At 38.3% G+C, this 259850-nt stretch overlaps 48 protein-coding genes and 1 long non-coding RNA gene across 69 annotated transcripts; 19 read left to right on the top strand and 30 right to left on the bottom strand.

Annotated features, from left to right (window-relative positions):
• Nucleotides 1-9722: 9722 nt before the first annotated feature.
• On the top strand, nucleotides 9723-17746 carry LOC6647846 (putative odorant receptor 85d). The gene is made up of 4 exons (XM_002069519.2): nucleotides 9723-9831; nucleotides 16443-17416; nucleotides 17474-17629; nucleotides 17690-17746. Exons 1-4 carry the CDS (start codon nucleotides 9723-9725, stop codon nucleotides 17744-17746), a joined length of 1296 nt encoding a protein of 431 aa, XP_002069555.2.
• Nucleotides 17747-21779: 4033 nt separating this feature from the next.
• Nucleotides 21780-23227, top strand: LOC6647847. The gene is made up of 4 exons (XM_002069520.2): nucleotides 21780-21976; nucleotides 22038-22531; nucleotides 22590-22956; nucleotides 23025-23227. Exons 1-4 carry the CDS (start codon nucleotides 21787-21789, stop codon nucleotides 23222-23224), a joined length of 1251 nt encoding a protein of 416 aa, XP_002069556.1. The 5' UTR covers nucleotides 21780-21786; the 3' UTR covers nucleotides 23225-23227.
• Nucleotides 23228-25147: 1920 nt separating this feature from the next.
• Nucleotides 25148-26819, bottom strand: LOC6647848 (pachytene checkpoint protein 2 homolog). Its single transcript, XM_002069521.3, has 3 exons — nucleotides 26674-26819; nucleotides 26212-26599; nucleotides 25148-26151 (listed from the first exon to the last, which is right to left on the bottom strand). The coding sequence occupies exons 1-3, from the start codon at nucleotides 26733-26735 to the stop codon at nucleotides 25321-25323; spliced, it is 1281 nt and encodes a 426-aa protein (XP_002069557.1). The 5' UTR covers nucleotides 26736-26819; the 3' UTR covers nucleotides 25148-25320.
• Nucleotides 26820-26922: 103 nt separating this feature from the next.
• On the bottom strand, nucleotides 26923-27584 carry LOC6647624 (28S ribosomal protein S18a, mitochondrial). The gene is made up of 2 exons (XM_002069522.3): nucleotides 27396-27584; nucleotides 26923-27325 (listed from the first exon to the last, which is right to left on the bottom strand). Exons 1-2 carry the CDS (start codon nucleotides 27490-27492, stop codon nucleotides 26955-26957), a joined length of 468 nt encoding a protein of 155 aa, XP_002069558.1. The 5' UTR covers nucleotides 27493-27584; the 3' UTR covers nucleotides 26923-26954.
• Nucleotides 27585-27602: 18 nt separating this feature from the next.
• Nucleotides 27603-28250, top strand: LOC6647625 (protein KRTCAP2 homolog). The gene is made up of 3 exons (XM_002069523.4): nucleotides 27603-27677; nucleotides 27747-28047; nucleotides 28104-28250. Exons 1-3 carry the CDS (start codon nucleotides 27674-27676, stop codon nucleotides 28219-28221), a joined length of 423 nt encoding a protein of 140 aa, XP_002069559.1. The 5' UTR covers nucleotides 27603-27673; the 3' UTR covers nucleotides 28222-28250.
• Nucleotides 28251-28266: 16 nt separating this feature from the next.
• On the bottom strand, nucleotides 28267-29541 carry LOC111519192. Of its 2 annotated transcripts, none has more exons than XM_047009176.1 (4): nucleotides 29292-29540; nucleotides 28858-29241; nucleotides 28528-28797; nucleotides 28267-28466 (listed from the first exon to the last, which is right to left on the bottom strand). In XM_047009176.1, the coding sequence occupies exons 1-4, from the start codon at nucleotides 29454-29456 to the stop codon at nucleotides 28371-28373; spliced, it is 915 nt and encodes a 304-aa protein (XP_046865132.1). In that variant the 5' UTR covers nucleotides 29457-29540; the 3' UTR covers nucleotides 28267-28370. The 2 variants fall into 2 exon arrangements, with proteins under 2 accessions (XP_046865132.1, XP_046865133.1); XM_047009177.1 differs by lacking the exon at nucleotides 28267-28466 and having other exon boundaries at nucleotides 28617-28682; nucleotides 28777-28797; nucleotides 29292-29541.
• A 156-nt stretch (nucleotides 29542-29697) lies between these two features.
• LOC6647627 (protein spartin) lies at nucleotides 29698-32158 on the bottom strand. The gene is made up of 3 exons (XM_002069525.4): nucleotides 31908-32158; nucleotides 30111-31561; nucleotides 29698-30049 (listed from the first exon to the last, which is right to left on the bottom strand). The coding sequence occupies exons 2-3, from the start codon at nucleotides 31544-31546 to the stop codon at nucleotides 29818-29820; spliced, it is 1668 nt and encodes a 555-aa protein (XP_002069561.1). The 5' UTR covers nucleotides 31547-31561; nucleotides 31908-32158; the 3' UTR covers nucleotides 29698-29817.
• A 105-nt stretch (nucleotides 32159-32263) lies between these two features.
• Nucleotides 32264-37273, bottom strand: LOC6647628 (importin-5). The gene is made up of 4 exons (XM_002069526.4): nucleotides 37071-37273; nucleotides 36181-36330; nucleotides 33512-35954; nucleotides 32264-33438 (listed from the first exon to the last, which is right to left on the bottom strand). Exons 1-4 carry the CDS (start codon nucleotides 37149-37151, stop codon nucleotides 32801-32803), a joined length of 3312 nt encoding a protein of 1103 aa, XP_002069562.1. The 5' UTR covers nucleotides 37152-37273; the 3' UTR covers nucleotides 32264-32800.
• A 457-nt stretch (nucleotides 37274-37730) lies between these two features.
• LOC6647629 (pickpocket protein 28) lies at nucleotides 37731-39926 on the bottom strand. The gene is made up of 3 exons (XM_002069527.3): nucleotides 39374-39926; nucleotides 39207-39309; nucleotides 37731-39146 (listed from the first exon to the last, which is right to left on the bottom strand). The coding sequence occupies exons 1-3, from the start codon at nucleotides 39689-39691 to the stop codon at nucleotides 37813-37815; spliced, it is 1755 nt and encodes a 584-aa protein (XP_002069563.1). The 5' UTR covers nucleotides 39692-39926; the 3' UTR covers nucleotides 37731-37812.
• A 274-nt stretch (nucleotides 39927-40200) lies between these two features.
• Nucleotides 40201-41203, top strand: LOC6647630. Its single transcript, XM_002069528.3, has 2 exons — nucleotides 40201-40720; nucleotides 40783-41203. The coding sequence occupies exons 1-2, from the start codon at nucleotides 40240-40242 to the stop codon at nucleotides 41109-41111; spliced, it is 810 nt and encodes a 269-aa protein (XP_002069564.1). The 5' UTR covers nucleotides 40201-40239; the 3' UTR covers nucleotides 41112-41203.
• Nucleotides 41204-41219: 16 nt separating this feature from the next.
• LOC6647631 (structure-specific endonuclease subunit SLX1 homolog) lies at nucleotides 41220-43658 on the bottom strand. Its single transcript, XM_023178509.2, has 2 exons — nucleotides 43605-43658; nucleotides 41220-42163 (listed from the first exon to the last, which is right to left on the bottom strand). Exons 1-2 carry the CDS (start codon nucleotides 43615-43617, stop codon nucleotides 41280-41282), a joined length of 897 nt encoding a protein of 298 aa, XP_023034277.2. The 5' UTR covers nucleotides 43618-43658; the 3' UTR covers nucleotides 41220-41279.
• On the bottom strand, nucleotides 42277-43672 carry LOC6647566 (mediator of RNA polymerase II transcription subunit 31). Of its 3 annotated transcripts, none has more exons than XM_002069530.4 (4): nucleotides 43605-43672; nucleotides 43169-43290; nucleotides 42928-43017; nucleotides 42277-42876 (listed from the first exon to the last, which is right to left on the bottom strand). In XM_002069530.4, exons 2-4 carry the CDS (start codon nucleotides 43194-43196, stop codon nucleotides 42338-42340), a joined length of 657 nt encoding a protein of 218 aa, XP_002069566.1. In that variant the 5' UTR covers nucleotides 43197-43290; nucleotides 43605-43672; the 3' UTR covers nucleotides 42277-42337. The 3 variants fall into 3 exon arrangements, with proteins under 3 accessions (XP_002069566.1, XP_023034275.1, XP_023034276.1); XM_023178507.2 differs by having other exon boundaries at nucleotides 43175-43290; XM_023178508.2 differs by lacking the exon at nucleotides 43169-43290 and having other exon boundaries at nucleotides 43605-43666.
• A 282-nt stretch (nucleotides 43673-43954) lies between these two features.
• LOC6647567 (omega-amidase NIT2) lies at nucleotides 43955-45232 on the bottom strand. Its single transcript, XM_002069531.4, has 5 exons — nucleotides 45158-45232; nucleotides 44765-45102; nucleotides 44518-44698; nucleotides 44225-44458; nucleotides 43955-44162 (listed from the first exon to the last, which is right to left on the bottom strand). The coding sequence occupies exons 1-5, from the start codon at nucleotides 45165-45167 to the stop codon at nucleotides 44053-44055; spliced, it is 873 nt and encodes a 290-aa protein (XP_002069567.1). The 5' UTR covers nucleotides 45168-45232; the 3' UTR covers nucleotides 43955-44052.
• A 28-nt stretch (nucleotides 45233-45260) lies between these two features.
• On the top strand, nucleotides 45261-46399 carry LOC124459685. Its single transcript, XM_047009175.1, has 3 exons — nucleotides 45261-45443; nucleotides 45783-46100; nucleotides 46173-46399. The coding sequence occupies exons 1-3, from the start codon at nucleotides 45396-45398 to the stop codon at nucleotides 46341-46343; spliced, it is 537 nt and encodes a 178-aa protein (XP_046865131.1). The 5' UTR covers nucleotides 45261-45395; the 3' UTR covers nucleotides 46344-46399.
• A 367-nt stretch (nucleotides 46400-46766) lies between these two features.
• On the top strand, nucleotides 46767-47467 carry LOC111519222. Its single transcript, XM_047009415.1, has 3 exons — nucleotides 46767-46868; nucleotides 46931-47248; nucleotides 47315-47467. The coding sequence occupies exons 1-3, from the start codon at nucleotides 46800-46802 to the stop codon at nucleotides 47465-47467; spliced, it is 540 nt and encodes a 179-aa protein (XP_046865371.1). The 5' UTR covers nucleotides 46767-46799.
• A 283-nt stretch (nucleotides 47468-47750) lies between these two features.
• On the top strand, nucleotides 47751-48877 carry LOC6647570 (dynein light chain Tctex-type). Its single transcript, XM_002069534.3, has one exon. The coding sequence runs from the start codon at nucleotides 47946-47948 to the stop codon at nucleotides 48279-48281; it is 336 nt and encodes a 111-aa protein (XP_002069570.1). The 5' UTR covers nucleotides 47751-47945; the 3' UTR covers nucleotides 48282-48877.
• A 108-nt stretch (nucleotides 48878-48985) lies between these two features.
• Nucleotides 48986-50368, bottom strand: LOC6647571. The gene is made up of 3 exons (XM_002069535.3): nucleotides 50238-50368; nucleotides 49556-50168; nucleotides 48986-49500 (listed from the first exon to the last, which is right to left on the bottom strand). The coding sequence occupies exons 1-3, from the start codon at nucleotides 50302-50304 to the stop codon at nucleotides 49023-49025; spliced, it is 1158 nt and encodes a 385-aa protein (XP_002069571.1). The 5' UTR covers nucleotides 50305-50368; the 3' UTR covers nucleotides 48986-49022.
• A 207-nt stretch (nucleotides 50369-50575) lies between these two features.
• Nucleotides 50576-53394, bottom strand: LOC6647572 (nose resistant to fluoxetine protein 6). The gene is made up of 8 exons (XM_002069536.4): nucleotides 52901-53394; nucleotides 52509-52851; nucleotides 52391-52452; nucleotides 52015-52324; nucleotides 51738-51954; nucleotides 51479-51666; nucleotides 50948-51416; nucleotides 50576-50888 (listed from the first exon to the last, which is right to left on the bottom strand). The coding sequence occupies exons 1-8, from the start codon at nucleotides 53148-53150 to the stop codon at nucleotides 50688-50690; spliced, it is 2040 nt and encodes a 679-aa protein (XP_002069572.2). The 5' UTR covers nucleotides 53151-53394; the 3' UTR covers nucleotides 50576-50687.
• Nucleotides 53395-55080: 1686 nt separating this feature from the next.
• Nucleotides 55081-56138, bottom strand: LOC6648201. The gene is made up of 3 exons (XM_002069538.4): nucleotides 55523-56138; nucleotides 55272-55426; nucleotides 55081-55210 (listed from the first exon to the last, which is right to left on the bottom strand). The coding sequence occupies exons 1-3, from the start codon at nucleotides 56136-56138 to the stop codon at nucleotides 55130-55132; spliced, it is 852 nt and encodes a 283-aa protein (XP_002069574.3). The 3' UTR covers nucleotides 55081-55129.
• On the bottom strand, nucleotides 56138-65751 carry LOC6648202 (serine/threonine-protein kinase D3). Its single transcript, XM_047009172.1, has 8 exons — nucleotides 65689-65751; nucleotides 60336-61098; nucleotides 59417-59561; nucleotides 59205-59342; nucleotides 58928-59109; nucleotides 57488-58490; nucleotides 56689-57426; nucleotides 56138-56631 (listed from the first exon to the last, which is right to left on the bottom strand). Exons 2-8 carry the CDS (start codon nucleotides 60459-60461, stop codon nucleotides 56435-56437), a joined length of 2529 nt encoding a protein of 842 aa, XP_046865128.1. The 5' UTR covers nucleotides 60462-61098; nucleotides 65689-65751; the 3' UTR covers nucleotides 56138-56434.
• A 2500-nt stretch (nucleotides 65752-68251) lies between these two features.
• Nucleotides 68252-78363, bottom strand: LOC6648203 (retinol dehydrogenase 13). Its single transcript, XM_002069540.4, has 5 exons — nucleotides 78204-78363; nucleotides 76499-77148; nucleotides 76230-76293; nucleotides 68820-68966; nucleotides 68252-68691 (listed from the first exon to the last, which is right to left on the bottom strand). Exons 1-5 carry the CDS (start codon nucleotides 78299-78301, stop codon nucleotides 68514-68516), a joined length of 1137 nt encoding a protein of 378 aa, XP_002069576.1. The 5' UTR covers nucleotides 78302-78363; the 3' UTR covers nucleotides 68252-68513.
• LOC111519180 (elongation of very long chain fatty acids protein F-like) lies at nucleotides 74006-75197 on the top strand. Its single transcript, XM_023178583.2, has 3 exons — nucleotides 74006-74073; nucleotides 74149-74333; nucleotides 74409-75197. Exons 1-3 carry the CDS (start codon nucleotides 74058-74060, stop codon nucleotides 74967-74969), a joined length of 762 nt encoding a protein of 253 aa, XP_023034351.1. The 5' UTR covers nucleotides 74006-74057; the 3' UTR covers nucleotides 74970-75197.
• A 3519-nt stretch (nucleotides 78364-81882) lies between the features above and the next one.
• Nucleotides 81883-108004, bottom strand: LOC6648205 (patj homolog). Of its 3 annotated transcripts, XM_002069542.4 has the most exons (4): nucleotides 107774-108004; nucleotides 102257-104577; nucleotides 101341-102205; nucleotides 81883-82931 (listed from the first exon to the last, which is right to left on the bottom strand). In XM_002069542.4, exons 2-3 carry the CDS (start codon nucleotides 104037-104039, stop codon nucleotides 101406-101408), a joined length of 2583 nt encoding a protein of 860 aa, XP_002069578.1. In that variant the 5' UTR covers nucleotides 104040-104577; nucleotides 107774-108004; the 3' UTR covers nucleotides 81883-82931; nucleotides 101341-101405. The 3 variants fall into 3 exon arrangements, with proteins under 3 accessions (XP_002069578.1, XP_015032851.1, XP_023034280.1); XM_015177365.3 differs by having other exon boundaries at nucleotides 101341-104577; XM_023178512.2 differs by having other exon boundaries at nucleotides 101341-104577; nucleotides 107886-108004.
• Nucleotides 108005-109774: 1770 nt separating this feature from the next.
• On the top strand, nucleotides 109775-112268 carry LOC6648206 (protein hemingway). The gene is made up of 3 exons (XM_002069543.4): nucleotides 109775-110244; nucleotides 110341-111806; nucleotides 111871-112268. Exons 1-3 carry the CDS (start codon nucleotides 110020-110022, stop codon nucleotides 112169-112171), a joined length of 1992 nt encoding a protein of 663 aa, XP_002069579.2. The 5' UTR covers nucleotides 109775-110019; the 3' UTR covers nucleotides 112172-112268.
• Nucleotides 112235-113894, bottom strand: LOC6648207 (Werner Syndrome-like exonuclease). The gene is made up of 7 exons (XM_002069544.3): nucleotides 113812-113894; nucleotides 113674-113748; nucleotides 113512-113616; nucleotides 113249-113457; nucleotides 112966-113193; nucleotides 112662-112905; nucleotides 112235-112604 (listed from the first exon to the last, which is right to left on the bottom strand). The coding sequence occupies exons 1-7, from the start codon at nucleotides 113863-113865 to the stop codon at nucleotides 112449-112451; spliced, it is 1071 nt and encodes a 356-aa protein (XP_002069580.2). The 5' UTR covers nucleotides 113866-113894; the 3' UTR covers nucleotides 112235-112448.
• A 147-nt stretch (nucleotides 113895-114041) lies between these two features.
• LOC6648208 (nucleoporin Nup43) lies at nucleotides 114042-115313 on the top strand. The gene is made up of 2 exons (XM_002069545.4): nucleotides 114042-114408; nucleotides 114471-115313. The coding sequence occupies exons 1-2, from the start codon at nucleotides 114126-114128 to the stop codon at nucleotides 115265-115267; spliced, it is 1080 nt and encodes a 359-aa protein (XP_002069581.2). The 5' UTR covers nucleotides 114042-114125; the 3' UTR covers nucleotides 115268-115313.
• A 70-nt stretch (nucleotides 115314-115383) lies between these two features.
• Nucleotides 115384-118678, bottom strand: LOC6647632 (protein glass). Its single transcript, XM_002069546.4, has 4 exons — nucleotides 118538-118678; nucleotides 118105-118235; nucleotides 116480-118029; nucleotides 115384-116410 (listed from the first exon to the last, which is right to left on the bottom strand). The coding sequence occupies exons 1-4, from the start codon at nucleotides 118581-118583 to the stop codon at nucleotides 116275-116277; spliced, it is 1863 nt and encodes a 620-aa protein (XP_002069582.3). The 5' UTR covers nucleotides 118584-118678; the 3' UTR covers nucleotides 115384-116274.
• A 6660-nt stretch (nucleotides 118679-125338) lies between these two features.
• On the bottom strand, nucleotides 125339-128546 carry LOC6647633 (retinol dehydrogenase 14). 2 transcript variants are annotated; one of them, XM_002069547.3, is made up of 3 exons: nucleotides 128383-128546; nucleotides 126274-126412; nucleotides 125339-126210 (listed from the first exon to the last, which is right to left on the bottom strand). In XM_002069547.3, the coding sequence occupies exons 2-3, from the start codon at nucleotides 126404-126406 to the stop codon at nucleotides 125480-125482; spliced, it is 864 nt and encodes a 287-aa protein (XP_002069583.2). In that variant the 5' UTR covers nucleotides 126407-126412; nucleotides 128383-128546; the 3' UTR covers nucleotides 125339-125479. The 2 variants fall into 2 exon arrangements, with proteins under 2 accessions (XP_002069583.2, XP_023034375.1); XM_023178607.1 differs by lacking the exon at nucleotides 128383-128546 and adding an exon at nucleotides 127698-127838.
• A 482-nt stretch (nucleotides 128547-129028) lies between these two features.
• Nucleotides 129029-132230, bottom strand: LOC6647634. Its single transcript, XM_002069548.4, has 3 exons — nucleotides 131855-132230; nucleotides 131461-131784; nucleotides 129029-131398 (listed from the first exon to the last, which is right to left on the bottom strand). Exons 1-3 carry the CDS (start codon nucleotides 132169-132171, stop codon nucleotides 129103-129105), a joined length of 2937 nt encoding a protein of 978 aa, XP_002069584.1. The 5' UTR covers nucleotides 132172-132230; the 3' UTR covers nucleotides 129029-129102.
• Nucleotides 132231-132491: 261 nt separating this feature from the next.
• Nucleotides 132492-135318, bottom strand: LOC6647635 (V-type proton ATPase 116 kDa subunit a1). The gene is made up of 4 exons (XM_002069549.4): nucleotides 135113-135318; nucleotides 133171-135042; nucleotides 132864-133104; nucleotides 132492-132804 (listed from the first exon to the last, which is right to left on the bottom strand). The coding sequence occupies exons 1-4, from the start codon at nucleotides 135284-135286 to the stop codon at nucleotides 132539-132541; spliced, it is 2553 nt and encodes an 850-aa protein (XP_002069585.1). The 5' UTR covers nucleotides 135287-135318; the 3' UTR covers nucleotides 132492-132538.
• A 615-nt stretch (nucleotides 135319-135933) lies between these two features.
• LOC6647636 (V-type proton ATPase 116 kDa subunit a1) lies at nucleotides 135934-144380 on the bottom strand. Of its 2 annotated transcripts, none has more exons than XM_002069550.4 (6): nucleotides 144214-144380; nucleotides 138914-139052; nucleotides 137212-138845; nucleotides 136880-137138; nucleotides 136590-136815; nucleotides 135934-136528 (listed from the first exon to the last, which is right to left on the bottom strand). In XM_002069550.4, exons 2-6 carry the CDS (start codon nucleotides 139028-139030, stop codon nucleotides 136263-136265), a joined length of 2502 nt encoding a protein of 833 aa, XP_002069586.1. In that variant the 5' UTR covers nucleotides 139031-139052; nucleotides 144214-144380; the 3' UTR covers nucleotides 135934-136262. The 2 variants fall into 2 exon arrangements, with proteins under 2 accessions (XP_002069586.1, XP_023034054.1); XM_023178286.2 differs by lacking the exon at nucleotides 144214-144380 and adding an exon at nucleotides 142264-142416.
• A 977-nt stretch (nucleotides 144381-145357) lies between these two features.
• LOC6647637 (protein UBASH3A homolog) lies at nucleotides 145358-149501 on the top strand. Of its 2 annotated transcripts, none has more exons than XM_047009171.1 (8): nucleotides 145358-145436; nucleotides 145547-145693; nucleotides 145826-146066; nucleotides 146134-146329; nucleotides 146966-147135; nucleotides 147202-147529; nucleotides 147589-148464; nucleotides 148530-149501. In XM_047009171.1, exons 2-8 carry the CDS (start codon nucleotides 145587-145589, stop codon nucleotides 148766-148768), a joined length of 2157 nt encoding a protein of 718 aa, XP_046865127.1. In that variant the 5' UTR covers nucleotides 145358-145436; nucleotides 145547-145586; the 3' UTR covers nucleotides 148769-149501. The 2 variants fall into 2 exon arrangements, with proteins under 2 accessions (XP_046865127.1, XP_046865126.1); XM_047009170.1 differs by lacking the exon at nucleotides 145358-145436 and adding an exon at nucleotides 146519-146620 and having other exon boundaries at nucleotides 145587-145693.
• Nucleotides 146310-146792, bottom strand: LOC124459684. Its single transcript, XR_006953722.1, has 3 exons — nucleotides 146688-146792; nucleotides 146432-146627; nucleotides 146310-146363 (listed from the first exon to the last, which is right to left on the bottom strand). It is a non-coding gene; the product is annotated as an uncharacterized LOC124459684 (long non-coding RNA).
• Nucleotides 149502-150440: 939 nt separating the features above from the next.
• LOC6647638 (uncharacterized protein CG5902) lies at nucleotides 150441-152880 on the bottom strand. 2 transcript variants are annotated; one of them, XM_023178343.2, is made up of 3 exons: nucleotides 152801-152880; nucleotides 152160-152365; nucleotides 150441-152096 (listed from the first exon to the last, which is right to left on the bottom strand). In XM_023178343.2, exon 3 carries the CDS (start codon nucleotides 151878-151880, stop codon nucleotides 151131-151133), a length of 750 nt encoding a protein of 249 aa, XP_023034111.1. In that variant the 5' UTR covers nucleotides 151881-152096; nucleotides 152160-152365; nucleotides 152801-152880; the 3' UTR covers nucleotides 150441-151130. The 2 variants fall into 2 exon arrangements, with proteins under 2 accessions (XP_023034111.1, XP_002069588.1); XM_002069552.4 differs by lacking the exon at nucleotides 152801-152880 and adding an exon at nucleotides 152460-152737.
• A 78-nt stretch (nucleotides 152881-152958) lies between these two features.
• Nucleotides 152959-154230, top strand: LOC6647639 (transmembrane protein 179). The gene is made up of 4 exons (XM_002069553.4): nucleotides 152959-153138; nucleotides 153275-153418; nucleotides 153487-153730; nucleotides 153791-154230. Exons 1-4 carry the CDS (start codon nucleotides 153029-153031, stop codon nucleotides 153998-154000), a joined length of 708 nt encoding a protein of 235 aa, XP_002069589.1. The 5' UTR covers nucleotides 152959-153028; the 3' UTR covers nucleotides 154001-154230.
• A 3239-nt stretch (nucleotides 154231-157469) lies between these two features.
• On the bottom strand, nucleotides 157470-177021 carry LOC6647640 (diacylglycerol kinase theta). 7 transcript variants are annotated; one of them, XM_002069554.4, is made up of 17 exons: nucleotides 176746-177021; nucleotides 169494-169573; nucleotides 169313-169415; nucleotides 168304-168410; nucleotides 168154-168238; nucleotides 167879-168079; nucleotides 165745-167328; nucleotides 164969-165229; nucleotides 164484-164910; nucleotides 164103-164424; nucleotides 163813-164042; nucleotides 163600-163748; nucleotides 163242-163511; nucleotides 162230-162515; nucleotides 162007-162163; nucleotides 161825-161932; nucleotides 157470-158479 (listed from the first exon to the last, which is right to left on the bottom strand). In XM_002069554.4, the coding sequence occupies exons 1-17, from the start codon at nucleotides 176855-176857 to the stop codon at nucleotides 158309-158311; spliced, it is 4653 nt and encodes a 1550-aa protein (XP_002069590.2). In that variant the 5' UTR covers nucleotides 176858-177021; the 3' UTR covers nucleotides 157470-158308. The 7 variants fall into 7 exon arrangements, with proteins under 7 accessions (XP_002069590.2, XP_046865125.1, XP_015032850.1 ...); XM_047009169.1 differs by having other exon boundaries at nucleotides 163332-163511; XM_023178502.2 differs by lacking the exon at nucleotides 157470-158479 and adding an exon at nucleotides 159733-160319.
• Nucleotides 177022-181583: 4562 nt separating this feature from the next.
• On the bottom strand, nucleotides 181584-185707 carry LOC6647642 (AP-1 complex subunit sigma-2). Of its 3 annotated transcripts, none has more exons than XM_002069556.4 (5): nucleotides 185569-185706; nucleotides 185171-185349; nucleotides 184997-185105; nucleotides 184783-184920; nucleotides 181584-181745 (listed from the first exon to the last, which is right to left on the bottom strand). In XM_002069556.4, the coding sequence occupies exons 1-5, from the start codon at nucleotides 185569-185571 to the stop codon at nucleotides 181701-181703; spliced, it is 474 nt and encodes a 157-aa protein (XP_002069592.2). In that variant the 5' UTR covers nucleotides 185572-185706; the 3' UTR covers nucleotides 181584-181700. The 3 variants fall into 3 exon arrangements, with proteins under 3 accessions (XP_002069592.2, XP_015032849.1, XP_023034121.1); XM_015177363.3 differs by lacking the exon at nucleotides 181584-181745 and adding an exon at nucleotides 182125-183108 and having other exon boundaries at nucleotides 185569-185707; XM_023178353.2 differs by lacking the exon at nucleotides 181584-181745 and adding an exon at nucleotides 183125-183630 and having other exon boundaries at nucleotides 185569-185707.
• Nucleotides 185708-186028: 321 nt separating this feature from the next.
• LOC6647643 (bifunctional glutamate/proline--tRNA ligase) lies at nucleotides 186029-192367 on the top strand. 2 transcript variants are annotated; one of them, XM_002069557.4, is made up of 6 exons: nucleotides 186029-186167; nucleotides 186366-187301; nucleotides 187363-187534; nucleotides 187596-188661; nucleotides 189251-191098; nucleotides 191157-192367. In XM_002069557.4, exons 1-6 carry the CDS (start codon nucleotides 186125-186127, stop codon nucleotides 192243-192245), a joined length of 5154 nt encoding a protein of 1717 aa, XP_002069593.1. In that variant the 5' UTR covers nucleotides 186029-186124; the 3' UTR covers nucleotides 192246-192367. The 2 variants fall into 2 exon arrangements, with proteins under 2 accessions (XP_002069593.1, XP_023034416.1); XM_023178648.2 differs by lacking the exons at nucleotides 186029-186167; nucleotides 186366-187301; nucleotides 187363-187534; nucleotides 187596-188661 and adding an exon at nucleotides 188966-189118.
• Nucleotides 192368-194568: 2201 nt separating this feature from the next.
• LOC6647644 (putative fatty acyl-CoA reductase CG5065) lies at nucleotides 194569-201465 on the top strand. The gene is made up of 6 exons (XM_002069558.4): nucleotides 194569-195539; nucleotides 198031-198263; nucleotides 199835-200229; nucleotides 200300-200409; nucleotides 200504-200951; nucleotides 201009-201465. The coding sequence occupies exons 2-6, from the start codon at nucleotides 198042-198044 to the stop codon at nucleotides 201427-201429; spliced, it is 1596 nt and encodes a 531-aa protein (XP_002069594.1). The 5' UTR covers nucleotides 194569-195539; nucleotides 198031-198041; the 3' UTR covers nucleotides 201430-201465.
• A 1470-nt stretch (nucleotides 201466-202935) lies between these two features.
• Nucleotides 202936-210536, top strand: LOC6647645 (glutamate dehydrogenase, mitochondrial). 2 transcript variants are annotated; one of them, XM_002069559.4, is made up of 5 exons: nucleotides 202936-203432; nucleotides 208109-208543; nucleotides 208614-209138; nucleotides 209493-209531; nucleotides 209976-210536. In XM_002069559.4, exons 1-5 carry the CDS (start codon nucleotides 203015-203017, stop codon nucleotides 210245-210247), a joined length of 1689 nt encoding a protein of 562 aa, XP_002069595.1. In that variant the 5' UTR covers nucleotides 202936-203014; the 3' UTR covers nucleotides 210248-210536. The 2 variants fall into 2 exon arrangements, with proteins under 2 accessions (XP_002069595.1, XP_015032857.1); XM_015177371.3 differs by lacking the exon at nucleotides 209493-209531 and having other exon boundaries at nucleotides 202937-203432.
• Nucleotides 210537-210681: 145 nt separating this feature from the next.
• LOC6647790 lies at nucleotides 210682-212871 on the bottom strand. The gene is made up of 5 exons (XM_002069560.4): nucleotides 212713-212871; nucleotides 212433-212600; nucleotides 211960-212328; nucleotides 211610-211878; nucleotides 210682-211367 (listed from the first exon to the last, which is right to left on the bottom strand). Exons 1-5 carry the CDS (start codon nucleotides 212744-212746, stop codon nucleotides 211098-211100), a joined length of 1110 nt encoding a protein of 369 aa, XP_002069596.1. The 5' UTR covers nucleotides 212747-212871; the 3' UTR covers nucleotides 210682-211097.
• A 307-nt stretch (nucleotides 212872-213178) lies between these two features.
• On the top strand, nucleotides 213179-217852 carry LOC6647791 (cellular tumor antigen p53). 2 transcript variants are annotated; one of them, XM_047009168.1, is made up of 9 exons: nucleotides 213179-213253; nucleotides 213310-213633; nucleotides 214021-214131; nucleotides 214205-214244; nucleotides 214319-214345; nucleotides 216319-216625; nucleotides 216695-216938; nucleotides 217000-217451; nucleotides 217518-217852. In XM_047009168.1, exons 1-9 carry the CDS (start codon nucleotides 213216-213218, stop codon nucleotides 217538-217540), a joined length of 1566 nt encoding a protein of 521 aa, XP_046865124.1. In that variant the 5' UTR covers nucleotides 213179-213215; the 3' UTR covers nucleotides 217541-217852. The 2 variants fall into 2 exon arrangements, with proteins under 2 accessions (XP_046865124.1, XP_002069597.3); XM_002069561.4 differs by lacking the exons at nucleotides 213179-213253; nucleotides 213310-213633 and adding an exon at nucleotides 213760-213907.
• LOC6647792 (putative gustatory receptor 94a) lies at nucleotides 215088-215769 on the bottom strand. Its single transcript, XM_023178467.2, has 2 exons — nucleotides 215193-215769; nucleotides 215088-215134 (listed from the first exon to the last, which is right to left on the bottom strand). Exons 1-2 carry the CDS (start codon nucleotides 215571-215573, stop codon nucleotides 215132-215134), a joined length of 384 nt encoding a protein of 127 aa, XP_023034235.1. The 5' UTR covers nucleotides 215574-215769; the 3' UTR covers nucleotides 215088-215131.
• A 1764-nt stretch (nucleotides 217853-219616) lies between the features above and the next one.
• On the top strand, nucleotides 219617-224084 carry LOC6647793 (short-chain dehydrogenase/reductase family 16C member 6). Its single transcript, XM_002069563.4, has 7 exons — nucleotides 219617-220122; nucleotides 222631-222786; nucleotides 222841-223017; nucleotides 223198-223270; nucleotides 223338-223515; nucleotides 223585-223710; nucleotides 223779-224084. The coding sequence occupies exons 1-7, from the start codon at nucleotides 219787-219789 to the stop codon at nucleotides 223864-223866; spliced, it is 1134 nt and encodes a 377-aa protein (XP_002069599.1). The 5' UTR covers nucleotides 219617-219786; the 3' UTR covers nucleotides 223867-224084.
• LOC6647794 lies at nucleotides 224057-224779 on the bottom strand. The gene has a single exon (XM_002069564.3). It carries the CDS (start codon nucleotides 224777-224779, stop codon nucleotides 224057-224059), a length of 723 nt encoding a protein of 240 aa, XP_002069600.1.
• A 10326-nt stretch (nucleotides 224780-235105) lies between these two features.
• LOC6647795 (17-beta-hydroxysteroid dehydrogenase 13) lies at nucleotides 235106-237397 on the top strand. The gene is made up of 5 exons (XM_002069565.4): nucleotides 235106-235291; nucleotides 236308-236457; nucleotides 236513-236689; nucleotides 236754-236826; nucleotides 236893-237397. The coding sequence occupies exons 1-5, from the start codon at nucleotides 235124-235126 to the stop codon at nucleotides 237285-237287; spliced, it is 963 nt and encodes a 320-aa protein (XP_002069601.1). The 5' UTR covers nucleotides 235106-235123; the 3' UTR covers nucleotides 237288-237397.
• Nucleotides 237398-245760: 8363 nt separating this feature from the next.
• Nucleotides 245761-251281, top strand: LOC6647797. Its single transcript, XM_023178684.2, has 3 exons — nucleotides 245761-247540; nucleotides 248599-248760; nucleotides 249885-251281. Exons 1-3 carry the CDS (start codon nucleotides 245975-245977, stop codon nucleotides 251031-251033), a joined length of 2877 nt encoding a protein of 958 aa, XP_023034452.1. The 5' UTR covers nucleotides 245761-245974; the 3' UTR covers nucleotides 251034-251281.
• A 2686-nt stretch (nucleotides 251282-253967) lies between these two features.
• On the bottom strand, nucleotides 253968-255129 carry LOC26528751 (protein PRY1). Its single transcript, XM_015177441.3, has 6 exons — nucleotides 254924-255129; nucleotides 254732-254860; nucleotides 254462-254676; nucleotides 254306-254398; nucleotides 254221-254232; nucleotides 253968-254105 (listed from the first exon to the last, which is right to left on the bottom strand). The coding sequence occupies exons 1-6, from the start codon at nucleotides 254963-254965 to the stop codon at nucleotides 254033-254035; spliced, it is 564 nt and encodes a 187-aa protein (XP_015032927.2). The 5' UTR covers nucleotides 254966-255129; the 3' UTR covers nucleotides 253968-254032.
• A 1739-nt stretch (nucleotides 255130-256868) lies between these two features.
• Nucleotides 256869-258050, bottom strand: LOC26529697 (Golgi-associated plant pathogenesis-related protein 1). The gene is made up of 6 exons (XM_015177501.3): nucleotides 257877-258050; nucleotides 257682-257813; nucleotides 257414-257628; nucleotides 257264-257356; nucleotides 257179-257190; nucleotides 256869-257039 (listed from the first exon to the last, which is right to left on the bottom strand). The coding sequence occupies exons 1-6, from the start codon at nucleotides 257916-257918 to the stop codon at nucleotides 256967-256969; spliced, it is 567 nt and encodes a 188-aa protein (XP_015032987.2). The 5' UTR covers nucleotides 257919-258050; the 3' UTR covers nucleotides 256869-256966.
• Nucleotides 258051-259850: the final 1800 nt, after the last annotated feature.

Here is a 259850-nt window from a genome sequence, read left to right as displayed (position 1 = left end):
TTGGTGATTTACACTTAACTCATACCACATAAGCGGGGAAGGGTATACGGCTGAGTTGTATAAACCATTTGAAAGATATACTATTGGGCCTAAAAGCTGTGCAGGAAGGAAGCTGAATCGACAGAGGGAGGCGTGGAGAGGTACTCACAATCGGCCTCAAGTATTTACTCAATGTTTTAAATCAATTTATCAGCATGCGGCCCAAGCAGGGACTGCCGCAGCTCCTCCTCCCACCTCCTCCATCATGTACATATCCGACGTATATGATGCTATAAAAAGCCTGCATCAGCCGGAAATGAAATGTTTGTCGTTGTCGCCGCTTTACAATGCAATTGTATTAAGTGTTACTCAAATTGTGGATTCAAATGGGGGAATGTAAATCTGAATGCGAATGCCAATGGGAATGAGAATAATGATGAAGATGTGAATGTGAGCTGGGGATGCTGTTCGCCTGAACTGCTCATCAAATTTTATATTGATATGAAAAACAAAAGGCAAAAGCAAATGCCACAAAATTTTTACAGCTTAACACGCGATTAAATTCTAATATGAATTTTATCATCATCAAGCCAAAACGTTGGCCAGACCATCAGGCAGGCAGGCAGGTGGCAAGGCAGTTAGTTAAAATCAACTGAAGGATGCGTCGTATTCTCGTCTACTCACCCATCAGCACCTCGGTAAAGTTCTGGATGATTCAACAACTCAATGACAAGTTGTCATTAAATGCGTTTATTGTTATTATAAAGCGACGAGAGTGACAAAATGAGTAATGTCTGAGAGGGTAACGAAGACAACAACAGATAGAGAGATACATAGAGACAGAGAGAGATAGAGAGAGAGAGAGGAACGAGTAAAAGATTCATTTTGTTTTTATTAAAGCGCTTAGTGGCAAGTGAAAATTTTGCGTCGACTTGATAAAGATTGATTGATGGCCGGATGGATGGATGGATAAATGGATAGATGGATGCGATGCTGGGAGCGTTTGTCATTTAACTGGCATGACAAATTAAGTTGTCATAATATCCCCTCAAATAAGATAAAATGTTTAAGCAAAATTTCTTCTAGATTTTACAAATATTTGCAGTAACATTATTTGCTTGCATACTTAAAGGCTGCTTTCCGTTTTCTAGCATTAAAAGTGTAATTACCACACACACACATACACATTCATACACCCACTCATATACCCACACGCATGGGCTGTGCCTGCAGTTAAGCTTTTTATTCCATCACATTAAACGTGTGCTTAGCTGATGAGCTAAATTAAATATTGCAACACTCAAATAAAGCATAAAAGCAGCAGCTAAGTGCATATAATTTCAAAAGCAAGTCCTCACTGTTGGGGAAATTAAACGACATTGCCACCTGGTTTTATACATATACAAAACATACAGTGTTTCTACACTGAGAAAAACATATTTGGGAATAGGCGAATCGTTGAGGTTGTCTTTTAGGTCATTGTTTAAGGAAAAGTTAAATGTCCTACAGGAATCATCAAATCTAAAATGCTAAGAAGTACTCCCTTGTAATTATGGCTTCATTCTGTAGATCCTGCTGGACATTTCTAGTGTTGTTTGTACAAACTAATTGATTTTGTTCAAAATCTTCAACATCAAAATTTATGTTCATGTTCATTTATTTTGTCATTTATGTTAAATAAACGTTTTTCAAGCAGATGGCAGAGAGACAATATCAACAATCAACACTCAAGTCGTGCATAACTAATCACTCCCTCACACATGTCCAGGCCACCGTTCGTTGACCACAGTGCTCCAGCATCTCCTTAGCAGCTGAATGAGCCACTGATTGCATAGACCAAGGCTCAAGTGTTGCCTGATTAGCGCAACTTTGTTTGCACACACACACACACACACAGAGAGAGAGAGATCCTGAAGAGCTGAGCTGAGCATGTGACCATCATTCTAAATATATTCTTGCTAATTTCTATGAATTTGTGAGAGGCTCAACAAATATTTGTATACATACGTATGTAAAGACTAAAAAGCAATCAGAGTAGTGCAAAAAGAGAACAATTTGCAATTGTTGCTGCTGTCGAGCCACTTGTCGCTGTCTCTTTTATAGTTGATGCTGTTGTTGTTGTTGCCGCCCGCATTTGAAATAGTTGCACGAAGAACAACTACAATAAAAACAAAAAAAAAAAAAAGTGGGGGAAAAAATGGTTTATTGTCTTTAGCCCGTTTCATTCTGTTGCTGCCATATTCACGGCACGGTATTCCATTGGATCGTATCGTATAGCATGGCATGGCATGGCGTCGCGTCGCTTTGTGTCGTTCTTGTCTTTTCTTGTTGCTTGTCTTTTGGCTGTTGTTGTTGCTGCTGCTGCTGCCTTTGTCTCAGCTGTCAGCTGTCCGGATGAAGAGGAGAGGAAATGGCTTAAAGCGAGAGAGAGAGAGACTCTTTTAACTAAAACTGAATTTTATGTTTGTCTTGATTTGCAAATCGATTTTTATTAAGTTTATATTGCTGTCGTCACATCTATGGGATCGACTTTTAAATACTTTTTCATTCCCAACAATGTGCACTTTCATATTGAGGTTGGCCAAGGGACCAAAGCCGCTTTACTTTACTTTGCCATTAAGAAAGAATGGGAAAAAAAAGAAACCCAAAAACACTCCCACACACACACATGCAGAGGTATGGAAATGGACTTAAGCCCGGCAGTTGTCTCACAAAGTTGACCCCAAATGCAATGGGTAGCTGTAAGGGAATGTGTTATAAATAAATTTATTTAGAATAACTTTTTCTTGCTACTGTAAAGTGCATTTAAGCCTTTGACTACACTGCCCTTGCCCATCCAATCTGGACAAAAGTTAGCACACCGCAAACACACACACATGCACACAGATACACACACATCTGCACCCAAAACAAATGCAGGCAGGACTTTGCAAAACTTGCACCTGTTTGCATCAAATTACAAAACTAAGTTCAAGCCTTGGTCCTCTCGAGGAAAACTTGCCTTCATACGCAATTTTGTTTCCATGTCTGTTTTTTTGTTTTCTTTTCATTCTTTTTTTTGGGACAAACATAAATATTTAACATTTCATATGAGATTGTTGAAATTTGGTTTTAAGTAGCTGCTTACAAAACTCATACTAAACTCATCTAACAAATAGCATATTCATTTCAAATATACATAAATATATATTTATATTTTGTGTTTGACATGTGTTTAGTTGATCGGACTGTGCAAATATTTACCAAAAAGTTACTTTGACTTCAATTTCTCCATTGCCAAGTTAAATTTTCGTACAGTCTTTAGTGTAGTGCCTAGTAAGATAGGGCAAAGACCACACAACAACAAACTTGGCCACATACCAACAAAACACTTGCACCTTACACATGCTAGAGTCAAGTGGAGGACACTCAGCTTCCCGTTCCACTCTGGCTCTCCGGTTCTCTGGTCAGCCGCAGGTGATAAAGTTTAGTTGAATACAGGGCAAAGATGAAGATGAAAACCAAAAAAGTAACATAGACCTCATAGACAGACCATTGCCTACTTTGCGGTGTTGGCAAAACACATTTACATTTACATTTACATTTAACCATCTAGTCGAATGATTATTTTCGCGCAAATAGTTTTGGTCAATCCTCCGGCTCTAGTTCTTTTAACCAAAACAACCATCCAACCAACCAAACAGCCAACAGACGAACCAACCAGCCAACCATCCATCTATCCTTTTGACCGTTTTATGTATTTTGTAAACTTTGTTTGGCTACCGCAAAAATATAAATATTTTAGATTGTGGCTTGTTTTTCGCTGAGTTTCGCTCTTTTGCTTTTGGTTAAATATTTTTTTAAAATAGTTTACTCTTTGTAACTATTGTTACATTTACGCAGCTTGTACATGCTACAAAAAAGGAAATAATGGCCACAAATTATTTAAATTCTATCTACCTTGCCGCCCAATACTCAACCTGGCCCACTGGCCCATTCAACTTTAATTATACAAAGTGCTTTTGCTCTACGTAATTAGCAAGCTGCAGCTGCAACCATAACCAAATCCCTCGCCAATGTGAAAGAAACTAAAGTTAGTTAGTTGTAGCGAGATAAGCTGCGGCTACTCATTAAAATAATCAAGCGGGATGCCCTTTCCTAGCATTAGCAAGAACACAATCTAAATGGTTGTTCAAGTGGATTGGTTATGAGATTTTTGTCATTCTATTCAGTGAGGACAAATTTTTTGCCCAAACCCAAGCCATATTGTCAGCCAAGAGTCAACATTAAGCCACTGTAGCAGCACTGTTCGAACATCAATCGATCAACCAACAAGGTGAAAGCTGACCATTGAACTTCTTCTTGCAATGGTCAACAGATGAATTAAAACCAAAGCAGAGGCGTCTTTTCATAAAAGGGATAGGCGGTTTCTTTCTCTCAATTATTGTACAGTTTAATCTTAAATGTAGTAAAATTGGAATATCATACGGAGTTGATTTTGCTACTCTCAAGTTGGGATAGAGTCATTTTGCATCCTTTTTTAGTTTCCAGTTTTACCTACGACGCATCTGTGACAGCTTCGGCATAACTATGCCGCTTGGGGAATATGTTTGCCCCACTGCAGCTGCACTCATTGCAGCAACCATTGTTATTGTCCTGTGCACACCAGCAGCAGCAGCTGAGACTGAGTCAGAGTCTGTTGCCAAGGACATTGTCGACCAAATGTTGCAATTACCATGCAGCAGCAGCCAGATGACGAGGCATTATGATTGTGTGCTCTGTGTGTGTGTGTGTGTGTGTGTGTGTGTGTGTGTATGTTTGCAACGAAAAGTTCAATATGTAAATAGGCTTTCGTATGTATGGGTGTGTGTGTGTGTGTATGCTGTCAACACATTGACAAACGAAAATGAAACAGTCACCTTGGGAGCCATTGCACTGGCAACTGTGACATGCATTTTGTGGGTCACTGAAGCACAGAAATTTAAGTCTTTAAATTTCTCCTCCTATTGAACACTCTCCCGCTTAGCCACCTCGTAACCAATAATTTGAAAGTTTTAACTTCCTTTTTCCATCCATTTTCCTGTAATTTGCAGACGATTAAATACTTTAAAAGTTACATTAATTAAACATACCTACCAAGCTCCTCTTATAGTTAGTTGCACATAGTTCTTGTGGCTGCACTTTGCTGGTGTTTATTAATTTCATTATTTCGACTTAATTGAGAAAAACTTAATTAAACGTTAAACACAGCGGCAGCCAAACAAGTTTCATCATAAAGTGCGCAAGTGCCAACTAGTCTAGGCAAAAAAAGGAACAAATTCATAGGTAAATGTGTATGAAATATTGATCACAAATCTGCCAAATTGCTAACAGGAAAAATGTTGCCTGTTTTTTTTGCCATATCCTCCATTATTGACTGAATAATTCCCCTTGAGTTCCTGTAGCGATTATGAATGGTACAAAAAGTTGCCTGTATTTAGGTGGAGGTGACATAAAACGACTGCCTGCATAGAAGGCAACAAAAAAAAATGGGCTTACAGGTAGGACAATTGCTAAAATCTCCTGTTGGCATACAGTGGAAACATGCTTCTAAAGATTCTATTTAAATACAACTTGAAGGAGAACTAAATATTCATAAAACACATTTCCGTTTCTAATCTAAATTAAATTTTTTGTGCAAACTAAAATATTTGCTATTGTTTTTGCCACATAGCAAAAACTTTTGAAACTTTCTTTATTTGCAATTATAAAGTTTTGAATATTGTTTGAAAAGTTTTTGATAATTTGATAAGTAAATGTTGTTGCTTGACCCATTGTAGGTCACACATTTATCCCCCCCTTTATCTGGTTGGAGTACAAAGAAAACAGACACATTAGCGACCATAACGTATGGGCGAATGTGTGAATGGCATTGCTTTTAGATGACTATGCTGAAATGGCTCTATAAGTGTTTATGCAACAATGCCTGACTAGAGCCAGGATGGTGTGGGAGTGGGGTGTGGGTGGCGGATGGATGTGGGTTGTGTGTGAAAAACTATGAACGTGGGTATGGAGTTTCACCTACATTCGAACATGATGCATACCATACTTCCCTTGCAGTCTGTTGCCAAGAAAACAGTAACACTTTTCTGCATGTTATGCCTGTTGTTACAATTGTTTACACACACACAGGGAAAGAGATGCCATTGTCAATATTTTGTGTGCGTGTGTGTGCGAGTGTATGGAACATTTGTTGCAGACTTTTCAGGGCAATGGTTGACTGTTCTTGTTGTTGCTGGTTGATAATTTGTGTGGCACTTTAAAGTGTTCACGACCACTGCAATCTGCATTCAAATTAATAGGCATCTGTTGGCAGGAAACGGGTCCTTTACCAAAAACCAAACTGAAATTGCTCTACTTATCAATTGCGAAAGCTTGAAAGTTATATATGTGTATGGTATGTCAATGGGTAACTCTCAATTTGGCGCCATCGAAAATGACAATCACATGACTTCATGTAGCACTCACACACACACACACACACACACAGAGATAGAAACACAACATCCGTTTCCGGCGGAATTATGCTCGCTGGCTACACACACTCCTGGTTTGGCCTGGCCTTGTCCTGGCTTTCCTTGCCTTGCTCAATATTGCTCTGCCTGCCTGACTGCATTCTCTTGTTTATGCGCATTGACGCTAATGCCAAAAGGAATTTTTAGTGCCCATCGATATGTATAGATACACACAAACATATATATATATATACATATATCTGCGGTACTGCAATTGTTCGTCTGCCCTTTATGACTATTGTCAGGCGAGCGTTTTTATTATGATCACGCGTACGTGACTGCAGCCAAAGAGGCGACGAATCTCTGACCTCGTTTCAATTCCATAAAACTGGTTTACAGCAGGACAAAAATAACCGAAAAAAGAACAAAACAAAACTACAAAAAGCCAAGCAATGGCTTAAATTCACATTTGAATAGACGCCACGGCGAGTATGAGTGTTCTGTGATAGTTTCCACATATTTGTTTGTTTGTTGGTTTCTCTTTTTTTTGGCGGATGTAAAGACCAAAAACGTTCATATTTCCATTGCACATCCTTCAAATAAACATTTTTATGGCTTGGAAAGTTGTAAAGGTAAACTTTTAGTTAGTATTTACACTCCATCAAACAGATAAAATTATTAGCAAGGATCAATCGCTTTATAATATAAGCCCAATCGAATCTAATAGAAATAATTATTATATTCAAAAACTCAGAAGACTCACAAAACGATACCATATATTGTGTATAATAGAAGAAAAGTCTATAAGAGACATTATATTTATCACATAAGTGATATTTGGCTCAGAATTTGAATTTAGTTCAGATTTCAAGTCAGATCCCTATCAGAATCATTATATTTACACGTATATATCGATTAACGTTTCAATTCTTGAAGGCTAAAGAGCCCAGAAGCTTAAGGAGTTTGACAGTTACCATGGGATAATAATTTTTAAAATACAATATTTTGGTAATTTACAATAGATAACACTATTTTTTTGTTTCCTACACCTTCCTGACACCTCTTCTGTATGTTACTCATCATTTTGCTATGGAATGGAAATGGAAAAACATTTTGTATGTTTTTTGTATTTTGCATGTGCATTTATTATTTTTAGTTAAAGTTTGCATAAATATGTTTCTATGTTTAAAAAAAAAAGTGGCTAACACCCACAACGCACGTCCACACACACACACATACCAATGACAAAATGTGTAAATGCACTCATGCCAAATTAAACTTCCTGGGAGCTGGGAGTTTGGGTTTTGGCTTTCAGTGCTCCTCGACTAGACCGAAAATGAAAAAGTTTACCAACGCAAATGCGTGTCTGTGTTTGTTGTGCATTTTCCATTTATTTTAATGCATAAATTTGTCGTTTATTCTCAGAACAATCCGAAATGAACACAAAAAACACCAACATTCTCGCTTCACTAATTCAAGTCAATGTTATACAAATTGATTTTTGATAAGCAACATCAGGAAAGTCGACGCCCACAGAACCACCAAAAAACAACTTACATCAAATTCGAATAAGCGGCAAAAACAAAACAAAAGAAAAAATCAGAAGAAAACAACAGGAAAAACCAGCAAAATGTATATACAAAAGCATGACAGACATAAGATAGCACTTCCAAAACTTTACTTTAAGTCAAAAACAAAGCACACAAGCATATTATGAGCAGCCTGTAGAGAAAAATATCATAGAGACGGAACAAAAAAAAATTATGATTTCCATTAGAATGAAAAGAACTTTTGCTACCCATTACTTGAGAAACAAAGTTCATTTTTGGTTGTTTTGTTTTCAAAATCGAGTCCAAAACAGAAGCAAAGAGATCGTACAATCTCAAAAGAGTAAAGCTGTAATGGCTTTAATAGAAGAAGAGGGCCAAAAAAAAGCAAACTAAATCTACACAACACTAACTGGTAATAAAAGTGCGTAGTAGAAGTAGAAGACGGCGAAAAGTTTGTTTGTTTTGTCGCGTTGATTGATTTTGCGTGGTGCCTGGCTGACAGTTTTGGGTATGACTTATGGTCGCTTCGGTTTTTTCGGTCCGGTGATTGCTTAATTAAAGGAACCTCTTGTTCACGTACATACACACGCACACACACAAACACACACACACATACTATACATACATACATATGTACATTGTACATACACGTAGCCCACGGGCCATGGGCGACACAGTCAGTGGTGAAAACAAATCAAAACAGTTTTAAAAGAAAAACTTTTTAATGAGTTGTGGCTGGGCCAAAGGCTGTGTCATGACTGTAGCCTGGCGGCGGTGTTTTTCCAATAATTTAACACGCGTTGCGTATACGCCGTGTTTGCACAGGCGACTTTCCTGCTCCTGCTGCTGCTGCTGCACAATCCAATCAAAAGTTTACAATTTACGCTCGAAATGTCGCGCCTGGGACACATGCCACACCCACCACAGACATTGATAGGCGTCACCTCTGTCGGGGCGTAAAAATTCTATCCCGGAATCACTTTAAATACATACATATATATATATATATTTTTGGGATGAGTGCGGAACCATCGTTTTTTTTTTTCACTTTTTCTTTTTAAGTCCATAGAGCGTGTCAAAGCCGCTTAGCTGTATAAAAGTAACAGAGAGAGAGAGAGAGCAAAGAGAACATGGAGTGACGCTTCAAGTGTGATGCCGCTTAAAAGTATGCCTTAAAATATAAAGCTGTTAACATTACCACGCCAAAGGCAGCGGCAGCGACAGCCTCAGCCGCAGTCAAAGCTCTGGCGACTGAGCAGACATTGTAAAAAGCAAAATATTAAGTATCCGCAAGATGTTTTAGGGCCCTTTTTTGGTTTTAATTTTGATTTGTGCTTACGTCTGCACTGCATATGCATATGCTCGTACATATATCTCACTTTGTTCTTTATCAGTATTTATGATTGATATTTGAGTCACACTGAGCCACGCCCAGTTCATTATGGCACACAAACATGCATTCATGATGTTTCAATGCTCAATTACTCATTTGCCTTAAACGTGTAAATCATTAATGGAGTTTCCCTTTGGCCAATGTTTGGACAAGCAATGCAGCAAGTAATGTATGTACATTGAGTGTGTGTGCAATATCAGATAACTTTTGACCTCAGAGAAACTTCATTGAGTTGCATCCATATCAAATATTAATCATTGGACAGGCAGATCGAAGTAAATCCTTCATTTGGCTTATTAAAGATGGAATTCAGTTATCGACAAGTAAATGGTCATGTTGAAATACAAATATTCATTAAAATTGCCATTAAATTCATATATTTATTCCAAAACCAACCTTAAGAGTTTAAATTACAAATGCTACCTTAATTTGTTTAGTAAGTAATAATGAAATGTTTGTTTATCCGCCCCTTTTTATGACTAACATCAAATATATAAAGTATACGCACGGTGTGACAGCTCGTCAGAATAATATTCAAAAGAACTAATCCACATTAAGCGTAAATATTCTCTTTACTCAGGCTATTGGAGTATTTTTATTTAATTGATGATAAATAGTTTAGATTACCTTTAGATAATTCAAGTCCTTTTTTATATATTATTTACACTCTTAAGTTTTATATTCATGGCTTTGTTACATATTCATTGCATATGACAGCTGCAATAACAACAAAAAACACATATTGGGTGGAAAAAAAAAAAACTACTGAGCTACGTGGCTGACGTATTTTCGTACGTAGATCAATTCCATTGGATTGCTAGTCCTGTCGACTGCCTGCTACTTGTAAGCAACCAGCAGCTCTATTAGGATCCATCAATGTCAGCCAATTTATGCGCATATTAAAAATGCGGTCTGCCATTGACAAACACGCGCACACGCTAGTCAAATAGTTAGAGGGGCTGGCAGGCAGGCAGGGAGGGTGAGGGAGAGGGAGGGAAGGTGGGACAAACAACGCACATGGCACACAATGGCGAACATATGACGTCGATGCGCAAAATTGAGGAACAAGTCGAGAACGTGACAAAAGCAACGTCAAAAAGAGTTGAGTGTTTGCTATGGGAATACAGAGTAAAGAAGCAAGAGATGAAATGAAATGTAACTTTAATGCGTTTCAACTTAGGTAAGGGAGACTTGGCATCTGAGTGCCAAGCAGGTGCCAAGTAGAAGCTGATGCGATTAGAGTGTATGTGTGTGTGTGTGTTTGGGTTACAATTTCGCCTCCCAAGCAGAAGAAGAAGATGAGGACCATTCCATGTGCCAATTATGACAAATGCAGCAAATTGAGTTTAAATGCATATCCCTATCACCATACAGGACATTCACATGGCAATGCATTTATCTGGTTGTATGTATGCATTGACACTAATTCTATCATTTAAAGCAGGTGCATAACCATAGATAGAGAGAGAGAGAGAAAGAAGCTGCAATCAATAGTCTTAATTCCCAATGACATTTTCTACAAAACAAAATTTTTATTTCTCTGAAACTCGATATGCAAGAGGACATTATTTTGCATCAGAGATCAAAATTTGAAATAGAACAAAAGTCTTTGTAGTTTTATATTGTTGATTAGAAAAGGCAATTAAGATTCTTCATTTCATTTGGGACTCTTGAACTGCTTGGATTTTTTTATGATTCTTGAAATTGAGGATAATTTGTTCCATTATTTGGCCTAAATAGTTGCCACTAAATAAATTTAATTCATTGAATATGCAAACTAATCCATTAGAAGCTCTCTCTCTCACGCTCGCTCTCTCTGTCGATTGTCAAATATTTTTGATTTAATTGATCAAAACGATTAAATTAAGAATTTGTATTAATGATTTTCTATCACACTAATTATGCAACTTTAATTAGTTGTGTTATTTGTTCTTGCAATTCCAAGCCGATTTGTGCCCGGGTCAAGTATTCATTATGGCCACAATCTAATTGAGATAAAAATTATAAATTTATTGAACAATTTGCAGAAAAGCTTCGCATGACATTATGTCATGTAAATTATTGAGGAAAAATCAGCTAATACCATTTCCATATCAGCAGCAAGTCAGCAGCAAGCCACTCACAGGCCAATCGAAATAATCATGACAAATGTTTGCCATGACCCACTTAACAAGAAAATTGGGCTAAAGATGCCAGGACAAAAGCATGAAGCAAATTATTGTTTAAATATTCAGCAGCAACAACAACTACAACAACAATAATAAATACGAATGAAATATATATTATAGCAGCAGTAACAAAAACAACACCAACACAAACACACACACACATGGACAGAGAAAAGATGAGGCAAATTTGCATAAATTATATTTGGAGTGTGTTTCTGTGTGTGTGCATAGGTATGTGAGCATAATGTGCGCATGTATTTATTATTATTACTATTATGCCAATGACTTTTGTCATCATATGAAATAAATATATATATAAATTCCTATTTATATAATGAGTGCATATACATAAGGCAACATCTTGTGGCATCCAGGCCAACAGCAGAAGCAGCAACAGAACAATTGCAATTTCAATGGAATTAATGTTCACTCCACACAGATACACCTCACTGACACATGCATAGAGGTAATGGGGCAAATTGGAACGAGAAAAAGATAAAGCATACACACACACACACACAACACACACACACTGATAAAAGGGTTGATGCAATGTTTGGGTATGGTCTGCCATTAGGCGCTGTGCAGAATTATGGCAAATTTGTTGAAATTAATAATAATAATTATTCGGTTGCCAAAGGTAATAATCTTTTCTCCCTCTCTTTCTCTTTCTCTCTTAAGCTTTCTCTTGTTTTTCTCAGAAATTGCAGTTGCATTCTGTTTGGCCAGCAACGATACCATTTCCGGCTCGACCTCAACTTTAACTCTTCCAAGCTCTTTCTCTCACTCATTGATGCATAAAGCATTACCACACACACACACACACACACACGCACACGCATACACAAATGAATATATATACGGCTTGACTTCAATTGCAAATTGGCTGGATTTTCAACATGAACAGTCCTTTTGTAAATATTTTATTGACATATTCAGCATAAGGTAAAATATATATATATTTTTGAGGTTTTAAAGTTAATGAATTGCATTTTCATGCTAGTGTCGATAAAATCGATAATCTTTAAAATTGTTAAATGTAATTTAAATACCAAACATTGCCAAATATTTTAACAGTTGAGCAACATAAATGATGGCTATCAATAATAATCATTTGTGCAAGTTAATTTCTGATCAAATTTACTGAGAAATCCAATTAATAATAAAAATTTTGAAATTCCATATGCTAAATTCTAAATAAAAGAGTAATACAAATATGTGTGCATAAATGAAAAATAATGTTGGTCAGATATTAATTAAGTTAAATGGCTGAGAGTTTTTGTAAAAATTGCACAAATATCTGCCGCCTGTCGATGAGAATTCATGGGATATAAGCATTCTCTAGAAGCTGTGACTATTAGAGGTTGAAGAAATCATCTAAGAGAACACCAACAAAAAACAACCATAAATTAATAAAGAGGCATTTACTAGCCTGCCTTAAAATAGAATTAAGGACCTTAATTTTCATATAAATTCCAAATATGTCACCTAATTCAAACTAACAAATATCTGTTCATGATTTGAATATTTTACAATTTATCCACTTCATTTTCACTGAAAAGGAAAACTTTCGGTTGACTCACGCACAAAGTTGCACAAATCAGCCAAACAGCCAAACATATGGCAGATATTAACAAAAATTAGTAAAATACCAGAAAAATGCATTTAAAATTGCCTGAAAACAAACTTCGAGGACCCACATACAAGACTCGGATGCTCGTTACCTTTTTTCCTCTCTTTCTTTACTTTTTTTACCCCCTTTTTTGATTGTGTGTCTCGCCTTTTTTCCACGTAAAAGACCAATAAACTGCAAACGTAAAACTTTTGCCATGTTGGCTGGGCAAAGAAAAAAAGGCAATGCGAGTGGGTTGAAGTACGGCAACAAGCGGAATGGAAATGAAAAAGGGAATAGGGAATGGGGAATGGGGTAATGGGGTTTTCAGGTCTGCACGTGTGAAAATTGTTAAATCAAACTAAATGCAGAAACATAAACGTTCTGCGTGTGTGTTTCTGTGTGTGTGTGTGTGTGCGTCTGTTGACTGCGGCAAACTAAATGTTGTTTAAAGTTCCAGGCACGCAATCAATTGTAATTATGCAGGTCCCAGGCTCACTCTCCCAATGATATGCAACACTTTTTTTCTGATTTTCTTTTTTGTTTTTAATATTTCAGTTGATATTCTCATATAGCTCAAATTTAATTAAGTTAAATAAGTACTGTATACTGTGGTTTAGACAAGTCAAAATATTTGGCACCCAGCCAGGCCAACCCAAACCCAAAAAACAACCAACCAAAGGACAATGACTGACTTGAAAAACAAAAAGGAAAAAGAAAACAGTAAGAGAACTTTGTTGAGGGGACGGGGCGGGATTTTGTCGGGATAGGGTAATACTTGTGTAAACACAACGCGGCCTTATCATGGCACATTTCACTGTTGGTGTAACAATTATGCCAAAGCCAACCACATTTGGCAACCATTCAAAAATGCCAACAGCCAAAACACACAGAAATGTTTTTTGATAATATGCAACAACTAACTAAGGAAAGCAAACATATGTATGTATATATATATATATCCGTGCGAGGAGTGTTGGTACGATTTTATTCTTTCGTTTACCCTATAGTTGGTTAAGAGGGTATATAAATTTAAGTGGCTGAAAACATCTCATATTTATTTACCATTTAATAAGGATGTTTGATATGAAGCTGATTTGTTATTCAGTGGACTAAAATGTCAAACAAAAGATCTGCACTTATACAGCATTTACATCTGCTTATGTGGCTTAAAAGGGATAAAGAAATTAACCAAAATCAGTAAAGACTTAAATTGACCACAGGGTATCACAGAGTACATACTTTAATATGCACTTTGTATGTTTTTGTTGTGTTCTTTTTATGGAAAAGGTTCTAAAAATTGGCACACAACATGAAAACACAGATATTCACAAGCTTTTGGCCGACTTCTAAAAGGGAAGGCATACGTATAAGTAATTTGGTAAATACATATATTTTGTGAATTAGCTAAATTTACAAAGTCCAATAACTTAAAGCGACTACAAAATCAGTAACAGAATATATTAACAACAACAACAACAAAAGGGAAACAGCAATTTATTAAATGACTTTCTGGTTTAATGTTACCAAAATGTCATTGAATATTTGGTAAGCAGGAGGAGCAATGCAATGAAAAAATATTGTCCTGCATTCAAGAGATAAATTTAAAATGCTAATTGCATTTGAAATATAAATCTCTTGTATAATGACAACATTAAATAACAAAAAAAAAAATAACAACAGAAAAAAAATTAAAATATAAATGCACTTCATTAACAAAATTTTTGTGCTATATTTAATGTAAATGTCATTTGGGTTAACTTTGTCATATGCAAACATGGAAATGTAAAGAGTTGGTTTTGGGCGATGGCAAAATGTGACTTTAGTGGGGGGGGGAGTGAGATTTACAAAATCGATAAATCTATTTAAATGAACAAACACATAATGAAGATTCCATTTTAGTGGTGCTTAATTACATAACTCTCGAAACGAAAAGCATATTAGACAAAAATGAAACTTGTCTGCCTGCATTTCTAAAAATCAGGTCAGTTATTTGAGTAACTTTTTGATTCATTATCAACATTTTTATTGCTGGCACTGTATTCAATTGCAAAAAGTCAAGTATTCCGAAAAGGAATTGGGAAAAACGAGAGGAGAAACAAAGAAACTGACAATGCAGTCAACATAGCACATTCTGAACCCGAAGAAATGGAAATGCAAGTTCAACTGAAACAAGATAAAACAAAGAAAAGAAGAAAAAAAAACTAAAACCAGGGTGTCAGTCACATATGAGACAGGCTTTGGCTTTATGTTCCACAAAAAGGCACTAGGAGAAAAACCAAAACGGAAGCCACACTCCTGTTTTTTCACATGTATCTGCAGGATAGAGCAACTCACTTTCCTTTGTTTTATATTCTTGCCAAAAAGGGTATATCATTCTTTGTTATAAGAAACGAACATTTATGACATTGAGTAAACTTAGATTCTTTATCAAGAAGAGCATTCTTCAAGTTTGCAAGTTCTCAAATAAATGGAATCATATAAAATGAAAGATGAAAGACAGAGAGAGTGAAAGAAAAAACTCTCTGAAATTGTCGAACTTTACTATCTAACAGACTTCCTTGGGAGTAAAAATGTAGTTTCAAAGAAAGAGTATATAAACTTTGGCTCTGCTAAAGTTAGCCCCAGCCATCTGTTTTTCTCCTTTGTCCTTTCTCTCTCTCTCTCTGCGTGTGTGAGTCATGTCAAATTTAATGTTGTCACAGGGCAAAATGCACAAACATATTACATCGAGTTGTTTTTCCTTTTGTTTTTCCAAAAAAAACTGAGAAAATGCATGGAAAGAAATGGAAATTGCTAGTATGAGCTGACCCAACAAACAACCAACAGAGCACTCCGAAAACAACATCAAGCAAAAAAGGGTTTGTATATTCATGGAGATATCCTTATGACTTGGCCAACCACAAATCAGAATGCATATTATAAATTGACTTTATTTTGATTTACAATTATTGTTCTTGAAATTTATATAAGCCACCAATCTATCAGATCTCAACGAAGCCAATCACTGAACATTTCTGTAGAGTTAATTGTGGAAGTCATCGATTTCGATTTAGTTAATGTCAATTAGAAACGCCCCCAAAATAAATTTACCTACAACTGTTATAGTTCACAGCGCACACTAATTGAGAGAGAATTAGAGTGAACCTGCCAATCAAATGGGCGTGGCAACTGAAAATTATCAACTCTAGCTATAAAAACCCCAGAGAGTAAGAAAATTGAACAGAAAAACTGAAAAAATGTTGAAGAAGACGCAAGTTCCGGCAGTTATACCGCTCAAGGATTTCTTAAAGTACGCCAATTTGTTTTATCTATCAATTGGTATGTTGGCCTACGACAATGATGGCATAGAAAAATGGAAACAGCGTCTTTTGAATTACAATTTCATATTTCAAATGGTGAATCTCAATGCTGTGCTTATCTCGGAGTTGATCTATGTGTTTCTGGCAATTACAAGTGGCACAAACTTTTTGGAGGCAACCATGAATCTATCCTTCATTGGCTTTGTGCTGGTCGGCGATTTAAAAATTTGGCATATTTGGCGCAAGCGAGAAAAAATTACCCGCGTGGTTACCCAATTGGAGCAACTGCATCCACACTCCCTGGAGCATCAGAAGTTCTATGCCGTTGATGAATCTTTGCGTGGTTACAGACGCGTTAGCATCTTCTACTTTGGCATGCATTTGATGCTAATCTGGACCTATAATCTATACTGGGCCATCTATTATGTTGTGTGTGATTTCTGGCTAGGAGTTCGTCACTTTGAACGCATGTTGCCATATTATTGTTGGGTACCCTGGGATTGGAGTACCAATTTCAGCTATTATCTGATGTATGTCTCACAAAATATAGCCGGACAGGCTTGTCTCTCTGGTCAACTGGCTGCGGACATGCTAATGTGTGCCGTGGTCGTGCTTCTGGTCATGCACTTTACCTGCCTAGCTCGTCGCATCGAGCAGCAGGTGGCCGGCGTTGAGTCGATGAAAAGTGATATGGTTTTCCTGCAGACAGCGATTGCCTATCATCAGCGCATACTCCAACTCTGCCTCGATATGAACGACATTTTCGGTGTCTCATTGTTGTGCAATTTTGTGTCCTCTTCGTTTATTATTTGCTTTGTCGGCTTTCAAATGACCATCGGAGGAGAAATTGACAGTCTGGTCATGTTAATGCTTTTCCTTTTCTGTGCCATGGTTCAGGTTTTCATGATCGCCAGCTATGCTCAAAGACTATTGGATTCGGTATGTTCAGCATAAGTCTTTCTGCTGGGTATCAAATTGTAATGATTCTGATTGCAGAGTGAGGACATAGGACTGGCTGTCTATAATCATGATTGGTCCATGGCTGATCTACGCTATAGAAAAATGTTAATATTGATTGTAAAACGGGCCCAACTACCCAGTCGTCTGAAGGCCACAACATTTCTTAGCGTTTCCCTGGTTACAGTGACGGATGTAAGTCAAAGGAAATCCTTTGCCTTGCATGCTTCTTATTAATTTCTTATTCACTTGCAGCTCTTACAATTATCCTACAAGTTTTTCGCCCTTCTTCGCACCATGTACGTGAAATAAGTGTCAAGGTGTCACAACCAGAAAATACCATTACTTTGTATGTAGTCTTTATCCCCTTCCAACGCACACCAAAATGCCCGGCGAAATGAGGAAATGACCCAATCATGGCTGGGTAATAATTTACGCCATTTTCCTGTAACCGCAATGCCAAAACAGGTTGAGGCTTCTTCTTACTAATTAAATTAACCAAGCACACGTATTGGAACTAGAGAGCCAGAGAAAGCAGAAGAAGAAGAAACAACGCAGAAAATAGCGAATGAGTAGCGGGAATTCCACGTAAACCAAAAGTAATGAGCAATGAGCAATATGAAAGCGCAGCGAGTGGAGAGAATGATGGTTACTGGTCGGAACTGATGATGGTCAGCTAACCACAAAAGCAAATGATTAATTATAGCCATTTCATTTGCAAAGAGCAGTGCAAGACAAAGGTTTGACTCTCTCTCTCTCTCTCTGTCTCCTAGTTCCTGAAATTAGCACTGAGGTTTTCTCTCTTTACTCCTCCATTCGGTCATCTGGTCATCTATTCATCAGTTCATTGCACACAATTTACATTCCTCTTCTTACTTTTTGGCCGCTTGTTACTATTTTAATTAAAGATGTATTTACTTCAAACCAATCACACGATGGCCATTTAGGCATAAGCTTAGAGGAGGCACTTGAAATTAATTGCGAATAATCTTTTTTCGTTGGGCAAATTGCATTTTTATGAATGTAAAATTGAAAAGTTGACAGTCAAGGCAAGTCCAATGCGCGGGCGGGGGAGGAGAAGCTAATTACATTTCTACGGCTGTCAGATAAATGGCAAAATTGAAGAATTTTTTCAATTAAAATTACTCCTCCTGGAAGAACAGAAGAACACAGGGGATGATGAAAGAAAGAAAGAAGCAACACCAACCAAATGGCCATCAAGTGGAAGGCGCGTCTAATCTAATTAGAAATTACGCGCGTCACGAACTTGACTTGGCCCATGACCGATATACCCCATGGAAATGTGCCTTTGCTCTCTTTGCCAGTTCATCCTTCATTCATTCAAACCCTATCCCTATCCCTACCCCAAAAATAGTTTCGACTAATTTCATTTGCGTTTGCAGTTTTCATTTGCAAAAACTTTGTGGCCAAGGTAACAAGAACAAGAAAAAAAAAATTAAACTTTTGTGCCCTGTCAGACCGGGCTTTTGTTGGCCCTCTCCATCTCTGTGGAGTGGGACCACAACCGCAGGCATTTTCATTGAGTGCCAGACCGCCATTAATCAAAGTAAATTGCAGCGACAAATAGGTTGAGGTAAGATAACTTTGGGGGTATACCTGGGAAATGGGTCCTGGGTTTGTCTTCTTTCAAGCCTTTAGCGGCTAATTGGCATGCAAGTGCCAGTGCTTCAACTACGTTCTGTGCGCCCCCAGTGCAACTGAAGCAATCAAAAAGAAGATCCCTGCCCAGAGCCAGACGACAATGCCAAAAAAAGTTTCGCGAAATCGTGCGTGGCATGTCCCTTGGATTTATATTTATTTACACAGAGGGCAAATAAATTAATTCGGGCATCAACTTTGGCCATACTTCTCTCTCATTTTTATTTCATTTCATTTTATGTACTTTCTTCTGTATTCATCTCTTTTCTTTTCTCCTTTTCTCTTGTTCTCTTTTTTTTTGCTGGCTTCATTCTTCGCTTGAACGAAATATTGGCTTTTAAAAATGTCAATATCTTTCGAACAGCGTGCCCTGATTTGGCAAGAAAATTGCATTCGCAAAACCCAACTTTTTTCGATTTTTTTCGTTTTTTTTTTTTGCCATTACACTCGTTGAGAAATTGTATTTCGTTTCATCAAATGAAGAAAAATCGTACATTTCTATAAAGGCAACATCAATGTGTGAGTGAGTGTGAGGAGAAAGAGACGGATGGGTGGGGCTACTACTATTGTCCAGTGTTTGGCGCCACAGAGATTGCTGGGATAGTAAAGTTCCCTCAACTCTGGTCAACAGGAGTGTAGTCGACTTCACTTAAGGCCATAAGAACACCAAATTTGAACAACTTTTAAGGACGGTAATTACTTAAATGTATTGGCTTAATCGTCTTGCTGTTTCAATCATTGCAAATCGTTTTCAACTTAAAATTTAAATGCAATCCGCTCCTGACTTTTAGGGGTGGATGGGCATCTGTTATTGAATTTGACATATTTCTTCTCTGCGTATGTGTAGAGAGATGTTTGTCCATCTGTGTAAGCGGCCAAATGGATTAGCGCCATTGCCATTTTGGCGTTCTTATGTATCCCAAGTTCGCCTGAAAGTAGACTACGACTAGCTGCATTTTCGCCACGGAGCGTGTGAATGTATTTGTAAATTTCTACTCACTTCATTTAAGTAAACACATTTGCTGCATTTCATATTTCCAGTCACGTTCTAAGCATAAATAACACACACACACACATTGTCATATATGTATATATATGTCTGTGCATGTGTAATATGTAGTGCATTTACTTGAAGATGGGCAAAGAAAACTCCGGCATCATCTAATATCAAAGTTATGTACTTGTTGTTAGTGAAAACTCTGTTGACATATAACGTTTCAAGCCCATCTCCGGCCCCTGCCAAACAAACACCCTCGCCAAAAGCCAAATAGCCAAAATTGAAAAAGCGAAAAATTTACCCAAAACTTATTGAACCAGCACTTTGCCTCTCGGATTAAATTTTCCTGCAATTGTTATAGGCGCCGCAGGCTTCTAACCTAACCCATTTTATTGTTGTTGTTTATTATGTTGGCCAGAAAAAAAAAACACACAAACAAATAAAAAAAATATTCTTCCGCAAAATGTATAATTAACGATCCTTGGTCAACATTTTCAATAACTAAACAATTTGCAACACATCCGCGGGCAATTTTCCAATACAGTAGCAGCAGACTGGGGTATAAAGAACGAGGCAGCAATGGCGGAGGCGCAACAAAAACCAACCATGGATGGCGTTGCGTTGGTCTCGGCCAGGCTGTGCACACCGCAGGAATTTAATTTAAATCAAAATTGCATCAAACTTATGAAACCAACGAGCAAATTTTTTTTACTCTTCGCTATATGCATAAATTTGAAAAGTATTCTTGTTGTACTTTAAAAATCCTTCAAAATGGGCTACTCAGAATTTTTCATTAGGCTCTTGTTTTGAGTATTGTGTGTCGTTAAAGATGAAAAAAGGTATTTTTGGACAGAGTGTATGTTTTGCAAAACGAAGCACTTTACAAAACAGCATTTTAACTAATACAAACAACAGCAAGTTAATGCCATATACCAGTTTTTTTGATTGTCACTGTGACTCACAACAAAAACACGAATCAAAGCAAAAGCAAACCTTTGAAAAATGAGCGACGTATACGTAATTAATTACCGGCACATTCTACCATATAAGGGCATAAACAAATAATGGGAATCAAAACAAAAACCGAAAACTCATATCACTACCAAATAAGGTTCAAACAAAGATAATATAGAGAAAGAATAAGAGAGAGTATCAAAGAGATAGAGAAAGAGAGAGAGAGAGAAACAGATGGAGAGTTATAAAAAAAAAAGCTTGTACCTCTTATAAATTATTGCAAAAACATCAACGGAGACACCAAAGTTTTAATATTCTATTTCTATTTTTAACGATTCGCAATCTTAGGCTTTTTTATATAAAACTAAGCTAAACATATCAAGTTTTTGTTTTAAAATGTTTCCAAGATATTAATTCTTTCAATTATTAAAACCACAAATAAGAGATTAGTAACTACATGTATTATTCATCGAATACATTGCTTGTCAAATGAATATACCCCTAAGGAAAAGAGTAGCGAAAGCTTTGTAGGTCTCTACAGATAATGGCAATCAGTGAGGTAAAGTACAAGAGAAAGAGCTAAGAGCAACTTATGGAACAACTATTATATTGTGACCAAATATGAACAAAATAATAACCAAAAATAACGCTCTTCGGCTAAAAGCTCGCAAATAATTCATATATAAGGCCGTATATAATTGAAAATTATTAAACATTTAACATAGCAAAGAAAATACAAGCAATGTCAATGGATCAACAAGGAGACACTCAAATACCCAAATGGATCAGCGCATACCTCTTTGAGGATTTGTTAAAGAACCAAGTAAAGGATTATTCAAAAATAAAGAGTTTCAGCTCGAAAGCAGCTTTGGCTCCTGGTGAAAATTTTGCTACAATAATGCTACGAATTACCATCGAAGTCCTACTAAATGGTGAGTTGGTTAGAACCATTGATTAACCGTTGACTTTCTTCATTTTACTTTTACTTTGTAGGTGGCAAAACCAAAACCATTTCATACATGCTAAAGTTACCCCATCAGACTGAGATCTTTGAAAAAATGAATGAAAAGTTAAATATGTTTGATATTGAACGTAATGCATATCATAATATTATTCCTGAACTGGAGGAGCTATATAAGACTGTGGGTTTGGATGTGACCTTCGGTGCCAAATGTTTTGAATTCAAGGGTGTCAAGAGTGACTATCTACTGCTGGAGGATCTGCAACCCAGAGGCTTTAAAAACACTAATCGCCTTGATGGGTTGAATCAAGAGCATGTCAAAAGAGTTCTTCACAAATTGGCTCAATGGCATGCTGCTTCAGCTGTTCGAGTTTCGACCAAGGGTCCATATGAAGTGAACATGACATGTGGCTACTTGAAAGAGGAGAATCGAGAAATGATGATGGCCATGGGTAAAGAGTTTTCAAAAAACTTTGTCCAATGCTGTGCCACATATGATGGAAATGAAGCCTATATAGACGATGTTGTAAGTTAATATCTTTTGCAATTCACATTCCATATCTGACATAAACTCTTGCTTTTAGAAAGCTCTTCAGGACAAAATGGTTTCAGAAATGTTCAATATGGCCAAATTGGATACGGAAGAGTTCAATGTCTTGAATCATGGTGATTTGTGGTCTAACAATATTATGTTTAAATACGACGCCTTTGATCAAATTAAGGAAGTTTACTTTGTGGACTATCAACTGCCGCGTTATGGTTCAGTGGCCCAAGATCTATATTATTTTTTGTTGTCATCGACCAAATTGGAGGACAAATTGGATAAATTCAATGAATATATCAAGTACTATCATGATAACTTGGTGGAACATCTAAAGTTGCTGAATTATTCGGGCAAAATCCCTAAATTACAAGATATTCATTTAAGCCTAATTAAGCGTGGCATGTGGGGTAAGTTTCCGACTTCACCAAGGTGATTTCTTCATTTGAATTTCATTGTTTACTTTTTAATTTTTTAGGTTACAATGCGGCCACTGGAGTTATGAGTGTTGTTCTATTGGATCCCAACAAATCGGCTAATCTTGATACATTTTTCGGTGATTCAAAAGATGCAGCAGCATCTATTCAAACTTTATCATATTCGAATGCACGTTATCGAAAGCATATTCAAAAAGTTTTGCCCTGGTTACACAATCGTGGAGCTATGGAAACTAATTAAATAACCTAGAGACTTTGTTCAAATTTAATAAACTTATAATATTTACAAAGAAAATATAATTGATTATATTTAAAAGAAGAAATATCTCTTGTGCAATGCTGTTGCCTGTGGCAGTCGGATTCATTTAATATTGGTCCGATTTAAAGATTTCTTAAATTAAATTGAAAATTTCTTAAGCAACTTCAGAACCTTTTTACCCAGAGCTTCAGCAAGGCGGTAAGTTTACAAATCCAAACAATAAACATGAAACAATTGTGTGTAGTTGCAGCAGGAGCACCAGCAGGCAGAAGGCAGCGTCAGGATAACAATACGAATTTGTAGTTGGCAAGCAAATTTTCCATATTGTTGAAATGCAATTGCAAAACGCTGCTTACAGGCTTCCCATACACACACACACACACACACACACACACACACACACACACACAAAGTAAAAGGAAAACATAAATAAACGTAACCATCAATAGTTCAATTCTCTCTTTCTCCATCTCCATGGAGAACTACAGTGGGTGAGTCGGGTACGCCTGTTTGGGCCACAAATCTATTGCACATTTATTCTGCAATTTATGCAGGGAGGAATCTTTCATATGGACATACATACATACATTCATAGACATCTACATATATGTATTTATATATGCTTATATAGGGCCAGACAATGGCCCGACAGGATGCTGCTGTTGGATCGAAGTATCAACAATTGAATTGATAGTCGTCGATTGCTCTGCTGAAATAAAATGTAAACAAAAGTAAACAAGCAAATAAATAATAATACTCATAGGCCACATGCAAATAAACAACAAGGCTCCATCCAACAAGCAAAATGTAAAAATCAACAGCCAGTTGCCATGATATTAAATGGAAATTCCACTTCGAGTTCACAATCTGCCATGTATACACACATACATACACACTATAGGATACAGGGGAATCCCATTGATAGCTTGTTATTATTGACTAATTGTTGAAACCCTGACTGACTTTTAATTGTTGATCCATTAAATGGCCATAATTGAGAACTGATTTGCATGCCAAATCTTTGTCGAGTATGAAAACCATTTTTGGCAACAGTTTAAATAAACCAAATGCAGGAACTAGTTTATTTTCAAAGAGTTTTTCCAATAAAACTGAGTATTCTATATTTTTTTATAGGGTATAGTCAAGTACTAAATAATTTAATGAAAACCTCTAACCTTTGTTTTATAGACCCTTAAACTTCTTTAGTATATACCTACATACATAGTTCGAAGGCAATCCATATGCTCACATTTTATTATCCTTGCAGCTATATCCTTCACATAATTCGTTTGCCCTATTTTGTGTGTGTTTTCTCGTTTACCGTCTGTGGAACTTCTGCTACTTGGAATGTTTATGACTAGTTTTTCTTCTTTTAAAACAAATCTGAGCTGACTGACTTTCCTCTTTTGTATAATAAACTTGGCATCTGAGAATGAATAGAGAAAAAGAGATAGACCGATACTAAAAGTAAAGGTATTTGAGCTTGCTGTAGTTAGTTAACTTTTAGTCTCTAAATGCAGTGAATCGATAAGTGGAATACTCCCACATATGTACATACACATGTGTCTATAGTTCTATATCAACAGGCTGATGTAGGGAAATAAAGAGGAAAAAATCAAATTGTCAACCAAATGTGATTAGTTTTCACTTGGTCTATCATCATGCCTGCCATGCCAATCTCTCAACTGGACATTGAGTGGACTTGCATATGAGATGGCAAAGCAAAACGGCTGTGATTGGGATTGTGTGTTGTTGCCTGCATCTGGATGTGAGTATGAGTCGTCTGTTGTCGATGCGCTTGCAAGCAAATAACAAGATTTCACGCTTGATTTTCACATCAAAAGCTATAAGACAGGAGGAAAATATGTGTGAGCAAATGGAACGAAGCAGCAAAAAAGAAAGATATCTGGGCAATTGTTTTTTATTGAAGTTTACAGAGTAAAGCATTTGATGGAAAAAAAAGATGTAGCAGCAGATGAAATGGCTAAGAGTTATGTATCGAATCAGTATGAAAAACAAATAAAACACAATCGAAAGAAAATGGATTCTCATCCAAGAGTAGTGCTTAAACTTAAATTTTAAATATTTTCATGTTTTAGGTGATGCTGCTCGGCCAGATGATGCTCCAAGGCCAACAACATGCTGTCTAGAAAATCGGATAGACCTATCTTCTCATTGGGCTCGAATAGATCACCGCTGGTAAATCGGGCATGAGCCAACAGCGGTAACTTTCTTAAAGTGCGTCCACTCAAACCAACGCTTCGTTCGGCCAGGGACGTCAACAATCCCTCTTCGGCATCCTCTATCTCCAGAGCCTCGCGCTGCAGTATGCCCGTATTCATAAGTTCAGACAACATCGTTTTGTATATAGATCGTATGGCAGAAACAGCTGGATATCCAATATATTGACGTATATCCGCCCGATCTAGGAAAGCCAAATCAATGCTTTGAGCTAGATTCGATGTGGCCAATATTAAAACATTCGAACATGACTTGATATCATCCAATTGGGTAAGAACGGCATTTACCACACGCATGGCATCACGCGGCTCATTGCTGCTCATGGCACTACGAGCATATGCCAGAGATTCCACCTCGTCGATGAGCACACACACTAGATTGTTACGATCCGCCACCAGCTCACCAATCTTAGTAAACAATCTCGCCACCAGTTTGCCACTTTCCGAGAACCATTTCGAGAACAAGCTGTGGCTATTGATCTCCACTAAATGTGTGTATGCAAAGGTATGCTGCGTCCGTACAGATAGCTTTTGGGCCAGGGCTTTGCACAAGCTTGTCTTGCCCGTACCAGGTGGGCCATGCAGCAAAATCAGTCGATTGCAGGATATAATGTTGGTATCCACTTCATGTTGCGAGAAACTCAGCGCAGACAAAGCAAACTTCAAGAGCTAAAAAATACAAAAAAAAAGTATTACACGTTTTTCCCATGTCCCATGTGTCCAACCCACCTTCTCCTTGAGTCCATCTTCGTAGACCAAATTCTCCCACAGGCCAATGAATTGTGTGGCTGGCAAGAGAACATGATTGGCAGCGACAACACTATCCAAGCCATCGCCACCATCTCCTTCGGAACCACTGTCAAACAAGCCCAATCCGCTGCTTGGCTCTGCCCGCTGAGCCATGTAGTAATGATAGCAATACTTATGAGCTCCTTTTACTGTCACATTGCTGCCACTGTCGCTCTCCACCAGGAAACTTTCCACCAGCTGCTGCAGCGGCGAGTTCACTTCCAATCCCAGGTCTGGCACAAAAGATACATTTTGCGGCACCGATATGGCTGACTGCATATACTGACTTACAATGGGATCCAGCGAAGTTCTCAGCGATTGCAAACGTCTGGTCGAAATTATAAAGAGATCAAGATTATGTCAGTGGGCCGTAGTTTATTATGCCAATCTCGGTTCACTTACTGATCGCTCCGCTTCAGCCGAATCTCCACGTGCAAAGTACCTTTACTGCTCAATAAATTCATTGCTTGGTCTTTAAAAATTCGCGGGAACAAAACAAACAATTCTATGTCTTAAACAAATTCTCTGGGTATCGATGACGATTCGACCGCAAAAGCTAACGCTATCGATATACAGTGAGCGCAAAAAAAATATTTACACTTCGAAAATTCAGTGTTTCTTATTTGCAGTATTTGAAAGTAAACAATACCATTTAGCAAACAAACACATTTTATTGTCTAAATTTAATATTTAATTGTTGACTCGAGAAAGTATTTGTTATATTTCCGCCATCCGAAGCGTTTCTTTGGATCCTTCTTGCTCCATGAAGGTCCCAGATTGGGCATAAGGCCTGCCTTTTGTGCCATGGTCACCAGAGTTCCCATTTTCTTTTGCTGACGATGACAGAGACCGGTGATGCGTCTGGGGAGCATGCAGCCATCAGACCGAACGTATTGCGAAAGTATCAGGACATCGGTGTGTTTAATATCCAGCCCCAAAGTGCATTCCGGACAGAATGTGGTATCGCAGGCAGCTTTAAGCATTTTCGAGGACCGGTCAGATTCCACATTGACACCTTCATACACCATCACATTGTTCTCCAACTTCTCGTGTACTGGTAAATATTTAGTTTTAGTAAAGTTAAAAGGTTATGAAATCAGCTGCAACTACAAATGTTAACTTACTTTCTTTGATTAACGTTGGGGAGGTGGTGGCAATGTTTCGCGTCTGCCAGAAACCAAGTCGCAGAGGACTGATAGCAGCTTTTAGCAATGTAGCCATTGTTTAATTCAAATTATTATAAATTATTTACTATTTTGTTAAACCGCACAGGCAATGTAATTGTTGCTTTAGCAAAGCGTTGCCACACCTGCGAAAATTCAATGCTATCGCATATCTGTAAATATCGATATTCGATTGCTGTATTTCCATTTACAGCTGGGACCGGAAAACTAAAGTGAAAATGTGTAAGCCGGGCGTAAACAAAAATAAATAATATTTTTAGTTTACTTTACAATGCTTTATTCCAATTTCAGCTGCCTCACTAAGTAGCAAAAACACTCTCGTCTCCTCCATTATCTCCGGCATACTGAGCCTATTAATATTTGCCATTCTCCGATTCTGTTCCGACTGGTTTAATGGCTCTCAAATCAACGTCCTGGTGGGCGGCTACTTGTTTTCGTGGCTCTTTATCTTGAGCCTAACATGTGTCTCAAATGCAGAAATGGTTATATTTGGTAAAGATTTTCAAGCTAAACTGGTACCAGAGATCATTTTCTGTTTGACTCTGACTGTGGCAGCTGCCGGACTGGTGCATAGAGTTTGTGCTACAACTAGGTACGTTCAATCCATGATGCATCGATCTGTATAATTAATTCCTCCGACTTCTTTAGCTTTTTTTTCTCTCTATTGGGTCTGTATTTTATAAATCGAATCTCCTCAAAGTATTATTCGAATGCTGCGGCAGCTGTTGATGTGCCGGTCAAAAAAAGTGGCAAAAAATTTAAATAATTACAATTTTATACAACTGCATAATTAATATTTATAATAAATTCCACACACATGCAATCTCTATATTAAATAAATGCTAACTGTGCAGTCATTAATGATTGATTCCAATTATTAACAATAAATCTTGTGGGTTACACGCTGGAATTGAGCTATGCGGCAGTTTCAGTACCACCATTGGAGGTCACTTCGTTAGTCCCATTTTTAGACAACAGGCTTAGAATATTTGAGTCTATATATCGCACCAACTGTAAATGGAAAATAATTGTTTTTAGTTTACCAAAAACAAGCGATTTTTAGCTTACTTACCGTTTGTCCCACTTTGCTTTTCGTAATCTTGTGCTTTTCGTCCAATTTATCTTTTAAGTTCTTAAACCAGTCGGTCATCTCCGTGATATTTAATGGTTTCTCAAATCCGCGATATCCGGCCTGCCTCAGGCTCAAGTTGTTTGGGTTAAAGGTAGCTGCGGTTATAAGCAGAGCAAAGCTTTTGATTAAAATGTAAGATCGGCGCAGTGACCACACTTCTAATATAGAATCTACGGTTATAGACTTAACCATTTGCCAGACTTCCGGAATCTTAAATGAAACAGATTTAATATTTGTTTATTTCATGAAGAAATATTGCCTTTTACTTACATTTCTATAAATGTGCAGGATTATTTTTGTGTTGGTCAGGTCTGCAATAAAAGCTCTGAGCAGTCCCAGAGATATCATTTTTCCCGTTTCACTAGACACCATTGCATGGGGTATGACTTCCAAAATATTTACAAAGTATTGCTCTTCATCTCCAGAAACAGTTTTACAGCTTTCCAGCATGCTCTCTGTAGCATAGTGAATCATGGTGGGCTTCAGAGTATCAGTATAATTAAAACATTCATTAAGGAATTCTAGACTGCGATGACACTGGCAGTCATCTTGGGATTCCGATAAAAGCAGCATCAGTAAGGATACTGTATACAGCGATGTGATTTCTTCCAAACTTAAGTCACTCTTGAGAACGTTACGAAAGCTTTCACAAATCTAAAAAATACAATCCATAAATAAATGTATGAAAATGAATGTATAGAAACCTTATGCTTATCCAAGTTCTCTTCGGATTGCACTTCCTGATAGATGTCCAAATGCTCTAGTGGCTTCAGTCTTAATATCACATTGCGGAACTGCTCATATTTTAGCTCGGCTTTAATCTCAGGCAAATGTGTTTGCGGCACCTCAGTCATTATTTTATCACTCATAATTGGCAATGTTTCATGTGTTTCAAATTATATTTGAACACAGTGAATATTCAATGTTTATATTCTGTTTTTAGTGTTGGAAAATTAAAAATATCAATATTGCAATAATGTCGTTGCCAGACTTTATGATTTTTAACCCCGCTTAAAATTTGAATAAAAATAATTTTTCAAAGTGATTGTTATGGGCTCAATAAATTCAGCAAAACAATTCCAAGTTCTGTAATATGCATTATCCATAATATTCTGTTAAAAGCGTTTGTTTAATAAAAATTTGTTTTTGAGATTACAAGCAGAAAAATATCATTAACAATTTTTGTCTTTTTGGAATATCTTTGGTTTTGAATTGGTCTATAGAGGATTTTTAATCCTTTAATGCTCTCAAATCCGGATAGAGAGATCCGGCATTTATATAATGAGATTCTGATTTACGTAAATCACGTTTATAGTCATCAACAACAGCTTCACCAGTCTTTTTAACCAATTTCTTAGCGATTCCCTTGGGTGTAATATAGTTGACGTTTTGACTGATAATAAAAGCATTTCCCACAGTATCGAAGGTTCCACAAGCTAGATTGCCTGCTGGAGATCCGTATCTGAAAATAGTTAAATGATTTTGATTACAAATTATGTCAATTTAGAGTATAAATTTCTTACTTGTGCTCAATAATTTTAACCGAGTTTTCACTCAGACTATTGCCCAAAATCTTGGCCGATGTCTCCAGGCCATCAAAAACCGTTGTAAAGCCCTCCACGGCTCCGGCTGCTATTGTCATAGCTCCTTCCATTTTGCTATCGGCCTCATTGCTGTCATAGCCAAATCCTTTCTGCAGCAAGCGGGAACCTTGCGTCTGTACATGGGGAGCCAAGGCGCGGCCTACTGCCAGCGAAGCAGTGCCTACTTTTCCAGCTATCCATCCAGTCATACCAGCCGCAGCATGAGTAACCTTTTGAGCGACCTCCACTGTTGTTTGCACTGATGCGGGTACTTGGGTGGGAGCATCCGGCGGGGCGGCTGACATTTTCGACATTAAATATGGTGTAGATTTCATCATAAGACCACCAGTTTTCTCCGCTCCCTTTACCAGATTGCGGGCAATGAAATCCGCCGCACAGACAATGTGCTTGGACACCTGCTCCGAAGTCGATGCGGAACTTGCGTCAGCACGTTGTGTGGTTGGGGATTTCAATTGCTCCACAGTTCCAGCCAAAACGGCCTCAAGCAAATCCAGAAAGAACTGTCGCAAGTCCTCCATCTGCTCTTCCTCTGTTTCGCCAGCCGTTGTGCTAAGCGGACGTTGGGACTTGACCAGAATAATTCCAAAGGCATTGCCAGGATCTTGAGATTCAATATCGGGAAAAATAAAGGCCCCGTAATCTGTACGATAGCAATTTGTTATATTGGGGATCAGTGGATAAAGCCAAATCATTTCCGAGTCATCTTCACCCATTGCACACTGAATGAAATAGATACCACTGAGATATTTCCATTTACCGCCAACAGTGCACATGACCAGGGACATCTTAGAATTCCCAGTAAGAGATGTAACTCCACCATTCGATTCGATGCGATAGAGTTTTATCTGAGCCTGAAATAGCTCATCCAATTGAGCCTCAGATTCACGACTCGCCAACAGCTCGCGTAATCCATTTGCCATTTCCTTATAGGTTTTGGGTGAGCCCCCTTTATTCGCTATGTCATAGAACGTTGAGGGATTCTCTGTTAACAAAGGACGGCTGGGCTTGGGGCCATCCACTGTTTCCTCCCTTGCCTCCTGGGCACTCTGATCAATGGGCGTCTTGAGCGTTTTTAGGCGGTAATTAATCTCTATCTTGGCACTCTTCAATTTCTGGATCAAGGCACAGGCATCAGTCCATTGATCCTGTACGTTATCAAGCTCATCCGGCAGCCCAACAGGTATACGGAATGTGTCCTCAATCATGTCTAATGCCTTCTCATAGGCCGCAATTACATCTCCAGACGTCTTCTCCTGTTCTTCAAAACTGATTGCTATTTCGACCTGCTCAATGGCTAATTTGTAAGACGATTTTATGGCAGCATAAGCCTCAAGAAACTCTGTCTCGTTGGACATGATGAAATGGATTAGCTGAAAAGCAATGAGAGGCAATCGTTTAATTATGATGAAATTAAAACTTACTAACATCAACCGACTTGATTATATTGTTGTTGCATTTTTGCAGAGGCCACACAAGCAACTGAATAACCATCATTTGCCCTCTTCCGGCAATATATATTTGTACATATGTAAATACATATATTAATAGGAATAGTCACACTATAGGACTTTCTATGAGTCATCTTCTTGTTAGGGCAGCTGTTCATTTCGGTCCAAATATCTGTGACGTATGTAGTTTTTGGCTTAGATGTTGATTAAGGTCATCCCCCAAACCTCTCTCTTGACCAACCTTCCCTATCCCACTTGTTGTACTCACAATTTTCAGTTAAATCAATTTATTGGCCGCTGTCTTGACAATGTCCGTCTACCACATCATTGAGAATTTATGTCTTGATGCTTTTATTATACTGTTGACGCATTAGATATGGATTGTCGATGTACTTTGTTCCCGACATGTTTTCATCGTAATTATTTACTTTTAGTTGCTTGAGATTCCTGTGTTGAAAAATGCATTTCGTGAAATTAATGGTGCCAGTGTTGATAAGAGTTCAACTTCGGTTGGCGCCATAAGATGCCACTTTTAAATGGTAGCATTCAAGAGCAAAATGTGACAATCTTTCCAAAAAAAATTAAGTCTTCCAAGACAATTGCGTTATTAAGAACGAAAACATATTTCTGTTAATTTGAATTTATTTCGTGTTCTTTTTTTTAAATACATAATTGTTATTCTTGTTTTGAATGCATATAATTTACATTTCGTTCGTTTCGGACGACAATTCACATATCCTTTTTTGTGTAAGGAAAAAGGGAGAGTTTTGTGGCCGTGGTTATTAGCCAAATCTATATACATATATTGTATATGTAGGTATGTATGTATATAACGTATGAAAACATTTTAAAACGAAGATAATCTATTGGAATTTGTTAATTCGTGATGATGAAGAGGAAATCCTTCATGCAGCATGTCAAATTCTAACCTGACGCAGACTTTCTTTTTCTTCGGAAGAGAAGACTTTGATTGAAATCACAATTATATATACAATTATGTAGTCGAATAACTCCATGGATTATAAATATATATGCGTGTATAGAATTATATGTTATATATATAAGACTATAATAATAATTTGAGGGTTTCCTGCCTCAATTCTTCTTTCGCACGCTTTTTGCAATCGCCTTCTACTTAGTGGCTGTCTGATGACTCGATTTTTAGTTAGCTGGTGCATTTGCCAACTCCCGATAGGCATCCTGTATGGCTTGCTGCTGTTCGGGGCTAAGTGTGCTGGCACATGCCTGCATCACATCGGGATTCGATTCGATTTGCTTCACAATTGTCAGCATTCGTGTGCCCGTCGGACTCTTCGCCTCCAAAACATTTGTGCAGAATGCTTCGGCGATGATGGATACAATGCGCGGCAGATTACAGTTGTTTGCTCCCAGTATCACTGGATGATTTCCCTCAATCAGATCGCACAAATAGCCATAGATGTGAGCTGCCTCCTCTGGATCCTCGGAAATTGGAAGCCACGAGAACCACACTGCAATTAACTCATCTACATTGGTAAGGGCGGATTTGTTGTATTTGAGAATTTTGCTAAACGCCGATATGGCATTTTCTGTAGCATTGATATTCTCCACTTCGCGACTCTTGGGATCGTTGATGACTTGAACGAGGAGTGGAATGATCGTAGCACAAGCGACGGCAAATTGCTCGCCACCAAATTGTCCCAAAACGCCACAGCCGTAGGCCACTGCCTGGCGGACTTCTGGTGATTTATCCAAAACGTATTGCAATAGAGCTGGTAGGAAGTACTGCTGGTAGGGGGCGCAGGCGGGACCGCAAAATTCTTCATGAAAGGAAAAAAAATGAATTCAATTTAAAATAAAATCCAAATATTGTGAGCAACGTCTTCAACTTACCAATCAGATCATCAAAGGCACAGACACCCCACTGGCGATCAGCAGTCGGACGCGACGGATCCAAGAGTTTGACGAAATGTGGCGCGATCTGGTCGAAGGCTGGCAGAAATTGTGCCTTATTGGTCATAAAGAGAGCATGGGTAATGTCTACAATTTTCGATAATATGTAAACATCGGTGTCATCCTGCTCGGCCAATTCCTCCTCGACGCCATCATCGTAATCCTCTTCCTGTCTTGCAGCATACCGCTTATCAGCTTTTTCAAAGTGCTCCAGAAGATACTTGTTGATAATTTCCAGGACCTGCTTCATCGAATCCTCGTTTAAGCAGTTGGGACCCAATGTCTCAATGCACTTGGCCAATGAGTTCAACAGTTCGGATTGAACCTCTGCTTCTGGTTCGGTATTGATGACTTTCAACAGCTCCGGGCAAATGTAGAGCCACATGCCCTCAAGATATTGTGGGCCCTTAAACTTCGCGCAGTCCAAAAGATAGGGAAGTGATTCCGCCGCCGCTGTACGCACACCATCATGGAAATAGAACTTAAGCATGGGCACCATTTGACGGACAACCTCCTCAGAGTATTCAGCAAAGCCCTCCTTTAGCTCGCGGGCATAGCAAACCAACATTTCACAGGCAGACGCCTTGTCATCCATGCCGGCGGTACGAATGGCGAAATTCTGCTGTTCACCGAGGTTAATGAACGACCAATCAACATCACCTTCGATATCCTCGACTTCCTCGTTGTCGAGCATGGCGACCTCAGGCTTCATGCTGGCCGTTCGCATCACTGGACCCATGACCAAGGGCAAATATTGTTCGAATTGTTTGCCCAAAATCTTGCACATTCGTGCCCAGGCGGTGATTAGATAGGAGGTCTGGGGATCATCATCGGGCAAGTCTCCTTCCGTATGGGTCTTTAGAAGCATGTCCATAATTTCACCGGCATCGCCAATGAACTTCTCCTGACCAACGGCTAGGCCAATAAGACTCACACACTCGATGGTTTTGCCGCGCAACATGCGGAATTCCTCGGAATTGGCATTCTGTATGATAAATTTCAAGCAAGGCATCAGACGATCATAGTAGGCCACGAATTCTGCCTCACAAGTATCAGCCACTGAGGCAATTGTGGTCACCACTTGCTCCAGTACCAGCTTATTACCCTTCTCCACCAACTCCTTGAATTTAGAATTCAAAATGTTTTCCAGTTTTGTCATAATCGCATCCAAATAACGTGTCAATATATTCTTAGGACAATCCTCACTGAAATTGACCAAAGCGGCTCCGGCATGGGCCTGCACTCTCGGATTGTTCACATCATCAAGGAGACTAAGTAGACCAGGAATGACCTGATCATGGAATTTCTTCTCGAAGGTTGGAGCAAAATCGGTGGACATTTGTCCGATGGCATTGCAGGCAGCATAACGTACTCGAGGATGGGGATCACGCAGATAAACTAAGACTCCACTCATGACCTGATCTAGCATGGCTTCCATTTGCTTGTGGCAACCCTCACCGATAGCTGAAATGGCCATTAGAGCAGCAAACCGATGCTTCCAGTCGGCATGTCCCAACATTGCAGGCAAAGCATTCATTACATGGGGCAAAACTGTTTTGCCGCCCAAACCGCAAGCCAAACGATCCAATGAAGATTCGGCAATAACATTATTATCGGTATGGTCATCATCGACGACATCAGCAGTGGACCAGTCTTCATCTTCATCCAAATCAGTCATCATTTGCAGCACCAAAGGAATCAGAGCCAAAACGTATTTCTCAGCCCGTTTCCGTACCATAGCCGGGGCATTCTCGGCCAGCGAGACCATCACCTCCAATACCAAATGTCTCCAACTGTCTTCAAAATCTTGCGATGAAAATACCTTCATGCAAATCTCAAAGATCAACTCCAATTGGGGACGCAAAAACTTCGGGCAATTCTCAGTCATATCAATCAGTAACTTAAGGAGAGTCTGATCATCCTGGGCCTCAATTGTTTCGCCCGTAATGACAATCATTCGTGGCAGCATGTCACCGAAGTGTTTATAAAGTGCCGACTCCTTTTCCTTATCATGGTGCAAGATGAAAGCACCCACTGCCCTAACTGCCTGAACGCGTACTTCTGCATCGGATGACGGATCCATGCTCTTGGCCAGCATCTGCTTAATCAGATCCATATACTGTGCTTCCTGATTACCAAATATCGATGGTACACTAGAAAAAATTCTCAGGGCAGATTCCTGCAGTTGCGGTGTCGGTGAATTGGCGCATTGGAAAAGGAACTGCAAAACATCGGGCCATTGATTCGTGCCATCCTCGTCAATCAGATTACGTGCTGCCTCTGCTATAACCTCACAGATCTTACGACGCAATTGAGGGCTAACATCCAACTGGACGGCCAATAGAATCTGCTGCAGCAACTGATTCTGGGATTCAGTTGGAATCTGTAAAGTGATCAGAAAATAACCAAAATGTCAACATGTGAATTTCATTATGATCATAAGGCAAAATTAAAAAGTTATTGATCATAATGGGTTGGCATGTGCTTTGTTTTCTTTGTTTTTCATAAAATTACTATGAAATGATGGCAATCGATATTGCAGTTGTATTTTTGTATTTTGCACTTGAACGAAAATGAAACTCAAAATCCAAACACCTTTCATTCCTTACCTCTTTGTAGAACTCCAGGAAATCGGTGGTGAAGAGGCGACGTAGCAATACTGCAGCCATTTGGCGTGCCTCCTCCGATTGCTGGCCATTGTGAATGTTGCCCAGGAGATGTGTTACCTTCACTTGACGTGGCAGATTGTTGAAGGCTTCCTACAAAACAAAGTAAATTGAAATATGTATATGTATGTGTATATGTAGTAACAAATCAAAATCAAATATGAAAGAAAGTTCTTCGAATCTCTCCCTCCCTCTTTCTCTCTATTTATATGCCTATTCATTTGTCTGTTGTTTCCATGTGGGCGGGTGGAGCCAAGGTCAATCGACATTTGCCGTTACCGTTGCCATGTGTTCCCCAAATGGAGGGGGCTATGGGAGGTGTTCAAGTCTTATCAAACATGCGAATTATTAAGCATATTGCATTTCCCCAGACAATGCGTCATTCCTGATTTTTAACGCACCTGTCTTATGTTTCCGTTCAAGACGAATAAAGAATCACAATTGAAAAGGAAAATAAAATAATAAAAAATTTGAATTTGTTTTAAGCGCTTTTCGCTCACACAAACACATTCAAAGGCATACGCAAACATACACTCACACACACACACAAACACACGCCCGCAACATGCGAATACTGTGGCCAAAGAGGAAAGCAAAAACACGTTTTTTTCCTCCGTGCGGTTGCTGCTGCTGATGATTCAGTATTCTAAATTACATTGCAATGATAATTTTTGATTTTGGTCTATTATATATAGCTGAGAAATGAAAATAGCATGCAAATATACTAAACAAAATACACAAATATGCATATTGCGCATTAAAATTGAACATTTTTCGCCGTCTTCTTGATCCCCCCGCCCCTGGACAAATCACATTCATTTTTCCGTACTTACCTCAGCCTGCTGCCGAACATCATTGTCCGTGGAAAGGAGGGAAACCAACAACTGTTGAAATTGTGCCTGATCTGCAGCCATTTTGTTTCGCCTATTAATTTGTAATTAAATTAAAATTAATTGCAAATCTGCACACACACAAGCAAGCACTTTGTCCACACAATCTTCACGCGACGAAGGCCGCCTTAAAAAAGAGCAGAACAATAGAAAACGCTGGGCAACGCCGGGTTGCCAGTTGGTTGCAAATTTTGGCCTATATCAAATTATTTTTCGTTCACGAAGTCCTTTGCTAACGCTCTTGAGTTTCACAGAAGCTTTATGTTGTACTTTACTTCCTGGCTGATTGAACAATGCCTAGTTTAAGTTTAAAACGTCAAATTGTGTTTTTTTGTTATTTTCGTTTGTCAACTCTGTGGCGCGCTTGTCGATTGTTTTGGCGCGGACCCTAAGCCGTGGGTTGCCAGGTTATTCAATGTGTGGCGCTTGAATTAAAAAGAGCAATAAATTTCGATTACACAGTTTTTTACTTTATTTAAATTAAAATAAAAAATTTAAAACTTGCGACAACAAACCATAAGATGCGAGCGCCGTAACACAAGTTCTATGAGATAATTAACATTTCACTTGACTTCTAATAAATAAATAAATTAACATAAAAAATTGATAACAAATTTATAATGGTTTCTGTTTTCCCGAGCAATTTATCTCAATTGCTGGGTACAGTAACAAAATATGCGTTTTCTTAAGTTCTCACTCTAGCCAAATGTTTCCAATTGCTCCAGAAACGTAAGGTAAAGTGATACCACATTTCAACCATGCTTAAAATAGAGAAACCCATGAACAAGCCAAAGATGCCACCACAATTGGCCAAGAAATCCGTGATTCCATAAAGCTCCGATCGCTTTGAAGTAATGAATTGACTCTGCTTGAAGTAAATTGACAGACGAGACATTTGTGATCCCGGATACTCTTGCATAAACTCTGTATCTCCTTCAGCCAATAGCATTTCATCCAAATCGAAATTTGCTTGAGATATCTCGGTGTTGTAGGCAAGAGATGTGCACGCAGGCATACAGTTGCAGGCGGTTTCTACACCTATCTGATCTCCATCAGAGGCCATATTGAGAGCACGCACACGCTGAAATTCGCGTACCAAAAGCTCTCGTTCGGCTCGATCGTAGCAATAAATCTTATCTTCGCCACAAACAGGCATATTCATATCCCGGGGCATTGAGAATTTTACACAGCCGCATCTGGTCAGTGTAAAGTTCACCAAACATTCCAACTGGCAGTTAGATTCAGTGTAAACCTTAAAGAAGCGCAAAGAACGCTCATGACTGAGAAAGCATTGACGGCGCAGTGGATCGTATTCCGCAATGCCCGACGAAGTGGTTATCATGCTGGGCTTAACAGCAATTAGAACTTCCTTGCCCATGGGTATGCGTACAAATTGCTTCGACACCTGAGGCACATCATCTGGAGCATGCAGTATTACCTTAAAGCCTTGAACTGGTCCACGACACGCATAGTCTACCTCCTGCTTGAAACTTTGAAGAGCCATAAATATGCCCGATCGTGCTCCAGCACTGAGAACACGCGCTGGATACGTTTCCACATCACTGGTAGGAGGATAGCCCGTCTCTAGTGACCATGGCAAATGTTTGGCCCTGGTCGAATTCCATGCTTTAGTTTCCATTTGTTTCTCAATGTGATATTGATAGGTATCTTCTCTGTAAATGTCAGTGGGTCTAAGACCATTGAACGTATAACAGATGCCCTCTTCAGTCAAAGTTTTGGTGAAAAACTTATCGCACTCGTTGAATCGACTTAGCCATCGGCAATAGAAGAAATATCGCTCGAATGGTGGTAGCATGCGTTCCAGCACATTTAAATAATCCAAATCATCGCCAGCTATCAATGGCATGTCCTGATCAACAATCTGAGAGTTGCACACATGTAAAAGAGTGCGAAACTCCTCCAACTCACTGGGTGTAATGTTTTCAGGTTTAAAAATACGAGACTGTTGCATGTATTCATTGAATTGGTTATAAAGCGAGCGATAGGAGGTTCCATTACCTAAAGAAGCTTAAATTATGAATAATCCTTAATTTTAAAAATGGGTGATGTATTAGTTACCCTTTGGTTTAAGAATTCTTTTAGTTTCCGAGCATATGGTAACTGCTGGAAATGGTATATTCCACACAGGTGTCGATTTTTCAGCAAAACTTACAATTACAGGCTGCAGAAACAAAAACACTTATTTTTATTTTATGCTTTATGAAATAACATTTGGTCAGGCTTACCGTCTCCGTCCATTTTGTGTAGGCGTTGTTTATTAGAGTGGAGCAACAGTATATGGAGGCAACAAAGACACAAAGCCAAAATACCTTCTCTCTGATGGGCCGTGGATGCTCTCCCAAATACTGAACTCCATGGATCGAAGTGTGGGAACAATAATCGTGGTACGTAATTACAAAACTCTTACAAATGGAAGAAACTCCTGCAGGTGGTCTTGAAGGCTTTGAACTGAGATCAATGCCTGCTATATTGCTGCTCTCCAAATCGGATTCGGGTCGAGCTATGCTAGCATCCAACTCGCAGCCTTTTTCACGGAGAAACATAGCTCGATCTCGATGGCAAAAATATTATAACAAAAATGAAAGCAGGCAGCCACTTGAAAATTTGGGAGTGGGATTATATTGTAAAGACGGGCAGAGGCAAAGAAAATCAATAAGCCTGAACTTGAACTCTCTGCCTTCTTGCCGACTTGGAATGCACAATAGGGACACGAGTTGTCCAGGTGAAGCCACACACTTTTTATATTTTAGAAAAATATTTACAAATTTTCTGCCGCAATTTTTGCATTTTTACCGTTAGGTGATGGCGTTGCCATATATGCTAAATTCTATTAACTCGTTCAGTGTGCGAAAGTGTGTTAACCGTTTAGTCTGGCAACTCTGCCAAAACGCTAGCGTTTACTCACGCGATTTAAACCGCGTGAGTAAACCGCTCGAACATTTGAGTAAACGCGCGAACAATGTTCGAGTTCGTGAGTAATGTTGTGTTTACGTTCGAAGCTCGCGAGTAAAGTTGTTTTTTTTTCTTGCCGCCGTTTAAAAATTTGTTATTATATTGAATTGGACCTGTGAAATAATTATAAACAAAAACAATGGTTACTCGAATGTGTGCCTACAAGGATTGTGATAATTATTACAATATCCATGACAAGACCAGGCGTAATGTCACTCTATTTGCATTTCCCAAACAACCGGATCGCGCCAAGCTTTGGCGGGAACTGGCTGCAGTGCATCCAAAAAGCAGCGAACAACTGTTTATGTGTTCAAAGCATTTCGATCCCAAATATATAGCTAAATCCAATACTCGCTCCAAACTAGTTGGCGAAGCTGTGCCCTATGCCTATAAGTCAAACACTTCCGTACAAACAACTAGAAATTATGAGGAGGAATCTTTTAAAGAAATTGAAGTAGAAACCACGACATCCCCATCACAGGAGAGTTATTATATTAATATGGCTGGCAGCGATGAAGATGAGATCAATATTAATACCGTGGAATCATCTACAACAAATGTAAATTTTGAATCTGCAGAATATGAATTAGTTGAACCGGAGTCTCTGTATGATAATGAAAGTAAGTGGCCAAGCAAAGTTCTATTAAAGAAATTCTCTTTATAATAGCCTGTTGTTTTACAGTTAAGGTCAGCCTAGTGTCACCTTCAAGGAAACGACTGCGGACTAACTCGCAATCAGAGCCAGCGGCTGTAATTCAAGTTCCATTACTACCTTCCCCCGCTACAGAGGCTAGGACATCTAATACCCCAGCTCAAAATGCACAAACTGTCGAAGATTCGACGCTGGTTGATGTCAATGAAGTCTCCACGTTTAATTTCAAAGGTGAACAATACGTACAAATGTCCCTAGAGTACTATCTAAGGGAAAAGCGGGAAATGCACCGACTTTTGACTTCGTACAAGAAAGCTTTAAAAAATATTAAGACACAATTCACTGGATTAGATGTATGACCAAGAGAATATAAGCCTAAAGTAAGATACCAATGGGTCCAGTATTAATTAATAATTAAAATTCTACAAATACTATTGTAGTTTTTGATATATTTTTTCGACTTTCCCTTGCTTTATTAAAATACTTTTTAATTGAATATTTCGATGGACTGTATACAGATTATATCGTTATTCACTTTGATCGCATATTTCCACATCACTGTCAACATCGGGAATATCGCTAAGCTCCCCATGGCCATCCGAATCGTCCTCTTCTGCATTTCCTCCTTGTAACAGACGCTTCCTTTGCAAAAGAGCTGACCATTTAATGTGCGTTTCACATATCGGACATTCGCCATCAATGGGTATATAATGGCCCGGTTGATTACCCAATAAATAGTTAGCGAGACAGAGAATATGGCAAGTTAAACTGCATGAAGGATTTGTGCATCCTAAGCGGGAACGCTCTGGCTGCCTAATCTCTTGCATGCAAAGATGACACTCAGAGTTCCAAATAACAGTTGCACTGCCTTCCGGATTTAGGATATCATTTCTTTTGCGTTGCGATGCTGTAATGGAGACTTTTCCGCTTACAATTTCCATTTGGTGGGGCAGAGGCCACTCTTCAAATTTCCTCTCAAAGTCTGTTTCTAGCCAGCGTATGGTTAAGACCAGACGATTCCAGGGACCAACGCCCAGCATGCGATTCAATATGCGAAAATTATAATCAAAATGACTCTCCTTAGGCTTCTTACGCTTCAATTCGGGAAAACACTTCAATCGAGTTGATAGCGTGGGCTGCTGCCATGCCCACTCGAATTGCAGGGCAGATATATTATTGGGAAAGCCATGGACAATCATGACCATTTGCCAAGGACCCTTGGAGCTGGTCTTTTTGGCGCCACCAAATTCTCGACCACGATTATGTTGCTTAATCCTACGCTTGGGATTAACCGTGAAGCCCACATAGCATTTGCCGTGGTAGCGGGAATCCAAGCTTTGGCTGCACAGCAAGTATACGCCATAGAAGTGACCCTTGTGAGCAATATCATCCTCACCATTAGCTTCCTTGTCTGTGGAGCAAAATATTGGAGTTATTAAAAAAACAAAACCGAAATGTAACTAGGCTAAATGTTTGGATCAAGGTAGTAACCAAAATCAGCCAACCCAAAAGGAAGCGACTTAATTTCGGATAGAAACATTTCTCTTAAACTAATTTATTACAAAATCATTAATCGGCTATATATCTAATTCATTTCTAGTTTTATGTTGGCCGAAGCCAGGCCGTTGTGTTGCTGGTGCTGTTGTTGTTGCTGAGGATTTGTCATAACCTGAGTGTCTCTGGGCATGCCAGCTGCAACTATAAGGCCAATATCAGCATTGGCATTGCCCATTGAGTTATCGTTGCCGTTGGCAGTTCCCATCATCATGGAACCGCTATCGCCAGCTAAGGCTGCTTCCATGCCTCCACTGCCATTGCTCTGTTGTTGTTGTTGCTGCTGCTGTTGTTGTTGTTGTTGTTGCTGGGCAGCAGCAGCACTCTCGATTAGTTTCATTCGTTTCCTGGTATAATGTTGCCATTGCAATATTGCCTGATCATCAATGAACTTGCAACATTGTGAATTGACAATTTCCCGTCGAAAGTGTTCGTACTGCAGGAGATCCAAAAAGTATAGGCACATTGGGTACATCAGATACTTGGCATAATCCGGCTCTTTCCAGTATTGTAAATACTTCAGATAATTTATGAACGATTGATCCTTGAAGTATCCGCGCTGGGCAAGAACTAAAAACAACTTATTCAAGAATGCTTCATTTTTGTGCTGCATGTACTCACAGTTTAGGTAATTGGGATTGGATAAACACTGGACAAACTCTAGTTCGATTTGCCAACGTCGTTTTTGTTGCTCTTCCGACTCGATGGCCGCTGAGGAATAGATATAAATGTAATCACATTAGATCAGGTTTAAATTTAACTTGCATGATTTAATTTTGGTTTTCATTTTTTTAATTTTTATTTTGTTTGGCATACAAAGGCATGTGGAATTATGTGTGAATTTATTGTGGCTTTTACTTACTCTTACCCTTTCCGTACATTTTGGCCATTTTGCTTGGTAGCCTGGAAAGGGTTTGGGTCTTGGATTTCGTCCTGTGTCTTTGTGGCTACGTACTTAGTATGTGGATGTGGTGGTAGATGTGGCTGTGTGTGTTCAACAACAATTATAATAATCATAAGAAAGAAAAACGAAACAAATAGCACAAATTTATAATATACAAAAATATTACAACAAATGTATGAGTGGCAATCGCGGCGCCATAGGCATGATGAAGAACAGGGGCGATGTGGGTGGGGAGGCAGTGGGAGCGGCGACAAAGCTAAATTAAAACAGCAATTCTAGAAACGGCAGTCGCTCCTTTTGTGTTGGTGATTGTTGTCTTTGTTTGTGGCATTTAAGCATTGCAATTGTTTAAGGTTTATTATGTTTAAAGATTCATAATTTTTTAACTACAAACCGTATGAACTCATTTCATTTAGATGCCAGACGAATTTTCCCCAGCTTGTTCCTATTTATCGTCTTAATTCTGCGCTTGGAGAAAATGAATCACAAAAAGCAAAAGGCCACAACAGATGTGATTTTCTTGTTCACAGTTACTTTATAAAAACCGGGGAATTATTATTAATTTTAATATTTTTACATTTCTTTTAGAGCTCGCAGCAGTATTGTTATTCCAGTGTTGTTAAACACCAAAATTGCGAAATACAATTGGAAACAGTCGATACATTTGTAATCGACTGTTTTTACCCGGCAACCCGATAATTTCTAGTTTTAAATTAATCCACAGAGGCGCCACTGAAAGACGGATTTTGTGTAACGAAAATTTATTTCAAATATATTAAAAAGACATAGTAGTCAATAAAGACTAAAACAAAATTGATTGAGTTTGCGGATAAAGATGATCCTCATACTATGTTCAGTTTAGATAACTCCGTTTTGACTTTCGTGTATACATCTGTGCGGCGCTGTTTGTAGATGGGAATTTGGCGACGAACGTCCTCAACCATGTCAAAATCTGTTTGGGAATAAGCCTATACAGTTGCCCACCTTAAACAACATTCAGGCTTAAATACTTACCGATCTCCTCCACAATTAACTCGCATCCTTCTCCAGCCTCTCGCTGCACTCGTGCCCATGGGTCAACTATCATGGAATGCCCATAATCAACATACCCAGACATATTATCTCTCGCTGGTGAGCAAGTGACGACATATAGCTGATTGTCCGTGGCCCTAGCTCGCTGTAAAAGTTTCCAGTGCATTGGTCCCTGACAGATGCAAAATGCCGAGGGATAAACTATCATTGAGCAACCTAGAAAACACTGATATCAGTCGAATGTCTATCTCAATTGGATTTCAATTTAAACTTACCCATATGGCGATAAATACGAGCCAATTCCTCGAAACGCTTGTCATGGCAAATGCCAATACCGACCTTCTGCTGGTTAATCTGAACCACAGTCACTTCAGAGCCAGCCGTAAGAGCAGCTGCCTCATCGAATTGAACTCCGCCACCATTTACGGGATCAATACTAATGGTGAAGAGATGTATCTGTTCGGATTATTTAATTGCAATAATTAGGTACTATTGGCTTATATAAAAAATTCCCTAGCTTACCTTGCGATGTTTTCCAATTAGTTTTCCTGCTGGTGACCACACTGTGCACGTATTATAAAGCTTATCACCTTCACGCTCAATAATGCTGCCGCCAATGATGTAGATGCCCAGCTGCTTGGATACACGGGACAGAGCCTGGCAAGTGGGACCATTTGGCACAGTTTCCGCATATTTGGGGAAATGTTCCACTCCGTAAGGAGCATTGAAACTCTCCGCCAAAATGGCAAGTTCCAGCGTGGGATTATTAGTCTTTAACTGCGTGATCCCATCCACAGCACGGCGTACATTGAGTTCCACATCACTGGTCACTGGCAATTGGAGCAAGGCTAGCGTAAGCTCTGACAAAAGCAAATAATGAGAAATATGTTGAGAATTGAGAACAGTATTTCTTACTATTAGTCATTCTGTTAATCAGTTACAGCTTCAGTAGTCGGTTGTCAAGAGAAAACTGCATTCGGGTGAATTGCACCGCCTATTTATATACACAGCTCACAACACGATCGCATCTGTCAAAATGTAAACTGAATTCAATGACCATTCGAAAATAATGATAATAATGATTGCGATTGAAAGACCTTTATAAAAAATAATGATGATAACGATTGTGATTATAAGACCTTTGTAAATAATAATGATTGCGATCATAACACGGGCCTACAAATTGGGACTTGGACTCTTGGTGAGTTAACTGACATGAAAATGTTCTTAAAATTTGTTTAGCTAATTAAAAAGTACTAACATTTAAAGCAATTATTTAAATTAATCGTTGTTGTAGTCATTGAAGCTTTAAATATCTATCATAAACGATAATATCGAATAGTGTTTAAAGTTTAGTTAGCCAAAAATAGAAGTTAACTAAAAAGTAGTTTAGTTTTGAACTTAGAATCATGAAGAATTGTGTGTTATCGTTGAGTTTAATGGTGGTTCTATATTTGAGCCTGAAATTTAAATTTAATGTAGGTATTTAGATTAGATTTTCACATTTATCTAAGGATTATTTTCTTATACTTCTGTTAAGGATGCCGTGATTTTCAAAATGACAAATGCCAAGTGCGAAACATTCAACAAATCGTGGGTCCTGGTATATAATTGCCGCTTAAAGGCAGTTAGGCGACACGTAACTGTTTTGAATATTAATAGTACCTATTTGCATCCGGTAAATAAATTGTCAGTTCATGGTCAACTCTTCAAGAAAGCCAATGGATATAAGCCATGGCTAATCAATGTGACTTTTGATGCTTGTCGTTATTTGAGAAGGCCCAATAATCCTGCTGTTTCGATGGTTTTTAATCTATTTAAAGAGTTTACAAACATCAATCATAAATGCCCTTTTTATGTAAGTTTTCATTCAAATTTTTTGTTTAAATATTGATGTAAATTCGTTTTATATTATTTTTATATAAAAAAGGGACCACAACTTGTTGAGGGTTTCTATCTAAAGCCTGAATTGTTGCGACTTCCTTTACCAACTGGCGACTATTTATTAGAAATAACATGGATATTTATAGGCCACAATATTATACGAACGTATATTTTGAATTTGTTGAGGATTTATAAGCAGGTAAACAAAATATTATGAATTATAAAAAAATCAATTATATAGACTATACAAAGTATCCAACCATTAACAACTAAGTTACTGTACCATAAAATGTTTAAAATCATTGAAGCAGAAATTAATAAAGTTTTTTTTTTAACGTTTGTGATTAATATTTACTATGTTGCTTATCAAACTGAATATTATTCTATTTTGATTTGAATCAAAACTCAAATTAGTTGATCAAAAAGATTTGAAATTATATGATAGGGACAACGACACTTGATGTCTGAAAATATTAAAACTATGACCGTTTAAAGACTTGGCCAAACGCAAATTCAATACAATCAACAGTCATCCCTTTATAACTTTGCTTGTTATTTGAAGCGATTACATCATTTTATTGTTTCAAGTGAAATATAATATTGTTGCAGACCATTTAGCCCAATAATGGCAGTTGATCTACACAATAGAATCATTGCATTCCAACTTTTTACAATGAAGACAACTGTTTTGTATTTGACACTAGCAGTGGCAATTTATTTGAGCCTAAAACTTGAATATAATGTAAGTAATCATATGATTTATACTATTTACCTGAGGAATCTTTTTTGTTTAATTTAATTTAGAATGCTGTAATTTTCAAAATGACAAATGCCAAGTGCGAGACATTCAACAAATCGTGGGTCCTGATATATAATTGCCGCTTAAAGGCAGTTAGACGACACGTAACTGTTTTGAATATTAACAGTACATATTTACAACCTGTTAATAATTTGTGGGTTCATGCTGAAATGTTCAAGAAAGCCAATGGATATAAACCTTGGTTATTTAATGCAACGGTTGATGCCTGTCGTTTTCTACGAAAGCCCAATAATCCGATCATTTCTTTGATTTTCAATTTATTTAAAGAGTTTACAAATATCAATCACCCATGCCCTTTCTACGTAAGTTTTTTAGTGAATTTTTTTTGAATTTGTATAAATTTTAAAACTTTTATATTTTAACTAAAGGGACCACAACTTGTTGAGGGTTTCTATCTAAAGCCTGAATTGTTGCGTCTTCCATTACCAACTGGCGAGTACTTATTAGAAATAACATGGATATTTGATAATAGACCACAATATTTTACGAATGTATATTTTGAATTTGTTGAGGATTTATAGCTAGTCATAATATATATTATTTGATTTTGAAATTATTACGAATTTTCTGTGCATGTTTTCAGTTTTGAGTAAGTTTTTTCGATAGTTGCTAAAAGTCAATGAAGTAGCGCAAAAAAAATATTTGCTTTTGGATTTAACGTTTTTATAAGCTTTAACGTCGATAACGATAACGATGGTCCGATAACACCGTTAATTTGGCTCCGATAACGTCGATAACGATTGTGTGATTTTCGCAAAAATATCGAAAACATCTCTATGGCTAGGCGGTTTTTTTTTCAGCACTGTTGTTGTTTTTGTCGTAGTAGAGAATCTAGTTTTCTTTCTTAATATAATTTCGTTTTATAATATCGAAAAAATACTACAATTACAAACAAGCGTCGTCTACTAGTAAAGGACGCGTGCATATAATTAGACAGAAGCATTACAATACAATATATAAGACCAAGCGAATTGCTTAGCAAAGCAGTCTGTTTGCAAAATGGATGACTCACGCGAAGAAAGCCAATTTATTGTCGATGATGTTAGCAAGACCATTAAGGAGGCCATCGAGACAACTATAGGCGGAAACGCCTACCAACACGACAAAGTGAACAACTGGACCGGCCAGGTGGTCGAAAATTGTTTGACTGTGCTAACCAAGGAGCAGAAACCCTACAAATATATTGTGACGGCCATGATAATGCAAAAGAATGGCGCCGGATTACATACGGCCAGCTCCTGCTATTGGAATAACGATACAGACGGCAGCTGCACGGTGCGCTGGGAAAACAAAACCATGTATTGCATTGTCTCAGTCTTTGGACTGGCTGTTTAAAAAGGATATTGATGCGTCGATGAAATGAAGTTGAGGAGAATGCAGTATGAGGATAGTGAACCAATAGAGGAACTCTACGATATTTACTAATAAGGGGGAGGGATTAACAAGATTGCTGCCGTACATAGAGACACAAACATACATGGAGACATACACCCACGCCCTACAAAAGCCCACATCGAATTCCTTGGTAAAACTAAACTGTTTGTTCACCAGGAGTCAATCGTTTTATTTCCAGTTGCGTTCTAAAAGTGTATGGTGATGTACGTGCTTAAAAAAATATGTTACCGGTTTATTTTTTCGATTCTTTAACGTAAATAAAAATTATTGTAAACATAAAATGCCCTTGACAGTGGGCGTAGCCAAGATTTTATCAAGGGGGGTGGCATGGGCATGAATAAATTTAAGAGTGAAAAGTAGAAATTCCGCTATATCAAACACAAATTAAATGTTATTTAGCACACACACTAATCTTGATAGCCTTTCAAAATAGTCACGAAAACTATGTACTTTATTTCATTTCCTTTTTAAAATTGACTAAATGTAGAATAAAGATGAATTAAATATTAATTTCCAATATTTGGAGTATTTGAAAATGACCAACGTGTTTGATGTTAGTTGACGGCGGGAATACTTAATTGAAAATGTATTTATATTGTGACCTTGACCCCCAACCAACCCCAAAACAATCAAAAAGGAAGAAGTTTTGTTTAATCGATGGTCCCAGCAATAAAGGGTGTTTTATTTCTTGCGTTGAAAACGATTGGATGTACTGAGCGCAGGTACAGTGCTGGGCAAACGAAGGCTCAGCACATCCGAGCGAGACTTGGGCCGAGCGTTAACAATGTGGGCATAGGATTTGATTCGATCCTTGGTTGTGCGCAGTGTGCGTGATAAAACGTTCATGTCGACTTCATATTTCTCGCTTATCAGCAGGGCCAACACAATGAAGTGGGTAAGAGCTTTCTCAGTGCTGTAGGTTGTGCGCGTAAATGATTTGGCCACCTTTGGATCAGCAAAACGTTGAACTATATCGTTCTCGACTTTTTCCGTGATGCCGGACAGTTCAACCTTTTTCATTTGACGTGATCGCAATCCTATTAAAGTCTGCAGGGCATCCATATAAATAATAAGCTTGATGTGCAAAAAATCCTCTTTAGAGGCAATTTCTTTAGCTTGAATGCGTTTCAAGCAATCACGCAAGTATTCCGATTCGATGCTGAAAAACAAACATGGATTTAAAAATAATCGTCAAATTAAGCATTTAAACTTACGGAAGCGATTCCACCGGAGTACCATAGACGACTTTAGCCTCTTCATCTAGCCTATCGAGTAGTGGCCGCGGCACTACATCATCCACATCGTAGACCTCACTCACTTTGGTGGCAGTCTTATCAAACTTGGGTACTATAGTGGCCAAATATTCCAAGTTATTGACATTCGCATCAGGCAGTGTGTCCTCTTCTGCATTCGTTTCATTGAGCGTTGAATTTTGAACTGTCTCATCGAGATCCTGACGCACTACATCCACATTGACCATCATCTGTTCGCTGTTGTTCACATATCGTGAGGCTTTGCGGCTACCAAACTCCTTGAGAAGCTTCTTAGTAGCATGTTCTTTGCTCAGCACTGGCATCTGCTCCTTCTTTTCCAATTGTTTGTAAACATTGTTAGCTAACAGCGACTGCTGGACAGGCACAATTTGCACCTTGTTGGTGCTCTTGTTGCGCAAACAAATGTACGTGTTGTACTCTGTGCTATCCTGCAAGTCGCCCATATAGATTTGTTGGCCAGCTAAGACCAAAGCGCGTTTTCGCTGATCCCTATTGCTCTCCACAATACTAAAGTCAGCATTTCCACTGCCCAGTGATCCATTTTGAAATTTCACTGCAAACAAAGATCATGGCCGAAAATAAAGAGCAAGTCGTTTAAACGGTGGCTTAACATATGTCTTACCAATTGTGGGCAAGTACGTGTCTCGCTTATGATTGCAAACACTCTCAATTAGCGTTTTGTCGTCCATTTCCGTCAGTTTTAAATAAAATAAACAATTTAAAATCGCCCACTGCACGTGCTAAAATATTTTCATTCCATCGAACATAACACAACAGTACTCACGAACTCGAACATGTTCGGCCGAATTATTTGCAGTCTGTTAATTAACAGACCATATGGTTGCACTGTGGCGCTCCAGAAATGCCGCCTAAAATTCAAAATCTTCTGTTATATTTTAAAAAAGTTGAAATCTGTATATTTATTGAATTAAAACAAACAAAAAATTCAAAATCATCACATTGGTTGAGGTATTCATCAATCATCAGTGGTAATAAAGCAACCACGATTGATGTGCAAAAAAAGGTACGAATGTGTATTGGAGGTATTACCAAATTACTAAATACTGATAAACTAGGCATTGACAAGATTTTGCTGTGAAACTCCAACCACCGATACGGTATTTGTATTAGAAGCTGAATTTGGTTTGTTATCAGCCGTTCTCCGTGGGCTTAATAATTGCATTTCCAATTTAACTAGGGGTGCCTCAATGCATAAGTACATCACAGTTGATACCATTAAAGTAATTCCAAAATGTGACCAGAATTGTAGAACCTATTAAAAAGAAGAATTATGATGATTCAGAAGTAAGTTTCATGCCATTTTTCACTTACCGTGTCATAGTTTGAGAAATGAAGGCTCGTCTTTATGCGGGCCATATGAGCTGTTTCCACCAATAGATGCCAGATGTAAAGGCAATATGAAAGCCGAGACAAAGGTTGCCAAAATGACCAACTGAGAAACGAGTTAATTAAACCGGCCTGACCTGTCTGACATGCCCAAATTAGCCAGCACAGCGCTAAGGGCCAGGCAATGTGGCTGCAGCATATATAGAAGGCGCCGGACAGTGGAGATATATCACCCGATCCTGTCTGGGTGTACGGATAGACGGCAAAGAGCACAGTGACTATTAGAGATAAAGCTATTAGCCAGACACTAAAGGATAACCATTTGGGAAACTGCTTGCGATAGCTATTGCAATGCAGGAAATATCCAAACAGTAAGCCGATTAGCCATGGATTAGCACGCGCATGTGTGGTGTAGTATATGAGACGCATCTCTGCCGAGTCTGCTCCCAGATTTCTGAAAGGTTTAAATTGATTCTGTGCCTTGTGGTGCATTGTTAAATTTTTAGTGATACTTACCCATTGCGTTGGAAAACTTGAAGGTTATTAAGCATGACAATACTAAAGACACAACCAAATAGTAGCAAAATTATGACAACAATGACAGCAGCAGCTTTTCTGCCCCACTTGTAAAGAGCAATTAGTAGAATTGGCGAAAGGATATACAGTTGCATATCCACAGCAAGGTACCAAGAATGTCCGAGGCACTGTTAATAAGTTAATAAGTACAAGGATTATAGGATCTTCAGATCTTCAGCGAGGCTTGAGAGTCATTTACCATCTTTCCAGCTGCTGCATAATTTTGAACATATAGTAAAGTGGCCCACCAGGTTTCCCTGCACAGTTGAGAAGACCCCGTAAACATCTTCCAAAAAGGACCATCGTCCAGACGTGGAAAAAGTGTCATGAAGAAAAGCACAGCCAAGGCCAGGACAGGAGTAAGACGTACAAAGCGATGCAGATACATAACAGGGACATTAAGACGACCCGAATTACTAAAAGAGATTAGGTTTATCATCGAAATTTAAAAAGTAGGGATTAGTCATATGACTTACCGCTCTAGTTCCCGCAAAGTGCTCATTACTAACAGTAAACCACTGAGTAGAAAGAACGTGTCCACCGAGATGGAACCACTCTGCAGTATCATGGAGTAAGGTGTTTGGGCCCAGGCTACAATGTCATAGGCATTCACATTCGGAGCCAACAGCAGAAACATATATCCATGGCCGTAGATGATCCATATAATTGTAAGGCATCGAATGCCATGCAAACAAGGTATCATATGAGCGGCAGTTGTCGACTTAGTCTTTACCAATTGAGGAACATTTTGACGTAGGGAAAAGGAAAGGAGTAGCTTGCTAGAAACTATAAATGGTATATTGATATATCAAGTTGGCCTCACATTACACAGAGGATTAAGTTAACTTCTACCTTCTCTATAATCCAATATGGTGGCCAAAAGAACCACTAGGGCTAAGAGGACAAATACACAGCTGTAAATTACAAATTAAATCCTTTAATCTGTCAGTGGTTATGTCCATGTACTTACATTGCAAACCAGTCTAGTCCGGACAATGGTTGCCGATCAGCCACTGCGCAATTATACTCTTCCACTAGAGTTCCATTCGTTGGGGAGGTCTCGCCAAAAATATCTCTCAGATAGTTGCTAAGCCAATAATTAAGTTGGTTCGCACTGCATGCTGATGGAATGCAGGTGCCTATATTTAATGCCAAACTATCCATCGAGTCTGGAATCAAGTTGTCAAATTTTATATTGGCCAGACAATATTTGCTGCTGTTGTCCTTGAAACTCAGACAGGACTCGTAGTTTCCCATATCCGAGAAGTGGCCGTAGAGCAGGCCTTGTGGATATTTACCCCAGGCATCTAGAACTAATACCAAAAAGGATAATCTTAAGCCATAATCAATCTCTCAACTTACCTTTAAGAGCCGATAAAGTTTTATTGTTAGCCTCTTGAAGGAGTTTGTGGACTTCTGACACACATGAGATTTCCAAATTCGTCCTTTCTACCTGACTGTCATTGAGTGCTTGTTGCAGCACTTGATATCCTAAATTACTATGCTGCAACCAGATAAGTAAATCCTCCGAGGAATAGGCCTTGACCGACCCGAAATTGGCTGACAGCAGTAGCAACAATAATGGTACACAACTTGATATTAGTAATGCCATAACCAAATGTGCCCTTTGGTCGACTTGACGTTGATATTTATAGCCGTATGTCTCTCTCAATTTCTTGCTCGGCCTGTACGAATTAATAGCCCAGCAATACCCGAAATCACTTTCTTTTCAACTTGAGCCGAATTGAGGCTACTAAACTTGGTCTGGCTGTTGGCACTGGGTTCGAGTTGTGATTAAGGGTGCCGATAAGGCACATTACTTATTAATGAATGGTAAGAAATATGGAGTAGTAATGAGCAAATAATCAATAGACTCTGAGAAATGAGAACACTTAGTACATGTTCTACGATTCACTGTAATTTTCTTCCTTTTCACTTTCTATTATGCGGCTATATTTATAATATTTGTTATGCAATTGGTAGCCGTCGAATTGAGAGATTAGTTCTCTAAGAGAAACAGTCGACAACTGACTAAATGATGATTTTAGTGCGCGTTAAATATTAATTCAGCTAAAATTATCTCCCGGCTCGGCTAACTACGTTCTAGCTATTTTACCTTAGTGCAATATACATATGCTATTTTTTTTTTGGAGGGGAATCCCTTATGAGAAGAAGTCAATTATTTCGAGTCTCACTCTCATCGATGCCGAATAAAACTGGTTTTTCTCTCTCGCCCAAAATCTCCAACTCCAGATAATTTCAAAAATTGCTTTAATGGTTGTTTTTTCCGCCAATTGTTGAGCCGAATAAAACACGTTTCTGTTTATAGTGTTTCATTAAGTTCATATAATTTATATAATATGTAATATTATCATAGTTCATTGACATTTTTGTCGATGCACGCGCCTATTGAGGGTGTCACAAATGACGTGATGTAACTCAAAAACTAGTCTCTGGTTTTTTGGATAATATTTGAAAAGTATCTACATTTTAAACATTATGGATGACTTGGCGTACAAAGAAATCTGCTCCTAGATTTAGCAGTAATTAAAATACAAATAGGATTATTATAATTACAAATTTTTTTTTTCCCTTAATTCAGGGTTTGACATTGAAAACAACTATTAAAAAATTCACTAATATTGTCCAAAATATCCTTTTGTCTTTGGAGTAAATTTTTACCATCAAATGGGGAATACTCCAGCAAGTTGTCAAACATCAATTTCAATAATTGCGTCACGATGTTTTCTATTTCATTTCAGCAATTCATTTGAATCTCTATAAAAAAGCGAGAGCGTTGAGTTCATTGACCGTTTCTAGGTCACAGATGAAACTCCCACATCATCAAGGTTGTTTACGACAAATAAATTTAATGAATCTATATAAAATGGAGATTCATTATGAATGAATTTACTATAATTATGAATACTTATAGTAAAGTAAAATTTGTAGATCCTTTTTTTGGGGCCACTACGAATTGAGTCAATCTGATGACAAGTTTAAATATTTATAAATTATCTTTTAAGGTCAATTTGAGGCTCATAATCTAACATTACTTATATATTTGTGGGAGAAAACTGTGTAATAAATTGTTGAAGGTGAGAAAAAGTGTATATTTTTGTTGTATTAAAAAGTAATAGTTATACATTTCCTACATCGGTAACCAAAAATATTTCGTTGAATCAGAAAATTCAAATGCTTTTTTCGACTTTTACTTAAAATTACGAGTTTATTTTAAGAATCGTAAGCGCGTAAATATATTTTTTAAAAATGTGTAATATCGTAAATGATTTCTATGTTGATTCGCTAAATTTGGCTTTAATTCTAAACTAATTAAGTCAAATATAAAAAATGTTTTTTATGATTTATTTAAACCCAGTCGGCTTAGTTGATGTCCCAAAAATTGTTGCATATTTTAGGGGATTTGTACATAAAGATCATAAATTGTAGTTTTCAGTTTAATTAAAGTGTACAAGTTGCTTAGTGTTTGTAAACTAAAATTAAATAAATTACTTTTATTTTTATAAATATAGTTTAGTAATCATTTAAAATAAGTCAAGAACGTGTGTTATAAATGCACCTCACTTCATTTTAAGGATTCCTTACGACCTCTGTGTTTATATTGAAGCCACTAAAATTGTAGTGTTTACTCTTTACAATTTGTACCACTTGCTAAAAAAAATAATATTTAATTTTAATTATTTATGTACGTTTGTTTTTAGCCTAAACTCACCAGCACCAGTTTAATTAGAAAGACGGCAAATGTTAGGAAATTAATACTCATAATTGCCGCTTCGGGTGGAAAGTCTATATTGGCGTCCTCCAACAGGCCGCGACGTTTGCGTCTTTGCCGCTCGGTTGGTTGCCACAGAACCGAGAATTGTTGCTCTGTTACACCCAAGTTGTGGGAGTGGGAATGTGGGATTGTGGGTGTTGAGAAAGTCAGCAAAGTCACTCAAAATTAACAGACTCTAAAATACGCACCAATAATTTTCATGAGATTGTCGCGCAATTGCTTCAGCAATTTGATTTTTTTCTCTATACTCAATGCCGATTTCTTAATCCAAGTGTTTTGCATAGATTTCAGGAACTTGAGAAATCCTTGCATGGTGGGAAATTGAATGTCGCCTTCGTTTATTTGAGTGGCATCTGTTGAAGCAGCCATTCCATCTGCAACTTCGCCCTCTGTTGCTTGCGAGGAGTGTCGCCTTGAGGTGGTTTCCACTTTGGGTGTGACCACATCCATTGGTTGTCCTGTGGTATTCGCTGGCACCGCAATGTGTGTGCTTTGACTGGGGCTAACGATTTGCGGCTTGGCCTGATTATTGGTAACACCAAAACGTTCGCGTTGATACTCAATCCATACCGCACTGTGTGTAGTAAATCCTTCTGGCTCTGCTTTGGCCTTGTTACCTGGATTGAGCTTGATCTGAGATGTTACACCAAGACCAGAGGCTGCCAGCACTACAAGGCTCAATTGGATCATTGAGAGCGGCATCTTCTTCGTTGGGTTGTCATCTGTAAACTGCTGGAAAAAGTTTGGAAGACAAAGTATTCTTGCTGGGAGAACTGTTGTCCCAGTTGTTACACATTGTTGCATTTAATTGTCAAGCATTGTTTTATTTTTCTTTCTTTGTTCAGAGCTGAGTGCGTTCATAAGAGTTTGCCTTTAAAGCTACTAGCTACTAGTTTTTGATTTAGTTGAAATAAAAATGCGTGACAGTAAATGTATGATGGAGAGGGGGAGAGGGGTATTCACTATTTAATGTGCCGGCACAGATGAAAACGCATCCATTTCAATGCCTTATCACCAATGGCCTCCACTTTGGGTGAACTATCGGATAGATGTCTATGGCAATCCGCACAGTTTGGGTAGTTATCGTTCGATGAACCAGGTCACATATCACCAGCACAATCCCAGCGTATGTCGTCGGCTTCATGCGTTAAATAACGCCCACCGCCCACCTGTGCCTCCAGATTACGCAAATCTCGATAGGTTTGCTTATCCTGCAGCCAATAGTGTTGAAGACTCTTGTCTACCGTATAACGTTTGCGTTGTTTCACCTGCAGCAGGTTGTTAATCAGGTCAATGGCTAAAAAATAATGGATAAGATTGAAATTGTTGTAGTTTAGTCGTCTTTTTCGCTCACCATTTGATGATATCTCTTTCCAGGGATTCGGTGGATACATAAAGGCGGCATTCTGAATCTGATCATTGATGTCCTCTTCCTCGTTGAAAGGAAAAGTCCCACTAAGACTCACATAGATGATGACGCCAACGCTCCACATGTCGAGGGATCGATTGTAGCCTTTGTTGCGCAACACTTCAGGTGCAAGATATGCCGGTGTACCCACCACGGAACGTCGAAATGATTTCTCGCCAATAATTCTTGCATAGCCAAAGTCACATAACTTCACTTGTGGGAATTCAGCATCCGAGGAGAGCAGCACATTCTCCGGCTTCAAGTCGCAATGCACAATGTTTTGCGAGTGTAGGTACTTTAGAGCAATCAGTATTTGAGTTATTAAGAATTTGGTAACACGTTCACTGAGACGTCCACGTGAATGTGAGAGAATCATCTCCAACATGTCCCCCTTTAGTTTCTCCATGACAACAAATATACGCTCCGGAGTCTCGAACATACGCTCCAGATTGACGACACCGCAATGCGAGATATTCTGGAGTATGGCCACTTCGTTCTTTAGCTGTGCCTCCTGCTTGGTGGGAAATCGAAGCTTATCAATCACCTTGATGGCCACCTCACGCTTGGTTTTCTTATGAACACCGCCGTACACGACACCAAATTGTCCCGATCCAAGAACCTCATCGGGAAATATTTGATATAGTTGTCCCATATCCTGGACTTGTTCCTCTGATTCACAGCATTCTGAAAGCATAAAAGTCATTAGCCAAATCAATTGATTTCAGTGGCTGGAGGAGTCTCTTACGTGTATTTGTTACATGCATATAGGCCTGCCTTATGCTTGTCTCCCAGGATTTGGCAATATCGCTGCCAATACCACTATCTGGCGGCGGCAGTCGCACAGCCTGCTCATCTTTCACTCCGAGCAGAGGATCTTGACCCACAAAATAGCTCAGATTTGGCATACACAATTCAAAGCAATAGTTGGCCTCTTGCGATTTTGGTTCCCGTTGCGTCTCTATGGATATGAGTTCCGACAGGGCCAACTCTTTGTGGTATTTGCTACCCTGCTCTGAGATAAATAACGTTATGGTTTTCGAATCTAGACGCCAATAGTAGCGCTTAACCGCCTTGTCCAGTGAGGTATAATGGACCAGCCAGCCCTCTTTAATGGCCTGACCACCACGTTTCTTGGTGTGCTTGACCGATTGGACGATTCGCATTAACGGGATATTGGCACTGGGCGAGGATGACGAAGAGGATTGTGATTGCTCGGATTGACCATCACTTGACTTGGTTTCACCACTATTACTACTGCTATCCAATCCGCCGCCATTGACCAGCTCGGGCGGTGAATTTTGTGCATTTGTCAGAGCTTTGGGCGCTTCACGAGGACGTCCCGCTACCAAATTGGTGGCGCCACCTTTAAATTTGCCCATGCCCAGCTCATTATCCTCAAAATCACTGTCGTCGAATTCCTCACGAAAGAAATTGTCGCGATCCTTGCGTGTTGGTGTTCCCTCATTAATCTCGGCCTGCAATTGACTCAATTGTGCCTCGCCCGTACAATCCAGCGGCACCTTGTCCATGCATTTCTTGTGCGTATTATATTGGCAGTCACGACACTGCAATCCCTGCTTGAACAAACCCTTCAGCAGCTTCTTGCACAGCTGACACACTGTTGGAATGCCATACGTGTGCACCATAAATGTGTGTGGTATGCGGAGGACGGTGAGTCCATTGCGACCGCTGCTGCTCCCGGCCGAGTGTGTCCTCTGATGTCGTCCAGCCTGATAGCCTGGTATGTTCTGCGAGTGGAAAGGGTTGGAGTTGTTATGCTATTCGAATGGCTAAAATAATATACGTCCACTATTTAAAATCTCCCTCTCTCTCTTTCTGTCTCTTCTTCTTTACGAGTATTTAAAATGCATTGAAAACAAAATCAAATTCAAATCAAACTTGTTAGTATGTAAAAATATAGAAAATTTATTCAAATGGTAAGCATACAATAATAAAGAAAAATGGGCAAAGCAAAACACAATGAAATGAAAATGAATACATATTTTAAATACTCGTAGGAAGTAGCATAAAGCTTCCTCTATTCCACCCACAAAACCCGCCACCATCTTATTCGATAGCTACCTATATATATGTATTGTAGGCTAAGTACGTCTCCCCCTCCCGCCCGTTTCAAGCATTGTCAATTCTTAATAATATCATTCATAAGCTCCGACATGCGCTTTACCAGTGAACTGTTCGAGTCATTTCTAGACTCCTCATTGGAGACAAGCGACTGCTGTGAACTGCTGCCAGATGGACTGCGGGGCGCTTGCAGGGTAAAGGAGCGTCTGGATGTGGCGTCACTTGAGCGATTGCAGTTGTTTGGTATTTTCACTACGCATCGTTTGTGATAGTTTTGACCGCAACCTGACAGGACAGAAGATGGAGAAGATGGAGAAGATGGTCAGCAACAGATAGATATGGGTTGTATTAGTCAGGACATGGAGACATGGGCTACATACCATCACATTTGAGTCCTTGGCGCACCAGACCAAACAGCATTTCACCGCAAAAATCACAGAATGTGGGCGCCTTATACGAGTGCACGTTGAGGCTGTGTGGCTTCAGTGTTGGCATTTCCGATGTGGGATACAATATGGCTGTTCAATAAAAAAAATAACGCCCATTGATGTCAATACTTGGGGGATTGCGGTCAACAGATGGCTTCACTTACGACTCGCTGTCAATACAATTTCCACTAAGGTCTCGTCGACAACTTCCGCTGCAGAATTGATAATATGCAGCACATTTGGCGTACTATAGTCATGGACGAAAAGTAAAATTCGTTCTGATAGATACGTTAAACCGCTATCTGGTATCTGTGAATTGGAACAAAGTATCAACTGATGAGTGTGTGTGTGTGTGACTAGATATATTTTTGATGTTCTGCCTGATTTTACGCTCACTTTGCATATGGTCATTGTTATCAGTTTATATTCATATCTTAATTGATTCTCTGCGATAAGAGTTGAGTAAAATTTTTGCATCAAATCTAATATTGATTTCAATTGATAAGGAAAACATAAAATAAACAAAAAACAAAAATGGTTGGATACTCTTTCTTCTAGAAGACAAACACACATAAATTTCTATGGTAACCTACTTCATTGAAGCAACGGAATTGCTTTTCACACGTAGATAAGTTTGTTAAGGAGTTTGTCTTCTTCTACCACTGAAGCTTGATAGAGGGAAAAGTGCGTGTTAGGCAAGCAGCTGTCTAATTGAATTGGTCATGGTTAACAGCATAGAACGGAAATGTGGCTAGTGAGTAGATACATATATATGTATGTATGTAGTCCTGCTGACTTACTTAATGAAATTAAGCAATTATCGTCCACACAGAATTTATTACAACCATGAGAAATGTGTGTGAGTGTGTGTGTGTGTGTGTTCGTCCTTTGACTGCCAACAACTACTACAATTGTTCTTTGAGGAAACTCTGTATGTTGACTTGACCGCATTACGCCTGCATGGATAGCAAAAATATTGACATGTTCTAGCAATCGTTTTGCATAATTAACTAGTTGACTATTAGTCAACAGATGGTGACCCATTTGCCCAATCCCATCATTACAAGACACCCATTTCTTTACCTTAGTATTTATGAAATCACATGCCAAATCCTTGAGAGACTTTAAGGTTAGAGCATTCACTGGTACACTGACTGCATCCCGTATGCTGCCAAATTGAAACAGAAATGTCACCTCGGGCCCCTCCATGATGATGGGAACGCTGCCAACGCCGGCGCCGGCGCCGATGCCAACGCTGCTGCCGTTGGAGTTAGTGTGATGTCGTTGTGCCAGGATTGCGCCTTTGGGGGTCCAGATAATTTTTTTCAAAAATCTCGTAACCACAGCCAATGCCAATGGAGGACGTTAGAGGTGGTTGAAGCTGGTTAATAAAATTTTTCGTTGCTCAGCTTTATGGTACAGTAAATGCAGCAGCTGCCCGAATCTCCTCTTCTCCTCCTCCCTCTTATCTATCAGTTCCACTCTTGCTTCACCTCTATTTGGAACTACTTGTACTTTGTTGTTGTTGTTCTGGTTTGATGGTGGTGCTATTTTGCAAATGCCAAGGACGAAATCAACTTTTGTACTCGTTTCACTTTTTACGACTATTATTGTCGTTGGCTCTCCTTCAACTGGTTGGACGATTTTTAATGTTAGTTTTGTGGTTTGAATCGGTTTCAACATCCACTTACTTCTTCGGCGGGTTTCTTTTCTTTACTGTTTTGTGGTTTCAGGATTTCTGCTTAGCTGCAGTCAGTCAGAGGCTCTTACAATCATGTATATATATATATCAGTTATTATGAAGGTTCATCTAGACAGGCCATTTGCGGGGTAGTAAAAAAATAAACTGAAAATAAAATAGAAGAAAGAAAGTAAAATATTTGCAGTTTTAGTTTTTGTTTCTTTTTTTTGTTCACCGCCAGACGAAAAACACTTTATTTAATGACTCAATTTGGCCATAAATGAAATTATTCAGATTGTAATCCAATTTTATATATGTATGTATAGATTTATATATATAAAAAATTTATAAAATACCAAAAGGATTGTTATACTCGAAAAAATATTAATTGGATTTGTAAAAGTCAAGTTTCTGTTTGCCTTTTTTGTTATTGTGTGGTTCAAATGAGTCAGAGGCAACAACCGTCAATACCCTAGTCAACAAAATGTATCTTTACTTTTGTGAAGAGTATCTTTTAGCTTACTTTGACTATCTTTTTGTTTGAATCTTAAGGGAAGAGCATTCCGCTTCATAACTTGAAAATATTTCATTTTCTAAATCATGAATAAAACAAATTTTCATGACTATTCTTTTTTTTTAAGTCGGGAGAGTTGCAAGAGTATTCAAACTTCATTATAGTCTTCGATGAGCTATTGCATTCCAATAGATTTGAGTGAGATTAACTCGGTCTATCTATCATCAGTATATTGGATACGTATTGTATGTTAGGTCATGGAGCAAGTCTCTCAAAACAACAATGGGGATTACATTGACCCAACCCTCTCCCTCATGGTTCCACAGGCCACTTTCATTACGTTCAAGTCATTTAATTAGACATGATATACACCTATTTTTTTTCTTTCTAGTATTGTGATTATTGAAAACTGGTTGCTAATTGCTTTGAGAAAATCTATTAAGCAAGTATACACACACACACACGTAAATGTGTGTGTGAGTATGTGGGAATAATTTGATGAAAGATACAATTGATCACTGCGCATTATTCGTCAATTGTTAAGACGAAAACATGTATATATATTTTCCTGACCTATATAGCACATGAGTATGCATGAAAAATGCCAGACATTAAACATAATTAAAAAAAATCAGACTGAAAAATATGCCCATAAACTGGGGAGACTGCTGCGGCGGTCATGGTAAGAATGCCAAGAGATGTAAACGAAAGGGAGAGAGACAGACGGCCAAAACGAAAGCCAAGCCAAGTAAAAAATGACGATGGCAAGCAGCGGCAGCCAAGCAACTTTCTAAAAAAAAAAAAAACAATTTTTAAGTAGGTGTATCAGTCTAAAGTTGAATATGTCTATACGTATGGATGTAGGTATGTATGTATGGGAGGGAGTGTATGTATTGGCTTCTTGGCTATGCCAGAGGGTTAAAGTGGGGTAATGCGTTTTGAATTTCAATTGAAGCCATCCATCCATAAGCAGGGAAGCTGCCAGTGGCTAGAAGTGGAGGCTTTTCAAATACATCAAGTGGCTGACAAAAAAAAAATAAAAATTGGAGCATCAAATGACGCAGCACAGTAGAGCCTTAAGTCAAGGCTATTGGCACATAGACACACACACACACACACACACTGAGGCACTCATATACACATGGACACTTGAAGATTTTGTATCCATGAGATACAATTTGACATTTACATAACAACGAGCAACAGCTGCCGCCTGCTTGCTAATTTCTATTCAACAAATACGCACTTTTTGTTTTTTTTTTTGGTTGTGTTCTTCTTGGTTATACTTTTTTTATTGAGTAAATTGATGCCACTGTGACATGGTGACTAAGTCTTTAGATTGTTATTGCTCTTAATGTTCTTGTTGCTATTATTCTTTGTTGCAATTTGATGTCACTGCCATCATCATCATCGTCGTTGTCGTCGTCGTCGTCGTCGTCTTGGTCGTCATCTAACTGCCACGGCACGTTCTGAGTTTGTTAAGCCAAAAGAGCAACTGACTTGGCCAACTGCTTGCCCAAAGTCAAAGCGGTTGACGATGCCACCGCCAGAGCACAGTAAAAGCAAACTCAAAACTTGTTTTACAACACACACACACACACACAAGCACACAGACAAATAAACAGAAACAAGCCAGAAAGAGAGACAATAAGCCAGGAGTGGCTGATATATACTCAATTATATTCCAGAGGTAAGAATCAAAGCAAAGCACTTATTGACTTTATTTTACAATTTCTAAAACTTCTTTTTTGGCCAAGAGCTGAAGTAAACTTTCAAATAGTGAGGTCATTAGAGAGGGCCATTTCTAGCATAGTCCGCTCCTGTTGTTTAAGGTTGTGTGTGTGTGCGTGTGTGTGAGTGCTTCTGAGAGAGTGTATGCATGAGCATTTGTGCCATGAACCAAAGTACTCAACCCGGCATAGTCTATTCTCTTGCTTTTCCCGCAACTACTTTAGCTCATTGAGTTTTTCTTCTTCCCTCCATTCGTGGTTGGCCTGTTTTGTTTGTTTCCTTTGTTTGTTTGTTTCTTGCTGTTGTTGTTTGTGTTGTTGTTTTAGCGGCCACTGATGCCCCTTTTGTCAAACCCAAACCTAAAGCCCAAACCTCCTCCACACCCAACTCTTCACTGCCACTTGTATCCCTTGGCCGATTGTTGCTATTGGCGCTACAATTTTGCACTCTTTCTCTTTGTTGTGCGCCCATTTTCTTCTTTTAGCAGTCATTGTCAAGGCTGTGCCACACACAAACTACCTGTGGTTTCCCAACCTGGCTTGATAAGCGATTTTCACAAAGTTTACCCCCCACCACCACCCCCACCCCGCGGGCTAGTGAAGTGAACGAAGGACAATGAAAAAAGTAACCAAGTGGAAGCCAAATGCTTGTTCGCATTCAATACCAATTTTTGCCAAGGGCCAAGTTCTAATTGAGTTTTCACCACAAAAGTTAGTTTTTGTTATTGTCAAATTGATGCTATCATTTGTATACTAATTATGTGTTTAATTCATTTAATTGACAATCAGTCACATCATAAAAGCAAACGGTTATACATTTTTATATTTCTAATATTTATTGATTCATTTTTTCAACTACTTTATCTTGAATGGCTAACTGAAATCTTAGGTAAACAACCTTCAAAAATAAAAGCATCTTTTAGAACATAAATTTTAAATTTATTTCAAATAAATGTTTAGTAGAAAATTGGTTCACAATCTTGGAATCTAATAAGTTTCTAATTACATGTCATAAAAACAAACTATAACAAAATTTAATGCCCTGTTTTTCTTCATTTAGTTAATCTTCCTTCATATTTCGATCTATGTATATTCCAATTTAAGCAACATTAACTTATATTTGGCTTTGTTTTTGTATTTGAATTTAAATCGTAGACATTTTTGCATGTATTTTAAGATGAAACTCACGCCATAATCTGTAATAATTTTTGCGGCATTTTTCTTTTGGCATTTGTTCAAGTATAATTTGCTTTTGCTTTTATTTCGATTGGGGCTTATCAATGTGTTTATTTATTTTCATATTCGACTTCTAATTTTTAAACAAACAGCAAATAATATGTAAATAAAAAAACGAATGAAGAAAAAAAAAAAAGTCGCAGGCTTTGATTGTATTTCGTTCTTCTTTTTTGGCTGCTGATAAGGCGAGAGAGCAGAGCGCATGGCATCATCAGCATCGATAGATAATTAGCTGATAATAAGTAGGGGCCGTTACGATGCTGCTGCTGATGCTGCCACCACCAGCAACATCACCACCGTTTGGGAGGGGATAGTTCAAATTCCAATGTGGGTAAAGTTGATCCACAAAAACTCACAGAAACCCACAGAAACCCCAGAAACCGAAAACCGAACTGTGAAAATTGTAAACCAAAGGAAACAGAAGTCATTAAACTGTTCCATTGCTTCCCACTTATCACACAGGCATACACACACACACACACACACACACACTTAGAGACATATAAATTCATTCCTAAGAAACATGGCCTGAGACACTCATATCAAGTATACGACAGGCTGACGCACAGCTAAAGGCAACAAGGCCAAGGAATAACTTGAATGTGTTTTTGTTCATTTGTTTGTTTTGCTAACTGAAGTCTTTGTTGGTTATATGTGTGCTTGTGTGTGTGCTTGTGTGTGTGTGTAAGGATGTAGATGAATGTACATGCATATGTACTATATATATACATATATGGGGAAAATAAATATTAAGAGGCGCGGGCGCAAACAAACATACATATTTATGCATTAGAGTTGGAATGGGCAACTAGACCAGAAAAACAACAAATGAGACACCCACTCTTGTAGCTCATCCTGTTGGACTTCGAAATGGAAAGAAAATAATCATAAATCCTCCACCATTGACTTTACCATGAACTTGGCGGAACTCAACGGAAGTATCTACATATCTAACTGAAAGGCATTTCCAATTCACTTGAATTGTGTTTCTTATACAGAGTTTTCATATATTTTGCATAACATGAAAACGACATTAATGTTTATAAATAATTAAAGAAATAATTTGTTTTGCATTTTTATTTCTATTTTCATTCACGCTCATTTATTATGCGTTATATTTATAACGTATAATGGAGAGAGACTTGCAATTAATTTGAATAATTAATATGCACATTTACACAAGCACAAGACACACACACCAACACACACACACACACACAAATATTTATGCACAAGTGTACTTATGAAAATACATGTATACACACATTGACACACCTTCAGTGGTGCCCCATTTTGACTGACGCTTTTCTTTTCAAATTTTCAATATATATAAAACTTTTTTTTTGGTTTTTTTTTTTGTCGTAGTTTGTTTGTTTCTTTTCTTTGCTGGGGTCTTTTTTCTTTCTTTCGTTTTTATTTTGGTCTATGCTACTCTACTGCCAAATCGTTGCCAGTTGTGGCAGTGGCAGTGGCAGTGGCAAAAGACAGCATCGTCGTCAGCGTCGTCTTTCGCGACGTTATCCGCATCCACGTTGTGGCAATGATTACGTTTTCAACTGGACGAGAATATATTTTTTTTGGCACGTTTGCACTATGTCTCGTTCGCCGCGCAACTGAAGCAAAAACAGCAAAAGCAAAATCTACGAAACAAATTGCCAAGCTCGTGCTAGCTCAACTCGACTCAAAGTTTTTTGGGAACAGCAGCAGCAGCAGCAGCAGCAACAGCAACACGGGAATCGTTTGGGTAACACTGCAAAACAAGATTCACTCACAGAGGGCTCAGAGGTTCAGAGAGAGAGGAAGAGAGCAAGAGCGAGTAAGAAACAGAGTGTGGGAGAGAGAGAGAGAGAGACCAGGGAGTATGCCGCAAAAGCTAAACATAATTTGCACCTTTGCTTGTGGCATATTTTCCTCATTCACTTCAACCACTTCCTCAATAGATTTTCCCAAAATTTTTCTTCTGTTTATTTATTTTTCTTCATTTTCTATTTTTTTTTTAATTTTGGCATTTTAGCTGTTGCTAGCTTGTAGCCATTCAAGTTGTTTACATTGCTTGTTTTCTCACACAGGTGTTTCTAGCTTTACAACATTAGTGTAAAAAGAGAGCAAGAGAAAAAGAGAGAGAGGACGCGTTTCGTTGTAAGAGAAAGCGCTTTGCAGAGTTGTCAGGGGACCAAACATTTCGAAATATATGGAATATGTTAAAAGTTTAGCAACATTATTAGATTTTTAAGTTTTTTAGGTGTTGGAAAACATTATTTTCATTTTCATTATTTTTGTAGAAAATTAAACATCTAAATCATGTATACGACGCCACTTTGAACAATAACTTTTAATCATTTTGTAAGTAATTACATACTTTTTTAAAAAAAAAGTGTTTAAAATTATTTTATCTTTAAATTATTAACGGATACTTTTACTTTATTTTATATTAACTCGCTGAATTCTCAAACACACCACTCTATAAATTACTGGAGTCATTTAAGAGAGGTTTCATTTAAGTATTAAAGAGCGAATTGAACTTAAGAGAAAGGCATATGAGCTTTTCTAGCCCTCTGATTGTTGCTTTCGTGTAACAAAAAGCTTTTCAATACACTCTAAAAAATCGGGTTGATTTTGTTGGCAATTTATATGCTTGCCTTGTTCTGCTGGCTACTGCTTTGAGTGGTTGCTTCGTTTCCCCTGCACTTGAAGAACCTGGTTTCTCTTTCGCATTTATTACGAAATTGAGGCGCGTAAAATGCATATTACGCTAACACGACACAAGCGGAAAGGTAACCGGAAACGCAAAGCTTTTACACAGATGTGTAGAAATGGCAACAACGTAATCGTTTTTCCACTCCAAGAGCTTTTCATTTTAGCAAATAAGAAAAAAAATAGCACAAAAAGGAATCAACTAGGACAGTCGCAAGAAGCAAGCGAAAAAAAAAGGAAATAAATAAAAAAAGGGGAAGCATAAAATTGTTCTAGCAACACATGGCACATTGGAAGCTGGACGAAGAGTCGTGGTGGGATTGGGTTAGGGAATGTGTGGGGGGCTTGGGGGTCTTGGTTGGGTGTGTGTTGAGAGAGAGAGAGAGAGAGAGGATATGGGGTATGGTACTCGGAGATTCAGTTGTGCCATCATCTCTGACAACAAAAGCGCCGCACGTAATATAATAAAGAGATTTTCCATAGCATACAAAGCGGGGCTTCGCCTTGCTGTTATGACTGGGTACTATTGCCTGATCCACATAACATTGTACACACAACATATACATATCTATATATATATGTACATATTGGAATGAAAATCGTTTTTCGCTTAACAAAAAATAATTGGCCTTGCATTTTATGTCTGTCTGTCTGTTTGTTTGCCTGTTTACTTGTCTGTTATTTGCTTGTTGCACACCAGGCAGCCATATCTGCCTCTGCTTTTGCTGCTGCTGCTGCTGCTAATGTTGTTTATAATCAACAGTTTGTTGGCACGCGTTGTCTATTGGCTATTAGGATTTGCTGTATTGAGGAGTTTGTGGGACAATTAGCGAACTGACATTACGCATTTATATCGTTGCCCAGAGGCACACATTTAATTGATGTTAAAATAAATGACTCTGACCTGACGCAGTCAATACGTATATTACACAATGGGGGAACTTATGGGGAGGACCTTAACCCCCAACAAATACACAGATTACATTCAAAGTTACAGCTCCAAAATCTTCCTCTGGATGTTAATTGAGGGCCAATGGTTAGAATCTTTAATATCGACTCAATCAGCTGGTTCCTTTTCTTGTTCTATTCTTTGTTCGCTGCCAGTATCTAGTCCAAAATAAACTAAAATTTTTTGTTGGTTACACATTAAAGATATATTTATTTCTTAAAATAAAACCGCTTAGAGGCAAAAGACTCCGGCTTCAACTTCAGTTGCAGGCGCCCTTAAAAAGGCGGTCCTAAGTGGCCTGCCTGCCTTCATGCCAGCCTGCCGCTCCTTTTGTCCCAGTCTTAGTTTCAGTCTCAGTCTCAGTAGAGGCTGCCTAATGCGGCAATTGTTAAACCAAATGCAAATAGACGTTGCAGTTGCAGTCCCCGAAGTCGACAGGCTGCGTGCCAGGCATAAATCACTCCTCCGTTAGTTCCTTCAGCTCCGTCTGCTCGGTCTGATTCCCGGCAGTTACTGCCTCCTTGTCGACTGTTAGTTTGGTAACGCGCTCGAGTGTTTTTATGGTTTGCATATACAATCTCTTGGCCAATTCCTTGTCTTGGCCAGCCTCCGAACTTGGAACAATTTCGCAGTCACTGCAGAAAGTAAGAATAAAGTAAGGAAAAAAACCCAGAATGATTTTAAACCCAAAAAGTAAGAAAAAAAGAAACAAGAGATGGTTGGGGGAGGGGAAACAAATTGGCTCTAATATGGCACAACTCACTTGAAATATTCGCCGGTTACTTGCTTCAGCTGTGGATCCGTGGCCAGGCGTATGGCACATTGGGCTCCCTCGTAGGCATTCTTCATGAACAGCCACATCCATGGGTAGGTTATAACTTTAATGCAAATGGCCGACATTAGCGGCGAACTGTGTGAATGGGAGAGGGGAGAAGACAGAGTAAACCAAAAGTTAACTAATTTAATTTCTATTGTAATTAAAAAACAAAAAGGCCAAATACAAAGAGGGAACAAAAAACAAAAAAGGGGACACGTGCCCAAGCAGATGACGACCAAATGACAATGACAGCCATTTTTTTTCTTCTTGAAAAAGTTGCCGAAATTTGCCAGCTCATCACAAAGCGAAGGGTAAGTTTGTAAAGGAGATTGCTCCAAAGGATGAGACATTGTTTACTCTTGTTTCCTTGGTATGATTTGCTAGCTCTCTATATCTATCTATCTATCTCCCTCCTCCTATGATGGCATTTTAATGCCATTTTTTTCTATAATTGTCGCATTGATTTCTTCTTTTCTTCTTTCAAAAGGCCTTTGTTTGATTTTTCTCCCACTTGCTTTCCAAAAAACACACCCAAGAGGAAGAAGAATATTGAAAACTATTAGTTCTTTAGAAGGCTTTAACTTTTCGGTCTAGTGATTAATGGTGATGAGATATACTTTTAGATATTTGCCATGGCTGAAAAATTTTCTGATGTCGTCTCAACCTTTTCTTTAACTTTCTTTTTTATCTATCCTTCGCTTTGTTTTACTCTTTATCCTTCTTTGACTGTTTCTGAAAAGAAGACCAATAAATTCAGTCATCGAAATATCCTTTTAAAGCCTCCTGCCATATATCCTTTTGTATCTGGACCAACTTTATTTAAATGGCATTATAATTCACTTTTGCAAACAAGTTTAACAATTGCTTTTTGCATTCTTTTTTAATGACATTTTCAATTGCGGCGACAACAAAATAACGACAAGAGCTCACCAAAAAATTGAAACAAAAACGAAAAGTAAGTAAGATACGAAAGAGAAAAAACAAGAAACCCATTTTCAGGCGCATTTAAATTTAACGTCCGTCACTTGATCCCAATCCCACCCAAAAAAAAAAAGCATTGGCCCTACCGAACCGAACCGAACGACCCAATGACTGTCTGTGCCTCCACCCAGAATGAGGTGTGGTGCGTTGGCCACGCTTGGACGGCTCCAGTCCATGGCCAATTTCATCGACTGGGCCCCATTGAGTGGGTGCGACTGCCGTTTGCCAGTGTACTCTTACTCCTGTTGCCTTTTCAAGAAGGATTACGAACTTGCGCCCAATTTGCTTAGCTGCGATGTTGTTCTTGCTGTTGTTGTTTTGTGTGTTATTTTACCCATGGCAGCAGCCGCCAGCTACGTTCACGTTTACGTTCACAATGGCTAAGAGAAGAAGAGTCGTCGGTGATGGCGATGGTGGCGGACACTGGTGAAACAGGTTCACCGACACTTGAACATGATAAAACGATAAATAAATAATTAATGCGTTTAACTTTTCCATTTACGCTTTTTCCGTGACTTGAGCATTAACTGCTTTTCATTTTCATTCATTTCAGAGTACACACACACACACACACACTGACTCACAAAGGCGCTTAGAGGTGTGTGTGTGTGTGTGTGTGCGTGGAACTATCCTCTCCAGCTGGTGTCTATGTCTATGTCTGACTCTCTGTTAGAAGCCCTTGCCTAGGGTCGAGGTTGGCATTCATTACATACATCGTATCATACTCTTCTTTCGCATAGATATCTACCTCCCATTTTCCACCCACTTTCCACTCATTTCGTTTGATGCACTTTTTAGTAAGTGCTCAGAAGGCTGCAGGGGCTGCAGATGAGAGAGAGAGCTAGATATAAAAACAGATACGAGCAACAAATACAAAAGCAGCTCGAATATCCTATACCGTGCAATCAAATAGAATTTTTCGATTGTCCTTGAATCTTCATTTTAAAAAACTTGGCAAAAATGTTTGCTCTTTTTTTGCTGCAAATTCCATCTAAAGTACGTTCATACCTCTCGCATTATCTTTCTTTATGAGGTATTTGGCGGGGGGGTTGGCTAGCCAAGCCAACGTCGAGGCAAAGTTCATGTTCAAGCATCTACCTGCAACCTGCAACTTGCACCTGCTAACCCAACTGTGTTGCAGCTGATTACAAGAAAATGTTTTTCTTTTTTTTTTTTGCCAGTTTGTTTGCAGAGAACCCCTAAAGAAAAGTCTTTAAATGGCTTAGCGTTAACTGTGTAGAGAGTGAGGTATTTAAGTGGAGGGATAAGTTTGAATTTCATTTAATAGTAACTCGGGTCCAAGTCTTGGAATCTGCTATAGAATAAACCCCTAAAATGTATTGTATTTGGCCAATTTTGAATTAAGGGTTAATGAGACGAAAAATTTAAACAGAAATAGAGTTGTTAAGTTGTTAAACTGTCCATAAATGCTTGTACGATTTGGTCAAATGGGTCTATTAAAACTAGACTTTGATTATTTCTAAAAAACAAACAAATATAAATTCAAACTTATCAATCAATATTTTGTAGTGAAGACTATGCAATCGAATCAAATAGTTATTGGTCTATTGACCATATACATCGTTTACTCGGCCATAGAATTGAATGTAAGTAAAAAAGTGAAAAATTTTGATACATAAAAGAGAGATAGAATTTAGATTCTACCTTTTTTAGGAGGCTGTCACATTTAAGCTAACAAATGCCGTCTGTCAGAGTTACAACAATTCGTGGGTTACCATAAATAATTGTCGCTTAAAAGCCATTCAAAGGAACAGAACAGAATTCAACTTTAATGGAACTTTGCTGCATAAGGCCCACAATATTTCACTTAGTTTTCAAGTTTTCCAAAGATTAAATGGTTATAAACCATTTTTGGTGAAGGGAAAAATCGATGTGTGCCGATTTCTGAGAAAACCCTATAATCCCTATGTGATAATAGTTTATAATATGTTCAAGGAGTTTACAAATTTCAACAAGACATGTCCATTAGTGGTAATTACAATATATAACTTAAATATGCATATTTAATAGACGATTACTCAATTTTAAGGGTCATCATATCATAAAAGGGTTTTACCTGAGACCCGAATTGATGCCTCTGCCCTTACCAACGGCCGAATACATGTTATCCTTGAGATGGAGTTTTGATAACAAACTCCAATTCGATACAAATGTAAGCGCTTCATTTGAGGAGAATTTAATTTAAAATACAAAAAAATTTGAAATCAATTTCTCAATAAATGACTCAAAAAGTCCAAGCTTGAAATCTTGGCAGATCTCTATCAATCTTTCAATCACAATAAACGCAGTGAAACTCACGGATTGACAGGCGCTCAAGCCGTCAAAGTGCAATGGTTAGATAAGTTCTAAAAGATGTTGCATTGTGTGGAATTGGCCTAGCCAAAACCAGATGGAAGATTGGCAGATATAAATGCAGACAAGGTGAGTGTCTGTCTGTGTGTGGAAAGTACAACAAAACTTAAATTTGGCGCTACAAAGTCTGTTATAAAAGAGAATCGACTTGAAGAAGGAAAAACATGTACAGAGAACACTGCAAAAAAAACCCAACAACAAGGAGTCGGGAAGCCAATGGACAAAAAGCGAATGCATGTAAGGCACATGCATATATGAAATTCAGTATATACTGAACATGCCGATGGATATGAAGGCGGGGACCCATCACATATTGTATGTACCCATCTACCTATACATATGTAAGTACATATGTACATGTATGTATGTATGTATCTATCTGTATGTAGTCCACTTCAAGTTGCTTCCGCTGTTCATTTGCTGTTTTATTGCCGATGCCTGAGGCCCAGGACAACTAGAGAAGATCTCGTGATTTAGTCCTTCATAATATTATATTACAGAATTGAATTGGGTGATCAGAAACCATATCTTTTTGTTTGTTTACTCAATAGCCTTTTAGCTTTCAACTATTTTGAATATATTTAAAGTGACAAACTGACTAATGAGTATTTCAAACAAAATTGAGTCATAACAATGGAAACTGCTCAGTTTTTACTTAATTTTGTTGATCTCTTATATCTTTACAATTTAAAGACACACGAAGTTATATGGTGCATCTCTAAAAGGAGAACTTAATGCCCATTCCACCAGTCATTTGGTTGTTCTTGGCACTCCGCCTAGGTCACGTGCCAGTGCCTATTGCCGGTTACAGAGCCATTGTCCTGACTCCCCCCAACCCCAAGTCTCCCTCCTACATGGCATCCTGTGGGCCTGTCAAGGTGCTGCGTTTTATGTCCAAATGATTTGTACGTTGCTGTGGCATTTGATTTCTTTCTTTGTTTCGACTTTGTTTCACATTTGCCAACGTTTTCATTCTCATTCTCGTTCTTGTTCTTGTTCACGTTTCGCTTGCTTCTCTCTTTCTCCTGCTCTGTCGGAATTGTTATGGCATTTTGCAAATTGTAATGACGCATGTTAACAATATTTCTGATATAGACTGGGAATGTATTTGACACCATCATACATATATGTGACCATTATGTGACTATGATGGATTATGAGTTTGTGGCTTCTGACAGCTAAACTTTTGGCCAAAAATAGCTAAACTAAAATACAAGCTCTCTCTCCATTTCACTTGATCGACCTTGAATCTGTTAATTGTTAATGATTATATAACTCAAGGTTTAGTGACATTCGTGCAAAACAATGTTTTATATTATTCAATTTCAATATACTCTAGACTAATGAATATACTCTTGAATAATCGAAGCCAAAGCCATCCACGTGCTTTATTTTTATGACTTTTATTTCAAACTAATTTTGTTATTTCTTTATATGAATCAGATCTCGTGATTTTGATTAAGGATAAAGAATTTATATTGCAGAAAATTCTTTGTATAATGAATGATTGATTTTTTATAAATTATTTCAGCTTGATTTATGAAATTTTCTAAACAATTTTAGTGTCCAACCGTTTTTGTGTTTTAGGTTTTAATTAAAAATGTTTCCTTAATTGGAATTAGATGGAACAAAGTAATGAATACAATATGCAAATTCCCACACAAACGAAACGTTTATAATACAATTTGGAATTTGAATGTTATGCACATAAACTAAAAGGTTTCATGGTATTTTAGACTCAATGTAAATTGCATTTGCAAACTGACTTTCACAGAGTGTGGATGGAATAAAAAAATATTAAAAAAAAAAACAAAAAACACTAAAAAAGAGATGTCTACATCAGTTGGTAGGCTTGTGAACTCTTTAACATTTTTTAGAAACTTTAAGTGAGTGTGTTGTTTTGTTTTTTCCCTTTCTAAAGATCCCGTGGAATTACCATTGATGACCTCGTTATGGTCTGTGGTATTCATTCTTTTGGCATATGTAATCTTTGTGTTTAAAGTGGGCAAAGACTGGATGAAAAATCGTAGACCCTACAATGTGCAAAAACCCATGTTAATCTACAATGCCTTTCAAATTGTCTACAATGTCACACTACTTTGCAATGTAAGTACACACACACACACACTCACTCGAAGTTAATGTGACATATGAAGAATCTAATTTTGGTAATTTTTTCAGATTTTTCATATGGTTTTCATTAAACAAATATATAATTTCCGCTGCATGGAATCATTGCCACTGGATCATCCTGAGAAGAGATGGGAGCGTCTTCTTAGCTATTTCTACTTTCTAAACAAAGTCTGTGATCTCATGGATACGATATTCTTTGTGCTACGCAAGAGTTATAAGCAAATCACAGTTCTTCATGTCTTCCATCATATTTCTATGGTATTGTTCTTTCCCATTTTCTATCCCAAATTCGGAGCTGGCGGAGAGATCGTCTCAATGGGCATGTGCAATACATTTGTGCATAGTCTAATGTACACATATTATTTTATATCGGCTCTGTTTCCCAATATGAAGGGAATTGAGAAATGGAAAAAATTAATCACAATATCACAAATGGTGCAGTTTTTAATATGCCATTTGCATGGCGATATAATGTTTATATTCTATCCAGAATGCAAATTGTATGGTCAGCATCTACTGCTAATGGGAATGTCCACGGCAATGTTCATTATGTTTGCCAATTTCTATCACAAAGCTTATATGCAACCAAAGTCAAAGAATCGTGAATAAGAAATACTTAAATTATTTATAATTTTTTTTTGTAAAGTAAATGCCTTTGTCTATAACTGAATGTCTTTAAGTTTAGCTTTATCTATGTGAATAATGATTCAAATAGCATTCAAATTGTCATCACATTGGTTGACAAACTAATTTATAACTGACAAAAATATGGAGTACAATGAAGATTTTTCTTGATTTGAGACGAAGCGATAAATAAAAGCATCAATAAATCTCGCATTAATGCTAGATACGTCAACACATAAAGTCGATTCGGATCCAGTCAACTGTCAGCAGTAAACACTTGGCCAATAACTCAAAACGACACTCACACACACACACAAACACACACAGTCAGAATATTCAGGGACAAGTGAAAACTTTTTGGCCTGTCCATAAAGAAGCTGAACATTTGAGTTACGAAATGACCCGCGTCTTGCAGTTGGCATTTTAATTACCACATTTCGAAATGGAATTGGAATGGGAGTAATGGGCTATGGCTGTGTGTAAGTGTGTGTGTGTGTGTGTGTGAGTGTGTGGGTTGATGAGGAACTCTTCATATTGCAGCTGTTGTTTCTCTTTTGCTGTCCACTTGCAATTTGCAACTGTTTGTCGTGTTTGCACATCCTTTTCAATGTATTGTGCTAATTGCATTCACCATCTTCTTGGTACTGAAGAGTACTGAATCTCATTTGCATGCCTCGATTATGATTGTTGCACTAAATATCCCAAATGGATATTGTAGCAATTACAAAAGTCCTTGGCTCACAACAATGAGTCGACATTTCTTCATTTTTTTGGGAGGGTGGCTTTTAAAGATGCCATTGGAAATTCTTTTATTCTTTTCGAAGAGCCGCTTTTTTGGTATCTGTCTGCCTGTCTAGGTAATGCATTCGTCCTTTGCCAAACTAATATAGCTGCCTAGTTACGACTTCTGCCTTGAATTGTTGCCAAAGCCCCGCCCAATGTTCACAGGTTTGGCCCTCCTTTCAAATGACTTGGCAACTTTTTGATTGCATCAAAATAAGCCGCCCATGGAGCTACATAAGCCACACAACCACCCATTAAGAATGCTGTCTCTCTCTCTCTCTCTCTATCTTTTTCTCTCTCTAAGCCACAGTCGGTGGTGCTGGCTTTTGCCTAATGAAAGTGCAAAAGTTTTCTACTGCTGCTGCTGCTGCCACGAAATAAGCCTAAAATTTATTTATACTTGCAGTTTGGACTTTTTTTTTGTTGTCGAAGGTTTTCATTAAGAAGGAATTCATTACTTACTTGCGCAGGTGGCGCGTACCACGCACTAGTCCGGGCGTACAGCAGTTGACCGTGACCGAGGTATCTACGGGGAAATTAAATCAAATTTTTAATGAGCAAAATGCATAAATCGAAATGGCATAAATTGACTAAATCAAAAACGAGATAAAGAGTGAGAGATTGGAATATTCTCTGACTGATCCCTCTCATTTGGTCTACTTACTATAAGTCATTCCAATTCATATTCAATTCAATTCAATTCAATTTAAGCCCTGGTAAAGTTTTCTTACCTTTTAACTCTTTGGCTAGCCAACGTGTGGCCAATATTACTGCCAATTTGGAGTGTGCAAATGCATCACGTGGATGGAATTTAACTGCCCAAGTGCCCACATTTAGCGGATCATCAAAATCTATTTTGGCCGCCTGATGGGCATGTGAGGAGACAAACACGACGCGTCCCTGTTCCGCACGCTTCAGATGCGGCATCAGCAGCTGGGTCAGCAGAAATGGCGCCAGATAATTCACCTGAATGTGCCGCTCGAACCCATCCTCGGTGGGCACTTGAGTGTTGGCGAACACCAAGCCCGCATTGTTAACCAGCACATCGATGTGCTCAAATTCGGCCATTAGCTGTTGGGCAAACTGATGCACACTACGCAGGGAGTTCAGATCGATGTAGCGAGCCTCCACAAAATAACGGTCTGCCGGATTAACATCATCGCCAGGTGTAGTGGGCGTATGGCAGCCCAGTTCTCGCTTAATAATGGCGGCGGCGCGTTCACCGGCAACCATATTACGGCAGGCAAGGATTATGCGGCCACCACGACCAGCCAGAGCTTTGGCTATTTCAAAGCCAATGCCGCTGTTCCCTCCGGTTATGACAACAATTTGCTCCTTGATTTGATTATCATTGGGACACCGTTGCCCGCTCATTATGGTCCTAGAATGCGGGAGTAGCACGAGAAGCAAAGGAAAGAAAGGGAAAGATAGAATATTGTCAAAGGAAGGCCCCAAGTAAAGGATGCTAAGGGGATGACCCTGCGGTTTATGCTGCTCTTGTGTAATGACGTGTAACCACCTTGTGGCCTGCATCGTTGTGTAAATAACATATACAGACACCCATACATGCACACATACATACATATATATATATGTTTTAAAGTCACTTTGGCTTCTTGATAAGGCGCTAATGGAATTAATTTTGCAATTTACATTACTATGGACAAATATGCAAACCTCAGATAAACATTTGTGAATTGCAGATTGTAATAGTCAATAATTTTGATTATCTCCTCTCTCACTCATGCTAATTAGAACTGTTCATATAATGAAGTGAGTTTACTATATTTTAATTGGCCCATACATATGTCACTTCCGGCTTATGTTCCATTGTTTCCACTTCATTGACTCGGACATCTTCTCAGTCTTAGTTTTCTACAACTTTTCTCTATTGCACAAATCCACTTTGTAAATATTTACTGCAGTTTTTGGCACATGCCACAGTTATTTATATAGATATAGAAGTTGGCACAATACTATGGCTGATGCAAGCAGTTCGTTCGAGTCTTTTACTTTGCCACTTTGGCCAGTTTATGTGGGGTACTTTCCTCTGTCACCTGCATTGTGGGACAGAACAAAGGCCACAAAAACCACTGCGCTTAATGTTCAAAGAAGCAAAGAAAATGTATATAATCTTTGGATATTACATATTATCCGACCTTTCTCCATCTCTCTCTACCTCTCCCTCTCTCATTTTTTTTTTATGAAATCCACTTAAAAAGTTTGCTCGCGAGAAAAGCAATTTTTTTCTTTCTTTGGTGTAAGTTTTCCGCTGTGACATTTATTTACGTTCGGGTGTCCGCCAAAAATGTAAAGGGAAAAGTTTTCAGCAGCAGCCTTTCTTATCGTTGGGCTGGGTTTTGCCAGACACCAGTCGTGGAAACGTTTCCGTTGACTCATGAAAATGTATGAGATGAGATGCCGGTTCACACTCACCGCACTGTAATCACAATGCCCACTGCAAGGGCCGCAATGGTTGGCCACCAGGTGGAAAAGGGATCAGCCTCCTCGAACATGGTCAGTAGGCGTTCCATGGCAAAAGACTTTGCGTACTTATTGATGAACGAAACGAAACGAAATAAAATGACGACGTCTGCACTGCACTACCGGCTAACGATGACTGGGGAGCTGGTCCAGTCACAAATTGTAATAATACTCGTAAATATATAAATTTTTATTGCGTGGTCCCACACACACACACAAACACACACACAGACACAGACAGACAGAGCAGAGCAGAGTGACCCGCAGTCATATGCGGATTTCCATTTACCGGATCAGAGGAAGAAGTTGCTGCTGACAATTGAATTTAAATGGATGCCCCAGTCACCGGCATATTTTCAATTTACATAAATGCTTGTTGCTCGACACTTAAATGGCCGTTGGATAAAGAAGGCAAATAGATGGCAGATGCCACATTTGGATAAAGGAAAGAGAACGAGAAAGAGCAGTTGGATGGAAAGAGAAAGAGAGGGCCATTTCTTGTTCCTGTCTGCCGGGCAACCTGTAGTCGCCTTTTTATATATATTTAGGTGCAAAATTTACACAGGACGCTATTTACACACGCTTTTCCACAACCATTCCACCATTTTATTTTTTGTGTTTTTTTTTTAATTACCGCCTTTTCATTTCATTTTTTTTCTCGCGGTTTTACGCATTCGTTTTGCATATATTTTTTTTTTGGGGGGGGGGAGACTAATGTAATTCAATTATTCCTTCTCCGGGCTGATTTCATCTCATTTGGCATGGTCACAAATTTTAATTATCGCCTAGCAGCATTTGGGTACTATACTAAATACGTGCCACTTCCGTTGCCCAAAGCGACAGACAGACAGACAGACTCTGGAGATTAAATACTAAGCCGACTCTAGACCTCACACTGACCGCGAGTTTCCCTGTAAATGAATCAGAGTTGAAATAGTTGTGCATTTTTGAAAGTTTACTTATTTGGAGAGTATATTTATATATTCAAATTAACTATATAACTTTTATAATACATTTTCATCCAACTAAAATAAATAGTAAACACTAAATGTGGAAAATTTAATTTGATAAATTAACAAAGAAGTCAAACAATATAAATGTGTTTAAACAATAAAACTAAGGCGTCAAAGGGAAAAATTGGAATTTAGTTGTATTGATAAAACGTGAAATTTTCTTAGTTCGAAGAAAAAACTTTCTGATAGCTTAAAGACACTAAAAAGAGCTGAGAGTTTCGCACTTCTAGTTATTTATTCCGACTTATTGTTAGTTAGAAAGCAACCTAACAAGTTCTTTGGTTAGAGTATTTCTTCAGAAAACTATAGCCTTGTGTCTTAAAAGAATACCTAAAATACCGCAGCGAAGAATTAAGTTTTGAGATACCAATACATTTCCCAAACATTTTGAATTTGATTGATGTTTCATGATGAAAGTTTCCTAGAATTCTTGGTAGAATACATTACTGGGGTAGGTAGGTCTCGTAGGTACTTCCTTCGGGGATAGTGGGAAGGATTGTGGATTAACGAATAATTTCCATCAAGTTTTATGGAAAAAATTATTCGTTATCCACAATCGTTTCCATTATCCCCGACGGAACTACTTTTTAGTATTGCTTCATCAGGGGGAAACTCCACCTACGTCGGGGTTCGAACTCGAGATCAACAGATTTAAAGATTTAATAGGTTTATGTACATGAACCCACATTTGTTTGGGTGATTAGGTCCGATTTCACTTCTGCTAGTCACCCCTTCAACTTGCTGCGACTCCAATTTCAATACTTACGCACGTATTTTAACCATTTAATTTATCCACTTGCTGACCCCCATTGTTAGCGACAAATGCATTCAATCAGAATCAGAATCAAGCAGCTCGCACTGCAATCTGTGGTTCGCTTCCGGCTAACTACGAGTAATTGAATATATTTCCAACTTACCCCAGACTTATTTTCAAGGCAGCACGGGTTTTTTTTCTGTTTCTTTTTGGAATAAGTAGGTGACTAAATTAAATTGCATATTCGAATGAATTTGTATTTCTGTGTATAATTTTTGTGTTTGTATATTTCTTTGTTTTTTTATTTTTCTTTTCTTTCATTTCTTGATTATTATTTACGCTTCTTGAATTTACATTTTTGTTAAGTAATTTCGGCGTTCTTATTTTGTTTTGTTTTATTGGGATTGCCGTGCGTTGCTTTTAGTTTCGTTTTTGGTTTTATTTTTCATCATTTCTCTATTGCATTTGCCTAGTCATTCGCATTTAGTTAGTTTGCATTTGCTCAGACAGTGTTTTATATGCTTTTCGTTTTAATTTAAATATTTAATGCTAATTGGTAAATTGATGTGATTTTCATTGATGTGCGGTGTGTGTGTGTTAGTGTGTGTTAGTGTGTGTTAGTGTGTGTACAAGTTTTGCCTGGAACTTGTTCACTTTCATTATGCATACTTGATTATGTATGTATGTATGTATGTAAGTGTGTAGGTGTTCGTGTATGTAGCTATGTGTTAGAATGTTTGTTTCCATGTTATATAATATGTTTTGTGTATGTATGTTTTAAGACTGTTGAGTTTTCTATGTATTACAAGTTGAAGCTGACATTCTATTTACATAATCATTATCTATAAAATCAAGGAAAATCAACAAAGATTAGTTAAGAAATTACATAACAATATAAACATTTCAAACATTGTTTGTTCATTTAAAATTAGTATCACTAACAAGCTTGTTTTTATTTTTTTTCTCTTTTGTTTGTTTTGTTCTTTGTTTTTCTTCTTGAGTTTTTTTTTATTAAACTTTAAATGTATTCTATGCTTTAAGGTTCAGATTCAGAAAAAAATAGTGAATACGGACAAGAACCATTCCGAACTATGTATATATGTAGTTATTAATGTCTTTAGTGATTAGAAACCATTTGAATATTTTTCAAGTTTTTCAATTTACTTTTTGGTCAATGATAGAAACAGAAAAAAATGGCATAAAGAAGGATTTATATTAGGGCCAACTTTTGCTTAGGTTTTACTTCTAAAGTTTCTATAATTTTAAAATAAAGACTTTTTGACTGGTATTTTCGGCAAGTAGTTTTAAAAATAATGGAATAATCAGAATAATAATAATGGAGAAGGAAATTCACAAAGAAAAAAACGTTTTTTAACACTTTTTTTTCTCAAAAATTGCCTTAAAACTTTACGAATTGAAGCTGTGATTGATTGTAGGCTATATTTAACTCCATTTCTTCAACAATTTTAGAACTTAATAGTCAAAAAGTATTAAATTTTTATATAGTCAAAAGTTTAGACTCTAAATCAAAGTTGTTAAACAAAAATCACTGACCAAAATGTTTCTTCTTAAAGACTTATAAGAACTACAAGCCCATGAAAAGAGTTTTTTCTATCTATCTCTAGGTTTTCGCATAAAGTTCAAAGAGTGTGTGTGTGTGTGTGTGTGTGTGTATGTGTGGGTGTAGTTTTTGTGTTGAGTGTGTGTATGTAGCTTATATCAGTTATATATTTATTTGTGAAAGGGTGTTGGATTTCGTGTCAGTTTGATCATTTCACTAAATATAAAGTTTTACTTTTGCTTGGTCGTCAATTTGTTGTATATAAGTATAATTCTTCATAAGCATAGAATTTTTTTTGTTTGTTTTTCTTTTAAGTAATTCTAGATACATATACATTAATTTCGCATATTTGCATATCTAATGTTATGAAATTATTTGCCCATTTAGTACAATTTTCTTATGGTTGAAATTTGCATTTCATAATTTACAATTCCAAAAAATGTTAATGCATTTTGTCTACTTAACTTAAAGCTTAACACTCTTGACCATCCCCGCGACCACGCCCACTGCCACAGCCAAAAACCATTTTATGTCACATTTTTTTAACGAAATTGAAAAGGACAATAAAAAAAGAATCTTTGGAATATTTACAGTCGGCTAAATTGTTGTTGGATGTACGTGAAAAGGATTGAGAGAGACAGCGAGAGAGAGAGTGAGAGAGAGGGGGGTAAATACATGCAGAGACAGCTATTTGCATAATAAAATTGAAAATTGTTATGCCATTTTGTTTCTTTTTTGTTTTTTGCTTGTTTGTTTATTTTAATTTTTTCTTCTCGTAATTTAAAGTCTGACAACTTTTGATGTTGTCAACATCAGCCGATTTAATCGTTTTTTTGTGGCCAGAATAGATTGGACAGGTGGGCAGGTTGGTTAGACTGCGGGGGAGGTCAGTATTTTGCCCATAGAAATTGTTACTAATAATTTATTGATATTACCATTTTGTGATATAGTTTAGAATCTCTGTTCTGCATTCGGTATGAATGTATTGTGTGAGTGTATCTGTGTGTATGTGTGTGTGTATTCTAGTTGTTTATTTATGTATTTAGTTTTTGATGTTTTCGTTTTTCTGCATTGCCATCAATAAAATGTTGACTAGTTTTAATTTTTTTTTTTTAACCACAATAGTTTGATGTGTGTATGCGTTTGTCTCTGTGGTTGTGTGTGTGTGTGTGTGGTTCGTACATAAGTTTTTATTATTATTTATAATATATCTACGGATATTCCATTCCATGCAGTGGTTAGGTATACAGCCTATATACAAATTGTCATCAGCTCAGTTCCGTTGATTTATGCTGCAAAATGTTTTTGGCTGTTGATTCTCTCACATGGCTGATATATAAGGGTCATATAATCTGCAAATATATATGTATATGTATTGTTAGCATATGTATATATATATATAAATGGGAATAACATATGAAAATTCGATTAGTGGTTTGGCAAATACATAACTCAAAAAAATAGAATGTTAGAGTGTAAGAAATTTATTCATGAATGAGAGTAAACAATTGCATAAATATATCAACTAAAAAATTGAACTAATCGTACTTTATATATTATAGAATTTATTATACAGACTTGCGACTTGATTCTTGTAAGTTATAATGAATTTTCTGTTAATCTTCTATTTCCTTACTAATCACATTTTGGTATTATGTCAAGGAACTAATCTTAAAACTGGCGAATTTAAGCTAAGAAAATCCTCACCTAAACAAAACTGAGAGAAGAGTGTCTTTGCAGGACTCATTTGTGTTAATTAGGATACGATTTGATGGCTTCTTGGCTAAATACTTGTACATAATTTTGAAATCCTTGAATTTGTTGCCAACTAGGAAATTTTGCTTCAACATCAAGTTGGCCAAATGGCGAATCCTTAATTTATATATATTTCACAAATTAATGAACATTGCAATTGGTATATGTATATACCATAATTAATTTGCTTAATTTTTGTTAGCAGAGCCATAAGCCTCTTCATATGTACAATGTATGATCATTAGCCTTAACACTTGGCCACTTGGCAGTATAATTTTATATAATGAGCCATTCATTCATTTGTTATTAACCCAAATGAGTATTCAACAAGCACCCCATTCTTTGTTTGCCAGGGTCAGCACACAAAACCCCCTACACTCCCTCCACCCACCAAGAAAAACGACCCTGATGATAGTCATCGAAATGGATATGTCGTAGAAAATGGCCTGCCTATATATATACATACATACAAACATATGGCACAGACCCCATCGATTTTAATACTCTACATATATTCCTTTATATAGAGGACAAACGAGGGGCAAGAATGGGCTTGACAATTTTTTAATCAACGGAAAAAACTAATGCAGCAGCAACAAATGGCCAAAAAAACAGAAAAAAAAAACAAAAACTGAATATTGTCGTTTAGAAATAAAAGCTAGCTGAAAATATTCCATGCCCATTTTGGCACGTGCTCACTTGGCATTGCCTCTTGTTCTTGTTATTGTTGTTGTTGTTGTTGTCGATTGTGTGAACCTTGATTAACGCAACAGGACGAGGACAAGGAAGGGGGAACTCATAGGTGGGCAGAGATGCCGAGGCAATGGTCTACTGTTGGCGGTTGGAATATTGTAGCTGTTTGCCAAATCTCTCGGCGCTGTCTCTCTAAATTTTAACTATGAATGTCCTGGGTCTGGGGCAACAAATGTGCATATATATGTACATACCTATGAATGTACATATGTACATATATGTATACACTTGGAGAAAATATGTCATTTTTTTCATGCAAGTGTTGCATTTAAGTCTCTCAAAATTGGCTTAAAACAATTTTATTTTCATTTAATTTTTGTTTATTAAAGCTTTATATCTTTGGAATATATCACAAGGATTTATTATCACAAGGATATATTATATTAGAAAGCGAAAGGATATATTATATTAGGAAGCATTTGATATCTAGATAGAAACTACTGAAATACAGAATTTTTAGTGTATTTTAAAAATTTAATTTGCATTCCTTTTTGTTATTAATCTCAAATTTAGAAGGAAAATTTATTAAGAGTTTTCTTTTCCATTTCTTTTCCTTCAAGTGTATTAAGGTATGTGCTTGTGTGTGTGTGTGTTTAAGTGTGTGTGTATGTTTATGTGTTGTTTATGCGGGTGTATGAGCTGGCAGTATAATTTGTTTACCAAAAACCTCCTTAGCTTGGCTTTGTAGCCCCTCACCGACATTGTTTGTGTATTTGCATTTGCCTTACGTAGCCTCTAACCATCTCCCCGCCCCTCCCCAAACCTTTTTACCGTCTTGCTCTCTCTTTCTATCCATAGATATCTATCCTTTTTTTCTCTCTGCTTGCTTTAGCATGTGTGTGTGTGTGGCAGAGTGTGAAATTTTATACTTGTATGTATGTTAGTTATCCTAGATATCAGAGTAAGTTGCTTGGCTATATGTTTTCGGTGTAAGTGTGTGTGCGAGTGTATCTGTGTGTGTGTGTGTTAGTTGATGATGCCTCGCCTTTGGCCTTTTCGCTGCTTTTTGCTTTTTTTCTGCCACTTTTGTTTGCCTTGCTGTTTGGCTGCTATTGCTTCGTTTTTTTTGTTTTGAACAGCCTCGAGTTATCCCTTTGACCAGGTTAAAAATCATATGCAGGTATATGAAATGGATTGTGCGTTTGGCGTTCAATGCGAAGTTCATTTCGAAATCTTTACAAAAGTCAAACTATTTTACTTCTCTGATTGTATGCAAGACTCTTTAAGCCTTTTACGGTGACTTTTTAACTTTTTATGCCATTTTGTGTTGACATTTTATATTTAAAAAAAAAATATAAGAGAAAACAAGAAACCGGAGTAGACAGGACAGAAGCGACAACAAAACATCCTAGCAAAGCGAAACAGAAAACCAAAGCAAAAACCACAACAATGTGGAATCAGAGGATGGCAAAGGTGGCATAAAGGAATCTCACACGCCCACCCCTCCCCCACCATAGAGAACAGGGGATGCGGATTCGTGTAACGTTACCGCAACGTGTTATGCAAATCTGGCTTGGGGTCGCTCTATGCGGCTGTTGTTGTCCATTCAGGACCTGGTCCGTTTCACTCTTTGGTCCTCTCTGCTCATGTGTTGTCCGGTTTTATATTTGTTTTTTTCTTTTTTATTATTGTGACTCCTGTCCTGGGTGTCCTTTTTGGGGGGCGGTGGTATAAAACAATTTAGTCTCTTTGCTATGCTTGGCAGTTTTTTTTCCCCCGTTTTTATTTTTATCGCAGCAGCAGCCTCTTTCATTTTTATTTGATTCACTCAAAATGTTAATTTAAATTGCAAAATTTCGACTTCATTGTTCTGGGCCTAGTTCATTGTCACAGTTTTCAGTGTTTAGGTTTTCTTTTTACCTTTCTGCAAGCGATTTCCTTGATGATTCCTCGTGAAGTTTTTATTCTCCTCTTTTTTTTTTTAATTTGCAATTAGCATAGTGAAAAGGGGAGAAGAAGACATGAACGAAGGGTAAAAACATTAAAAATGATTTCCTAAGTAGATTCTAAAAATTGCTGGCAATTAGATTTAATAGCCCGTCCAAGTGGGCTATAAATGTAGATGGGAGCCATAAAGAAACAGGCAATGGACAGATTCTTAAGACTAACCCGGTTACGGCTACTTGAGCATTTTCCTTTTGAGCCAAGTGACAGTAATTTTTCAAAAAAAAAAAAAAGAGACAAACTCAAAGGTAAATTTAGCCAAGACAGTCAAGTAATTGCTCTTATAAACAGCATTGGTTTTCATTTTATAAACGGAATGCTTTAATAATAAATCTTTAGAAATTAAACCAATTAATTATCTGTACCATAAGATACTTTTCTTATATTTACATGTTCATTTGGCCAATTTTAATGTAATTATCTATGCAATTTCGTATGTCAATCAAAGTTAACCAACTGTCAGAAACTAAACAAAACTATTTTTGGCCAACTCATCAGCATTGCAGGTTCGAAACAATCAAGCAGCACGCATATATGATTGTTCCTACCTATTTATATATACATTTGAATACAAACATAGTGGGGATAACTTCAATTATGAATATTTTAGATTGTTTCAAAATGGCAAGGGCTAGGAAGTGAATGGAGTAAAGGGAAAGAGTTGAAAGGGCTTAACCGCGTACTAAATTTGTACTGAGGACAAAGTTTTGTTCACTTTTTCGGAGTTGTTTTTTTTTTTTGTTACCTCTTTTCCTTTACCTTTTGGTTTTCTTTTACCCAGGAAATGAGGCCACAAAAACTTTGACTGCAAAGGTAAAGTCGAGGACAGGTGGCTAGGTCAGAGAACACCCCGTTGTGATGTTGACTTTGATCTTGGTCTTGGAGTTGGTGTCCTTCTTATTGTTGTTGTTGGGCACCATAAATGAGCCACATTGGCTTTTGTTTTACGGAAAATTCAAATGCAATTAATTTGCTTCGTGAGCAAATAAGTTTAAGTCAAATTAAGGTACATCATCTTCAGATGTGGGGAAAGGTAAGGACAAAATAAATTGGCTTTATGCTTGGTTTAATAAGCATAATAACTGATATAATATATAAGTAGCTGACCCATGTTACTTTGCCTTTTGGTCACTGCTAATTAATAATTAAATTAAATTTCCGCCAAGAACCATAACAATATTAATTGCCTAACCAAAATCTCTGACTTAAGAGAGTCCACGTGTAGCCTTTGAAACCTCAAACAAGAAAAAAAAATAAAACACAAAAACTGCCACACGACAAAAATCAACCCGTCGATGCGCATCAAAGCAACATATCCGCTTCCAGGAGCCCGTAAGTGTTGCCTTGTTGTTTCCGGTGCCAGCACCAAGTGGAGATGAAACTGTTTGAGAGATAGAGAGAGAGAGAGAGAGAGAGAGAGAGTGAAACAAGAAAACCAATTGCACATTCAACGCACACGATGTAACAAAAAAAAAAAAAAAGGACTTGAAGGAGCGTAGTCAGCAGTTTATATACACATACATTGAAAACCCCCTTAGGGTTTGGTTTATTGAAAAATTCACTCAAATGGATATCTGGAATCCGCTTCACCTGATGAAAACTGTTTGTTAGAAAAAGAGTAAAATTTAAATGGGAAATCTGTTTAATTTAAGACTTCAAGAGTTTGCCTACATATGTACATAAATATTTATACATGTTGGCAAATAGTTTCATACTTAGCCGTACCTCATACACATATTCCCCATAGATGACATATAAAAACATTTCTCGACAGTTTGCCATAATTTACGGCAAGTCGTTGGGGTACACTTTGCTTGGAGAATACATGAAATGAAATGTTTTCCACTTGCTTTCTAGGGAACAAGGAGGGAACCTTACATACCACCTGGCTACGCCCATGTTGGGATATTATCTTTTGGTGGGATGTATACATATGTAAGGCGCTGAGATTGAATTGAGCGATAATAAAAACAAAGTATTGCCAATGCCTCAATGAAATATCATTCACTTCTGAATTCGCTCTCACCCATCCCCTTGACGTTTGTCTTTTTGGGGGCAACTTCCGGCGACAGCATATTGGCGCCATGTCATATTGACAGCCTCCCAATCTTATTAATATTAAAGCAACGTGAAACTGTCAGGTTTTTGTTTGTCGTATGTTAGTATGCTCTCCCAATGGCCACATAAAATGCTTTAGTGTTTGTCCTATTCACGAGATGGAGTTGGAGCTGGAGCTGGAGCTGGAACTGGCATGGTAAACATCCGGTAGCCATTATTGTGTGACACAGCAAAAGAACGACAAGAGCAAACAATAAAGGGGGCCACTAGACTGGTGTCGGCCAGAAATTGTATTGCAATAAAATGATTTATTTGCCCATATTTCCCCTACCCAACACACAGTCGAAAATCTAGAAACGGAAAAAAATAGAAGAAAACAAAAATATATACGTAGTGTGAGAGCCTTCCAAGTGACATGTCAGTAAGATATTCCAAGGCAGTGGCAGTGTGATTTTTATTGTCAAGGACTGAGCCTCAGCTCGCCAGAATTTCCCCATAAAAATGTTATAACTCCATTTCCCCGGCCTCCAAGGCCACCCGATTTCAAGGAGGGGACGAAAACGGAAGGAACGAAAAACCATCGTGTAGCATGTGAGTGGCACGATAAGAGTACTTGACCATAGCAACAGATTTCCTTTAACCCCTTCCTATTCTATTATTTCCCCTCTACTAGTCATCATCTGCCTGTCCATCACACGTTGTCGTCGTCGTCGTCGTTTTATTGCAGCCGCAACTTTTATTAAATGTCCAAAAGAAACGGGTAGCAAAATAAAGGGCAAAAAAAAAAAAGTGGCCCAAAAAAAAAAAAAGGAATGCGACAAGCTTATCTGCAAATGTCGTTTGCCTTCCTTTTTGGCCCCAGTTTCTTTTGCCCCGGAATATTACGTCTTTCCCTTACTGTGTGTTGGTGTGTGTGTGTGTGTGTAGGTGGGTGGGTGGATGGTGGCCAAAAAAGAAAAGGATTTTATTTTGTCAGCATGCCTTTAATGGTCTTAAAATAACTTGCCCATGAATGCTATTATCGAGTTTATCAAAGCCAATGGCAAGCCATTGACATAGATAAATTTAATTTACCTTATTTTTATGCTGATTTTCAAAACGAATTTCGTACAAATAGCTTATCAAAAGACGAACAAAATTGAGTTACGCCAATGCTTTTTGCAATGAACTCAGTAAAGCGAAAAGTCTTGGGGTGGGCGGTGCGGTGGCGTATGCGTAACATTCATCACGTATACCACACGTATACAAGCATACACAAATACATGCATACAAACATGACTTATTGGTAGTTTATCAAGAAAAATAACTTTTCTACATAAATATTATTCACACTATTTGCAAATTCTTTCAACTTTTCTATCTTCTTTATAAAGTTTTATTGTAATTTGTTTTCAATCAAATGAATAGAATAACTTAAATAAAAGTAAACTGAGGTAAATGATCCATTGAACAGATACAGAGAGAACTAACATTTACTCCACTCTCTGTTAGGAAGAGACATAATCTGCTTGTAGCATCACTTTTGCAAATTGTTTAACGCTACTTTAGTATGTCAGCATAAGAAGCTTATTGCTTTCCTGTTGACCATCGATAAATTGAGAATCCGATTACATATGTATGTGTGTCCCTCATGCAATCAATTATTTCAATTAAACATTTCATTTGCATATACACATAAACAATGCCAACTTATGAAATCGATAGATGTGAATTTTCTATTTTTGTGTTTAGTTTCATTAGTCAAGTTAATTGAGGCCAGTCTCTCTCTCAATTTCTCTGCAATTAAAGTTAATTCTGTGAGCACAATTTAATGAGTGCAAAATTGCCTTGGCTTGTCAATCATTTTCATCAATATTATGTCAATAAAACGCAACGCCCACTCGACTTATAGCCAACTTGACGATCCAATTATAGCAAATGGCACCAACAACAACAAAAACAAAGAGAAAACAAACAACAATGACCAGTAGCAGTCGGCTTAAGCCATAAAAATGCTCGTAAAAGAAAATCATTTAATCAATTTGTTGCTGCTATTCACATTAAAACCAGAGGGGCCCAAAACAAATTCAATTTTCCCTCTCCTTTTCATTTATTTTTTCATAATTAATAGACAAACAAACTTGGAAAATAAAATTGGAACCAAAAAACAACAAAAAAACAAAACGTAAAGGTAACCTAATGACATTTTAATTACAATTCGATATGTCAAAGCACAAATTTTGGTTCAACCCCTTGACAAAAAAAATAAAAGACCTTAAAAAAGAAAAGGAGCAACGACAAAAGGGTTTCAATTTAGTAGTTATTATTGTTGTTGTTGTTGTTGTTGTTGCTGTCATTATTATAAATGCTCAGACTATAAATTATCGGCGCTCTAGTGTCCATCATGTTGAAATGCTTGAATTTTTCATTGCTTGCATTTCATTTTCATGGCCAGCCATTAAAATTGACATGCAGACAATCAAATATACCCACATACACACACGCACACACACATACATACATACACAGTGAATGTGTTGATATGGGTAAGCCAGTTATGCCATATCAACGTATGTATCTGGCTACAGTGCAGGATTTGCCTCGCAGCAGGAGCAGGATTGGCATCTCCCTGAGTAATTCTGTTTCGATTTGCACTAAAACCTCAAAAATTAATAATTTAAGCAATATTACCTAAACAAATTGTAATGATTTAAAAATGGGCACGATTTTTTTTCAAGATTTCAATACTAATATATAGTTTTAAACATTGTTAAAGCACGAATACAAGTAAATAAATAGATTGAAATCAGTTGAAAATGAATCAAAATACAGTTTAAGGCAATTTGACTAAGAATATATTGAAAAACGTTAACTAAATTGCTCAATATCTTCACTTTGTGAATCTGGGACGATAAAATCTCATTGAACAAGAGTATTCTACTACCAAAAACTAAATTTCATTGTTTGTTAGATAAATAATTACTACAGGCGCCTCGCGGACTCATTGCGGCCCTGTATTCGATATACATCTACATTTATATATGAATATATGAACACGAGTAGCTCTGGCCCAAAGGGTTAGCCGAAATAAATAAATGAAAGCAAAGCCTGAAATGTTTTTTGTTTCTGTGCTCATCTCAATTTTTGCAATCTGAGTATGATTTTGTTGTTGTTGTTGTTTGCTTTTTTTTTGGGGATTTTTTGCTTTCGGATATCAATGCTTCTTGCTGTTTGCCCCGCCTAAAAGCATGTTGCATAATTTACGTTCTGCGAACTGGCAACTGGGTAGCTGATTTTACTTTTTACTTTCGTTCGGTTTGGTTTGGTTTGGGATCCGAGCGCTGAAAAGTATGCTATAGTATATACACCCACCAAAGCAAAAAAGATAGAACCACATTAAAATGTGTAAGTTGTTTCTTTGTTTGTATTTGTGATTTGGTTTGGCACTGCTGCAACAGCTGTCACTGTCATTGCCATCCTTATCCAAACAAGCCAGCAAGCCAAACAGCATCGCATTGGCGGTATCATCATTTAGTCTCAAGCAAACCGTGTGACCGTCTAATGTCAGCAAGCATTATAAATTTATAACCCTCAAGTTCGTTTAAAAGTGATTCTCTCTGCGAGTTTCATCACCCAATTCCAAGAGATCTGTCAACATTTGGTGGAAAACTTGCTTTGGAGATAAGATTTTTAGTGTAAAGTTATACAATTTCAAGCCACTATAGAAAGCTAATTATTTTACTTTTACCAATAAACTAAATTAACCTTCTCTTGCCCATATTTTCTTTCGTAATCTTCCTCTCTCTCTGTCGTCTGTAAAATTGAAACATTGAATTTATGCGCGTTAAACTTTATAATTAATTACATTCGCATAATAAATGAACTTAAATATGAAAATGAAGTGCAAACATAGCCAGTAGAGGCACCCAAAAAGTAAACAACTGACATAGCTTTGGGGAAAGAGAATCTGAGAGAGAGAGAGGGAGAGTGAGGTCGAAAATTGGACCCAGTTAGCAATTTGGGACAAAATTTTTGGTCGACCATCGCTACATCGGGCATCAAATGTGCTTGGACTATGCGTGTGTGCATAAAACATTAGGGGAAAGTAAGGGTTTTGGGGTGTATAGAGCCAATTTAATGCCGCTTACATGAAATTAATTTACACAAAATCAATTTTAATTTACAACAAGCTGTGTAAAAAACCACAAAAAAAAACATAATGCAATATCCTCTGTACGGAAGAGAGAGCATTAGGCACACTGATTGCATTAATCTGGTTGTCATTGTGGTTGGTGGGGAAAAAAACTAACTGCCTGTTGTCATTTAAATGTTTTGCCATGTCATGTCATGAGACATGCTGCTCTTTAAAGGGCAAATCATTAAAATTGGCAAGTATATTTTAAGCCAATTATCAAATACAGTCACTATCAATTGATTAGGTCCTATAGTTAGATGATAACACAATAGATACATCAGATTTGCAACTGATGGGGCTGTTAATTGGTTAAACTTTACCTTTAAATATCGTGTATACTTTATGTTCCCCCCTAGATACGCCTATGGATTCATATATATTCTTATTTACTAGTCATATTTCAATTAACTTTCCATCTTTAAGATAACCTTAGTTCCTTTTATTATAAAATGAAACCTATTCAAGTAAGTTTCACTGTAGTTTTCAGCAACTTTGGGGCGATGTTCCTCTAGCATGAGACATGCAATTTGGTCTCTGTTTTTGTGCATGTATTCCTAGGTGTAATTGTGTGAGTGTCGTGGTATTATGTGTGCCTACAAATAATAGAATTTGTCTAGTTGTTGGCCCATGACAGGTGCCAGGATAATGTGCACGACGAGAAGTGAACACGTCTGCATGGCCTTAACTATTCAAGTCTCTGTGGCTGCGCCGGCTTCAGCTTCCCGGCAGTTCCTACTGGTGGGACGCATGTTACTCGTATCATCATCAATCAAGCCGCACAGATCTGATATGCATGTGAGTTTCGTGGTGTGTGTGTGTGTGTGTGTGTGTGTTACTTGGGACATTTGGAAATGACGCTTTTGGGCTTAGGCTAAAATTTGTAAGCACAAATCAAAGACAAAATCCTTTGGGGCATTTAAATCTAAATATTCAACATACATACAAGCGAAATTTGTCTTAAGAGATTGGAATGAGACGCTAGATAAAATTGAATTCAAAGAAATACTTATTGTTTACTATATATACTTACATATATATATGTCAATTGCATAGATGCGAGAAAGCAACGAAATGCCTGAGGATGTCTATGCAAATTTTTCAAACCAAAAACTGTATTCGAGTCAGTCACGTGGTAATTGAATCATGCTGCGAGTTGTAAGCGAGTTGTAATGCGTCTTCGCTCTTCTGGGCCTCAAAGTACCCCGCCCGCCCCAGGGCTAACCATTAGAAAAGTGCACAAGTTTTCTGGGTGTTGGGTGACTGGAAGCCTGGCCTGATGGTGGTAATGTTTGACAAACAACATTTCAATGCTTTCAACGCACAGGCACAAACTAACAAACAAACAAATATCATTACAGCGACTTACATATGCAAACGGCAGAGGCGGTTGGGCTGACAAGTAGAAAATATATATGTATATGCACACTCGAAAGGATATGAAAAGCAGGCAGAATGGCAGGCAGGATGGCAGGATGGCTGGCTGGCAGGAGCTGCCGCTGTTGCCGCTGAAGCTGCTTCGACGACAGCGCACATACATAAAAGATGAAGAAAAATTGCATATAAATACATACAGGAAAAAAGAAAGGGAGAGAGATAAAAAGAGAGAGAGAGGGAGACAGAGAGAGAGAGAGAGATAGGGAGAAATAACGTCAGCTAGGGAGTCTTTCAAAGGGTGGGAGTAAGAGAGCTGCTTTCCGTTTTGATTGAACTTGTCGTAGCGTATACGTAATTTATGTGTATATATGTATGTATATATCTGCATATATGAATATAAGTATTTACGTATGTATCTACATAGATATGTATATCATTTTCCTTACGTCTTTACACATCTGCATTCAATACCTTATACTTATGACTACATAGTAGTCATCTTTACATGTTCCCATTGTCGGCGGAGTTTTTCGCTTCGCTTTGATAGCAACAACAATAACTGTGAAATAACATTAAACACAAAAGCATGAAAAGCACGTAATGCTACGCAAGCAAGGATGTTACCCGGCGAGTCTTGAAGGGGAAGGGGAAGGGGAACGGGAAGGTGTGGTGTGTTTATTAAAGTTGGGTGACGCAAACAGTAACTAAACTTTCAAAGGCCAACGGCAGAAACATCAAAAACATACTTTTGCCGCCTCTTAACAGAAAAACGACAACAAGTATTTATTAACCCAATGAGATGCCAATAATCAAGACTTTTCTCGCTTTCAAGTGGAATTTCGTTTACTTGATTTACCATCAAATGAGTGGCAGATTCAAAGAGGATGAACTATGTTTAATTTGTCAGTTTAATTTGAATATATGAACCCTCGATAAACTTTGCTAGTACATAACTTTTGTAGAGCATTCACCTAAAACCAAAATAGTCGTTGTTGAAATGTGCAATTTAATTTCCGGTGGATTTAAATTTCGAATAAACTATAAAGGCTCTCCTTTTGTCCATCTTTGGGTTAAGAGCTCATCACATCATCTGCACTCCACTTGTATATTCAAATGTTATGGCAGTTTGCCGCTAGCCAACAGCAGGAGGAGGCGATGGAATAGTAGGAGAAACAGCATCTGCTGCTCCATCAGTTGTATTGACAATGCGTCAACTTTGAACTGTGGTGTGCAGACGCATGAGACCAAGCTGAATGGAATGGGATGGGGGGAGATCGCTGAGATATGTGGGCAGGCTTTTGGGCCCTGTGGGTTGGCTGCAAGTGCATTTATGCGGTAATCTTTGCATGCACAATGGGGCCCACTACGGATCCCAACTACGTGTGTATATATGTACACATGTAGTTATCTGCCAGTCGCAGTGTCTGAATTCAAACAAACGGAGAGCAAAAATGGCCAAGGGCAGTAACGAATGTTAGCTGAGTGGGTTTTGCTCTGCAATTAAAAGTTCGCCCAGACAGAAATGCATGCAATTTGCATGTCATTGGATTACAGTTGAAATCACGCATCAAACTAATGATTGTAAATGGGCCCAGGATTAGAAAGAGAGAGCGAGAGAGAGAGGGAGTGAGAAAGGGGGGGAAATAGAAAGTAAAACGAAACCATTAGGCGTGTGTTTTGTTGCCCATATGAGCGCAGATGTATTTCTCTGTAATTATTTTTGAAATGTCAAGATAGGAATTACTTTTAGAAAGCTTGTTGATCTAAGTCCCTTTCTCTTATTGGTAATATATATATATATAAATACTTGGCTAACCTCTCACACACACACACAAACTCAAAGCGCATGTTCATAAACGATTTCTACCCTACACTTAGAAAGAGTTTATAAGAATTAGTTGAAGGAGCAGAAACTCAAGGGTTCTAGTCAACCTTAAGCTAAGTTTGGAAACAAAATTCATTAGAGATTTGAAGTTAGTACAACAACATTCTTAAAATTACAATATTCCAAGGCAACTATTCAATTAGTTTAAAAAAAGCATCACTCCAGACACATTTCTCAGTTTTATTGTTCCAATTCTTTTGTTATGCATTTTTATAAATAGATTAAAACCCGGAAGCTCTTGTGATGTCATAAGCAGGGTATATCTAAATCGAGGCTAAAGTAACACACAAACATTTCCTTGGACTGAGTGTAATTATTTATGAAAACATATGTTTCCCTTTGTTTTTCGCAGCAGAGAGAGAGAGAGAGACAGAGAAAAAAGAAAAATTAAACGAAACAAAACGAAAAGAAAAAAAAAATCAATATTAACCTTACTGCCATCCGCAGGCAACCAGAATTTTATTTATCCTATTTATTATTAAGGCAGGCCTCAGTTGCACATGTCCTGGGCGAAAAGGGTGAGTGAGAGAGAGAGAGAGAGAGAGAGAGGAAGAAAGGACATAAGAGTGAAGGACCACTGGAGGCAACTGCATTGTAGTTAAGCAAGTTAAGTAAATCAAAGTTGATGAGTCGTCCCAAACACGAAGACTGTCAAATATTTATAAGGAAACACTTGGAGCTAAAGTCTGAAGGGAGCAGGCCGATTGGAGGTGGAGCACTTGGAAGTCTAGTGGCTTTGTCAATTATGGGAATTATGAGCGGTGAATGCGTCAGAGACACACGGGGCCGTGTCTTTTTCATACTTTTGCCTTGCTTTCCGCTGCCTGCCTCTCTCGGGTGCGGGAATTGCGTCAGCAGTTAATTTTTATGTATTTTTAAAGCGTTTGCGGCCTCGTAGCCCTTGACGTACGTACGTACATATCAACTGCCATAAGCGTTAAGGCAGATAAAAATCAACAGCAGGTCCTTAATACACTCGATTATTATGCTGATGCTGATGTTGATGATGATGATGATGATGATGGCAAGGGGAATTGGTATAAGGATGGGAATTAGTATGATGGGTAAAACTTATGCACTTGTGTGAAGAGGTGCCAAAAATAAGAAGAAAAAAAAATGAAGATGTACATATACTATGCATATACAAATTGTTGTTATCAGCGTTACAAAATGAAAGATATGTGAGTACGAACAAAAGCTCATTGCAACGAGAGTCAAAGAGTGCCTCGGATACAGAGATGAGAGCGAAAAGATATAAGAAAACTTGTTGTTTTTCAAACGTTGCATACAAAGTTTAAGTAAAAGTGCCATGGCATGTTACATGACTACATCCCTACACACACACACACACCCCACATATAACTGTATATAAGGGTACATACTTCCTTACAGATAGCGCACATTATGCTGTTGCCCTGTTGTTTCTTCATTTCATTTTTCTCGCCGGAAGAGTGTTAGTATCTCTGACTTGTCTACACAATTGTTGCATTAAATAAATGTTTTGTGTTTTAAGCGTTCATATATATATACCATGCCCTATGGGCTCAGACGTTGATAGATTTGCATGTATGTATGTATGTATATGTTTGCTAGACGAGTGGGCTTAGAGCCTTAGAATCCTTACTGACAGCATGTTTTGCGGTATATATGTACATTGCATTTTAATGAGTTTTTCCTTCTATTTTTTTGGTGTTTGTTGTTGTTAGACAGTAATTATTTCTTTCTATGACTTGTAATCAGTTGTAAGAATGAAAGATTGCTTTGCGAAAACAAAACTTCTTCTTGGCATAAGCGTAGATAAATTTCTATCAAGAGGGGATTGAAGAAATCAGATAATCAAAAGGAAAACTATATGCATCGGCTTATATATATTATATATAAATTACATGTAATAGTTGCTAAAAACAAAAAGAAAGGAAAGAAAATTTCTACCATTTTTTTTCTGCACTCTCTGATTTCTTTATTTAGTAAACAATTTATCATTTGTTGTTCCATTTATGCCAATCATAAAATTGACTTACAAAAGACAATTGCAACACGCATTTGTTGCACCCATACACATACACACACCCATACACACACACATCTATATTCAAGTTTTGATCGGATATTTATTATTTTTGTTTCACAATTTGTGTTTACATATTGTAAAATTGAACAGCGTCTATTATACTATTTCTATAGACAACAATGCCCAATGCCCTCTGTATCATTCAGTTATGTAATTGTTTATAATTTGTAATGCATTTCATGCCACATGCCACTGTCTTGTGTGTGTGTGTGTGTGTGTGTTGCATCTGTCCCTTCTGTCGCCAGCTTAACTGACAACTGTAAACAATTTCTGCAATATTTCTGTGCCACAGCGAGACAGTATTTGGTTAATTAAAATGTTATAAAAAGCGCTGCCAGCATTGATGCTGGTGGCACCTGCCACGTGCCACTAACCGAAAGAGAGTGAGAGAGAGAGAGACAGACTGGAAATAAATGCTGGTCGAATCAATTGCAAAATTCACCCGTTGCGCATACGCCCCGTTGTGCACAATAGACACTGCTGATTTAGCGCGTAAGGTTTCAATGGAAAATTTCATACATTTTTTAAATAATTTAATCATAACACGCAAAGAAAAAAACAAAATTTATGCAAACGTCAGCTGTTTTTTAATTAACCACCTACTAGGCAGGATAAATTAAACTATATAAAGTAAGAATGTCATTGACACATATAAACAGCAGTTGAAGAGAAGTTATATATAACATTAAATCATTCCTGGAATATTCTCGCATTTACCATAAAAAATATTATATTTTCAAATTGTTTACAACAATTTTGACACTGCCAAAACAAACATACGCCGCTTGTTTAATTGTTTTCCTTTTCTATTAATAGGTTTAATTAATTCTTAATATAGAAAATGATTTCTAGCAAAAACTGATCTACATGGATGTAATAATCCTCAGAACTGGCAACTATCAATTACTTATTAATTAATGAATTTTCAAGCTGTCTCTGCATATATTTGCTTTATTTACCTTTTTGCAAGACAATATTTATTGCTAGCTATGTATTATATCTTTCATATTTAATATACATACATGAATGTGTGTTGGCATTTTGCTGATGCGGCAATTTGATGTAATATATAATATTTAAATTCATATGCCGACGGCATGCCGCAGCACCTGGACCATAACTGGAATGTTATTCTTGCCTTTCGCCCTCGACGTTCTGCAGTAGCACAAAATTGTATTTTCAATTTTCAACACTTTTAATAGGCAATTAATTAAGCTGGCAAACAACAATGAGCAAAAAGAAGGAAAAATACATATAGAAATGTGTGTGTATATATTTATATATAATTTTTTCAGTGCCGTCAGCGATTTGAATTGCGACGGGCAGGCGGACAGGCGGGCACCTCGGCAGCTGGAGCAAACAATTTTATAATTGCTAGCCAAGGAGAGATTTTATTATTTCTATTATTTCTCTAGTATATGTGGAACGACAGCAGCTGCTGCTTGTGCCACATGCCACGGCCATGGCCACTGATATTGCCACTCCCATAAATCATTTAGGCATATTGATATGGCAAGAGGTCATTCTTGCTTTGATTCGACCATATGCATAATCTATGCTCTTAACCCATGCAAATTATGATTTTTAAATAAGTTGGACAGATTGTTAATGATGAATGGCAATTGGCAAAAAGCAAGAAGAATGGCCCACAAACCGGACAACAAAGTCAATTAACAAAATTACTATTTATGAGATTTATACGACACACACACACACACACACATTCACGTAGACACATAAGTCGCACGTACTATACACTCTCATTCACACACTGTTGACCCCAGGAGATTAGTGGTAATTTGCAGTTTATCCTTAGCAGGAAGCAAGAGCATCAGCCATGGCAAGTGTTTTCAAAGTTTTGTATTTATTTCTACGCATGAATTATTTATACGACAAAAGCCGCAGTCACTCAGACGTTGATGCTGGCCAAGAAGGGGGTTTTTGGGGTGTTTTGAGGCTAAGAAGGGTAACTTGGCCTTGTTCATATGTGTGCCCTGGCAAAGTTCGAGGTGTTGAAATATATTTTTAGTGCCGTCATAAGTATTCAAAGTTCTCTAACAACATATGTTAAGCCAGTTCTTCATCTTTATTGTCAATACTTCTTAAATTTGCATGTTGTGTGTGTGAAAAGTCTTAAATTTTAACTTTAATAAACTAACTGGCAAAACTCTTTGACTTTGCCCATCTGATTTGGACTCTAGAGATGCAGCAAACTTCATTATAAACTTTAAACTCTAACAGCTTTATTTTGGAATTTTCTTAACCATAAATTATTCGACTTCACATTATTATCATCACACATAAAAGGAAGAAAGTCTTTCGGCCTGTCTAACTCAATTTTATTGACCATTTATCACATAAACTGTAAGACAAGAAAATCAATGCAAATAAAATGGATTAAATGAATACGAATATGGAAAACATTTAAATTTAAAGGCTGAAGTTGAAGCCTTGATAGACAATTTAAAATATAGAGAAAACAGATTTATATACAACCTTTTAGTAACCATCTAATTTTTACTTGCAAGTACTTAAAAAAGAGCATCTTTCGTTTGGAAAAAAGGATCTTTCTTTAAAAACTTCGGGACAAAGATATATTTGAAATGAAAAAAGCCGTAGGAAGAGCGTTTAATAGAGACAACATGGAAATGATATGTTATCATCTGAATAATATCGAATAATAAACTAAGAAAATTTTATAAATTTCTAAAATTAATTTTAAATAAAGTTTATGAAAATTTTGTATTAAATTGAAACATCAATTCCAAGACAGAATATTGCCTTGAAGACAGACAACAAATTTTGTTATAAAGCTTACTAAATGCTTTTTCAATTATTCAAAATTTAGCGTGAATTTGTTTGGTTGTTTTGTTTTTAAGGGCGAATCGTGAAAAACTTTTTGATGTATGTGAAATAAATGCCTCATTCAACGACTCTCACTCTGTCTCTCTCATAATATATGCAATCAAAATGTATATTGAAGGACTGACAACAACAACGAGAAAAACAACAACAAGTGGCTGACAAAGGGACAAACTGACACGAGGGTCTCGAAGCACATTTGTGCGAGTATATGGACACAAATATAGATAGACACTCGAAAGGACAGCGGGTCCCTGCCATGCCATGCCATGCCATGCCATTCCACAGGTAGAAACAAAGAAAAAGGCTTCATCGTGACTTCAAATGTGCAAAAACCTCACAACGGTCATCAATTTGACAAAGGCAATAAAAGTTTTTTGTTTTTTCCATTCTTTTTTTCTCTTTTTTGTTGTTGTGCCCTTTAAAGAGGGGCGTGGTGGCTATGAACAAAGTGACTTTGGGGCGGTCACACAGAAAGGGCCAACAATTAAAGCGGAAAAGCGCATATGCAACGCCACAAGATGAAAGCAATGAATTTGACTTTATAGATGACTGATTTTGATTCTGGCAGCATTTGCGAGTGACAGACAAACAGACAGACAGAGAGACAGAGCGAGACAATCGGAAATTGGCGACAGGTGGATCAGAAGGCAATTTAATAATGCCTCAGTTTGTATTCACATTGACAATTGAGCGACAGCTGCAACAATCCCAATGAATGAATGCAGCAATCTGGCAAATTGAATGAAAAGTTTTTGGCAGAAAATGAAAACGAAAAATTTGTTATATTAATAAACAAAATGCAATATTCTGTGAATGGGCAATCAAATTTTGAGCAATTTCAGATGGAAAATATTTATTTAAATTTTTGTATATATTACTTACACATTGAGATTTGCCTCGATTGCAATCCATTTTGAAGGGGGTGGAGTCCAGTTGATGCGATGTCACTACGTGCTCGCCGAATCACCAAGAGGCGAGGCTATGTTGCTATTACTATCCGATGTGGAAAGGGGACGACAAATGCCGAGACGCGTTTTGCCCGGCGGCATGGCCTTGAGTATGGCCACCGCCTCGTCCAGTTCGAGACCTTGCAATGTGTGCTCGCCAACGCTAATGAGACGATCACCCGGATAGATTTCGTTAGTTGCCTCTGCAGCACCACCGCGTATCAGGCCACGTATCACAATTACACTGCCCTCCGCATCGAGGGGATCCTGATAGTCCAGAATGGAGAAGCCGAAGCCCTGATCTGTCTTTTCAATGTCGACGGTTGTCACCTCACAGCTCCACAGCGCCAGTCCGGATACATTCTCCAGCGATTTGGAACGCTGATGAGTGCCGCCGGCTGCCGCGGCATCCGTCAGCGTTGCCGTGCTGGATGTGTACAGTGAGCTCTCCGACTGTGCCTTGCTCAACAGATTCTGCAGGCTTTGGTGTCCACCCGGCAGGAGACTACGCGTCTCAAAGGCCTCTGGATTCTGTGATGTATTTATGATCGAGGGCACACGAGTACCTCGGGCACACACCAACTTAACACGGGCGGGCAACTCTTTCAGAATCTTGACCACCTCTATGTGGCGGAGTCCCTGTAGCTTGTGCTCGTTCACCTGGAGCAGTTCGTCACCGGGTCGCAGAATCCCCTGCCTGCCAACTGGCCCATCTTCGAGGATCGATCGGATATAATGATGCGGACGCTTCTCAATGCCACACTCCACGTCCACAGTGCCCTCCAGGCTGATCCCTAGACCTGAAAGTTTATTTATTTCGGCAACTAATATTTCACTTTCGGGAAACTCACTTTTCCAGGCCACACGCAAAGATGCGGCGCTGGGACTGGCCCCCTTGAGCCTGACAATGGGCTCCGGCTCATTGGTGGGCGTCCGACTTTGGCCAGGCGTCTGCGATTCGTGCGATTCGTGCTCTGGCTCAGCCTCGGGCTCTGGACACTGCTCGTCGGTGTCGTTGCCACTATCATCGGCCTGGCCATTGGTCAGAATGGTCGATGCCATTGCCATTGGGATTGGATCTGTGACAGGTTCTGCAAGCACCATTTGGGACTGAGGCTGAACTGACGGAGCTGGCGGTGCACTGTGGTCGCTGCGGTCCAACACGTGCGACATATTCGAGTCCACGGTGTCCCGGGAGGGCAGGTCGGCAAACTCCAACGGCAGCTGACTGCCGCCGCCTTCGGTGGCAATCGAGTCGGCGTCCACTGATTTGGGCGGCAGCCAGCTGAGCGTGGCTATCGAGGGTGACGCTGGCATCGAGAGCTGGGACTGGGCATCGCCATCGTTGTCACCGTTGCCACCGACGCCCGCGGCGGAGGGGCCCGCGCTGCCCTTCAACTCGGTGAGGGCCACCTGTAGATGCTCGAACTTGCGGCCACGCAGGAAGCGCTCCAGCGTCAAATGCACCTCGATGTCCGTATTCCGCAGCAGCTCCACGGCCTGATGATTCGTCACGCCCGCCAGGCTACGCCCGTCAACGGCTACGATGCGATCATTGATCTGAATCTGGCCACTCATCTCGGCGGCGCTGCCCTCGATGATACTTTTCACAAAGATGCCCGACAGATCCTCCTCCTCGCACACATAGCCGGCCACCGTAATGCCCAGGCCATAGACATTCTTGTGCAACTCCACCACATAGGTCTCTGTCTCCGGGGAGTCTATGTACGAGGGCGATGCAGACGCTGAGGCCGAGCGAGAGGGTGAGGCATCGTCGTCATCGTTGGCCAACTTTTTGCCGGCTATCACAGTCTCAATATGCTGTTGCTGCAGCTGCAGTTGCATCTGCATTTCCTCCTCCCCGGAGACAGTAGTCCAATGTGGATCCAAGGACAACTGCAGGGAGAGCCGCGGCGGCGGCGATAATATGGAGAATGGCACAATGTCCAAGTCGCGCGGACACTGGCGAATGCTGCAGCTGCCCTCCACTGAATTACTGCTAGCCAAATGCGGCGGAATGGGCGGCAGCGGCAGATCAGCCAGATCCGCCAGCTCGCCAAGCTGCAGCGTTCCGCTGACAGCCGACTCCAATGGAGGCGGAGGCACATGGGCCATTTGCTCATCGTCAGTGGGTCCGCCACGCACCAGGCCCACAAGACTTGTCACATCCATCGATGGCCCACCCACAGTGGATGCTGCTGCTGCGGCTGCTGCTGCTGCTGCCGCCGTTGCTGCTGCTGTGGCAAAGCTCGGGTTCTGAAAGAGATGACGCGACAGTTCTTCCGGGTCGGAGAGGAGCTTAGTTGGTATAATAGGCGCATGACTGGCCAGCGTTTGGTAATCGATGGCCGTCGGCTCCACGGGCCGTGCCACAATCAGACGCACCTGAGCTCCGGTCTGACGAAGAACTGTGGCCACTTGCTCCGAGCTAAAGCCACGCAGATTTACCTCGCCAATCTGCAGCAGATGGTCGCCCATCTGTAGGCGGCCATCGCGCTCCCCAACACCCCCAGGTGTTAGGGCTTTGATGACAACGCCTGTGCTGCGACCCCCAACAAGGATGAACCCAAGGCCATTCCCATCATTGATCAGATCGATAACCTCCACCTGAGACCATTCGGTGCTTAGAACCATATTGTTGTAATTGCTGATGTGGCAGTTGTTGATGTTGTAATTGCTGGTTTTGTTTTTTCTATTGTTGCTGCTTCTTTTCTTGCTCTTGCTGTTGCTATTGTTCTTGATGTTGTTGTTGTTGTTCTTCTTGTAGCTAGCATGACGCAAAGTCGAAAAATTTGCGTGCTTTTTGGCCTTTTAATCCGGGTGGTGCTGGTGTGGGGCAAAAGTCTATGGTTCTTGTTGAAATTTATGATATTGCTACTGCTGCTGCTGCTGCTACGTCAAATGTGACAATGATGAGAACTGATGTTGTTGCTATTACCGTTGCTGTTGTTAGTGTTTGTGGTGTTGCTGTTGTTCGCATTATTTTTATTGCGTTTAGAGTTATTCACCGCATTCAAATGATGATTATGGCCTGGGACTGGCACGGGAACTGACACGGGATCTGCTCCTGGCACTGCCAACGCCAGCCACATTATTATCGACATCGACGGCGGGGGAGCGGGGCGTTAAGAACAACCACTACGACGACGGGACCCACAACAACACAGCGCACCTGCAATTATATCCAAAAACCACTTAGCCAGAGAGCACGCGGCGTATACGCAATGCGCGATTGCGCCAGAGAATGGAAGGGGAAAGGGGAGGAGGGGTTAGCGAGGCCTGAGTTGGAGGTCGAGGAGTGTCAGAGTGATGGCGATTTGCGTGACGGGCGTGAAGTAAGTGTTCCTCTTCCTTATTCTGTTCAAACCATAAAATGATATCACAACTTTACCATCAAATAAAACTATATATAAAACTATATATCTGCAATAACATGCATTTCCCCAGAATAGATTAAACTAATTGCACGCTGATAAGATCTATAACAAAAACCAATTATCTAGCAATATTATTGAACTCTCCAAAAGTGGACAATTAGACAAATATTAACACAATCAACTATCAGTAATTAGTTTCAAGAGGATACCCTCGTAAAGAGTTTGTTTAATTGAGTGATGGAAAAATAGCTGTGTCAAGCAATGCTTTTTAAAGGGTATTTAAAAATCGGTGAACTAAATGCGCCACATTTGAACCATTTTTTTCTGTTCTCTGTATGTGTTTGCGCTTTTTTTTTTTTTAATGGCACCTTTTTTTGCACGATTTCGTAATTTACATGCATACACACGCACATGGACGCACAACCAAGCACACATCACACACACACACACCCAACTTCATGAATGCATGTGTGTGTGTGTGTGTGTGTGTGTGTACATATGAATATGGTATGGTACTAGCATGTTTACTTTGCTGCTCACGTGCCACGCATGTTTGGCACCCATTCCCAACCCATTCCTTATCCCATCTTGCGGGTACAAGAACATATCCTCTGGCAATTCTAATTGGAAAATGCCGTGCGAAATGCTTGGAGTTGTGTGAGAAGTTTCAAATACTTTATGTTGCATACTTTGTGGAGCTTTTTTGAAGTATGAAAAAAAAAATAAACATAAACAATCTTAAGGAACACAACCTTTATATTTTACACCGGAAGATATTATTATAATTGTTTTTATCAAATAAGATTGAACTTATCAAAAATATCATTGAAAATGAACACATTTGGGTATAGAAGGCACACCAAAAACATTGCACAACCCAACTCAGAAGGGATATGTCTCAAAAAGGAACTTGTGGTTAAAAAGGAAGGCAGAACTTTAATTCAAATTTCTCAAAGTTGTCGGCAATCATTTCTCATCTGTGCTCCTTACTAATAGCATATCGAACTCAGTATCTGTGGTTAGGTTCTTGGTCACCAATTTTTGCAAATGGCTTGCTGCTGTGCCTTTGTGACTGTGACTGCGTCTGTGGCTGTGGCTGTCGATGTGTCTGCCATTGACTGCAGCTGTCAATTAAACGCTGATTGACTTTACATTCCCCTCTACTCGGATTGAAGCACGATGCGTATGATTAACGCTTGCCAGCCCCGGCCAGGCCTGATTGTATGTACCATGGCCATTCCTTTTTGCCAGTTGGTCATTTTGTTTGTGGACATGCCCCTGCAGTGTATGTGCTTCATTTAACTTGGTTGCGGTCTGGCGAGGACGTTGAAACTTTGGTCTTTGGAATGGGGATTGGGGGTACGAGTTGAAATGGATGAGTTGGCGTCCCAGCCCATTACCCAGAAAGTAGGCCAAGCGCGTTTGAAGTTTACATTGTGTGTATTTGTGTGTGTGTGAGTGTAGGTTCGTGTGGCAGCAGGGCTGCTATTTTTATATGCCTCAAGTTGTAGCCAACCCCCTCAGTCTTCAGTTTCTTCTGCTGATACTGGCTGAGCTAGTTTTCCTTTTCGTTTTACTGCCTCTAGCCACTGTTGCTTCTAACGCACTTCAAACTGCCGCGGCGCTGACCTACTGAGCATTATTAGCCGGCTCGTTCTTGGTTAGCTTTTGCCTGTGCCACCGCGCCTTCTTCTTAGAGGAAGAGACGACAAATCGATATAATAGAACACAGAAAATAGAAAAAAAGAAACGAAAGGCTACGAAATCGAAATGTACCTTTTTGGAATTAAAGAGAATAAAATAAAGAATATGATAGGCTTTTAGCTTAAAGAAGTTATTTAAAGTCTTTATGTATATTACGTATACAACCCGTTGGCCCGTTGTAAGTATTATATGTTACAAAAGATTATTAAACCTAATGGAAAACTCAAAAAGTAATTTAAATAAAAATAAAACAAATTCCTAATCGACTGGATAAAGTGTAAAAGAAGTTGAAATAAATTTAAATGAAGCCTTTTATAAATATTTGTGGTCTTGTATATAAACCAAAAAATGCTTCCACAATATTTGTGAAAATCCATTTAACTAAAGCTGCTAAACCTAGACTAAATATGAACTTTATAATATACAGTTTTTTTTGTTTGGTAAAGGAATAAACAAGAGGGAAATAGCCGTGGCCGCAGCTTGGCATGTTCACTTGGTTCTTTATTTTGTTGGGTTATTATTTTTTGTTTTTTTTTTTTGGTGGACCCACGCCCAAGTCTAATGAATTTGACTTGCGACTGGCGCTAAAACCGCCTACAACAGTTGTTGTTGCTATTGCTGTTGCTTTTTTTTTCGTTTGTTTGTTGTTCTTGGCTTTTTGCTTCCGCTTGAGACTGAGAAAGGTCTAGCCGCCGCATTGGCTGTGGCTGCCGTGTTATGTTTGTTGGCGTGTTGACTGCGCCTTTTGACCTACCTACAGGCGGCGGCGGCAACGGCTCTTAGCCAAATTGCGCGCACATTGGCTGCAGTCAGCACACAAAACACACACACAACACGAACACAGTGACAGTAAAAAATGAGAGAATAGAACTTGTGCAAACTTGTGGCAGGAATATCGTAATTACTTAGACGTCAACTCTCATAAAATTAACGCTTATATACCCAGGATAGTATGCATAGAAAGAAACCCCCAAAAAGAAATTCGATTCCTATTGATTTAACAAGCAAATTGAAATGCCGCCGCTATAGAAGGAAGCACCACAGCTGCAACCACCCGCTGAGCCAACGATGATGCATCATCATCATCATCATCAACACAAACCAACCACGCACTCCGCACTTGCCCCACTTCATCTCGAACTCCAACTCGAGCTCCATGAACTTCTCGTGCCTCGCATATTTATTTTTGGGGGGTGCTTTGAACTTTTAATTGGCTTTTATTTAAAGACAACAACTTTAACTTTCACTTTTATGCATTTTGGCTAGCCGGTTAGATTAATTTTTTACCAGTACTGATGCTGGCTGTTATTTGCCAATCGTTTGGCCAGCATTCTGACTGCTTGAATCTTGTAATTTTTCGCAAATTTCCTTATTTTCTTCTCTTTGCAATTTCACGCACTTTTTAAACACATAGCCTGGCAATGGGTTACGGATCTCAAAAACGGATGGTGTACTCTTAACGATTAACGGAAGTTGTGAGTTTGCTCTGTTTTTCGCACACACACACACACCGACACACACATAGAATTTGAGCCGATTTTTTCTTTCCTTTTTTTCTATTTTTCTCTTCTTTTTTTCTGTTTTCTTATTTTATGCTTTTTATTTATCAGTTTTACGCGCCCATTTTCCGGCTGAATAACACGCCCGCATGCCACAAAGCTTCTTGGACAAATGAAGTGCCCGCTGGCCAGATTGCCTTTGCTCCGTTCCGCTCGCAGCTCGGCACGTGGCGTGTCAAGAGGGTGACGATGAGAGGACACTTGCTCTCTCTCCATGCTCCTGCGCATTGAAGAGTTTCTCAACTCTGGACGCACTCCCATGTGCTTCACCATCGGGCCAATATTTACAAAATGAAACGTTACCGCCGTTTGGTTTTCCATTCAAACTGTCAATTGGCGTGTGTGTGTGTGTGTGTGTGTGTGTGTGTGAGAGAGAGAAAGAGAGTGCAAAAGCTTTTCTCTCAACCCATTGACCCCACAAGAACAGGGTCTCCGTTTGATAAACTTTCGAAAGGGGTTTCTGTGGGATAATAATATTTTTAAAATACAACTTTTCTTATTTAACTCATTTGAAAAAGGTCGCCAATATGATCAAGTGTTCTAAATTAGCAATAAAAGCAAAAAATGTGAATAAACAATCTAGAATTCTAAGCTCTTTTAGCTGGATTTTCGAGAGATAACCCCAAAAAAATTATTAAAACTGGTCTTAATATTTTCATGAATCTCTTATTTTTTGGCCTCTAAAAAGATATTTATGAATGTCCTGACAATTTCGACTACACACTTTTTCTTGGTTAGACCATACCATCAAAATGCAGTAGGTTTTGAATCAAATTAGAATAGTTTTGGAAATTTCGTCAAACTTTTATTTAATGATTTTAACTTATTAAAATACTAACTGGTTTCAGTAGTTTGATTTTTGTTAAGGATTATTTGTATAACGTGATTAGCTTTTACTACTCCAAATTCTTAAAAACTTATAACTTTACGAATCCGTAAGTTTGAAAAATTTTAACCGTCAAATTAAAAAAATATATTATCTCTTCAAATTGTTTTTAAACGACTTTCATTATTAAACAATGATTTTCTAATTTGGATTATGACCCGGTAAACAAGCCAATCAAATGAGATATATAGATATTGTTAAATAATGTCTAATTCTAAGATAAATATATAAAATTTAAGATTTACAATTGAATTTTTATCTTTCTTATTTTAAGATGATGTGAATGTGAAATCATGTTCACTCTAAAAATTGGAAAAATTGGTAACAACAAGTGTAAATTCCATCGTGAGATTTCATTAACAAGTCCAAGAGTGCTACTGAGGCAACCAACAAATCAACATGCGCCTGCTCCGTTGTCCTTGGCGACCTATAAATAAATAATTACATGGGAACAGTCGGACAAATCCCATTGCCAATGTGTTCCCAGTGAGCAGTTATTGGTTGGCAATGCCACCGCAAGGCAGCCAAAAATCAGTGTGTAACACCTGACAATAAAAGCAAAAACAAAAAACAAAATGAACAAGTGTGAAATGTGATACAAGGAAAACAACAAAAAGAACAATATTCTTAACTTTATCGATGGCAACCAAGTTGCACCTGCCTCAAGCTCAAGAGAGGCAGAAAAATTAGCTTCTGCTCCTTTTTTCCCTCCCTGTGAGCTCCACTTGACAGTGTTTAAGTGCAATATATGTACGTGGTTGTGGAAAATGATGGGGATGGGGCTATATTGAACTCAGTAAACAATAATCTAAGGAGTCAGATAGAACTCACTCTATTGTCAAAATTCATAGTTCAAAGATTAGACAGTTAACGAGAAATACTACAGAAGGGCACACACAATATTTCAATGATTCTCTTATTTTATTTTATTTTTTGAAAATAAGAAAAGTCCACGAAATATTATTAGAACGTCATTAGTTTTGTGCCATTACACAACAAGAACAACAACAACAACAACAAGGACAACGATTATACATTCTTAACAATATCAACACAAAGAGTTTTTAGTGTAATTTTCTTTATTTTAAATGATGTCAGAGGTGCCGGTTAATTCCGATGATGAATATGTGGACGAGTCCTTTGAGGAGGACTCCCAATCTGAGGTTGAAGAAGAACAGGAAATCTCAGAGGACGATTATGACGATGCCAACCAAATGCAGCTAGAGCAACTGGAAGAGGAGCAGGAGGATGAGGAAGAGGAGAGTGATAGCCAAAGCGAGAGCGATGTGGAGGCAGAGTTTATGCGCGGCAATGTAAGTGACGGCAAAGATTTGCCGGAGCTGACAATCAAAGAGTTTAGCCTAAATACCAAAATAAATGTCCTGCCCCCCAATCCCAATCCCCCACAGCCACATGCACGTCGCCAGCAATTGTATAGCGGTCGTTCAACTGGGGGTTTCAATCACACACGAATGCCGACCTATCCCAGCTCTTCATCGGACGATGAGAGTAATGTGGTCGTAACCAAGACTGTGGCCGAGGTGAATGAATTGGTAGGCGTACTCAGAATTCATGAGGAGGATGAGGCCCTATCAGTTCGCACCCTGAAACCGGGTAGTGCGCATAATAAGACTGTCAGAGAAGAGCAGAGAGAACCTGATGTAACGGAAGTTGAAGAAATCGAAGAGGAGGAGGAGGAGGATGAGGAGGAAGTGATACAATATCATGCTGTTAATAATAACTACATCGATGATGATGCCGAATCAGTGGATGAAGAGGAAGAGGAAGAGGAGCTACAGATTGAGGAGAATGAAGATGATCAAAAGACTGAAGTAGATCACCATGAATACAATGATATGGGCGACGAGGATCAAGAGCAATACCTGGACGACGACAACGGCGGCGGCGAGGAGGAAGAAGTAATCCAAATGAACATGGAAGACACGGTGACTGTTGTCGATGCCAGCGATAATAGTAGTGATCAGAGTGGACCCGTTAGCAGAATGCATAACGCCGACAATCTTTCTCTCTACTCGGCTGAGACCGAATTCACCGTAGTTCAGGAACGTACGCCACGCAAACCGTCTGGTATTCCGATGCCCGTAAGCCTGAACTCAAGCCGTTCAGCACGTCAACGTGGCGAGGCAAACGTAGAGCCGCCACCAATGGAGAATGTCCAACCACCAGAAACTTATCAACAGACTGATCTTGAGTTTATTGGTTACGAAAAGGAAGTGGTGGAAACTACTCCTCCGCCACAATTGGAGGACTTTGTTAACGATAGTTCCATGAAACCGGATGCTGCAGCCGTCAAGTATCTGGAACAGAAAATGACTCAAATGTCCGAAATGATCATGAATTCATTTCGCATGAGCGGCGGCGCTGTTAACAATCCAGCTCTCGAACAATTGGCCATGGCCACGGGAATGATGCAGTCACATGCTGCTAGGCTAGGAACGGTCGAGGAATGCGATAGTATTTCCACCACAGGGTCATCGGCTCAGATTAGCTCACGCAGCTGTGGGGATAGACGTAGGCCAACACCGCAGCATCATCACCTGGATTCCCAGAATACGGTGGGTACTGTGCGCTCTGCCAGACTAGCCCGGCCCAGTTGTCGCTGCCCATCCGCTATGGACAGCCTGGCGGGTGTGGCAGAACTGCAGCCTGAAATGGAATTGGATATGGACGAGTTCCTCATGGATGAGTGTGGCCAGGGCGATGGTCTTATGAGACATCACCCACATCGACGTCGGCAACAGCAAAATGTCAATTGTGGCTTCTCCAGTGCAACTCCCAGTACCACGTACAGCAGCGGTGCAGGCAAATGTGCTCCTGGTGCCTTGCGTCCGCGTTCCTCCACTGATAAAGTCAAGTAAGTTTCATTTTGAAGTACACATAGTATTGCCAATTAATCATTTTTTTGTCTCTTTGAACAGCAATAAAAATGCGGGACGCAAAAGTTTCAGTTTTTCCAATTACCAGGTGCGTGAGATTGAGCGACAGAATCACATTTTGCTCAAGAAAATGATGTCCGTTAAGCCGACGGCTACCATAAAGGCCAGCACAAGCAGTATTAAGTGTAATCCCAATGCACCACCAAAGCAAACGCCTCCAGTTGCTCGACTTTCCAGCGCCGCTGTTAATCGCAAAAAAGGTCAACGACAAATTGATTTGGACAATGATCTGCTTAAGCGAAAACTTGAGGCCATTGGCGCCCGTCGTCCGCAATTCAAATGATGCTTAATCATGGCGCTGACGGTTCCAACTGTGTTCATATTATAAGTTTAGTTCCAAAGCGAATTTACAAAATTAAAATTTATTGCAAGTTGAGAAATGTAAAAAAAGTGGGAATTGTGTAAATTTTATCTAGCAATGGGCAAATGGGGCCATGAAAAAAATAGCCAATTAACATATAATCTAACAGAAATAATTGCAAATAAATGTTTGTTAACGTATAAAAATTAAAATAAAATATTGAAGTACAAGAGAAATGCATGCATCTAACATGATTTGCTTAAATCGTCACCTGAGTGATCTTATCAAGAAATGTTTCTCCTAATGCTTTAACTGCTTTAAAGGCAGCATCACCATTTTGTTCTTTGAAATTGGCTTCATTCTGTAATTTAACCTTTTCCCTCTGCTCCAAATCTCTGTAGATAACTTGACCAATCTGAAAATTATAAATGATATAGCAAGGCATTCGTCCAGAAGGAACTTTTCCACTTACATAAACATCTATGGCCGCATACATTAATTGATTCTCATCGAGGGGTATGACATGCCATTTACTCATCCGAACTTTTTTACTTTTATCCATGGCCTTTTTGGCAATGAAATTGGCCAAGCGTTCCAGACTCCAACGACCTCCAGTTTCACATATTTCATTACACCAAACACCCAGATCGACGCATTTCTCAATAAGAGGATCGGCTGAAACCTCTGGAAAGTCTCGTTGAAGTTTGCGGAAATCTCTTTAAAGATTGCAAGAAATTTATGTGGGAATTTTTGCGAAATAGTTTATGGAAACTTACGCCTTGATATTGACGCCATGCAACCGTACTTTCGGATGATTAAGTAAAGCCACTAAAGCTGCGGGCAGTTTCTTTAGTTTACTCAGCTGGTAAACATAACAACATCGTTCATCCACGCATACTTGAATAACTGAAGATTTGCCTGGCCCCGTTTGAAACGAGAATGGCCATTCCATATCGAAGGCCATGGGCACCACATCCAGTGTGGTTTGTTTGTCTATCCATTGGCTAAAAAACAAATTGTTAATGATTGTTTAGCAGATAGAACTCTAGACACACTTACATTACATCATCAGCCGAAGCAGCTATTTCATGGTTCTCTGTATAATATTTGATGGCTCCTTTATACTTAATAAAAGGCAATTTTTCTGGTTTTTCCTTTTCCGGCGAAGGAGTACCCTCTTCGGCCATAGATCGAGTGCTGCGTGTAAGTCGAGCACTTCGCCGCTTAGGTGGATTCTCACCGTCCTCCTCGTTCTTTATGTCTTTGACCTTAAATTGAAAATGTTTGGATTAATGATCAATTGGATTGGAAATTACACTTACCTCTGTGGGAGTATCTTGATTCTTGCGCTTAGAGGCAGGCTTGGCGATTTGGGCGTTTCTGAGTTTAGGCGTATTCTCCTTCTCCACGTAATCGTCCTCTTGTTTCTAAATAAAAGTGATATATTTATTTTCTTTTGTTACTACGACAATAACAAAACTTACCTGTTTTTCTGTTGGAGTGTTTTTCTCCTTTTGTTTATCAATTGTTTTTGGAGTTCCCTTGAGTGCTGCAGGTTTCTGAATTTAAATTTACTTCAAATCTGTATCATTAAATCTTTTATATATTTAAACACAACTTACTTGATCTCCATTTAAATTCGTCTTAGTCGGCATTTTGATTAAATATTTATCCATATTTATAAACAACAACAATTTTCCTTCCCGCCAAAACTCAAAGAATGTGTCTGCAGGCTTATCAGCAAAATCCCAAAAAAATACTAGATTTCTTGCCGGTAGCTATTCAGTAAGATTTGGTCACACCAAAAAGCGCCAAATGAGAAAAAATACTACAAAATACTAGATAACTTGCCGGTTTGTGGTAGGTCACACTATAAAGGCCGCGTTGTGTTTATACATTATTGTTATTTGTAATTTTTAAAAAGCAGTTTAAAACAATGGCCGCAAATGTCTCCATACATTATGTGTCAGAAAAGATTTCTAAAGTGCGATGGGTGCCAGAGCAGTTGCAGGAAAGCGAACGTTTCATCAGCGGCAGCTGGGACATGAGCAAAAATTTCGTACGCATTTGGCGCCTGCAATCCAATCAGCATCAATTCGGCAATACGGATGCAAGTTTGGATTTTACCCCGCGTTGCAATGACAAAATCGCCATGCAGGACGAAGTGAATGGCCTGGAATTTGTAGACCACAATACTCTGGCTGTGGGCTGTGCAGATGGTAAGAATCGGATGCAGAGACCAGCAACAGCTGATATCTAAATTCCCTCCAACCACTTCCAGGTCATCTTAGTCTCTTTAATTTGCAGCGTGCCGTAGAAGAGGACAAGCTACAGTTTCAGGCACGCAGCGAACGTCTACATAGCCTAAAACGCAGTGACAGTTCCGCACCTTGTACTGCAATTGCCGCCTATGGCAGTGATGTGGCTACAGTGGGGGAGGATGGAGTTCTCAATGTCCTCAGTGCCAACAATTTGAAGCAAGTAAAACGTTCCATCGATGCCGATAGCATATCTTTGTTTGCCGTTACCTATGTCAACCAGCATGAATTGGTTACGGCCAATCGAATGGGCGTATTACGAATGTTCGATACTCGCCTTTCCAGCGAAGCTCAGCCAAAAATAGCCTTCATGGCTGCCTGTGAAGATGACAAAGCATCGAATTTTGTTTCCGCTATAACGGTGCATCCCATGCAGCAACATATCCTTATGTGTGGCAGTGAAGAGGGCACAGTTACTGTATGGGATTTACGGAATTTAGCATATCCTGCTTCTTATCTAACCGCCCACAATAGTCCTATCAATGATATACGTTTTCATAGCAAGGATCCCTCCAAGCTTTTCACCGCAGCAGAGGGAGGAGAAGTTTGGCTCTGGTCGGAGAATAAGGCTCTAAATGAGAGCAATCAAAAGGATGGCAATAGTGCCTGGCTAAGTGGAGAACGTGTACGTACATTAATTGATTTGGGTGGCGTTCTAACCAATACGCGCAAAGCTATTAATTCCTTTGATGTTCATGGATCCCGCCTAGTTTGTGGCAGTGACACGGAGGCTGTTTATATAGTAGATGATATTTTCTAGTGCAACAAATTAAGATTAAATTTTCACTTATTATACAAATCACATAGTTATCTGATTTGAATGACTGGCTATGGGTTAATCTTTTTGATTGAAAGTCAATTGGTCAATCTTTCACAATCTATTGACATATCTTTTAATTGTTAATTGTTACTTCAATCATCTTAAATTCTATCTTGGATAAGCCAAATATTTTATATTTATAATTTATTTCAGTATACGCAAAAATTGGCTTAAATCAAAGCACCTGTCTATAACTAAAACTACATATGCATATTCAATGATACATAACCATTTTGATTTGAATTGTTTTGAGTGCTTGCTGTGTCTGTATGTGTGTGTGTGTGTGTGTGTGTGTCCTTTTACTTACATTTATTAAACTTAATTACTAATTCGTTTGCTAATTTTGAATAGATTTATGCGTGTTTATCAACTACAATAGATTGTTTATATGAACTAATTTCGCGTCGCTAACATTGGTTCAGAATAGTCAATGAGTAATAAATACAATAATATTTAGGAAGGATATATATATATATAATTATGTATATATTTACAATTGATTGTTAATTTGGTTCAATACAATTTATATGTATTCTGTTTTTTTGAAATTTGAGCATTTTCAACTGCATTTCAATTAGGACTTGTAGATCATTCCTACTCTATGGTTAAGTTCTCGATTTACTTGCAGAGATTCAATTGTCTTTTCCATTTATTTCCTTATTAAGGATTATTAACTTCATGTCCTTTGGGCTCTAATAGAAACGCTCGAACTTGGCTGGTTTGTTGAGTGCACAGAAATAATACCCTGAATAGTTTTGTGTAGCGCCGGGTGGAGTATAGTCGCTGATGCTATAATTTCCATAATCATAGTTGGTCATGTGTGGGTGGTGATGATGGTGCACATGATGTGGATGTGAATGCGGATGCGGATGTGAATGTGGATGCGAATGGTGGTGCGGGTGCGTGGGGTGATAATGTTGAAAACCGCCAGCACTGCGTGGCTTTTGTCATGTGATTATACTGTTGCCACTAATGCCATTGCCACCACCGCTTCCTCCACTGCTGCTGCTGCTGCCATTGCCATTGTTGTTATTGTTGCCATGGACGCGCATGTGCCGATTGAGATTGCCCGACTGGGAGAATCTGAATGGTAGACGACAAAAATTGATTAGATTCCAGCCAATTCCAGGATTTTCCTGTATCAACACTTACCTGAGCAGACACAATTTGCACTGGTAGGGCTTCTCGCCGCTATGGATGCGCAAATGCTTGGTTAATGTGGAGCTATCCGAGAAGGACTTCTTGCAGGAGGAGCATCGGTAGGGCCGCTCCCCGGAATGGGTGCGCATGTGCGTGGTGACGCTGGAACTTTGCGAGAATCGTCTATCACAAATGGGACAACGGAACGGCTTCTGGCCGGTGTGTGTGCGTACGTGGGCCGTCAGATTTGCGGCCTGGGAGAAGCTCTTGTTGCAGTCGGGACATCGGTATGGCCGTTCCCCCGAATGCGTGCGTAGGTGCGTCTTCAGTGTGCTGGGCCGGGCATAGGTTTTCCCACAGAGGCGACACAAATTTGGTTTCATATCGCCTCCGCTGGCACTGTCCTCGCCATCCTCGCCATTGCTATCCTCTCCATCATCATCATAGGTGGAGAGGCCCAAACTCAAAGCAGCTGCCTGATAGCTGCTCGGACTCTTGTGCGGCGGAGAATAACCCTGAACATGTCCCGCCGATACTGTCCCAGCATAAGGATAACCAAGGGCGGCCGCTGTGCTTGCAGCAGGCGGCGATGGTGACTCCTTTTCAGTCACAGTCAGCGGCGGTAGAGCTCCTAATGCTGCCGCAGCTGCTGCTGCTGTTGCTGTTGCGGCCGGAGCACGAAAATCCGCCGTAAATGAATAGGTAGCCGAGGCGGGATAATGGGTGGGACTTAGTAGCGGCGGATAGAGCACATTTACCGCTGCTGCAGCCGCCGTGGAATTATTTGGCGGTGTCCAATTCATTTGTGAGCACTGCATGGGCACTCCGCTTCCATCAGCTGCCCCATAGCCATGATGCATGGTCATGTTCATGCTGACATTCACACTCATACTTGGATACATGGCGGCGGCTGTGGGAGCATTAGAGCCGGACGACTCGTAATAACAACCGGAGCCGGCTCCATTTCCATTCCCACTCGTTGTGCTAATGCTATTGTGGAGCATGTTTCCACCGAGCGATGCCTGATTTTGTGCCTGTTGAGGGTGGTGCTGATGCTGATGTTGATGCTGCTGATGCTGGTGCTGGTGTTGGTGATTGCTGGAATGTCCGTGTCCCCCATGTCCGTGCTGCTGGCTGCCATTCGGGGAGATGAGCATTTGGTGCGGATGCACCGTATAGGACAGCGATGCCTGATGCGGATTGGTGGCAAAATTGTAAGAGGCACCGCATGGCGAAAAGGGGAACAAACTGGGCAACGGATCAATGTCCAGCGGCGGTAGACCAGGAAATGTGGAGGCCATCTCGTCGGTATTCCAATAACTGCCGTTGCCGGCTCCACTTGATGCTAAATTACCGCTACCGCCGGCGGGTGGTGTATTATTTAACTGGCTTGTTGTGCCCAGCACAGCGTCACTGTCACCGTCACCGACTCCCACTCCGACACCGATGGTGGGATCAAAGCAGCCACCGCAATCGAAATCACTGCTGGTAAGCGAGGATATGGGCAGGGCGGTATTACCTTGGCAGGATAAGCAGCCGACACAGGATGCAGCACACTCTTGCTGTGATACGAAGGAAACACTTGACTTTAATGCGACACGTCTAAAAATTTGGATTTATGCGAATTTAGAAAATACCTGCGGACTGTCCAGCGCCAGGACGAATAATGGATTGTTGGGCACATAGCCCGTTTCTGGTTCCACAGGACCACCGTTTGAGACATCGCACGATATGTACATAGCTCCACCCTCTTGATCTTCCAGGGAATCTGCGCAGATGAACAAATGAATCAAAATTAAATACTTAAACACGGCTGCAGCACTGGAAGGATGTCAGCCTGGCCATCAACTAAGGCAGGCTGTGGGTATCTGATAGATACATTTCACCCAATTCAATGCTGGCCTGCAACCACTGTGCGTATCGCGAAACTCCGCCCCTCACACATACACAGGCGCACCACCAACACCAATCACACACACACACACACACAGATGAACGAGAGCCCGCCATTTGCTTTACTCTCGCGTATTGGCTTATGGTTCCAACTCGAATGGCATTTATCACACTCACCCAGAATTATGCTCAAGAGTTTGGAACTTTTATATAACAATCCCATGACATGACTTCACTTCTAAGTCGTTCGATTCCAGCCCTTGTTGTTGTTTTTGTTTTATTTCGCGTTTTTCTACGTTTCATTTTGCGGCTTTAATTTCCAACTAGAAAAATTCACAAAAACAATGAAACACATTTACATTTACATAGATAATAATAATTTGGTCTTTGGCATTTTATATTTTATTGTATCGTTCATATAAAACACTCAATTTGATTTAATATTTAGTAACTGTATTATCATTTGCTGATTGTCGTAATTAAAAATAGGATTACTCAAAGTAATTTAGTTTAAAAATCTTTCTAAGATCTGAAAATATTTTTAAGCTGATTTTAACTCAATTATTGCATTCATTTTTTTTAGAATAGGAAATTTTAAAGTTTAGAATTTATAAATTCTATCGAAAAGTGGGCCTTGTGACTGCTTTATAATCTATTGGTTTATTGAATATTCAATGTTTGAAGTGTTCGTTTGGAATCTTCTTTTCTAATTTCAAGCTTGAAAAAATTCAGAAAAGATTTAGTAAGTTTTCAAGAATGTTAGGAAATTTTGCACTGAAAGCAGCTCAGTGCAGTTTTGTATTAAGATAGATGGCAAATCAAAATCCAAGCAAAAAAAGTATTAGCAAGTTCTATTCTAGAATCTTTTATTTTTGAGGTTAAAGAATTTCAATAATAGATTCTCTGACAAACGAAGCTAAAACTAAGAAATTATAACTTTTTTGCTTTCTTAGTCTTTTTTAACACCTAAAAAATTTGTAGAATTTCATATTTTATATATATTTTATATTTTTTTTGTTTTCATTTAAATATTTTATGACAAAATGAAGTAAATGTCTGTCAGCTTCCTTTAACCTTAGAATCCATTAAGATCATAAAAGTTTGAAGAGGGTCTTCACAGTATTGATTTGGATTAGATATACTTTGCAGATCTAGATGGATTGAAGTTAATCTAAGTATGTATAGATATTTATGTATATATTTTTTGGGTTTCAATTCTAATTTAAGATCTATCCTAATCTAAATTATCTATCCTATCTAAATTATTAAATTACGTGACTACATTGACGTGGTTATCTAACATATAATTATATTTATTATATTGAATTTTTAAGATATATATTGAGTACATTTTTTCTAATCTATACATTTCTTTAATTGGGTAAGTTCTAGTTGGCATTCTGTGGTTTAATTTAAAATTTTTAATTCAAGAATTAGTAGTATTGATATTCGTTATATATTTGAAATCAGAATTCCTATTTAAGAATTTCAAACTTGCTTAAGAACAATTTGAACTAAAATTTAATATATTGACTTAATGGATAGACATTTGCGACTTTTTGCTTAGAAATTCCTTTCTTAATTCTTGTGTCTTGAATCAGCATATTTTGCTGATTTGTTTGTATTTTGGAAATTTTGTAGTTTTAGATCACATTTTTTAGTTTTATTTATTTCAATTAAATTTTCACACCTTTGAAATATTTGCAATATTCATAACTACACTGAAGAAACAATTTTCACAATATCGCAGTAGTTTTTACTTTAATTTTCACTAATTTCACTATTTTCTTTTTTTGTTATCACACGAATATTCCTTTAGATTTGTAAGTATGGACTGTTGTGTTTTTTTTTTTGATGGATTTACTATATAGTAGACGAAATAGTTGTGCAAGATTTGAGTATTGCGTTAATGCGGGGCAAGAAGCGACTTTTGGCGACGAGCATAAGACGGCAACTAATTGTCAGTTTTTAGTTCGATGCGTCGTCTCAGCCCCAATGATATCGACAGGCAATGAGGCAGCAGCGGCAAAGCGACAACCACAGAAGAAAAAAGGCAAAAAAAAAATACTCACTTAATTATAAACAAGCGACAAAAGGGCGCAAAAGACAACAACCTCACACTCACACACACACACACACACACACTGGGTAGCAAAAGAACTCTCACACATATGAGAGAGACTCCAGACCCTTCTTACAGACGAACCCGCACCCTCCCGAAAATCCATCACTACCACCACCACCAACAGCCAACCAATGCGCTCCGTCTACGGCATGCCGGCTTTTGCGGCGACTACCTACCTACCTACCCCTGATCCCGATCCCGCCTGCCACACTACTGCGGCCCATTCATACGTGAGCAGCCAGCGGCAGCAGTTTTCAGTAGTTTTTATTTGTCACCCAATATCTTTACAGCTCGACACCAGATATCTACATTGATGGATGGGGCAAGGGAGGATGGTTCACAGGGGAGGGAGGGGGACCAACTGCAACTGCAACAGCAACAATAACCATTGATCGTCTTGAGGCAGAGTTTTTGTGTTGTCGTCCAAGTTGGATTTCTGCTTCCTTTTTTCTTCATTCTTTTGTGGTTAAATGTGTTTGCCGCTTTGCCAACCACATAGTCTCACTCTCTCTCCCTCTTAGCCAGAGCAACCCTTTGCTGTCCCTTTTGTTTCTAAATTGTACAATTCTCATATGTATATATCCACCAATGGGAATCGACTCTGCCAGCAGCTCTGCCTACAAGTCTATCGATCGTTGCTCTATGTCATATGTAAATGCTAGACCAGATACAACACAACAGAAACCGAAACCAATAATTTTTTACGATATTTGATATTACGATTTGTGGTTGTGTTTATTGCAACAAAGCAAAAAACGAGTATTAACAACAACTACAACAAATAGAGAAGAAAAATCATAATGATGAAATATTATTAGTTTCACAGACTAGTTAAAAGTTGTCTTCATCCGTAGATGATGGCAATTTTTTTGCATTTCTTTCACACATTTCAAACTCGTTGCAGTTGCATTTTTTTTTTTTGGCCAAATTAATTAAATCAGTTAAGTGTAAAGGCTTTCAATGATCGCCTGACAATGTTGGTCAAAAGTATCTATATATACCCACCTATATATGTATGTGTATATATACACAAAGATATCAGTTTACCCCTGATTGGTGTGGTGGGAATTTCAGGTCAACATAAAATCAAAGTCTGGCAAAAGATACTAACCAGTTTTTACCTTTTTATGCCAAATACCCTTTACATAAAAAGTTAAGAACTATGCGAGGATCACCAGGCAAGAACATAAATAATCACAAAATAATCTTCTGATTATTCTTTCTATGTTGAAAATCCTCTTCTGAATCTTGAAGTCTAGCAAAAGAAGTTTAAAAATGATTAGTAATTTGGTTAATAAATAATTGACTATCTTTTAAATAACGGTCTAATCATCCTGAACTTAGTATTGCTTGAAAGAGAACTTAACAATATTCTACCTAAATGTGTACATCATTACCTCAGTACAGGGTATTTAATGAATGGGTAACCTCTTAGCGCATAAAAATTGTTCTTAACCATGTCGATCGGTTTCGATTACAGTTTCATGCTAGCCAGGACATGAGTCTGAGCCTTGTTTTGCTGCCGATTGTCAGAATGGATTAGTTTCACAAATCAACTGAAGTGCCAAACATTGAGGTTGGAGTCTGTTAAGCTAAGCTCAAGATGGAAAAAACCAAAACACAAATATGAATTGGCTAGGTGTTTCAGGTGTCAGCTGTGTAAACTATATTGTAACTATCGAGGACTCTAAACTACTTCACCCACTCTGATTTGGTGGCTATGCGAATATGTTACAAATTAAGTAGAAAAGTCAACATTGTGCGGTTCACCCCTCCAATCTCATTTATACCTGTTATCATCCACATCATCAACCACCTCTTTATCAAAGCAAGCACGTGTATCACTTTGCTTTTCATTTTTTTTTTGTTTGTTTTTGGTCTTTAACTTATTTTGGTCAGGAGCTAACTGGTCCTGATGCTGGTCTTGGTCTTCGATCCTAATGCTTTACATCTCTCATCGTCCATTGTTGCCATTAGCAACATGAAAATTCATTTCAGTTGCGTTTCATTTGGCGTTATGTGTTTTGTGTTCTGGGTCTGTGTTGTGTTCCCTTCAGTTTTCTCTCTCTGTGTCTGTGTGTGTGTGTGTGTGTGTGTGTGTTGTATTGGAGAGGCTTCGAAAATCAATGAAATACTTTTCGGGTGGCATTCTTGAGGCTTCTCGGGTTTGGCTGCGCTTTGCTTTTATGTTGCCAGTCAAGTCATTCAACATGTTAGTACCATTTGCTCATATTGAATGCCGGTTAATATTAGCTAAAACTAGGGGGGAGCGGGGGGTTGGTTGTGTCCAAAAGGGATGTCCATATGAAGATAATTATAGTATATGCTTAAATTGAGTTGATGCCCAGTTTAGCATATTTTATACAAAGACTAATTATAAAATTTAGTTCAAGCCTGATAAATTGTTGTAATTTTCAAAAGATTTTAGTTAGACTCACTTTTAATTCATAAGGCGAATTGATAGTATCTGTTATTAAAGCCGAATTACCAGTTGATTAAACATATTTGAATGTTGTTCGAAAGCCAATTTAATTACCTTTAATTTGATAACAGAATATCCCATATCATATCCATTTTCATTTAACTTTATTAATTGGTTTGAATAAGTTTACATGATGAGCAACTTTACATAATAATGATTAATAACGTGATAATATCCTGGAAACCAGTTACAACTAGTTCAGTTGTAATTAATCTAGGGATATCTTAAGAAATCCAAATATAAGATATTGCATTTGACTTTCAAAATGTCCTAACTTCAATTCCGACAAATTCCAAGTACAAATTTCTATTTATTTATCATATTTATAACCCACCCAGCAGCTTGTAGGTTTATATGAACAAATAGTTAAACTATTAGCAATATTTATTCATTTTAATTCTATTAAGAATTGAAATTAGATTAAAAGTCAAAAGATGATTCTATGTGAAAGTGATTGGCAAATTTAGTTAGAGTAATTCTTACTGATCCCTTCTAGAATTTGGCAATATTTATGAGAGGAATGAGTATATAATGAAAGAGTTTAAATGAAATTTGCTTTTGCTTCAAACTTTTAAATTTTAATTTCAACTGTCAGATCTTCAAATTGTTATACTTGCCAATAGTTAGTTGTTGAAATGGATTTCCTTGATTGACATATTGAATTCAGTCGTGGACGATCTGATCAAATACATATGTATCCATTACAATGATAATAATTTCTGAGGACTGTCAACAAATGTTGTACATTTTGGTCGGCTGGCAGTTGGTCGAACTGTTTCTTGCTAGTTACATATAATTCCTTTGACAGCCCTTACTTTGACACGTTGAAGAAAGTATCGATGACCACTTTTTGGACAGGCACAGCCGTCGTACTTGTGGGCTGGCATTTGTTGGCCAGGACTAGCCATTCGACAGCTGTACGAGCCAGGCTCATAACCCACTTCTTATTAAAAACCTAAGCCAGCTTATTATAAACGCGAGGCGCAATGGCACTGACGACTTATCAGGAGCAGGAGTCGGAATTGAAGTCCAAGTAGGAGTAAGACATATCCGACAGAAGACAGAAGCAACTACTTGAATTACATTCGAACTTGGGCCTTGACAATATGTTTTTTTTTTTTTGAGATACTACTTGAATACACTTGAGTGAAGCGCGCCAAATTAAAATTTTGTGTAAGTCGATACTTTCAGAAGACACAAGAGCAAGGAAGGGTTCGTCCTCATACTCCTCCGCGTCCTGTTCCCTTTTCAATTGTTTGTGTGAGAGACTGACAGCTAAGTACAAACCAATGCAGCAATATAACCATTTTTCGTTTTTTGTTTGTTTTTTATTAGAGAATCACTTTGACAAATAAATGAGCGATGCCTCAATTTCACACACAAACAGTAGCCGGTACTCATAGCTGCCCTCCCCTGCCCTGCTTACCCCTGCTGTGGCAATTATCTCTAGGACACGTTTTGTGATCTGCAATTGCATTTTGGCAAAAACCGCATAAACGCTTATCCTGTAATACTTTGGATAAATATTAAATTTCAATTATAGTTGTTAACATGTTATTAGCCACTGATGATGACTATCATTTAGCGCCGCTACTTACCCAAGAAGTCACGTGCCCACAAGCAAATGATAGTAATCATATCAAAAACCAACCGCAAGGGCGTTATGCAGCACCCATTAAATTAACCGAGTGACAACAAATGGAAGATGCGCTGGCAAAATGTTATCAGATTATGCATTGTAACCACCCAGAAGCAAGAGCGTTTCCCCTGGGATGCACACACGCACACACATCCTTTTGTTGTGCCCTCCGATCCGATCAACAGGTGACCGACAGGCACACGAATTTTGTGTGAGAATTTTGAATCGACGATTCATTCTTGTGATACTTTTAACTTGGCTCATTCGTCCATCCATATCAGGTTACCGTTTGGTGCTGTGATTCCTCGTTTTCGTTGATTCTCATGAGCTGAAATTGAAACGTTGACTCTGCCAAAAAAAAAAACAGGATCAGGATCATAACAACAAGTTGACAACAAAGTTGACGCAATTCATTGAAAGCTACTGCTTAAGTTTATGTAAGTTTTTGATGGAATTTAGTTGTTATTCCAAGATCACCAAACTTTTAAATATAGAACTCTTCGTTTTAGTCTGGCTAAGTGATTAATAGAATCTTCTAAAATACAAATTCATTATAACGTTTGCCTAAACTAAATTCTTCTTATTCTTCATTCATAAATGAAATTTACCTCCTAGAAGTATGCCACAAAAAAGTGTACTTCATGTAGCTAAATATTTAATGAGAAATATTTCATTTGGCTTATAAATACATTCTCAATAGTCGATCAATTTAATAGTAACATTTTTACAATATGTCTTTATATATTTTTTATTTTTTGTAGAAAAACCTTAAGCTACTCCCCTTAATTATAAAAAGCAATAATTCAATTCAATATTTATAGCAAGAAAACAGAAATCAGAATGAGTAAACATTCAACTTTCGTCAAATGTTTTTTAGATCTTGGGCTCTTGGGGTGTCAGTTTGACAATTTTCACCGATTCCTCCCACAATTTGAGTCCCTTCTCCTCATCAAGAGCAGCTGCATTGAGCGTGCTCTCCTTGCAGTCCATGAAATATTTGCCCGAAACATTGGCCACTTCATCGGATGTGGCCAAATAGATTGTGGTTTGGGCACCAGCCTTAGTTGTCTTAAAGAAACCCTTGGTAATGGCCATCATTGGCAGATTGAGGGGGAATGGAATGTTACGCCAAATGCCCGAATCGATCATGCCGGGATGCAAGAAGTTAACCGTGACCTTGGTACCTTCCAGACGCTTGGCCAGCTCACGGGCAAAGTAAATGTTGGCAAATTTCGACACATAATACAAATAGGCAGCTGGGAATGTGCCAATGGGATTTAGCTTATTCAAATTCACCGAGGACAGACGATACAACTCGGAGGCCACAATCACAATACGGGCTGGAGCACTCTTCTTGAGCAAGTCAATCAATAGATGCGTCAATAGGAATGGGCCATAGTGGTTCGTTGCCATTGTCAGCTCAATGCCATCCTCGCTGGTCTGTCCACGGAAAGCCAGGGCCATGCCAGCATTGTGAATCAGTACATCGATTTTCGATTCCGTTTTCACAATATCAGCGGCAAATTCGCGCACCGATTTCTGAGAGCCCAAATCTAGTTTCTTAACCACAACTTTGTTATTATTAGTCTCCTTGACGATTTCATCTGGCGAGAAAATGAATTTGCATAAGCCAGACTTTATAATTTACCACTTAATCTCTGACTTACCCTTGACTGCATTGGCTGTCTCTAGATTTCTGCATGCCATAATAATGCGAGCTCCACGACCAGCCAGATCCTTGGCTGTCTCCTTGCCAATACCGCTGTTGGCTCCAGTGATAATAACAGTTTTTCCCTCCATTTTAGTCTGAAAAACGGCAATGTCAAATGTCAATAAGTTAATAAGCAACGATAACAAACGACAATGATTTTAGTTTTAGTAGTTATTAATTAAAACACAAAAATTCGCACAGCTATTGTAATCATAGCCTATGACATGGATAGTTAGTAACAAGTACTATAAAACGTTGCTGCTTTTAGTATCTATGCCCATTAACGGAGCGTTTAATTACCCGACCCCTTCCCCTTGTGAAAACCGAGAGCTATTGAGGTTTACTCAGTGTCAGACCTAATTTTTTCTGTTTTGTTTTTTTTTCACCCCATGTAAATGATCTGTATCTCGTCATTTGTAATGCAGATACTTTTCCAGAGATGCAACCGGTTAACTGTACCACAAAATGACGCACTCTAATTCTCTATTCACTCCAACTGGATATAATTAAGTCAAGACGTCATGGCTGAAACACTTAGCTAATAATAAAAGGTCTAATAGCTAACTTAGTATAGGCCTAACTATAAAAAATTATGTGGAAATAACTAAATGATGAACCTAAAATTGAAATTTTTTTAATTTTACTTCTTCTAAACTGATTATTTATCTCAACTGGTCAACTTATGCTTTCCAAGAGAGATGTCACCTCTCAATGTAGAACTAATTATAGATCAAATAGGTATTAATTATATATTTAAAGTTACGTATGAATTGTCAATGTTGGTTTGTTTCTTATTGACTCTGAATCTCCGATACAGTAGCGGATCTAGTTTATTTTTCGGGTATTTTGAAGGGAAAATCGTTCTTAATTATTGAAATTCGACAAATTTAATATGAACAGACAGAGGGATATATCAAAAAACGACTTGCCTCTTGATGGACTCCTTAATATATGAAGTCCAAATCGCTAAAATACATAAGTTTTTACCACTTCACCCTATGGGTGCTATATAATGGATAGGATAATGATTTTTTAAGTTAAATCTTATAGGTTTAGTTTTAGATATCTGCTTGACTATCTCTACCAAGATTCATAGTACATGTATGTATGTCATATAGACAATGGTAAATCCATAGGGGGTCGAGGAACTGGGTTAGATCATTATCTTCTTACGCTTCAAAAGAAAACCGCTTAATCTTCAGAGATTCTCATAGATAAATATGGAATAAAACGGAAATGCCAACACCTAATATGAATACATTTCGAAATGTCCAAGTCATGTCACGATTACTGTGCTGTATGTCATTATATAATTTGCGGAATATATAGGTAGTTACACATACAAATATCGGAGAGGGGAGGAGGGGAATTATGGTTTACCTCTGTGAAACAACGACCCGCTGTAATGCGTAAGTAGAATCGTATGCTCATCAAGGTAGCCACAATACCCGCTGTTAAAGTCATGAACAAAATATCGCATATATAGTGATCGCTTGGTAACCAATTCAAGATGAAACCCATCCTATAAATAATATTGTATACAAAAGTGTATATATAATATATATATGCAAATTGGTTGGTTATATAATTTAAGCGACATAATGTCTCAAAGTGTTAAACCAGTTTTTTCTTTCAAATTTTTGGCTTTTTTTTATCGGTCAGTCTATCACAATTTTTGACTCTGTATCTTAAGTTTTATGAAATTGATTTTGAAAAAAAGTAGAGAAAAAATGTTAACAAAATTTACACTTTCACTTTTCATAAATAATTATGGCTTATTATGAAACGATGGTCAAAACCAAGCTTAAGTTCATTGGCGTCTACAGGTAATCGAAAGAAGAAGAAAGTCGTATGTATGTGTGTGTGTGTATTACAGGTAGATATATTTTTGTTGCTTTCTGTCCACGTCACAAGAAAATAAGAAGAAGAAGAGAAAAAAACAACAACAACAACAACTGTGGATGATACGCTTCTGTGCTCTTCTGCCCCACCCTGCCGCAAGACTTGCTCCAGACTTACAACTGACCTGTTTTCTGCCAAGATCGGCATTTTTTTTGTTACTCACCTGTTTTGTATTGATTTAGTCTTGATTGGTAATAAAAATTCGCTTGCAATTTACTGTGAACTTTGGACTAGACAGACAATGGTTAAAGAGTTAAATCGAAGTCACAGATACAGAAAACAACAACCTTCGCTTTGAACGCTTGCTCAGAGACTGACTGAATGATAATTGTGGCCGAAAGCCGAACCTGAAGATCGTCTCCAGTTATTGTTATTGTCTTTATAGACGCGATAGTTTGGTTAGCTTGCAGTTGGAGCCATAGTAACAGGTTGGCCGGCAAAAGCGACTTGAAGCTGAGATTTCAATGTCGCGGGGCTCAATGTGAGAGACCTAGAGAGTTCTCTCATACACACAGAGAGAGCGAGAGAAAGAGACATTGAGAGATCAAAGAAGGGAAATCTTTTCTTTGTGCCATGGTCAAAGAGTACGAAAAACTTTTCTGTATCATTTTTTATAAAAAGAGAAAATATGTTGACACTCTTTTGCTTGCTTTAATTAAAATTTAGTACATAGACTAGAAAAAGGCTTTGAGCAACAAAAGCCTTACTAGTTTGAGTACTAAAAATTTCCATTTCATTTTATTCTTCAAAGATAATTTGAAAGAAAATATCAATTAAATAAAACATTTGCTATGGGATTAAATGTATTTTACATATTTACACAATTCATAAATACATTTTTTATATTTATAAGTATTTAGTTTCGCATAATTATTAATTCTAATTACTTGTCTATGCCATTCTCGGAACGTTCAGTGGATTGTCTTTGAGGTCGCACCGTATCGGTATCCAAATGTTTGGCCAAAGTGTTGTACCATTCGCTCATGTGACGTGAGATAATGTTCATAAACTTGGAAACCTTCGACTTGACCGTGGTAACAATGCTATCGGATAATGTTATTTTGCGTGAATTTGCATTTGAGTCGACCTTTTTGGTGATCTTCATGATCGTGGAGTCGGACTCCGATCGGGTTGTCGTCTCTTCTGTCTCTTCGGGCTTTATTGTGACCAAATCGACTTTGTATTCATAGATTGAATATCCACCTAGTGGTGGCAGATCCTCAGGATCACCTTTGTCAATGGCATTTAAACGTAATTGTTCATTGGAATAGGTAAAGGGCAGGGCACGACGTCGTCTAAACGAGGGCATTTCCCACCAAGAAGTCATTCCCTCAGCCCTTTTTGGTAATCGTTTGGGTGCAAGAGCTGCTCCAAAGTAATCCTTAGTTTGGGGCTTTGATTTGGCAGCTCCAATTGTTTCCAGAGAACTATCACTAGATGGATTCTCATCGCCTAGAGCGAATTCGTGTTCATGTTCACTGATGTGACTAAGAAAATGCTTGCCCAGCTCTCGTTGGGCCTGCAAGAAGTCATTGGCCACTTGACCAGCCTTGGATGGGCGCTGCTTTTCATTCTTTTCGCCTTCAACCGGTTCTACATCCTCTTCTAGTTCATCTTGGGCCTTAGTCTTGGATTTCACCTTGCTTCTGCTAGCCTTACTGGAGAAGGGTTCGGGAAAGAGTAGTGAATTCAAGGTGGCTCCTAGATTCATTGGTTTACCAAATTTTGGTGCCTCAAAGAACTCTGTAGGCGGTAAACGTCGACTACCCCGTTCATGTTCCTGATCCTGATGCTCCGCCTCTTGGGAATATTCCTCTTGCGATCGTTGCACAATTTTCAGTTGTGTTTTCGATTTTGGTCGACGTTTCTTGATTGGCTCAGCTTCCGGCTCTACATGTTCCTCACCATCTGGGGTCTCGATCCGTTCTAAATGGACATCACCCTCGGGTACACGAGTATACGATGGCGGCTCTTCGGGCTGCTCCTCCATCTTCTTGAAGAATTTCTCCTCATCGAACTCATCGAAATTGAACAACGGTTTGTTTTTACGTTCTGGCTTACGTATTTCAGTGATTTTCTTGGTCAGTCCAGTTCGTTTGCCGTGTTTGTTGTAGAAATATGGACCATTATAGCTTGAGGCACTGCGTCTGCCACGTCGTCGGGCCACATCGCGTGTCTGTTCCATTACTTGATGTAACCAAACCATTGCCTCAAGAGGACGAACTGCTTGGGTGGCTTCCTTGGGCTGTGCCTCACGTTTTGCAGGCACAACAGATGCAGGAGCAGCCTTGGACTTGGTGAGGGGCTGCAGCAGTTGACCCAACAATGAACTTGGATTGGGCGATTCTGGATTATCGAGAACAAATCGACGACTCCTTCTGAACACATTCTGCAGAGAGCCACGTGTCACGGATGTTTCCTCTATCAAACGCTGCAACAGACGATCCGCCGAGCTATAGCGATTGGAGCCGCGGGACTCACTGGACGATTCATTGCTTACAGGATCATCCGCTTCAATTTCTGTGAATTGACAATGCTCCAAATTAACATCTGGCAGTACCCAGAAGCCCACAGACATGCTTGGAGTAACCAATTGCAACGGTTTGCTTGCATCGTTCTTCTTAACCAACGGACGGAGAGTTGAGTTCAATGAGAGTCTTACATTATTCAATTGAACGCGATGATCGTCCACACTGGTCAGGACGTATTGCCAAATTTCGCTGCTGGCCAATTTACTTAAACTCCTAATCGTTATCGTTGTTGGCTGTTCCTCAGTGTTGACTACCATAAAGGCCAATCCTCCGGATACAGCATTCGCACAGTGTGTATAGAGTTTATTACTTGGAGCAAAGACATTCAGTGGACGAGCGGGAAAGACTCGGGAACCCATAACTTTCTTGAACAGACTCGTTACATAGAAACTGAAATTGGGTCGCTCGAAATCCTCAAGATTCATGCGTTTGAATACCACATCAAAGCCACCGCTGGCCGCATCTCCCAATGTCTGTGCCCAACGCAAGGCATCGGTGGTATCGTCACCCATCAGACGCTTGCTAGAGGAGCGTTCCTCTGGCAGTGTTAGCCAAAGCGGCACACGCTGTTGCTGCAGGATTTTCAAGGCTGGATCACTGTCGTAGATGTAGCTGCCCAGACTGGCCTTGGGCAACATATTGGCGGGCCTAAAAAATGAACAAAATAAAAATAAAAAATTGATTTCACCCATTATATACTTAATACTTACTGGGTCCAGCCAAAGGCTGCATTCAAATCCTTGGACATTTCCACATATTTTCGCGTCTCATCCGCTGTACTGCCCGCCGAAATGTCTGCACCCATGACACGCCAATTATCCACATATGGCTTGAAGGTATCTGTCATTAGTTTTAAGGTGCTCAACTCTTGGACATAATCCTTGGCTCTCGAGGTACCAAAATCAGTGCCCAATTGCCAAATGCAGTCGCTAATGCCCACCATATAGGAGGTATTCAGAATTTTCAGTGTATGCATGGAATCCCATTCATCTGGTGCGTATGGCACCGGAACAATCATTGTCCAGTTGACGGCACTTAAAAGAGAGCACAAAATAATCTCAAATGGAGTCTCCATTAACCAGGTTAGGTTTAGTTAAGGCTTACCGTGTCCATCGATTAAAACCTTTCCAGATAATCTTCGTGGGATTACGTAGACGTGTCGGTGCATTGGTGGCAAAATAAAAGTCACCAATGAATTTAATATAGGCATCACCCAATAGAGCTGCCATGCTGGTAACAGCCTTACGATTCTTTCCATCCAAGGCATCATACAGATCCTCCGGCTTGACGGCAAAGCTAACGAATTTCTCACTGACATCGTTGTAAGGACGATTCACATGGAGCTGGACCAGAGTGTCACCCCAACAGACCACAGCCAGCAATCCCGACAGCAATAGAACTTGCAAATGAAGTCGCAGCATTCTCGCACTTGACTTGACCGGAGCACCGTAACTCCACAACTGTGACAACCAATCGTTAACTGGCCCACCTAAATAACCTAGATACATGCATAGATGTTGGCTGACATTCAGTGGAAATAGTTTTGAATTCCAACAAGTGAAAATTATGCTGCAATCGGCAAGAAAATTTTGCTTAGCGTTGCCCTCAATGCGTTTGGGGTTTGACCTTTTTTTGGATGAAAATGATTGGCGGCAACCAAAACAAACACGTCGCAAAGTGGGTTAAAAAGAAATGCCAACAAATAAAAATAAAAACGACAAGAGAAAGAAAAAAAGCGAGCTCAAATTGTAGTATGCTGCATTTATTAATGGATTGTTGGGGACTGCCCTAATCCTCATCGACCACGGTCAATAACACTTTGAAACTGAATGGCTGGAACTGATGGCCGGCGCCAGTGTAAAATTTGCTCATAAACTCGACCCAATGCAAACGCAAGGTATGCAGGAAAGCAGATAAACCTTCCATCATCACCATAATGGCAATTGTGAAGAATTCCCAAACGGCGAATATGAAGAACAGGCCAATTGCTCCAGTATAGCCACTCATTTGCAGACCCATCGACAACACCATAGTCCACAGCACTTCGGAAAGCTCTGGAAAGATCAGATCAAAAATTAGATCATTAAATTTGAAATGTATTAAGTTTACTTACGAGCATGGGCCAAAGACAAAGCCCAGAGACGTAGATAGGAAGCTGTATGGGAAATTGTACTCAATATATACTCAATGGTGTGTATAGCCTGGTGTATCCAGATTTCACTCATCGGCTCATCATCTTCTTCGCTATGTCCGCCATTGTCATGACCCTCGGCCACCTCTGTGATGATAACTTCTTTACCAGTAACCTCAATTTTCTCTATGACCTCATCAATTTCCACTGATGGTTGTACAGGCTAAGGATTACATATTATAAGTAACTCGAAAATTCTGTTAATCAGTTAGTTAGTTAGTTAACTCACCTTATTACGACGCTGGAACTTAATGTACAGGGGTTTGCCCAACAAAATCCATGGAATGCAAATCAAGGCCAAAACTAGGAATATCGTTTCCAACTCCTTTTGGCCATTGTACATGGTGGCATCGCAACCAGCTGAAACTGTTTCCGACTTGAACAGAACCATATCGATGAACATAATGAGTACAGAAGGTGCACAACCAGGTGTATCAGCCAGATTATCCGACATGGCACTATATTTCACCCATTTGTAGAACATCATGAAGCACATGTAGCCGAACATGAGCAACAGGAACAGAACCTGGGGCACAAATTGCAAAAAGATGTACGCGTATTTCTTGAAATACACAAAGTTCTCCACAGAAAGACACACACCAAAGACCATATGCAAGACGCCAAACACTATGGACAATTTCATTTTGTAGGTGTTGAGGAAAATGATTTTGTTGGTCGCCGACTGCCAGATGGGATCAATGCCCATCGGATAGACGCCTCGTGTGTCGGTTGAGGGATTTAGTGTAAGATCAGGATTGGTTAGCACAGTGGTCCGATTATACTGTATTCGCCAATGGCTGCCAAAGACATTGAATGACTTGGAGAAACAATCGTTGTAATGGAAGCCCGTGTAGACGGCAAAGATTCCCATAAGCATAATGATGTAACGGCCAGAGAAGAATATATTCCAGATTTCACCACCACGACGTTTGCTAAGACGTTTCTCATCGATAACCATCCAGAAGCCCAACAGGAAGAGTATGAAACCGTGACCCATATCGCCAAACATGACAGCAAACAGGAATGGGAACGTAATGCAAGTGTAGAGACCAGGATTAACCTCGCGATAGTTGGCAATGCCGTAGGCATCGATTAGATTCTGGAAACCACGAGTGAACTTATTGGTACGGAAATATGTGGGTGGCTCCTTCTTTGTTTCCAGGACATTGATAAACGACGGTATGGTGCTGCCAACAGCGGCTGATCCCTCGGCCAGGGCCACCTCAACAAGCTCTAAATCGCGTTTGGGTACCCAAGCCTCGCCAATTAGACATTTGCTGCCCAGATCCACATTGAACAAGTTGAGGACATGGTAAATGGCCTTCATTTTCTTCACCATAGCCGACCAGGTGGGCAACTTTTTCAAAACCGCCTGCAGCACACAAATGCGATGATCCTCTGTCTGGCTAATGATCTTCTTCAGATCATCTAAACGTGTCCTGACTCCCTTCACCATTTCCTTGCGCTCTTCATGCGAACTGGGGCAAGGATACATGTGGGCGTGAAAGCCGTGGCACACCTTACGTATGCGTCCTTGCAACTGATCACCCTGAAAGAATACGACAAAGATGCTCTTATGCAGGACATTGCCGGTCTTTGGATCCTTTAGAGGTGTCTCCACTTCGGCTCGACGCACTAGCACATTGCCACGAGAGATGCGCCAAAGCATTCGCTCGAATGCGAATTCCCTCTCACGACTGATAACTCCGGCCACAAAACCCAATTGGCCATTACATTGCTCTGGATCCTTGTGGGTGCCATGCTTATTCAAATCGAAATTGTGCGACTCCTGTTCCGAGAAGAACTGATCCGTTTTTTCCAGCACTTCAATCATCTCGGTCAGCTCTAGGTAATTGGTCTGCAGATTCACATTGTTCACAGCCAACTCCATGATTTCTGTTTCGGTCTTCTCCAAATGGGACTCCAGCTCGATAATCTCCTTGGGCTTGGGGGCTGCAGGAAAATCGTCGATTAAGTCGAGCACTTTGTGTCCATCCTTTTCCAACTCCATGGTTACATAACGTATCTTACGCTCCAGCTCATCGCAACGACGAACCTCACCAATGAATTTACGTTGCTGGGCATTAATGTTCACATTCATCTAAAAGATCAAAGAAAGGTCCTCATTAGAAAAGGACTTTCCGTTTCTCTGCCAACGCTCTTAAACTTACATCCCGAAATTCTACGCATCCAACTTCTCCCAACTGGGCAATGGTATCGTACGCCGCCTCTGGTTGCAGGAACATCTGCACCAAGGACATTTTTTCACTGCGAAATACGCTGTTTTGCGACTTGGAGCCACAGGCCCAAAAACGCCACCAACTTCTCCAACTGGCATCCTCCATCCTTGACAATTTTGGTTGGAACACTTTTCACTTAGACAACTAATGGCCAACTAATTTTGTTGGTCAAGTGACTGGTACGTTGAAGCCTCGTCTACATTTTGATGATCTATGTACAACTTTCCAGTCTTATCAGTGAGACCAGCAAGTCCCATGGTTTGGATAAACTACCAACGTGCATAATTGGGCCCATCTATCAACTTGATGGAACAGCACGCCGGACAGTGATTACTTTGGGTCATACACTTAAAAAACTTTGAACTAGCTTTGAAACTTGGGGAGAATAAGGGTAAAACTTTTAGAACTCACTGTCTTAAACAAATTGCATTTCTTAATTATTGTGTAGCAGTTTAAATACTTCAGTACCTTGTTTCAATGTGTCTTTAAACTATTCCAAATCAATCAAAATATTACATAAAATTGAATTTTTTAAAACAACATTACTTAAATGACTGAAAAAATAATAGAATCTACATTATATATTTACTTAGTTTCAGAGAACTTTAGTTCTTTTTTCTCCAAGTGTAGATATTACTTTTCTATTCTTATCGCCTGAAGTAGCCGTGTAATATTATCGACCATGAGGCATTAAAAACCGATTTCTAGACAATTACGTTAAATTATTTCCAGTAGATAATTAAAGTCAACAGTTGCTGTTCTCTTCTTTGCTGTATATTTTTTAATAATTATTAATTTATAATAAATTTATAACAAGAAATATCAAATTATTGCTTTAAAATGAGTTTTTCTGTGGTTTGTTTTTCGAAAAATACTAACAAAAATCATTGGAAAAATTGGAAACAGATTAAACCAAATGTGGGAAGAGCACCACAATACTGACAATGTATGAAATTAACAAACAAAAAAATTAAAGGAAACATTTAACAAAAAAAGAATACATTTGAAAACACAATTAAACGAGCTCGTCAATTATTCATTCAGTTTTGTGTGAGCAATTTGTGTTCAACCTTTGAGCTGATTATTCTTCCTCCTCGCCATCGAGAATGGTTTTGAAACTGAAAGGCTGGAAGGCATAGCCAAGACCCTCATAGAATTTGCTCATGAACTCCACCCAGTGCAAACGTAGGGTATGCAGGAAAGCCGACAATCCCTCCATCATGACCAGAATGGCAAGGGTGAACATACACCAGGCACCGAAAATGAAGTACAGGAAAATGGCACCGCCAATACCCGACTGTTTCAGACCCAGAGACAATACCATGTTCCACAATACCTCGGACAGTTCTGCAATGGACAAGAGATTAGAATTGTGTGTACTTTTCAAAGGAATAGTTTGGGCACTTACGAGCATGGGCCAAAGACAGAGCCCAAAGACGCAGATATGAGGCTGTGTGTGAGATGGTACTGAGCACATATTCGATGGTATGAATGGCCTGATGGATATAGATTTCGCTCATGGGCTCATCGTCATGACCGTGAGCACCGCCAGCATGTTCATCCTGGCCAGTGGGTAAGGGAGTTTCACCTTCGGCCAGCTCTATGTTGCCTGTCAGTTCACCATTGTGATTGGCCTGTCCAAAATACGTTTACAATTTATAATAAATCCTTAGATATTCATTATTTCTTTGTACTCACATGAGCAGTGTTCTTCCGGGTGAATTTGATATACAAAGGCTTGCCCAGCAACATCCAAGGGACGCATATGAGGCCAATAATAACAAACAACTTTTGTAGACCGGGCTGAGACTCAAACATGAATTCCTCGCATCCATTTGGCGGTGGGGTATTCTTGAACAACATCATGTTAATGAACATAATCAAAACTGATGGAGCACATCCAGGAGTATCGGGCTGGTAGTCTGTCTTTGAGGTGTAACGGAACCACTTGAAGAACCTAATCATTAAAAAAAAAACAAATTATTTAATAAATAAATAAATTGTGAACTTTTTTTAGTATCTCCACTTACATCATGAAGACCATGTAACCGAACAGCAGCATTAGGAATAAGATCTGTGGCACAAATTCCAGGAAGATGGAAGAGTAGCGCTTGAAGTGGGTAAAGTTCACAACGGACATGCACACACCGAAGACCATGTGCAGTACACCCACAATGATGGACAGTTTCATCTTGAAACTGTTCAGGAAGATGATCTTGTTGTCGGCCAACTGCCAGATGGGATCCAAGCCAAGTGGATAGACTCCATTGGATGAGTGATTTGGTGGAAACTGCAGCGATGGATTCGTTAACACTGTCGTTGTGTTATAGTGATTGGTCCAAGTGGAACCAAACACATTCATCGACTTGGAGAACACATCATTGTAGATGAAACCAGTGTAGCAGGAGAATAGACCCATAAGCAGAATGATGTACCGACCGCCAAAGAAGATGTTCCAGATTTCGCCACCGTTGCGAATGCGGGCCAATTTGCGCTCACTGAGCACCATCCATCCACCGAAAAGAACCAGAATGATACCGTGGCCCAAATCGCCAAACATCACAGCGAACAGGAAGGGGAATGTAATGCAAGTGTACAAGGCTGGATTGCATTCGCGGTACGAGGCTACACCATAGGCATCGATCAGGTTCTGGAAGCCGCGAGTGAATTTGTTGGTGCGATTATAGGTCGGTGGCTGTTCGTTGGTATCGATCACATTAAGGAACGAGGGAATCGTACTGCCAACGGCGGCCGAGCCATCTGACAAGGCCTTCTGCACAACGGGCAAATCTTTGGTTGGCACCCAGCATTCGCCAATCAAGCATTTCTTGGTCACATCCATGTTGAAGAGATTGAGCGTGTGGTAGATGGCCTTCATCTTCTTGACCATAATGGACCACGATGGCAGATTCTTGGAGACGGTAGCCAGAACACGGCTACGGTGATCCTCCGTCTGGCTAAGCACCAGCTTTAGATCCTCCAGACGTGTACGCACATTCTTGACCATCTCTTCGCGCTCGTTGTGCGAGCTGGGGCAAGGATACAGTGAGGCATGGAAACCTGTGCACACCTTCTTGATGCGGTTCTTCAATTGCTCGCCCTGGAAGAAGGCTACGAAGACGGTCTTGTAGATGGGATGACCGGTGGCTGGATCGTTTAACGGCTCATCCAGATCGGAACGCTTCAGGAAGACATTACCGCGGGAGATACGCCAAAGCATACGCTCGAAGGCAAACACGCGCTCCCGGTTAATGACACCGGCCACGAAACCGAGACGACCACGATGCTGCTGGTTTTGCTCGTCGATACCGGCAGCACCGCCGCGATTGGTCGAGTCCAAGTTCAGAACCTCTTGATCGGAAAAGAAGCCCTGGGTATTCTCCAGAACCTTGCGCAGCTCCGTCAATTCCAAGTAGTTGGACTTCATGTTCACCTCGTTCTGGGCCAACTCGATCATCTCGGATTCGGTTTTCTCCAGATGTGCCTCCAAATCGATAATCTCACGTGGATTCGGAGCCCTTGGAATGTCATCCTGAATATCGGGCAAGACAATGCCGTCCTTCTTGATCTCCGTCTCGATGTAGCGGATCTTGCGCTCCAATTCATCGCAGCGACGCACCTCGGTCACGAACTTGCGCTGGAATGCGTTTACCGTGACGTTCAGCTGGAGAGAATAAAGTACAAAAATTGAGATTAATAAGTGTCAAAAGATTCCTCCTCCATATGACTTACATCGCGAAACTGCACACAGCCGGTTTCTCCCAGCTCAGACACGGAGGTATAAGCGGCCTCTGGTTGTATAAACATCTGGCAAAGTGCCATTTCCTCACTACGGAACATGTCCCCCATCTTGGCGGCTGTTTAGGTTCCCCTGCAAATAAGAAGAAGCGAAATTCGACGGGTTAGTTTGAAACATTCCGCAGACATGCAATTAAAAATTAAAATAAAAGACGCAGACGACGTCGTCATTTGGTTGGCGGATTCTTCTCTTTCACTTTCTTAACGATGACATCCCAATCCCCCTTGGTTTCTATGGTTTATTTATTATTATTATTCTTTGGTTGTTCGGGGTGTCTGGCAACATATCGTATACGATAAACTATGTGCTACCCACGCCAATATAGACATATAGTATTTATGTATATAGGAGCTACATATAACCACAAATGCGTACGTTTTATTTATTTATTTATCTACGTACATATGTATGCATATATATACATAGTTTCTTTTGTTTTAAACGAAGGCAATTTACTTGATTTTCAGACAAATCGCCCATATGGCGAAAGAACTTTTCCAGAGTCGTCATGTGGTGACTTAAGACACAATCATTGAATCGAATAAACAAAAATCAATTACATTTTATAATATTTGCACATATTTGCGCTTTAAAACCACATCCAAATTAGAAAATATATAAATTTGAGTCACGTTTGAAAATAATTAAAAATGTTATGTACTAGAGAGCTGCATGAATAAGAAAAAAGTCAAATGAATCCATTCGAATCGAATTTAAATGAGGGTTTGAACCCGAAAACCACAGTATTGTAGTTTGAGTCGGTCCCCATTGAACCACTGACCACACTAGATTTGTCGTATAGTAATCACATATAGTTCAAAAATGTACAATTCAAATAAATACTATACTAAATACTAAAATCAGAATTGGGATTCGAATGCATTCGAATCATAGCAACTCATTGTCTCACTTTGTAACTCATTCAATTCGTTTTGTTTCGTTTGAATGTTGTGCGACTGATTTTTACGTCGCACACTCATTTACTTGAAGTTGATTTTCAAAGTCATTCAATTCATTCATTTGGTTTTGAATGTTGTTAACTCGAATTGTTTTTTCTATCATTCATGCAATAATAAAATTTTGTAATGGGAGTAGAACAAACAATTCTTATGAAAATCAACATTAATAATTATTTATCTTTAGTTTCATTAATTTCTACATAAAAAGTTGACTTTATTTTGTTTGATTTTCCTTCTAGTACTGTTGATAAGACCCTATATTATTACTCTCAAGATTAGTCATCGTCAGAATCTTTTGAGTTTATCAGAATTCAACCATTTCGAGGTATAATTGTATTCCTTATCACATTCAAGTGCAGGGCAAATGGCTTTGCCATGTCAAAATAAAATTGTGAGAGAAATTTCGAAACGGATGATGGGAACATGTTCCTTGGATTGGTTAAACAAATTAACTGATAATTAGAACTTTTATCAAAACGCTGTCAGACCCATATGCAAATACACTTTCAGTACTCCAAAATCGGCGGCACTTACATAGATAATGCAGAGAGATTAATGTTTTTTTTTTTTTTGTTTTTTGATTTAATTAGGGCGAGAAATTATGACGCATTGAGGCTAGGCAATGTGAGTGAGCATGGGCTGGACACGGACCTGGGCTCGGCAAAAATATAAAACAAAAATTCGGACGAAAATGTACACACAGACATCAAGGTTTGTTGTGACATCATCAGGCCAAGCACCAGTCAACGACACATGGAGGCGACACAGAACTGGCGCTGGCGCAGACGTTGACGTCGCACATTATCGAACTTTAATGGGGCCCCCGGACCCGGTACCCACACCCGTAGAGTATATTAGCTTTTGCTTTTTGCCGTAGGATAAAAAAAAAAAAAAAAAACATACGATGTACTGTCTATATATAGTGGCGCGTTGAAATCATTTGTAAATTTGCTATAGAAATAATGGGCGCCTGTCGGCATCGCCATAATGTAGAAACGATGTATAATGATAATATGGTTGGATAGTCTCTGTTTGGCCAGCAGCCAGAAGGTGTTGAATAAAATAAAACAATACCAAAACCAACTAAAGTACCATCATACATACATATGTATATATGATTCTCCTCTCCTGATTTCTATATATCATCATCATCATCGAGTCAGAGCCCAAAAGAACAGTCATAATAGAGCCATTTCGAATCGATTTGCTTTTTATCGCCTGTTGCTCTTTTGTTTATATTGAAAGGCCCAGCCATTCCCAGTAAGTAAGGGAAACGTCTCAAGTATTTTTTGCTTACTTTTGCACATTTTATCAACTATTTCCTTGGCACATACAAACATACATATACCATAAAAGTCAGACTGTACTCTAAATTGTGTTATTTATATGGATTGATGCATTTATCGCAGTTATTTATCACAATTGGGAATGACCGATCGAAAATAGATGCAATATTAGGTTTAAAAAAAAAACTTTACTACCTTAATTATTAATGCTCAAACAACCAATTGTCGGTTAAATAATCAACCAAAAACGTTGGAAAATTTGCCGTTCAACTGTTTGAATAAAATTTTATTGCATTATAAACGGAGGGGAAATTTTGGCGTGCGCCTAAAACAGGAGCATTAAACAATAGATAGTATATCGTCGTTCAACGTTTATATGACTTTAGTTATATGCTATTTATAGTGCAGAGTCATAATATACTATTACCTACTTTAACCTCTGGCCAAATGACGGACATTTTTCGTTGCTTTGGCTTACTTATGGGGCAATGGGCTTCATGGTCATTTGTTAGTAATTTTATATTTTAAGGCATTTATTTTATGGATGTGGCTTTTAAGCACGCACTAAGTCTAAAGTATTATTCTGTTCTATGTTTGGTTCTAAATACTATAAACCATGTTTCGCATGGCAGATTGTGCGAAATTTCAAGTACATCTGATAGAAAATTGAAAGTCTCTGTTACATTTTTTGTATTATTGGACTGGGAAGAATTTCCAATAAACCTTTATATATGTTAGATAACCTTCAAGATCTAGACTTTATGAAAATAAAGTTAGAAGCTCAAGAGAGTTTGTATTGTAAGCACTTTTTGAAGAAAGCTCAAAGGATTATATTAGACTTATAAATCGGAGAAATTGACTATAACAATTGCCCAAACTATTACCACCCACAACTTTAACTATTTATGTACATATGTATATATGTATGTATGTATGTTTGTATATGTTTTATGTATATATGTGTGTGTGTGTGTACATATAATCAGAAATAAAATTCCAATTAAATGGCAATGGCTTCCAATTGTGATTGCAACTTGCCTCGCTAATATAATTGTAAATTTGATTAGCTCACTTTCGATTGGCAGTAATAAATACAACGAAAAATTCCAATTTTATTTTGAAAAAAATAAAAAAACAAGCACGCAACACGCAGCACAGACAAAAAAGCTAACTAAACTGTAAACCAGTTCAACTTCAAAACAACAACTAAACATGCCGTTCGTTTGTATCGCTGGTTTGGTCAATTTCGTGAGTGGACTATGAGTTCGTGTGACTGTGTGTGAGGTGGGAGTGTATCAATGTGTGTGCGTGTGTGTGAGCGAGTGAGGAACCCTGCACGCATACACACGCACACCTCAAATGTGGGTGAGCCTTAATCACATTTTATCGCACTGAACGAAGGCGTTGACGACCCCCATTTGTGTGCACGCCCATGTCAGCAGTTAATACAATATCGCTACCGACTATCCACGACTGAAGTTTCGTTAAATTCAAACACCCTGTAACTATGTACTATGAAGGGTAGATTTGCCTTAAGTTAGTGGTGTGGGAGGAATTCGGATCTGTCACTGCCCTAGCTTACACAAATACATTTAGAGGTATACCACTCTGTTTACTCTTCCTTTTATAATATTCGTTAAGAAAAAAGTTAAATGCAAAAATTTGCAGGGTATTTTCAAGTCAATACTTCAGATTTAGCTACTTTTTTATTTTCTGTTCTGTTTGTTTTGCTCTCTTTCTCTCTCCCGCTCCAACGCTCCATCACTTTCCAAGGAGAGTGGGAGAGTGCGTTCTATGCGTGCCTGTGTGTGTGTGTGTGTGTTTATGCAAGGTTTTATTTGTTGTTAATTTGTACAACTTTTATTTTTTTATTAAACAGTTTTTCTATAACAGCTCCAATTGTCATTGAGGGTGTTGCGGGTAATTAACAGACGATCGCATTGACTCAACCAGCAGACAAGTTGGCTGCTTCCAGATGATTAACGACAATTGACAGTTTCTTTTACATATATTTTGTAAATTACTTTTACTTGATGTGACTTCTGTTGGCGCCAGTTCTAGGGCGGGGTATATTTCACACGTACACACAAACACACACACACACTGTGTACTTACTTGGATATCATATGACAAGGAAAAACTGCACTGCCTGCCCATTTTGCTGCTGATAAGCTTTAGGTTAGAATTACATACATAAGTGGGGGGCTCTATAACCGCTTGAGTTTATAAGTAGTCTAAATACTCGAAAGAAAATCTATGTTATTGACGAGTTCTAGATTTTTCATTCATTAAAAATACCAGGATTACGAAGAGGAAACCCATCAATAAAATTTAATTTTGATCGATTAAAGTGCTTGTCAAAAATTTATGACCGTCTATAGTGCGTTATAAATCATAATTAAATGGAATTTATAACCATTTTTTTTTTGGTTTTTCGAAAGCAACTTGAGACGAATTGAGACAAAAAATCAAATGCATTTGCGTTGATATGAGTTTATTATGAATTTAAAAAATGCAAACCCAGCAAAAGATCACATGACGGTTGCATAAAACTCAACTCGACGAGTTCGGAGTAACGACATTGCTACTGGAGAAGTGAGCGTGGCAGATACACAGATACTCTCACACACAAGTGGCCTGAGAGAGATACACACACACACACACATCACTGACAGGTATCTGTGACTCTGTCTCTAGGCAGGTGGTCAGCTGTCAGAGACTCATCGAGATCGTGGTCCCATGACAATTGAATTGCCACTGGAAAAGCGTATCACGTGCGGTGAGAAAATTGCACAATTTGAAGAAAATTATCTGTCAATAGGCGCACGCTTGAGTTGAGGTACAAATGTATTTATTTATTATTTTTCTAAAACTCTCAAGATCACCTTGAACTGAAATGCCCATGTATGCGATTATTTCAATTCATTCTCTATCACATTTTTTGTTTAGTTGTTTCTTTGTATCTTTTCGGTTGTTTTGTTTGCTTACCTTCGCAGCTCCGAAAATGATTTTTATGCCAAAAGAGACACCAGAAAAAGATTCCCCAGCGTAACGTGCGATAAATTTAGAACTTGTTTTTATCCGTGTTTTGCGCTTGTGTAAGTTCAAATAAAAACGATCACGACCGGAGCATAGACGTCTGGCCAGTACCAGCGTTCGCTTGCCTTTAAAACATTCGAAATAAATTTAAAATTTTTGTAGCAAACGGCGAAAAAAAGTAGCCAGATCTAGCTACAAAGCTGACTATTGCTCAGGCGGTTTTCTATATTTCTCTCATTCTATCTCTCGCACTCTCTGAGAGGGTGGATGTATCTGTATCTTGGTGGTGTTAGGAACTTGCTCTCTTCTCTGGGCATGCTAACTATGTATGATCAATATTTTGTCTCTTATCAGAAATCGAAAAAACAAAAGTCCAATCGCTAGGGTCTCAGGCCTCAAGTGCTACATAATGTACGTAAGTCTTTTTTGGTTTTCTCTTCCCCCTTTTCATTTAGACACTATCAATTTAAATTAATAACGCTTCAAAACACTAATACCCCTGTTGGCTAGATAAGACCCGCTTGATATTGATAGCACTTTGTTTTGGTTTTGTCAGGTTTATAAATGGCTCTAAATTTCCGTGAACGTAACTTTGGGATGACCTGGTAACAAAGATCGTTAAAACTAAAATCTATTCGACATTTTTCAAGAAATCGTATAAAAGCAATTGCTATTTTAATAATTTCAATCATTTAGAGTAACTCCCTTCTTAATCGAGATTTAAATTTGCCGCCAAATGTGGAACTGGAACCAACAAATTCGCCAACCGGAATTTTATTACAGCATTTTTTATTAGCAACTTTTTTAAGGCAGTACTAATCTAACTTTATATTTATTAATCCTTGTATAAAATCTTACCAATATTAATGGTAGAAAAGACAGAAAACTGATGGACAGTATTGAATTGAAAACGGAGATAACATACGATTTCCTACTGGGGCTGTGAGTTAACAGACTCAAATTTGAGACCTCTGTTAATAAAAATTTTTACTCCAAAATGTAAATAAATGTAAATGTAAAAAAAAAATAAAAAAAAAACAAACATTTTGTGCTTCAAAAACTAATTTAAGTAATTAAATAAGGAATTGAAAATTTAAATAAAAACAGCAAAATTCCATGTTTTGCCGCAGTGTTCAAGGCCAGAATACAAAGACTTAAATCAGCAAACAGCTGTAAGTTAATTCCAACTAAAAATGGCCAAGAAATTTGTGGACATTCATAAACAATTTGAACCTCGATTAACTGAAAACTAATGAAATACTTAATATTATAATTAAATTAGGTGCCGGCAATAACAAAAGTCTACGACAATAAGCATAAACATGGCCACTCTTCCGCCGCGTAAGAATCAAACGCCTACAAGGATTGGCATATCCAAACAGACACCACTCCAGACCCTGCTTCAAATGGGATTTCCCAGACATAGAGCGTAAGTATCAGTCCACATTTGATCAGCTGTGGGATATTTTTTCCATCAAGTGTGCATTCCATCTATCCAGATGTAGTAAATAAAAAGAAGCGCCAATTATTGATTTTTTCTCCTTGACACACTTTCACACAGGGAAAAGGCATTGGCATCGACGGGTAATCGTGGTGTTCAAATTGCTTCGGACTGGCTACTGGCCCATGTGAATGATTCTTCTTTGGATGAGTGTACACCACGGGAGTATATCATATACGCTTGTCCAACAGGACCATTTCTCCAACAGCTGGAGGAGTTCTGGGCAAAATCGCGCCAGATGTGTGGCTGGAATGGTGCCCACAACTATGTGCCGCACATAACGTTGGTGTCCTTCTTCAAGGTAAGCCAAACAATAGTTGATTATCAAATCATTTGTATATTTTTGGGATTTTGGCTTCATTTTTCAGGCACCGGATGAATGCTCATTGCAGCTATCCAAGGCTCTCAAGCAAGTGGTGGACATGACGGGAGCTCTATTGGATCGCCCTTTGAAACTGGAACCGTATATGAGCCAGAACTTTATGGGCTTCTTTGTGGCCGAAGAGGATGCCAATTATTTGAAACGCCTGGCGCTGCAATACGTCAAGGAGGTTTCCAATTCAAGTATGCCCATCCGGTTTCCATTTTTGGTTGCACTCTTTGGGTTTATTTTTGTTTTGGTTATTTCGGTTGAGTTCTATATTGGTTTTTGGAGTGGTGGCTTACGGTTTTGTTATACTTCTATCTCTCCAACCAAACGCACACAAAAACTAATCGCTGGCACTGGATAATGTTTGCGTTGAATGTGCACAGTCATTAGCGATACCTATGAGCAGCTGGACGCCATTGTCGCATGCTTCCCCTGGTGCGGAGCAGTCTCTTCGGGCACACGTTGCATTCCACGCAGCAGTCGATGTAAGCACTAAAGGCGGGGGGGTTGGGAAAACAAACTTTTAGAATTCATTTCGTCATTGATACTAACATCGTCATCGTTATCATAGAATAACAAACACTCAAACACGTAGATACACCATGCATGAAATCCCCACTGACTCACACACACACCTCTCCTGATTCGATTTGCTTATCTATATATGTATGTAGAATTGCAGTAATTACAAAAATCATTCAATGACTTGACAAATGTATATATGTATATATAAAAGAGCACTCGCCTCATATTGGCATTTTAGTTGTTGATCGCGCTTCCTTGAATGCAGTCAATAATATAGTCTACCATATATATATATATACCCGTAGCCATCTCACTCGAGCCACACGTAAAGAGCCTGCACCTGACGCTCGCCTACCAGTTCCCGCAGGCACAATTCAATGCACTGAAAGCACTTGTGGAAACACTTGACGCCGGCTGCGCCTCCAACTGGGAACTGCGCTTATATTCACGCGATCCACGCCTCGCCACCAAACAAGTTAAACACCAAAGACCTCATATTTGCCATTAATATCCTCCTAACAACTTCTCCTTTGTATTGCAGGTGCAAAAAGTTGTCTATCCACACAATCCACATGAAACGGATGAGCTAGAGCTGCGCATAGGCGACTTTATATACTTAAATAGTGACGTTGTCGATAGCTCCAGTGACGGCTGGGCAGAGGGCATCTCTTGGCTTACCGGAAGCACTGGACATTTGCCTGTTAACTACACAGAGCGCACAGCAGAATCGGACGCTTGGACATTGCATCGGGTTGTGCAGCTGTCAAAAAGTGTTGCCTCCTCTTTAACTTCAGCCGAAGATCTAGACATTGTAGACGGTCGGAGTATATCCACAGAGCCAGAGGAAAGACATCGGGAATTACAACAAAGTAGGCCAATGTTTACTCACTCTTATTATCTCTTGCTTACTTTGGGTTTTCTGTTTTAGGCTCAACACATCCAGAGATCATTGAGGGCTCATCATTCGAGGAGTCGGAGCAGAGCGTGGAAAAGTATTTGCATCAAACATTGAAGCCCTGCTTGGAGCTTCCGTCGGTGCAGTTGCTCAACAATCACAATTTAAGCCATCAGCATAATCCTCATACGCCCACAATTGAAATTACCACCAATATGTCTTCCAGCTCAACATCAGTGTCCAAGCAAGGTGTGGACGAAATAATGGTAGAGCCGCCACTTGTGCAGCCACCGCGTCCAGATGACACCCTTAGTGTTCATTCAGATCACAATTCGCTGCAGTTAGATAGCTCACAGGCTAAAAATCGTAAAATTTACATCATGCGGCATGGAGAACGTGTTGATTTTACATTTGGCACTTGGATACCCTACTGCTTTGATGAGTTTGGCAACTACATGAGAAAGGATCTCAATATGCCGAAATCTTTGCCGCGGCGAAAGAACAGCCCAGAGGGATGGCAAAATGATTCACCACTAACCAATGTGGGACTCTACCAAGCCCGGCTTATCGGCGAGGCATTGCTAGAGTCAAAGGTGCAGATCGATCATATCTATTGTTCGCCTTCGTATCGCTGCATACAGACTTGCACCAGTGCTTTGGAGGGATTGAAATTGTCGGGCAAGCACAAGATAAAGCTAGAGCCGGGCATGTTCGAGTGGATGGCCTGGTATCCAAATGGAGTGCCCGATTTTCTGACCAAAAGTGAACTGACCGAGGCTAAATATAACATCGATCAGGAATACGAGCCCGTGCAGTCGACCATGGATCTAACCGCTCAGCTTAAAGAGTCCACCGAACAATTTTATACACGAAACCATGATGTGCTGCTGCAGCTACTCGAGCGAACCAGTAAGTAGTGATTACTCTGCCTTGAATCCTAGATTTCTTATGGGATTATCTTCTTTGAATTGCAGCTGGAAATATTCTTGTGGTGGCCCATGCAACTACCCTGGACACTTGCTCTCGCCAGCTAACTGGTGGATCTGCTCGGAGCACTAATGAGCTGCGTCAAGTTATACATAAGATTCCTTACTGCAGTCTGGCAACCGTGGAACAGGTGGATGGCGTGTGGAAGCTGGTGGAGCCTGAATGTCTACCAGTGACACATTCGAAGAATCCGCGTTTTGAGTGGAATGCTCTATCGACCACCTAGTGCCAGTGTTTAGAGCAGTTTCTCTGCAAGCATTGAGACTGATTGATCGAATGAACGACTTTACACACACACACACACACAAACACACAACACACACCTTATGCTGATTGCTTAGGTTTACTTTGTTACTCAAAAGTGTATCCAGTTACTGCCATATAAATTGAAATCTATGTAGATACAGTTATATACACAGCGCGCTGGTTTATATGCTTATTTAAGCATTCTATATATAAAGGTACACTTGACGCGTTTATACTCGATTTTGATATATATACATGATGATAAAGGACACATATATACAAACATACAAACAAACCATTATTATGCTGCATGCTTTTGCCATTAACCCAGTGTGTTTAAGCGATTTCTTTTGCATAGCGACCTATATAGCAGATACATACATATATCTATACTTATACAAAAAAACACGTACATATATAATTAATTATGGAGCCATTGCTCGCTGCTTTAATCTACTTTAGCTTGGCCTGTTATTAGATTAGTTCGTTTGTTAGCCTAGTTTTTATTAGCCTTTGCTGCGTAACGCAGTCTTATTTACATTTACCAATACAAACACATACAAGAGGCCGAAATCTCAACAGACAAGAGATAACCCAATACGTAAAAACTCTATTAGAGATATCAAATTAGTCTTAGAAGTACAAAACTCTGATGTAGCAACGCACAACAACAACAATTATGGAACAATAATAAAGATTAAATATACATACATACCGAAAAACATCTAAAGTAATTAATTAATCATGTCTATAAATTTTATCAAGTGATTGTAAATTCCCAAGAAACTAAGTTTTAATGCAGATATATACATATATATATATTGTCTTGGACTTGCTGGACTGCAGAGTATGACGAAATCGGCATCCGGAATGGACCCCAGTCGTTCGTTTCTTAAACTATTTTCCTCTAAATAATCCGGAAATGACTAATATTGTCGGCTACCAAAAAATAAAGACAACATTTTAAAAATCTTGGAAGAAAATACACATTTTTTTTATGATTTCTAATCTGATAACCAAAATAAACTGATTTTTGCTATATACTTATATCCAAGAAAAGATTTCTGATCACAGAAAACTTGATTTAACGTAAAATAGATCAATTGACAAAAATTTTATATGAAAATTTAAAAAATTCTTAACTTTGCGAATCTGTAAAATTGCCATATTCTTCCCGATTTTCAAAAGTGACATCTGCTTTTTGATTCCACTTTAAATTAAAATGTTAGTTGGGGCAATTAACAAGTTATCTTCTCAAGCGAGACAAAAAATGCCAATAAACAGCAACAAATTCCTTAATTTCATAAAGCTTTAGTTCAGACATTTTTTTGAGTATTTCAACAATTCTTTTATATCTTTTCGTGTTAGAATAATATCTTTCAATCTGCATTAAACATTTTTTCACAATTTTCCCAAAAAATCACGATAACCATGTGATTGATATATAGCTTTTTGAAATCAGCTAAGAATAAGACAGATTAACAAACAGATTAATAGATTATCTTTGCGAATCGTTGGACTATTTTCATGCTTGTTCTAACTTTGACATTGGAAAAAATTCCTTGTAAAATATATCTAGATTTTTGAGAACCCGCGCTGGCCTAATCCGTCACTGTATGCCCCCAGGGGGTATATAATCAAAGAACTTACCATCCGCTTTCGCATTGTCTGGCACGACTACAGAGGTCGATATTTATTTATTGCGCATTGAATTAGAATTAGTAATTATAATTTGTTTGTAATTGTTAAAACTATTAATATAATTGTTGAACGTTTTTTTTTTCTTGATTTATGTATTTTTTTTTGTATCGATTCTGCAATATATATATTCTATATATTTTATTTAGTTTTAGGGTTTTTGATTGAATTTTGAAATCCAACTGGTGGTCACAATCAATAATAGAAATGAAATATAACGAACTTTAAGAATTGGAGCTTAGGTTATACATGTTTCAATATATGAACGGCAAACATACATATGTATACCGTAATCGTCTCAAATTGCTTTAAAATGCGCTGCCTTTAGATGGAAATGGGCGGCAATTATTAAGTAAGTATTAAGCATTTAACTTTAAATGTAAACAAAATAGCGATAAACTTTACGACACTTTCTATGTTTTGTTTTTTTTAAGGGCAGGAGTGCGAATTTGAGGGTATTTAAAACTCGAGTTAGGCAAGCGTGGCGAATCCAAGCTGAGAAGGGCTTCTTAGGGGAAGGGCAACATGCGGGTAAGCAATCCAATGCCCTGGCTCAATTCAAAGGCCAGTAGCAGCAGGAGCACAACGATCACCACACCTGCCCTCAGCCAGGATCATTGCCGCGCTGCCGGCTTTTCTAATTGTTAGCACTGCACCTTGCCAAATTGGACGCCCCGGCGTTCCAAGTGTTCGCGATACTCCTTATACTGCATTTGAATCTCCTGTGAACGATAGCGGGTCAATTTGATGGATTTGCGCATCTCCTGGGTAATGGCAGCCCGATAGCCGCCCTTGCGGAGCAATGAATCAATAGTTTGCAACTGATCCCAGCCTTGTTCGGTGGCCACTTGAGGCAAATAGGTAGCTGTGCGCTTGCAGCCACGCTCCGTGAGAAATTCGATGCGTATGCCATGGACACCTAGCTGCCAATCCAAATGGCCCTGAGCCTCCTCGAAGTTCTGCAGTATAGAGACAGAGACAGTCAGCCGGGGCAGTTCCTCGCGTGAGATCGGGGCAAAACGAGAGTCCTTGAAAGCACTGGTTAGGGCATACTCGCGCAGTCCGTTATGCAGTTCCATGGCACTGAAGGTACCAATACAGCCGCGCAATCGCTTGTCACGCCCAATCTTCCAGGTAACAAACAAGGGATAAGCATCATTACTAAACATTGGAACTCCCGGGCCATCGATGTTGTTTAGCTCGCAGTCGAGAACTTCGAAACAGAATAGACACATATCGGGCACTGCCACGGTCTTCATTCCGTGTCCATTCATGTACCGCTGAGGATGGTGAACCATCTGCTGGTGCTGATGCTGATACTCATCGCCGTTCGACGAGGAGTGCTGAGCCTGCTGCTGCTGCTGTTGGTAGTTATTGTAGTGGGAGTTGGACATTTTGAAGTGCTGATCCTTTAAGTTTTAATCTACTAATTACGATAATTTTTGTTTGTATAATTATGTTTAAAATTAATGGCAGTGCACGTTGATGATCTAGGTTCAATTAACATAAGATAACAACGCCAATTTACACTTTATAGACGCCAGCCAAGCGAGTGTCTCTATCTCTCTCTCTCTCTGTGTCCAATATGTCTCTCACGCTTGAGGATCTAGCTAAAAGTCGAACAACAATTCAATGTAAAAGGAAAAATCAATTTTTAGTTGCGTTTGTATTACCTAAACAAAGAGGTGATCCGTCAATCTGGCTAAATTGCCGTTGTTTCCTTTTCTATTCACTGCTGCTTCACCTGCTCTACTCTTTGTTGCTGTTGGTCACGTTCCAATCCAGACATTGGCTTTCCTCCTAGTCCCTCGGCTGCCGTCGTTTTGACTGCTAGCTCATAAGCACAACATCGAATCGCTGCTGCGGGGTGCTCCGTCGTCTGTGAACAGAACAGATTTAGCAAGTTCAAGTTATTCAGTTGGTTGCCTGTGGTCAATTGCAATCAATTTCCCAACCATTTGTGCGATCTTCACCTTTTCGCTTTTATTGCTATCTCATTGGTTTACAAAGTGACATGAGCAACGGGTGCAGCGGGTGGGGCGCCAGAAGAAGTAGAAGCAGGAGGAGACAGAGAGAAAGCAGACCGATTGCTGCATTTATTCCAATTCTTCTCTTTCTGTTGCTTCCCTCTTCCACACTCTCACTCTCACTCCACTATCTTTTTAATTGCTCTTTGTTCAGTGTTGCTCACTGCCTAGTCTTTCTCTGGCATGGCCAATTTGAATCTTTTAGTCACACCCACAAGCCCATCAACATACTTATGCAGCAGCTATGCTGGCTAGCAAGAATTATTTATGTTTTGAGCTACATTTACCTTTTATTAATGTAAACAAATTTGTACACTTTTTTTATGAGATAGCGATGAGCGTTGCGGACACACCAATGTAGCAATCTCTGCAATCGCTCATCACGACTATTGCTATTTCGATAAAGTTATCGATATGTTTGTTATCTTTGTTACTTATCGATAATCATAACAAATTGCATCGCAATTTTTCCTTGTTGTTCTTAGATACTCAATTAAAAACAAACTTTGGGCAATATGGCCCTGGCAAATGTTCTGCTTCTTAGCCAAATTACAGGACATGTCATCCTGTTCATCTTATCTCTGTGTATTGTGGTGCCACTGTTTATAAATCTCGATCAGTTCTGGTAAGTGAAAAGTACTTGTCACAATGGCTGTGCTTATAGTACATGTTCATTAAGTCAACAAAGGGGGAGCTTACATGGGGCACTCCCACTAAATTGAAAACTATAGAACTAAAACTATTTGGAACCTTCCTTTCAGTGGACACTGCCTACTTTTTACCACAGGAAAATGGCGCGAGGAAGACGGCATGTTTGATGTAAATTGGGCTTCTCCTGGCTTTTGCAATTTTCCATTAATCACAGGAATTTTCCTACTCATCATTTCGATTGTGCAGATCTATCGGTATAATTATGGCTGTTTTGCCTATTTTGTTGAGAGATAGATTAAAGTTACATTTGCATGTCTTACAGTTATGCCCGCATGAAGGAGGAGGCATCCTTTATAGCGCTTTTCATTGATGTTGTTCTTGGTATTTGGATGTTGGCCATGTCCATATTGTCGGCAATCTTTATTACTCTCGGTTTCATTGTTTGGTGTGATGGCATGACTCAACGTTTTCCTTCATGCGAGACATCAGCAGGACAAAATATTATACGCGGCGATACGGAGAAAATCAACACTTCGGGCTTCTACATCGAAATGGGAACCACTCAGGTTAGTTAGGCAACATAGCCACCTATTTACCAGGGGACTACAACTATCTTCCTTTTGCAGTTTGGCGCCTGGGGATCCTTTGCTATATCTGTGGGCATTGGTGTCATTGCCTTGCTGAAGCTGATCAATAATCATCAAGTTCGCAACATTAAAGTCTCCATGTATTTGGAGCGACAACGTTTGGTCAATCAGCATAGTCAACAGTTTGATGGTCGCTCAACGCCTCCAATGGTCGCTGATCATTCCTCTGACTCAGATCAGAACAAATAGTAGCCATTTGACGGCAATAATCAAGAGTTTATCGTTCTTTACATATTTCTCGTCATTTGTTTAATTATAGTTATCTGTCATTTAATATTTGTTCTATTGCTGAAGATTGAGGCACGGCAGCTGGAGAGTATTATTTAAGTTACTTTCGTGATATGTATATACTTTATACCTACCTATTTATATGTTTCATGTTTAATACACATAACGAATACATTATAATCTCATAGGAACATATAATTTTTTATGGGAGGCTATAGAATAATTAATTTTAATATACATTTAACAATTAATTCACAAAAATCTCAAAATCATCTGACAATCTATAGAGGGCAGATCAAGGATTTTTCAGAACACGAACAATTGTTTGTTTTGACGCAGGATTTGTGGAACAAAACTCTCCAGGACATCGACCGATTTCCACAGGACAATCCTTTGCACTTAAGAAATTCGAATATCATTCCAAAGTATGTTGAATGTTTGACCAAGTTAGAATCTGAAAATCAGGAATTTCCCTCCCATTTAATCCCCATTGGAATAGAAATAATTTAACGCATCAATTTTTGTTGTTATGTCAGTTACATTTATTTTTGCATTTATTTTTCCGTTCGTGTCTGTGTTTTCTCTTTGGTTTCATTTTCTTTTAGTATCATTTTGTATGTCACAAGAATATCGGATGTAAGGTCAAACGGATTTTGGGTTTTTTTTTGTCGGGTGTTTCATTTCGCATTTTTATTTTTTTGTTTTTTATTTTCTTGTTTCATAGACTTTAAAGCGACGCTATTGTACATTTTACATTAAATTCCATATTTGCATGCGTAGTCTGTTTTTTTGTTCTTGTTTGTTGTTGTTGTTCTTGTTTTGGTTTGTCATTTGTTTAAAACAATTTCTTGCACTTTTGTTTCTGTCAACATATATTCATTCATCATTTTGCCTGCATATAGAGTTTACTTTTAAATGTGGAGCAAAAATGGTGGAAATTTACGTTTTGGTTGTTTAGAGAAAAATAGTTACTTGTACATTTAATGTTTGTATATATATATATATGTATATATATATTTGTTTGTTTTTTGCTTCTTTTGTTGACTTTTCATTTCTTTTTGCTTTGCTTTCGCATTTAAACTGAATTTCTCGGGCAATTCATGAAACAAATTATGTATTTGGCTCTGGAATTTTCACGGATTTGTTGTTGTTGTTGTTTTTTTTTTCTCTTTCATTTCATTTTTATTTTTATGTGTGTTTTTTTTTTGTTTTCGGTTTTTGCTTATAATTAACACTACATCAATGTATTTACTATAATTAGTATTTTTATTTTGTTTTAGTTGTTGTTGTTGTTGGTATTCTTTTTTGTTGGTAATTATGTTTTGGATTTCTTTGAATAGCATATTATAGTAATTTTTCTTTGTTTTTGTTTTAAACTTACCCTAGCATTTTTTGTTTGGTTTTTTTGTTTTTTTTTTGTTTTTTGTTTTATTTGAAATACATTTAAAAAACATAAAGAAGGTGGTAAAAAACGTTGTTTGTGTATTCTTGTTCATTTTTGTGTATTTTTGTACGAAATGATAAGGATAATTCAAATCTCCTGCGAGCTGCAATTTAAATTGCTAGTGGCTAATCGATTCGAATACGAATATTCGAATAAAATTTGTTTTAACGAGTATCCCACATCACTGAGACGTATTCGAATATAAAAGCCGAAAGCTATGTAATTGGAAATGATTTTCAATTTTTTGATTTGTTCTAAAGTCTTTGGCGTTTGCGTGTGTATGTGTATGTGTGTATGTTTCTTTGTGTTGGAGTCCAAAAGTTGGCTAAAAAATAAACGATAACCTCAAGTAGTTTCTTCTTGTATGTTTTTTTAGGGGGAGAAACAAAGAATTGGCATTTTGACGCGCTAGTTACATAGCAATCAGCTTTTTGACGCCTGAATGTGGCCACTCGCTGTTTAAAGTCACAGAAATCGTTTGTTGTGTGTGTGTGTGTGTGATCTGATTAACCCCAAGCACTGAGCCCCTTAATTGCAGCTGGTCAAGGTGATTTGCTGAACATAATCATGTGTGTGTGGGTGTGAGTGTGTATGTGTGATAAGCTCAAATTGTATTTTATTCGTCCTGTTGTTGTTGTTGTTGGTTGACGAACAAAATATATAATGGCGCATGTATATTTTTACACTGTTATGCGATTTCCGTGCGTTTTCATAACAGCGTCTTGAAAGGATATTGTATAGAAAAAAAACCTGTCTGCTTATGTATCTGTATATATCTATAGTTGAGTGTGTGTGTGTGTGTGTATGTTTGTGTTTTGTGGGTGTGAATAGTTATGGGCGTTCCGCACAATTCACGTGGAACCGGATATTCATGCCCACATCTACTCACATCCACGTAGTGTAGTGTGTTAGGGATGAGCCGCTTGCGCAGGTGAATATCCGTGCTTTTAACGCTTTGGGCAGAACATCCGCATTCGGCCCTTCCCTGTGCGTTTGATTTTTGTGATTTCTACATAAGATGTAATGTAAAATTAGTTATAAAATTTTCAAAAATTGTTTTCTTTATAAGCGTTTTTAAGTTGAAATTGTAGTTTTCGGATTTTCTTTTCATTTTTTTGTTTTGTTTTGTTTCTTTGTGTTTTCATTTTCTTTTTGCGGATTTTACAAAAAATCCGAAAAATGTTTTGGTTTTTTTTTGTTTTTCTTTTGTTAGACAAATGCAAGTGAAATATTTGTCACATCCGCACACAGAAGGGTTTGGACGACATTTCATCCGTTTAAAAAATGCATTCGTTATAATTTTTTTTTCTTCTCTTTTACCTTTTCCTTTTTTGTTTTGTTTTAATAGTGTTGTTTGTTGTTTTTTTTTTTTGGTTTTTTGCCTACAAAAGCGGAGAAAATTCATACCAATTGCACATTCCAAACTTTTGTTTTAACTAAAACATTGACTTTTGCATTAAACCTTATCGACATCATAAACCATATGCTAGGCATAGTCTCATCTCCAAGTATTTTCCGTTATTTTGAATGAATAACCTACTTATATACGTTTTGAATTGTCGTAACTGTTGCGTCCCAATTGGTAATATGACAAAACTATGCAATTTGCATCTTTTCTTTTCCCCTCAATTAGGTGGAAATCTAAGATTACCGTTTCGTATGAATTTTCTCGCATCTGTTGTAAGTTTTATCTCAAGACATGTCCAGGCTTTGTGTGTGTGTGTTTGTCTGACTTGTTCATATGTCCCATTGTAGCCCAGGAACAGATGAACAGGTGCAGAGTTGTTGTTTTTTTCTTTCATTTTATGTGTTTTTGGACTAGCCGGTGAGTTTTAAGTCATGTCAAGTGGTTTACTTTTTTCTAATTCTTCATTTTGTTTTTGTTTTGTTTTTTTTTCAATCATTCATTTCTGTTAGTTATATAACAAACAATTTGCATATTTTGTTTTCTTTTTTTGTTTTTCTTTAACAATTTTGTACTTTTTGTTTTGTTTTCTCTTCAAACGTAAAACGTTTAACTGTTTGCGCTACCTCTCTTTCACTCACTTGCTTTCTTTCTTTAACGGTATCACTAATTTGTCTCGGTTGCTTTGCTTACTTAGGAACAAAACGAGAAGGAACATAATTGAACTTGAATTTTTTATCTTTTCATTTTCTATTTTTTTTGTTTCTAGTATTTTTACTTTTCTTTTTTCTTACAACTTTTTCAAAAACTATTGCTGAGAGTGTTAAGGAATAAAACTTTCTCATTTGGTTCGCCTTATCCTTTTTTTTTGTTGGCTGAAACTGAAGAGTATTCACGGTTCTAAGCGTTGTAGATATTATTTGTATGTGTGTTTACAGTTTCATTAGTTTATTATTACTTTTGTTGTTGTTATTGTTTCTTTTTTTTGGTGTTGTTGTTCGAGCTGTTTGAATTTAACGTACTTATTACAGACTTGAGAATGAGGATTATGTGTGTGTGTTTGGGTTTTCTAGATTTTTGTTTGGCATGTGATGGATTCTATTCTTTATACATTTTCAGATACATTCAGTTATCAGATATATATGTATAGATATATATATATATATATATATAGATTTAAATATTTGTAATGTATATTAGTGTTAATTTTGATTTGAGCTTTTGATTTGAGTTGCCATCGGTTCTTTGACTACTAGGCTAGGGCTATGGCTAATGGCTAATGGCTGTTGGCTGTTTTCTTTTTGTCTGGGTGGGCGTTTTTTTGTGGGTTGAGTTTGCCTTTTTGTTTTCCTTGGGTTTTTTGCTTTTAGGCTGGTTCACTGGAATTAGCACGTTAAATCAGACGCTCGCTATACCATATTCAGAAATCCGTATTATTTGGCCCGCCGTCTGCTTCGGCGGCATCGCCGACCTCACCCACACTGGGTGGCAGGGTCAGCGATAGTTGCGGTGTGGCAGAGCCGGCGACCAGCATAGTCGGTTCCGTGTTGCGGCGTTTCATCTTCAGTTTGTTCTTTTTCAGCATGGTGGCCTACATTGGTGATTGGTGTTGTTGTTGTTGTTTGGTGGGTAATTATTATAAATTTTATTCGATGTTCGAATGGTTTTTTTTTTTTTGGTTTTTTGTTTGGTGCACAATTTAGAGAGATAGTACCCAGAAAATTTAAATTTAAAATTAGCGTCCGGTGCATTGAAAGTTGGTTAAAGGATTATTCATAGCGTATATACATAGATAGATATATATATATATATATTTGTGTTTGTTGTGTTTGTGGTTTTTATTGTAGTTGTTGTTGTTGTTGTTGGTAGTGTTAGATGTTTTTTTTTTTTTGTATATCGAAGGAGCGCACAAGTTTGAAAAGAGAAGAAGAAATGAGTTTAGGTTTTTGGTTTTTGTTTTCGTTTAAAGTAGAAATATAGAGAAATAGAGAGAGAGAGAGAAAGAGAGAAAGAAAAACGAGAGTTAACAGAAATAAACAAAATATTTGATTTATTTGTAGAAATTCGTAATAACTTTACTATTTAGTTTTTCGATATAGTTTTCAATAGCTAAAATTATTGCAAAATGCAATTACTGATTTATTGATTTTCGAAAAGAAAAAAAAAAACTGAAAGGAAATCAAGCATTATGCAAAATGAACATAAACAAAAGAGAATATTATTCATTATTTCGATTACAAAAGCTTGCATTTTAAGAAAAATAAATATAGCATAGCATTAGGCGCTTGGCAGTGTGTAGAGAAAATGTAATTTCGTGAGCACACTTTATTAAAAAGGGGCAGCTAAACAAACGAAAAGAGAAAACAGAAATTCAAAAAAAAACAAAAAAAAAGTTGAAATGGCGCAAGTTGTTGCTGTGTGGTGAGTAGTGGTTTGGGTGGTGGCTTTAGTATTTACTAGTTCAAATTCAAAAGCGGTGGTCACAGTTTGATTTTTGTTGTTTTCAGTTGTGCAGTGGGTGGGCATTTTTTTTGTTTTCTTTGGTTTCTTCTTTCTTTCTTTTGTTTTTTGTTTTTTTTTTTTTGTTGGGTGGTTCAGTTTAAATATTCCAACTTGATAGAGCTAAATGATCATTTTTTTTAATATGATTTATGCAAATTCATCGATTGTATAATCTGTACCTATTTTTGTTTTTTAGATTTTAGTTGCACCTGTTTGTTTATTTACAATATTAAAGTTGAACTAATTAATGTTTAAAATATTTTTGTTTTGTTTTTTTTTCTTTCTTTTTTTTCTATTTTCGGTTTTTTAAAATGTTTTTAAATTTTGTTTTTTGTACGTATTTTTGTTTTTTGTTTTTTTTTTTTAGGCTATATGTTTCGTTGGCTATGGAAGATAAGGATTAAGTTGCCTTAGCATTGGAGCTTTGTTTCTTGTACAAATATTTCGGCTATAAATTGGAAATCTTCTATGGATATGCATAAGTTCTAAGAACGTTTCCTTTCTTTTTGTTTTTGGCTTGTGTTCTCTGTTACTCGTTACATTTACACGTTACTTTTTGTTACTATTATTATTACTATTAATATTACTGTTGTTTAATGTTGCGATTATGGTTTTTAGTGCGGCAACTATGGAAAGAAACAGGAAAACCAATATCTCAGCCCGGACGTATAGGCGGAGGCCTAGCTCTAGGTACTGCCAAAATGAGGCGATGGCAGCGGAGCAACAGACGATGATGATGCATCCTTATCGCCATTCTCATTTGACGATTGCTGTTGTTGTTGTTGCTGTTGCTGCTGTTGTTGCTGTTGCTGCGGTGAACTTGATTGTGATGCCGAGGCACTAGCAGTTACCGACAGACTCAATACCGCTGGCGATATATGCGGCTCTGTGAGGCGTCGCTTACTCTTCGTTTTCTTCAACATGGTGGCCTAAATGTAGCATAAAATACACACATAGTCAAATGCGACATACATACACATACACATATTGAACGACAAAGACAAACGCACACACACACACACACACACACACACACACAAAAACATTCACAGTCACACAAACAGAGAAACAGGTTTCATCTTTCATATATTTAGCTGCAGGTTGTATAAATTTTTTTTCATATTGCATTTTTTTTGCATTGATTGTAATTTTTCTTCCATTCAAAAAAAAAAACAAAAAAACTGACATTAACAAATGAAAGATGCACAACAATTTGCACAGTAATGCTGCTAAATATTAAGGTTTACATGGATCGGATTCGGAACGGGTGTACATATTGTAGGTGCTCTATGAAATTACAACAAATCGAAGGGGCGGTAGGGGAAGGGGCTTTATTGATACTAGACAAAAAAAAACATACAAAACACGCATATCGAACATACAGAAAAAATTTGTAACTTTTACTTAATAGTTAATTTTATTGTCTGCTAATTGTCATTTATTCAATTTCAAATATCTCATTATAATTACAATATTTTACTATACAAATATTTAAGACAATTTCTTTACCGATAGACGAGAGAATCATACATTATAGTTTTCCTCTTTAACTGCAATTTTTATCTTAGTGCAATAAGTGACAAGAAAATTATTTATCTGTCAATGCTGACAATGCTATTCTTAATACTTTTACTCTACCTTTTTATCAAATTCTAAAATAGAATTCTTTCTATTTCCTTTGCCTTTCTGAAGAACTATTAAATTTCTCAAATTCATTTCAAAAAATGCCTCAAAGGCTTTCAAAATGTTTTGAAACTATCTTTTCAAGCAGTCTAGACTTTGCCTCTTTAATCCTAATTAACTAGTTTCAATTTATCCTCACCCAAGCTCAAAAATACATATATAAAATCTTCTCTTCTTCTATGAATCGCTCAAAAAACTATGTATAAAAAAGTGTAGCATGCATTTCAGGGCATGTCATTTTTTTATTTTTAGCCATAATTGCATTAGCATATCAATTTTTCTAGAGTTTAAGAATTTAAAAACTGCTATTCATTGCACTTATAATAAATAATGTTGTTTGCTGTTTGTTGTTGTTGGTAATTTGTATTTGCAATTTGTTTGTCAAGTTAATAATTAAATTACAGATGAAGTTTGGGAATGGATTTTACTAACTTTCAAGAAGATTATGATAAAAGCAGAGGTAGAGAGTGGCAAAGAAATAGATTTATATGTAAACAAAAACAACAAAAAAAAATGTATAATATAATTAACTAAAAGTTATCTGTGGGAAAAATTGGTGCTTTAAGTCTTATAAGAGAAGAAAACCTTATTTATATACAGAAAATAAAGAGAATTGGGGGAAAATGTTGTTTCCTTTGTTAATCATAAGAAGCGTTTCATGCTAAAATTTGAGTTTCAAAGTAACAAATTGAGACATGCAAGCCACAGGAGGCCAAAGGATAGGCAGTAAAAGAAAAATGGCAGGGCTTACCTTTAAAGCCGATTTGAGGACCACAACATCCCCAGGACTTTGTATCCATGGCTCGCCGTCAACCTGTACGGGCATATCGGTATTCAAATGGATCTTAATGTGGCCACCCTAATGGAAAAGTTAAAGAAATCAATTTAGACAAACCATATATAAAATTGGATTAAATATTTAGTTAAACTTACTTGAGCTATGCGCATAGCCGTACGTATACCCGATTGTATTTGGCCCAAGTGGACAACACCAGTGACTCCAACTACCTCGAGCATGCCATCATAGTGATTCGGAGTGCTGAATTGATCATCCTTATCAGGACCCCAGGGATTGGCACCGCTGCCCCAACTGCAAATTAGAGCATTGCCCAATTGTAACAAAGGTTTAGAATATCTTAAATTTGTAAATTCTTACCTTAGTATGTTCAAGATAATAATGCCATCGACTGGTGGCAAATCGACAACTTTGCCATCGACTTCCAAACGTAACTCCTTGTGCAGATCCTTGACTGTTTTGCGGCCAACAATTTTGCGTAGACCCATCTTAACGTAGTAGCCCTTGTTGCGGAGACGCGAATTGAATTGATTGGGATTCTCTTCTCGTGCATTGTGAAAGTCCAGGCACAGATCGGCATCAATGCCAATGCCAAAATAGTTGTTCATTACAAATATCTGTGAATTATCCTCGTTTTGTGCACCACCTAACAAACAAAATGGATTTGAGAATTACCAAATTAGCTGACAAGTGTTCGAAATGATTCAATTAGCTCTATCACACACACACATCCATTTATGGCATTTAGAAACATTTAGTTTACAACATCGAGATGGATATATGGGCCAATTAGGTGGGTTTACCCTTTGCCAATTTGGTGTCTGAACTTTCTCGATATACTTACACAATTTCCCTTGGATCATGGCCAAATCGTGTTGTATGTATGTACATATGTATGCTTAATTCTAATGTTGTTCATGCAGTTCTTAGTTTTAGGCTAGGAGTAATCATCATATACACATCGAAACTAAACAGCATTTATCATCAGATACCAATTTGTGGGATAAGCTACAGAACGCTTTTTTCTTTGAGGGGTTTTGTTTAAAGGCTTTTACTTTTACAGCCAGCCTGATAAAGGGATATTTTTTTATATAGGTTTTTGGTATTTTCTTTTTTGTTTCTTGGTTAAGGCATAAGATAATATTACAGCATTAGGCCAAAAAAAAAAAAAATACAATTCAAATTACAACGAATATCGGGGGAACGCTTCAGGGTGAATAGATGGGTGGTCAAGGCGGGGTGGAGGTGGGGGTATTGGGTAGGTTGGGTGGATAGACAATATATTTATGTATATAGTAGTAGTAGTAGTAGTAGTAGAGAATATTCGTGTAACGGTTAAGAGAACGTAAAGAATTTTGGAACACCAAATGACCTGATATATCACTCGATGTCAGAGCCGGTAATTGATGATGCTGATTGGTTTGTTGCGATAGATGTGCTTGGTGAGCCTTCTTCTTCTTACCGGTTGTTTGGGAGGGTGCCTTCATGGCTGGCTCTTCGGGCTTATCCTCCGGATGGAAGACAACGGTCCAACGATCTAAGCGGATCTCCTCGGCCTCAATGACATCGCGGAGCAAATTTAATGGATCCTCACCACCGGTATATCCGGATCCCCAGCACAGAACTCGTGCCAAATCATTGCCTAGCGATAATTAGGGATTTTGTGTTTTCACACACTTAGTTTAAGGCGGAAAAATTTAAGGGGTAAAATGGTTAAGAACTGCACTTACCCGTGCCCAATGGAACTATAGCACACGGTGGGCTAGAACACTCGGAATCCTGTCCCACATTATCGAGGCATTGAAGTACCCAACCGATGGTACCGTCGCCGCCGCAAACAAGAATCTTATAGTTCGTAATCTGACGGAATACATAGAGGCTGAAAAGGAAAGGCAAGTCAAGTGAGTAAGTTTTTTAGTGTTATAAAATTGTCTAGGCTTTACCCCGGCAATGGTCCACCGTTGTCCAAGTCAAAAACTTGATACGGATTCAGCAGTTTCCTAAAGCTCGATATTAATTCAAGACCCTGGCATCCTCCGGACTTGACATTGACAAACACAAGCAGAGGCCGCACATCGGAGGGAACCATGCTCGGCTCAATATTGGGCAGCAGCAGGACTAACAATTTCTTGTCCTCGATAATTGTCTCCCTTAGATTGTAGAATGCGCGTACCTAAATAAGAAAGTAAAATGAATTAACAAATCACTAAGGCATCAGTCTATAAAAACTTACCGCCTTTTGCGAGTCCTCAAATGTCAGAACTACCGAGCCGTACTCGTAGTAGATGGGACCAATGCTGATGAACTTGTTCTCGTCCGTGACATACTTGTTGAGAATCTGCTCATAATTTCTCTGTGAGAGTCCAGTGGGTAGATTACCCACAAAGAGGGCAATATTGGGTCCATGGGGATCCTGCTTATGCTGCATATAGAAACGCATTAGTTCCATTTGACGTATGGAGTCCTTGCCCAGTTGCTTTGTAATATCCCACGGGCGTTCATTCCATGAGAGTATGCGCTCGGTAACGCCACGATCGAGTAGCACCTCGGAGCATCTACAGCAGAACAGAAGGTCAAGCAGGAGATAAATGGTAAGCGATGTGATGCTACTCACCTATAGTCCTGTATTTGGTTATCTTGTAGTCCAAACTTGTCCAACGCATCGCGAATCAAGTCCTTAATTACTGTGCTATTATCTACAGGAACACTGACATAGGGATCCTCCAGTGAGCATTGCAATTTGCCGGGATACACACGCACAAAGCCCTTGTCCTTGTCGTGAAACCGAAGATACATGGCCGGTCGTTTGCCCTCCAAGTGCGTTAGATTAAGCACCGGTGTGGGATCCAATAGTGGAGTATCCTCCATTCCAGGTGCGGCATACAAATCGGTCAAGTAAAATGCCTGCGGATCACGCAGGATGTGGAAAGCACGCAATGCGGTGGTCAGAAGCTGTTCCAGAGTGTAAGTCCGTTGCACAATGATCACGCGATACTGTTGGCGTCGGAAAGAATTGTTGCCATCGAATACCTTGATCATTTCTGTGATGGAAAGGAATGAGAATCAAAGTTTACTTTTAAATACAGTTTGATACTCTACCTATATCTTTCTCTTCGCGTTCTTTGTCCTTCTTCTCTTTGTCCTTCTCAGATTTGTCCGACTTGTGTCCAGCAGAATCGGGCCTGTAGTGGGTGGAACCACCTCCACCTCCACCACCGCCGCCAGAGCCAGCTCCGCCGCCACCCCCGCTAGGAGTACCGCCGCTGCTTTGTCCATGAGCGGACTCGGTTTTGCTGGCCGACTCTTCATCCTTGAAACGGGGCGTATCGCCACTGCTAAACTCCTCGGAAATGCTGCGTGCTATTGAATCAGATACAGATCAGAACATACGTTACTCAATCTCTTTCGGGTAAATCAAAAAAAGGGGGAGCCGTAGCGGGTTTAGTATTGGTAGTAGTACAAGTAGTAACTGAAGCAATTCCGGGGTTAGACATGAGCATGCAGTTGTTATTCGAGTGTATCTTGGGTGACATGATGCGAAATGGTGCGATCGTATGGCATGTACTTGATTAGATGGTTAAGTTGTTAGTGGGTTGTTATTTTTATTAGCTTGGCTCAAACTAAGGGTAAAAACGAAAACCAAAACTAAAAACCATAACCATCAACAAAAAAAAAAAAGAAAAGGAAAAGTGAACAAAAACAGAAACAAACAAGTTGTTAGCAAACTAAACTAAGAAACAAGTCCGAGGACTCAACCGTCAACCATCACCAACATGGCAATCGGTTGGCTGTTAGCGAGATATGACAAAACAGTACAAAGAGAGAAAGACAGAGAGAGAGAGAGAGAGAGAGAAAGAGAGCGGTAGCCTAATCACCTCTGCGCTTCTGGTGGCGCGGTTTGCGCCAACCCACCGATAGACCACGTACACGACGCAGTAATCGTCCCAGGACATGGCTATCGGTTCCGTCGCTGGCGCGTGATCGGCTGCTCGCGCCGCCGTCACTAATATCCCCGGCAATGGCTAGATCATCGCTGCTCAGGCCGACGCCTCGAGGCCGCCTGGGCCGATCATCCAGATACAGATCCTCGAACTCCACATCGTCGTAGGCATCCGCCTCCACATCGGCATAGGTGGTATCCAAGCGTCGTGCCAGCATATGGAAATTATCATCATACGGCTGATAATTGCCATCCTCATCCTGTATGGTGATCTCAATATTCTGAGACAATCTATCCAGGCTGTAGTTGCTCTTGTTGCCGGGACCGGCATTTTTGGGTGAACGTTTCGATCGACGTCGCTGGAAGAGACCTCGTCCGTACTTCTTGTAACGCCACACGCTTACTCCCGGCTCCTGGAACGACTTACTACGGCCCACCGGTGACAATTGCAGAGTCATGGAACCGCTTGCCGGTGCCGGAGATGCCGAAGAACAGTCGCTGGAGTTGGGCGAGCTAACCGATCCGCCTTTACCCTTGTGCTTGGGCGCACTGAGTATGGTCTTGGGCTTCGAGAGAGCCCCAGTCTTTGGGTTGCGGCCAGCATTAACGCTTAAGGCCTTAGCCTCGCCACAAGCTGGGGCGGCTGTGCTTGTGGGCGGGGCTGCAGTCGATGTGGCGCTTGCGCTGGCTGTGGCAGTGACATTGGGTCGAGAACGGGCCGTCGGCCTACGTTGCTCATTGGAGGTGTTACTATTACTACTATTATAGCTAAGATTGCTAATCAGATTCATGCTTGAGTCGATGTCATGGTCATCAGTGTTGGTCAACTCGCCGCCGGTATCGGAGGTCTCGTAACAGCTTTCACGCGGCGCCGTCTCCAGCTCCACATCGCCATGATAGTCGGTCTCGCTGACGTCGCGTGGCTGGCGACGCCCTGTGCGCCTACGCAGGGCCACATCGCAGTGATCGTACTCATCGCTGAGATCGCCACCGCTTATATCACAGACACCACCATCCACTTCGTCCTCATCGTCTCCCTCGCTCTGTGAGACCCCAGGTCGCTTGCGTCGTCTGCGTCCCTGACCCAGCCTATGGAATAGACTGGTATAGAGCAGATGCAACGAGGAATTGGCCGACGGCGACTTCTGCAGCGATGCTGTCATCTGTAAGGCACTATCGTGCTCCGTGGTATTATCATTCTCCTCGGTGGCAACATCCGTTGGCCGTTGCGTCTCATAGTCCTCGTCCTCATCCTCGTGTTCCGCATCATCGAACGGGACCAGCTCATTGGTCGTCTCGCCCACTGTCAATGAGGGAGTGGGTGATACGCACAGTGAGATGGAACCACAGGAAGTGGGCGTGGGCGGCGTTGAAAGTAGAAAATGTTGTTTCGATTGCTCTAGACGTTGCCTGTGAAGCTCGAGCAGCTCCCGCAGGCAAACATCCGCCGCCGCAGCTGCACTTGGCCCAGGACAGGCACCAGGATTAGCACCTGGACCGACACTGAGATCCGGACTGGCTGCCGGGCATTAGCGGTGCAGCGGCACACACGCACGCAAATCAAACCAAAAACGAAACATTTAAATAAACACAAAAGAATAATAATAAATAAATAAAAAATCATATGCCAGACCTTGGCTAGAAAACAATAATAATAATTTTAGATAATAAAGAAAGTGAGAGATAGACAGAGAGAGAGAGAGACAGAAACAGAGAGAGAGAGAGCTGTGGGCTGTCTGACGAAATGATCAATGGATGAGCTGGATTCGATTTGATGTCGAGCTTAATGGCTTAAATTTGTTGTATGTGTATGTCTGTGTGTGTGTGTGTGTGTGACTGGGTGTAAGGGTGTGCACAACATCGAGAGCTGATGCAACGTTCTCTTTTTGGGCTTTTTCTTTGGTTTTTGGGTGAGTAATAGTGAGTGAGTGAGCTGAGCTGAGCTGGGCTGGGCTGGGCTGGGCTGTGGGCTGGGCTATATAGACTCAGAAGTGTATTCAACCTGCACAATGCTGGATCTATTCCAACAAATATATCAACACGTTAAAACGAATCTAGATAGTACTTACGACACGAATAATCGCGCACGAGCGTCGTCTTCGATTTAACTTGAACGCCAATGATCGCCTCAATTGGCACCTCAGTACGTGGTATGGAGACTGAATGCGGAGGTAAGTAGATAGGTTGTAGAATACCAAAATTACATTCGGTTGGCAGGTACATGCGACATCCGGCATGAGTGGTCATGCCGCACCACTCACAGCGATAGCCTAAGACAAAAGAGAGAGAGAAAGAATGAATTCAAAATGTTGACCAGAAAAGGATTTCCTTTTCTTCTTCTCACCAGTTAGACATTCTGAAGACCAGCAGGTTTTCTTGCAGTAAGCACATTTGGACGTTGATGGCAGATTACCCTCTCGCCAATGATGCTGGAAACATTCAAATCAAATCAATTACAATCGAATGGATCACCAAATAACCAATTAACACTCACTTGATGCTTCACATTAAGCAGCTCTTTGCCGGGCACATATGTTGCATTTTCAGTGCAATCGGGCACAGCAAAATCTTGGCACTCAATATGCGCGAAATATTCGCAAACTGTGAAATGTATAATATTAATATTAATATGTTCATTTTGAGGGAAGTTCTTTAAATAAAATCCCAGAAAATTTCCAAAAACTCCTCTAAGTAATTGTTATTGTTTTCCCAAAACTATTTTTTGAATAGGTAGCAAAGTTTCTACGCAATCTTTTTAGTTGTTTTCTTTAGATATTAGTTAAAGGAAAAATTTAAGAAATAATGTTTAATACCATTTTCTTTTCAACTATTAGAAAAGAGATATTTTTGTAAATTTTTATAAGTAATTTCTTGTATTTAGTATTCCTTCAGTCTATTTTATTTTAATAATTCATCAAGTTTCACTTAATTAAAAGGATGTTTAGGATATCCTATATATATTCTTTCTAAATCTTCTATCTAAATGCCAAACATCTTTAAATGGCAAACACTTTTAGAATTAAGAAACTTTTGAGTGTCTTTCATTCTCCCAACGAAATTATGGGCATTTAGGGTAAAGCTAATTCCAAAACTTATTAAAATACAAATTTCAAGTATTTTTTTTGGAAATTTTTACTGGAGCTTGTAAATGTCTTTATTTTGGCATAAAAAGAAAACAGAAAGTTCTTTAATAAGTTTAGTAAAAAATCACTAACTGTCATTACATCTAACACAATTTTCTATATCTTAACATTTGAAAATTTTGTAAACTTTACTTGAATTTTAAAGGACTTTTTTCCCATTTAAATTTCATAGATTTATTTGAGTTGAATGTGGCTTATGGTTTTAGGGCCATTTCGAAATGTCAGCACTCTCTGAGAAACAAAAGTGCATCTAACGTATTGCTGATTGACATGGTTCTCTTATTCATTTTATTTTTTATTTGAATTTTTATTCTTTTTTTTTTTTTGAATAGACGACACCTGGGACATTTTGTCACTTACCTAAACAATGCACCGCTGGCGTTTCATCCAATCGCTTACGGCAAACTGTGCAGAACTTTCTCTTGTGATGTGTTGGCTCGGACCAACAATGGGCGACCGGATTCTGTATTTTTTTTTTTTTGTGAAATGACACATCATGACAGACGACATTTTGCATTCACATTTAACATGTACTACTTACCTTTATAATACATGGAGCGATGCCGGAACAGGGCGTTACCACACTGGAGACACATCGTTCGTGTATGATAAAGTTGCAAACTGCAAAAAAGCAAAAAAAAAAGACATGAAAATGGTGAAAGAGCAAAGAACATTCAGTTTTTTTTTTTTAAATTTTTGCCAGATAAAGTGAGAGAATTAAATATTGTAGAAACGTCATTGGCTTTATCTAAATGAAACAGGCAAATAATGGGCTATTTAGTGAAAAGACGAGGTGAGAAAGCGAAAGGAAGAGAGAGAGAGAGGGACACAGAATGTCTCCTTTATTATGTTAAAGCTAAATTGGCATTTAAAGCAAATGCAACAACCTTAGACCATGCCCATGCCCATGCAGCCCACAATTTTTGGGTGGCTGCACGTCATTGCCAAGCTGCTCTGCCAAGTGCTCTGCCATTCATAGTTGTTGAGTTCATGGACACACATTTAAAGCCATATTCATTGAAGAGAGTCAAAAAGACACAGAGAGAGAAAGAGACAGAGCGAGCGAGATATACATATAGGTGGAGGATGAAATGCGATAGAATGGGATGGCTGCAGTTGCACAACTTGGGGTATGGGATAGAACTAAAGGATATAAAAGCGCACGCACAAAAGCCCAAAGCTAACCAAGCAAAGAATAATGCAATGCCATCATACAAAGAGCTCAACCTCAATCCGCACTTACCACGCGCTCATCCACAAATTCACTCACAAATGCAACCTGACCGAAGTGGACCGGAAACGAACCTCGTTTCCCTAACCTCAACTCACACACACACATACATACATGGATATGCATATGTACATATGAGGGAGAAGGAAACTAAAACCCAGGCACATCAGTGCATCGGCACATATGAAATTTTCTATGTATGTAAGCATGGACTAATGCCAGCTGAACATAGATATCATAGTTTTATTTTTAGCATTGCGTAAAAGTTGTATTTACATATAGACAAACTTTTGTGCATACAAACACACACACAGAGAGATAGAGAGACACACACACACATGTTTGTGCGTATGTATGCATAATTATCTTTGTGTGCAGCAATGAAGAAAACTAGGCCGCTGACCTGAGGCATTCTCTGACGTCATGAATGAACTCATGAATGCCATGTTCAGTTGCTTGTATAAATAACAAAAAAAAAATATACATATATACCAGAATAGCCAAACGGCAGCGGAAAAGTGAACAGCAAGAGAGAGAGAAAGGCAGAGAGAGCGAAAGGAAGAGGGGCGTACTGCCATGGACTTTAAATGCAATTGTAAGATGATATTTTGTTGTTTGGAATTCCTTTTTGGCCAAAACGGAGGTCGTCCCAACCCCCCCCACGAAACGAAAGCAAAAATTGTTAAAAGCAACAGCTGAGCCAACGTGGCGTATACATACATACAGATACACAGATGTGTGTATACGCCCTGTGGGTCAGGACAAAGCGAAAGAGAGTAACGAAGAGAATTCACATTGAAAAAAGGCAAAAGAGCAGAAAAGTAGGCTAGCAAAAGAAAAAAATGAAAAACGGTTACATTCTTAAGCCGTGGGGAGTTATATTTATTTGGTTTTGTATATACTTTGGCAATTAAGTTAAAATAACAATTTTGATGCCTCTATTTTGTGCAGATAAGCAAAATAGCAGTCAACGTCGCTGCCTCAGTCAACGTCAACGTCAACGTCAACGCCAACGCATGGGAAATTTTCTAAATGGTGCGTTCATTTTTGTTATTTCTTTTTTGCGTGTGGGGAATTCCTGTATTGAAACTCAACACACTTTTACTTTTAACATTCCTTTTGACTTTGAGATAAAACGAAGAATAACAAAAGAAGAAGCACACAAATAGAACTTACAAACAAACATACATATAAGTATGTATATACATATATATATATATATATATATAGAAAATGAGGAGTTGAGAGTATGGCAGAGAAGAGAGAGAGAGAGGGAGGGAATGGTATATTGAGGGCAATTGTATACGCACAAGTTGACATGCGTAGTACAATAAGAAACAATTAAAATTGATATTTGCCCCTGGTGATAGTTATACAACTAAACAAAAAAAAAAACGAAAAGAAGAAGTCAACTTCTTTAACTAAAATCCATGAAGTAACAAAGACTTGTCTACACCCTGCAAAGCATGGAAGAAAGTTATGCAAACTCTCAACTATTTTAGAGACCTCATAATGGAAAGTCCTTTTACCTAAAGAGGCTCTAAGAATTATCATTAAAATGTTGTCTGAGGTTAAAAAAAATTATAGATAATTATATAATCTTAGTCAATTCAGTTAATGCATTTAAAACTCCTTAATTTAAAGAAGAATTTTTAAGCAATAGGAACAAGAAAACGTTTTAGAACCTTTAGAATTTTATATATTCCCAAGCATAAACTCTAAAATGTTTTTTCTTTTACTATTACAAAGATTAAGATTAAGATACATTAAATGGTTTTTAATGAAATTGTCTCTAAAATTTGTTTTCCTTTTCTTTATTGAAAAGAATATTAACGCCATTCTACTTATTAAATTTAATGACTTTAGTTTTTATAGACTTCAAAATCTAGATCTTCATATGTGTATATAGAAAGGCACAGATGTCTAGATTGGATTGGCTCTTAATGCTAATCAAGAGTATATATAAATTTGATCTTTTGGGGGACAAAAAAACCTTCTTTCTGGCTATTACATAGAACATTTTTTAGTCTATGGGGTTGCAAGGTATAAATAGATGAGAATATTTAATCAAATTATATGTATGTACATATGTATATCTCATGCAAACGTGTAAATCATATCTATAAATGTGACGCATTCACCGACATTGCCACATTTGTTGTATGTCATAGCATAGTAAGCCAAATGTTCAAATGACGCGCAACCTACAAACACACACGTACCCGCACGCACACTCACATACAGAAATAAACATACTAAACATAGATACACTTGAATGTGCTACTATATAAATTATATGCAAAGAGATTCACATGAAGAAAAACTATAAAATATCCGACCACGCAACAAAACAAAACCAAACCAAAAACTAACTAACAAGCTAGAAAATCCAACTAACTTTTCACACCAACAACAAAATATAATTTTAACTACAATTTGCAAGTGATTTATTTTTAGCCTCGTCTTGAAATAGAAATACAAACACACACACACACAAAATATAAATATAATTACAGTTGCAGCACCCACAAAACAATTGCCCCAAAGAGAGGTGTAGGCAACACCGCTTGAAGCACTTTGTATGAATGAAATGTATGCATTTAAGGACATTGTGGGCACATGCCCTCAGCAAACAGTCAAGGATACATCTCCAAAGTCTCGTACTACTTTGCTTTCGTACAACTATAACTGAATTATATTTGGGCTTATAGCTACATAGGAAATCTGCTGCATCAACCACTGACATTTATCATCAGGAGCATGAGTTTCGCTCTAAAAAAAGAAAAATCGAATTACCTTTTGTAGTAGGACAACTAGTTTAAAGTATAACCAACACTATAAGAAGAGAGACAGACAGACAGAGAGATTCATTCGATAGGCTACGTTCGAAAGGAGAGAGAGATTCATTCGATAGGCTACGAGAGGAGAGACGTTAAAGCTGTAAAAGCTGTAAAACAAATAAAATAAATACTAAGCCTGTGATATAAAATATAATAAATAAAGAATAAACCTTGCTACTACACTTTTATCATTCGGCTTTTAAAATAGTCTTAGATGTTTTTAATTCTTCTTATTCTTCTTTGTTTCTCTTATAAAGAAGAAGTTAAGGAAATTGTTCAATAAGTTTTCACTCAATAGTTTACGTTAGTCATACGACATGTTGTACAAGATCATAACCAGTCATTTGGTTTTTAAAAGGTCTGACAACTCAAGTTACATAACATGAAATCTTGAATTTATGAAAAGCGAAATGCATCTAAGGAATTAAAGAACATAGGACTGAGCCAACCTAAGTTGTTTTTGCCATTTACTAATTACTATTCACTGAATTGTATTCGGTTATTTACATTTATACAAAAACTATATATTTCAAATCTATCCAGACTTGGACAATGATTAAATTCGATGAAAAACATATAAAACATGGCATTAGCATTACACTCAAAAAGCAAAGCTGCAGAAGGGTTCAGTTTTATTCTTTAAGTTGACGTAATAAAAATTATGTTGCCTTTTCTTTACCAGTAAAATTTCATTAGAATTAGAGCTTCAATTACCAGTAACTCTTATATCCGAATATGAGTTAGAGTTAAACTTGGTTTCGTTATATTCATACGAAATTTTGAAAAAAACCAATTGGAAATGGACCAAAATACAGACTGGAAAACATGCGGGAAATAATCCAAAATTATGTTCATAATTTCTTCAAAATTCCTAAAAAGGAAAGCAGAGTTCTTTACAATTTAGATCTATATCCCCTTTATCGAGATTTAGTAAAACTTTTCTCGACTCATCGCACAATTAAATTTATACAAATTTAAGCATTTTTAAAGTTTACTAACAAAAAATAAGCAAACTATTACTTTAAGAGGATTTCATATCAGCTTATTATTATGTTTGCCAGCAATATGCCTCACATGACCTATTTTTCATTCATTCATGTGAAATGCATAAATAATGATCAATATATGTATGTAAAGTTATTATTGATTAATTTCATTAGACCTAAAGCATTAAAGCTTCGACAAGGCGAAAAAGTTTTCATACACCTTCCATTCAGTGCCTTCAATTTGGTTATGAATGAATAGTGCGCTGAGGTATAACAACGACGACAACGCGAACAACAACAACAACAACAGACAAAAGGGAAACGAGGAGGCATTTATTGGTTCCCGCCTCTCGATGGATGTGGGGCCAATTTTCAGATCTGTTCAGTTTCTGTTCCGCGGTTGCTACCGCCGCTTTTTCCATGGCGGCCATTGATGACGCACTTTTAGCCCTTCGTTGCTATCGGCAGGGGCAACAGTTGAGGCTGAATTTACGGGGTGGTGTTGGCGAAGGGGAGGTGGTGTGACAGCAGACAAAGCAACAACAACAGCAGCAGCAGCAAAAAAACAGTACCAAGAGCAAGAGGGAGGTCGCAATAGGTGTGAATTGATGAAGAAAGAGGGGTTAACGGTGGAGGAGTGTATGTTGAGGGCGAAGGGCAAAGAAGAGAGTGAAAGTGAGAACGAGGAGACGAAAGCCAACCGGCAACCCACACACTTATGCATCCAATTTGAGTTTTCTGCGCACCTGCTGCTGCTGCTCTTGCATGTTGCTCATGCTGCTGCAATTGCAATTCGCCTGCGTTTCCCTTAAAAAAAAAAAACGAAAAAACCAATTGAAATGTTGCCTGCGGCCAGCCTGTTCCATGTTTGTGTTGGGTGGTTGGATGGGTTGAGCGAGCGAGTGAGAGTGCATTTCGCATTTGACCTAGTTTCAGGAGCGTAGGCAACTGAGCTGAGGCTATAGCTTCGGCTTTGGTTTTTCTCTCTTTTGGTTGGATATTTTTTTTTCGTTACACATACACACACACGTTACACACAGAGAATCCCAATTTCATTGTCGACAAAGTGCAATTAAATATGCAACTCAATTAGTGCAACGCTTTGAATCTGTTCGTCCAGCGTCACTTTGTCAACGTTACGTATGCGTGATAATTGCATACTGAACGTTAACGCCTGGGGATATGCAACGAATAATTGCACTTTTCATCCAAATTGCAATAACGGACGAAATCAAAGGGTCTTAAAGATTAAAGAATGTTTACGCTTTTCTCAAAATATTTATCAATTTATTTTACATGTTGAAGTTTTCCGTGAAATTTTTAAAATAAAGTCGCAAGGACAATAAACTTCTTTAAATTTTTGAAATATTTGTAATTACTATTAAATGGGAATGAGTTTTCCTCTTGAAAAGGTCGCCTGTCTTGGGATGATCTCTTCTAAGGCAGCCGCGTGAGCTGCGCGCGCTTTTTGTAAACTGTAAACAATTTGCGCAAAAAGTCGTTTTACGATAATTATAATAATGGCAACAACAAGAACGAACGAACGAACGAAATGAAAAACCAATCCAAACGGAACAGAAACCAAACTAAAAGAAGGCGACTGAACAAATAAACAAAAAATAAAATTGACGCGAGGCGCTTAACACGCTTCCAATTGGGAGAGTCAGTTGGCCTTTTGGGGGCCTTTGTTTCGATTTGAAATTGTTTCGGATTGGTTTTGTTTTTCTCAATTTTATAGATTTTCATGCCCCACAATGTATTGGGAATTGTGGCGCGGACAGCTATGACGTAGTTGGTCTTGTTAGCCATGGCTATATGCCTGTGCCTCTAGTGCCTTTAGACAGTGCCAGTGCTCGCGTCATGCCAGCCATCTATACACACACACACACACAGTTTGGAAAAGTTCAAAAGCGCACACTTTTGGCCACAAATAGCATCATGATGTTCGTATGGCTGTTCTTGTTGTTGTCGGCGGCAATGATGAAGTTGCTCGCTGCCAGCCAGAAATGACCCATTGGTATTGGTCATGTGGCGTTGGCTAGTGACGATGCTTAAGCTCTGCCAGTGTTTATTTTCACTTTATGGCAATTTAAAATGTATTTTCAAAACTATACAACAATTTTATTTTTACATTTTGTTGGCGTTTTGCATTTGTTTTTTTGTTTCATTTGGTTAGCGCTCATTAATTACATCTTAAGGGGCTTGATGGCAAGGGGAAAAGAGGGGAAATTCGTGGTTTATCACAGTCACAGCTGTCTGTAGAATTCAATTGTCTCTCAAGAGATGCTGTAATAAGCGGAACGTCTTATTTATATATCACAAAAATTCAAATTGAATTAAATTGAATATGTCACAGCCAGCAAAAAAGATCAGAGATGAAATTCTTCTTTAGGAAAGGTTTACATTTTGTTAGGCTTTAGGAAACCGGATTTTATTTTCTTTTAAGTCCCAAAAATTGCCATCTGATAACTAAAAATCCTCGAAAGTGAACTGGCCGTTCCTTCATTGGTTTATCAGCTCGAATTCGCCTTATATACATATATACGCCTTAAGCTAAGTTCAAAGCAAATTTATGATCCATTGAAAACTCTGGACACTTTAATTAAGAATCTACTTCAAAATCAAACAATTAATTTACATCAGTTATAACGATCAGTCGATGATTTTCGATAATCCCTTCTATATTTAATCTTAAGAATCAATTGCAAAATGATATTCCGATGATCGAGTACTCACCTTCGCATATATAGCCCTGTTGGATGAGGCCCCACAGTAGATCGGAGCAGTGATGACAGTATGTTGGCTTATGAAATGTCTTCTTCACAAATGAATGCCCACCATCCGCCATTTTGTTTATCGGTATCGTCTATCGCTGCAACGGTTCTCACGGGCTAACCTAACGGTAACGTATTGTTTCGTTCCGTTTTGCCCAGGACTTGTGCGATTTGTTAAACGTTTCTTCCTGTTGTTGTTGCTGCTTTGGTTTTTTTTTTATCGGTTTTTCTCTTTTGGCTTTGATGATTATTTTTTTTAAATGTATTATTATTATTATTGGTGTTTTGCTTATTGAGGAATCTCTAATAGTTAGATGGGAGTGCGCCACTATGGCACTCCTTTAGAATTTCTGTGTTTTTGTATATATCTTTTGTTTTTTGTTTTTCGATCGGCCAAAAATTGCTACCAACTAACGGAAGCTGGTGCAAATTATGCCACAACCGATGCCAACGGGCCAGGCAGAGGCACAGTTGATATCTGATAACGAGATCTTGATCTTTGGCTGGTCAGTGCCAAATTTGGCAAAGCCAAAGTAGGCGTACGATAGTAGGCGTGTATTGGCAGCAGTTCTGCCTGCTGCTGCTTGTGCTGCTGCTGCTGGTGTTGTGCCTGCTGCTGCTGCTGGCAATGGTATTGATGGACAGCTTCTTCTTGATTCCTGACGGATGGCTGCTCCTCTGACTCTGGCTTTGGCTCTGGCTGTGGCTCTGGTTTGTGCTTGTGCTGCGGCTGCTGACAATAGCGATGACAAATGGAGGACAACGACGACGACGACAAGACTGACGACGACGACGGCTGCATTTTCATCCATTGGTCAACTTGGTTGCTAATTTATCCAGACATTTGATTGCCGGAATTTACTTGCCCCTTTTCTTTTGCTGTTGTTGCAATAAAATTTTAATGCTGCCTTTTGGTTTGCATTTGTTGTTTGGTTGTTTCTGTTGTTGTTGTTGTTGTTGAAGGCTAAGTTGTCAATTAATAGTAGTTATTATTGATTTCTATATACATATTAAGTATGTATAATAACATTTTTTTAGGTTGAATTATGTATATTTTGTTGTTGTTGTTGTTGTATGCGTTTAATAAGCGTTTCGAATTTTTCCTTTAATAATATAATAATTTTTTTTTTTGTTTTGTTGTAGATTTCTTTTGTTTTGTCAAGGTTTGTTTTCTCTTTTAGATTTGGTGGAGTGTTTGTTGTTATACTTTTTGTTGCTTATTTACAATTTATAATGGAGACGTTTTTTTTTTTTGTTGGTTTGCGCCTGGTCTAAAAGTATTAACAAAACAGAATATATAGATAAAGATTTTTATGCATTTTCCTTTTTGTTTTTTTTTGGATTTTGAATGTTTCAAGTTTTCACACACTGCAGGCGGTCTTTTTGGGTTTTTATTTTGGATTCGTTTTTTGGTAGTTTTTGTGTTTTTTTTGTTTCTGTTTTATTAAAACAGCAGCAACGAAAATCTTTTTCTTTTGATTTGTCTTTTCTTTTTCTTGGTCTCTGCTGTGGTACGTGGGCGCCGCACCATCTACTTTCCATTTCCCACCTCTTTACCTATCCCGCACATACACATACAAACACACACAAACATACACACACTTATGTATTTATATATATATGTACAAGCAAACAAAAGGAAAAGTTTCCAGATAATAAAATCCACACGAACAGGAGTTTCGGGAGAGAGCACAATACAGGGAGCAAAAGGAGGAAAACTGTGGAGAGAGAGAGAGATAGACAGAGAGAGAGAGAAACTGCGCGCGTCATGTGTGTGGTGAGTCTGGCCAAATTAAATAATTTCCCACAAAAAATTACCCATTATTTTTGGCCATCATAAAAAAAGTAGTAGTAGACATCAATATAATAATAGAAGTAGCGAAAATATGATATCAACAGCGTGTCTCATAAGAGAAATAATTTCAAGAGACAGAGACAGAAAGAGCGACAAGACAACAGAGAGAAAGTTAACAGAAAAGGGGGAAGAGATTGCATTAAACTTTCTCATATTTGTACAAAGAAAAACGGGGGAAAAAAAAATAAAAACCTGGTTTTATGCTTTGTCAGAAGCCTGAAAGTATGCAACATGTTAGTTTTAACAGCTAATTGGTCAATGTCCTGGCCAAGGACACCAGTCTACAACATTATATCATAAGAGAACTTGGTTGGACTCTTGAAATTTTCCAACTTTCAAGATAGTAAACCATATATAAAGGACACTTTGACTCAAACAGTTGCCTCTGTTGCCTGTCGACGTGGATATAGTCCATTTCAAGTCCTAGTCCAAGTCCTGTCCTGACTCTGGTCAACAAGCACGACATGCGCAGACCCCAACTCACCACACACACACACACACACACAGACACGCACGCACAGTAAAAAATAAAAGAGAGCCACACACATAAAACACACACGTAAAGAAAAACTGGCCAAGTTGAAGGATAAATCACGAATTTTTGCAACAAATGCAAAGTTTTTCACCAAGGCAAAGAAAGGGGAGAAACAAATTCAAAGAAAATGGCAAAGGGGTGAGATGTTGCCACTAATACTGGGGGGGGGGAGGTGGCCGATGGTAAATGGAAAACTTTGCGGCTTCTTATGGCACTACCGCCACCACCACCCACCACCCCCCAATGAAAAAGCAACAAATTATTATTGTTTGCATTTAGCGAAAAGCGAAAATTATTTATGATGCCTTTGGAAGATGCTAGATGAGCGGCAGCTAGCCCCGATTGGCCCCACTTGAATTCGGCAACAAACATTCATACATACATACATACGTACGAACATACATACATATGTATGTATATGCGTACATACACAAGTACATATCGATATGTATGTATATACAACGCAGCAGCAGCAATAGTACTTCGCACCCACTGCCTGGCTGATGGGGCTGGTGGCGCCCATATGCCCCCTTCCATACACACACACACACACACACACACACACACACGCTCCATGTCTCCCGCGTTCCCTATTTTGATGCCCTACCCTCCCTCCCCCGTTATCCTCTTGGCAATGCTGCGCGCTTCGCTCTTTTGGGGCCGCATGAGCAAATCGCAATAGATAGAGAATTTTTTTTTCCTTTCCTTCTTTCTTTACTGGCGCGGCTGCTCCTGGCTGGCCAAAGTTGATTCCTTTGCCTTCTCCCACTCCTCAAACACACACACACAGAAACACTCACACACACACAGAGTTATGTATATGTATACAGAGAAAGGCCTTGTCTTTGGATTTTTCATTGCTAATCACTTGTGAAATGGGCGAAAGCAAAAAACAAAAAAAATTAACGTAGAATAAGCACTTGAGTTGAACTTTTGGTTTTTTTCCTTTTCGTTTTTTTTCTCTTTTCTTTCTTTTTTGAAGCAATTTTCCGAGTTGACGCCTACGCTCATGAACTTTGCACATATGACAACGTAATTTTCACACACACACACACACACATACACTCGCACACAAACCCATACAGAGACACGTAGGAATTTTATGTACCACAAATATTTTTTGGCCTGGACTTGGACTTGGCCAAGACCAGACTTTTGGTAGCAGAAATTAAATTTCAAGTTGCAAAAATTTTTTTTGCAAAACACTTTTCGTTGCTGCTGTTGCTGCTGAGGTTGGAATTTTTTTTTTTCATTTTCCGAAATTTTCACAATCTTTACGTTTCAGAATCATCGGTTTCCACTTGCACTCACACACACAATCTCATTTTAATTTCCGAGTCCGTTCATTTGTTTCCTTTAGCACTCTTTTTTTTCTTTAGCGCACAAAACTCTTCTTTTTGTTTAAGTTTTTCTTCTTTTCTTGAACATTTTTCTTTTTGTTTTATATTCTTTTTGATTGGCTTTGTGAGTGTATGTGAAAATTTTTCTTCTTTCTCTTGGTGTGTGTGTGCCAGTGCCCCGTAACCCGTAACGTACGGAAGAGCACACCTAGCTGACTGGCTGTGTGGTGCTTGTGCTTGGGTGAAGACGATGGTGCGCTCTGAATGAAAAATTTCTCGGCCAGCGCCAGCTTTGCGCTCGCCGTGTTGAAATTTGTGTGAAAAGTCTTCTTCTGTCCTTAGTTAGTTTAGTTAGTCCGCAGCAGGCAGCAACAAAATAGTGGGAAAATATTGGGGAGCTCAACAGTCTCTCTCGCGCGTGCCCGCTCTCTCTCGCTCTTTTGTTTGTGCGTTCGTTCGCTTTCTCTCTCTCTCTCCAGGATGCTAGCGCTCTTGCGCGTTGGTTACTCGCTCTATTTTACTCTCCCGCCCCATATTAGAATGAAATCAACAATTTGTTGGGGGGATTTAACCGGCAGGCCAACTCGTTTCAAGTTACTCCTCCCCTCCACCCATCATTTTGAAGGGCAGTGCGACCAGATTTCTGGAATAAACGTACCATTTAGAAATTTTTACAATTACAATTGTTAGTTTATTCAAATGTTTTTTTGTTTCTTTTTATTTTTGGATTGGATTACAAATAAGTTATAGGAAAAAATATTAAAGCCAGTTTTTTGGGGGTATGAATTACTATAAAATATGTCATGTTTCGAGCAATTTGAACTTAGAATTCTAGAGTTGAGCACACCATTAATTGAAAGCTTATCTCTAACGGGATTGATTACGCCAAATTCCCATTTATTCCATTTTTTTAAGACAATTTCAGCGGGCCTAAGTATTGGAATGCAGAACAATCTCGTCTTTATGTATATCCTTTGACAGGTAAGAATGTATGTATGATATTGGAGTAAAATATAATTTGTTGCAAATTGCATTTGCCATTTTTATGTTGATTTCGTTTTGTATATGTATGGGTAAATAATATATGAATTAAATGATAGATATACTTTTATCGGTTACACGCACATACATTTAAGGCGACTTATATTCTATATATATAGAGTGTGAATCAAATTGGGCACGCCAATCTAACCAAGGCCATGATCGTCAAAAAAACTTTGCGGTGTTTCGTCCTGTAAAATGAGAAAACTTACTTCAATAAAATCAAGAGAAAAACACACTCAAATTTAATCACACAGACAAACAATCAATCAGGGAGTAAAATAATCATACAAGATCGTATAATAATTATGCTTAACTAAACACCGATCAATTGGACAGCCAGAATTAGAGACAGAGAGAGAGAGAGAGATTGAGAGCGACAGTTAGGCAGAGAGAAAGAGTGGAGAAGAGAGAGAGAGCAAAGCGAAATCAGAGCAAATCATACAACAATCATAAGGAACTAAAAAAAAGTAAGTAATACAACAGATATATCACGTACACCTTACCATTATAACTTATTTTCTATGCGATACATTTATAATATTATGAGTAAGATTTAGAAACAAGTTGTTTGAGAAATACTTGGTTTTTATTCTTTTTTTTTTTTTTGTTTGGATTACAAAACACAGAAATTTGGCTAAAATGTACAACACACATACATATACATATATATAGGTACATACAAATACAAATATATCTATAATTTTGTAGATATATATAAACTATAGTTTATCGATTGCTTTTTTGTTTTTTTCTTTTTTACTAATTTACTAAATAGGTTATTACATTGTTTTCCATATTCATTCAATATTAAAGCTTAGTTTTTTTTTTCTCTTGTGTTTTTGCATTTACTTTTGTTACTATAACTGTAATATTGCATTTATATCCCTTCTAAAAATAATTATTGCCCAATTTTTAACTGCATTGCTTTTTCATTTGATGGTCTTGGAATGATTTAAATAGTATATAGATTTATATATAAAGTTAATTCAATAAAAAGGATCTCTTCTACATAGTATGAAAAGAAATGTCAGGGTATTAGCGATTTGCATGAACTTTGCTTTGCAATGGATTTTCAAAATAACTGAAACAAAAATGAAAAACCGTGCCGAGGATGCAAAGTATATAATAGATATATATATCTAGATATATATGTATGAGAAAATGAAATTAGTTATTGCATAGAGTTTTAGCCTCGCTATGGAAGATCTGTTGGTTCTTTGCTTTTCTTTTTTGATTTAGGAGCCACTTTTACGTGCTTTACAACACCCGCACACACATTTGCCGAGCTGCTCAGTATTGGTCAGTGTCAAAATATTGGAGTAGGTGTAGGTTTAGGTATAGGTGTTGGTGTTGGTGGTGGTGTTGGAGTTGGAGGAGTCGGTGTTGGTAACAGGTATTTAGCTATGCGTGTGTGTGTGTGTGTTTGTGGTGTTTGCTGTGCGTAGTGTTGGGTGTTTTTGCTTGGGTGTAATATCAACTACAACATAATGTCTACAGAATTTCTCTTTAGAGTAGTCCAATGTCTCTTAAAGTGCCCTCAACAGCTTCATCCTGGAGTACAGATAAGAATAAGAACAATAAGAGTAGGTAGAGATAGAGGAAATAGTAGATGTAGATAGAAAAGTGTGTGTGTGTTTTTTTTGTAGTGTATTTTTTTAGTGCGTTAAAATATCATTAAATTGTATGTGAGTGTGTTTGTTGTTTTGTATGTGATTTTTTTTTTATGTGACTGTGAATAACACTGAATGCAAAATGTATGTACACGCTTGAATTGTTGCACCTGCAATTGGATTAGACAAACTTGGCAATGTATGTACAGCTTTGAGGAACTTTCCTCCGACTTTTGTAAAACTAAAAAGGTTTTCCCACACACACACAGAGGGATATAACAAAAAGCAATTCTCCACTAAAATTCTTTCTCTCTGCTCATCTATGATTAAGCTGGGTTATTTGTTATGGAGGGGAGGAATTCTCTTTACATGATTTGGTAATTGGTTTTTGGTTTGAGCGGGGATTTTTTTGTTTGTTTTCTTTTTTTTTTATTATTGGTTAGTTCAGATACTCATTGAAGTCCTGTTATTGTTGTTGTTGTTGTTGATTGTGGTTGGTGGTGGTTGTGTTAACATCGATTTATGCAGTGGCGGATAGGGAAAGCGTTTATAATAACAAGAAAAAGGGTTTTTTTATGGTTACACGTTTATATGGTTCATATATATATTTGTATATATAGACATATCTAGTTAGTAGGGAAAAGCGCATTAAAGGAAAATCAAAACAAAAGACAACTACAAAGATCATGCAAAGCAATTAAAAATATATACCATGATTAGCTAAGGATATTTACTATATTAAACTACATTGACTACATTTTTCAATGGCAACACACTATTAGATATTGGGGACGGAATAAACAAAACTATATAGTTGAAAACACTTCTTTTTTATACACATTTATGGCAAGTTCAATACTGTAGTTAAAACAAAAGACAATATATAGGGGGGTATATGTTTTTGTTAAACTCTCACAATTGGTGGTTTAGATAGAGATATCGGTTGTTTGATTAGTTTTGACTTTGTAGGCAAGTTTCGGAACTTAAATTGAGTCGCGCGCATGTAGCATGCAATGACAAGTAGGTAAATAACAAAATTAACATAATTCCTCTGTTCACATATATAACATAGTTTTTTAACTTAATTATAGAAAGAAACATTTCATAATTTCCCAGGACGATGAGACACAATTATACATAAATATTTTGTTTTGATTTAAAAGCTATTGCAACGAGTAAAAGAACTCTTCTTGCTTTCAATTGGTTATTATATAAGTGTAAAAAGTATTAAGTAAAAGATTTGATTAGTGTTGATTTGCACAAATAAACAAAAAGAGAAAAGAAGATAAAAGTTACGAAACGGAAAACAAATTAAGTACAGAGAATTTGAAACGTATACCGTGATATATGCATGAGATAATGGTTTTTTTGATTGATAATTTTTGTTGACTCCATTGCACAAAAGTTTAAAATGACATTAAAATAGTTATTGCATCAACAAACACTAACGAGATAAAACCAAAAAAAATTAAATTAAAATATACTAAAAACCAGCGAATAGAATAAATATGCAGATCACAAAAAAAAAGTAATTAAGAAACAATTTAACAAGATGTATATCCGGCACAACCGTTACACGTATTGATTATAGATCATATGTCTCGGGTGTACTGACCTCTTGTAGCAGATCCTGTGAGGCAATCGCTTTAAGTACGTTTTTCTTGGATGTCTCTTGAATTTCGCCACCAATCAGCAGCTCATCTAATATGAAATAGGCTTTCTCGAAATTGAATATAATATCCAATTCGCAGACCTTTAAAATCAATTAAATAAATGGCAATTAACTTGTTGTTAACTAAACAATTCACAATATTTGTATTCCGACTTACACTGCCAAAATACTTGTCCAGCAATTCGACATATCGATGGATAATTTCCAAAGTGAGCAACTCGTTGTCATTCTGCTCGATGGCGCAACAGAAATACAAACTGGCATAACTACAAAAATAAACAAATTAAGTTATGTCCACCTTTTAATGGGATTGGTCAGTTGTAGTCGTTACCGCTTATAGACGATTTTACAATCCTTCCACTCTAGAAAGGAGCACATTTTTGGCTTCCGTGCCAATATCGTGGTGACCAATTCTCTAGTTATCTTCTTCTTCACCTTATCGGGATAGGCCATATACCATTTCTGCAAACGCAGTTTTCCCTGTCGGCTGAATAGCAGCATGAAAAGCATCTGCAAATCGAAATTTCATTAAATTTACATTGCACACATTCTGTCCGTGACTCATCGTGGTTAACTGTGATGGTGGAATAACTGTGTGCAGGTGTCACAGTCACAACTCAGTGAGCATCACTATGGGCCACCGCATCATTAACACTCAATTTCAAAGACGTTCATTTCGCGTTTTTCGTTAAGTAAACACATAAACTGTCCTGCACTAAGCAATCTTACCATCTTGAGTGTTTTAAATATGCGTTTTAACTGCTTTTACATATGCAAATTGCACAAACAAGAGCAATTATTTATTTTTTCACGCAACAACAGAGCTAAACACTGCTCCCAAAACGTTTGCCATTCACAATCTACGCCAACGTCGAACCAACAAGGTGAATAGCAATAAAATGCATTGGCGATAACACAAAAATGGCGATATGGCAACTTATTACTTACGTAGCCCTGGCAACAGAAACGAGTTGTCCAAGGCGAACTTGCACATACACTAACTTAACAAAATAATCCATATTAATAATCTAGTTTTAATTAGAAACTAGAATAAACAAATTAAACAAATGCAAAGAAATGTATTTTTATAGATCACAAAATAAAGAACCATTAAACTACTTTTAATTTCTTACAGTGTGTTGAATGACTCGTTACTTTCGTGTTTGGCCATTGCCCATCACTAATAGACAGTGTATACGTTAGCAGCTGGTGCCGTACTCGTGCAATTTAAAGCCGCAGATTTCATCACACGAATTTAATTTTATCCAAAGAAGAGGCGACAACAATGTCGATTAAATTAAAAGCCAATGTCAACAGTCCGCCCATAAGTGAGTTTGTCAAAGAGCCACATAGAAAAGGGTCAACTACTTTGTGGTTGCCCTGTGCATCTATTGTGAGGTTATATCGGATCCGCCGATTAATCTATTTATGGTGCACCATTGATAAATTTATCACAAAACATGACGACGATTGCATCAGATAAAGCGTATCGTCTGATATTAATTGCTAATACCCTTCAATTACAGGTGGCTTGGCAACGGCGCATCTCATCAATGATACGGTGCCCGTGGAAATTGTGTGGAGCAAAGAGGAGACATCGGTGCAATTTCCGGATAACCGTGTGCTGGTGTGTCACTCCAACAACGATGTGCTGCGTGCTTTAGCCCGTGCAGCCCCCGCTTATAAGCTTTATGGTGAAACTGCCATCGAACGGACACAGATCGATCACTGGCTATCTTTTTCGTTGACATGCGAGGATGACATTTCCTGGGCTCTGTCGTTCCTTGATAAGTCGATTGCCCCCGTCACCTATCTGGTGGCCAACAAGTTGACTATTGCCGATTTTGCTCTGTTTAACGAAATGCACTCTCGCTACGAGTTCCTCTCGGCTAAGGGTATCCCACAGCATGTACAGCGTTGGTATGATCTAATCACTGCCCAGCCGCTGATCCAGAAGGTTCTGCAATCCCTGCCCGAGGAAGCTAAGGTTTCGTCGAAACGTGTGAAACGTAGTTCACCTGCTGCCAAAGAGCAAACACCTCCAGCCAAGGCAGGCGAGAGGAAACAAGAGGGTAAATTTGTGGAATTGCCAGGCGCTGAGATGGGCAAAGTGGTTGTCCGTTTCCCTCCAGAGGCTTCGGGCTATCTGCATATTGGTCACGCCAAGGCGGCTCTCCTGAATCAGTACTATGCTCTGGCCTTCCAAGGCAAACTTATCATGCGCTTCGACGACACGAATCCAGCCAAGGAGACCGTGGAATTTGAAAATGTGATTCTCGGCGATCTCGAGCAATTGCAAATCAAACCAGATCTCTTCACACACACCTCCAACTACTTCGATTTGATGCTGGACTACTGCGTCCAACTGATAAAGGAGAGCAAGGCCTATGTGGACGATACACCCCCCGAACAGATGAAGGCTGAACGCGAGCAGCGTGTCGAATCCGCGAATCGTTCAAATTGTAAGATAATCTTTCACATTATCGTTTACACATTGATCTTATGATTCATTATTGATTTCAGCTGTCGACAAGAATCTCGCTCTCTGGCAGGAGATGGTAAATGGCTCAGACGTTGGACAAAAGTGCTGTGTACGAGCTAAAATCGATATGTCCTCGCCCAATGGCTGCCTGCGTGATCCCACGATTTACCGCTGTAAAAATGAGCCCCATCCCCGCACAGGAACGAAATACAAGTAAGCCCAAGATATTGGTTATTTGGATTGTTGGTTAACAAGTTGGTTTTTTCCTTTCAAGGGTTTATCCTACATACGATTTTGCGTGTCCCATTGTGGATGCCATCGAAAATGTTACTCATACACTGCGCACCATGGAATACCACGATCGCGATGATCAGTTCTATTGGTTTATTGATGCTCTGAAATTACGCAAACCCTATATCTGGGAGTACAGTCGTCTTAATATGACCAATACTGTGCTCTCCAAACGAAAACTTACCTGGTTTGTGGACTCTGGTTTGGTTGACGGCTGGGATGATCCCCGTTTTCCCACGGTGCGTGGTATCATTCGTCGAGGCATGACAGTGGAAGGTCTCAGGGAATTCATTATTGCCCAGGGCAGCAGTAAATCCGTAGTTTTCATGAACTGGGACAAGATCTGGGCATTTAACAAGAAGGTGATTGATCCCATTGCTCCCCGCTATACAGCTTTGGAAAAGGAGAAACGCATCATTGTAAATGTAGAGGGTGCCAAGGTCGAAAAGGTCCAAGTACCAGTGCATCCCAAGGATGAATCGCTGGGCAAGAAGACAGTTTCGCTCGGCCCACGCATCTATATTGACTATGTGGATGCGGAGGCCCTCAAAGAAGGCGAAAATGCCACCTTCATCAACTGGGGCAATCTACTCATCAAGAAGGTGCACAAGAATTCCGCTGGAGAAATCACCTCAGTCGATGCCAAGCTCAATTTGGACAACAAAGACTTCAAGAAAACACTCAAGCTGACTTGGTTGGCCGTAGAAGACGATGTCAACGCTTATCCACCCACGTTTTGCGTTTACTTTGATAACATCATTAGCAAAGCTGTGTTGGGCAAAGATGAGGACTTTAAGCAGTACATTGGTCACAAAACACGCGACGAAGTCGCCATGTTGGGTGATCCCGAACTGAAGAAGTGCAAAAAGGGTGACATTATTCAACTGCAACGTCGTGGCTTCTTCAAGGTGGACAATGCTTATGCTCCACCCAGCCCCTATACAAATGTCGTCTCACCCATCATCTTGTTCTCCATTCCCGATGGCCATACCAAAGATGTTCCCACATCTGGCTTGAAAATCAATGCTAATGCTGATGCCAAGACAACTGTAAGTACTTGTTAAAATTTAAATTTGACAATATAGTTTCTTAATTGTTAGAATTAACGGTCTAAAGGTTGTAAGATTACTCATTTCCCTTAGTTGCCAATTTCTATAACTATAATCACAAAATTAGTGAGTTATTGTTTGTGGGTCGATATACAATTGTATTGAATTTTCAAAAAACTTCAGGTAATCGATTTTTAATCATAAGTGATCCACTCTCTTTTAACAGTCAGCTGTTTCCCACCATTTTTCTCATACTCATTGGCTCTCTCACTTGTTATCTCGCTGCCCCTACATTGGGTTACTCTCACTCTCCCTTCTCATGGGGCCACTCTCTCTCTCTATCTATCCATCCTCTGATAAAGTAACGTTGACGGTGGGCAAAACCAGTTGTCTTCAGACCAACCTAAGAGCCGGTGTTACCTTTATAGCATTGCCACGATTTGAAACGAAAACAAAAGTAAGAAGAAGACGCATTAATGCATGCTTTCAACTGACTGCTGACGTATTCAAAAGTGTGTGAAAGCTAAAAGTGTTGACATTGCCTGTGATTAATTGCATTAAACTAACATTTCGTTTCTTCTTCTTGTAGACCACCAACAAGAAAACTGCCAGCTCAGATAAAACTGCCGATTTGGATAAATTGATTGGCCAACAAGGCGATCTAGTGCGTGATTTGAAATCCAAGAAAGCTGCTAAAGATCAAATTGATGCAGAGGTTAAGAAACTGCTGAGTCTCAAAGCTGATTACAAAGCTGCAAGTGGCAAGGATTGGAAACCAGGACAAACACCTGTTGCATCAACTGCCCCAACTGCTGCAGCTGCCAACGACGCTGGATCAATTAATGCCAGCATTGTGAAACAAGGTGACCTGGTACGCGATCTGAAGGCAAAGAAGGCGGCCAAGCCCGATATCGACGCTGCTGTCAAATTGCTATTGGAATTGAAGGGCCAGTATAAGGCGCAAACGGGACAAGAGTGGAAACCAGGTTGCGTTCCACCAGCCGCTCCTGCTGCTGCTGCTGCTCCAGCTCAATCCGTTGCCAACGATTCTGTGTCAAGTGTATTGACACAAATTGCGGCACAGGGCGATAAGGTACGTGAACTGAAAGCAGCCAAAGCCGACAAATCGACTATCGACGGAGCAGTAAAAACACTCCTTGGCTTAAAGGCGGATTACAAGCAGCTCACTGGCAACGATTGGAAACCAGGAACCACAGCACCAGCTCCTGCAGTAGTTGTCAAGCAGGAAAAGTCACCGGAACCACCATCCACTGGTGCCGTAGCAGTTCTGCTGGAAAAGATCACAAAGCAAGGCGATAAGATACGCGAACTAAAGTCAGCCAAGGCAGAGAAATCTCTATTGGAACCAGAAGTCAAGGTTTTATTGGCTTTGAAAACCGATTACAAATCTCTGACTGGTCAGGAGTGGAAACCAGGCACAGTAGCTCCCGCTCAAACGCCAGTGGCTTCCATTGATCTTACCAAGGAGGAATCTTCTAGCGACATTTCCGGTGTTTTGGGCAAAATTCAAGCTCAAGGCGATAAGATACGCAAACTTAAATCGGAGAAGGCAGCTAAAGGTGTAATAGATCCTGAAGTGCAAGCCCTACTGTCTCTTAAGGCGGAATACAAGAAGCTGAGCGGCAAAGATTGGACACCAAACGCCCAGGCCGAAGTCAAGACCGAAGCAGTTGTTGTCAAAAAGGAAGCAAGCCCAACGAAAATGGCATCGTCAGCCAAGGAGCAAATTACCCAAGAGGTTAACGAACAAGGGGAGAAGGTGCGTGCAGCCAAAACCAATAAGGCTGCCAAGGAGGTTATTGATGCAGAGGTTACCAAATTGCTGGCCCTCAAGGCCAAGTACAAGGAGGTTACCGGTACCGACTTTCCTGTAGCCGGACGCGGCGGCGGTGGTGGTGCTACCAAGAAACCAGCCAAGGAACCCCAACCAAAACCAGCAAAGCCAGTCAAAAAGGAGCCGTCTGCCGATGCCGCCGCTGGTGGTCCAAAAAAACAAACCCGCTTGGGTCTTGAGGCCACCAAGGAGGAAAACTTGCCCGACTGGTATTCTCAAGTCATCACCAAGGGCGAAATGATTGAATACTACGATGTGTCTGGCTGTTACATCCTGCGGCATTGGTCATTCGCCATCTGGAAGGCCATCAAGAACTGGTTCGATGCGGAAATCACACGTCGCGGCGTCAAGGAGTGCTACTTCCCCATCTTTGTCTCGAAGGCCGTCCTCGAGAGGGAAAAAACGCATATAGCTGACTTTGCCCCAGAAGTTGCATGGGTCACCAAATCAGGTGAATCTGATTTGGCCGAGCCCATTGCTGTGCGTCCCACCTCCGAAACTGTAATGTATCCCGCCTACGCCAAGTGGATACAATCCTACAGAGACTTGCCCATCAAGCTAAACCAGTGGAACAATGTTGTGGTAAGTAGGAATTAAAATGAATCAGAATTGCTCTAACACATTTCCTTTCCGTTTGTAGCGTTGGGAATTTAAGCATCCTCAGCCGTTCCTGCGCACTCGTGAATTCCTCTGGCAAGAGGGACACACGGCTTATGCCAACAAGGATGAGGCTGACAAGGAAGTCCTGGAAATCCTTGATTTGTATGCGTTGATCTACACGCATCTGCTGGCCATTCCTGTGATGAAGGGTCGCAAAACCGAAAAGGAGAAATTCGCTGGTGGAGACTATACCACCACGGTGGAGGCCTTCATCTCGGCCTCAGGCCGTGCCATTCAGGGAGCTACCAGTCATCATTTGGGACAAAACTTCTCAAAGATGTTCGAAATTGTCTACGAAGATCCCGAGACGCAACAGAAGAAATTTGTCTATCAGAACTCTTGGGGTATTACAACACGAACCATTGGCGTCATGATCATGGTGCATGCCGACAACCAAGGTTTAGTTTTACCCCCACATGTCGCATGTATCCAGGCCATTGTGGTGCCTTGCGGCATCACGGTGAACACTAAGGATGAGGAACGGGCCGAACTACTTGGGGCCTGCAAGCAGTTGGAGCAGCGCTTGATCGGCGCTGAGGTCCGCTGCGAAGGCGATTACCGTGACAATTACTCACCTGGCTGGAAATTCAACCACTGGGAACTTAAAGGTGTGCCCATTCGCATCGAAGTGGGTCCCAAGGATCTGAAGGCTCAACAAATTGTTGCTGTGCGACGTGACACGGGCGAGAAACTGACAATTCCTCTCGCCGACGTGGAGAAGAAGATTCCCGCCCTACTCGAGACAATTCACGAGAGCATGTACGCCAAGGCTCAGAATGATTTCACCACTCACACCAAGACCGTGAAGACTTGGACCGAATTCTGTGATTTCCTTGAGCAGAAAAATGTCCTTTTAGCACCATTCTGCGGTGAAACGCCCTGCGAGGATCAAATCAAGGAGAATAGCGCCCGCGGCGACGATGCTGAGCCTGGAGCTCCATCGATGGGTGCAAAGAGTTTGTGCATACCTTTCGATCAGCCAGCAACTATTGCTGCCAACGATAAGTGCATAAATCCCAATTGCACAAATAAACCGAAATTCTATACGCTATTCGGTCGCAGTTACTAAGCCATCACTTGACCCAAAACATTTTCTGTAAAATCTGCTCTACATTTTTTTTAAAACTCTTTTGCGTAAACTTTATTGATTTCTTGTTTAATAAATTTACCATCAAAATATTAATACTCTAACAACAAGGCAAGACTTTGATTTCCATATAACGCGATTAAGATTGTTAATTTAGCCAAGTGCCATAATCCATTGTTTATATGTCAAACTGTGACCAACTAAAGTGAAAACAAATCGTAAGTGTGCTTAAGAAATCGTTAATTATGTGTGTAAAATGAAGTGTGTAGTCGTAAGACGGTGGCGAAAATACACTATACACGAGCAAACGGCAATTGGCATTTGTGAGCTTTGATCCTAAGTGTATTTAATTAACTTTAATGATGTTTGTAAAAGTCCCAAGACTTAAGGCAAGAAATGCATTAACCATTGTTCAAGGTGCTATAGACTAGCTATAGCCAGTGGCGGATCCTTTCTTCCTAAAAGCGAAACTGCACCTATGAAACTATAAAACAAATTAAGATATGCAATATAAATTTTTCCTCCTTTAATCACAAAATTACACAAACAAAAGGAAGAGCTATATAGGCAAGTGGCTTTAGCTATTGTAGGGCTCAATAGCTTTTCTTTTTCTTGCAAATCTTAATATTGATTGGTTTTAATTTTAAGTAATAACAAACTTTGCTTAATTTTCTGTGCCTTTAAGTTTGGGTCATCTTAAATTTCATTGAAAGATTAATCATTCTTCCCTTGACTTAATATCAGGAAGTCTAAAGTATTTTTTATCAATATTACAACTCAAATTAATGAAGAATTTTCCCCCTCCCACTAAATGATTATGTAATTGGAAGCTCGTGGAAGCCCTCTTAAGGTTAAAAATCGCATTAATTTAACAGTAATGTTAATAGGTACTTTAATCAACTGACACAAATAATTTTTCAAAACAAAAACTGAATGATCCAGCTTAACTTGATTGCTCGGAATATCAAAAAGCATTAAGAATTGCATAGAAATAAATACCTATAGGTTTGACACATGGTTTTGGCTTTGGTTTAAGATGTCGATGGGGATGAGGATAGAAGATGATCAAGAACAGGTATTTCTTTTGAAATTTTTTAATACATTTTGTTGAACAAACGATATAAATTTAAATAATATGTACTGAAATTTTATATCTGTTTCTCTGGTCGTTGGCATTTGTATGTATTGTTATAAGAATGCTCGTGCCGGTGAATTAATTTTACTTAATAATGGAATTGATTTATGTATAATACATATTGGTTGCATTTTGTTGCAGGTTCTCGAGTTAATAAGTCGATTTAAATTGGAACTGCAATTAAATAACAACTTTCCTATACAATTATTAAACTAACTAATATAATTGTCACACAATTTGAAATCTAGTGGGCAAGTAAGTATATTGATTAAGCTGATATCCAGTATTTAGTTAATGCAACAAAGTTGTCTATGATCAGAGCCCACACACACACACAAGCACACACATGCACACCGATTTGCAAAAACGGTTCCTGGGTTTGGCAAAAAAATATTGCGTATACGTAAAAGTCGCATCGGGCAGTAAATTGAAAAATATTTAAATACCAGAAATGCATTAGCCATAATAAGAGTGCTAAGACGATTAGATTCGAATGTTTTTTCTTATATGTAAACATTGCCTATTAATATATTTGAGTGGTCTTGTTGATTTATGTTATTTACCTGGCATGAAATCAAATCTGTTTTCTTAGCCCGATCTTTGTTTGGTTTGTGTTCTTGACGTGCCTTTTAAACGAAAGCCAAAGTCTTTTTCAATTATTATTTGATATATAGACTTAATGCAAGACATTTGAACCCCAACAACGACGACTTTTCATTTTCTCCATTGAAAATTGGCAACTTTGGCAAACTCGTGTAATCAATTTTCGAAATATTGCATAATGGAAAATAATGATGGAATATTTGAGCTGTGGAGTGAACCAGTTTTTAATTGTTTAAATCACTCATTAGTCTAGCCACAGGGAAATTACATTTGGTGTTTTTGATTTGTTAAATTTAGTTTTCTGTTCCGTATTGATTTAGAACAACGGGAACAGCGGAATTCGAGTTTAGTAATTTGCGGGCTGGTGACAAGTTTAGACGGAGAATGAGAGAACTAGTGCTATGTTTAGTTTCCTTAGTTTATAGAACTAATTAGAGTGAAACTATGAATTGGAGCTATACACAAAAATCAACAAACTATGTCATCAAAAGGAAAGTCTCTAGATGACGAAGCTGAAATGTGGAGATGTGACTGAATCAACATTTCAAGATTTCAAGGTCGTCAACGTATTTTTCGTTTTGCGGTTGCGAAATCTGTGATACGATCCTGTGAGATGATTCCATGCAAGAGAGCTAATTCCAGCTAGCCTGTTACCACAGCTAGGCTAACTAACTAACCAAGCAGAAAACCAATCCGACGGGATAACTTGTTTCTTTGTTATTATCGAGAGTGACTAGTAGCTCAGTCAGATCAGGTTCCAAAATTAACAAAAAACCAACCAAAATTGCATACCCAGTTTGCATCTGTGTTTGTGAGTGTGTGTGTGTGAGAGTGTGTGTGTGGCTAAAGTGCATAAGTGTCGGTATGCATCTGTTTCTGTTTCATGGATGACATGCAATTTTTTAGGGCCACCTTACAAAAGAGTCTCCATCAACTTGCTGGCCTTGTGTCTTGATGCTGGCCAAGACTGTTGGCATGTTGTTGTTGTTGTTATTGCAGTTGTCAGCCGTGTCTGTTTGTCTGTCCTTTTTCTGGGATTGGGATTTTTTCTTATTGGGCTAAGTGGCCGGTTTTTTGTTTTCTTGTTGATGCCCTTGCCCAAGCTAGTAACTGAGGCATCAATAAGTGCCGTTTAATGGGGTTTAATTTCAATAAAATTACAATACTTAAAGTTGGTTTTATTCTCCACATATGCTCACGTTTGCCTTTACGGTGGTTTTTTGGAAACTACCCGGAAAGTCATACCCACCATACCCACCTGTCCGCCGTCGCTCGACTTGGCGCAAGCAGCGGCAGCGCTGCCTTCATGCGCTTGTATCGACGACAACGACGACGACGTCGACGATCAGTTTCCTTTACGTCGAGTATAACTTCAAGCCAATTGCCCGCTTTCAATTCAGTTGCCGCTGAGTATTCAACTGATTCAATTCGAGATTTTAAGATTTTCTGACCAAAAAACAAAAAACAAAAGTGCAAAAAAGAAAGATAAAATAAAGAAGCCAAAAAACATTTATAAACAAGAAACCAAGTGTGAGGAAGTGAGTTTTTCGTTGCGTTTCATCGCTGTTAATACGTTGACCAAATATATCAAATACCTATACCTATAACCATTACCGAAACCGAAATCCCATCCTGCCCAGTGTTCGATTTGTCCCCTTGTTTTCCTTTGTTGCGGGCAAACAATTGCATTGAACTCATATGTATGTGAGCGTTTTTAGTGTTTGATTTTAAAATTTACAAATGCGAAGGCAACATTAAAGCTAATGCTACAAGGGGGCATAGCGAAAACAATTGCAAAAATACTACAACAAAAGTAGGAAACAAAACTGAAAGAAAAAAACTGTGTAAATATCTCAATTTGCGTGTTGCATGTTGACTTACGTGAAAATCAAATTGTATGTCTGTCCAGTTAGATGAAAGGAGGCGTGAGACGTGTTCATTGTGTGGAATTTTTGAGTAAAAAAAAAAAATGGAAATACCAGAGCGCACTACTTCCAACTATAAACCGAACAATAAGAATAGGTTAAGCACGGGAAGCAGCCAAGCAGGCAGTCAAGTTTGTCGCCTGAGTCTTTTGTTTTGCAATGGACGAAAAAAAAAACCTAAAAACTAAAAAATATGATGTTTCTTTTGTTTGTTTGTGTGTGTGTGTGTTAATATGGTTTTTGTGTTATTCTCATCTATTTTAAATTCCCTTTTGTAGATTGATAAAAGTGAAGTTTTAGTTAGAGCAACTTTTTTTTTTTGCTTGGATTGCTGCAAGATTTAAGCCTTTGTTGTTGTAGTTTTTAGGATATCAGCTGTCTTTTTCTTACATTTTATAAAAGTCCATTAAATTAATGATATTTATATTGAATTTAAAAGAAAGTTTTCATCAAACCCTACAAAGTCGTAGACAGGATTTAAATTAGGGCGTCAGCCATTTTTTAACTTAATTTTTTTAAATATATCTTGATTTTAATTTCCCAAAAAAAGGCAACAGAACTTCGTCTTTATATGAATTGAATTAAATAAATTATTAAACACAAAAATTTAAGAAAATTTTAATTAAATTTATTGACTTCATATTATTCTTCTTCTCCTGGCTATTATTATGATTATTTCTTAATGCAAAAAGGCTTTAATCAAGAACTTAGTTTGCATATGCATATGTAATTCAATAAACTATGAAATCTAATTTCACTAGAGTTATCTTTTTCCTTTCTTCACCTTTAATTTACTATAAAATTATTAAATAATTTACCATGAGAATTAAATCAGACATTTTTATATAAGCTCAAATAGAAATTACAAGAATAATTTTAATAAAAATGAAAGAACTATTGTGAGAAAGTTTACATCAAAAATGAGGAGTATTTATAATTAAATCTTCACTATTCTATAAAACAAGCGTTAAAGACAAAATTAATAATTAAGTATTCATGTTCATTGATGTCTTTGGAATTATATTTTCTTCAAAATGCAAATACTACAAATTGACGAATCTTTTTAGAAAGGTTAAAGTCTTGAAACTCATTTCATTCCGTAAACTATACTTATATTTTAAGTGGGTGTAACTTTCGGCTACAAACTTACTTCCTTATACATTACAAAACACTGCAAGATAATTGCATTAACCATCGCAACAATAGAAACATAATAATTTGAAAAGAAACTTCAATATAACCTTTTCGCTTTGGGAGGCATAAACAACCTTTGACTTTATGATATTTTGTTGATGACTACTTACCAAGTCCAACTCCAACATCCTCGAATTATGTAGAAAACAATGTGGAAAACTTTTAGCCATCTTCCGCAAAGAAAAACATTCAAAACCTTATGACCACTTTAATTGGTAACACAATAAAAAAAACAAAGTACGGCAAGGGCTAAAGATTAATACCAATTAAAGGTACGAACCACTTATCTCTCTGTGTGTGTGTATGTGTAACTGGCACCCACACTTTTGATTGCCCAAGATGTTAATATTATTAATAATAATAATCATAAAAAAAGCCATTATACCAAGAAAAATAAACAAAGATTGCCGTAGTCATTCGTTGATGGTGTTAACAGGTCTTTAAACTTGTCGCTGTTTATTTATGCCAACATAAACCACTAACTAAAACCTAAATTGTGTTTATAGGCGGGAGTTAGCGACTCTGTGGGTCTGGGAAACAATACTTCAAGTGGCACACAAACAAACAAACAAACAAATGAGAAAAAAGCAGTCCAGTCTGAAGACAAAATAACACAGAGAGATCCCAATTGGCCACGGTAATTACACTTTGGCTTGGTCAATCCAAACATCGTTTAGTTGTTTCTGCCTGCTATTGCTGCTGCTGCTGCTGCTACTGTTTTTTAGCATTACGCAACAAGCTTAACTGACATTGAAAAAGAATATCGTTGCCGCCAGTAGGTTAGACAAACAAACGCCATAAATATGCGACGGGATCGACCGAATCTTGATCTTGAAATGCTAACTTTAATACTAACATTTTGTAATGACAATTCATAACAAGTCTTGTTAATCACTTGCCCATTTTGCAGCTGTACACAAAATGGAGATACTAAGAAGCGATGCTGATTGCGTGGAATCTGAAATTGCTAAATTCTATGCCAACAAAACAATATTGATCACTGGAGCCACTGGATTTATGGGCAAAGTTCTTGTCGAGAAACTCTTACGCAGTTGTGGCGATTTGAATGCCATCTATCTATTGATCCGTACCAAAAAAGGGGTCGATCCTAGTGTGAGGAGAGAGCAGTACTTCAAGTGTGTAGTAAGTATTTAACTTAAATGGTGAATTTAATTCAACAGAATGATCATAAAAATTGGAGTGACATTGACGATCGGCGATTTGATTGATTTATGGGACGGGAACATAACATTATTGGCTCTTTGTTTACATTATTATTTATAATTTTATTTTTAATCGATACAACGTGACGTATGCGTAATTTTTCACTTGGATAACAAAGAGATGGGTTTATTAGATGTGTCATAACATAGATCGTGTAATTATAGCATTCTATATAATTAATGAATGATAATCAAATTAATCAGATATATATATACATATATGTAGGTAAATAATAAGAGACTGCATTTAGGAAGAAATAACAAAATGTATGGGGTTTTTTTTTTGTTTTACTCAAATTAACCTTTGACTATATGGAAAATTTACCAAAAATATACACATACAATATATATATTTTTTAAATAAGTCTTTCGAGAAAAGCTTTTATACTGCATATGCAATGCAAATAGTATTTTATATATACAGTCTGCAGTTATGTCTCTGAAATCAATTTAACATTCAAATTGATTTAATATATAAAATTTCATTATAAGAAAAGTTTTCTTGTAGATCATTAGGACTTGTCTTAGGTCTCTTCTGAGTAAAAAAACAAAATTGAATAACTCCTTTCAGTAAATGAGGAAACATGTTCACTTTTTACTCACTTACTTGATCACTTACTTCTTTACTAACTAGTTCCCTGGCTTATTATTAAAGCAAACTGCCACAAGTTCTTGAACTGGAGTTCTTGGAAACCTATATAGTTCTATGAAAAATAGAAGCCCACAAAAATGCCATAAAATATTAATATTGGTCATAAAATGGCAGAATTACAGACCCAAAAAGTTAAGCATTTGTGAGATTTTTTAAGATATTGTGGAGATTATTAGTCCCTATTAGAAAGGCCATATTCAGAGAGTCAAAGTTTTGACTATTTCCAGCTTATAATACTTAAAACTAAAAATAAGAAAGCCCTTTTCAAAATCGACAAGAAATTTGATAGCGTGATCATAAATTTTAGAAATTTCGTTCAAAATGAAAATATTTAAGAGATCACATTACGATCATTTGTTACAATTTCATTTAGTCTATCACATTTGAAGTCATTTGTTGCCTTCAATCTAATGTGTCCGGCAGTTGAGTTAATATATGTATTTCGAGGGCAAACCGTTATACTTAAAGTACCGTAAATTACAAATATTACCATCACACTTACACAAAGTGTGGTACAACATTCCGAAACACTTAAATTTACACTCAAACTTAAGCATTTATTTATAAGTCAAGGTAAGCATAATTGGTTGAATGAGGCAGACACGTTAGACAGAGATGGCTTTAGATTGAAGCGAGAGAGATGGATAGACAAAAGTCCAAATCTACAATGACTATGAATGAATTGCTGATATGACGTTGAAGAAAAAAAAAACGTTGTCCAAAATAAACTCTGTCTTTACTAAGCCAAGAAATCTTCAAATGCAACTGCAAGTGCCAACGACAAACGGAAATCTGCCTACGGCAAACTTAATTAATGATGAAAAATTTTTATTTTGCAGATCTTCAACAAACTGCTGGAAAAGAATCCCGACGTCGTGGACAAGGTGCGCGTGGTAAAGGGCGATTTGCTGGAGCCAGACCTTGGCCTGAGCCACAATGACATCAACACACTTGCTTCGAATGTGGAGGTTGTATTTCACTGTGCGGCTAATGTTCGCTTTGACCAGCCACTGCGTCCCATGGTTATGATGAATGTGGTGGGCACACTGAAAGTGTTGCGTCTGGCTGAGAAAATGAGCAATCTGCAGGCCCTTGTCCATGTCTCCACATCGTATTGCCAGTGCAATGAGAGTGTGCTCGAAGAGCGTGCCTATCCGGCGCCACAGAATCCCTTCTCGATCATTGAGATGGTAGAGACCATGGATGATGCCGCCCTGGCGGAAATAACACCCAAGTAAGACCAGTCAATTGGCAAATTTAAGTTTATGTTTTGGTATTAAACTGCCTTCCATTTCCATTTGCAGATTACTAAACGGTTTGCCCAACACGTACGCTTACAGCAAGGCACTGTCCGAAGATCTAATTTGCAGATACAACAACAAGCTACCCATAATCGTCACAAGGCCCTCGATTGGTAAGTTGCAACTCCATACATGGAGTGTGCCACCTTGTTAATTACTTGGTTAAACCCGCCCCTCAAACCTCTAACGTTTAATGCCTTTTTGCAGTAACGGCTGCCATACAAGAACCACTGCCAGGATGGATTGAGGGCGTCAATGGACCAACTGGCCTAATGATCGGTGCCGCCCGCGGTGTAATACGTTCCATGCATTGCAATCCGGACTACGCCTCCACAGTTATACCAGTTGATAAAGCCATTAATGGCATGATTGTGTGTGGGTATCATCGTGGCAAGGCCACCATGGAGTCGAAGGGTCAAAATCAAGTGGATTTCTGCAATCTATGCATCTCGAGCAAGGCGCTAATGTCTTGGGGCGAAAGTATTGAGACGGGACGACGATTCTTCTACAAGACACCGCTTAGCTTTGCCCTCTGGTATCCGGGTGGTTCGATCAAAAAGAATTATTTCCATCACATGTTCTGCGTCATATTTTTCCACTATCTGCCTGCATATTTTATTGATTTTTGGCTCTTCATCTTTGGACAGAAGCCCTTGTGAGTGTTTAGCTTAAAACCAAAATACCAATTACCAAAATTCTAATTTCATTTCAGCTTGGTTAATGTCCAGCGTAAAGTGTCCGTGGGATTAAAGTTACTGCAATATTACACAACAAAAGACTGGGATTTTAGAAATGAACGTTTTCAGGAGATGAGCAGCAAGCTAAATGCCACAGATCAGGACTTATTCGACACCTCGGTGGGTCAGGTGAACTGGGAGACCTACATCAGCAATTACATTGTGGGCATGCGTACCTACATTCTGGGCGAAAGTGATGACACTCTGCCCCATGCGCGAAAAGTCCTGCGTCGTCTCTATATCCTGGATTGTGTCAGCAAGATTTTGTTAATCGCTCTCACATTTTGGTTCTTGTGGACCCATTTAGATGGATTTTTAGAGAGAAGTGATGCCTTCATACGTTCTTCTTTGTATAATATTTACAATGAGCAAAATACTACCACATTACATGCATAAGTTTTCGCTTTTTTTCGTCTAAATAAATAAATTTCATTAAATAAAAAATTAAGAGTTGTCAATAGAATCTCTTGGAACTGAACCTGTTCTTTTGGGTAGTCTTAAATTGGAGGTAGTTGGTTTTTTGTCATTGTCGTCCTCGTTTGCTGCCAGTAAAAATGTAAGCAAGTTGTTCTTTAAAAATCCGATCCAAACTATCATATCATTCACATATTTACGCTGTATTCTTATTAAAGATTCGAATAAATATCAGGCTAAAATAAATTTTAAATCCATAAATCAAGTTTATACTTTCAAAATTTTATCTGGTCTAAGAAATGTTGAAATATTTAACTAATGGACTGATTGACTATTCGAAATACTCTACTAGAAGTATAATAAATGAATAAATTTATTATATATTTATATTTATTATAAATTATTTCACCGATTTCGCAATCTGTCATAATTATATTGAGATAACTGCCTTGTATTATTTTATTTTAGATGGCTCAAAAAAATGCCATAGCCATAAAACAGAATGGATCATAACCTATAATAAAATTCCATTTATTTAATTTCATAACAGAAAAATCTTTTCATGCATTAAAAATAAATTCAAATTTCGGTTACTCAAAAAAAGTATGGTCACCCTAAAAAAAACTAGCACTGCGAAGCTTTTGCTGACGAACCAGCAACATTTAGCAATGTAGCAAACTGTGACTAAAGAAAACTGCTACATTTAAATTTCTATTAGTCTTATATATAAGACTATAAAATTAGAAATATAGATCTATAATCTGAGCTGTCTTGATGGACTCTATTTCTAAAGATCTGAATTTCGAACTACTTTTTGAAATGCAGTATTGAATGACAGATTGAGCCCTGTAAATCATGTTTTCTTTTGTGTTTTTCATTGTTTTTGCCATTGAAGGCCTTCATAATTAATAAACCATTAAATCACAACAATTGGTGTGACATTCCTTTCATGTTTTCTTATTTTCAGTAAATTTCTTAAGGTGACAACTGGGCCTCTCCCTTACTGTTTTTGTGCAAAAAAATCTGTAGCATACTTATGGGCTTAACTTTTTATATTCTTTGGTGTTATAAATTAGATTTCTCTTACATGAATGTAAACAACTGAGTCTAACTCATGTCCGTTCGTTTGCCCTTCCTTAGTATAAACACCTAAATATCGGATACTTAATTTCAAAAGTTTAAAATGTTTAAATATTATATTATTATATATTTAATTAACTTTGGGATAAAAATTGTTACAAATAAATATTACAAATGGCAAACAGGAATTAGGCCAACGTACGGCACAGGTCAAAAAATAACAAAATAATAACAGCAATGGGGGCCAGGGAGCTGGAACCATTGCATTTTGATTACAGGTTCACTATTAAAGGTTCCTGGTTCACACGACAGATATTTCGATATTTCATTACGTTCGATAGTTCGATTGTAGAACTTGATTACTTTTTTTGCGGCAATTTGAAATATATAATGTAAGCTTTTGTCGTTTAAAAGCTCAGTTCGGTGTGGCATTGCGAAGCGAGCGGTTGTGTTTTGTGTGTGCAGCGAGAGAGACAGCAATTGAAATATGTATCACCTGAAGAGTTTGGCCCGTCAGGGAGCCATGCGTCAGCAGGAGCTGACCACCTTGGCTAAGGCACTGCCAACGGCTGTGCTCCACAGCAGCCGTGGCTATGCCACCGAGCATCAGATACCCGACCGGCTCAAGGATGTGCCCACAGCCAAGGATCCACGATTCTTTGACATGGTTGAGTACTTCTTCCATCGCGGCTGTCAAATTGCCGAGGAGAGTCTGGTCGATGACATGAAGGGAAAACTGACCCGTGATGAGAAGAAACAGAAGGTTAAGGGAATCCTTATGCTTATGCAACCCTGTGATCACATCATTGAAATTGCATTCCCACTGCGTCGTGATGCTGGCAACTACGAGATGATTACCGGCTATCGTGCCCAGCACAGTACCCACAAGACCCCAACCAAGGGAGGCAAGTACCAATATACCATGCACATATACATATATAAGCAATTCAATCAGATTTGAAAGCTTTAAAAATTTTGAAATCGAATCGATTTTTTTTCTTAGAATTTCTACAATTATGTGTCGTGGCTCTTTAAGAATTATGTAACATTTTCGCACCCGTTTTGCCCCTCACACCCGCCCCCGAAATACTGCGCATACTCCGCTTTGTTTACGTTGGCGCGGCCCCCCAACCCATCTTATAGCTATACCCGGGGAATGCTCTTTCTCTCTCACTCTCTTTCTCACCCTTGTCTTCTATTTCCATGCTTCGAGAATTGCAAATGTTCTATTAATTTGCACGTGTTGCCATTTGATTTTTAAACCCTTCAAGTGTGTGTTTATTTTAACCCTTTTCGAATTCTTAATGATACGCAGATTCCGTTCCTTAAAGTCTAGAGAAATGGTCTACCTATCTCTTTTACTCTGAGGCAGCAATTATTCATTCGTTTCACTCGTTCAATTCTATTTTTAACGGTTTTGTGCCTTAGTTTTTTGTTCTTGTTGTTTTGTTTGTCTTGTTTTTAGTTGGAATTAGAGCAACGGCAACCCACCAAAACGACGAAAACGACAAAATGCCGCACAGTGGGTCAATTGTTTAAAACAAATTAGCATTTATTGTTGTCGCCAAGTGCCAAAAACAATATGTACATATATGTATGTGTGTATATTTGTTTTCGAATAATTTAATATAGATTCACTTTATAAGCATTTAGTTGCTTATCAATTGCTGATGACTTACCAAAATCACAAACAAAAAAAAAACACTTCAATTGGGAACTTATCTGACCTTGGCACGAGCAAGACAACAAAAACCACCCAAAAAAACAAAAATATATGTAAGCCCCCCCAAAAAAAGAAGGAAAACAACAAATCGCATAATATGTATAGATGATGTTTTGCTGTTTTTCATTTATGATTATGATTATTGCCCTATAACCTATGTTTAAACACGATTTGTTATTTTTATGATCTTGTTTTTCCAATTCTCGCCAATCACATGTGCGCGTTACAGTCAATTGTTGCCAACTGGTTAAATTTGCTTTTGGCCCATGGTCCACAGCTTGTTAATCATACATTTAAATATTATGCTATTTTAGCCTGCAACTAACTCTAACTGGAGCTTAGGTGCTAAAACTAGTCGTATTTGTTTCATTCATTTCAAGCAAAGAACTGAAGATCATCCTCCCCCTTAAAGGGGGGGATTACTTTTTTTTGTGGTCAACAACATGTTGAATTTTCATACAAATGCTCTAATTAATGTTAATTTCTACTGATGCTGATACCAGCGGCCATTTAACTGTTAATTGTTTAATACACAAATGCGCATTTATTTATTTATTAATAATTTGCCACTGACAAAAAGTGACTTCATGTGTTTGTCGGTTTTAACAGCCGGCCGGCTGGATGGCTCACTGGCTGGCTGACTGACGGGTGAAACGGGTTTCAAAATTCGGCTTAATTTTCGTCTCGCACTGTGGTCTATGGCCAATTAATTCACAATTCATTTAGCATTTCTATTTAAAAATATTAGTTTCTTTATAAATGCAATCATTTCATGTTCTATTCAAGTATGGCAACAATTTAAGTATTGAAATCAGTTGAATTTGAATCCTTTTTGACTAACAGGATAAAGGAAATTAACTTCAAAATGAATATATTTTGAAATACTAAAAGTTATTAAGAATTTTAACATGTCTGGATCAACTCAATATGCAATGATTCAACAATAAACCGATTTAAAACTCTATTTCAATACTTATTTGTTAATAAAAGCGGAATTATCAAAATTAGACTTTTAGGATATTTCTAAAAATTAAGTCAAATTTTATAATATAAACAATAAAGCTGTAAATTTTAGGTCCTAGTTATAGAAATTGAAAAATACTTTGTCTAGAAACAGAATATTTTGCACATATCCAGTTGTTTTTAAAAAATTTATATATATGTAGATCCAGAGACATTAGGAAAAGTAGAAGAGAATAAGACAACTACCCCAAAAACATTTATATTAATTACTTTGGCTATAAACATTTTGGTAACAAGCTCAAACAGTAGACAAATTATGCATCGTACCTTTGGGCTTTCTATTGATCCAGTTTTAAAAGCGGAAAAAAACTCAATAGACAACAACTTGTAACCACTGTGCCTTCACCATATAATTTAATTTTGTTTGACGTTGCAAAAAAGAAGAAGGAAAGAACGTAAGGGACTATACAAAAACTGGTTTATTGGCTTGGGTGTCTGAGTCTGCGGGAAGCTGTTCACGTGATGGTCACGTTGTGCCAAAAAAAAGAGGCATTTAATGTATGAGTCAGACAACTACAATTGAGACATACCGACAGGCAGAGTAGTTCTTTTCTTGGTTACTTTCTATGTCATTCAACTGCGGGAAAATGTGAAGAATCGGTCAATTGAGTGTAATTGTTCATTAGTCTCTGGTTTCATTATAATAGCTCTAATTGTTCCAACATCAACATCATAAGCCTCACAAGGTCCGAAATGCAGTAAAAACTAAAAAAAAAGTCAGGCGGTTGAGCAACAATTTACTGATAATGTGTAAATGTAAATAAAAGCTCTCCCTATCTTTGTCACAGCTAGTAAATACGAGTAGCACTAAATACATATATGTAAATACATATGTATGTACATGTTGTTTATCAGATATTGTATTGACAAAGATGTATTAATTATTTACTAGAAAGATTTGAATATTGTTTCATTTGAGTGGAAATACTTGAAAATTTCAACTTTCACTAGAACTCTGCTGGGATGGGCTGTTCAGATAAGAATTATAAGAACTTATGCGACATTTCCTGTTATCTACATCTATACATACGTCCATACATATATGTCATCCGAAGAAAACAACAAAACGTTGTTGACGCCCACAGCGACAGCAAAAAAAAAACAAAATCTGAATACTACAATTTTTTTTGATCATATGGCCGAGAATATACTAGTCAGCTGACTAGAGGGACAACCGGTTTCGCCTAGCTAAGAGGAATTGCTGTTGCCAATGGTCTATACAAACGTATATACATATAGATAGATTCATCTATATGTATGTACTTGGCAGAGACGTGGCTATGCCCCACTCGATCGAGCCCCCAAAAAGAAAAACAAAAACTTTATCTCTAACATAAGTTGTATAAGTTCGCAATGCCCGAAATAGAATTCCATTAGTTTCTATATGCCAGATATCATGCGGTTTTTCGTTGTTTTTTAAGAAATTTTTTGGTCAACAAAAGAAAAAAACAAAAAAAAACAAGTTGCCATTGGCTGATAAAGCCAGTCGAGGCAAATAGAGTTGGCATCGAATATATGTATGTATTTGGTTTGTGCTGTTGTCATGCCCCCCTCTCTCTGTCTCTCTCTACCTATCCCAATCGGGTGTACAGTCAGCTCACTTCCAGCTTACTCAGCGGAGAACACAAATAAGCACCCAAAATGAGCAAACAAACAAAAACGCAGACGTAAAGCTGAAACTTTTTTAAACAATATTTTGAAACACGACTTGGGAAGCAACTGATAAGCAGAGAACAAACATTTCTATACACTTTCCGAAGTGAGATTCCATTGGGTGTCTGATTCCATGAGGCTGATCTTTAGAAATAGTCTCTTTGTCTCCTTTTATTGGTTGAAATTAAAGGCCTTAATTAGTAGTCTCACTTGGAATCTCAAAAATTATATCATACGATCTTCACTTAACTCCAAAAGTTCCTCCACATCATCAGCCATTGTCTCTCTCTCTCTCCTTATATTGGATGAAATTAAAGGCCTTATTTAGTAGTCTCTCTAAAACTCCAAAAGTTCCTCCACATTGCTTAAACGGACCCTTCTTTCATTGGACACACCTTCTCATGGTCAACTGGCATGGCAACACAATTTAAAACAAAAAAAAAAAATAGTATAACGTTTTTATTTAATGTTTTAAAGGGGGCTCGTCTATCGAATATAAAGATATTAAACATTTTTTATATTCCGAGGACTTGGAACTTTGTGCCGCTTCATTTATGATATGGTGGGGGAAATTTAAAATTTATTTATCAAACCATAATAAAATACAAGTACAACTACAGACAAATAATAATTGCATTGCACTCGCATTAAGAACAAATTACACTGTACACTTTTAATTTGAACAACAAGAAACACAAAGGGGTGGGTGGGGGGTAAATGATTTCGAAATTAGTCTTTCTGAAGATTGCTTATCTAATCGCAAGTGCTAGCCGACGATTTTCACAAAGATATCAAATAAAAACAATAAATAAAGATTACACAAGAAATCATAAAAATATTGTTTATTTGGTTTACTTTTGTTTTCTTTAAATTTTTAGTTAGGTGTAGTTTTTAGTAAAAGGAACCTTTTTTGTTTCCCCAATTTGACCCAAAAATGTGAATGGAACACGTGATCTCAATCTTTTGGCATGAAAACTTTTGCTTTCATTTTTCGGCTAGTTGCTTGAATTATTTTTAGTCTTGTCGATTGGACGTGGTCCAATATAATTGAAAGCTGACGAGTGGAATGCACTGGGTGAAGAATAAATGTAGTCTCAAGGTTTTGTTTTTTGTTTGGGCACACCTGTCGTATACGTAATGTTCACATATCTTATGCAATTTCCTTTCTTATCTGTTGAATAGGTATTCGTTTCTCTTTGGATGTATCCCGCGATGAAGTCAAAGCCTTGTCCGCTCTGATGACCTTCAAGTGCGCCTGTGTCGATGTGCCATTCGGTGGTGCCAAGGCTGGTCTGAAGATCAATCCCAAGGAATACTCCGAACATGAGTTGGAGAAGATCACACGTCGCTTCACCCTTGAGTTGGCCAAGAAGGGTTTCATTGGACCCGGCGTGGATGTGCCTGCTCCCGATATGGGCACTGGCGAGCGTGAGATGTCCTGGATTGCCGATACCTATGCCAAGACCATTGGACACTTGGACATCAATGCCCATGCCTGTGTGACCGGCAAGCCCATCAACCAGGGTGGCATCCATGGACGTGTCTCTGCCACTGGTCGTGGTGTCTTCCACGGTCTGGAGAACTTCATTAACGAGGCCAACTACATGAGCCAAATTGGTAAATTTCAGCTACTTAATTATCCCCCAAAAATGATCAAGACACTAAAGTGGAAATGTTTTTTCAACAGGCACCACTCCCGGCTGGGGCGGCAAGTCTTTCATTGTCCAGGGCTTCGGTAATGTCGGCCTGCACACCACCCGCTATCTGACTCGTGCCGGTGCCACCTGCATTGGTGTGATTGAGCATGATGGTACTCTGTACAACCCAGAGGGTATTGATCCCAAACTTCTGGAAGACTACAAGAACGAGCATGGCACCATTGTTGGCTACCCCAATGCCAAGCCCTATGAGGGCGAGAACCTTATGTTCGAGAAGTGTGACATTTTTATTCCAGCTGCCGTCGAGAAGGTGATCACCAGCGAGAATGCCAGCAGGATTCAAGCCAAGATCATTGCTGAAGCCGCCAACGGTCCAACTACTCCAGCTGCCGACAAGATTCTGATTGAGCGCAACATTCTGGTTATCCCAGATTTGTATATCAATGCTGGTGGTGTCACTGTCTCCTTCTTTGAGTGGCTGAAGAACCTCAACCATGTCTCATACGGTCGCTTGACCTTCAAGTATGAACGTGAATCCAACTACCATTTGCTCGGTAAGTTGAATAAGAAAATCTTTCAAATGGTTCTTAGCACTCTTTGCGCTCGAAATCACAAAATCATTTCATCTTTTATAATTTAAAAGGTTTTCGGTTCATTTAAAAAAACAAAAATCTTAGTTTCTTATACAGTAAGTTCTTAATATCAAACAAAAGTCTGAGAGAACAGCTTGAAAACATTCGTAATATGCTTTGATTTCCCCCCATTCATTTATTTAGTTAGTTACTCTTCCCTCCCCATTCAGTATTATCTTTATGAAATGTAATTTATTTTAAACTATCATCTAAGTAATTTGTTGTTTATTCTTCTTCTTTTTTCCATTTCTCTCTCTCTCTCTATCACCAATGTAGCCTCAGTCCAACAGTCAATCGAAAGAGTTATTATGGACGGTACATTATTATTATTAATACAAGCTTTTCGTTTATTATCCCGAAAACACACACAAATTCACTATGTATTTACACATTTCACTTAAAAGAAAGACTGCTGTGTATATTATTTAGCAGTCCTTGTTTAATTCACTGTCATTTTAAACACAAATTTTGAGTTCCTTCCTCTATATCTGTAGTTCTTTTAGATGTTGATTTCTGTTTCCTCCTTTATTAATCTATATGTAATTAATTGTTGAGTTCGTTTTGTGCGCATTATCCTCATGGGTCCTCATCTCTCACACAACTATTTTCCTTTATATGGTCTAACAGTGCTTTCGTCATCTACTTTAATCAAGTTCTATGTAGTTAAACCCTTAAACTTTAAAACTATCCCAGCATGCGGCATATAAACTAATTGCTTTCGTCTCTGTTCTCTGTTTTGTGACTGATGTCATCTTTCAGAATCTGTGCAAGAATCCCTGGAGCGTCGCTTTGGTCGTGTTGGCGGACGTATTCCCGTCACTCCCTCTGAATCGTTCCAGAAGCGTATCTCTGGTGCTTCTGAGAAGGATATTGTCCACTCTGGTCTGGATTACACCATGGAGCGTTCGGCTCGTGCCATTATGAAGACAGCCATGAAATACAACTTGGGTCTGGATCTGAGAACCGCTGCCTATGTTAACTCCATTGAGAAAATCTTCACCACATACCGTGATGCTGGCTTGGCTTTCTAAGCATCCCAAAAACAGCAGCACTAGATAGAAGCAGCAGCAGCAGCAGCAAACTCTTAATTAGTCGACTAAGCAAACCGAACTCAATTGCACCGCCGTTTTTAGATAAAAGTCACAAAAAACATAATTTACCCCCATTAATTGAACGGATATGCGCGCGGATGGCTGGCAAACTATTTTAAACAAACAAACATAAAACTTTCGCCCGTGTTTTGTATTAAGTTGAGCAATTTGCGAGCTTATATTATTGTTGATTTTCTGTAATTTTTAAGTTAATAAGCCTCACACTGAAGCAATGGCATTTTCAATTATGTATCGTATTGTAGGAGCTATCGCTCCGTTGCCGTAACATTTAAACAAACAACAAAAGAAAAAAAAAACAAAAAAAAAAAAAAAAACTAAAACAAAAGCGAAATTATCAAATATACACAAAAATCTAAAACTCTAAACAAGTGCATTTTTATTTGTCAAAGTGCTCTAATTGGCCACTTAAAAAACATCACAATAGAATTGTTAGTCAGATTACGTATACATCTCGTTGGAATTTGTTTGGAATGTGTTTGTGTGTGTGTATAAAAAAATATTGATCTCTATATAATACTATAAGTACACTTTTTGTTTGTAAAAAATTAAAGGGATCTACCAAAATCTAGGACATTACAAGAGTGTAGAAATTTAAAAACAAAGTATAATCAACTCTTAACTAGTTTTCCCATTTCATCAAAGTCTTTAACTTACTAACTAATATATGTAAATTATATAGTTAGACGAATATATATTTACGACTATGTGCTTGTGCGTATCAACTTGGTGCAAATTGCCGATTGAGTATGATGAAATTTCTGTTTTCTTTTTATAGTATCAACGATTTTGGGAATAATTGCTGTTTGACATAGTCATCTACCATTTCCATAAGAAGATCTCGATTAAGTTTTGGATGCTTTAGAATATAGCCAAAGTCTTTCAATTTCGTATTGTCCAAATAAAGATGCTTATGATGAAGCTGCTCCTCATCCAGATAGGGAGTTAACGGAGTATTCTCAATGCCATTCCGTTGGCAAATCTCCGCCCATGGTGCCATATGCTTGTCGTTGATTTCACTCACCGTGTCGGTGGGATATAGCTAAAATTTATAAAAAATGGTTTAATATTGAGTTAAAATATATATTATATAAAGGAATTGTATCTTAGAGTGTGATTATATTGCTCTAGTAGAATGAAATCATAGTCTCATGGACTTTAATGGAAAGCAACACAATTAACGTGACTGATTTCCTTGGAATAAATAAGGCAACTTAATGATTATAAGCCAAATACAAAGTATGAGGTAATCTTGGGCTAGGCTATGAGTGAGCCCATACTTACCTTAGTCAGATTGGACATAACAACACCAAAGTAGTCCACACTGATGCCAAATATATCAATCAAGAGATCGGTAATGCTGCCCTGCGTCGACACTGAGTCATCCACAATATTGTACACCTGTCCAGCTGTCTTGGGGCTCTGCCACAATTCCCAAATAGCCGCACACACATCCGATACGTGCACCGTATTCAGACGCATGGCATCGTTCCAAAGCAATTTCATTGTCTCGCCAAGATATTTGTAAATGGCAGCTATTATAATGCGCGGCACTGTTGGAGTTGTCAGACAAGAAGAGGGATAAGTAATATAATAGCAAGCGGGCGCCAAGCGCGAGAGCGAGACAAACTTACTCAAGTAGCGCTTATCACCAATGCCATAGACAACGGGCAGGCGTACTATAGTATAGCTGAGATCATTGATACGCGCCAGCTCCTTTTCAACCTTTAGCTTTTGCTTGGCCACACCCGTCCAGGGCTCCAGTTTGCAATCCTCTTTCAGTGGTATTTTTTCGCTGCTATTCACACAACCCGAACTGAGCTCAATGTAGCGTTTGACCTGTTGATTGGCTGCCTCAGTGGCACAATTGATGCTTAACTTGTAGATGCCCTCCTTGTAAACGGCATCATCCTGATTGGCACGCGTCTCAGCAGCACAATTAATGACCACATCCCAGCCCCGGCCAGTTGTTGGGTGTGGTGCAAATGCCAGTTTACACGAAGCTGCATAAACAAATAAACAAACAAACAGAAAAGAAGTAAAGGATACAAAAACCAGTTTTATAGGCGTCTTTGTGTGCGTGTGAGTGGGCAGGAGAATTACATACCGGCATTTATCAAGTTGGCACTGCAGAACTCGACTTTATCGAAGGCCTTCGAAGTCTCATCATTCAACCAAGCCATTTGAGGCGGCGTCTTATCGGCTATGCGTATTTCCTGCGTCAGCTCATTGTTAAGCAGATAAGTGACTAAGTTTCTTCCAATGAAACCGCAGCCTTCAATAAAAAAATTTTAATATATGCATGCATATTAAGTTCATTTAATCACATTCGTTCAGTGAGGAGGAGGGGTTGTGGTTATGCCCAAGGCAAATAATATTAGACTTACCACCCAAAATTAACACAGTCGGTTTCTCAGACATGCTGCAGCAGCAACGGAACTAAAGGGAATGACTCAAATTAAGATGCACAGAGATTGTTTTAATAAGTAGTAAAAATTGTTTATTTTGTGTGCGCCTTCTTCTGGCAACACTGTATCGCAATGCGTGCTGCCAGATGTTTGTCGATATATAAATCACGATAGTTTACTTAGGGTCGAGATTTGTTATCGTGTTTTTTTAACATAACGGTTGTTTTCCTATACTTTTAGAGCCGCTACGTTGTAAACAATTAAATTAATTGTAAATGCATTTGTTTCTAATGATATATTTTCGAATTATCTTACTTCTAATCATATAGATTATACAAGCAACAGGTGTGAGAGTCAGGGACACCCTGTATTTACACACCATCATTATCGATAAGAAACCTATCGAACTATAGTTAATTTTGTGCTTTTTGCGGATCGTCGCGGTTCTAAGAATTTTTATTTGTTTTCTGTCGTTATTAAAAATGTCTTTGCAAATGTCTTGTGAATTTGGAGTCAACAAGTAAGTGGTCAAATCAATTTTAATATACGCTTGTCTTAACACTTGTTTTATTTTAGCAATAGCTCTCTTGTTGTATGGACCAATAGCCAATCTTCCTTAGTTATAAACAGTTTGGATGAACAGGATAAATCGAATACTATCAACAGTAATACTATTAACAGTAGTATTATGTCTAGCATAAATAATACTATGTTTGTTAACAACAAAATTGAAAGCAATAACAATAAGTTTGTTATTAATACAAATAACAACGGCGGCTTACTGCAGTTTTCTAGTGAAACTGAAAATTCCACTTACATCGTGGATAATTTTGTTCAGCCTATACCCGATGACAATTTTATTAGTCCTGGCATTAATTGTAACAAACGAATTAAGAAGCGGTAAGCAATATTCACTGCATTATGTTTTGTTTTTGTTTTTTTTTTTTTTGAAACCAGGCGGTAGTTATCGATATGTTAGCGATGTATCGATACTTTAGTGATGCGTCCGTTGACGTGTGAATGGCAAACCACGCATAAGAAATACTTGTTGTTCTTTATTTGCGCATTTTGTACATTATTCAGTTCTAACTTTTTAATTATAACAACATAAATCTGAAAAGACATTTTATGTAACTATGTATATAGCCCAGCCCATGTCTTGGATTAAAGCCAGGTAAAGTTTATTCAGTAAAAAAATTTTGGACAAAAGCCTGCATGTTGCAACACGTTTATACGTGTTTGTACTTGTTTTCCGTGCGATTTGTGAATGTATTTCTCCTTTATCAGTGATTCCGAGGCCGAGGAGGAATTTCAAGAAGCAAGCAATGAAGCTTCTGTGGGATCGGTTGGTACCACTGTGCAGGAAACAGCAGATACTGGTGCCGAAGTTGATGCCGAGTGAGTGTGATCATTCAACAGGTGATGGATCAATTTTTGAACTGTAGTGTTTGTTTTCTTTTGCCAATTACAGGGTGGTTGATGAACCCTTAGCATATCTCCAAGGACTTAACGTGAGTATTTTTCTTGTACACCAAATAATATAGATTTTCATGAAAATAATATGTGCATTTGTTTCTATTTTCAGTCGGGAAACTTAATGCAATTTAGCCAGGTACTCTAGCACGCTGCCACAAATCACCTTGAACTAGAATTATAAGAAAGCCAGACATCGAGGAGAACACATTCATTATTAGAGACATGTCTAGTTCGAACAAACCCAATGGTTTAATGCGAAACTTCATATTGAGTATCATCAGTGAAAACGTAAAGATCGCCTGTTTGTAACGGCAATCTGCATGCAAATAGTCGATATTTTGTAGGATCCTACCCGTTTTCGAAGTTTCCTCTAGAATATCATTGCACAAATGGGCAAGCATAACAATTTCGGCAAGAGAAATACCCAGAAACACCAGGTTGATAAGCGCACCAAAGCCATCGTAAACTTTGCCCGATATAAACGTGTCTGCCAGGTTGTAATACTGCATAAAGAAGCCCACTGTCATGCCTAACAGATGACATATAAGGGATAATATCATGGACAACGCCTGTGGTTTTAGATAGTTATTTGAGTGTGTGTAAACAATCATATATTGCTCTGCCATTATGTCCATCTCATCGGCCAAAGAGCAAAACTTTTGCATACGATAGTAGGGTGTGGTTAGTTTAATTTGATCCTCCCTTTGCATGTAATTCACTTCTTTCAATTGATTTTTCAATCTGGCATTAAGAGCTTGCAAGATTGCTTTAACTATTATCATGGCACCATAGTAGCAATTGTTTAACAAATTCGAGATAATCATTGGATATAATTTATACAGCGACCACATCCAATTCAGTTCTGGTTCATAGTGTCGCTGCTGGATTACCAAAGTGATCTCTAGGATTAATGGAAATGCGATTACTTTAATCAGAGAAGTGCCAACTGAACGCCATATGATCTTCCGATCTATTTTAAATACCCGCAGCGTCGAAAAAAGGGGAACTCGCCTCATCATCCTTGCCACTTGTCTGCCCATTACCATTTGCGTTATATAGTTTACAACGGTCACAATGACATTCATATAGCTATACAGTTTTGTAGCATCCTGAAGATTCAGCTGGTTGTGAATATAATCTTGGTACATTTGCCGCACGTAAACGCTGGCAAATAATATGGTCACCAGCATGCAATAGATTAAATGTTTAATTGAAAATTGAAAACGTTCACGACTGCGCGGACTATATGTAATGGGAAAAAGACCAAAAACACTTAGCAACACGACTAGAGTAACCGTGAGAAGGAACACAAAATGGTCATCTCCTTTCTTACGACGTCTCAGTATGTCCGTTAGGAAGGACATTTTCTAACCGACTGACTGGAGAGTGCCAACTAATGGCCGTTTAATTGTTTGTTTCTCTAAGTTTATCATGATGGAACCAACTGAATGTCCTTGTCAATTGAATAACACTATCTAGAACACATCGCGTCGTGGCCAAAAATTGAAATGGGCATCAGGTTGATTCGTCATCTAAATATGTATAAAACTCGGAACAAAATGGAAAGAGAGAATGAGAGAAAGCGGACATGCCACATAATGACTCAAATACAGGGCTGTAGCCTGCTGGGGTAAAATTTACTAAATTAACTTTTGGACACTTATCAAAGGGTAAACCCCTTTTGGTTACGCCTTTTTTATTTGTCAGCTGTTCGTAATTTCACAAGATCTTTATGACGTCACAAAAGTATTTTATATTCCTTCATTATAGGAACTCACGAGACGCATTTGCACTACGTTTTCGATAACCTGTCCAAATAGATTATCTTTTTATCTGTCTACATATAGGAACTTATTATATGTCGTCATAGGTGCGAAAAAAAAACCAAAACAAAACAAATCACTAAATGAATTGCAACAACTTGTGAAAGCAACAAAACAAACTCAGTGTGTTTATCATTTTGTTGATTCTTAGTATAGTGAATAATATTGAACAAGCAAGAACATGAAGCTCTATCAGCTCTACGAGCGTAAAGTAGGAAAAAGAAGAAATATTTTGATCAATTTGTGTTGATTTTTCATTGATAAATTTCTTTTCCTTTGTCAACAGCAATCTGTATTGCGTGAAATGATGTTACAAGATATCAAGCCTCAGAATACTCTACCCAAACTGGAGGATCACAATATTGCTGGCTATAAATTCAGCATGGTACTGGAAGAGCCACGTAAATCACATTGGTTGTACTCACCGACATTGAATAAACTCTACATACGCATGAATAAGACCTTTAATGTGGATGTGCAATTTAAGCCAAAGTTTCCCATACAGCCCTTGAATCTGCGTGTCTTTCTATGCTTTTTAAAGGATGTTAGTGGTCCTGTTTTGCGCTGTCAGAATCATATCAGTACTGAGCCTTGTAAGTGGCAGCAACAGAATGACCTTGAAGTGGGATTGTGAAATTAATTTTTTTTTTCCCCTTTTTCAGTGTCTTATAACAATGCGAAAATTCGTGAAAATATTTTGCGCTGTGAAAATCCAAATACCGTATACTGCGGAACAGCTCAGGGAAAGGGAATATCGGAAAGGTATTCGGTGTTGGTGCCATTGAACATGTCGCGTTCCAGTAATGATAGCTATATGCGACAAACACTTGCTCTAAAATTTGCATGTCAGAACTCATGCTTTGGACGAAAGGAAACTAGTCTAATCTTTTGCCTGGAAAACTCCTGGTAAGTTTCAAATTCTCAGCCAAGTATTTTTATTTTTTTTTTTATTTTACTCTCACTTTAGTGGCGATATATTGGGTCAGCAGGTGTTGGAAGTAAAAATTTGCACATGCCCGAAACGAGATCGTAATGCAGAAGAACGTCAGCTGAATGACAAAAAACGAAAGGCATCGCCTTCTCTTGCAGCATCCGATTATGATGAAGATGAATGTGATAATGATTCCATAGATGCCAAACGACCAAAAAGACGTCGTAGATCTCACTCATACCAGCCAGATGTAAAACAGGAAGACGATAGCATGGACAGTGCATCAACGGAACAGTCAATGCCAACTGATTGGCAAGTGAAACGTACAAGTAATGGGGACTATCAGCTCGTTCTTACCTGCCCCAAGAAGGAATTGCTGGTGGAAAGCATTGAGAGTATGTTCCGGAATACTGCAGCTGCCATTTTACGTAGCCCAACAAAAGGCAGTAAACTGCACAAATATGCCGCCAATTTGTCCAAGTTAAAGGGTAAACGCAAAGTCTTTAGCCTCTAAAGTTCTTTAAATTTATTAATTAATTCAATTTTTATTCCAGAGAGTGCATTAAAATTGCCATGACTTTTGGGGTCGTCAGTGGGGCCAACTTTTTACTACTTTACACAAAGAATTAAGTTTAAAATTGGATAAAAAATCAATATTAGTTGATTTTCCAAGATGCTGATTAAAGCTCTTGGAAATGCATATGAATATGTCACCAAGCAATGCACTGAAAACGTTTTTCAAAATATTATATAAGTATATATTTTTGATATTGAGTCGTGTAACACAAGAAAACTTCCAAAAGGCAAACTGTTAAAATGGTTAAAATGTTTAAGAATTATTATTGTTTAAAGTAATTAACATAAGAAATAAAGTGTTTATGAAAAGAGATTAATGGAAAATGTGGCATTTAGCACGTACCTCAAGTCCCAGATCCTACTGTACTCGTCTTACTCACAATATTCGCGCATGCTAAGATTCTATATGTAATATATATATTTAGTTGTAACATGTGTGGCTCCAACTGCGGTCAATGATCCCTTTCTACTTTCAGTCGCTCTGTCTCTCTGAACGCGAATATGTCAAAGTCTTTTGCTGCATTTACATATTTTTATTTTTATGCATTTTTCGCTAGGTTTTAGTCCTAAGCGCGCATGCGTTTGTGTCTTGCACATGTGCGAGGATGCACAAAAAAGCAAAACAAAAAATCAGATATGTAATGGAAACAAAAAAAACTAAGAGAAGCCAGATGTTGACACTGTTTCGCAGCTGCAGGCTAGGCTAGGCCTTTTTTTTTTGCCACATGCGGCAGACAGGCAACCGTGGTGTAGTTTAGTGTTTACTTTTTTATGCAGATTCTCTGTGCATTGACCTAGGGCATGGCAGGGCGTCCAGTGAAGTGAACCAACTAAGTGATATTTGAATTGTAACGGATTGCCTGGATTCTCATGTGTGCCGCCAGTTCACCCAACTATGGTTGGGCTACCATTTTAGGCCTGGGCTTTTCCTTTGCAACCGGCAACAGCACCAAACTTACCTGTTTGGCATAAATAAAATGGGTCGACTGAAACTTACCAAAAAAAAAACTCACTCAATTTCTTGTTTTACCACCGGATTCCGTCAAGAGACTCATCGTTCACTCGTGCCATGCCAGTTCTTCTCGAGCCAAACAAAAATTTTTGAAATATTTTCATATTTGTTTTGTTCGTTTTGTTTTTATTGCCCGGTGGCCAAAAGATCAACAATTTGAAAGTTGACACGCGAAGACCTAAACTCTCTCAGTTGGTGGTTTAATTGACTTGAAAAAGTGAAAATGCAATTGATTATGATCAAGAGGCTATACAAAATCCATAAAACTTTACAGAAATTCTTAAATTATCATGAGTTATTAAAGTTATTTAAGTTATTATGATGAATCGTAGAATAGTTGGAAACAAATAAGTCATGTTACTACTGATAAAAAAGATTCTTTTATAAATCATACATGAGGGAAAATTCTACAATTTTAAAATACTCATAAGCTGTTACTTAAAATAACTTTTCCACTCACTCGAATTTCGAATCATATTTAACTTTCTATTATTCATATCGAGGGGCGGGAAGGAAGCTAAAACTGAAATTGATTTTTGAACATTTTGATGTTTGAGTTTGTTCATTAAAAATGTAGTTAATAATTGAATTTTATTTAATTTTATCTCATCTCGTTGTCAAAACAAAGGTGAGAATGCTGCAGGTATACAAGTTAAATAGCTTTTGTATTTGTGTATATAAGGTAAATCTTGGCAGATAAAGATAGCTATCTTATCCGGCACTAACCACTGTGCGTGCGTGCAATGAAAGCCAAGACGGCAACAGGCAACAGGTGAAACTGCTTTGCCAGATTCACTCCATTGAATTCCACTCAAAGTTTAAGCTACTGCCATTGGGGAGAGCTTGCTTGGAAGTGCTCCCTTCACTCATATATGTACATATTTGCAGTTGGGGTCTACACAAAAACCAGATAATAAACAATACGACGACGACGACGATGACGACGACGACTTCGACTACGAAAAAGTACATACGAGACGACTCAACGTTGTTGCTGCTGTTGCTGCTGCTGCTGCTGCGGTCGTTTGAGCCAAAAAATAAAAAAAATTAAGCGATCTCCACTGGCATAGAAAGAGTCAAGAGTTTGCCGCAGTTGGGTGACAACGGTCTACGGTACGGTACAAGTTTCTTTTTTTTGTTTTTGGCGTTGGCGGTGGAAAAGAGAAGAGCAACAGAAACGCATTATTTTGACCGCGAAAAAATCATCTGTCAAGTGAAATTTTTGCATTGTTGCAATGGTGGAAACGGCGACAACAACAACCATAACGCGAACAACAACTAATCTGCCGGCACCAGCTGCGGTTCCAGTGACTCCAAGTGGCACAGGAACACCCACAGCTTCAGCTGCTGCAAATACATCCACAACAACGGCCACACCCACAACGGCTGCCCAGGCGGCAGCCCGGGCCCGTCGCAATGATGAAACAACACGAGCCATATTCAATTTTAAAATTATTGTATTCTTAGTGCTATTGCCACTTGTGCTCTTTGCTGTGTTTTTAAAGCATCTGTTGGATTACCTCTTTGCTTTGGGCCTTAAGGAGAAGGATGTGAGCGGGAAAGTGGCATTGGTTAGTAGCAAAATCATCATCATCATCCACCTCATCCACATTATGATGATCATGATCATTGAGGTGGCAGTTGTCTGACGTGACTGTTGGTTATTAAAATGCAATTGAAGCCAAACATGTGTGTGTGTGTGTGTGTGTGTGTGTGTGAGTGAGTGTAGACATAAATGGCTGGCAATTTTAATAGACAAATTGCTCATTAATAATGCTCTTCGGGTCGTACAAAACTGTAAGATGATAAAAAGGCAATGCAGCCAGCCATAAACAATATGAAAACGTCACGCACTTTCCTTTTCCAGTGGCTGCTTCTCTTCGACTCATGGCACGCCCATTTCTTTACCTATTTTAGTCTAACCATCTCCCATTCCCCCTCTAGACTCTTTCCCGTTGTCTCTGTTTGGCATACCTATGATGGGTGCGGCAGTATACTATACTATAATATACGATCGGCGGTCAACCATTGGCAATGTCTTGGCTTAAAGTCAATATTTGTGCCTAACTGTTTGTTCATGAAAACGATTCTCCCGGCACTGACATCATTTTTTTCTGTGTTATAATGCAATATCGCATATCTGGTTCATTTATCAACTATTGCATATCGACAGACCAAAACGGAACGAAATCAGCATCATCTTTTGCTTTTGTGGGCATTTAATTATGAAAAGTCAATTGATGGTGGCGACAAGGTCAAGAGTGATCCAAATTTCAACACACTGCTCCATTTGTGTAGGTTAATATTTTCAAATTCCATTCCAAGTATCGTGCCTTTTTGGATCTCCATATATGTAAATACTTATACATATTTTAGTCGCAGATCGTAGGTGTGTGTTCAAGTCATAAATTCTATCTACACGAAGGTAGCGTATTTATGAGTCATTTAAGTTTGTTCTGTTTTTAGACGATCGTTTTGCCCAGATATCTCCAAGATACAGTCGGCAAACTGGTTTGTTGTTTCTCAATTTTTGTTGTTTTTGCTTCCTACGCTTTTTTATTTTTATTTCTTTTTTATAAACAAGCAAATTTCTTTTCACTTTTGTTTAAAAAACTGCAAAACAAACTATTGATGACGTTTCACAAAAGGCCATCAATGTAAACAATTACGAAATCGAAGCCAACACTGGCCAACAAGATATAGATTTATGAATCGTTAAAAGAATTTATACTTGGTTAATATTTTTAAATACTTTTTAAACTTTACAGGTGATTATTTTTTAAAACTTTATCCAACTTCTGTCCATCTGTTTGTTATGTGATACTTTTTAGAAGTTTCAAATTAAAATCAACAAGATAAAGTTAGATTAAAGAGAATAGATATATTAAAAACTTTAAAAGAGACTTGTTAGTTATTTCTTTCTTAATAAAAACAAGATATATTTAAATTGATTTTTTGAAAATAGTTTAGTTTAACAGGTCATTAGGTAATTTTAAACTGTTGGGTTTTCTGAATTTTTATTCAAATATACATAAATTAGAGAAATATTTTAAATATTTAAGTTGGGCCTCATTTTTAATGCACTAATGATTTGGCTAATAAAAGTTAAGGAATAAATGTTTTGAAATGCAATTTAATTACATTTTCTAACTAGATTTAGATTCGATTAATGTAATTACTATTCACTTCATGCAGTGTGATAAGTTTTGAACAACAAACATATGAATGGAATCTATCAATTTATCCATATAATCATAATTAACATCAATTATTGACCCATGCAACAATTCGGTTACATATTCTTGTAAGGCCAAAACAAAACAATCAATTAATTTATGTATTTACACTGAGAACAATTTTGTTCAATTGCTTATTATATTAGAAAGAGAAACTAAATGATATAGGATATAGAAACTCAAAAAGTAGGTCAACTGCTTTTAAGCTTTAGTTTAAAATGCCAACTGATATTTAATGCAAACTAAATAAGTTGTATATGAATTTTGTTGGATAGTGTACGATTCAGACTATGTATCTTGCCAATCTTATCTAGATAAATAACAACAGTAACAACAATGTTGTTAATTTGCATATGATATTGAAATTCTTTACGGCAAGCTAAAAGTGAGTACTACAATTGCGCATTGAAGCTATATGGAAATATATATAACGACATCTCTAGATAGATTTGACATGTGCTGCTTTGAATTTTTTTGTGTCGTGAACGTGCCGTGGTGGCGACTTTGAGTTGCGGTTAGAGTACTCTATGTATGTATTTGCACCCCCAAACGTTGACTGAGGTCATGCCATTTTAATTACGGTCAAAAGTCACTCAATTGTGTGGCAGTTGCTCATGGAAATGGATGGAAAAAAAGCACTGGCTGAGTATGTCATTCATAAGTTACCGCTTTGTTTTCCCATTTGCCTCGTAATTGAGTTGACTGCAGACGTTAAATGAGGCTTTTGTTCAGTTCAAAGACACATTAGCTTATGGGTTATTGTTTGCAAATGAAGCTAATTAATTAAAACTCATTATACTGAGAGTGATATATAATTATATACCCAAATGACCTAATTGACAGGTAACCGGTGGTGGCAGTGGATTGGGTCGAGAAATCTGCCTTGAATTGGCCAAACGCGGCTGTAAACTGGCTGTGGTTGATGTCAACTCCAAGGGCTGCTATGAGACAGTCGAGCTGCTTTCCAAAATACCGCGATGTGTGGCCAAGGCTTATAAGGTAAGCCACCAAAATTACTTTCAAGTCCATTTGCTTTATATCTTAAATCTATAGAACGATGTCTCCTCGCCACGGGAACTACAATTGATGGCCGCCAAAGTGGAAAAGGAGCTGGGTCCCGTCGATATATTGGTCAATAATGCCTCGCTTATGCCCATGACATCGACGCCTTCATTGAAAAGCGATGAGATTGATACTATTCTGCAACTAAATCTCGGATCATATATTATGGTGGGTAGTAACAAAGATTCATCAATTTAAATTTAGATTCCAAAAAGTTTAGTTTTAAATGGTTCTAACGAATAAGTGTTAGAATTAACATCTAACAAGGTCGGGCTATTTACTCTTATCAACATTGAGGCGAATGAAATGGAACTTCATAATAACTTGGGCAAACATTTCTACTTTCAGACCACAAAGGAGTTTCTGCCAAAGATGATAACACGCAAATCAGGTCATTTAGTGGCCGTAAATGCTTTGGCAGGTGAGTGGCTTTCATTTGCTTATTGCAATAGGATTCATTAATCCATCGTCTCTATCAATTGCCCTAGGACTTGTGCCCTTGCCTGGCGCTGGCATATATACGGCCACAAAATATGGCATTATGGGCTTCATGGCGGCCTTGCGGGCTGAGCTGCGTCTCTCGGATTGCGACTATGTACGGACGACAGTGGCCAATGCCTATTTGATGCGAACCAGTGGCGATTTGCCACTGCTAAGTGATGCTGGGTGAGAGGGGGACTAAGACTAAGTCAGTCAAATGCAAGTTAATAACATGCCTTTTTGCCTTTTACACAGTATATCGAGCAGTTATCCTGGTCTACCCACTCCCTATGTGGCGGAGAAAATTGTCAAGGGAGTTCTGTTAAATGAACGCATGGTCTATGTGCCCAGAATCTTTGCCCTCAGTGCTTGGCTGCTCAAGTGGGTTACATTTAAAGGAGATGTTTTCAATGAAGAATTAATTATATTTTTCGTTCGTTTTGTTACAGATTATTACCAACCAAATGGCAGGATTATATGCTTTTGCGTTTCTATAAATTCGATGTGCGCAGCTCGCATCTCTTCTACTGGAAATAGTCAATTGTATTGAATATAGTCACAGTTTTTGGCATTTTGTTTTCTATTTGCAGTTCTTAATTTTAATTGTATTTATACAGTATACATATATATTTGTATTTTTGCCTAGCAGCTAGGTCTTAGCATTAGCTATTTATGAATTCCAATCGCAAAACTTAAAGTAAATCCATTTTCTTTAGCACTAGTTTCTTTAATTAAAGACAAGCTTTTTCACTTTAGGCCTATTGGTGTTTATTCTAAAGCATTTCCTTTGACCTGGCTGAACGCAGGCACGTTGCTGATAGTTCCAGGTGAAGGTTAAAGGACAACGATGCAGTTTCTTGCTGCCATTCGAGCAATAATAGAAATAGGCACAATTGAGCGGATGTGGCATAAAATCATAGACACCCTTACGACAGGCTACAACTGGCCGTATTGTCTGTCTTTGAGTGCAGGACATTAGCCTGGTGGGTGAACAGACTTTTGGCATGCCAGCACCTTCATAACAAACCATATAAGCTAAACACGGATTGGCAATGGGTAGTTCATGCAGTGTTACGGAAAATGAAGAATTCGGTGGTTTGCTAGTTGTCAACTTGATGGGATTTCTTGAAGTTTCTTCAGCTGATAGAGGGCTTGGCGATGATGGCTGTTTAGTTGTTGATCCGCCACATCTTAGCACCAATTCCTGATTCATGCAACGATCCAGATCAACATCGTAAAAGTGCTCGGATAGACATTCACCCTCAAAAGATCCCTCGCCGGCACAGTATATATATTTGGCACAATTCATCTTACTGGCCACATAAGTACCCACATTGACTCCCAAACATTCCTCATATTCGATCGCTAGTGTCCTATTGATCTTCCCATTGAGTAGCAATAAGGAGAGCAATCTTAAGGTTAAATAATAAAACACGTGGCTACGATACATTTTGTTCTTCTATGCACTTTACATCTGACGCGATTGACTCACAATTTACGACTAACTTGGCATCAGCATAGAAATAGATAGAATATAGACTATTCTAACATTCTGTTCGTTTTGTAATGACTTTGCATGTTTTTTTTTCTGGCTGATAAAAAATGCAAACAACTTTGTTATTGGCGCCTCTATCTCTTCGATTATTTGTTGGCAATTTGCTATGTTAATTATGCACTGATAAAAAGCAGAAAATTTGTGAATAATATCTCTAAAATTAGTTTTTTTAACAATCTCAAAACTTTTGAATCCGAAATTACTTTCACTTAACTCTTAGTTTCATTGGTTAAGAAAGATAAAGAATTGCTTACTGGATTTGTCGGATGAAATCACCGCAATTCGACTGAATTATTCATGTAGTGGTGGGGATGTTTGACTGTATGTGACTCACAATAATTGTATAAGTGAATGCAAATTTGTATTCGTTGCCTACTTTTCAGCATCGCCCACAGATTTAATGAGACAAAACCGCAACGAACGCAATCAGAATGCTCCACAGAGCCGGCGGGCAACAAACGATTAAATAAAAATGGATAAATGGAAACTGCACTCAATATGTTTTAAGTGTTGCCACTTCCGTTTTTGTCATCAACATGAACCAAAAACCATGAAGTAGATACGTATATAAAGGATATATAATCCCTTCCCATCCATCTCCTTATTCGGAGAGCCAAACGTTTTAATATTCGATGAGATATTCATAACTTACAATTAGGTTGGCCAGAGTTCGAGAGTTTCGTTGAAATGGATTTCGTTTGTTGATTAATGAAGAATTACCAACTGTGCCCAACTGGCCAACAGCCATTAACATAATGTTCGATTCTGTCGTCATCAGTGGCCATGTAAAAGCAATTGCTGCAAATTAAAATATTAATTATTGTTAATTAAATGCGGCTACATGTCGCAGTTGGCCGTTGATTGTGATGATGGGCTGGCTGGATGGATGAGAGTGTGGGTGCATGTCCATGCCATGTAACAGGTTATCGTTTGCATCTTAAACGAAATGCCATCATCCATATAAATACCCTTTGACTTACATGCATTAATGTTTGTGTACGCACATACGCACAGATGCATAAACAATTAATAAAAAATAACAACACAAAAAAAAAAAGGACCCCATATGGTGCAACAATTCCACAAAAAATTAAGTGTACGCCCAAGAATCAAATGCTGACACAAAGACACGCAGACACGGCCAACATGTGCATAAACAAGAGCAACACAATCACAACAGTTTATAGATTATTTTCAGTGGCGTAGTTTAAAAACTTTTCCAAAAGGAATCCTCTAAGATTGTCACAAGAGATTACTCCGTCTCTCATACACATATAGTTAGCAAGAGGAGAGACAAAACCTTTAGTCAATGAATGGAAACTGATTCCAATTTGTCTTTCCATGTTTCTTTGATTTCGAGGGGGGTTTTGGGGACACCTCTGTATATTCCCTACGGTCTTCTTCTGTTCGGTAAAGAGTTTGCCGCTGACATAAAACGAATGTAGAGAGTGAAATAAATTCTAATTACAATTATGACATGAGAGGACCCCCAGCACCTGATGGAGACTGCCGGCTACGCATGCGCAATGGCAAATACCTTCCCCTCACCCCATTCCCCTCTCACCCATGGGTACACTCAAACCATAAAAATAGCTCACTAATTACATATACGCTAGGGTTACACCAAGAACAAAACGTCGAGTGTTTTATGGATCGGTTTTTTTCCCTTTTTTTTTAGTGTTTCGAGTTCGTTTTTTTTTAATGCCTCTTCTTGCCCCCTGGATGTTTTCTGTGTTGATCTTCTGTGCTTGTTGTCATCTATTTCTCAGCAATGAAAATATATATTTCAGCACGGTTTTTGTTTGATTTTATTTTTAGTTTGTTGACTCGTTGATTAATTGTCATTTTGTTTATTAACTTAGTGGAGTATCTCTTACAATTATATGCAGCATCTGTAGATATTCGTTTGAATTGACAATATTTGCCCTCCAATTGTAAGGTAAACAAACTTTACACCTGCTTCACTCTTTGATTTGCCCAAAAAATAAAAAAAAATCAAAAAAAAGGGAAAGAAAATATTGCTAAAAGACAATTTATGGCTTAGTATTGAATGCTCTTTGGACTCCAAATTTTATACTTATTCATAGACGATATTTATCCCTTATAGAGAGGGTTATATAGATTAGTCAGATAATTGTAAGGCTGTGAAGGAGACATATGCGAACCCCACAATCTATATATATTCTTGATCAGCGTAGGAAGACGAGCCCATATGGCCAAGTCCATCCCCAAAAAAGAAAGCTATTGGAATGAATCTTGGTAATTAAGCTTTTTATGACCTTTTTGAGATCAAGTTTGACAATTCGGAGGATCGGAGCACTATAACATAAAACCGCCATCAAAACCAGCGATCGAAAAGCCTTCTTCATTGGAAATCTTTTTGAAGTAGGCTTAGTCAGATGAATTCTCGTCATTAAAAATCTTATAAGAAAGTTTAGTCTTGAATATTAAATGCCACAAGGGTATATGAACTTCGTTGTAGAAAAAGTTAGCTTCTTTCTTGTTTTTTTTTTGATGAAATACTTTAATGATTTTTATTTAACTTAGTTGGCCAAAAAAGAGATATAAAAATTTTTGTGTGCTCGTTTGTTTGTTTCATTAAATCCAATTTACAAAATGGCCTAGTCCATTATTCATATCAATTATAACATTTTTCATTGCTCTCTTGCAATATTCATTTTCACTTGTCAAAATGTCAACTTAAAATAGAATATTTATGCATTTTTATGTTGTCGCTGCCGCTGCTGCTGCTGCTGCTGCTGCTGCCGCTTTTGTGTTTGTGTTGTTGTTGTTGTTTTGCTATTCAGTGGAGTGACACTAAAAATATAAATGCATCGGCATCATGGATGAAAGTTAAAATCAATTTTTGTTTCTTCTTTGGCCCCATACCGCGTTGATGTCCCTCAATTATTAAGCAGGCGTAAAAGAGAGATGGCTACAAGAATAGAGTGAGAGAAAAAGAAGACTGAATCAATTTGTTTTCAATTAAAACAAAAAAAAGGCAGTTTTGTTTGTCTTTTTTTTTTTACCACACATTGTCGTTTGAGCTAAAAGGAGGGAAAGTAATTTCGAGGCTGAGCTTGCCACAAAATCCTGGGCTTTTGTGCCTAAGCAGGTCCTGTCATTACCAGGTCAGAGAGAAACAGTAAACGAGTGAAAGAGTTTGATGGGCAAAGGGAGTGGGGTGAGTGGGATGACTGACCAATGTGATTTGCGGGAGAAGAGCATGTTGTCTACGCATGTTCAACTTAATGAATTTTCATTGAAAGTGACTGCAACATGCATGTCCTGTTCACACACACACACACACTTGGACACAGATGAGTGTGTATACAGAAAATGCTTGACAATGTTTTCAAGTGGACTTCATGAAACACATTTATCCCCATGGGTTGTTTCATTTTCGCCCAGTTTGTGCAATTTTCTTTGTGGTTTACTAAAGTGTGTTATTATTGTCATTACGAGGCTTAGTGTTTGTCCATTGTTGAATCCTTTTTGAGTGTTTTCGTATGGATTAGACTGGCACCTAGACAGGTGTCTCACCCCATCATCATCATCACTGTCCACATCTTTTGAGCAGAGACTTTTGTCAATCAGTGTGTAGATAAAATATTTGTAGTTTCATATTACGCACCCGAAAATGACATTCCATGGCTAAATGCAGAGAAAATTATTTGTGCATCAGAGAAATATGTAATTCTTAGCCTTAGGTGGAGTTTTGAATTTTTAGTTTTGAGACAGAGCGAGAGAGAGAGAGAGAGTGAGTGTTGTGGTTTAAATTGTGGCTTTTAGTTTGCTTTGTATTGTGGATTGAATGCGGATTCGTTTTTGGATATGCTTTTGTTGTTATTGTCATCAACTTTATGCCCGTTGTTGCATTTTAGTTTTGCCATGTACATACATTCTTCTTGCCTAAATGAAGCCATATAATTTATGTGTTTTTGCCTGCCTCTAACAACAGAGTTCTCTTTGGGCCTCTTCTACTCCGTCTATTTGGCTGGCCATTGTGCATACGCCACGTTGTCATGATATGGGTGTGAGTGTGTGTGTGTGGAAAGTTATCCTTTGTTATACTCTAACAAAGAGTTGGAATGAATAAATTGTATTATAAATCAAACTGTGTAATTGTGATGGAATAATTTAAGTACACTTGCCACGAGGGTTTCGCTTTAGAATACAAACTAAACTTGTTTAGCTTTAGATTTATTAAGTAATTCTTAAATGTACTTCCCATGAGCTGATTAAAACATTGAATTCTTAATGAGAAAATTACGTTTAGCTAATTGGTAAGTAAGATACTTAATTAAGATACTTAAGCATTGAGTAAGGGTATTCAACTAGCGTATTAGCGTTGGCATACAACAAGAAAAAATTGTAAACTCTTGTTTATTATTGTTTTTGCACTTTCGGTTTGGTTATGAAATGTCCAAAGGGGAAAGTAACGCCTGCCATTTCGTTTCAAACGTTGCAGTCAGTTGCACGCACGCTTGCCTCATCAGCCACCAGGCTTCGCCTTTATGCCACCGCCACTCTACCATCTCCTCCTTCTTCTCCTCCTCTCTGACTCTTTTTGGGGTCATATACATTCAAACACACAAACACTCACGCGACCATGTCGAGGCTAAGGACAATGTGAAGTTTTGGTCAAGCTTTTCATGTCGTTGTGTTCGTGTGTGTCCGTCTGTGTGTGTGTGTACGTGTGTGTGTGTTGTTATGCTTATATCCTGCGGCTTAAGTATTTGTTGTTTTACAGCGTTTCAGTCTGTTTGCCAAGTAAATAAAAGCTGTTAACTAGTTTTCACACACACACACACACACAGAGTGATGGAGAGAGGGGACTTTCAGGTAAGGGGGAAGGGGTAGCTGGTATGGACTTTTCCTGGCAAATTTTTTACCCCACTTGCTTGCTGCTTTTGTGCGTAGCTGGGTTGTGTGTAAGCAATTATTTAATGCCATCCGCCTTTTGTTATTATCCTTCTCTCCCCTCCCCTCCCTCATATACTCGCTCTCTCTCTTTCTCTCTCTGTCTGTTTCGTTCTTGGTCATTGAAGTCAACTGCAGCCTTTTCAGTTTCGTCTGCCTTTTTTGTGTCGCTCATTTATTTGTGTTTATCCTTTCGCTTTTAATTGTGGCTCTGGTTGCTCTTAGTCCGCCCCTTAGCCATATCACTCTGTCTCATTCACAGTCTCTCTCTCGCTCTGTCTCTCTTTGTCTTTGTCTCTCTGTTTGATATAATTGCAAGTGTTTGTTGTGTAAATAATAGCGTTAGCTGAGCGCATATTTGCCATTTGTTGCTCAGCTCCTGCCCGTGCATCATTGTTGCTGTTGCTGCTGCTGCTGCTCCAGCTTCTGTCTCTTTCATGTAAAATTAATTACAACAATTATATTGTTTGTCCCAAAAACGGGGCAAAATGGTTTGTCATCAACGAAAACTCCATGACATTTTCCTATATGCTTTTCCTGCTCTTTCTCTTTGCGTCTCTCTCTCCACCCGCATTGTCTGCGGAGGTAGCCACAGGTGTTGGCTAAAATTTTGTAACGGCTTTTCTCTCAATAATTCCCAAAGTCAAGAGCAAAGTGAAACTATTTCAATGTCTAAAATTCAACGAGAGGAAATGCCACATGGTATTTGGGGTCACTTACACTATGCAACACAGAACGGGAAGCGATTCTATATTGGAATATTGTACTGAAATGGTATTAATGATTAATTTTTTATACTTTTTATTTTGTCTAAGTGGTAATTACTTATTTTTAGGTAGTTTTTAAGAGCCTAAGTGAGATTAAGATCGTGCAAAGCTGAATTAATGTTACTTCAAACTGGGTAAACCCTTAGAATGTAAACATCAATCTTATATAATCTATATCTATGCAAGGATATGATCATTGTCAAGATGTTTTTAACCTTTAAATGCAATAGATACAGTAATAAACATCGGACTAGCACCTTTCGGTTTCCAAGTAACTAAATCAGGACATTTTTTACGTTGAAAACGAACTTTTTTTATCTGATTTGAATGAAGCATAAATCATTGGAGGCGAAATTCGATTCACTTTCATTCATAGTTCAATAAAAAAAAGGACTTTGGTATAAATTAATGTCGTAAAACGGCAACAGACCAAAAGACCCCAAAAATAACATACAGAAATCCGAATTTTATATTGGCCCCAAATCGAATTCTGCGACTAAACTTTTGGGAAGCAGTTTATCTTTGTCAGATCTACAAATTCTTCAAAGGATACATAACTTGGCAAACATGTGTCCAGCCTAAAACAAGGGCTTTTTGCTTAAATACATCAATAGAAAAAACAGCGAAAGCGACATTTAATATATTTTCTAAAGAAATTTCTTTATGAAGTTGGAAATGCTAATATAAATTATATTGGAAGCTTTAAAAAATCAGTTAATGTTTATTAAAAAAGTTGCGTGTGGATATGTTGTTTCCTACATTAAAAAGATGGAAAAACTTTTCTTAAGCTAATATTTCCTCTTCAAATCGAAATATTGATTTTAAAAGTTAATATCAAACAAATTATGGTTATTTCTAAAGTATTAGTTTCTTTTGCACAATTTATTAATTGATTATTTGTTGTAAACTAAATTCTTTATAAATATTGATAAATTTATTTAGTTTTCTTTGGATACTTTATTTTTTCTATTTTCCTTCCTTTGTTGCATGGTGTAGTGAGATCAATTAAATACACCTAGATATTTGAGAGTCGTTAACCTTAAGGTTTTTTTGTCTCTTACAATTAGATGTGCACATATGTTGCCTATTAGATGACAGCCACGCCCATGATGAAGAGGCACAACAACAACAACATCAACAATAAAGTAAAGTGCTTGAAGCAATGAAGCATACGAGACCAAAAGATTTCCATTTGGTTGCTTGAACCGTGCATAAATATGTCAATAAGGATTTTTTATGCAGTCACCCTAATAAGTAAAATCAAAGTCAGTGTAAAAACCTCAGCTTAAATAAACATAGCAAATGGCTGTAGCAGGGGGGGGGGAAATGCATTATCCTTGCACTTGACTATATGTACATACAGTTGCCAGGCATTTCGAACTGTTAAATTATGACATGCAACTGTCAGTGGCAGTTCAAGTGTTGCCCTGGTGCTTCTGCCAGGCGTGAGAAACTGTTATCCTTGCACCTAAACAAACACTTTTGAGCTGAAGCTGAAGATGTAGTAGCAGTAGCAAGTTGACTAGACCAGCTAGTAGCTGGCTGCTCCCGCTCCTGCTCCTGCTCCTGCCATACATATCCTTTGGCATGGTGTCAGATTGCAGCATGTTGGTGCTGTCATTGCTGCTGTTCATGTTCCTGTTGCTGTTGCAGTTGATCCTTGAGATCAGCTAATTTATTTACTTTGGAATTTGTTATACGACCCACATCTGTGTGCAAAACATGTTACAGCCGCAACATAATAATAATCAAAATGGATTGTATATGCAAGCAAGAATCACTTCTGTGTGTGTGTGTTTGTGTAGGTATCTCATTAGGTCCTTTGTGGTTATCTTTGCTTCATTTTTTCCAGCTGCAGCAGCATTTTAAAATTGGTGTTGACAGTTGCCTTGAGAAATTGCCTCGCCTTTTGTAAGCATTCCCAACTACTCGACTCTCGACATGCTAATGTGAAATATTAAAAAAAAAGAAGGAAAAGAAGAAGTAAAGAACAGCAGCAGCAACAGGAGTAGGAATGTGAGGAAACCATTTAGATTAACGCATTCTGTCTCTCTCTCTCTCTCTCTGCCCTTTTTAGAGCACTCTCTGGCTCAACACTTTTCACTTTCTGTCTAATGTCTGGCAGCTGCGGGCCTTTGCCATTGCCGTTGCCGTTGCCGTGGGAAACTTTGGCTCACACACACATAACACAGGTTTTTCATTTTTTCTTTAGTTTTTTTTCCTTTTTTTTTTAGTTATCCAGCACTAATCCTTTACCTTAAGTACTTCAGTGCATTTTACTGGTTGCCCTCGAAGCACCCTTCGACGCTGCTGAAGTGTTGTGAGTTTCGTTGAGTGGCATGGAGTTAAAGTGCCACCGATGCTGGCCATTCTCAGTCAACGGGATTTGATCTGATCTAACTTTATGGCCCACTTTCAGGCAACAATCGTGCTCGTTTTTTTTTTTGAGGAGGTTTTCAATTTCGTTTGCGTTGTTTTTTGCATACGCAGACATTCAGCCCACATACAATACATAAATCATCGAAATTCTTCAATACTCCACCACGTGCATAAAGGGTTGACCCCATTTCTGTGGGGCAAAACATCCACAGCAAAAAAAAAAAAAAACAAACATAAAAATATGCCTCACGTTAAGTCGTGCCACAGGCCTTACATATGCATACCCTGCAAATTATGGGCATGGCCAAGGGGTATACATGTTCTACCCAATGATTCAAAGTAAGACAACTATGACATCGAGCAAAGACCTCAACGATTTTGAGTTAAAATATGTATGCAAATTTAATTCGAAAACCTTTTTCAATTATGTTTCTCTCAAGTTTGCCATTTTTGAATACTTTTTTCATAACTCAATTGGATCAAATTAACATGTAACACATATTTCTTATTATTTCTTTAGTTTTTGTGTCATCAAAAAAGGAATATACCCAATGGGGGTTCGGAGAGGGTAGGTAAGAAGGTTGACAAAGAAACAGCAACAAAAAGAAAACTAAAATAAAATTTTTGCATGGAAAATGGCATCACGTGCAGTCGGCACATGTAAAATTGCCAGAGAAATTCTTCACGGGAGCAATTAAAAACAAAAGAAAACGAAACCAAAAATAATACTGAAACCCCTAAGAACAAATTGAAAATAATTTTGCAATTAAAAAACCATATAAAGATAAGTAAGAATGAGAACGAAGGAAAACGGAAAGAAAAGGAGGAGGAGGAAAGGAGAAGCAGAGCATCTTATAATTTCCATTTGCAGTGAACTGAAACCAAAAGAAAGAAAGAAAAAAATTGAAGTAAAAACTCACATACATACATTCACATTCGACACATGCCCTCTCAAGTGCGCCAAGAGCAATAAATTAATATACACACCACCAGCTCCAGCACCACCATCAGTCGCACCATCAGCCCCACCAACACAACACAAAATTGGTGTGGCAAGTGGAATGAGTTTTCATGCCCCACAACTGATGCACCTTTAGCGGGCTAAAACTCTATTAAATTGCCATTGCAATGAAAACGAAACGAAAATATATAGACAACGACTTGCTAATACACTTTATGTAATCTGGAATCAATTTTCTATTAACCGGTTTTTTCTTGCCACTTAATTAAACGTAAGATGTGATATTTATTAGCATAAATGACTTGAAATCGTTTACGATAATTGATCGAGAAAAATTTGCAATAAGCAATCTAGTTTTTTTTCTCTCTTAGTTAATGGAATGTGTAGAAAATGAAAACTTGCTTAGTTTTAGTCATTTATGCCCTTGCACTTCACTTTGTTGCAATCCAGAGAGAGAGAGAGAGAAAAAGAAACCGCAGAATATGAAATATACATGGATATTTTACGAAAATTCATTTTGTCGTTGGCTTTTCTATTTTTAACTAAAAAACCACAGCCGGCAAGAACCCCTCCTAACCACTCACTCCCACCTTTCTCAATGATATTTTGCCCTTCCCTTTAATATACTCAATACAAAAATTATCCTTTAGATGTTTTCCATTTTGTTGCTTTCTGAATATGCAGTTTATTGTCAGAAAATCATAGTTTTTTTCTTTCGTTAGCATCTTTTTTTTATTGGATGTGTGTGCACATAGTGTGAGTATGTGTGTGTGTGTGTGTGTGTATTTTTCTTTTTCCCCAACAAAATCGGTTTTATTTATTACTAATGGGCGCTGGGTTCGGGTTGATACCGATGCTCTGTGGTTGTGGCACATATTGAAACATTACGGACTTGTCTCATCTGTGCAGGAGGTGATTTCTTTCTATTTTTTGTTTCTTTTTCTTTTTTGCTGACAATGTACATATATGAAGCAATTGTTGTTGTTGTTGTTTTGTTGTTTCCCCTCACATTTTCATTTGAGGGTAAAGATCTGGCTACTTGACATGATCGGAATTTGAACAGAAGGGCCAAAGTATCATATCAATAAAAGTTCAACAACTTGTAATTTGCGAATTAACAATCTCAAGCTTATCGCCTGTTTGGTTGGTTTTCACTTGGCGAGCTCATAACGTTTTTGCCAGTCTCTCGAACTGGACGTTGTTTCAGCCATGTCGTTGTATAATACTCTGATCAAAATACAAGCCATGGTAGGTGTAACACTCTTGGCCTGTCTCACACCGCTGCTCATTGTGTTTGCTCTATTGGCTAAAATGTTGTCGAAAGTGTTACGCTGTTTTTGTGAATCACCAAAAAGTATAATCGGAGAAGTGGCTGTGGTAAGTTTCGGAGCAATCACTTAATATTTACATCTACTTAAATCACCATGAAACGTAAACTTGACCTCAGAGTTTGTTAAGCGCCAATAAGGTCGTACACTGCAAGAAATACCAGCAAACTTTATTTGCCATTTTCATTGAGTTGGGTGAAATTGAAATACCTACCTTATGAATGTGTTTCGTCTTGAATACAACTAAAACTACACTACACTACACAAAACTAGATAATTTTGGGACTAACAAAATTTATGTAAGAATTTAAAGTTTCTTCATGGGTTTCTTTTTGCACTTTGAACAGTTTTTGCTTCATTTCTATGTGATTATTGTGATAAAATTCTTCGGATTAGGTTAGAAAAAAATCAAAATATAAGTGTGTTACAGTTAAAAAAGAAGTGAAAGCCGATTAAAAAGTAACAAATCAGTATATAGATTTGTTCTAAGTTTGTTAAAGTTAGAAAAGAAGTGTAAACCGATTAAAAACTAACAAGTTGGTATATGGATTCTCAAAAACTAATGTTTTTCTATTTTTGAGAACTCTTTAGAAAATAAATTTAATAATTTTTAATCAATCTGCCTTTGTTAAGGCTATATATTGGCAAATTTCTAACCGATTTCAAAAAGTTGTATATGAAGTAAAACAGAATTAAGCTTACATATTTTCAAATCCTGATAAACACTTGTATATCTGAAAAATTAATTAATTCGGCAGATTTAAAGAACAAAGTTCAACTTGAAAATAAACACATGAATTTTGAAGTACTCCAAGAATGGAATCAGTTAAATTAAAGCTTTATAAAGGTTCTATATTATTCAAACATAAAAAATTACGATCCATCTTGAAAGCAATTGAAATTAAAAACAAATTTTGATGTGAAAGGTCGGCCAACAATTTTAAGATTGCTAGAAATGAATGACAATAATGTGATAAAGACTTTTTGTAAGTGATTTTGAATGTTAATGACCTACGCCCTAGGCACATAAAGAAAATATTACAGTATTATATTACCATACAACAGGTAACTGGAGCGGCACATGGCCTTGGTCGTGCAATTGCACTGGAATTGGCCCGAAAAGGTTGTAAAATAGCTGCCGTTGACATTGATTTGACCGGTGCCGAGAATACGGTCAAACAAATCATTGAAACGGTGCCTGCCAAAGCCTATAAGGTAAGTCCTAGATAAGAGTTTGAATTAAATTACCAATTCATTCTGCTTATTATAGGTAGACGTGGTCAATTATGAGGAAATTGTCAAGTTAAATGAACAAATTACTAAGGATTTGGGATCCGTTACCATACTAATTAATAATGCTGGCCTTCTAATGCATCGAAATCCTGTGAACCCGACACCAAATGAAGTACAGCAAATGATAAATGTTAATTTGACATCGCATTTTTGGGTAAGTCATATCGGACATAGCATTTTTTTGGTGAGAAGAACCTAATGAAATCTTTGTGTTTTAGACCAAAAACGTCTTTTTGCCCAAAATGAAGGAACTACGCAAAGGATTTGTGGTCAGCATTGCCTCTCTAGCAGGTAATATAACGATTACAAATGAATTTGAACCTTATATTTAGGAGAATTTGTATTCATTCGTGTTAGGCTGGATACCGTTGCCTTACTCCACATCATATACGGCAACTAAGGCCGGAGTTTATGGCCACATGAAGGCTTTACGTCTGGAGCTGGCCATTGAGAAGCAATCGAATATTCGTGTGTCAACGGTCTTGCCCACATTTCTGCAAGCCAACGAGGAAGTCGTGTCTGTGACAGAGCAACTCAACATGGATAGGCTATATCCATTGGTCAGTTCCCAAGCAGCAGCTCGTCGCATAGTCGAGGGCATGCTGAGGGGTGAACGCGAGATTGTGATACCGGATATAGGGGCATTATTGTATCGTTCAGTTAGTGTGTTACCTATCGCCTGGCAGGATTATTTGTTGTTATTAGTTTCTGCTAGTAGGTTTCAAGATTTCTGCAAATTGTATTCCAAGTAAAGAAATTAATTCGTAAATTCAGACTATAAAAATTTCATTAATTTTAGCAAACTTTAGCTTTGAGTTGTTTAAAAAATATCATCAACAGAAAGTTTATTCTTTAATCTGTATACCCAGTGTTATTTTTTTCTGTTAAAAGGGAATGCTAGAGTTTAAAAAATTTGATTACAAAATGTATTTAGTTTATTGTTTTAAACAGTTAAAACAATCTCTGGAAATTAGACCTTGCCTAATATCATATTTCTCTCGTTTGCCAATTCAAAATAAGCATCTAATCCGAGTTTTTTCTTATTTCTAAATGAAAACTATGAATTTCAAAGAGTCGTAAATTGATAAAGGGTATTGATAAGTCGATGCTTATGTTATGGTAGAAGAAAAGTGTGTATTCTCGCCTCGACTTGTTGTCTGCATTTGGCAGCTTGGCAGCGGGCGGCCAAGTCAGCCAGAGTCCAGTAGGAAGCAAGGACATGCAATCAACTTGTCAGCAGGCGTACAAGAGAGTTTATCCCCCCCCCCCCCCCCCCCCCCCCGCTCCCACCACTCTATTCCCTTCTCTCATCGTCACATTGGTTTTTCCACTCTTTTCATCTCTTTTCCTCTGCTGGCTTTTTCACTCATTATGCAACTTTTATGAGGTCATTGAGGGAACGTGATTTATATATTTTGCAAAATTAAAAAAGCTTAACAAAGGATTTAAAATTTCATGGCGAAATGCATGTACATAGTATGTAGGTGTCTGTGTGTGTAGGAGCTGGTGTCTGCGTTTGTATTGCATATATATAGGCGCTAGAAGAGCCAAGCTTTGCCCTCCACCAACCGCTTTCGCTTTGTTGTTATTGTTGCGTAAATAGGGTCAAATGCAGAACAATGCAGTAACAAAAAAAAAACCAAAATAAAAAAAGTATGTGAGGAAAAAAAGTGGGAAAACAATTTCGGTTAAAGTGATTTTTCTTTCTTCTCCATGCTACGATTCTTCTCATCTCTCCTCTTGCCTTGCTCTGCCCCATCCTATCTATCATGGCGAGTGTAACTGCCTGGCAGTTTCTCCTGTCGTTTTTTATCTTTATGTTTGCAAAATTAATGCAACACATTAAGAAAAATATTGCTAGCGCTGTCATGGCCGAGAAGGAGCTGCTGCAGCATCAGTAGCAGTTGAAGAAGAATGTGGTGAAGGAGGTGTGGATGCTACCATTTCTTTTCTGATGCTTTCTTTTCTTCTCTCTTCTCTTTGTATACATACACAGAATTTCTTGCATATTTTCACGTTCTGTTCTGCTCCATGCGTTGCTCCTTCTGCCCCGTGTCCTTTTTCCACTCCTGCTGCTCCTGCTGCTCTGCGTTGCATGTCGCTCCTATTTGGGTTTCTTTTTTTTATGCATTTAAAACATTTTTTGCTATCACTGCAACCTGAAATGCTTTTGCCGGGACAGACCGGCTGCGTGCATGTGAATTTTTCTTTCCTGCTGCATCTGCCATTTTCCTTGCCCTGTCTGGGAGTTGGTATCTGTGTGTGTGTGTGTGTGCTAAATACCCATTCTCAGCAGCAAGGACATCCAAGTAAGTTGGCCCAGGCACAACGATTTTTACTAAAATTAAGAATAATAAAAGCAAAAACACAAAAATACTTGCAAAAGAAACGCTTTACGTAAATGAAAAAATAATGCTGCAAAATGCAAAAATAACATCTAAAAAAATGATCTAAGTAAAACTTGACTGGGAGTGATTTCTTTCTTTTGCCAGACATGTGAAAATATTATGCCAAGCGAATCAAATTGATTGTGGGAAAAACATTAGCCAAAAAGCCGAACAATTCCCAGTCTCAGTCCTCGGTCTCAGTCTCAGTCTTCCACATAATATTGTTGTTGTAATTTCCTAACCCCAGAGCAAATAATTTTTCCCATTTCCTTGGTTTGCCCATGTTAATGATGCATACACAACCAAAACATAGGCCCAGACGTGTCACATGGAACGCCTCAATGGCATTCTGATTGAAAACTCAAATGCTCTGGTGTCAGCAGCTCCAAACTAGACACAGATTGGAGATCCAAGGGCCCAGGATTGGGTGTTTATTGTTGTGTCTTTCGCACTCTGGCGCTCAATTCTGTTTTCATTTTAATTTTCAAACAAGGCATTTCCGCGCATTTCCTGATTATCATCTTTGGGGATTTCAGATTGCCGAGCCGTGATTATGAGCTGCCAGTGAAATGCGTGGGAAGGTTGCAACCCCAATTGCAATGGCATCCACAGCAGAGCCAGCAGGGGGTAAAGGCTTGCGGGATTACCTGTGTGTGTGTTGGGTGTGTCATGTCAATCAACTGCAAGTGATAATCGATTCTATGAAATGCTAAGGGAAATGCAATAACTTGAAATTACTAGTAGAATTAAATTTACACACTCAAGATGTGACTTTATGCCTATTATTAATGAGATTTGTGAGAGATAACGATACTAAAAAATTTAAATTAGATAGAAAAATTTCGTATATGTGAAAATCAATGGCAAATAAAGTAAAAAACTTAAAACTAAAAAAAAAAAATAACATTATAACATGAAGCAACGACTAGTTAGTCATTTCTTGAAGTGAAATCGAAATGCCATTAATTGCAATTGTATTTAATGAAGAGTTGTGTGTGAGTGTGTGTGGTGTGTGTGTATTTTAGTTGCCAAAATTGCTGATCACAAATTTTCATTTTCGTTTTCATTTTCATTTGCATTTGCATTTGCATTGCCATTTCGAGCAGGATAAATTTCGTGGCCTGGACTGAAGAAAAACTAATTAAAAACTGTCAATGCCATTTTCGAGGATGGTGAAACCAAACAAATTTTGATGCTCCATTGATTTGCTATGCAAAACACACACCCACACACACACCCTCACACACACACAGATAGACAGGACACGTTATACTAGTGGATAGACATGGGCATTAAATATCCCTAGCAATGGTAATGCGAACCATCTAGTTGGAGTCGGCTACTAACCGTCTGCCGGCATAAATCACATGTTTAACTAATTAAATGGAACAGTAAATAACCATTTCTGTGGCATGGTCAGTGTCTCTTGGATGTTGTGGATGCGGATTTAATGAGTAGACAAACTGCCACTGTAAATGCGAAGTTAACACGCCCATCGAAGAGCCAGAGGGGCAGAGGGGGGCAAAACATGAAGCTCGTAAAATTGAATGCATTCGGTTGCCTACGCCAGGGGCGCAATAATCATAAAAATTGCATATTAAAATGCATTTTGGGGGCGTGCACTTCAGTTTTTCTTCTCATTTTCCCTTTTGTTCTCAGTTGTTTTTCTTTATTTTCTTTTTCTTTTTATTATGCGACGCCTTTAAAATGTTTATAAATACAGTCAATTTGCTGTCAACTTTTGAACTTGCCACATGTGTTCGGATCAGATTCGGATTGGATTCGGTTTCCTGTCCCAGTGTGTATATATGTATGTGTATGTAAATTCAAGTAGTGTGTGGTATACCATGTCAGAGAGAGGTCAATGGCAACAGCTCATTATAATCATCCAATTGAGTGACACTTTTTCAACTCAAACGAGAAAATTTGAAATTTGTTTAAATTAAATAACGCTAAAACACACACTCACACACGCACACATACATGTACGGACATTTTCTAACAAATCAAAAACTAGCAGAAACATTATGATAACGATGACTGTGACATGGATGTCAACGCAATCATTTGACATTTTGACAGGGCTACGCACAGAGAGAGGGAGGGAGGGAGAGAGCAAGGCATAGGACCTCACTGTGAGGGAGTCATTGAATCGAATTGTTCTTGTCGCTGCGCCTGCGTGTCTCATGTTTCACATCAAACATCGAAAACTCTAAGCAAACAAATCAAATTGCATTCTGACAAATTTATCTCCAAGACACCTTCATAATTTTCATGGTTACTCCTCGTCAAGTCTCCCATCCAATTCCAACCCTCCAAACGTTGTACTCTGCTTGTTTTAGCAAAGTGCAAAGATCTTTTGAATTGCTGCCAACGCAAATAAACATGGCAAGGGAAGGGAAGGGGGTTTGGGCGGGGTGGTGTACTCTATATGCATGAGCTCGAAAATGAAAAGTGCCGACCGCTGCCTGTTGCTTTCCTGTTTGTCTGCTGTTTCTTTTGTGGCTACTCAATTGGTTTTTGTTTTTGTTTTTTTTTTTGTTTTTTTCACCATTCAAAGTTTTTTCCTTTCTGTTTTTCCCCCTCTCCATTTGGCTCAATGCTTTTTAGCTCAAATGGTGTGGAATGGAGCCCTGAGTAAATGAGTTTGCCACAAGAGTTTGCTTTAAATTGCAAGTGAATTACTTTACTAAATAAGTCTTGAAAAATTAATGCTTAAAATTCAACCATAAATCAAATGAAAGATAAATCTAGGTTTTAGTTTGATGGCAAAAAAAAAGACAACTAAATAAAGATAAAGATTGTCAAATGCATAAATTAAGTTACAGTTCAATTGATTTTGACTACATAATTATAATGAAGTAAGTAAGTCGTCTCGCCGACTTAGGTATACCATACACCAGTAAAGCGAATATTTCAAATTTATTAAAAAAAATGCATTTTCACATGCTTTTTACAAGCATATTTTAGTATCTCGCTCACTCAAGCATACGAGCACTCTAGCGCCCCCACCAGCCAACGGCCAACTCCGGCGTTATGGAAAAACGTTTACTGTTTTTTGTCCGATTTTGATCAAATTTGGTATTTCGCTGGATTTTAGTATGAAATCTAAGTGTGCCAAATGTGTGAGATAATCGAACAGACGGACGGGCGGACAGACGGACATGGCTAGATCGACTCGGTCGGCAAAGCTTCCTTCTGCGTGTTACATACATTTTGGCGACTTTAATATACTTTATTGGCAGTAAAGAAGTTAAATTTTCAAAGAGACAAAATTGATTATTTCTATAGCATAATGAGTATTCAAATGTTGAATCTATTTCCTTTCATTATAGTTAGGATAATGGCATAAGACATTAAAGACATTTGAGCCTATTCGTTTAGAAAATTTCCAACAATGTGTTTTTAATAAGAATCCACCAGGTTGTAGTCTTTCTTTTCTCACGTTTCTATTTTGACAGAGTCAACTCTTTCTCTATTTATTTACTTAGACACTGGCACACACACACACACACACACATTATAGAACCAGATTAAAAGGGCTTCTAAACAAATTCGAATGGAAAATATTACAATTGCCTGCGAGAAGATCAATAGTCAGTAACATATGCCTCTATATGTAGCAACTAAATGTATTTTCAAGATTAAAAATAAACAACGTGAATACCATAAAAATTACAATTTTCTAATCCATTGTTTATGTATATATATATTGCATCTAATCCATTTTGTTGGCAAGTGAAGTAAATAAACACCCAATTTTGAAGTGGTTAAATCATTGACAAATTTATGAACTTCTTTCAATACAGAAAGTCAAAACGATATTTAAAGAGAATTCCATTGGCAGAGACAGAGAAAATTTCATTAACAAATCGTCACTGGACTCATTATTCTGCAACAAATAAATTTTATTAAGTACTATGTATGTATGTGTATGTGTGTTTGTTGTATTTTTTGTATTGTTTGTTGTCGTTTTTGTGTGTATTTTATTTACGGGTTTTCATTAAAGTCATTCCGGGTCAGACGAGCCAGGAGTAAAATCAGCAACAACATTGCCATGAAGCGTTGAACAAACAGAGTTGACCAAACAGTTGGCACACAGAAAATAAATATTCAGAATTGTTTCTTTTTTTTTGTTGTTGTTCGCTTACTGCATAAAAAATATTAAATTTGTATGGAAATTGGTGTAAAACACTCAATGCACACACAGACGAGAAGGACCATTCAGTTCAAGTTGCAAGTTTATCGCACTAATTAATTTGATGGGTTTTTTAAATAAATTGTGTAAAATTGTGCAAAAGCCAACTGAGTGCATATTACTTTCAATATTAATTACAAAAAAAGGCAATACAATTGCAAAGTGATTCATAAAGAGATTAAATTGAAACTTACCTCAGACAGATGGCAAAGCAGAGCTGCTGCTGCTTTGCCCACTGCTGCCCACGCAGCTAGACAAATTACCTTAAATCTTGTGAAAATTAATAAAGTGTTTTTCGCTTTGACAGCGGAAATGGGTTGAGTTTTTCCCAGAAGAAAAACCGACGCACGTCACCCACTCACAGCCATAACATACATACATATAATCGGGAGAAATCATTTCTCTCAAGTTTGGCCTGTGACGGCAAACTGTGCCCCTAAATCGACTAATTTTAACAATGATGTAACTTGTCGCAATTGTTGCCAGAGGCCACACAGTTTTGGACACGCGCCCAATTTTCCTTTTCGTGAAATGACAAACGCACAAGTGGCAAAAAATAAATAAAAAGTAATACAAATATTTGTGTACGACTTATGGGATTCCCATTGTTATCGACATACAATTGGACATACTTAAATGGCGACCTCTACAAAAGATCACTTTGTAATCAAGGGCTTCTCTGGAGATATTTTTTTACAGAATCACATTTCTAATTTAAACGAACTACAGATGAATATACCCCTTATTATAGTGCAAAAGTAAATAGGGTATTGAAAACATACAAAAAAATTGTGTGTTAAACGTTTCTGAATTGACTGGACTTGATGCTGCGACCGGACCCCAACCCCTACCCGTACCCGAGCACCACCGGACCAGACCAGACCAGACCATGGTGAACGTGCGCCAAAGTGTGAAGCTTGCCAAAAACGTAAAGAAAAAGATGGCAAGAAAATGAATTACAATTATATGGAAAGAGTAGTGTGCCAAAGAGCATCATATACATAATGATGAACTGCTAATTCACTTGGAAATCTTTTCCAAAGAGTTGCTTGATTCGAAACTGAAAGTCACCATTACCACCTGACTCATGTGGCGGAAATAGAACAATCTATTGCAATAATATTATAGTAATACAAGGTACATAAATTAAAAACATATTGTTGGTCCGCACTCCTGTATAATCCTTGACAAACTGAGAAGAGAGAGACTATATGTACCTAAAAATAGTCTAGAAACATCAGCATCATCATTAACAGGCAGAACGAGCTGAGCAAGTGATCGGCGTCTCAGCACTTTGTGCAATTTCCGTTGCAATATTTGTCTCTTCTGACTTCCAAATGAGTTGCCCTTAATAAATTTAGCCCATGCGTTAACTCATCCTCATTTACTGTACTTTCCAGCACATTCACACACATACATAGAGTGTGTGTGTGTGGAAAAAAGAAACTCAAGAAAAATAATGTGGCAATAAAAAATAGTGCTAAAACATTCGACAACCTAGCTACAATAACAACAACAAATGCCACTGCAATGGACATAAGAGCGCATCATTGCAGCAATGAACACACTTGCACCATGTGTGCCAAGATCGACCAAAGATGCAGCAGAGCCCACTATATGGTTCACTATATGGCATATAGTGGCTGGAAATAAATACACACAAACACACTAGGCAGAGGCCACGGTCACGTGCACAGTGGAAAATATATATATGTATCTACTACTGGAATAGTCATACTGACTTTCAGAATAAAGAAGACTAAAATTAATGTATGAATCAGTAAAAAAATTTTAAAGAATTACAAAAACGATGACTGAGTTGTGAGGATTAGTTTTGTGTATCGCCCAAGTCAAAGACTTAATTAAAATAAATTTATTCTACATCCCATTTGATACATGAGTAAATTTTGATTAAATTTAAGTAGCCCTTTGGTTAGTTATTTTTCAGAGATTTTCATGAATTTTTTTAAGTGTATAATTAGCAAAAGAAATGATAACCAAATCCCTATTGAATTTATGACTTTATGAGTAGACTTGGTGATCAATTCTTTTGTATGATCTAAATTTCCACTGGGTGCTCGGTAATATACAATTCACGGGTAATTTCTATACACAAACATAAACCTAAAATAACAGTATTAACAGCAGCAGCAGCAAACTATAACATAGACAGACAGATAGACAGACGAAAAAGTGAGTTTTCTTGATGGAAAAGAGTGCGTTTAGTAATGGGGTGGCATGAATGAGGGATGGGGGGATAGCGACAGCACATGTGCGTGCCAAGAAGGAGAATTACAATGAGTACTGCGACAGATCAGAGCAACAGGCAGAGTGTCGCAGCAGCAACGTCAACGGCAACGGCAACGACTGCGACTGCGACAGCAGCAATAACATTACAGATCGCTACGAGTCGAGTCAACAGGACCAACTATCACTTGTTCTTCGCCCCCATTCCCTATGCTTGGTGGAACGCACCGTTCCTGGTGTTTAAATATCGTGCAGAGGCAGAGCTGCGGGTTATTGTCAGAAAGAACGCGGTAGCGTGAACATCATCACTGAAAATTTTAAAGAGACAACGAGTATCACAGAGAGATTATTGAAATAGAATAGAAAAAGAAGCGACTGCTCGACGTGTCTGCGATCGGTCATTTGGGATTTCCCGCGTTCGCCGTGTTCGTCGGGCCATTAGTTGTTTTCTGTGTTTTTTTGGCCAATTGCCCAACTTGGACAAGATTCGCTGACAATTTTGTGTGTTAGAAAAACTGCCGGAAATGCGAAATTGAAAGTGTCTCCCAACATAAAAAGAATCCAAGAGAAATCTCAAAACAAATAAAAGCCAATAAATAAATCAATTATGTCTTCCACAATGAAAACACAACAACTGCCATTGAGTTTGCCCAGCCACAGTGTCGGCAAGGTATGCTATGGAGCATTTATGTCGCCCCCACTAAGTGCCAACATCAATGTCTCCGCCGATCAGGATAGATTTCGTGTGCCAGCCAGTTTGGATGAGTGTATTGCAGAGGGCAATCAATTCGCCAATGGTGAACTTCAATTTCCGGACTTTTCACACCTTTGCTTTGCGGCCGAGACCCCGAATTCGGTGTTCAGCGATGGCCAGCCCAACTATGCGTATGCAGAACAGGAACCAGATGACATTGTTTGCGCCACAGTGGATCATACGGGCAGCATGCTCTATCAACAGGGTCAATATACGCAATTGAATCGTGAGGATATATTCCGTTTTGAGCCCGAGGACATTGCCCGGCTAACGACGGATGCTGAATTACCCATATCGGGATTGATGCAAACAACCCATCACACTCACACTCACACTCACCCTCAGCCGCAGCCTCAGCCTCTGACTCCATATACACCATATACCCCATGCAGTGGCCAATCGAACCAGCCTATGGCACAGGTCGAGTCTATCAATCTGGATATTGATTATTTTAATTATGATGAAATTAATTGCCAATCGAAAAACCAATCACCGTGTTCATCCCCCCACCTAGATGCCTGGTTGAATTTTAACCTTAGTGAAATGGCCGTGCCATCATCTGAAGCTCCATCATCGTCATCCTTGTCACCAAAATTATGCAATGGCTATGTACACCAGCAGCAACAGCAACAGCAACAGCAGCAGCTGCTGCATCAGCATCATCATCATCATCATCATCACATTAAAGTAGAGCCATCACCCACAAAGCTGCCTTCGATGAACTCCACATTTGGCACACCGAAATGCCAACCCGTGTGCGGCAATTACGAGGATTACTCCAATGTCTATCAGTGCAGTAGTGTGGATGCTGCTGCTGCGGCTTCTGGTAATTTTCAGGACTATGCGCCAGAAAATTATCATAATAACATGTTGCAGGCCATCGAGAAACCGAATCGGGAACACAAAATCATTTGGACCATCGACGAGCTGGATGAGCTTAATGAGGCGCTAATGATAAGTAGCAGCGAACAGGAGCACTTTGAATCAAAAGTCGAAATGACCAATAGTTGGCCAGCAGTGGAAATTAATGACACAAAGGACACGAAGATCGAAAAGCGTGGCTATATACCAGATGAAGAAGATCTCGATGACATTGATAATGACAATGAATTCGATATTGATAACGAAAATGATGAGGTCTTTGTTCTCCCGCCGGAAAAGGACAGTTGTTGCGATACAGAGATAGAGGCAAGCGAATTGACGCCACTTATCTGTCAATGGACGGACTGCAATGAGGAATTCCCCAACCAACAGGCATTCGTCGAGCATATCGAAAAGTGTCACGTAGATGTCCGCAAGGGTGAAGATTTTTCCTGTTTTTGGTTGGATTGCCCACGGCGTTATAAGCCATTTAATGCTCGCTATAAGCTACTCATACACATGCGTGTTCACAGCGGTGAAAAGCCCAATAAATGTCCGGTAAGTGTTACGACAAACGATCCAGCCTATATACAAACATAGTAAGAGAGTTGTTATATAGAGAGAAAATAATAGTTAAAAGCCCAAACTAATTCTTGAAACAGGCAACAATTTCTCAACTTCAACTTAAAGCATTTTGCTAAATATTTAAAGATGATGCAGCTAGTAAACATTTACGTTATTTTTTGTCCCCATGCCGAATATCATTTTTCAAATTCAAACAATGAAATCATGCCAGGCCAGCTGCTGCCTATTTATACAACACTTGTTTATGTTGAAAGAGTGAGTTTTCTAAACAAGACTCAACAACGATATGGTTCCCCATATTTCGGTATTGTTTTCTTTTATTTATTTTTTTTTTTTTTTTGGATTTTTGGGGGCAGTTTAGTTTGCGTTTTCGTTGTTTTTGTTTTATGCACGTGTTGACATTTGATGCGGCATCGTTTCAATGATGAATGATGCGGCGCAAAGCAATCAGCAAAAAATTGACAAAGGCACAGTAAAGGATTTCATGTGTGGCAGTGTGTCCACTTGAAAAAGAGTTGTTGATAATGTTATTAGTAGGACAGATTCTAGGTTCCACTCACTCACTCACATGTTCTTTGGCATGCTCTTTCATTTTGATTTTTGGAGTAATTGATGGATGAGTAGTAGTTGGCATTAAGGAAGAAAAATAAAAAGCTTCTTAGGTCCTGAGCCTATCAGCCCACAAACAACACTTTATTCGCATTCGCATGCTCATCGACAGTCAGGCTCAGTCTTTGTGGGTGGAGTGTGTTGCAGAAAGGATAATTTGGCCTGTCAGGCCTGTCGTACAGGTGTGGCAGCTTTCTCTGACACCTGCGGGCAGGCAGCGAGGTCACAATATTATGCATCAACCTTACCCCGAGAACTCAATGTCTCTCTTTCTCTCTCTCTCTCTCTCTCTTGCTCTTTTACCACATTCATATACACTGTGTTCGCAGTAATTGCAATTTTCGGATGACATCTTACTCATCTCATCTCATATCTCTTTCTCACTCTCTCTTTCTCTCTCTTTGGATCCTTTTTTATTACAGTTTCCCGGCTGCAATAAAGCATTTTCGCGTTTGGAAAATTTGAAAATTCATCAGCGTTCGCATACTGGCGAACGGCCCTATGGCTGTCAATATGGAGGTTGTGTCAAAGCTTTCAGCAATAGTTCAGATCGTGCGAAACATCAAAGGACACACTACGATACGGTGAGTACCCGCAACCTCTTTATAGGTCTCTCTCTCTCTCTCTCTCTTACACTCTCTCTCTGTGTATATGAATATTCCTGTGGAAGGGGATTGATATATGCTTGTGGGTGTGTGTGTGTGTGTGTGTGTGTGTGTGTGGTGCAAGCAATTTGCAGTGCGTGTCAAAGGAAATTGAAGAGCTCGCGGCTTGCGTGGGTCAAAAAAAAAAAAAAAAAAAAAAGACGCAGTTGGGCTCTATAGCAGCTTTAAGGTTTAATGACTGAGTGTCAAGGCTCTTCACATTGCAACTTGGACAACTAAGACTGAGTCACTTTTCTAAAATTGTGCCTCATACCCTTCTGCTTCTGGTGTTGCTGCTGCTGTTGCCTCCTGCATGACATGTGCACATTTCGCATTTCGCTGCCTGAGTGATTTATAGTTTTCTACGTGCCTGTATGTGTGTGTGTGTGTGTATGTGTGTTTGTAGTGAAGGCCCATCAGCAATAGCTGGAACTACAGCTAGAGCAACAGCAGCCGCGTCAGCGCGCACGACAACCGGAAAAAAGGTTGAAACCAGCATAGAAGGCCAGAGAGAAATCGAATAAACTAACTGAGTTACTTTCGTTATTCGATGCAATAGTGTGTGCCAGTGGCAGCCAATCAGGATCACACGAGGACACAATACGCCACATGCACTTCCAAAAAAAAAAATGGTTTACTTAAATATCAATATACATACATATATATTTGATTCACTTTGTTTTTGGGACAAGCATACAAAATATTGAGCAAGAACGAATATTGCAATTGCCATTATTAAATTTTTTTTTGCAGTGTAGCTATGTATAGTGTGATGTGGTTGGTTGGCCGCAGGCCGTACATGGCCAGAACAAACAAAAGCACACATGACATTTCAAAACGATTTGACTTGGCAAATATGCTAGGGAGCGACAAACCGACAGACCGACCAGCCGTATGCAATGGGCATCTGGTGATGGTTGCCTGAAGCCGTACACAAATCAATTGCATACTTTTAGGCAACAGAAACAGTTGTACTGAGCTCCAAAACCTGCTGCGGTTTCAATTGAATCGGGCAAATATTAATGTTTCGCTTTCGTCTATTCTCTCTTTTTCATTCTCAATAGAAACCGTATGCCTGCCAGCTACCCGGCTGTACCAAACGCTATACGGATCCCTCGAGCCTACGCAAACATGTCAAGAATCACGCGTTGCGCAATGCCAACGGACAGCTGGTACGCCGCAAATCTGCCAGTGTAACAGGAACAGTGGCAGGAACAGCAGCAGCAGCAGAAGGAGCAAAAGCAGCTGGTGCTGCTGGTGGTGCTGGTGGTGGTGGTGGAGTAACAACTAGCGGCAAGAAGGCAGCCAAAATACGACGTCATTCGGAGTCTGCCTTGGCTCAGGCCATGGCTCCTGGCAATGGCAATGGCCATGACACTAGTACAAGCAATGCGAATGCGAATGGGAATGGGAATGCAAATGCAAATTCAGGTGGGGCAGGTATTGAGCAGCAGCGACAACAGCGTAGCAATAGCTGCAGTGAAGCAATGCTCCATTATGAGACAACATTAATGGCTAACCACAACAACTGCGGCAATGTTGCAGCTAATAACAATTCAATGAACTTTAATGAGTTGTCAAATTGCATTGTCATTATTGAGCACAATCAAAATGAGGCAGCGGCGACAGCATCAACTACCAACAGCAGCCATAACATGTCCACAACAGCAACAACGGCAGCAGCAGCAACAATACCAACAGCAACAACGACAACACCAGCAACAGCAACAGCAAATGCAGCAACATATGCCGTCTACAACATGGCGCCCGTTCCGGAAACGGATGCGCTGAGCGTTTGCAGTAGCAATAGCAACAACAATTACAATCGCTATGACAGCAATGAAAATATTAATCAATTAAGTGAACTCGAACAATTGCTGACAACAACAGTAGCGGCAACAATAACAACAACAACAACAAGAACAACAACAGCATCAGCAAATAATGTTACTGACGGCAGTGGCAAGGCATTAGTTGCATATAGTACTTGCCCCGATCCCACTTCCATTACGAAAGATGGCAATAACATGAACATGGCCAACGGCCAGAAAGGCCATTTGAACGAATTTGTATCATTCGAGTACGTGAGGAAATATCTCACAGATGGCTATGAGCCCACTCCACCAAAAGCCAAAAGTCCTGTGTCCAATTTGCAATTACAGCCCCAATTTGATAATAACTTTGATATGCTAGATTTTCAGCAATTCATTTGAGAATCTCAGCTAGTTGAGTTCTACTTGATCAAAAGGCAAAAGCAACAGCTAACAAGTCAGCAATTATCTATCCAAAGATCTCAATATCATTGAGTAGTAGTGCAAGCGATCATTAATGTATATACTAACTCCAAATGGCTCCTAGGGCATGCATAAAATAAAACCAAGCCAGAAATCCCAAAGAGAGTGAATAAGAAACGTTCCTAAACAAAAAAATAAATAATTTGTTCCAGTGATTAGCAACGTCTTCCCAATGATTTAGATATATAAATATATTTGAAGTTTTACTTTCCATTTAAGTTTTTATGTTTAATTAATTTAATGTGACAACAATTATTGCTGGCATTTTAAATAACACTTAATTATCCATTAATTAATTGATTAATCTGTGTAAAATATCATATTGAATATAGACAAAACAAAAAAAAAAACAAAATACACCAAAAATGCATATGTAATCCGAGCACTTTGCAAATTATTAAGCTTCAATTAGTTAAGTTTAAGCAGCAACAAATCTAGATAAATAAAACACGGTTTAATGAGTTTCAAACTTTTTTGTCATTCTACATCTAACAGGCTTAGTGCAACTCATTAATAATTGATAATAAATAAATAATAAACAAGTGAATTCAAATGAAACAACATTGACAAAGTGCAAAACAATTTATCCAAGGGGTTTGTCTCAAATTTCAACAAAAACCAAAAAAATAAACTGCTTAATTTTCTTCAGATAAGTCAGAATGACTCCCCAATCATACAAGGGTTAAATAGATAGGCACTTTATACTTTTAAATATTGCAGTAGGATGCCACGTGGGACACATTTAAGCGCTGAGGAGCGTGGCATGAAAAAAAGTGGGAAAACAATTGCAGAAATTGCTTCCCGAGTGAATCGTCATAAAGGCACCATAGCAAACTCTTGCAACAATGTTACCAATTATGGTAAAATCAAGCATATCGGCCGACCGACGAACATCCAAGAACGCTGAAACCAAAAACACTTCAAATGCTTTACGAGAGCCTGTCCCGATGCTACTACCACGCCACCTTAAGGCCCGTTTGGAGTTTGCCGAAAAATACAAATTTTAGAGTTCCGAAATGTAATTTCTTCAGACGACAAAAACTTTAATTTAGACGGTCCAGATGGGTGCCACAAGTATTGGCGAGATAATCGACTGCCACGGCGAACGCGTTACAAACGCAATTTCGGATGAGGGTCTTTAATGGTATGGGCTGCCTTTGGATATGCCGGAAAGTGCCGAATATGCCTTATTCCGACAATAACAGATGCGGAAATGTATATACAACTTCTTGATATAGAGCTCAATAATTTTCCGGAAAATTGTTATCCCGACGATATGATTTTTCAACAGGACAATGCTCCAATACACACGGCAAAGTCTACACAAAAGTTTTTTTTCCTCACGTAATATTGATGTTATAGAGTGGCCAATTGGAGATATTTGGGGCATTTTATCGGCCAAGGTCTACAAAAATGAACGTCAATTTGACCCAATAGTGCACCTCAAGGAAGCTGTGGTCGCTGAGTGAGAAAAAATTGGCAAATCCACTCTGAAGAAATTGTTAGACTCAATGCACAGTCGCCTAAACAAGGTTATTCAAGCAAAAGGCCGTTATATTAATTGCTAAACAAAAATAGATTAGTTGAAAAAATTAAACATGCACATATAATTTTTTCCTATAAAGATTTTTTACTTTCAATATTTTTATGAGTTTAAAAAAAATTGAACTTTGTTTATTTTTTTTGTTTCTTTTAATTAGATTTATAAGCTACAAAATAGTTATTATTTTTTGATTCATTTTTGCACATATACTTATTTCCATGAGGTATATCATAAGGCTGCATGTCTAAGTTAACTGCAATGGACTTGGTATCTTATCCTAATCAGGAATACATATAATGCATGGTCTGAAATGTTTTCTTTTTTGTGAGTAACAAACATTTTTGATCACTTTTTATAACGATTTCTAGGTTCTTAAAAGTACTTAGAAAAAAAAATCGAAATGTGTAGATTTTTCTTTTAACTCTGAGGCATTTGTGTATAAAAACCATGAGAACAATATGACGACTCGGAATGTTTAATTAAATTAAATTTCCACTGACCATGTATAAATAAAGCAATGTTATTAATTCGTCTTTTTTTTTTTAGGGTTTTGGAACATTTTTATCAAATTGTCCTTTTATATAACGTTGTACTGGAAATTGAACGGTTGAAGCTTTCCAAATGAATATCCTGGGTTATTGAAATCATAGTCTTTGATTTGGATTTACCTATCCTGGACACACATCAAATGATCTGAAGTTGACATGCATATGTTTGTATTCTTACCGCCAAGAGCGGGCATAAAAACGTCAAGTAATGCCAATAATAATATTGGTATTATTCTATATTACAATTTCCTGGTAAATAGTATTAGAAATAGTAAAACCAAAAACTGTAAAAAGTATTTTTTATTCATTAATCATCAAATAGGGGGAAACACAAGTCCGTTTTTGGTGTAAATAGCAGGTCATTCATATACATATGTACATATATGTATATTGAAAACTTTTTCGTAAGGCATAGAAATTGAAAAAATATATGCTGCATATGGAAATATTTCAGTTGTTCTCACACAAATTGTAATTTATTTTACTTTGCGTCGACGCCATTAGCTTTAACTTTCAAATTCTCAAAATATTGTGCGCTAAGATTGAGATGAAGGCTTATCCATCGCTTAAAATCTCAAATCTAGCAGGATTGGATCCTTATTTTATACAGATGCAAGCAGAATAGTCATCTAATATTTCTTTCAAGTCTTCAAAAAAGAATAATAGAACAATGCACATATATACATTGAGATTAAAGAGTTAGGGTTCAAAATAGATAAAAACAAACAATTGAAACTTCAAAATTTATTCAATATTTAACATATCTCAAAATCCGAAAATAATTGAAATACGTCTGCCCAAGTATTTCAGCACTTTACTCAATGGAATTAGGCCAACATCTTGTTTATGAACCATGAGCATAATAGGACGATTCCAATGTTGATTTGAAACAGATTTACGCTGAAATAATAAAAAAATTAAGTAAATCATTGTACTAACTTGGTCACACCTTGCACAAAGTCCACAAGTGACATTATATAGGGACAATAGCATTTTGTCAGTTTGAAATGCTTACCTTAAAGGCGACCTAAAATACAAGAAAACGAAAAACTATTCTTGAGAAACTCTCTTCATTCATGATTATTTTGGTAGCAGCTTACCCATTAAGTCTTGGAACATTTTCCTTAAATTTTCCATCTATATTACCCAATGGATGGTAAAACGCAAACACATATTTGTTCTTAGATATTTGACTTGGATTAGAAAGGAATATACATATGATATACGATATAGTATTCAAGAGATTGCAAACTAACTTTGTTTTCGTTAGAACTGCCACATGGTTTGAAGCCTTCCAAATGAGCGCTGTAAAGTATTTAGTTTCGTCCGAAAATCCTGGATTGTCGAAATCGTAATCTTTGACTCCATCGTACCACTGCTGCACACACTTCACTGGGTCCCCAAGTGTCTTGCAGACACTTAAAGGGAAATCCCTGACATAGGGCGGCTCTTTATCTTCTTCTGTAATGTTCTGAAAAATTATGGTTAAATTATTATCTTGCTAATTTATGAATTTTTGACCATACATTAGCAGCACTATGTACTTGATCTGGAACGTACGGGACTAATTGCAAATCAGGTGAGCGGTGCAGCCGCCGCAAGCGATTGTGTTCGTTAAGTATATCCTCTTCAACGCTGGCAAATACTCCAGGAATCTGTGAACGGAGGAATTTAGCTAATACTTAAACGGTTAACTGGGATTAAAGTCGAGAGTATACCATCGAGAATGCAAACACACTTATTAATACCGGCAAATACATAATTTCAAATTTATGTTATATAAAAACAACTTAAAATATTAAAATTTTTTCGTTGTTTCACACAGTAATTTTGATTTTTTTTCTAGCTTCTGCTCAACCAAATGCTGGATTGTAAATGTGAAAAATAAATACAACCAAAGGGTCTAGACGATGCCAAAGCTTGCTTCGTTTGGTTACATTATTGACACAGCTTGCTTGATTGTCGTTTAATTTAATAATTTTAACAAATTTACTTATCAATAGTGTGTTCAATACCATGCACCCTTAGGATGAATGGGTATATCAATGTCGCCAAAATGTTTGTTACCTAAATATGTATTATTTATCAACAAAATCAGACGATGCAGCCATTTCCGTCTGTCCGTATATAGATTTATATATATATATATATATATATACATAAGTAAGTATATATATGGCATATGTATATACTTACTGAGCAGAATCTATACAGAACTTTAACTACACATTTAAATACATTTATTGTAATTGTAAATTGTTTTACTTGATGCATGGTGTGCCGAAGTCGGCGAGAAGTCTTACTTTATTCATTATAGCATTGCAGAGGTATTATAAAAATGTTTGTAACGCACAGAAGGAGACATTTCCAACCCCATAAAATGTATATATTCTTGATCAACATGAGCTTAGTCGTAGTAGCCATTCCATATAAACTTCATTGACTGATTCGGATTGGACCACCAAATCATTTTAAGAGTTTGCAACATGTAAAAATGTTGTGGCCAAAGTCTGCAAGGGTATAAGTATAAGAATTTCATGGCCGAAGTAAGCATATTTGAAATTTAGAACTATATTCTGGACAGATGCATCCGGATAAACAGCATATTGAATTTAAACAAAATCAAGTAAAACAAACAGAACCCTTATAAAAATATTCACGGCGTTTATTCATTCATCAGTATCTTTTCATTTTTCAGTCAAAGGAGAAAAGCTAAAAATCTCAAAAACAGCAGAACTGAATCCTTTTTATTATACCCTTGCAAAAAGGGTATATTAATTTTGGTCAGAAGTGTGCAACGCATAGAACGAAGCATCTCCGACCATATAAAGTATATATTCTTGATCAGCACGAGGAGACGAGTTCAAATAGCCAGTCCGTCCGTCCGTCCGTCTGGATCAACGCAAACTCCTCCTAGACCGTAAGAGCTACAGAGCTGAAATTTTGCATGTAGGCTTGGATATACTGCAGGCGTTGTATATTTCGGATCAGCCCGATCGGACCACTATATCATATAGCTCCCATACAAACAGCAAAGTCACGAACAGTGACTTTTCTCAATAACTTCGTTATTTTTTTAGCTATTGTCGTGAAATTTAATATTGGTGAGTTAATTACATATATAAACGACTGTGCCAAATTCGATCAAGATCGGATGACTATATCATATAGCTCCCATAGGAACGATCTTTCGAAAACAGTGACTTTTGTCAATAACTTCGTTACTTTTGACGCGATTGCTTTCAAATTAAACATTTGTTAGTTTAATATATCTGTTAATGACTGTGCCGAATTTGATAAAGATCGGGTTACTATATCATATAGCTCCCATAGGAACGATCGGTGGAAAACAGTGACTTTGATCAATATCTTCGTTATTATTAGCCTTTTTAGATAAAACGTTTTTCCACTTTGATGGCTATAGGTAAGGAAAGAGTTACCAAAAAAGTTGCAAGGGTATACAAACTTTGACTCGGTCGAAGTTAGCCCCGTCCCTCTGGTTTTATATGTATGTGACATGCTCCCTGGTGGCAACTCCCTTATGCAGATTGAGAACGCAGCAGCAGTCGTGAGGTATCATGTTAAGTCAAGAGTCGATGTTCAGCAATCAGCAGCAGTAAGCAACCGATAAATTAGCAGTTCCAAATAGATAAAAACCAACAATTGAAACTTCAAAATTTATTCAATACTTAATATATCTCGAAATCCGAAAATAATTTAAATACGTCTGTCCAAGTATTCCAGCACTTTACTCAATGAAATTAGGCCAACATCTTGTTTATGAACCATGAGCATAATAGGACGATTCCAATGTTGATTTGAAACAGATTTACGCTGAAACAATAAAATTATTAGTAGGAGTTACATATGTCAAAATTGCTGGTCCTTGCTTTCGCAGACGGTCGGCTGAGGGTAGATCGGACTTGTTGCCATTTTGGATATTAAGTGGCTTGTGCCAGTTTGAAATGCTTACCTTAAAGGCGACCTAAAATACAAGAAAACGAAAAACTATTCTTGAGAAACTCTCTACATTTATGATTGTTTTGGTAGCAGCTTACCCATTACGTCTTGGAACATTTTCCTTAAATTGTCCATCTATATTACCCAATGGTTCGTATGACGCAACAACATAATTGTACTTATTGGTTGCACTGGGATAACAAATGAATGGAAGTCATAATAGGATATTTGGCTAATTGCAAACTTACTTATGGGCCGTAGCCACTCTTAACTTGGTTGAAGACTTCCAAATGAGCGCTGTAAAGTATTTAGTTTTGTCCGAAAATCCTGGATTGTTGAAATCGTAATCTTTGATTTCATCGTACCACTGCTGAGCACAATTAACTGGCTTTTCAAGTGTCTTGCAAGTACTCGCACCAGTAGATCTATCATAGGATGGCTCCTCCCCAGATTCTGCTATTAGCTGAATATGGTGGTTATATTATTTCATTACTATTAGTACTATTTTAATCATACTTTAGCGACCACGCCTATTTCATCGAATTGCTTGACTTCGGCTAATTGTAAATCCGGTGAACCGTGCAGCTTTCGCAAACGATTGTGTTCGCTTAGCATATCTTCTGCGAACCCAGCAAATACTCCAGGAATCTGTGAACGGAGGAATTTAGCTAATACTTAAACGGTTAACTGGGATTTAAGTCGAGAGTATACCATCGAGAATGCAAACACACTTATTAATACCGGCAAATACATAATTTCAATTTTATGTTATATAAAAAAAACTTAAAATATTAAAATTTTTTCGTTGTTTCACACAGTAATTTTGATTTTTTTTCTAGCTTCTGCTCAACCAAATGCTGGATTGTGAATGTGAAAACTAAATACAACCAAAGGGTCTAGACGTTGCCAAAGCTTGCTTCGTTTGGTTACATTATTGCTTCATTGTCAAAGTGACAAGAATGTCGAAATATGTCACAAAATAAAAATATAGAGAAATCCAATTAGAGTAGGCTTTGCAAAAAAAATAATTGCGTAATAAAGAAAAAAACAAATTTTTGAAAATCGAAACTTATCGAAAAAATTTATTGAAGGAACTGAAGAGTTATCAAGGGTACATGAACTTCGGAGCAGAGAGGTTTATAAGGATTATTAAAAAATGAATCGAGTTTTTGGATAACTCTGGTAAATGTAATGCCCAATGCATGTTGGTGTCCATTATGTGTATGGGCATTATAATGTCAGCAACGACATGAACCACATGGCGTCATTTCCGTTCATGTTGGCCGCCTGATTTCACTTAATTGCTGTGCATTCAAAAAATAATTTACAACATTTATTGCATGCGACCAATATTTATTTGCATTTAATTTATTATTCACATTTAACACATTCACTTTTTCCTTTTTCTTTTTAACGGCCTGCTTTACATTATATTTACTTTTTTTTTTTGGTTTTTTCATTTTGGATTTCCGTATTAATTTGCGCTTCGTATGAAATGCATAAAAACGGCTTAAGGTTTTAATCAATGGAGTTCAATTTATAGATTCATTACGGTTTATTTGTGTGCGCATGGTGTTGACTCTGAGGCTGGGATTGGAGTTGGGGTCACCAATTTTCGATCATTGGAAGTTGACCACGGCAAAAGGGAGTCAGATATCCCTAATTTCATTACATATAAATATATATGTATATATGTGTCATCTCTTTTCATATCACATTTCGGATTTCTGATTGAGTTTATTGAATATTTTGGGCCGCTCTTAAACGAAAATCCATTATGGCCTTTTGAACTGTGAATGCTGTTATTAATGAGATGTCCCCGAGCGGGAGTTAAATGCATTTCACGAAATATAAAACCTTAAGTTGGCACAACAGCAACAAAATTGCTGTTGATGTTTTTGTTGTTGCCAATGCCATTGCATTTTTAGTGGCTTAATAAGGCTCAAATGTGCTCTTCCGTTAACTGGCTGTTGCCGTTGCTGCTGTTGAAAATGGTGGACACAGCGGGTACTGTTAATGTGTAAACAACTTCCAACATATATATCAATGAGCAGGCCTGGATGCCCAGCAACAGCAGAGGCGTGGCCACTAGGAGGACGGTTAAGGAATGGGGGGGAGTGGAGGAAGGGTGTGTAGCAACTGAAACGGATGTAGTACAAATAAAGTGGCCAGAGTCATGGCCCGTAAAATGAGCAGTTAACATTGCCCGTTATGAACTTTAATATTAATAACCATTTATGCTTATGACAGACAATGAAAGCCGTGCAAAAATTTTCTGATCCCCCTTTCATAACCCCCTTTCATATTTGCTGATGCTGGTTTCATTTTCTGTTTTCGCTGTACAACTACAACACTAAATATGCTTAGAGGAGGAGACAGTGGACTGGGTGGAAACTTGCATTTTAAAACGTTGTAAGTGTGCCAGTTAATATGCAGACCGAGACTGGTCTTCATTACAAGCCACATACACAAGCACATGCCACATCTACCCACACTCACACCCACACATACAGACAGCGACACAACATCCACAAAAATAAACAACAAAATGTAAAGCAATTAAAAGCAGCGCAACAGAACATAACGAATATCCCACATAAAACATGAGCATGAGTATGATTTTGACTTTTTACTTCGTGGAAAAATTCCACCATTCCAACATAACTATCCTTTCATTCGACCATG

This window comes from Drosophila willistoni, chromosome 3R (assembly GCF_018902025.1).
Source record: "Drosophila willistoni isolate 14030-0811.24 chromosome 3R, UCI_dwil_1.1, whole genome shotgun sequence".
In the NCBI taxonomy this organism is placed as follows: Eukaryota; Metazoa; Arthropoda; class Insecta; order Diptera; family Drosophilidae; genus Drosophila; species Drosophila willistoni.
This window is presented reverse-complemented; position numbering and strand designations above follow the sequence as displayed.

Coding starts and splice junctions, on each gene's coding strand:
- LOC6647846 (XM_002069519.2), top strand. CDS start 9,723: ATGGTCATGTTGAAATACAAATATTCATTAAAATTGCCATTAAATTCA. Junction 17,417..17,473: donor CTCAAAGACTATTGGATTCG/GTATGTTCAGCA, acceptor TTCTGATTGCAG/AGTGAGGACATAGGACTGGC. Junction 17,630..17,689: donor CCCTGGTTACAGTGACGGAT/GTAAGTCAAAGG, acceptor ATTCACTTGCAG/CTCTTACAATTATCCTACAA.
- LOC6647847 (XM_002069520.2), top strand. CDS start 21,787: ATGTCAATGGATCAACAAGGAGACACTCAAATACCCAAATGGATCAGC. Junction 21,977..22,037: donor CATCGAAGTCCTACTAAATG/GTGAGTTGGTTA, acceptor TTTACTTTGTAG/GTGGCAAAACCAAAACCATT. Junction 22,957..23,024: donor AATTAAGCGTGGCATGTGGG/GTAAGTTTCCGA, acceptor TTAATTTTTTAG/GTTACAATGCGGCCACTGGA.
- LOC6647848 (XM_002069521.3), bottom strand. CDS start 26,735: ATGAATTTATTGAGCAGTAAAGGTACTTTGCACGTGGAGATTCGGCTG. Junction 26,600..26,673: donor CGGCTGAAGCGGAGCGATCA/GTAAGTGAACCG, acceptor AATTTCGACCAG/ACGTTTGCAATCGCTGAGAA. Junction 26,152..26,211: donor AAGATGGACTCAAGGAGAAG/GTGGGTTGGACA, acceptor TGTATTTTTTAG/CTCTTGAAGTTTGCTTTGTC.
- LOC6647624 (XM_002069522.3), bottom strand. CDS start 27,492: ATGGCTACATTGCTAAAAGCTGCTATCAGTCCTCTGCGACTTGGTTTC. Junction 27,326..27,395: donor CCCAACGTTAATCAAAGAAA/GTAAGTTAACAT, acceptor AATATTTACCAG/TACACGAGAAGTTGGAGAAC.
- LOC6647625 (XM_002069523.4), top strand. Junction 28,048..28,103: donor AGAGTTTGTGCTACAACTAG/GTACGTTCAATC, acceptor CGACTTCTTTAG/CTTTTTTTTCTCTCTATTGG.
- LOC111519192 (XM_047009176.1), bottom strand. CDS start 29,456: ATGAGTGATAAAATAATGACTGAGGTGCCGCAAACACATTTGCCTGAG. Junction 29,242..29,291: donor AGAACTTGGATAAGCATAAG/GTTTCTATACAT, acceptor TGTATTTTTTAG/ATTTGTGAAAGCTTTCGTAA. Junction 28,467..28,527: donor AAAGCAAAGTGGGACAAACG/GTAAGTAAGCTA, acceptor TTCCATTTACAG/TTGGTGCGATATATAGACTC.
- LOC6647627 (XM_002069525.4), bottom strand. CDS start 31,546: ATGTCCAACGAGACAGAGTTTCTTGAGGCTTATGCTGCCATAAAATCG. Junction 30,050..30,110: donor GTTAAAATTATTGAGCACAA/GTAAGAAATTTA, acceptor AACTATTTTCAG/ATACGGATCTCCAGCAGGCA.
- LOC6647628 (XM_002069526.4), bottom strand. CDS start 37,151: ATGGCTGCAGATCAGGCACAATTTCAACAGTTGTTGGTTTCCCTCCTT. Junction 36,331..37,070: donor ATGTTCGGCAGCAGGCTGAG/GTAAGTACGGAA, acceptor TTTGTTTTGTAG/GAAGCCTTCAACAATCTGCC. Junction 33,439..33,511: donor TGCCTTTGATGATCTGATTG/GTAAGTTGAAGA, acceptor CCTTTCATGAAG/AATTTTGCGGTCCCGCCTGC.
- LOC6647629 (XM_002069527.3), bottom strand. CDS start 39,691: ATGTTTCTCCGTGAAAAAGGCTGCGAGTTGGATGCTAGCATAGCTCGA. Junction 39,310..39,373: donor ACACAAAATGGACGGAGACG/GTAAGCCTGACC, acceptor TTGTTTCTGCAG/CCTGTAATTGTAAGTTTTGC. Junction 39,147..39,206: donor AAGAATTCTTAAACCAAAGG/GTAACTAATACA, acceptor AAGCTTCTTTAG/GTAATGGAACCTCCTATCGC.
- LOC6647630 (XM_002069528.3), top strand. CDS start 40,240: ATGGTTACTCGAATGTGTGCCTACAAGGATTGTGATAATTATTACAAT. Junction 40,721..40,782: donor GTCTCTGTATGATAATGAAA/GTAAGTGGCCAA, acceptor GTTGTTTTACAG/TTAAGGTCAGCCTAGTGTCA.
- LOC6647566 (XM_002069530.4), bottom strand. CDS start 43,196: ATGGCCAAAATGTACGGAAAGGGTAAGA. Junction 43,018..43,168: donor AATGTACGGAAAGGGTAAGA/GTAAGTAAAAGC, acceptor TCTATTCCTCAG/CGGCCATCGAGTCGGAAGAG. Junction 42,877..42,927: donor CAATCCCAATTACCTAAACT/GTGAGTACATGC, acceptor AGTTGTTTTTAG/TTCTTGCCCAGCGCGGATAC.
- LOC6647567 (XM_002069531.4), bottom strand. Junction 44,699..44,764: donor TAATTGGAAAACATCGCAAG/GTAAGCTAGGGA, acceptor TAATCCGAACAG/ATACATCTCTTCACCATTAG. Junction 44,163..44,224: donor GTTAATTGTGGAGGAGATCG/GTAAGTATTTAA, acceptor ATTCCCAAACAG/ATTTTGACATGGTTGAGGAC.
- LOC124459685 (XM_047009175.1), top strand. CDS start 45,396: ATGATTGCGATCATAACACGGGCCTACAAATTGGGACTTGGACTCTTG. Junction 45,444..45,782: donor AATTGGGACTTGGACTCTTG/GTGAGTTAACTG, acceptor ACTTCTGTTAAG/GATGCCGTGATTTTCAAAAT. Junction 46,101..46,172: donor ATCATAAATGCCCTTTTTAT/GTAAGTTTTCAT, acceptor TATATAAAAAAG/GGACCACAACTTGTTGAGGG.
- LOC111519222 (XM_047009415.1), top strand. CDS start 46,800: ATGAAGACAACTGTTTTGTATTTGACACTAGCAGTGGCAATTTATTTG. Junction 46,869..46,930: donor GCCTAAAACTTGAATATAAT/GTAAGTAATCAT, acceptor AATTTAATTTAG/AATGCTGTAATTTTCAAAAT. Junction 47,249..47,314: donor ATCACCCATGCCCTTTCTAC/GTAAGTTTTTTA, acceptor TTTTAACTAAAG/GGACCACAACTTGTTGAGGG.
- LOC6647570 (XM_002069534.3), top strand. CDS start 47,946: ATGGATGACTCACGCGAAGAAAGCCAATTTATTGTCGATGATGTTAGC.
- LOC6647571 (XM_002069535.3), bottom strand. CDS start 50,304: ATGGACGACAAAACGCTAATTGAGAGTGTTTGCAATCATAAGCGAGAC. Junction 50,169..50,237: donor CACGTACTTGCCCACAATTG/GTAAGACATATG, acceptor CTTTGTTTGCAG/TGAAATTTCAAAATGGATCA. Junction 49,501..49,555: donor ACTCCGGTGGAATCGCTTCC/GTAAGTTTAAAT, acceptor TTTGTTTTTCAG/CATCGAATCGGAATACTTGC.
- LOC6647572 (XM_002069536.4), bottom strand. CDS start 53,150: ATGGCATTACTAATATCAAGTTGTGTACCATTATTGTTGCTACTGCTG. Junction 51,667..51,737: donor ATGCAGCAGCTGGAAAGATG/GTAAATGACTCT, acceptor ACTTATTAACAG/TGCCTCGGACATTCTTGGTA. Junction 51,417..51,478: donor CAAGTTTTCCAACGCAATGG/GTAAGTATCACT, acceptor TAAACCTTTCAG/AAATCTGGGAGCAGACTCGG.
- LOC6648201 (XM_002069538.4), bottom strand. CDS start 56,138: ATGCAACAATGTGTAACAACTGGGACAACAGTTCTCCCAGCAAGAATA. Junction 55,427..55,522: donor CAATCTCATGAAAATTATTG/GTGCGTATTTTA, acceptor TGGGTGTAACAG/AGCAACAATTCTCGGTTCTG. Junction 55,211..55,271: donor TTCTAATTAAACTGGTGCTG/GTGAGTTTAGGC, acceptor TATTTTTTTTAG/CAAGTGGTACAAATTGTAAA.
- LOC6648202 (XM_047009172.1), bottom strand. CDS start 60,461: ATGGAGGGGCCCGAGGTGACATTTCTGTTTCAATTTGGCAGCATACGG. Junction 59,562..60,335: donor GTGATTTCATAAATACTAAG/GTAAAGAAATGG, acceptor TCCAATTCACAG/ATACCAGATAGCGGTTTAAC. Junction 59,110..59,204: donor CCAAGGACTCAAATGTGATG/GTATGTAGCCCA, acceptor CTGTCCTGTCAG/GTTGCGGTCAAAACTATCAC.
- LOC111519180 (XM_023178583.2), top strand. Junction 74,334..74,408: donor ATGTCACACTACTTTGCAAT/GTAAGTACACAC, acceptor TAATTTTTTCAG/ATTTTTCATATGGTTTTCAT.
- LOC6648203 (XM_002069540.4), bottom strand. CDS start 78,301: ATGGAACGCCTACTGACCATGTTCGAGGAGGCTGATCCCTTTTCCACC. Junction 68,967..76,229: donor GGTACGCGCCACCTGCGCAA/GTAAGTAATGAA, acceptor CCATTCACACAG/TTCGCCGCTAATGTCGGCCA. Junction 68,692..68,819: donor GTAACCGGCGAATATTTCAA/GTGAGTTGTGCC, acceptor TACTTTCTGCAG/TGACTGCGAAATTGTTCCAA.
- LOC6648205 (XM_015177365.3), bottom strand. CDS start 104,039: ATGGTTCTAAGCACCGAATGGTCTCAGGTGGAGGTTATCGATCTGATC.
- LOC6648206 (XM_002069543.4), top strand. CDS start 110,020: ATGATGTCAGAGGTGCCGGTTAATTCCGATGATGAATATGTGGACGAG. Junction 110,245..110,340: donor CAGAGTTTATGCGCGGCAAT/GTAAGTGACGGC, acceptor AATCCCCCACAG/CCACATGCACGTCGCCAGCA. Junction 111,807..111,870: donor TCCTCCACTGATAAAGTCAA/GTAAGTTTCATT, acceptor CTCTTTGAACAG/CAATAAAAATGCGGGACGCA.
- LOC6648207 (XM_002069544.3), bottom strand. CDS start 113,865: ATGGATAAATATTTAATCAAAATGCCGACTAAGACGAATTTAAATGGA. Junction 113,617..113,673: donor ACACTCCAACAGAAAAACAG/GTAAGTTTTGTT, acceptor ACTTTTATTTAG/AAACAAGAGGACGATTACGT. Junction 113,194..113,248: donor GCTTCGGCTGATGATGTAAT/GTAAGTGTGTCT, acceptor TTTGTTTTTTAG/CCAATGGATAGACAAACAAA.
- LOC6648208 (XM_002069545.4), top strand. CDS start 114,126: ATGGCCGCAAATGTCTCCATACATTATGTGTCAGAAAAGATTTCTAAA. Junction 114,409..114,470: donor GGCTGTGGGCTGTGCAGATG/GTAAGAATCGGA, acceptor AACCACTTCCAG/GTCATCTTAGTCTCTTTAAT.
- LOC6647632 (XM_002069546.4), bottom strand. CDS start 118,583: ATGGGATTGTTATATAAAAGTTCCAAACTCTTGAGCATAATTCTGG. Junction 118,236..118,537: donor ACTCTTGAGCATAATTCTGG/GTGAGTGTGATA, acceptor TCATCTGCGCAG/ATTCCCTGGAAGATCAAGAG. Junction 118,030..118,104: donor TGGCGCTGGACAGTCCGCAG/GTATTTTCTAAA, acceptor TTCGTATCACAG/CAAGAGTGTGCTGCATCCTG.
- LOC6647633 (XM_023178607.1), bottom strand. CDS start 127,838: ATGGGTTTCATCTTGAATTGGTTACCAAGCGATCACTATATATGCGAT. Junction 126,413..127,697: donor CGGGTCGTTGTTTCACAGAG/GTAAACCATAAT, acceptor GCCGTTTTTCAG/ACTAAAATGGAGGGAAAAAC. Junction 126,211..126,273: donor GACAGCCAATGCAGTCAAGG/GTAAGTCAGAGA, acceptor TTTTCTCGCCAG/ATGAAATCGTCAAGGAGACT.
- LOC6647634 (XM_002069548.4), bottom strand. CDS start 132,171: ATGCTGCGACTTCATTTGCAAGTTCTATTGCTGTCGGGATTGCTGGCT. Junction 131,785..131,854: donor GGTTTTAATCGATGGACACG/GTAAGCCTTAAC, acceptor CTCTCTTTTAAG/TGCCGTCAACTGGACAATGA. Junction 131,399..131,460: donor GCAGCCTTTGGCTGGACCCA/GTAAGTATTAAG, acceptor TTCATTTTTTAG/GCCCGCCAATATGTTGCCCA.
- LOC6647635 (XM_002069549.4), bottom strand. CDS start 135,286: ATGGAGGATGCCAGTTGGAGAAGTTGGTGGCGTTTTTGGGCCTGTGGC. Junction 133,105..133,170: donor AGTTCCAGCGTCGTAATAAG/GTGAGTTAACTA, acceptor TGTAATCCTTAG/CCTGTACAACCATCAGTGGA. Junction 132,805..132,863: donor TTTGTCTTTGGCCCATGCTC/GTAAGTAAACTT, acceptor TGATCTTTCCAG/AGCTTTCCGAAGTGCTGTGG.
- LOC6647636 (XM_002069550.4), bottom strand. CDS start 139,030: ATGGGGGACATGTTCCGTAGTGAGGAAATGGCACTTTGCCAGATGTTT. Junction 137,139..137,211: donor GGTTACATGGTCTTCATGAT/GTAAGTGGAGAT, acceptor TTTAATGATTAG/GTTCTTCAAGTGGTTCCGTT. Junction 136,529..136,589: donor TCTGTCTTTGGCCCATGCTC/GTAAGTGCCCAA, acceptor TGTCCATTGCAG/AACTGTCCGAGGTATTGTGG.
- LOC6647637 (XM_047009170.1), top strand. CDS start 145,587: ATGGCCACTCTTCCGCCGCGTAAGAATCAAACGCCTACAAGGATTGGC. Junction 145,694..145,825: donor GGATTTCCCAGACATAGAGC/GTAAGTATCAGT, acceptor ACTTTCACACAG/GGAAAAGGCATTGGCATCGA. Junction 147,530..147,588: donor ACATCGGGAATTACAACAAA/GTAGGCCAATGT, acceptor TTTCTGTTTTAG/GCTCAACACATCCAGAGATC.
- LOC6647638 (XM_023178343.2), bottom strand. CDS start 151,880: ATGTCCAACTCCCACTACAATAACTACCAACAGCAGCAGCAGCAGGCT.
- LOC6647639 (XM_002069553.4), top strand. CDS start 153,029: ATGGCCCTGGCAAATGTTCTGCTTCTTAGCCAAATTACAGGACATGTC. Junction 153,419..153,486: donor TCGATTGTGCAGATCTATCG/GTATAATTATGG, acceptor CATGTCTTACAG/TTATGCCCGCATGAAGGAGG. Junction 153,731..153,790: donor TCGAAATGGGAACCACTCAG/GTTAGTTAGGCA, acceptor TTCCTTTTGCAG/TTTGGCGCCTGGGGATCCTT.
- LOC6647640 (XM_023178502.2), bottom strand. CDS start 176,857: ATGGCGGATGGTGGGCATTCATTTGTGAAGAAGACATTTCATAAGCCA. Junction 167,329..167,878: donor CGTGCGCGATTATTCGTGTC/GTAAGTACTATC, acceptor AATGCCCGGCAG/CCAGTCCGGATCTCAGTGTC. Junction 162,516..163,241: donor GACATCGAGTGATATATCAG/GTCATTTGGTGT, acceptor TTTGTTTGTTAG/GTGGTGCACAAAACGAGGAT.
- LOC6647642 (XM_015177363.3), bottom strand. Junction 184,921..184,996: donor TGGACAAGTATTTTGGCAGT/GTAAGTCGGAAT, acceptor TTGATTTTAAAG/GTCTGCGAATTGGATATTAT. Junction 183,109..184,782: donor CACAGGATCTGCTACAAGAG/GTCAGTACACCC, acceptor TCTGTACTCCAG/GATGAAGCTGTTGAGGGCAC.
- LOC6647643 (XM_002069557.4), top strand. CDS start 186,125: ATGTCGATTAAATTAAAAGCCAATGTCAACAGTCCGCCCATAA. Junction 187,302..187,362: donor ATCCGCGAATCGTTCAAATT/GTAAGATAATCT, acceptor TATTGATTTCAG/CTGTCGACAAGAATCTCGCT. Junction 188,662..189,250: donor ATGCTGATGCCAAGACAACT/GTAAGTACTTGT, acceptor TTCTTCTTGTAG/ACCACCAACAAGAAAACTGC.
- LOC6647644 (XM_002069558.4), top strand. CDS start 198,042: ATGGAGATACTAAGAAGCGATGCTGATTGCGTGGAATCTGAAATTGCT. Junction 198,264..199,834: donor AGCAGTACTTCAAGTGTGTA/GTAAGTATTTAA, acceptor TTTATTTTGCAG/ATCTTCAACAAACTGCTGGA. Junction 200,952..201,008: donor ATCTTTGGACAGAAGCCCTT/GTGAGTGTTTAG, acceptor ATTTCATTTCAG/CTTGGTTAATGTCCAGCGTA.
- LOC6647645 (XM_002069559.4), top strand. CDS start 203,015: ATGTATCACCTGAAGAGTTTGGCCCGTCAGGGAGCCATGCGTCAGCAG. Junction 203,433..208,108: donor CAAGACCCCAACCAAGGGAG/GCAAGTACCAAT, acceptor TCTGTTGAATAG/GTATTCGTTTCTCTTTGGAT. Junction 209,532..209,975: donor CGAAAGAGTTATTATGGACG/GTACATTATTAT, acceptor GTCATCTTTCAG/AATCTGTGCAAGAATCCCTG.
- LOC6647790 (XM_002069560.4), bottom strand. CDS start 212,746: ATGTCTGAGAAACCGACTGTGTTAATTTTGGGTG. Junction 212,329..212,432: donor TGCCAACTTGATAAATGCCG/GTATGTAATTCT, acceptor TTGTTTATGCAG/CTTCGTGTAAACTGGCATTT. Junction 211,879..211,959: donor TGGTGATAAGCGCTACTTGA/GTAAGTTTGTCT, acceptor CAACTCCAACAG/TGCCGCGCATTATAATAGCT.
- LOC6647791 (XM_047009168.1), top strand. CDS start 213,216: ATGTCTTTGCAAATGTCTTGTGAATTTGGAGTCAACAA. Junction 213,254..213,309: donor TGTGAATTTGGAGTCAACAA/GTAAGTGGTCAA, acceptor GTTTTATTTTAG/CAATAGCTCTCTTGTTGTAT. Junction 217,452..217,517: donor CAATTTGTCCAAGTTAAAGG/GTAAACGCAAAG, acceptor TTTTTATTCCAG/AGAGTGCATTAAAATTGCCA.
- LOC6647792 (XM_023178467.2), bottom strand. CDS start 215,573: ATGTCCTTCCTAACGGACATACTGAGACGTCGTAAGAAAGGAGATGAC.
- LOC6647793 (XM_002069563.4), top strand. CDS start 219,787: ATGGTGGAAACGGCGACAACAACAACCATAACGCGAACAACAACTAAT. Junction 222,787..222,840: donor GTGTGGCCAAGGCTTATAAG/GTAAGCCACCAA, acceptor TTAAATCTATAG/AACGATGTCTCCTCGCCACG. Junction 223,516..223,584: donor CCACTGCTAAGTGATGCTGG/GTGAGAGGGGGA, acceptor CCTTTTACACAG/TATATCGAGCAGTTATCCTG.
- LOC6647794 (XM_002069564.3), bottom strand. CDS start 224,779: ATGTATCGTAGCCACGTGTTTTATTATTTAACCTTAAGATTGCTCTCC.
- LOC6647795 (XM_002069565.4), top strand. CDS start 235,124: ATGTCGTTGTATAATACTCTGATCAAAATACAAGCCATGGTAGGTGTA. Junction 235,292..236,307: donor TAATCGGAGAAGTGGCTGTG/GTAAGTTTCGGA, acceptor ACCATACAACAG/GTAACTGGAGCGGCACATGG. Junction 236,458..236,512: donor TGCCTGCCAAAGCCTATAAG/GTAAGTCCTAGA, acceptor TGCTTATTATAG/GTAGACGTGGTCAATTATGA.
- LOC6647797 (XM_023178684.2), top strand. CDS start 245,975: ATGTCTTCCACAATGAAAACACAACAACTGCCATTGAGTTTGCCCAGC. Junction 247,541..248,598: donor AAAAGCCCAATAAATGTCCG/GTAAGTGTTACG, acceptor TTTTTATTACAG/TTTCCCGGCTGCAATAAAGC. Junction 248,761..249,884: donor AAAGGACACACTACGATACG/GTGAGTACCCGC, acceptor CATTCTCAATAG/AAACCGTATGCCTGCCAGCT.
- LOC26528751 (XM_015177441.3), bottom strand. CDS start 254,965: ATGTATTTGCCGGTATTAATAAGTGTGTTTGCATTCTCGATG. Junction 254,677..254,731: donor AAGTACATAGTGCTGCTAAT/GTATGGTCAAAA, acceptor ATAATTTTTCAG/AACATTACAGAAGAAGATAA. Junction 254,399..254,461: donor GCAGTTCTAACGAAAACAAA/GTTAGTTTGCAA, acceptor TTCTAATCCAAG/TCAAATATCTAAGAACAAAT.
- LOC26529697 (XM_015177501.3), bottom strand. CDS start 257,918: ATGTATTTGCCGGTATTAATAAGTGTGTTTGCATTCTCGATG. Junction 257,629..257,681: donor AAATAGGCGTGGTCGCTAAA/GTATGATTAAAA, acceptor CACCATATTCAG/CTAATAGCAGAATCTGGGGA. Junction 257,357..257,413: donor AGAGTGGCTACGGCCCATAA/GTAAGTTTGCAA, acceptor TTGTTATCCCAG/TGCAACCAATAAGTACAATT.